General features: G+C 44.1%; 7 protein-coding genes across 21 annotated transcripts; 5 read left to right on the top strand and 2 right to left on the bottom strand.

Annotated features, from left to right (window-relative positions):
• The first annotated feature begins 9,177 nt into the window (after positions 1–9,177).
• On the top strand, positions 9,178–67,936 carry col7a1l (collagen type VII alpha 1-like). 5 transcript variants are annotated; one of them, XM_064342643.1, is made up of 71 exons: positions 9,180–9,725; positions 16,216–16,413; positions 24,613–24,793; positions 25,352–25,511; positions 26,755–26,848; positions 27,743–27,916; positions 28,617–28,780; positions 30,195–30,324; positions 30,590–30,706; positions 30,978–31,133; positions 32,478–32,594; positions 33,093–33,239; positions 35,100–35,219; positions 36,996–37,154; positions 37,441–37,560; positions 38,479–38,625; positions 39,806–39,943; positions 40,200–40,346; positions 41,123–41,242; positions 42,415–42,561; positions 43,170–43,325; positions 43,988–44,127; positions 44,337–44,460; positions 45,181–45,324; positions 45,928–46,115; positions 47,011–47,091; positions 47,323–47,340; positions 47,489–47,515; positions 47,626–47,694; positions 48,962–49,042; positions 49,142–49,168; positions 49,298–49,342; positions 49,615–49,683; positions 49,923–50,018; positions 50,174–50,200; positions 51,107–51,160; positions 51,713–51,784; positions 52,210–52,269; positions 52,872–52,907; positions 53,180–53,224; positions 53,535–53,570; positions 54,550–54,594; positions 55,314–55,349; positions 55,752–55,787; positions 55,893–55,925; positions 57,470–57,541; positions 57,915–57,974; positions 58,090–58,125; positions 58,216–58,296; positions 58,779–58,814; positions 59,395–59,439; positions 59,978–60,049; positions 60,267–60,302; positions 60,654–60,683; positions 60,999–61,040; positions 62,120–62,182; positions 62,277–62,315; positions 62,888–62,941; positions 63,528–63,560; positions 64,059–64,124; positions 64,395–64,439; positions 64,689–64,724; positions 65,268–65,294; positions 65,650–65,733; positions 66,056–66,118; positions 66,400–66,417; positions 66,509–66,535; positions 66,668–66,706; positions 66,823–66,858; positions 66,950–67,084; positions 67,573–67,936. In XM_064342643.1, the coding sequence occupies exons 2-71, from the start codon at positions 16,338–16,340 to the stop codon at positions 67,663–67,665; spliced, it is 5,727 nt and encodes a 1,908-aa protein (XP_064198713.1). In that variant the 5' UTR covers positions 9,180–9,725; positions 16,216–16,337; the 3' UTR covers positions 67,666–67,936. The 5 variants fall into 5 exon arrangements, 4 of the variants coding, with proteins under 4 accessions (XP_064198713.1, XP_064198717.1, XP_064198716.1 ...); XM_064342645.1 differs by lacking the exon at positions 9,180–9,725 and adding an exon at positions 14,141–14,342; XM_064342647.1 differs by lacking the exon at positions 60,999–61,040.
• A 1,045-nt stretch (positions 67,937–68,981) lies between these two features.
• Positions 68,982–90,730, top strand: LOC135258932 (collagen alpha-1(XXIII) chain-like). 5 transcript variants are annotated; one of them, XM_064342652.1, is made up of 32 exons: positions 68,982–69,109; positions 69,683–69,727; positions 70,544–70,609; positions 72,461–72,505; positions 72,604–72,654; positions 72,832–72,882; positions 73,124–73,171; positions 73,353–73,406; positions 76,655–76,729; positions 77,160–77,213; positions 77,436–77,471; positions 77,590–78,285; positions 78,544–78,579; positions 79,164–79,190; positions 79,331–79,390; positions 80,202–80,327; positions 80,654–80,725; positions 80,874–80,909; positions 81,772–81,831; positions 82,226–82,270; positions 82,504–82,539; positions 84,551–84,586; positions 84,918–84,974; positions 85,502–85,573; positions 85,751–85,822; positions 85,954–85,989; positions 86,294–86,374; positions 86,545–86,598; positions 86,800–86,853; positions 87,427–87,489; positions 89,630–89,692; positions 90,298–90,730. In XM_064342652.1, the coding sequence occupies exons 1-32, from the start codon at positions 69,029–69,031 to the stop codon at positions 90,445–90,447; spliced, it is 2,538 nt and encodes an 845-aa protein (XP_064198722.1). In that variant the 5' UTR covers positions 68,982–69,028; the 3' UTR covers positions 90,448–90,730. The 5 variants fall into 5 exon arrangements, with proteins under 5 accessions (XP_064198722.1, XP_064198721.1, XP_064198720.1 ...); XM_064342651.1 differs by having other exon boundaries at positions 72,829–72,882; positions 90,298–90,579; XM_064342650.1 differs by having other exon boundaries at positions 73,121–73,171; positions 90,298–90,573.
• A 328-nt stretch (positions 90,731–91,058) lies between these two features.
• si:dkey-117n7.5 (uncharacterized protein LOC559444 homolog) lies at positions 91,059–99,175 on the top strand. The gene is made up of 8 exons (XM_064342036.1): positions 91,059–91,082; positions 91,398–91,466; positions 92,342–92,395; positions 92,748–92,796; positions 94,456–94,653; positions 97,252–97,314; positions 97,691–97,876; positions 98,408–99,175. The coding sequence occupies exons 1-8, from the start codon at positions 91,059–91,061 to the stop codon at positions 98,419–98,421; spliced, it is 657 nt and encodes a 218-aa protein (XP_064198106.1). The 3' UTR covers positions 98,422–99,175.
• Positions 99,176–103,263: 4,088 nt separating this feature from the next.
• Positions 103,264–106,888, top strand: ucn3l (urocortin 3, like). Its single transcript, XM_064342654.1, has 2 exons — positions 103,264–103,704; positions 105,063–106,888. Exon 2 carries the CDS (start codon positions 105,078–105,080, stop codon positions 105,519–105,521), a length of 444 nt encoding a protein of 147 aa, XP_064198724.1. The 5' UTR covers positions 103,264–103,704; positions 105,063–105,077; the 3' UTR covers positions 105,522–106,888.
• A 1,251-nt stretch (positions 106,889–108,139) lies between these two features.
• Positions 108,140–119,122, top strand: copg2 (COPI coat complex subunit gamma 2). The gene is made up of 23 exons (XM_064342661.1): positions 108,140–108,292; positions 108,988–109,040; positions 109,899–109,979; positions 110,310–110,381; positions 110,546–110,625; positions 110,842–110,917; positions 111,044–111,136; positions 111,329–111,415; positions 111,622–111,779; positions 112,089–112,222; positions 112,360–112,427; positions 112,810–112,998; positions 113,325–113,420; positions 113,555–113,798; positions 114,215–114,290; positions 114,668–114,771; positions 115,020–115,145; positions 116,282–116,350; positions 116,537–116,848; positions 117,118–117,215; positions 117,503–117,641; positions 117,913–118,011; positions 118,942–119,122. The coding sequence occupies exons 1-23, from the start codon at positions 108,256–108,258 to the stop codon at positions 119,070–119,072; spliced, it is 2,622 nt and encodes an 873-aa protein (XP_064198731.1). The 5' UTR covers positions 108,140–108,255; the 3' UTR covers positions 119,073–119,122.
• Positions 119,123–119,684: 562 nt separating this feature from the next.
• mest (mesoderm specific transcript) lies at positions 119,685–128,342 on the bottom strand. 2 transcript variants are annotated; one of them, XM_064342662.1, is made up of 12 exons: positions 128,011–128,342; positions 126,727–126,910; positions 126,216–126,295; positions 125,845–125,922; positions 125,338–125,474; positions 124,817–124,875; positions 124,397–124,437; positions 124,155–124,225; positions 123,527–123,628; positions 122,581–122,657; positions 121,409–121,472; positions 119,685–121,046 (listed from the first exon to the last, which is right to left on the bottom strand). In XM_064342662.1, exons 1-12 carry the CDS (start codon positions 128,029–128,031, stop codon positions 120,929–120,931), a joined length of 1,032 nt encoding a protein of 343 aa, XP_064198732.1. In that variant the 5' UTR covers positions 128,032–128,342; the 3' UTR covers positions 119,685–120,928. The 2 variants fall into 2 exon arrangements, with proteins under 2 accessions (XP_064198732.1, XP_064198733.1); XM_064342663.1 differs by lacking the exon at positions 128,011–128,342 and adding an exon at positions 127,991–128,009.
• A 1,724-nt stretch (positions 128,343–130,066) lies between these two features.
• atp2b1a (ATPase plasma membrane Ca2+ transporting 1a) lies at positions 130,067–183,184 on the bottom strand. 6 transcript variants are annotated; one of them, XM_064342655.1, is made up of 21 exons: positions 183,034–183,184; positions 170,048–170,505; positions 153,585–153,782; positions 152,774–153,031; positions 152,369–152,494; positions 150,008–150,175; positions 148,269–148,307; positions 146,201–146,353; positions 145,853–146,067; positions 145,271–145,513; positions 144,618–144,859; positions 143,961–144,198; positions 142,816–142,995; positions 142,633–142,720; positions 142,254–142,360; positions 141,569–141,760; positions 139,592–139,805; positions 138,501–138,712; positions 138,220–138,327; positions 137,193–137,381; positions 130,067–132,918 (listed from the first exon to the last, which is right to left on the bottom strand). In XM_064342655.1, exons 2-21 carry the CDS (start codon positions 170,238–170,240, stop codon positions 132,562–132,564), a joined length of 3,720 nt encoding a protein of 1,239 aa, XP_064198725.1. In that variant the 5' UTR covers positions 170,241–170,505; positions 183,034–183,184; the 3' UTR covers positions 130,067–132,561. The 6 variants fall into 6 exon arrangements, with proteins under 6 accessions (XP_064198725.1, XP_064198726.1, XP_064198727.1 ...); XM_064342656.1 differs by lacking the exon at positions 183,034–183,184 and adding an exon at positions 182,720–182,969; XM_064342657.1 differs by lacking the exon at positions 183,034–183,184 and adding an exon at positions 172,732–172,907.
• Between the last annotated feature and the right edge of the window lie 99,430 nt (positions 183,185–282,614).

Genomic DNA, 282,614 nt, shown 5'->3' on the forward strand with positions numbered 1-282,614 from the left:
CTCAATTTTTCTCCCTTTCTAGCACTTTCATTAATTTCCTTGGATGCTACATTAACATGACAGTTCTGAATTAAGTGTGCACACAAGATAAGCAGGAAAATGATGCCTTAACAGACTTAAATAATGGATTACATTTGGAATTTACATTTTACCGTCTGTTTATGCATACGTTTTTTTTTTTCGCAACAAATGACAAAAAATTCAATAAAATGATCATCACAACTGCTATTAGTCTTTGTATCAAATGTTTCACTGGTATAACGCACCAGCACTACAGCATGCATATTTCATAAGCAGAGTACCTGACCACAGCAACTGTCACTAGTTTTAACATATTCCTGGCCTCATATTTCCTTCAGGACTTCAGGCTATATGCAGTTCATTCAGTTCTTAACCTGAGCATAAATCTGGTGAATTGCTGGTAGTGCGTCAGCAAGGGTCTCATCTGTGATTCAGCCCTCATGTGCAAGGTCTGCTTAACCGCACTATCAGTCCCAAATGGGGTTCTTCTGTTAACATTCCCCCTTTTTCCTTTGTGTGTTTTGCCATCATCTGTGAGACGTGTGTCATATACATCATTTTAAACTATAATATGAAACATCGCTTGCTAGGCCTTGTGACCACACCAAAACTCTCAAATAAATGTTTTGCTTGTTATGTTTAATTTATGACAAGTACGGGTTTTGGACCACCATCGTGTGACACAAATGGCAGTGCATGAACCCAAAGCTGTAGATCATATGCCTAAAGGGAAGCTGTAGGACCACAGTGTGAGTGGTGGGGAAGACAATGTGCTTTCTTTACTCCTTTCATTACTCCAGTAAAAATGGCACATTGGAAGCCCAGTTTTGTAAATGCTAGCATGCGGAAGGCCAATTTTGTAAATACTAGCATGTATAATGATAGCAAGATGTGAGAATTTTTGTAAAATGCAATTTGAAGGAGAAGCAAGCTCTAAAGCTTCTTTAAAAACAAGGCAGGAGTGTATGTTCACCATGTGATATGTGAACTCTGAGCCAGTACAGTTCATCTAAACCCTGAAAGGTGCACATGTGTGTGTGCGCATACGCGTGCGTGTGCTCATACGCCTGTTTCTGTACTTGCGTGTATGTGTGTGTTCGTGCGCATGCGTGCATGTTGGTGTGTGTGTGTGTTTGTGCACGTGTGTGTGTGTGTGCGCGCCTGTGGGAAGTGGATATGGGATAATGAGAAACGTGTTGATGCTTGTGGATCCTCATCTTCGGTTTGAGCAAAAATGGTATATATATGTTATGTCGGCATGCCAGTTTCAGTTAAACACTTTTCAGTTTGATATTTGCTCAGTCATAAATTATCTGAAGCATGATCCATGTTTCAGTTTCTCTCTTTAAATCATATCTTAGTTAAATAATGTCTTCATCATGGCATATGCTCCCTCTTTCCTGCACAGGAAATACTGGTGATCTCTCTCTCTCCCCCCCCCCCCCCCTCGCCCAATGCTGGAACTGTTGTTCAATTCTGAAATTCAAGAGATAGTTCATCCAAAAAATAGTTTTTTCTTAATTTTTCTATGCTGATAATTATATCTATCTTAAGTATATTTTCCCTTAGTTCATTAAAACTCTCCACAAGGCCTGTTAGAATGGACAAGAATTAATAGAAATATATAGATGAGGAAGATTCAGGAAAGGTTCTGCTTATTATCTCTGAAATATCAAAAGTTCCAGTGTTTGCAAAAAAGAATCATTTGGAGTCTGTGTGTGTGCTGTTTCAACCACGTCCATAAAGAAATAACTTTAAATTTAACGTTAAATTATCTCTGCTTCATGAGAAGCTTGCTAGCAAGCCGGAGTGGCTGAGGAGTCGCTCACGTTTCGATTACCATGGCAGGTCAGGAGCAACGGGCTAATATCCCTCCACTTTTGTTTGACTTGCTTCCCACATCTGCCGCTGCAACCTTCCAGCCAGTGCACACAACATCTTTACACCTTTCCAGGGAGTCCGACACCGTGTGCGGTACCTTCGACAGTGATTCACACATCACCGCTGCGCGAGGCGCTAATTAATTCTGAAACCACCGTTGAACTTCCAGTCGCTCGAAAGCTAACTGAGGCGACGCGCGCATGAGTTTACTTTTCATTCAGAAGGTCAGTGAGCCGCAGCAACGTTTTCAGCCACGCCTTTATGATAAAGCTGGCAGCCCTAGCAGATAGCCCTCATTCTTAAAGACCGCGGAGTTCATTTTACATTGCAGTGCAATGGGCTGTGCCGTCCTATGGCTAATAGATTTACTGTAGGCTGCGTTTAGACACGCCGCTGCATTGTGGTTTGTGCCCTAGACATTTCCATTCCTCAATAAGTGACCTTAGATTCTTGTTCCACTGTACAGTACTATGCCATGTTTTTTTTTTTTTTGTTTTTTTTTTAAACATTAGCTTTATCCTCTAATATTATGTTAATAAAACATCCCTGTAATTTATGGATACGTTTTCTTGACACAAATTAGTTCATGCCATTAGCTTCCACACACATCACTTCAAATAATACTCCGCTAATTCTAAAAATGAAATTGACATTGGAAGGATACTATTCTTACCAATGAGCTGCACAGTGTCTGCATTGAACCATGATATGCCAGAGAGATATTCTAGAGAATCTGGAGAATGATCATGATTCTGTTAGCGTACTGAGTCAATGTGTGTGGGCATGGGCATGTGATTTTTTTCTCCTCTCCCTCCTCCCTCCACAGCTTCGTTCTTTAATTGAGGAGCATATAACTCACATTTCTTTTAAGAAGTAATACTGGAGCGCCAAGACTTCAATTAATTTCTTACCTCAGGTGTTTTTGTGATTAAGCTAACCGTATCGTGCTCCAGGCAGAGCGTACGCTCTGTTTCGGTGCTCGGCAGGCCACCGTCCACGCCCCACGCCTTCGACATTTGCTAGGGACTCTACACTGGTGAGATACTGTGGAGCAGAACTTACCTGTAATCTCTCAGGTGGATTGTAGACTTGGCTCCACTGATGGATGACTGCTTCCTGCTCTCTTCTCTCTCCTCCCTCCTCCTCCTCTCCTTCCTCTCTCCCCTCTCCTCCTCCTCTCCTCCTCTCTCCTTTCCCACCTCTCCTTCTCTTCTCTCCTCTCCTCTCCTCTCCTCTCTTCTCTCCTCTCCTTTCCCGCCTCTCCTCTCCTCTCCCCTCCTCTCTCCTCTCCTTTCCCGCCTCTCCTCTCCTCTCCCCTCCTCTCTCCTCTCCTCTCCTCTCCTCTCCTTTCCCTCCCTCTCCTCTCCTCTCCTTCCCTCTCCCCTCCTCTCTCCCCTCCTCCTCCTTCCTCTCCTCTCCTTCTCTTCTCTCCTCTCCTCTCCTTTCTCCTCCTCTCTCTCCTCTCCTCCCTCTCCTCTCTCCCTCCCTCTCCTCTCCTCTCCTCTCCTCTCCTCTCCCTCCTCTCCTCTCCTTCTCCCTCTCCTTCCTCTCCCTCTCCTCTCCTCTCCTTCCTCCCCTCTCTCTCTCCTCTCCTCCCCTCTCCTCTCTCACTCTCCTCCTCCTCTCTCTCCTCTTTCCCACCTTCTCCTCTCCTCTCCTCCTCCTCCCCCTCTCCTCTCCTCTCCTCTCCTCTCAGCCTGTGCTGACCCTTTGCCCGCCCGCCCCAGGGGAGTGACGCGACACCATCTTCACTTCCTCTGCTAACTTTGGCAGGGCCCCTCTCGCTGTCATTGGTGTAATTGGCTGGGCAGATTTACAGCCCTCGTCTGCAACGCTCTGCAGGTTAATGCCGATCACTGATCACTGATACCACATTCCTTAAGGCAGGGCTGCCTCTCTCCTGGTGTGAAAGCATATCGCTATGCCACCGCGTAACACGGGGCTTCAGAATTCTGAAAACTGCAGAAATACTGCCATTTGGTCTTTAAAATCCTGTTACAGGATGCTCATTTGCTTGTGTGTTCTAGATTTAAATAAAACGACTAATGGAATAAATGCAACTTCATGATTCTTATGATCTTCGTGATATAGTATTCATAGCATACATATCTCAAAGTCTTGGTATATGCTGGGTTTGATTCTTATTCTAAGAGTCTCAGTTCTCCTTTTTATGGGTTCTCATCAAACACCCATTTTCCAATGGATGTATCTGTGACCAGTATTTTATTTGCAGCCTGTGGTATCCACTGAATGCTCACGTCTATTTAGATTGAGGTGCTTGTGTGCATGCCCTTAGTCCAGGACTGGAGTTTTCCCCAAAGAGCATGGCTCCATATATTGCTTTCTCTACCTCTGGTCAATTTCTGTTGTCAGTAATTGCAGCCCGCGCCTTCCGTCCAAATTTATTTCTTTGGTTTTTTCACCTGATGCTGAAGAAAGGAACATAGCTTAGAAGTTTTTAAACCCCAACCAGAGCTCGTTTGTAGAAGTAGCCTATGGCTTATATGTGCAGTTTCCTGAGCCGAATCAGACTAGCACAATAAAAAGAAGGAAAAAAACAAAATTTCAATTAAGTGAGACAGCTTTGTCCCCGCTCTACTGAGGAGAAGGTATATAAGAGCCTCAGACTTCTGCTCTGTCTCAGGCTAGTGCACATTTGCCCTTACTCAACTTACAAGTAAATGGAAGCAACGCATTTTTTCTTCACAAACTCAGTTTGGTGAGATCATTTTGGTAGTTTCTGAACATGCACCATTTTGTTAGTGGAAAAACACATTTCTTGCCTTTAATTTCTAGTCAGTGTTAATGACAAATGTTGATAGGGTCCCAGCTTCAGTTCTCCTTGGGCAAGATTCTAGTCTCAGAGGCTCCTGCCATTGTGTTGTCCTGTTATTTTGCTGGTGGTAAAGACAGTCATGAAGTTGCTTGAGAACTGCCCTTTTACCTCTGATGGGACCTGTCTGTACCAGTGATATAGTATTTGGCATATACCATGTGACCGGATGACCCTGGATGTCTTAATGTCTATGGCTCAGGACATGTTGGACTAAGATCTATGCTTGTGTTCCATTGAATGCAATGAATGATGGTGGCTCTGTGAAAAAAGGGGAAATAGCTGTCAGTCCATTTTCCGTGTGTGTGTCTTTAAGTTCCTGAAAGGAAAAGACTGTATTATTGATCTGCATTCATAGCAACACTTGCTCTGGGTTCAGGCTGCAATTGCAATTGTTAAAATGAGGATCTCTGAAGAAAGAGGCTGTCCATCCTCATGTTATTCTCTGTCTTTATCCATGTCTGTCTGTCTGTCTGTCTCTCTCTGTATCTCTCTTTCTGAGCTGTAACCTGAGACAAAGCCTTATTAATGCAAGAAAATGATGAAAGCAAGATGAGACACATTGAAGCAATATGTTGAAACGTTTCCAAAATTAAAATTTTGGCGGTAAAGATTTTGCTAGCTAAATGATCGCGGATAAAATAGGTCCATATTAAAACAATATGTTGATGTTTTTACAAGCACAAATTTTAGTTGTAAACATTTTTCTTGCTATCCAATTATTACTTTTTTTCTGATCTCGGTCCAAGATCGATGTCGCCCAAGCATATCCAAAGACAATCTAGTGTTTTTCATCCGTTGCTGTGAAACAGCTTTGAAAAAAATCCTTTCAGTTTGCAAAGTTGTAATTCATGTGAATGGTAATATCTGGCAGGAGAGCAAAGGACAACAGTGCTACATTCATTGCTGATTGATTCCGTTCAGAAGCGGTTGGAAGGGACTGGCAGAGTTCAGTGCATTGCTGGGAGCCTTCAGTTGTTTTATGGAAGTTGGCACTGCATGAGTGGTTCTGTTTGAACTTGTGTTAATGGATGCAATTCAAGAAAAGCAGTGCCTGGGTGCTAGGCAACATTAAACCGGCTCACCCCCATGGATGACCCAGGTCTTTTTAAATAAATGATGCTCCAGTCCTGTTCCTCTCTGGCAGTGCCCTTCAGATGATCAGTATTCAGTACACTGTTTTCTCTGGTCATGCAGTGAAGCAGTTTGTCTTGTTGCAGAGTGAACAGGTCAAGTGGAACCATGACAGTGAATGGAGCAGTAACTGTGAATGTAACAGTGACTGATCGAATGTAACAGTAACTGTGAATGTAGCAGTGACTGATAGAATGTAATGGTGATTACGAATGGAAAAGTGACAAAAAGAATGCAACAGTGGCTGTGAATGGAGCAGTGACAAATAGAATGTAACAGTGACTGTGAATGGAGCAGTGACAGATCGAATGTAACAGTGGCTGTGAATGGAGCAGTGACAGATCGAATGTAACAGTAACTGTGAATGGAGCAGTGACTGATAGAATGTAACAGTAACTGTGAATGGAGGAGTGACTGATAGAATGTAACAGTAACTGTGAATGGAGCAGTGACATATAGAATGTAACAGTGACTGTGAATGGAGCAGTGACAAACAGAATGTAACAGTGACTGTGAATGGAGCAGTGACAGATGGAATGTAACAGTAACTGTGAATGGAGCAGTGAGTGGTAGAATGTAACAGTAACTGTGAATGGAGGAGTGACTGATAGAATGTAACAGTAACTGTGAATGGAGCAGTGACAAATAGAATGTAACAGTGACTGTGAATGGAGCAGTGAGAAATAGAATGTAACAGTGATTGTGAATGGAGCAGTGATGGAATGTAACAGTGACCATGAATGGAGCAGTAACATAATTAAAGAATGGAACAGTAATAAAGGAATGTGACTGGCAAGTGAATAGAATAGTGATAGATTGACACAGAACAAAGGAAAAGGAAATGTGTTTGATAAGTGGAACAGTTAGAGGAAGAATGCAATGCACAGTTACAGAATTATTGCAGTGGTTAAAAAGGGTGTTAATGAAAATCACAGAACAAAAGATTGATTGGCAAATGAGTATTTTGGTGACAAAGTCCTGATCAGTGCCAGTGAATCACTGTCAACAACCAAGGTGACATAAATATTGTGAAAATCACAGCACACGCAGAGAATGTGATTGATTACCCTCAAACATGAAGGCATTCTGTTAAAGGCATTCGGTATATCGTATAGTATAATGAAAGTTCAAATGCATTAGAAATGGAACTCGTTAGTTGCTTGGCAACTGTGTGCCAACAAAATTGAAATGATTTCCATTTACAGAAATAGGGTCTCCCACTCCCAAGTTGTAAAGATCAGGGTTTATAATTAAAGTGAAGATGCTGCATGTGAGGGATGCGTGTTTTTATCTGGTTATTAAACATCGGTGTGTTATTAAACTGAAGCTGTTGCACATGAGAGCAGTGTTAGGCCCAGCTCATTTGAGAAGCTCAGATGAACTGGTTGAAACCTCAGAACATAAGTTCTATATTTAAATGAAATATTTTTGCTCTGTAAAATCCTCGGAGGCATAAATTCTGTATGTGCATGGTGTTCCATTTGAATGTTAATAGGTGCACATACCTTCATTTAATTTATTCAGGAGCTCAGGCTGAGTGTTATAAATTAAGTAGAGGGTATGCTGGTAACTGAAGTGTGATCTTTGTTGCTGCGGAAAGTTTCATATATCAATAGCGTTTATTAAATGCTACTGTTCTCCACATTGTACACATATATCCAGAGCATTTGGTAACATGGCAGTGCTTGGCATCCAATGCATATATCCAGTAACATTGCTCATTATTCGGCTCAGTGGTCTTTAGCTGTGAGGACAGAGCCAGGCTGCTTGTAATAACAGGCCATTGGACCAAATGGGCAATTACCCATAATGCAGCTTTCTAGCTCCATGTTAAAAATGCAGCCAAATCCAGGAAATCTCAGCTAGATAAAAAATAGCCATGCTTTAGTGCTTTTTATGTTTTTTTTCTTCCTAACTTCAAAATCATTGCTGCAAACTCTGTTTTCAATTCGGGAGCGCCCAGACAAGCATGTGTTTGCCTCTGATGCATGCAGAATGAGTCACTGCTTCTTATGACGCCACATTTTGCAAGTTAGAGTTACACAGATGGCCATCTTCCCTCACAGTTTGAATAAGGCATTTTAGGAGCAGATTAACAGTTGGACTTGGCCCCCCCCGATCGACCAGCATGGGTGAAATGCCATCACCCTGACTAAAACTTTCCCATCCCTGGGCAACGCTAGAGCCAATCGTACGTATGTCCCCCTGCACGGTGGCCAGGGATAGCCAATTCACCTCCGTTTCTTATAAACGCACTGACAATGACTACAGAAAGAAATGGTCCTTTTGCGTTTTACATTACCCATATCAGTGGTTTGAGGCTTGTGAGCACAGTCACAGGTAAGTGAGCTGACCTGAATTACAACAGATCTCCACCCCCCCCGCCATTCCCTGGGGAATGCTCAGCATTCCTGGACCCGGGCCTAGTCTGCCCCAGAAGATATATGGCCCCTGCTGTGGCCCATAAGTGCTGGTGGCCAGCAGGGAGAGCACCCCGAGACAAAAGGGGGTCGGCATCACCCCACCAGGGCTCCAAACACCTGTGAGCCATGTTTGTGTGTTTGTGTGTGTGTGCGTTTGTGTGTGTGGGTGTGTGTGTGTGCATGCGTGCGTGTGTGTGCGCGTGCGTGTGTGTGTCGGGGGTGGTTTCTTGTAGGAGTTATGTCTTACCCCTGACCCTCACCCCAATTCTGATCATCGCTCTAAAACCCTAACCCTCACCTATTCCAGTTAGCCCAGGGCAGCGTGCTGTAGGTCAGTTCACCTCTGCCATCAAAAGAGGTCTATTGTTCTCATTCAACTTATTGTTACATTCTGGTGCAGAGTGACCAATAAATTATTATAAAGACTTGAGGGGCTAGGAGCTTACTGAGCGATAGCTGAGAGTCGGCTGGGAGTTGAGCTCACAGGAGATAAGGGGAAAATCATGCATGCTGCTGTGCATCTGGTACAACAGGGTTTCATTTTGTTTCATCCTTTAGACCTAATGTATTATGCATTGGGTGTGCACTACATAATGCTTGAGAGCACTCTGGTTATTTAAAACGGCGCTTTCATCCAGGCCTCCTCCATCGGGGGACAGTGCCTGTGTTCGTTTTGGTTTTTTGGTCCACGCTGACACAAACAGCAAACGTTTTTTTTTTTTTTTTCCCCCACCCCGATTCGTTTGCCGTTTGTGGCAGCTGTGATTTCTGGCCCTCTCCTCTCGCGATTCATTTTCGCCAGTTCTCCGGAGCTTCAAATACAGATTTCCCCTTGAAGCTACCCCGCCCCGCCCCCCCTCTGGGTGCCAAAGGAGGATATATGGCTTCCAGAGAACATGACCACGCTTCTGCAAGTTCTGCAGGCATTTTCCTGTGCGCCAGACCAGCATTCCAGCCCCCGAAAAAGACGAGCGGGAGAGAAAGGGAAAGGGACCGAGCGCTGACTGAGAAAAGGCTGCAGACGTACCCCAACAGGGCCAGGCAGCAAACAAAATAAATAACGGCCCTCTTGCCTGGAGTGCAGGACACCGGCAACTCCACCCTCCAAACTTTTTATGGCCCCTGGAAAGGAGAGAGGCTCTCTCGCTCACGCTCGCACACACACCCACACACACAACGCACACGCACACACGCACACACACACACACTTGCCCACCGTACTCCTAAATCTCACACAGATTCCCACACCACTTTGTCTCGGACCCCGGCGCCTGCTGACGGGTGGGATTGGCCGGTGCGTACTGGAGGGACCCTGCTTCTGAAGGAATACCGCGCTTGTTTCGTTCACCTGTGAACTGCGTGCGCCTGGAGCACCTGAATGGATACCTGCACCTGGACTGGGAGGACAGGCTGAGCACCGTGCTGGCGTTGAGGTGAGTGTGGGACGGCTGGTGTGCAGCTGCGTCACCTCAGAACAGGGCTCTGCTCTCCCAGCTTCGCTGGGCTGCCTGTGAGCACCGACCAGTGCACAGGCACTGTGCTACAGCGCAGTCTCATGGACTGACACAGAGAACTGGGTTGTGTGGTCTCACAGACTGAGCACAGAGAACTGGGTAGTCTCAGGCTGAGCACAGAGAACTGGGTTGAGTGGTCTCAGACTGAGCACAGGGAACTGGGTTGAGTGGTCTCACAGACTGAGCACAGAGAACTGGGTTGAGTGGTCTCACAGACTAAGCACAGAGAACTGGGTTGAGTGGTCTCACAGACTGAGCACAGAGAACTGGGTTGACTGACTCTTCATGTATTGCGTTAAGATAACTGGGGAACAGTTCCTGGAACTGCTCCATTTCTGCGTGCTGTTGCTCAGAGCTGTGAAGATATGCGCTGAAAAAGCAGTAAAAATCTCCGCTGGTAGCGTGGCTGTTCTTTCACGCTCGTGTCACTGAAAGCCTCGCACTGCTGTGTATGGAAGCTCCAAAGATTTGTGAATGACTTCAGGCTTAATTTAGAGGGGTAAATGCCACAATTACAATAATACGCCTCTTTAAAATAAATTAATACAAGTATAGCGGCACAGAACTTATTACAGGTATTATTTACAGAAGGAAGTGCTCATATGGTCTACAGAGAAAGTCAAGTGTAGTGCATCTTGTAAAAAAAAAATTTAAAAACTTGCTGACGCTATACTACACAGTGGTTCCAAAAGGGCATATTTCATACATAGCACTGTTCTACGCACCCGTGCCAGTTCACTGACATAATGTAAAATAATATTGCTGCATGTTCTTGAATAATGAAAAGATATTTTTGCGCTTTGGTAAATGCTTATCAACAGATTAATTATAGTCAATGAGGTATGAGCATTCTTTTGGTAAAAAAAGCACATAAAGCAAATAGATAATAAAAAAAATAATTTTAAGTTTATAATGAGTTTTTAATGAAAAGTGTCATTACCCAATATCACAAATTCTCCTGGAGGCTGTAATAAATTTGGGTGGACCAAATTTACAGTGGGACTGACTCCATGTGAGAGGGTCAGTGTGACCGAAGCTTCTGCCTTCCCATCATCAGAAATTATCCTTTCCAAAGTGCCTCCAAGGAAACGCTGTAAAGTAGAAGTATGTACTGTAGGATGTACAGTAGGGCCTGTAGGTCATGTGGTGTAGTGGGGCCTCTGGGAATCGTTGTTCCTGTCACTTTGCCCTCTCACTCTATAAATCTAGTCCAAACAGCTGCTTTTCCTCCTCGCAGGTTAATGCCGGTAAAACCCTTGAAGAAACCATTTGTGAGAAGGACAGTTAATCAAAGCATTAATGGCCACTGTGCTGAAGCTGACGTTACACACTTCCGCATAACTGTTTACAGTACGGCGAGCTGACTCCTCAGACTGTCATCACATTTGTTTCTTTGCTTGTGAAGCATAAAAGACAACGCAGTTTGCTAACAGGTTGTATTTTCTTTTTTGTGGATACTGTGTATAAAAGAGAGCTTGTGTTTTAGAGGAAATACTTAGCTGCGCACTTGCGACTGAGAGGGAGTAATGCTGACAATAGGCTTTTCTGGAGCAGAAGCATCAGCATTGCCCTAATTTAAACAAATCGGTGTAAATCGCTCCAGTAATTCTAACAAAAGGAGTGGCACATATTTACACTCAGCTGGCCCGGTTCCAAAACTGCCCACTAGCTTAGAGGCGCTCAGCTAGTTTAAAAATCAGTGCGGTGAGCACATTTCAGTCTCAGCGGCTGACAGGGCAACTCCAACGCATGTTAACTTTAAATGGGTTTATGGCCATCAGTCATGCATGCGGGTACTGTTGGTTTGATTGGCCTGCTCCTCAGTGCTGGCCGTTTCTCTGTTGCGATGTCGGTTGGCTTGTTCAGTTAGCTTAGGGGAAACCCTGGCCTGGTCGGACTCTGCACCATCTTTGCAAATTCAGTGAAGGATTGATATGCAACTCAGGGGGAAGAGAAAGTGGAAGAAAGAATATCTTTTTTTTTTTAACCTAAGATGAAATGATTTATCAGCGCAAGCTGCGTTTCCGTTGAGCCTGAACCAAGGAACTCTATTCGGAAAAGTGGTGGCAGGGGTCAGATTTATAGTTTTTCACTGACTGAGAGCTAAGGCGTGACTGAACAGACAGCACTTAGCCCTAATTCCTGCCGTTGTGCACCTGGAAGAAGGGGAGAGAGGTGGTAAAAGTGGGAGGGAAAGTGAAAGTCACTTACTCACTTAGGTTTGTGGGGAACCAGGCCTGCTGTTTGACTCCGCCCCTGTTCAATGTCTGCCTAAATTAATTCAGTGGCTACAGGGTTGGAAAAATAGGCGCGACTACATCTTACTCGAGCTGACACTGAAATTAAATCCCGCTTTTATGCTGTTGTCTCCTGTCAATCATGGATAAAGAGAGACACGGGAACCTGTGTTTGAGATATAATTGTCAATTAATTGGCCTTGGCTTTTAATGAAAATGAAAAATGCTTTTTTTTTCCTGAAAATGGTGGGATACTCATCATTTTACGAAATATTGTAACAAAAACAAAATGAAACCTCCTTGTTGACCTGGCACTGAGGGAAAGTCAAAGACTTAAACCCAATTTTATTCTACTAAAGGTGTAATGAGTTTAAAAGGTATAACAAAATGAAGGCACGGTTTTATGGTTAAAATTGTTGGCCATGTCCGAAGGTAGCCTGTGCTATATGAAACCTTTCTGATTTTTCCCCCTGCAAAATTTAAACATTACTTACATGATATAGTACAATTCTCCAATTAGAAACCTTACAGGTTTAAATTTGTAGTTATTTGACAAGCTTCAAGTCTGAAAAAAAAATTTGATAATCACCACCTGTAGGGCCAAAAGTATTGCTCATCAACACTCAGAAAGGAATGCTCTCTGAATACACCCTCGGAAAATGAACCAGATTTTGCTTTCCTTACAAACCCTTCCTTATTCAAGGACTCCCATCACTTCAATCTGTCAGTTGGTCCAGAACCCAGCTACGCACTAATAATTTTAACTGTAATTGGCTTCAGGACAGCATTGCTCCTGCATTATTGCGACTAAATAATAAAGCACTGTAAATGTTCTTTTTTTTGAAGCAGCCAGACAGTAAAATGAAATTGAAAATAAAAGTTCAATGACAGCTTAAACATACATTACAGCACAGCGTAGCATCTCTTCCCCAGCAGAGATAAAAAAAAATCAGAGCTGGGTCTTAACCAAATGCCAGCCCCATCTGGCCGTTTTTAATATCCTTATTATTTGGCAGGCTTTCTTGTCAAATTAAATATCATTGTCACTTTTCATAAAATATGCAGGCAGTGAAAATGTAAGTTTTGCTGCACTATTGTTGACTGTAACCACTAGTGTTGTTACTATTAAAGTGTGTGTTGTTTATTCTCTGTAACTGTGTCAGACTAATAACTCCTGTAAAAGGAAATCGGAGAGGATAAGGAGAGACGGGGGGGGGGGGGGGGGGTACATTGTGAGCTGTAAATTGGGAAAGAAGAGACAGGGAGGCGGGGGTGGGGGGGGTCGGGGGGAGTAGGTGCTGAGCTGTAAGTTGGGGCGACAGAGTAAACGTTGGAGCCTCAGGTCAAATCTTTTATCACTGCCCCAGAATTCCACAGCTTTTCCCCCCAAATGGGAGGAGTTTAGGAAGCAGCGGAATGCCCTTGACATTCACGGACAATTTGACCTTGTCTTTACGCTGCTCCACTGTACTGTCAGGAATGTTAGCATTACCTCACCTCTGGCCCCTACCTTCCAAAAAAAACTGTTTTTCTTTGGTTTTGAGTGCAATTGTGTGTCATGGTGATGTCTGCTTGTGTACATCAAACAAACAGCTATGACTTAGTGATAACAGGCCTACCAAAAAGCAATTCTCTGTCCCCCACCAGACCTGAAGCTTTAATGGTCTCGATGGGGAAGAAGGCTCTGGTACATTGGGCAGAACGAAGAGGTCACAGCGAGGCTGCTGTTATGAACTGTTACCATCGTGAACTCAGTGCCCGAGTCCCATTTAAAATAATTTAAAGGTCATTTAAAGGACTCTATGGAATACCGAAAATGAATATTTATTGTCAGATCCCCCCAAAGAGTCTATGGAGGCATCAACCAGTGCAAAGTGATAAAAAAAATGTTCAGCCTCAATAATCGCATAGGAAATTAGCAGCACGGAGGAGGACTATGCGTGTAACTCAAAAGGCAGAGGAATGAAGGAAGGAAAGAAAGACGAGGGAAAGAAAAAGTGAGAGTGCAGAGGTGAGTTTGAGGACTGTAGCACATGCCACAGTTTATACAGCGGAACATGAGGCAGCTTGTCTGCTTTTGAGAAAGAAAGAGAGGGAGCGTGGCTGCAGGAGCCAGCAGCAGTTGGCGAGCGTGGAGCTGAGACGGCACAGGCTGCTCTGTGGGATCCAGGTACAGCGACCGTTCTCTCCATTCAGGGGAAATTAACTGCAGGAACGATGGCGGCGGCCTGGAAAAGTGGTCAATTTGCGGGACTCCAGGACGCAGCGGGGCTGTAGACGCCCTGCTGGTGTTCCACAGGTAGGACATTGCTGTTGTTCTTAAGTTGGGGAAAAACTCAAGTGGCATTTAACCACTGACCGTTTGTGGTAGACGAGCTGGCTTTGCATATAAATACTGCAAATCAAATGAATGGAATTCACATGCCTAACGACTTACATTTTTCCATTTTTGCGTATTTAAGAGAGCTACTTCGCACATTACGTTGTCGTTGTCGTTGTGTAGTCAGTCACCTTGGCGCTGATTGGGTCCGTTGGCACGGATTGGGACCGCACACTGATGCGGGTGTTGAATGTCTATAGATGGTTCTCATTTACACCGGAAGAGAACAGCTGTCTGTGGTGTTGCACGGTATATGCAGTCTGACCCCAGTTAAAAAGCCACGGCCTGCTTAGCTGTCTGCATTCTTAACCCTTCTTGGATTTCATGACTGTAATCTTTCCTCGTCTGACCGCACTCTGTCCTCAAAGGCTTTCTTCTGACTGCTGCTCCATCTCAAGGTATCAGTTACCAGGAGATCCTCTCTGAGCAGCCTGCTCAGGGTTACTGTGTCTCTCTCTAGCAACGGTTGGCACGAACGCACTGCTTTCAGGACACGGTTAGCGCCCAGGCCTGGGCTTGTATTTGAACACTACCGCGTGTAATAATCCCCGAATTAAATGCGGCATCATTCTGCTGCTCCTGCCAATACGAACTCTGCCATATTGAAATATAGCATTTGGGATGATAAGATCAAATAGGATCTCATTTCCCAGAATTCAGGCACGCTCACGATTCAGTTTCGATGCATGTTTACCTGGGCAGGAGTCCAGGAATACTATGTCAATTTACGACTTTTCGGAGAATTCCCGTTGTGCTTCCTTATTTGTTACTCTGTGCTGTATTCCCCTTATGGTATTGTTTAAGTCTTGTGTTAGTGATATGTAAGATGTAAGTGGATATTAAAGGAGCCCCATGCAGCTCATCCGTATTTTCAGTGGGGTGAAAGCATGTGGACCCCGATATCAGGCCTCAGTCTTACACAAATCCATCGCACTGCTCCAGCTGTGTCCAAGCTGAGCACCACGCAGCGGGACAGCAGGGTGGTTTTCCTGGTCTGTGGGCAAGATGGGGATCCGTTCCACTTCTTCCCATTGTCAGGCCCAAAAGCAGATAGGGAGTAACTGTGAATAATGATAATCATCATGATTATAAATATTAAAACCAGGCAAAAAACAAAACAAATACAACACATATTTCAGCAGTGGATTTAATTTATAATAAAATATATAGTGCCGAAAAAAAAGATGGCCAAGACTACATGGCCAAAAGTATCTGGAAACCTGACATCCAAGATCAAACTAAAAAATGATTGGCATTAATATGGAGCTAGTCCACCCTTTGTTGCTATAACAACCTCCACTCTTCTGGGAAGGCTTTATACTAGATGTTGGAGCATTGCTGCAGGGATTTGCTTCCATTCAGCCAGAAGAGCATTAGTGAGGTTGGGCACTGATTGGGTGATTAGGCCTGGCTCGCATTGGCTTTCCAACTGATCCCAAAGGTGTTGGATGGGTTTGAAGTCAGGGCTCTTTGCAGGCCAGTCAAGATCTTCCCCATCATTCTTGACAAAACCATTTCTATATGGACTATATGTGTGTTGGGGACATTGCCATGCTGAAACAGGCAAGGGCCTTCCCCAAACTGTTGGAGAAGCACAGAATCGTCTAGAATGTGATTGTATGTTGTCGCATTAAGATTTGCCTTCACTGGGACTAAGGGGCCTAGCCCAAACCATTAAAAACATCCCCAGACCAAGGGAATGTCCTGGTACTTTTCATCATACGGTGTATGCTGATGAAATGCTTAATATGCATATACGGTAGCATTGTGATATCTTTCATTTCTCTTTCAGATAACCGGGGGGGGGGAAAAATAGATTCTGGGCACACAAATCAGAGAGGAACTCCGAGAGAAGATAAGAGTGCTGGAGAGGAAAGGACCTGGAAGAGAAGATAAGAGCGGGAGCGGGAGAGTATGGATTTCTCCCGCGTGTGGGTCTTCGTCCTGTCTCTGTCTCTGTCTGGCAGCGCGGTCACAGCACAGGCCGAAGGTACGCGCTCTTCCCCCCGTCCCGCTCACTCGCTAATTCGTCATCTGGCGAAGAACAGCCAAGGTTATTGGATAAAAGGGTGTGTGAAACGATGCTGGCTACTGTTTGTGTACTGAGGATGTTTAATGTTTATCCAAATATTCGCCTTTCGTCGCTTGAAGTTTAGAACTCAAATAATGAGTAATTCATTTTCGTAAAATTCTTATTTGGTGACAGAAAAAAAAACAAAAAAATAATTATGGACAGGAAGGTCAGTGTAGTGTAATGATTAGGAAACTGGGCTACTTGAGATGCTGTTGATTTATGAATATAGGCCTTTTATTCAATTTCACTAATTGTAAGTTGCTATGGATAAGAGCATCAGCCAAAGGCCTGAAATGTAAAAATTTAAATGGACTTGTAACTCAATGGTTGTGGGTTTGAGTCCTAGCTGGAATGCTGTTGTTGTGCCATTGTACAAGGTATGCTTTGCCTCCTGAATACAAGGAGGGGATATCAGACAAATGGACTTCTCTGAGATTGACCAATCCTGGTGGGCTAAGCTATGCTCCTGCTGGTAGCAGTTACGTTTGCTGGTCTGCTAAACTCCATCATCGCAGCACAGTGTAGAACTGTTTCACATAAACAGGGAGAAAGTGAAGTGGAAAGTGTAAGACACAGTACAAACATTTATGGGCAAAACAATTCAAATACTATCTGAATAAAGATACCCTATGATCCTTCTATCAGATCATTAGTGTGTATTTAATCACCACTTTTAATTTTACTTGTGACAATTTTAGGCTGTGTGGAAATAAATCCACTTAAAATGGCGTAAACACGAGCACTGCTGGACCCAGAGCTGTCCCTCTGCCACATCAGCTGGACGCCTGCCAATTAAGAGATCCATGCATCTCAGAACACCCTCATTAATCCGTGTTGTTTTTGCACCAAAGTGAACTGCAGCCTTTGTGCCGTTGTTTGTTTCCCCACACGGCGTCTTAGATTTAGCCTCCTGCTGTCTGGCGAAACGGCGCGCAGGAATCTGTGAGAAATCGCATTTCCATCGCACGTGGGCTTCACAGGGCTGCAGGAACAGTATGCTGGTATTTCCCTGCTAAGTGCTTTCAGAGGTTCGCTGTGTGTGTGTAAAGCCTCCAGAAAACATCCAAAGTTTTTAGCCCTCTTAATAATTCTTCAGATGTCAAGGAATAACAAGAAACATGTTGAGAGTTCAAGGCATCGGGATTGTAGAAGTATGACATGTGCGGGTTCCCCTTTTATCTTTTTCCTGACCTGGAAATGGTTGTCTTCCAGTATTCCACGGTCAGAGCTTCCAGACTCTTATTGGATAGCTGAAGGGATCGTCCACAAATAATGGAGACTGTCTGTGGAGTCAAGTCATGTATCAGCTTGAAAGTAACCTGAAAATGAGATTCACTTACATAGCAGTCGTTGATCAAGCTCAACTGAGGGAGTCCACAATTAAATCAACGTCTGCTTTCCATGCAAAATTTACATGAGCTGCAGTGCTTTTACTTTCCTGTGTACACATAGGGATTTGCAGTTGAGAATTTTAGCGGTGCGTGGAAACTTTTGGAGTCACTGAAGAGAAGTGAACTGAGGGATTTGTCCTGACTAAACCTGATTGCGTTTGAAATCTGTGGCACACCTGGATGCTTCAGGTAGTGCACATCTGCATACCTTCCGCGCTAGGTAAGCAGCGCAGGTATGGCGTGTCTGTCAGTAGTGGCTCCCATGCTTGAAATACAGGGGGCTGAATTCTTACCTTCAGAAACCGCTCATTGTTTTCAACCCAATTCGTTTTCCTCGATTAACAAGCCAACCGAATAATCTTATGCCCTCTGGCATGTAATTGCACCTCTTTCTTTTTACATTTTTATGCAAATGTAGTGACAGTTTAATTTAGTAAAATTTGGCATCATTTTTACAAAGTTTATGAATTAAAAAGGTAGATTCTGTTATATGCTATTCCATTCAGAAACATTCATCAGAAAAATGCCTTTTCATGCTATTTACTGCAGATGACTTCGGTCTTTGCTTCATCAGCATGTCCTAGTTGTGGGCGCAGAATACCAAGAGTACATTTTACATACCTGGAAAAAAAAACATTCATTATTTATCCAATTACTTGCTTCGCTGGTAATCAAGCAAAGAAAAAAAAGAGCAAATGTGTTGAGAATAGGGACCAGATTTTAGGCTAGTGATTATATTCCAGCCTTATCCATTCTGCCACTTAATTCATAAGCCTTACGCTGCATTGTAGATCTCTGTAGGTTATCAGTGCTGTGTGCACTTCATGCAAGTTGGTCTGCAGGTTGTACATATTTTGTGGATTCTACAGAAAGAGCTCCTGTGTGGGTTATGCGTACTGTCGACGCCACAGATGTGTATCTCAGCAGGTCATGAGTCCTCTGTGGACACTGCAGATAGGTCTCTGCTGGTTATCAGTAAGGTGTGAACACTACACTCTCTGGAGGTTATGCGCATTCTGTGGACACTACGAGTTGAGTCTGACAGTTATCAGTAACTGCAGCTTAAAGGGTCTCTCTCTGCAGGGGGCTGCTGGGGGGCTCGTTTTGGTGGAGGCACCATGCAGGGGCGTCTGGATGAGCCCCTCGGTCTCGGAACGAAACCCGACTATGGCCGGTAGCTCAAGCAGGTGATGCTCAATTGGCGATTGTGTCACCCATGGCACAGGAGGATTCAGTCGGTTAGGGGTCTCTGTTTCATTGCTCTCTAGCGACCCCCCCTAGTCGATCGGGCACCCGTGGACTGCATGCCAAAGCCACATACGATTGGTCTTCCTCCGACTCCATTCTGTGAAAGCTTACCTGTGGTCTGCGGTGTGAAAACAGGCAGGCTGGTGACACTGCGTGTGTCAGAGGAGATCCGCAGAGGTCTTCACTCTCTCGATTAGGCCGCAAGCACCTCTAAATGTGGCAAATATAAAAAAGGGGTCTCTGCAGGTTATCAGAACTATGTAGTCAATATAGAACTAGAGAGTCTCTGTAGGAAGTCAGCAATGAGTGAACACAGGTAGTGCTTCTAAGGGTCCTGAGTAACTCCTAAGATGGAGTGTTTCTGTTGGTTTTGTATCATTTGTACTCCACAGATAGAGCATCAAGGGAAAGAGTTTTGAAGGAGTCCTGCTTCACAGGAGAGAAGGACTGCAGAGTCCTCATATTTCTCTCCTCTGGGTTTTACACTGCATGCCGCCTGAACATTTCTCCCCCTGGGGGGGACGGGCCAGTTGTAAACATTCACAGGACAAAATATTATGGGCCAACCGCTCGTGACCTGTGTTAAGGAGCTTCTGGGCTGAACAGTGGGTGGGGGTGGGGGTGGCGGCGGGAGAGATCCTGCACTGATTACACTGAGCTACTGTAAAAAAGAAGACTTGTAATTTTCCACACGTATTATGAGCTGGTCGTTCGTGTGACTGACAGCCGGGTGTTAAAAGCTGTAGGAATGTGATCTTTAAGGTCTTGTCTTTTCGTGTTCCATGTTATTTATTGCCTTTGTTTTTTTTTCTCTTCTTTATCTCACTCCTGTCCCCCACAATCTGAGAAAGTAAAACAAAGCAATTTCATAAAGGCCTGGAGCCCTGTAACCTTGGGAGCGATGGTTATCGTGAGGTTGAGGAGGTAACCTCACAGCAGTCAGTGGCCAAGGGGAAGGATGTTTGAGAAGTTATGAAGAGTTCAGAAGATGTGGATTAGACGTCTGTGTTACAACTGCACGGCTAGAACCGATTTAACTGAGATGGTGTCTAGAACATGTGTGTGTTTGCACCAGTCACTAGTATGCAGCATTGCAGTTTTGTGATGATGATGATGATGAGGATGATGATGATGATGAAAATTGTGATTACATCATCAGAATACGCTTTCTTGTTGATGATGTGAGTTGCTCTTTTGTGGTGATGAGAACAAATGGCTGTTTCTGAGCTGGGCTGAGTCGGAATATTTGAGTAGTCATGCAGAGGTACATTAACTTTGGCACCATAAATAACTTTAATGTTATGCAGTTAAACCTGAAAGTATACTGTGTATAATGTAAAGTACACGCTGCCATCTGTTGGCCATTTACATTTGCGCATACGTTGTATGTGTGCTGGTGTCGTATATATATATGTATATATATATATATTTTCCTGCTGTGCTAAGAAGTGACACATTCATGGGTTTACAAATAGCTACCTTGTCACATTTTGCTATCTTTCCTACATTTTGCTTCTTAGAGACATCTGAAACCTCTGACCAGCTGGTAGATTTTTTAAAACAATGCTATTTAGCCTCTCAGACTCTTGAAATGTCACTTTTCAGAGAAATCTGACCCGTGAGAGTATTGTGCTCATTCTAAAATAAAGGTTTAATTGTTATGTTAAAATACATGTTCTATACAGTTCTTATCTTCAGGCAGAATAGTATTTATTTTTGTTTGCTTCAGATGGTTGTTACAAAGGATAATGTTGTTTGTCAATTTATCTATTGTGAATAAGGATTAACAAACCCTGCTTTGTCACTATCCATCCACAATTTTTGTAAAATAATGAAGTGGAACTTTGTGTGGAGTGCCCTTCTTGCACTACCTTTTGGAAATGCATAATAGACCCTATCCATTTTATGGCAATACAATGATTATACAAAATTTGTGTGAAATATCTCATCTTTGCTATTTCCTTTTAAATACAGTATCTGCAATAATCAAATGTAATCATTTGGTCCAGCTGAAATCCCTACAGCTGAGATAATTTGGGTGATGTCAGCCAGCTTGTTAAATATGCATCAGACACGCGTAACTGGAGAATGAAGGCTATGAAGTTGGCAATATTTGAACTGTGCACTGACGTATACAATATTTTTTAAGCAAGCTAGTCAGAAAAACATGCTAGCGAGACTTAATGAGTATAGCTCATAGACTAATGGTAGCAGCATGTACGGTCGATTGTAGATGTTTCAATGTCATGAATATGTTGTTCATACTTTAATTGATTACATGATCACAATTGATAGATGGCCAAATGAAGTGGCAAACAGTATAAATGCATGTTGAAGTGAGGCTTCATACTACAGCTTGACCTTTCTGTGACACATCTTGCCAATGTCTGAGGCCACGCTCTACAGTTATGGTCTGATTGCATGGAACTTTCAACATCGGCTTGCTTGATTGGCCAGACTGATTAGTCCACCTATAGCATTGATTATGCTAATGAAAAGAGGAGAGCAATTCATAATTGTTGTCATTTGTTTTGCATACAAGCAATTGCACTTAGCCGGGGACAAAACTGAGGCACGGCTATGTACAGACTCCAGAGCAAAGTCTATATACCAGGCAGCTGTTTTCTGTGTGGACCAGTGCGCTTGCAACTCAAGTCTAAAATCGGGTTGAAGAGCCTGGATATTCAATTTTCCAGCGCTGGTTTAGAGAACGTTGCTCAGTTAGCCGACTTTTCCCACTCGCCATTTTAAGCCTGTTTAATTAGCCCGTGGAGCCTCATTAACACAGTATAACGCGGTTTTGTGCTGGTCAGATTCAGAGGAGCGAGAGCAGAGAGAATAAGAATCTTGAGAGCGGGAAGGGAAACGTTATCTCTTCTCAGATATTATTATGAGAACATTGTTCTGTGTGAGACATCGTGGCTGTGTTTGTGTCCTGCAGTGTCGCTGTCTGACGCGTGATTATATACATGCGATACCGCCTGATTAGTCCCGTCAGTGGATGAAGTGTGAAGACAATGCCAAATAGTGTTCATTATGAGAACCAAATTGTACCCTTCAACCTCATCATCACAGCTTGTTCACTTTCTCCTGTGTGTCCCTTGGCTGATTTCATGCATGAATACTATTTTGAAAATTATTTAGGACAATAAGAACACTAATCTACTATTATACGGTAGACACATTAGAATCTCTCTTTCACTCTCTCTCTCTCTCTCTCTCTCTTTCATTCTCACTCACTCACTCACTCACTCACACACACACACACACACACACACGCACACGCGCACACACACTCACTCACACTCAGGCACATACGGTATTAAACAGCGGTCTCAACTGTTCTTATACAGTTGCTTTATTTCAGTAACCTGGTTTACATCGCTCAGTTTTAATGCCTGACGCAGTGACGCAAACAGATCCGTAGCGGGACAGTTTGGGCAGGCTGACGGCGCACTGATTGAGCCCCGCCCAGTCCAGCTGAACCCCGTGACCTTGGAAACGCGTCGGGTCACGTGCGGAGCGGGATGACATTCAGGTGCGCGCTGAAAAGCCGCCGCCTCTGTTCCGGAAGAGAGGTGCGAGAGAGGAGCGAGAGAGGAGCGAGAGAGGCTGGCTCACACAGCCAGGCGGGGCAAGCCATTTAAACCCTTCCCACGTCCCTGCCCCACTCACACACACACACACACACACACACTCACACACACACACACACACACACACACACACACACACACACACACACACACACACAGGGCCTGCGTCCAGGAGGCAGAGAGGTGAGGAGGAGAGGAGAAGGAGAGAAAAGCAGTGCGAAATGAACGAAGAGAGAAGAGGAGGGGATGGAACTGAGAGGAGTACGTAGAGCTGGGGGAACGCAGACAACAGAAAGGAGAGAGAGGAGGAGGAAAGAGAGAGAAAGAGAGAGAAGAAGGAAGAGAGAATGAGAGAGAGAAAGAGGGAGAAGGAGGAAGGCGAGAGAGAGAGAGGGGGGAGGAGAGAGAGAGAGAGAGAGAGAGAGAGAAAAGAAAGAGGGAAGAGAGGAGAGGGTAGGAGAGGAGAGAGAAGTGTGCTGTATATCAGTCCCGCTACGTCCTGGGCCCGCAGCCAGGGGGAGAGAGGAGAGGATGGAGTCTCTCCCTCTCTCCCGGCCATTCATCACCACAGAGCCCATTAACTGCCCTTTAACTTCAGCACACTGGTGTAATCAATGGTGTTCCTCCCACCCCCGTCCCCCATTCAGTCAGCATTTACTGCACCAGCGCTCTGTGCCAGCGTAGGGGAGACTCATATACAGGGGAGGGCGTGTGTGTGTGTGTGTGTGTTTGCGTGTGGGTATGTGTCTGTGTGTGTGCGTGTGTGTGTGTGCGCTCGTGCATCTGTGTGTGTGCACACTTGAGTGTGCGTGTGTGTGTGCACGACATGAGTGTGTGTGCATAAGAGTATACAGTGCATGTGTGTATAAGAGTATGCAGTGCGTGTGTGTATATGAGAGCTTGTGTGTGTGCATATGAGTGCATACATGTATGTGTGAGTGTAATGGTGAGAGAAAGAGAGGGACTGTGTGCGTGTATGCCTGACGGTCAGAGAGGAAGTGAACGGGTGAATGTGCATATCTGTTTGCGAGTGTCTGAAAGAGCACTCTCGTGTGCGTGTGCGTGCGTGCGTACGTGGGGGAGTGGACGCTGGCATTTGGATGTTTATCTCGTTATTCAAAGTGATTCTCATCACTGCGTCGCGCCCCGAGGCTGTGCGGATTCTGTGCTGTGAATATTGATGGTCTGCTCCCCCCCCCCGCCCCTTGTCCTCATCGCATCGCTTCTGTTCCATTAAAGATTCGTACGAAACGGCGAGGCGGGCGGACCGTGGCACTGTCCGGTGAGACCGCGGCCTCCGTTCGTCTCTAACGGTCTTACACTGCCACCTGCTGTGGCGTTTTGACCTGCTTCTCACCGCCATTGTGCCAGGAATGACACGCCACGCGGTCTGTAGGTAGCTGTCTGAGCATTGAGGGGGAATAAAAAGTTATTCAAATGGCGTTTGTTCGATCAATCTGACGACCTCGGCTCTCTCAGTATGACAATGTTTTTCCCGATAAAGCCAGCTTGATCCAGTCGATAATATTCTGTCCCAGACGGCAAAAGAAGACACACGCATGCTTGTGTGTCCGGTTTGTACCTTGAAGAGGTTGTTCCAGCTTTTCATATATTTTTCATTGTTACGGCAAAGTGAATTTGGACGTGTTTGCTATGCTGGCCATGTTTTGTATATGCAAAGTGCGCAGCACAATGGAGGGTGACAGCAAAGCCCTTTGAAGTTTCATAGTGTTCCGGGACTTTGATGTCTGTTTCTTTTGCTTTTAAACATATTGGGACATTAAATTGCCATTCAGCTCCTGCGTCCGTCAAACTTCTATTAACCAAATTGATTTTCTGAGTGGCATGACAGTGATCTGGGATTTTTTTCTCTCTCCCAGAATGCCGGAGCTCCACAGCTGCGGACATCGTCTTCCTGGTGGACGAATCCTGGAGCATGGGCCCGGACAACTTCCAGCTGGTGAAGGAGTTCATCAGCAACCTCATCAAGGCCTTCCAAAACAACGCCATGGGCGAAGAGGGCATCCGCTTTGGGGTCACCGTCTACAGCGACGTGCCCAGGTGCGACCGCATCGCGAGAAAGGGGCTCCGTCTCTAGGGGTCAAGGGTCACAAGACCAGCTTTAAGCTTTGAGTGAGGTGATGGTGTCCTCTGGCCGAAACAGGCCTTGAGGGAGTTTCGCCGCTGATTTGAGCGGTTAAGCAGGGTTCCTACAGGCCCTTCTAAACTATGATAGTGTTTGGTGTCAAGTGTGGTAAATTGATTGTGGTAAATTCAGAGTGATGATATTTGTTGATTTACTTGAAGGTGCTTGAAGGTGCTTGATTTTCTGTTTGTGTTTTAAGAAAAATCTAAATTACCTTTAGGTAATTCAGATAATTAGACCATTAATTTGCAATTAAGTTGTTTGTAAATTTTTGTGAAATTAAACTCGGTCCTTGAATTCTGCAAAAAGAAATTCTGTAGGTCCTACGCATACTTGAGGTAGTGATGGAGGTTGCAATGATGACACACTGATCCAAGCTGCCCCAGGGAGGTATCCGAAAAGATTTCACAATTCTTTAGCGCTTTTCTCGCTGTGTTGGACACCGCTCTCTATCCCCCTGTGCCGTCTCTCAGGATGAGAATAGCGCTGACAGACTACACCACCCTGGAGGAGGTCCTGAGGGCCGTGTCGGACCTCCCCTTTGAGGGGGGGAACAGCAAGACCGGAGAGGCGCTGGAGTTCCTGGTGGAGTTTGTCTTCAGCTCCGCCATCGTTCGAGACGAAGCCCCCAAGGTACGCCACGTTGGACCCCACGTCCCGTAGCAGGACAGGACCGTTCCCTACAGGAGGCCAGAGCCGTCTCCCTACAGGAAGGAAAAACTACTTCTTTCAGACGGGCAGTCCCATTCCCTACAGAAGGGAGGCACTGTGTCCTACAGAAAGATAGGACTGTTCCCTACAGGAAGGAGAAACTGTGTAATTCATACGAGCAGTACCATTCCCTACAGAAGGGAGGCACTGTGTCCTATTTAAGGGCAGTGCTATGCCTCACTGTTGAACTGTACCTTATTGGACATGTAAAGTTATGGCAAAGTCCTGACTCCAACCTGCCTGACTTGTAATAGCCGTAGTAATTCTAATGCTACTGAGCTGTCTTGAAATACCATACTGCCCCCTACTGGTCAGACCAGAGTGGACTGATTTCTGTAACTAATTTAGATTCTTGCCGTCTCTTCACCTGTACATTGAAAGGCACCTGATGAGTTACTGAGATGTGGAAAGGAGGAATTGGTTTTTATATTGAATTTCACTGATGTCAGACTGATTGAAAATGAAGTATAATAGATATCCAGCGCACATTAATGCATTCATTGTTTTGCTACGGCAAGCTTCAGATTCACTGATTGCTTCTGCGGAATGGAAATGCTCTCGATATATCATGGCTGTATAAGCTCTTCTACATTATGCTATCCTTCCTGGAGAAAAATATATACCTATTATTTGGGCTCGAACTTAATTTAAGATATGAGAGAAAGTATATTTTTAAATGCAATGGATCAGACCCTCTGGCAGGCTTTATCATTGTAATGTGCAAGCAGATCACACAGTTCTTCACAATGGACGATTTCCAGAGGCAATGGGATACCCAACTAAGCCCCTTTTAGAAAATGAGAAAATTCATATTTTTACATGGGAATATATAGTGCGTCTGGCTGCATATTCTTCCATGCACCCTCCCGGTCTATTAGGAGACAGCTGTGTAGTATAGCAGTTAGAGAACTGGGCTTGTGACTCAAAGGTTGTGGGTTCAAACTGCAACACAGCTGTTGTACCCTGTACCAGTGCGCTTAACCTGAATTGCCTCGTTAAATGTCCAACTGTACAAGGGGATTGTGTGTAAAAGTGAAATCTGGATAAGAGCATCTGCTAAATGCCATAAAACTATTATTAAGTACTGAAGTTACTTTTAAATTGTGATCAGTAGCGGCACTTGTCGCTAGCTTTGTGTCACTGTTGTGTTGGTGCATGTTATCAGATCACTATATTGATAACCGATGGGAGATCGACCGATGCGATTGATGGACCGGCCCAAGCAGTGGCAGACAGTGGAATCTCTCTGTATGCTGTGGGTATGTTCCTTTTCTCCTGCACCCATCCCTCTCGCAGCCTCTTTGACTGGCACTGAGTGAAATCTAATCAAAAACAAAATACATACTGTACATGTGAGCATATTTACATACTGTACATCCCAGTTAGCATGTGAGCATATGTACATACTGTACATACCGGTTAGCATGTGCATGTATGTACACACTGTACATCCAAGTTAGCATGTGTGCGAATGTACATACTGTACATCTCAGCTAGCATGTGAGCGCATGTACACACTGTACATCCCAGTTAGCATGTGCATGTATGTACACACTGTATATATATCCATTAGCATGTGAGCACATGTATCTGTGTTATGGGCATGTGAGTATGAGTGCGTACATGTACGTGTGTACGTGCATAAAAATATTTGCGTGTGTGCACGTGTGAGTTATATGCATGTGATTCTATCAGTGCGTACGCACATGTGTAGGTGTGTCTGTGCGTGTGAGAGATATTAAATCTCTCATTCTTCGGTCCCAGAGCACCAAAATAATCACAGCTCATTAGCCATCGGCTGCTTAATTGCGGTAATTTTTCATCGCGATTTTTTTCCCCGCTGCACTTTTGACACCGGAGTCCGGTTCGTTATTAATCAGCCCCCGAGAAGCCGCCGTAAATCTTGTCTGCTTAAACTGCGTGTGACGCGTCTGGGGAGCGGCACAAACAGGAGCGTTTAACGCGCACAGCTCCCCGCGTCATCGCTCACTAACTTCTGACACTGTGCTGTGCGGCTGAGCCGGGCGCCGGGCTGCTGGAGGAATTCTGTTTGTCGAGTTGCGCTGTCCGTCATTTGAGAGCTCGAACTCGTGGGAAAATGGAGCTCTGTACGTCCGTGCAAGGTGAAACTAAGGCGCTGAATTTTGACACAGGGGTCAGAGACGTGGACCAATCGGAGCTGAGGAAGATTGTGACGGAGCCCTATGAGGAGCACTTGCTGCTGAGCCATGATTTCTCTTACCTGTGGGGCCTGCTGCCCAAGCTCTCCCGCCGAGTGTGCTTCACTGCCTCCGAGCCCCCCCGCCCCGTCAAGCAGAAGGAGGCTGGTGAGCATCGCCGGCCACACCCTCTCTGGCAACGGCCACCAATCGCTCACTGACACAAGGTCTCCAACGGCAACCAGTCAATCGCTCACTGACACAAGGTCTCCAACGGCAACCAGTCAATCGCTCACTGACACAAGGTCTCCAATGGCAACCAGCCAATCACTCACTGACACAAGGTCTCCAACGGCAACCAACCAATCACTCACTGACACAAGGGTTCCAACGGTGACCAGCCAATCACACACTGACTGAACATCTCTAACGCCGTCCACTAATCACACACTGATACAAGGTCTCCAAAGCCGTCCACCAATCACACACTGATACAAGGTCTCCAACGGCATCCACCAATCACATACTGACACAAGGTCAACAACAGTGACCAGTCAATCACACACTGACACAACGTCTACAACACTGTCCACCAATCTCACACTTACAAATCCTCAGTAGTAATTATCCAGTATACATGTACCAAAAAGTCCTCCTCAACATTCGCCTCTAGAACATGAACGTGATGTGTGTTGAGGTAGAATTGTCTTCATGTTCTGCACGTGGTATTTAACATTGAAGACCACAGTGGAAATAAGCACTTTTAATACTTTAATATTTTATCCTTAGGAAAGACACTTTATTTTAACGTTCTGTTTTAACTTCTTTCCTCAATAAACTGAACCAAATTAAAGTGGTCTGTTTACAGAGCCCCAGCGGGTCATTGGGCCCAAGGACGTTGTGGTCAGTGAGCTGGGCCACAGCTCCCTGCGGCTCACCTGGACCCCTGCCACCGGGGACGTGACAGGCTACCGGCTGCTGGTCACCCCCATCTCCCCCAAGGGCTACTTGGACTCCGCCCAGCAGAGACAGGTGAGGGGGGGGTACCCACCACTGGGTCTCTGGGGGAATGTTGGTTGGCGCATTGAGGGGGAAGGGGGTGTACTAAGGGGGGTGTGGATGGACGGTCTACCATGACGGGGGTGGCGTTAGCTTCAAACGCCATGCGTGGCTCAGCAGGGTTGGGCAGGTCCAGGGAGGGAGTGTGTGTACTGCCCGAACAGAGGAGCGCAGCAGGAAGTGGGAACGCTGGGAGAGTGACCTTGTCTCTGCGCGTCTCGCTGCTTTAGCCCGGTGAATAGCGACGAGCCGCTGCTATACCTGCGCCCCCGCTGCGGGCCCGATGCCTTCTGCAGCTCGCCCCCCCGAGGGGAACGCGAGGCTCCGCGCCGTCGGCACGCGTGGGCGCCCGCCGCACACCATGCTCGCCGTCGCTGCGCTTTTCGCCCGAGGGGTTCCTGGTTCAAATCCCGGCGTGGGCGCTGGGAGAGGCTGCCCGCCGACGCGGCCATACGCTAGCTCGTTAGCTCGCGCGCGAACGCTGCTGTGTCCGCGGGTGACAGATGGCGGGAAGGCGCCGCGCGTGACTGCGCCGCGGCGTTATGCGGAATGTCGGCGCGGGCGCTGGTGTGAAAAAAAATAAAAAAACGAAATCCGGGGGGACGGGGCGTGCCGTTGTGCTCGTCGGGCGATGTTACGCCACCTCGCCGTTGGGCTCAGACCGTTCTTGGCAAGCCTTTTTTTTTTTTTTTTTTTTTGGGTTTGGTCGTGCGGCACGGTGGGGAGGGGCGTGAGCGGGGCAGTTTGGCGTGACCCAGAGGCGCGAGGGGCCCGGGGTGAGTTCCCTCCCACTCAGCGCCCCCGCCACTTTTGGAAGCCATACGGTGGGTCTGGGTTAACACGAAACTCGCGGCCACGCCGGTCTCTTCTGAACCATATGGCGGGTTTTCATTAACTTCAGAGTCAGAAAGAGAAATTCAAACTGGCAGCGTAATTATAGAAAGTGCTGAGGTCACAGGAGCTGCCCCCAAACCTGGCACGAAGCCACTGCTGTGGGTGCACGCGTGTGTGTGTGTGTGTGTGTGTGTGTGTGTGTGTGTGTGCGAATAAGTAAATGGTAGTGTGTCTGTGTGGGTGTGTGTGAGAGAGGGAGAGAGAACCCTCCTTAGAAATTTCCGCACTATGTGATTTAGGACTTGAAGTATATTTAATTGTTACTTAATTGATGCCGTGGGTTCTACTGTAATGGGTAAATGTAATTCTATCTCTTTGTAATTATAATGCAGTTCTGTAGGGTTGTTCTATCAGGATTTCAGACTGCCAGTGATGGCAATTGTGAATGTCCTTAAGGTGCATGCCTTTCCATTGTCAGTGTGAGTATGGGTTTCTGAGCAGGCTGGCCCGTGACCCCTGACCTCTCTTCCTCTCCTGATGGCTCTTATGACAGATTGACCTGAAGGGTGACGTGAGCTCTTTGGTGGTGACAGACCTAACGCCCAGCACTGACTATTCCTTCACCACCTACGCCATCTATCCTGACCTCATCGGAGACTCAGCCACCATTACCACAAAGACAAGTGTGTACCGCTCTCACCATATATACACACACACATACACACACACCCACACACACTCACACACGCTCACACATTCACACATGCACTCATACACACAAACACACTCACACATTCTACTACACAGAAATGTTCAGCCTGATCATGTCATCTTTGACTGTTGATGTGTGTGTGCGTGTGTGTGTGTGTGTGTGTGTGTGCGTGCGTGTGTGTGTGTGTGTGTGTGTGTGTGTGCGTGCGTGTGTGTGTGTGTGTGTGATCACCGCAGCTCCCGTGCCCCAGGTTGCCAATTTCCGCGTGGTTGAGGAGGGACTCTTCAGCCTGCGTTTGGCATGGACCTCGCCTCTGAAGAGAATTAACGGATACAAAATCTTTATTCCTCGGTGTAAGTAGGGAATTATGGGCGTTACAGAACCACAGTTCAGTGGACTTCACTGCATCCCTTCATTCATACAGAATGAGCAAATGTTTTATAATAGATGGCTGTGTTTTTACTTTACTGTACATTTGGAAATGTTGAATACAATATCCTGATTGATCAGGTCTGTCTGGGCGTGGTAACAATGGCATCACTAGCGCTGTTTGGGGTTTGTGATGGTTTCAGTTGTGGGTTTGGTGATGAGTACGTCAGCTCATGGCTGTGACATTGTCTCCAGCGAACAGACCGGGGCTGACGTACGAGCAGGTGCTGGAGGGCGACGTCTCCTCCCACCTGATCGAAAACCTGGAAGAGGACAAGCAGTACACCATCAGCATCTATGCTGTTTACCCCCAGGGCCCCAGCGAACCCGTGTCTATTGTCGGCAAAACACGTGAGAGTCCCCTTTTCAGTCAGGAGTACCTAGACAGTTCTCTGCGGCACATTTTCAGTATGCAGCCATTTTTATTTACTGTCATTGGGCAGAGGTGGAAAATCCAGGTCAGGAAAGTAAAAGTCACAAATATTCACACCCCTATTGCAACCTCAGTAGAGGCTTTTTTCCCGGCAACCCTGATCTATTTATTTATTCAATTTATTGGTGCCACACGTTATTCATCCTTACTGAAATAAGGATGATACTTTGAATACAGGAACTTTGGCATCGTGTTCATTGCATGTGTATCTAGATTTGTCCACAAGGTGGCAGGATAGCATTAGTGTAGCTGCTATCTCCCTGAGTGTGCCGAGATATTATTCCTTCTGAAGCTATTAACATGCTCATAGATTTTCAGCTTTTCTGTAATATATATAACATATTACAATTTCTCATCTTATCACATCACTGGTACGTTCTGATCTGACTGAAATGTATTCATAAACCCTAATTTTGTGCTTTTGTCACAGTTAGATAGGGTGACCATATTTCACCATATGAGCAGGTGTGCCTTATGACCATAATACTAGGCTATTTGTTTACATTTGGCCTATAAGCAAAACTTAGCCTAACATTTTTGGAATTTAGAAATCCCATCTGGATGGATATTTTCAGTTCCCAAATCAGAAATTTCTGCAAAAAGAGGATGTCTACTCTACGTCTAAGTTAAACAGTACACTAACCTACCTGTCTGTGTGTAACAGCTGCTGACACAAGCTCTAATTTGGCTGTTGTCGCTCTCACAAAACGTGCCAATTTCGCTGTTTTACTGTGTCACAAGATTTGTGCTAATTGGCTTCTTCTGTGTGTCATAGAAAAATGAGCTAATTTGGCTGTTCTGTGTATCAGTTAAAAACTGTGCTAATTTGGCTGTTCTGTGTATCACAGTTAAAACAAGCGCTAATTTGGCTGTTGTCATTGTTTCCAGTTAAAACATGCTCTAATTTGGCTGTGCATAGTGTGTCACTGTTGAAACGTGCTAATTTGGCTGTTCTGTGTGTCACAGTTAAAACATGCCCCAATTTGGCTGTTCATAGTGTGTCACTGTTGAAACATGCACTAATTTGGCTCTTCTGTGCGTCACTGTTAAAGCATGCAGTAATTTGGCTGTTGTCAGTGTGTCACAGTGAAGACATTCACTAATTTGGCTGTTGTCAGTGTGTCACAGAAGAAACAATTTGTTAATTTGGCTCTTGTGACAGTGAAACCCGTCCCTTAATTCTGCCGCCATCTGCCTGCCTCACCGTGAGGCCTCTCGTCCCCTCTCCGCTAACGTCGCTGTCGTCCGCGCGTGTGTCGCAGTGAAACTGGTCCCCGTGAAGGAGCTCCTGGTCCAGAACGCCACCACGGACACGGTCCAGGCCCGGTGGCGGCCGGTCAAGGGTGCCACAGGGTACCGGCTCACCTGGTCCTCCTCAGGTACGCTGTGACCCCAGTGCCCTCCTGCGGGGGGGGGGGGGGGGGCAAAGTCACCGTCACACCTGAGTGTGTGACATGAAACAGAGAGACTGGGTCTGGCACGAGTCTGACAGAAAGACCGTCACATGATGTCTCTGTCAGGGGAGAGACCATGAAAAACACCTGTCTAGGGAAGATTGCCTGAGAAAACTATGAAACTGAAAGTGGTTTATGCAATAGTGTGGTATTGCTCTCTCTTTTTCACTGATGTGAAAACACAAGCATTTGAATGAGAGGTCCACCATTAATTAAAAGAAACTGAACTGAGAGTGCTATCAAAATTGGAATAGTGTTGCTAAAGAATATCACGTATTTGACATATATTTACATGCTCACCATCAAAGTTAGAAGTGCTTGAGGGTTACGAACAAACTCCATACCCAATGCATTCATATCTAAGAGGCTATATGCCAAAATCCCCTGCTTCTCTTGATAAACTGTGTCTTTTTTTATTTGCAGAGGGACACATTGAGAACCTGAACTTGGGCGAGGCGTACAGCTTCTACATGATCCAGGGGCTCCACCCAGGTACAGAGTACACCGTGACAATCAATCCCATCTTCGTGGACTTCGAGGGCCCCGTCACCACGGTGAAGGCCAAAACATGTGAGTGACCGCTGACAATACCCGCGCAGCGCTCTGACAGAGTTCACAGATTCATTTCATCTGTTGCCCGTTCATTGGAAATGCCCTACACATGTGCGACAAGCATATTATCATCTGTGTGCCTGGCAGTCTTCTCAGGTTTCTCCCTCAATATGTTATTTAAGATACATTTTTTTGTAGTTGTAGTATGTATGTGAGTCTCATAGCCCTTACTACTGAATTATAATAAAAGTTTCAGGGAATAAGCTTACTATACAAGCTGCACAATCTGTATATCTGTGATGTGTCCTGTCCATCAGAATTCTGTAGGATTCTGCTCTTTTTTAATTGCTGTGCTTGGACAAGCAGGTGCATGTTCATTAATCATGTATTCATCCATTATCTATACCCGAATATTCCTGGTCAGGGTCGTGGAGCCTATCCCAGCATGCATTGGGGGAGAGGCAGGAATACACTCTGGACAGGCTGTCAATCCATCGCAGGGCACACACACCATTCACTCACACGCTCATGCCTGAGGCAATTTACACTCTCCAATTAGCCTAACAGGTCTTTGGACTATGGGAGGAACAGGAGTACCCGAAGGAAACCCTTGCAGATGGGGAAAATATGCAACACAGAAAGACAGGGATTCAAACCCGGGACCCTCTTGCTATTCCCTGCACCACCGAGTCACCCATCACCTCTGCATAAATAATTGAATTCAGCCAATAAATGCCAATAAATGAGTCAGCCAATGAATGAGTCAGAAAATCTGTCAAAATTTGCTATCTATTGCAGAGCTGCCACAGCTGTGTAAGCTGTGCCCAGGGGCTCTTGCTGCATGCCGCAAGCAGCAATGACGACGGGGGTTGTGCTGCTGAAACATTATCCTGTCTGGAATAGGCCTGCAGTAATGAGGTCGCCCAATTGTATTAATATAGCGTTATAGCATTGTGCTGCTCGATCACCATCGATGACTTACTCATAGAGGTCTGTGGCAATGAGACTGTCTTCCCCAGACCATCCCACTAGGATCTCCCCTCTGTCTGTTGTACCTATCATTCAATCTCCTGCATGTCTGCAGCAGAAATGGCAGCATTAGTCAGGTCTATATAAAACTTTTATTGCTGAAAGGGACTCTGCTCCATTGCTGGTGAGTCATTTGACAGGCATCGGAGAGCACTGGCCTGGTCCTTCGTGACCGTGGTAATGGCCTCTGCGCAGCTGGACCCTGGATGTGGGCTGTTACGAGCTGGAAAATTAGTTAGCAGTGGAATTGACCGCGCTAAAATGATCATGTTGATGAACACAATGATTCCTCAATGCAGAAAAAGGCACTGTGATTTATAACATGGATCAGACCGCGGCCTAACATTGCCGGACTATGTTTAGCTGTTGACAGCTCATGACGTCTTTCCAGGTGAGAAATTGCTTGCTGTGAGCTTCCTGGACAGTAGGCAGGTGTGCGGTGGTGTATTCTTAGTCTCCGATGCTGACGGTACGATGGACAGTCTTTTTTTAAAGAAAAAAAGTGGCATATTTGTCTGTTTATATCTCTTGCTTCTTTCTGGATTCAATCAGGTGTGATGATGTGACAGATGACTTCACCATCTGTGCCCAATCAAATTCAAAGTCACCTTAAAAAGTATCATAATCAGTCGCTGATAATAAGTTAATCAAACTGACGGCGAAAGCAGGTCATTAACCTCCTCTCAGACTCTCAGTGGAGCGGAAGTTGGAAGTGTTGTGTGTCGGCAGATAGATGTTCTCATTAATGTTCTCTCTCTCTCTCTCTCTCTCTCTGTCCCTCTCTCTCTCTTTCCTTCTCTGTCTCTCTCTCTCTCTCTCTCTCTCTCTCACTCTCTCTCTATCTCTCAGTGGAGAGCAGTGCAGTGCAGACTCTGAAGGCCACTGGTGTGAGCACCAACAGCGCGCAAATTTCCTGGAACTCGGTAACTGGTGCCACAGGATACAGGCTGGCTTGGGGCCCCACTCCAGGTAAACTTCCCTGTATACCTCCGTGTAACGCTACACACACACCGTCCACTTACACACCTGTACCACCCAGAGACCCCGTCACCATGCCTGTGCACTTGTGCATCTCTCTCCTCTCTCTTCTCCCTTTCCCTCAAATGTCAAATTTCAAAGCACTTTATTGGCATGACAAATACAGGCATTTGTGTTGCCAAAGCAGGTTACATAATACACCTGTGCAATATAGATGATAGATACATAAAAAAAGAAATAATAACAATCCAACAATCTCTCTCTCTATCTCTCTCTCTCTCTCTCTCTCTCTCTCTCTCTTCTCTGAGAAAATTGATGTTTTTTTTGCGATAACAGGGGAATCATGTTTTATTGCACTGTGCCCTGACCCAGTGCAATTAGAAACAGATCTGAATAAACATAAATCAGAGTGTCGTGTCAGGGACAATGTCATACTCCTAAATTAAGGCGCGAAGAATGAAGAATGTGTGTCACTCCAACGCAGTTACTCACTGCTGAAAGATCCTACCAGGTTCCATGAGAGATGGGCAGCTCAGAAAAGAGCACAATTACAGTATAATTACAGCAGGATGGAATGACCACACACAATGTCCACCAATTTCAGCCATTCCAGGTCATTCTAGAAGCAGTAACTGGTTTGCGTGCTGAATGAAAGTCAACAGCAGGTAACTAAACTAAACTGCTTCTACCTTATAGTACGGCCTGGAATGACTTGGGAGTGTCATATCCATCACAGACTGGAACACATTCACATAGCACAGCCAGTAGAGGGATGATTAGAGGGGTTCTGAAGCAGGAGGGTGGGGCTGAGGTTTTACCTTTCAGGTCTTGTCTCCTGATCAAGGCCAGCTGCTGCAGATTAGGCCTCGCTGGCTGTCAATCACAGGCTAGGATGCAGTGGCAGTTTGTAGTCCGCCCCTGATTCCAGTGACTCTTCAGAGAGAGGGGGAAGGGGAGGGGCGGGGAGTGCAGGCGTATGCCACAGGGTTGTGGGGGGGGGGGGGGGTGGTTGGTGATGTTTGATATCACTTCAGAGTTTTCACAGGGTGGGTTGGGCCTTTGACTGTGTGAGTGACAATGGAAATGTTTTCAAAAGAAAACGTCAATAAATATGTGTTGTCTTTTTTTACTGAAGAGGATTCTCTCTGTTTCACAGAGTTGTTAGGTACCGCAGATGCAATATGCATGACCAGGAGCAACAATTGATTGGGACCAGATGAAAGAATAGAGGAAATCAATTATTCAGTCAGTATCTTTTGATTGTATGCTAATTAGATTTCCTAGATTTTAAGTTTAGATTACCTATTGCAAACTTTTTGCTCATTTTAACAACTGGGTGTGAATATACTGTATATAAAAATATGAGAAAGGAGACTTAAGAGAGACAGCAAGGGCTCCAGTATATTGCAGAAACACAACTTGTGATTGGTTGACAAAATGAATTGGCTACTGCAGTCATTACATTGGTGTGGTGGATTGTCAAAGAGTAAAATGAATGTGCAAGCTAGGAATGATGCAGTATGGTGTACGATGGATTGATGCGGGTTCATTAGTTAAAGGTTACATGTGGCACGGTTTCTGAAGAACCGATCAGTGGTTGGTTTGTAAAGGAAAAAAATTAGGTGCATTTTTCTCTCAGTGATTTGAGAATGAGAGGAACTGAGACAGGTGTACTGATCAGTGATTGGTCGGCGAGCTTGGTTCAGGCCAGCGGTTGGTCGTTGGGTGCAGGACGTGACCGCAGGTTCTCCCGTTGGTTCCTGACAGAGTTCGCGGGGCGGGACCGTCCCAGACAGCTGGCTCTAAACGGCAGCACCACAGTGTATCAGCTCAAGGGCCTGGTCCATGACACGGAGTACGTGCTGTCCCTCTACGTGCTGTTCGGCACCTTGGTGGGACCCGGAATCACTGCCACCTTCCGCACGTGTGAGTACGACTCGCCCCGCCCACCCAAAACCTGCCCCGCCCCTCTAACCTTCACTCATCTGAGTACCACCCACCCTATCAACTTTCTCACTCATTCCACCCCTCCCTCCTGTCCAAATACCTCATCTTTGATGACCCCAGGCTTGCCCGCTCTTCAGCTACCCTGTCTGTATGCTCACACAGCTGTGAGTGCTGTCAACCTCAAACAACCCTCACCTTCCAAGTTTGTATCCTATTTTATATGTATTTTATGTGTATTTTTCTATTTCGTTCCCCTGCATGGCAGCACCCCTGGGCTACGTCTCCAACTTCAAGGTAACAGCCTACAGCAGCACCTCCATCACCGTGGAGTGGAGTCCCATTGTGGGCGCCACAGAGTACAAACTCACCTGGAAATCTTCGAAAGGTACTCTCACCTACGCTAGACTAAATACTCACCTGTGCCAATTTACATCTGTACTCACCTGTACACAACTGAGTACAGATTGCCAAGTATACAAGCTCACCTGAAGTCTGAAACACTCACGCGCATGCTCACCTGTACTTAAACTGATGGCAAATTTACCTGTACTGACACTGCATATAAACCGACAAGCACAGACATAGCACAGTTCACTTTTTCATCCAGTTCTCCGCTGATTCAAAGTGGAAATTCTGATTAGAGACCGCCTTCTCCTGCCAGTATTCTGTTTTAAATGTCAACATGTTCACAAATATTAGACATTTTTCAAATATTTGGAAATGTCTCATCAATTATTAAAACCTACACATTTTTAAAAATTAATGATTGTGTTGTTAGGCATGAGCATTTGTCTTCACTCCAGAAACAGGAATTAAATTCTGATTAATTATATGTTGTTGTACCTCTAATGCACTTCATTCCATTGTTTGTGTATTAGTAGCATTTTAACCAAAAGCCTGATATGTTATTTTCTGTTTCAAATCATAATCCTGATTATTTTTGTGACAGAAAGCTTGTTTATGTTGGTTTATTTTATGACTGTGTCTGTGGGAATGTTCTTATGCTTCCAGCTCCAACTTCCTTGGCTTCCTGTTAATAATAATAATAATAATAATAATAATAATAGTAATAATAATGCATAATGCATTTATGTACTGTAGCACTTTTTTCACACTCAAAGTGCCTTACAGCAGTGAGGGGGAAACTGAACCACCACCAATGTGTAGCCCTCACCTGGGTGATGCACGGCAGCCATTTTGTGCCAGAACAAACACCACTCATCAGCTGAGGTAGAGAGGGAGAACTCACACTTAACCAAACTCAGTCCTGCTCTGAGAAACTCTGTGTCTTTGTGACCCCCAGAAGCCAGCCCTCAGAGCCACTACCTGGACCGCAGCATCCTGCTGTACCGCATCGAAGGGCTGTACCCAGAAACGGTGTACACCGTCAGCATTCACGCCGTCTACGGCAACAGCGAAGGGCCAGAAATCTCTCTTTCACAGTACACAGGTACGGTGCATTTCCCGCCTCACGTACGTATGCGCGAGTGCCGTGTGTTTGTGGTTCCACACTTCCTGTACCACACACAGGCACATTTAACAATCAGATTCTGTTGTAGCACAGTCACATTAAACACTTGGTAGTTCATCACAGTTTAATACATCACCAAGAGAAGAGACTCGAGTCATGTGCTGTATCTCTGACTGCATTCATTTCCTATATTGTGTGCAGTGCATAGCATAGTATAGTATGGTACAGCTGTGCCGTTCTTCTCAGTCTGCGCTCGAAAGACGAATCAGTGACAAAGTGTTGCTGTAGCCTGTAGATCATTATGAGCATAATGTTGATAAAACAGAAGCAGACAGGAACAATAAACCTGTCCTGGTTTCCACTTTTCTTTCTGGGAACGACCGAGCCGCCAGCGTTTGATTGACAGGTCCTGTAGTTTGCACTTCCATCTTTAACCTTCCATGACAGCTGCCTGCAAGCGTTTGCATGTTTTAACCACAGCTTTCAGTGCCTGAAAGATGGCCTCTGTTATTACTGTTATCATCTCATCGCCACGGTGACGGCCCGCTCGGGGCTACAAGTATCCACTGGCACAGGCGTCCACCCTGTCAAGTGGGGTACGGCACCAGGGAGACAAGCACGGAACACAGGCCACGTTTAGCCAGCCCTACCCCCAGCTCCATGGCATTCCTCATCTCATCAGGAGAAATGCTAATAAGCTAATGTAAAGGGAGTGATGTTTATAATTAACATTATTACATTCTCATTAAAGCTGTGTCACACAATATTTATAGACCCATGCATTACATTGCAGGTGTTTTGAAGACACTCTTATCCTGAGCGACTTGATCAACATATTTGTATTTTTACATTGAATCTATTTATACAGCTATATATGCTGTGAAGCAATTCAGATGATGCACAGCACCTTGCTCTAGTGCACATCAGGAGCATGCAGCCTGGGACTCAAACCAACAACCTTTAAGTTACAAGTTTAGGAATTATGATAAATGACTTTCAGACCTTTGGTCTGATGTAGTTGTATTCGCACCCTGGGTACTGTTTCTGTAGAGTTTCCATTGCTTTTTGTTGGTGGAATTACTGTAAAGTCTGTGATAAATTATGTGTGTATTGTTGCTGTAAAGCCAGTGTTGTGTTCTACTATGTTGTGTTGTGTTAGCTTCACTGAAGAACTCGGAGCTGATGCAGGCAGTTAGAGAGGTGAAGGTGGAGGATGTTGGGGTGAACACCTTTAAGCTTGTGTGGAAGAAAACGCCCGGGGTCTCTGGCTACAAGATCTCCTGGAGACCTTTCATCGGTGGGTGTCACTCATCTGGCATTTCTCCCTTGTGTCCTGTGTCTCTCCCCTGCCTCATTTAATGCTGAGCTATTTCCTGTATCTCTCTTTCCATTATCATCTTTTTCCCTGTCTCACGCTTGTCTCTTGTCTTTCTCACCAGTCTCCTGTATCTCTTCTGTGTTTCGTTTATTGCTCGCCTTTCTCTTCATGAACCTTTTGATGTGGTCTACTGGACAGTGATAACTATTCTGCTCTGTCTTTTGTGCACTGTCAGGTGGTTCTGAAAAGAGCAGGCATGTTCCCTCTACGTCAAACTCTTTCACCATCACTGGACTTCAGGAGAACTCGGCCTACAAGATCCAGGTGTCATCGATCGTGGGAGATCGGGAAGGGAGCCCGGTTCTGCTCACGGCCCGTACTTGTGAGTAAACGTGGTCAAACAGACACACCCATCCGCCACCCAATGCACTGTGACTTCACCTGACAACTGTTGCCAGTCTGTCCCTTCACTCTTAAGTACACCTTCTCTTAAGTCTTACCTACGGAGGTACACCTGTCACCTATTCACCACTTAAACTGATATGCACTTCTGACCTTCTCTTTGAAAGATGCTGAACTGGTGGATGTGCATGTAAATTACATTGTTCTCCCAGGGGCTGTTTAATTAGCTAATTTTAGGTTCCTTGAACTTAGTTTCCTGTCTGAAAAAATGCTACTAAACTAAATGAATGCTTTAAAGGCAGACATCCTACTTAAAATGAAGGACATGTATTAGCAAGCTATGCATAGAGTGGGCTGTACCTCCCTTTTGGGATTATCTGAGGAGAGTCTAAGATAAACTCAGCTCCAAAATTTGAATTTCCTTGTTTGGTATGTGTGTTGTGTCCCTTCCACTTCCTCTCAGTGAATTTAATTAGGGAGAGCATATTTGAGTCTTAGACTGCAAGACCAGTTTGGTTATCTCTGTTTATTATTAAATTTGAACTGATTTATTAATTAAATTTCATAACCAACATGCAATATGAGTTATATTGAATGCTCTGCTTGTCACTTTGTCAAGTTGCTACAACTTAAATTCTGAACCTTACTCATCAAACATTGACACACGTAACAGCAGCAATGCACCATATGTGCAGTGTTAGTTTTGAATGAGAAACAGATGCTGCGGTCGTTGAAGTGTGCTGTATGTGATTTCAGTGGACATGCCCAAAGTGACTGGCTTCGAAGTCCTGGAGGTGACGGACAGCAGTGTGCTGTTGAACTGGACCAGGGTTGCAGGGGCTTCTGGGTATTCTTTGTCCTGGAGGCACATTTCCGGTAGGTCCAGTGAAGATCCGTAGCCGGGGTTGCAGTAGTCCATGTGGGTCGTTGCAGTAGGGGAGATGCGCCACAACAGTCCAGGTTTATATCATTGGTCTTTTCACTGCGACCATACCTTGCGATCTGTCCGAGAGGAATTTAATTTCTCTATTAATAAATGAAAGGCAAGTGATAGGGCTGCAGGGTTGTGTCTCAGGTCTAGGCGCTCATTGTTAGTGCAGTGACATGCCTCATGGTCTGTTATTGAACCCTGGCTGTTCCTGTACTGACCACGACCCACAGCTCTGCACAGCAGAGACAAATGAACATAAATTTCACTGAGTTTTAAAAAGCGAATGAGCACCCACGGGGGAAGCAGAGCTGATCTGAGGGCAGTGGCAGCGGCGGCGGTTTGATCCCACACAACCTGCCTTTTTCTGGTCAGAGCAGGTCTGTGGCGGCACAGAGCACGTCGCGGCGTTACCGTGGGCCGGCTAGCGACGAAGCCAGCCAGGCGGGAGCGCCTCATTGGAACGGCCCCCCGTCCTTCGAGGAAACACAAATTTGGGGGACTATTTTCAGAGGGGCCTGCCTCCTCTAATTCATGTTATTACCCTTTTTTTTTTTTTAGAGTGCTCGCCGTTTGTTGTCGCCCTCGGGGGACACGTCAGGGGCTGCGCCCCGGCCAACGCGTCGCATTTCCGCGCGTTTCCGCCGCCCGTTCGCTCCGCTTGTTGCGTAGCGACACCTCTGTTCCCCCCGCCGTGTCCCCCCGCACGTTACCGTCCGTGTGCCGAAGCGATCGGCAAATATAGACGACGAGTTTTTTTTTTCCGAACCCAACACAGGGCTCCTTATCAGACAAGAGGCAGAAAAACCCAATTTTATGGGTCCACCCCGTGTGTAATGGACTACTGAAGTGACAGTAAACTTGATTATATACCCAATTACGTGAATTCTGTCTACAGCTGTTGTAAAGCAATCGTTTGTATAATTACAGCATTTAACTCTTGTTCACGGTTCTTGGTTTAAATGTATATTCATGCTGTATACAATGCATTGCCAATTTTTTTATAATTATATCATTCATGCCAATGAAGAATACCGAATTGAATTCAGAGTGAATGAGAGGGAAACAGGTAGTCACACAGAACGTGAAGAAAAGTAAAGCCTTTCTTTCTTCTCCGCAGATCTGGAGACCAGCAACGAGCTGCTGGGTCCGACGTTCACTTCCTTTAAGATCAGCGACCTGCAGTACGGCAGAACCTACATATTTACCATCCAGCCCCTCTACGGGGAAGTGAAGGGTCCCATAAACTCCGTCAACCAGAGGATACGTAAGACATCGTTACGCTCTCACACAAAACTCTCAGTTCTCCCTTTGACTTTGTATGATAAGTGGTTCTACTTGCAGTATTGCACACAAGGGCTTTTCTTTTTTTCAACTGAGGAGATATTTCAAAGTATTGTTACAGAGAAAAGCAGAACTGCCTGGATGTAATCATTTGTGTTACTGAGAGATTAATGGCGGGGTGGAGAAGCCTGTAGTACATGGGTGAGCAAGGATGGCCATGTTTGTTTCTAGAATTCATGCTAACTTCTCCTAATTATGTAATTAGTCAAATTACTTGCGGGATTTATTGTCATTTAGCAAAGTTTTTCAGTAATTTTATGAATGGCAGCATTATTTCCCTTTCTAAAAACTTATTGAATGAACTACTAGTGAATTGCTGTTGGTCTGTGCAGCTAATTAGCTAATTGAGCCGGGCTAATCTCTGTGTGCACACACTGGCTCTTTGCCCACCCCTGCCTTAGTTCAGTGGGGTGTTCCTAATCTCGGTCTCTTTTCCGGGGTATTCCGGGGGGGGGTGGGGGGTGGGGTATGTGCAGTGCTGTGCTGGGTGGACGTGATGTCACAATAAGTTGCGCGTTCGCTGTTCTGCAGTGGGGAAGGCCCCCTCGGTCTTCCCTGCCACGGCTGCTCCTGTCCTTCCCGCCACCACTCGCTTCTCCTCCCGGAACATGCGCACATCCGCCGCCAAAACGGTCATCACCACGGCGCGGAGACTGGACACAGAGAGCACCCCACGACCTGCACCTAGTATGTCCCAGCATGCATCAGTTATATTTATTTTTTTTCCTCCATGGATGATATTGTGTTTCAGTGTGTGAGAGTCACGTGACACACCTGTGCTCTGTTTGTGAGTTGGAGGTATGTGCAGTGCTGTGCTGCTGTTGTGGTCATGTTGGCGTCAGCTGGTGAAGGCCCCGTCTCTGCAGCTGCTCCTGTCCTTCCCGCCACATGTTCTCCTCCCGGAACATGGCACATCCTGGCCGCAAAACGGTCTCCAGGTGCGTGAGACACGAATGCCACGCCTGTAGCCAGCTGATTACAGCTGACGTGAGAAGCACCACACGACCTGCACCTAGTATGTCCCAGCATGCATCCGTTATATATATATTTTTTCCTCCATGAATGATATTGTGTTTCAGTATGTGAGAGTCACGTGACACGCCTGTGCTCTGTTCGTGTTTCAGTGTGTGAGAGTCAGGTGACACACCTGCGCGCTGTTTGTGTTTCAGTGTGTGAGAGTCACGTGACACACCTGTGCTCTGTTCGTGTTTCAGTGTGTGAGAGTCACGTGACACGCCTGTGCTCTGTTTGTGTTTCAGTGTGTGAGAATCACGTGACACACCTGTGTGCTGTTTGTGTTTCAGTGTATGAGAGTCACGTGACACGTCTGTGCTCTGTTTGTGTTTAAGTATGTGGAAAGATCAAGGCAGACATCGTGTTCCTAGTGGATGAATCCTCAAGCATTGGCAACAACAACTTCCAGAAGTTGAAGGACTTCCTGTTCCGGGTGGTGACGTACTTCCCTGTCATTGGTCCCAAGGGGACACAGGTGAGTACCCTGTCTGAATATCACACGTGTATTCGTGCAGGTTCCACCCTAAGCAGGGGGGCAGAATTACTTTTAAGTCAGAGCATGTGGTACCAGTTTTTCCATTTTAAAAAAATCTTTCATGGGAATGGTCCCGTATTGGATTTCAGGTGTTTTTATTGGAACAGCAACAAACCGCAACAACTTGCGACGTTATTATCTTTCCTCAGTTTGCAGTTGTCCACTACAGTGATGAGCCCCGGATAAAATTCCGACTGAATGACTTCAAGGACAGGAACTCTGTCTTGAGGGCACTGAAAGGAGTGGACTACAGAGGAGGAAACACCAGAACAGGTACGACCTCACTAAGGTGTGGCAGATACTGAGAGAAACGTGCACAGGTGTGGGAGAGTCTAGGTCTCAGGTGTGAAACTCCCCTCCTGGAGGGCCCCAGTGTCTGCTGGTTTTTGGGATGTTCTTGGCTGAAGTGGCTCGTTAGAGTCACTGATTGGCTAAGGAATCCACACACCTTGTTCTCAAGGCCTTAATTGGCGGCTGATTGAATGGTAGCCAGAAAAACCCGCAGACAGCGCCGCCCCCCCTGGGATTCAGTGTGACACCCCTGTGACATCTAAGCGATGCGTCGATGAAGTAAGTCATACAAGTGTTCACAGACAGGTGAACATAGAAGGGTTGAAGTTTGTGAGTGCTGTGTTGAAAAGATAAGTTGGTGAAATGCGTACGCAAAGGTTGTAGTTTAAGATGTTATAGAGTCTATGTCATATGGTCGCAGACTAAGTATATATGATAATATCAAGTACAATAAGTCTGAGACAGGTGAAACGAATGTGCACAGCCAGACAGGTGACAGGACTGAGGGAAACGGGTGAAGCTAAAGGCACAGCCAGACAGGTGACAGGACTGAAGTGAGCACAGCCAGACAGGTGACAGGACTGAAGTGAGCACAGCCAGACAGGTGACAGGACTGAAGTGAGCACAGCCAGACAGGTGACAGGACTGAAGTGAGCACAGCCAGACAGGTGACGGGAGTCTGCGTTCTCGGGTCTTCCGCAGGTCAGGGGATCGGCTACGTGCTGGAGGAGCTCTTCCAGGAGTCCCTGGGCATGAGGCAGCAGGTGCCCCACGTGCTGGTGCTGATCACGGACGGGAAAGCCCAGGATGATGTGGTGCCCCCCTCCAGAATGGCATATGCCCATGGTCAGTCTTACTGCCCTCTCACCTCAACTCATCTGAGTCGTATTGGGTCTAGCAGTAATCATCTTTATTACTACATGTCAGTTTATTTGGTCAGTTTGAATGAACCTTTTCAAAAGTGATGAGAATGGTAAATCTATAAATTGTTATGATTTTCAAAAAAACCATTCAGATTTGTAATGTCATGTGTTCAGTATACAGTCAACTGGGAAATAGATGGATAGATGTGCACTTGCGTTAATGGCAAAACAAACTAAATATGATGTAGTCACCAGTTGCAACAACACAGCTTTATTTTAGTATTCTTGTGTAAACAAGTGAGTCAAAAGCGGAGTGTTTCAAGCTGAACAGCACCCTACAGGGGAACTCTGATACAGTATCTGGGTTGAGTAGATAGTGGAGAGTTGAATCGTTTTACTCCCTCCTCTTTGCATGTTTGATGTACTGTGCTATGAAACCTGTCCTTACAACTTAAAAGGTGCAGTTCTGCAGTCAGGCACATCCAGAAAGTAGAGTTATAAAAGCATGCTCCCAATCAACTCTGCAGACCGCTGTCCTAGAACCTTCACGTTCCCGCTCGTCGTTCTGTCCGATCTTCGTTCTCAGGCGTCAGCGTCCTGGCGGTAGGTGTGGCAGGTGCAGACCTCGAGGAGCTGGGGAAGATCGCCCCCCCGACCGACTACAAGAACATCTTCTACACCACCACGTTCGACGACTTCTCCTCCATCGAGCGGGAGTTCATTGGGAGCATCTGCAGTGAGGCTTTGCAGCTGGAGTTCAAATCACAGGATGAGGTATGCAGCATAGGGGCTTAACTTAACAGTATTTTTTAAAAATGCACTCGGCCTTGATGTGTCAAAGCTTAGCCCATGTACTGAGACTCGTACTGTCAGCTGGTTCATAACCCAGTGGCTCAATGGTAATGTTCAGATGGTAAATGGAGAAGGTAAAAAAGTTTTTTGTTATCCATGAGAGCTCTATTTCCTGGTCAAAATGGAGGTTTTTGTGCAACACTGAAGGTGCCACAGGAAGTGGAATACACAGAGGCAGAGGACATAGCTTGTCCAATGTGCAGAGGATGTGACGCTTGTTGACGCTGTGTGGATGTGACGCTTGTTGACGCTGTGTGGATGTGACGCTTGTTGATGCTGTGTGGATGTGACACTTGTTGACGCTCTGTGGATGTGACGCTTGTTGACACTGTATGGATGTGACTCTTGTTGACGCTGTGTTGATGTGACTCTTGTTGATGCGGTGTGGATGTGACGCTTGTTGACGCTGTGTGGACGTGACGCTTGTTGACGCTGTGTGGATGTGACGCTTGTTGACGCTGTGTTGATGTGACTCTTGTTGACACTGTGTTGATGTGACTCTTGTTGACGCTGTGTGGATGTGACGCTTGTTGACGCTGTGTGGATGTGGCGCTTGTTGACGCTGTGTGGATGTGACTCTTGTTGACGCTGTGTTGATGTGACTCTTGTTGACGCTGTGTGGATGTGACGCTTGTTGACGCTGTGTGGATGTGTCGCTTGTTGACGCTGTGTGGATGTGACTCTTGTTGACGCTGTGTGGATGTGGCGCTTGTTGACGCTGTGTAGATGTGACTCTTGTTGACGCTGTGTGGATGTGACGCTTGTTGACGCTGTGTGGATGTGACGTTTATTAACTCGCTGACCACTCTCCTCGCAGTCAACACAGCTGGACAAGCCCACCGGTGACCCAGAACCTCTCACCAAACCAGAGGGTCCCTGCCAGTCGCAGTGTACGAAGGTGCATCCCTCTCCCTCGATCACATCCTGTGTTTTCGCCTTTGACCTTTTCATCAGTCTCTCACTCTCCACAGTCTCTTCTATCAAAGAGTGGGGAAACTTTGAATGTTCACATATGCACTATGCATGTTTATTTTTTTTTTCTCCATCCACTTCCTGTCATCGACTTCCTGTATTTCTCTGTCCTGCTCTGCCCTGTTTTTACTGAAACACCCTCCTTTTCTTTTCGCAGGGCCAAAAAGGGGAAAAGGTAAATAGTTTTTTTTGTTGTTTTTGTCGTTTGGTACAGAAACATTTGTGTTTGTGCTTGAACTCACTCTCTCTCTCTCCCTCTCGGTCTCTCTCTCCCTCTCTCTCTCTCTCTCTCTCTCCCTCTCTCTCTCTCTCTCACCCCCCAGGGAGACGGGTTCGGGCTCGGCGGACTGGTATGCTCCTTTCTGAACGGGATTCACCCATTCTCTGCTTACTCGTGTGTTTGCTTGATGTAACCGTCACTGTAAGTCAGGCTCCATCATTTGTCTTTTTTTTTATTCAGAGACTGCACAAGCCGGCGGGGGAGTTCAGTTCTTTCGGATTCCAGGCCAAAGGGGAGAAGGGGGAGCGGGTAAGGACCCGGTCCCACCAGCGGCCTCACATTTTAGCCTCGCCCCTGTCCCACAACTGCCTTCATACGCATACCTTCACTTTATGCCAGACAAGGAGGAAAACAGAGAGGGTTATGGACAGAAATTGGATTACAGTACAGAGAGCACCGTGGGGAGGTTCTTATATGGGTTGAGATTTAGACACATTACATGTGTCACATGGTCTCCTCGAAAAAAGATTTGAAACCGCTGCTCTTTTCCTCTTAATTAAGAACGGCCGTTTTTAAAGCTGTCCGCTGTGGATTGGGGAAGGGCACGGACTAGCGCCTGGGTGCTCAGAAACACGGCCTGCGCCGCCGGGCTCCTCCTCTTTCTCCCATCGTCAGTTGAACGGTCATAGCGTTTGAATTGTGCCGTGAGCCAGTGAATCCCCTGGAGGCTAAAGCCCTCTTTTCCTGGCAGACATGATGGACAGTCATGCCCGGCCCCGAGGGGTTTCAGTCTACAGTCGGCACTGTGATTTCACTGGCCCGTGGTCCACATTAATGCGCTGAACGCCAGAGATTCGGCTGGGAGTGCCACCCATATTAGTGCAGATTTTTGTGCTTTTTTTAAAACCTTTTTCCAGGGTTATTTCTGATTTTCCCAAAAGATTGCTTTTAATTCAAGAAGAGAGGAGCTCCTGTCTAAAAGTACCACTTTTTTTCCCCACTCTTCTGCACCATATAAATTACTGCTGAAATATTGACTCCGCTAATGTATGCTGTAGATTGGGTTGACAGCTTTCGTCAGATCAGACACCATGCGAATGGCTCAGAGGCTTTTCTGTACAGCAATTAGCGGCTGCTCTCTGTTGCCGGTACGTGTGGATATTCTCCGAACGGAGATGGTGCTCTTGCTTTGCTGATTTACGGTGTGTGTTTGAAGCTATGAGGCAGGGGAGAGGGGACTGATGTATCAAAGCAACCGCGTGTCTCAGTGGATTTCAGATAGCAGATGACGGGCCCTCATAACGCCGTTGAGCGCTGACGCCTTATGTAACGTGTAAACAGGGCGCCCACAGCAGGTGCCCCCATACCTCCCTCTGCCAGTCCATGGGGCCATAATTACAGTCGGCCCCTCACAGGGATGGCATATGACACATTACTGGCACGCTGGCATTACAAGCTCAATGCTTGCCCCTTCTGCTTTCCCTAAGCTCTCTAAACTAATGGTTTTAGACCTTATAGCACAAGGCATAGTTTCTAACCTGGGTTAATCTCCATGTTTTTTTTTTTTTTAATGCAGGGGCTCCCTGGGACAGATGGTATTCCGGGGTTGCCTGGACGACCAGGAAGAACCGGGCCTCCAGGCTCAGCAGGACAGAGGGTAAAAATGATGGAATTCTTTGACAGATTGACAGATATGTGATTGGGTTCGGGCTCCTGTCCAATTAAAATGCTTGAATACCGTTCCTCTTCCTTCCAGGGCTCCCCTGGTGTTCCTGGTGACCCTGTAAGTGATAACGAAGGCACAAATGCACAGAAACACCCACGCACTGACGCACTGCGATAGATAGCTGTGCAAGAGACACATGATTCATCTCTAACATCCGTGGGTATTTATTTCTGTGCTTCTGTGCAGGGTCCACCTGGGATAACCGGGCCAAAAGGCCAGAGAGGTGAAAGGGTAAGTTACTGACATGGCACAACATTAATGAAAATTTATCCCTGTAAGGGATCATTTTTCATAAACAGTGAGAAATTAGCTAAATCCTCATCATCTTTGATTTAGACCTGTTTTCAGTTTTTGTTTTTTTGATTGTTAAAACACCAACGTGGGCGGGAGCCATTTTTGGTTAAGTCCCAGCACTCTCAGCAGCTTCCTGCTCTGAAGCAGACAGTGTTAATGCTGTACTGTATGCGCATAGCACCTGCTGAATGAAAGACCTGCGTTTTCAGGGGGAGCCCGGATTTGTGCTGGGGGGCGTGGACGTCAGCCCCGGGCGAAAGGGAGAGCCCGGCTCCTCGGTGGGTCGCTCGTACCTTTGCCGTGGCTACACCGTCTTTTCATTGTTATTTAAGTCACAACGCTATTACATGTAGTTGTTCCTCAGTGTACTCAGCGTATATTTAACCTGATGGGATATACAGTATTTTAACCTGCGGCATTGTATTGTGTTTAAACATGCTTGTGTGTAAAAGAACTAGCGTCACAGAAGCCAGTGAATATTCGGCATTTTGATTCCTCCCCTGCTTCTGTCAAACAGGGCCCCCAAGGACCCCCCGGGGTGCCAGGAGTGTCCGGGCCCCTGGGACTGCCAGGTCAGCCGGGACCGCCCGGTCCACCAGGGCTCTCCATCAAGGCAAGGCCCCCGAAAACCAGGATTATTCCAGTGTTCCCTGCAGAAAGGGGGCTCACTGTCACATCACTGTCACTGAGTAGAAAACAAAATCTGTGTGTTTTTGAAATGGCGGGGGAAAAAAACTCCATGAATATAATATGCTCTTTGTCTTGCAGGGAGATACAGGAGATCTGGGTCTCAGAGTAAGTGGCAACTTCTGCAGCAGACGTCACCACCAAGTGTCAGAGGAAGTTACACGCATGAGCTCTCCGGTTGACTTCCTGATAGAATCAGTCCCAACTTGGAGTGCAATGTTTTCCATAATATAATATGTCCTGAAGTCATATAAGTGCAGCCATGATGCAATAGCACATCTCTATCATATTATACGATTGGTTGAATTTTAAAAATGATAAAAATGGGTAATTGCAATGATTTAATGGAATACTTTGATTTTATTTAATTAAGATTTGGCAATAATTGCCCTACCTAAATTATCCAAAGCTGTAATTAAACAAAATATACTTCAGTGTATTGAAGCCAATGTGTGCTGAAGCTGACTTGATTTTCTTTTCCTGAATAATCATGATTTGTCATCCACTATTAATTGGTTAATTTGATTAAGTCAGTGATTGCCTAAGGAGTCCACACACCTTGTTTCTAAGGCATAAATTGGCTTGAAATACCATGAAAAGCTGCAGATAATCCTGGTAACTGGAGTTTGAGACCCCGTGCTGTACAGGGATGCAATTATAACTGCGCTAATAATCTGTGGGGCTTTGATAATTCATCACAATCAGTCTGACTTTGATTCTGCCAAAGTTGAATATTGACAGGAGAGGTGTGCAGTCTCCTTCGTTAGTGAAAGATCAGAATGTTGGAGGGAAAAAAAAGACGCACACAGACATGTCCTCATGCTCGTGTGATGGACCTGACCGGAGACGTGTGTGTGTGTGTGTGTGTGTCTGTCGGTCTGTCTGTGTGTGTGTGTGTGTGTGTGTGTGTGTGTGTGTGTGTGTGTGTGCGTGTGTGTGTGTCTGTCTGTCTGTCTGTCTGTGTGTGTGTGTGTGTGTGTGTGTGTGTGTCTGTCTGTCTGTGTGAATTCTCAGGGTCTGCGTGGGAAACCTGGAATTAAAGGGGACAAAGGGGAAAAGGGCATAGACGTAAGTATATTTATGCCACCGTTTGCCGCTGCCGTAACGTCTCCGCAGTGTGTGTTTGCTGCAGTAATGCTGTGCCGTGGCTCTGGTGAGCTGTCATTGCAGCAGCGTACTGGACGTGCTGTTTGTCACGGCTTCTTTATGAGGGAGTGATGTGGCGCGCTGACGTTCCAGAACCTGCTTAATAAAACATGTGACTTCTCTTGAGTTCTCAGTTGGCCTGCCTGCTTAAATAAATAATAAAATCTAATAAAAAATTGGTGGTACTGTGTGCCTTTGAGGAGAATCCCAGAAGACTACTGCCACCAAAGACTCCCCTCAAACTGTAACCCCCCAAAAGGAAATGCGTAGCATGTTTATGCACTTGAATTTATGTTTCTTGCTTTCTGCTTCATGCGTAAAAGTGCAAAGTGGCCCTCGGCTTATTGACCGTGTCTTTTCTCTCCCCACCAGACATACAGTAGTAGTAGCACCTGTCCCTGTGTTCCTTTGTCGATTTTAAACTTTGGCTTGTTTTGTGCGAATGAAACTAGTGATTCCTCTGTACGTCCGCAGGGTCTGGTGGGAATGCCTGGGCCGGAGGGAATGGACGGCATTCCCGGTTTTCCCGGACAAAAAGGAGAAAAGGTGCCTTTGTGCCCTCGCAGTCATTAACATGTGACGTGCCATTTCTGCCCCCTACATTAATATACCCCGAGACCTTTATGTCACTTTCTCTCCCAAATTGATTTACCTGCGACCTATGTGTCATTTCCACTTCTACATTAATTCTACCTGTGGCATACGTGTTGCAGTACCTGCGGTGATTTACCTGTGACCTTTGTGCCATTCCTGCTGTTACATTAGTGTATTTTTATCCTGTGCGTCATCTCCGCTACCTTTCCCCTCTCTCCTTTCTCACGTACCTGGAAATCTTGGCGTCATTTCTGAATTTCTGACGTTAATGCACCCCTGGGGGGGTACGTTGTTTAGTAGTGAAATTTATTCATATGCGCTGTCTTCTTTGTTGTGCCTGTGCCGCGCGTCAACGTAACGTGGTTTTTTTTTCCCAGGGAGAGACTGGGATCGGTCTTCCGGGTGTCCAGGGACTGAACGGCATTCCGGGAGAGAAGGTACGTTGCAGGATCCGGCTGTGCTGACCCGAATAAGTTAAGTCTCGCCTACGCCCTCCGCTCACTTGGACGCGATTTATGTACGGTCGGCACGGCAACGCAGTCGAGCTGCACAACAAATACGAATATAAAATCTTGGGATGGATTAATATGGATACATCCGGTCTTAGTCATGTCTTTGATCCACGTGCCGTGCCTTCACATATAATTGCACGTGTACGCACGTGTGCACCTGTACGCACGCGAGCGGATATATGTTTTCCCTGCTTCTGAAAATAACCACCGACCACCACTCACAAGTCCCCCCCCCCACAAACACAGAGACGCAATACGTTTGAGAAAAAAATAACAGGCAACGCTGGGCTTTGTTTTCTGTTGCCTTGACATTCATAAGCACGCTGTTAAACACATATACATGTAGTACACATACACTGGACCATGCTACCTCCCCCAGCTGGTCAGCGTAATATTATTCCCATTTAAAGCAATGTGCGGAGTTCCATAACTACGATTGTCAGTACTGCCGAGTCACTCACATGCTACGTATTCAATCATGTATTGATGTACATAATATGTAATAAGACTGTTGGATCTTTTCACAGGGAATAATTGGTATGCCTGGTCCTGTCGGTCCAAGGGTAAGAGGACGTCTGTTTTGCACAAACTTCATCACAAGTGGTGATAACCTTGATGTATGTCCTCTAATATGTGGACAGCCATTTTGCTAACATGCTATATGGCATGGTACATTGTGAGCGATCTGAGAGCTACAGGTACATTACATGCAGGGGAAGTCAGCTGATGCAATTACACACTGTGGATCCAGGGGACATTACTGTGCACAGTGTACTGTGTAACTGTATCATACATGTGTATGAGATTTAATCTGCAATATTTTTTTTTTTCCCAGGGGGAGACGGGACTACAAGGAATCCAAGGGGAGGTCGGGCTGCGGGTAAGGGTCTGATGTCATCGTTTGCGTCACTGTGATGCGAAACCATTCCGCCCTCATTCACTTCCAAGCACTTCATCCAATAATAATCCAATAATGTCTGTAAATCTGAAAAGAAATATCAAGAATCCTATTTAAGTTGACTTGAAAGGCCTGCCAGGTCTAATTTTCAATTTGTTTTACTCCATGTTTAAAAAAAAAAAAGGAAAAAAAAAGCAGTCAAAAAATATTCATTAAGGCAATAGGAAGCATGTGGTGACGGAGATGATGACTACTTGAGTACAATGCAAGATAATGATTATTTTATGTGCAGGGGAAAAAGGGATTGACAGGAGACAAAGGGGATAAGGTAAGATAAGCCCTCGGAGGTGAACCGCACACTCATTAAGCAGCTTAATTGGTTTGCTGTGGAGATGCTGTAATGCATTCCGCTCTTCTTGCTCAGCACAGGAGTCGTAACAAATTCATTTTTTTTTTTTTACACATTTTCAAATCGAGGCTGCACGAAAATGCAGGATGTGCCTGTAGGCTTTTATGATGGATGCAGTTAGCGATTGATAGCAGTGATAATTCCCGTGTAATGGGTAATGATAATTAGCGTTGGCTTTACAGTATAGTGTTCGCCAAGAAACACTGAAAGGAGTCCAGGGTTTCCCTCATCTTTGATAGGTCTTTAAAATATTTTTGGCCCAGTGGGTTATGGAAAATGGATAACTATTGCTCTGGTCTTGTAAACTGGCCAAATATTGGCTTGCTAACTCACTCGCATAATGCCATTTCGTGCCAAGTCTAATAATGGCAATGTGTTCCTACAGTAAACGTTACCGGATTGTAGGCTAATCCCTCTACGAATAATAGTTGTTTACAGAAGATTTGGTCACATGTGGTTTGCCAAAGAAAACCATACTGAAGGACAATTCGATTTTTGTAGGGACAGGATTGCAAATGAACCAACCTATCATTGGCCTTTGGATAGATAAGGCTTAAGCACTCAGAGCCAATGGGGTCATTTTTACTTGGAAGTTTGTACAAGGACCTGGTGTTGTGGAGCTTTATGGGGCTTGAGAAGTCATGCATGGAGGCAAACTCTCTACCAGATACATCCTTCATAAACATCTATACGTGCAAGTCTATACTGTTTGGTATATGTTAAAAGTCTTCAAAATTCACACTACAAAAGAATACTACATGCATAGTAACTGTCCATTAAAATTACTGGTGTGCATTAGAATTGTATGGGTGCTAATGGGTGAATGTGTGAAAGTCACATTAACTGACAAACGCTTCCTTGGTCACATGTTCACATTGGTGTGGTACCTGTTCGACAGGGCGACAGAGGAGATACTGGCCCTGTGGGACCGACAGGAATAGCGGTGAGTAGCAGCCTGCGATGAAAGTTTGGATAAAAGGAGACTTCCGAATTCAAACATCCTCCCCGCCCTCTCGGTGTTAAGTTCAACATTCTTCCCGAACGCCGACGACAAAACACCAGAACTTTATTTCAGGGGCCGAAACCTGAACTTTTCACGAGCCTCTCCTCTGTAAACACGCTCTGCTGTGATGTTGGTGAAAGATATTGGGGTTACCCCTGCGGAAATGAGTTTGAGTTCAAGTCGGGGAATTCAGGCAGCTCCCGATCCGCGATGAATTTTAGTGCGGGGGTCTGTCATGAATAACTGCCTGCTTATTGAAAAGCGACCCATCAGATCTTTTTTAATTAAAAACTATGGGAGATGAATCATCAATGGGAATTGGTTAACGAGATGACGCTTCTGAAAGTTAAGAAAAGGATTAAGATTTGTGTAACTCGACGAGGAATCACCATTTCGGTCTGAGAACATCTCACAGCAATGCAGCCGCTGAGGCCCTTGTGCTGGAACTTTAATCAAATTGGCATTAGAGATGTAATTCTGGCAATGGCGATGAGAGATTGTTGACTCAATATAAGTGGCTGTTAGTAGTATCAATATCAATATCTCTGTAAATTAATCTGCATAATTTGCCAAGCATGTAGTCATTGTAGTCGTGTGTCCAGGATAGATATGTTTTTATTGATTAAGGTAAATGACTGTTGTTCCTCTCTCACTCGTAGGGTCTCCCTGGCCCACAGGGATACAAGGGGGATGAAGTGAGTGGCTCTGTTGAGATAATCTAATGACATATCTGTGCTCTGAACTGTTCTTCTGGACTACCATGACTACCGTTTATATCTTAATGCATTCATCATCGTTTATTCATTTATGGACACATTTTCATTTTTACAAAACATGCATGCGCGTGTGTGTGCGTGTGTGTGTCTGCGTGTACGTGAGAGTGTGTGTGTGTGTGTGTGTGCGTGCATGTGTGTGAGTGTGTATGTGTGTGTGTGTGTGAGAAAGAGTGTGTTTTGGTGTGCGTGTGTATGTGTGCGTGCATGCGTGCGTGTGTGTGTGTGAGTGTATGCGTGCATGCCTGTGTGTGTGTGTGTTTGCATCTGTGTGTGTGTGTGTGTGTGTGTGTTTACATTGGCTCTCCTGTTTGTATCCTACAGGGACTTCAAGGACCTCCTGGAGACCCAGCCAAAGGGGTACATTTCCTAATTGGTTGTTGTCATAAATAGCAGATATAGTTGTGCATGCATAGCACAACATTTTCAGTATGTGTTCTGAATACATATTTCCTCTCTCAATAGATACTTGGTCCCACTGGGAAGAAAGGTGCAAGGGTGAGTTTGTTAACTTTTTTCTAGTGTGCTGTACTGATATTGGTGTTCTTAGACCTTTATGTATTTTCAGTATGAATGTGTATGTGCACATACAACAAAAACTTGCCGCATTTTATAAACTGTTAATTCATACGAACAGTGATTTCATTATACCGTATGTTTCTATTCTATTTCCTTTTCCCACACACTGAAGTGATTTTATCAGTGATATTGCAATGGTGGCTCTTATAAACATATTGCTTTTGTTTAACATTCTCATTTTTAGGGTCCCCTTTTTCACACAGCAGTGCAGTAGTGTTTCAACACAATTTCTAACACGTCTGTCTGGATAGAAAAAGGAAATCAGTCTTGGAACCTGAATTTTAAAGTGCCAATATAAAATACTAATTGCATGTGGGTATTCTTATCACACAGAGAGAGGGATAGAGCATGTGGTCTGTCCGCTTTCACTCAAACTCACATAAAGAATGAGGTGGCTAATTAACATGCCCCTTAATGACCCCCCTCAAACAGGAACATTTCCGAAAATCACCGTCTGCAAACACCATGGGGATCCCCCCATGCCAAATATATTTCACATCATTAGTTGGCAAGGGAACTGCACAAGATCAATTCATTCAAACAGTGCTTTCAAGTTAATAACATATGTCTCAGTGTGTATGCAGCTTTAGACTGTTTATCAGCTAAGCCAATATCGATGTTGCATCAAAGGTGTTAATGATGCACTACAGTAAGTCACTGTAGGATCTCTCGGATGATTTGAAGACCATGTGTGGTCATTTTTTAACTTTAAAAGTGCTCCTTAAACTATAACAACAAATATGTATATTTACCTTGGAAAATCATTTTTTAAAAATTCCTTTTAACGTAAGGAATTCCTGAAGAGGAAAGCTGGAGGGCTGAGGGGGTGTGTTTCCGTAATGGATGCTTTTTGAAAGGCAGCCCACTAAATGGACTCACGCTATAGCGTTTAGTTGGCTAGCTCGAAGAATATGGCTATTTATATGGAAAACAATTCCGACTCTGACAATTATGGTACTGAAACACACAGTGTCAGTGCTGGGGTGAGTGATTCAGATGTAGCTACATGTAGGAGCCGATGCTAGTTAACCCCAATGACAGCAACATGGTGCCTTTCATCTTTATAGTGGAATCTGAAGCTGTTTTTTTTTGCCATCTGGGTAGTTAGCTGTCAATGAGTTAGCTATTGCTATCTGGAAACTCAGTCAGTTTGTCATCAAGCCTTCTACCACATTTTCAAAATAACAAATGCTTAACATCAGAATATTTATTTTATTTGGTTCTATAACATAACATAGCAGCAAAAATGATGATAATGATGATTTTGATCACACTAGGTTATTAATTGCTCCTGTTACATTTTTCATATTTTCCCAGGACAGTTTATTGTTACTGCCTTTGAATTCCCTGTTCATAGCTGTTTAAATGCTTTCATCTGACTGTACTGTATGTGCTGTGGATCTGTTAAGCTGCTAAGGTCATGAGTGTACTCTGACTGGTGTTGTCTATCTGTTTCCATTCAGGGTGACATTGGGCCAATGGGTCCACAAGGACCACAGGGAATAAAGGGGGATGGAGGAGACAAGGGGCAGAAGGTAGGGACTGACTTCGCTCATTTCAGACATAAATACCATTCACTGAATTGCCTCATTCACTGAAATTAACTGAAAATTAACTGCCAATGTGTAGATTATGAAATGTGCTTTATGAATATGGAACAACAAGTCTGCAAATGGCATTTTACTATTGTGCTTACTGTGTGAACTGGACTTGATGTCCGTGGCTGTGGATAACAGTTACATAATGTGTATTGTACATTATCAGACCTGTGTTTTTGTCCAGTGACCTTTGGTATGCACTGATTGGACATCACTTTGTATAGAAGCGTCTGCCAAATAAATGTAATGCAATGCAATAAATCGTGCATATGTCACAGTTTGTGAGAGAATGTCTGTTTCGGTCCTGAAGGGCAGTCCAGGGTTTGGAATTCCGGGTCAGCCGGGTCCTAAGGGAGAAAATGGAGAAAGGGTGAGGAATTTTTGCTTTCGACTGTTCAACTGACTCTTTTCAAATACAAAATATTTCCTTCATAGGTGCAGGGAACTAATTCCTCATAAAACCTTTTTTTTTTTTGGCTCCACAGGGTAATGTGGGGTTATCTGGAAAACCTGGCCCAAAGGTAAGTGGTGCAGAGTCATCCACATTCCCATCTCTGAGGTTCATGAAGGTGACATCACTCAGTGACATCACTTATCTAACTTGTTGGTAGGGGCAGGATGGTTTTAAAGGGCAAAAAGGCGAAGTGGGGTTCCGAGGGGACCCTGGAGCACCTGGACTAAGAGGTAAAGATGTAAGTAAATCTTGAGTAGAAATTACTGACACGAAACGAGGAGATTCGATGGGTTAAGCCTTCTGAAAAATGCAATATATATTTTTTTCATTTGATTGGCAGTTTGTTTTTCATATTGCCAAGCGGCACATAGATCCCCAAAAGATGGACCTTTTCATTTGTTTGAATGTGTGCTTATTAATTCAGTATTTGCAATTTTCCAAACCGCATGGTAGCTAATGGGTTTCTAAGGTTTTTCATTTAAATCATTTTAGCGTTCCCTAAATCTGTCTTACATTACTAAAAGTGATCAAAAATCTTTTCCTCATTATATTTGCAACTAAAATTTAAAAATTATGAAATGATCTCAACTCACAGATACAGAAAGCTGAATTGTCCTCATTTTCGTTGTATACTTTTTACCTGGAGTTGCTTTAGGCCAAGTGTAATGGAGCAGTGTTGCCTTGCATTGTGGGAATGAGGAGGTACTGTGCTTCTTTTAGGGTGAACTAGGAGGAAAAGGGGAACCAGGAACCAGGGTAAGTCCTTCAGGAAGCCTTAACTAAACGAGAATATAATTTGCCCCATTAATCAGTGAAAGGCATATTACATTTTTAATGTGCTTTTAAGTACACGCTTTAAATGTCCTTTTAGAGCAAATCCTGTGCAATATCTCTTACCATGATAGGAGGAATATGGAGTATGCTATGTCCTGGAGGCTGTAGTGTACAGTGGGGTTTTACTGTACGTTATACTTTAATGTTAACCTCACCTATCATCCATGTAACACGTATGCTAGGCTGGCTAACAGGACATACTCAGCAGCTGGACATCATCAATAGATTTTAAAAATACAGTTTGGCTTAAATTCATTCAAATAAATATGGTGCCTTAATTATTTTGATCTGCATGATTGTTCTATTGGAAAAAAAATTCCAAAATGAGCCTTTGCTTTCGATCCCACCAGCCAGTGCAAAATGATAAACTTTTACTGTAAGTGTAATATGAGTTGGCGGCTCTTGAGAGAATGCTTAACTATGCCAGTCTGGCTGAATGCAATGGTGGGGTGTATGAGTGGTGCTCAGTTTTCTCTGTGTGTGATGAGCGTTTTCTCTTCAGGGGGACATCGGCCCACCAGGCGAGCCAGGAGAGAGAGGAGTGAGGGTATCGTCTCTTTTAGCTCTTCATTTCACTGTAACTGCTCTCTTTCTAAACTGAATACAAATTTTCAACAGGAAGGCAATTGTGTGATGGCACCATTAGCATACAAATCACCATTTTATATGGAGAATAATCATTTCGATTGCCTTATTTCAGGCCAATCAAAATATGCTGGAGTGAATCATTTTCCAATGTGTGGTAACTAAATGTCAGCCTAAAAGTTTCAAAGTGCTGAAGTTTCTGATGACTGGTGGGGTGGCTACTGTTAATGGCTCGTGAAAAACTATTAAAATGGAGTGAAAATGAAATGAATATTAATATATTAAGTAGAGTTTGGCAAATTAATGGAATTACTAGTAACAGAATTAAATGTTTCATCACATTTGTTCAATTGTGAATTGCTCAAATTTCCATATTTCACCCCGTTATATAAACACAATTTCAAGTGCGAACTATGGCCGCTGCTTCACTGCAGGTCTAATCAGCTACTACTTGGCAGTTGAAGTTATGCTTGAATTAAAAGCGAATTTTATGATTTTAGGGCCCGTTGGGTCTTCCTGGGCGACCTGGTGACCCAGGAGAAAAAGGGGACTCTGGGAAAATTGGTTTTACGGTGGGTGTCACACTAGATTTTATGACATAAAAATCATTAGAATTATGAAAGAGAAAACATTCTTTTGCTGACAGAGTCTTGTGATCTCTAGCCTGTTCACCTATTAGATGTGCAGCATCTTCAGTTGTGTTCATGTGAATCTGTTGACCTGATTCCTTTGTCTCACAGCTGCCATTTTGAATAAGGCATAAATTAACATCTTTCATTTGTGTTTCAGGGTATACAGGGACAGAAGGGAGATCGGGGAGATCCTGTAAGTTTATTCAATTAAAGCATTATGTGCTTTAATAATGTTTTACTGACCTCAGTGGTATCATTTGAACTGTTGGTAATTATTTATATGTGATGTTTTCACATTAGAAGGGATGCCTGTCCATTTGAATGACAAATTAATTCCGAAACTCCAGCTCTCTTTGTATGTGTGATTAGATGTTCCTGCTTGGGAGCGGTATCATTAAAACAGTATGATGCACCATTTGCTTATGAACCTACAGTATGAGACACATTATTATTGTTATCCTCCCTGAATCTCACCTGCAGTACTGCACTACCTGTCCTCTTGCATCTTGCAAGTCCTCTTATCTGCATTGTCTCCATTCTATAGGGCGAGCCAGGACCACCGGGGCCCAGCCAGGTAGCTCCTGTTATTTTACTGTTGGTTATGTATTCCTAATAACTTAATTTCATATTTGCAATTAGTTTAAAAGGTATTTGTTAACAAATGGTCTTAAAAGTGAATATAAATGGAAGCCATTTATCAATTACTTGACACAACTGAAGGTAATCTAAACTTGCGCATCAGCAAAGTTGTACATTTCAATGAGAAATAAATCAATCAGCTTTCAACCCTGTACATTACATGGCCATTAAAAAGAGGTTGTGAAATATCACATTTATACACTCCTCATGTTTTTGTGAATATTTAATCTCAAAAAAATTTGTGTTCCAGTTGACAGTATCAGACAACAGTATCGTAACCAGAGTTGTCAAGGTAACACTTGAGTGTGTTGTGAAGCACATTGGGGCCTTCACATAGTGGTCCACTTAAACTGCCAGTACACCATTTACAAATTCCTCTGTAATTGTTATTAGGACATGATCGAGAAAACAGCTCACTGCCATCATTGTTACTCTTCTCAGTAATTTTACCTTATGGAATTCAGCAGTTAATCAAAATTTCAATTAAAAAAGTTTAAGTATTAGAAGATGAAATCCAGTAAAAGTTTTCTTTTTTGCTTATTTTATATTTATATTCCATGTACACATATTCTAGATGGCTGTTACAAGCTTAACTGAATACTTTACTTAATTATTCCAGCAATTATCTCTGAGCTACGTACTATATGTGCCAGGCATCAGCTGGGACTCTGTGAAGGCTCTATATATTACTCACTGTCATTCGACTTCTTGTAGCATGTGTGTGTTTATTAATACAGTCATTTCTGAATGGTTTAAACAACTATTCTAACCTTCTACCAAGATAATCAGCTTCTTTGCTGCAACAATGGCAATAACCACATCAAAAACATGGGTCAAATACTCAATTTATAACCCTTTAGACCCCAGTAAAATTACTGCAGATGTCAATTTCAAAAGAAATGTATATTTTAACCCATATTCAAAACTAGGTTTTTCTTCACTGCGATCTATTTGGATGCCAGTAATATTGTAAAACAAAATTAACTAACTGCCCAGAACTAAATTAAACTAAGCATGAAGTCATGTCTTGATATACTTAAATTACTGAATAAGAGGCATTAGTAACCGTTCTCTGCATTTATCTGACCTCAAAATCTTGAACAACTAACAACCTACCTTTCTTTCCTGGTCATGAAAACGCAACTTTCTTTGAACTTGTGCCTGCGTATGTATCTGTAGATCTCTCTGTTCCTGAATATGCACTTACTGAATATGTGTGCATGCGCAAATGTGTCTACGTGTTTTTGTGTGTGTGTGCTCGATTGACGTTTGTGCTCATTTGCGTGTACGTGCGGTTTTTGCGTTTGCGCTTGTGTGCGTTCGGGACGCTGTGCGATCACACTCACGCGGCGTGCTCTGCGTTTTTTTAAGGGGGAGCGTGGAGAACCAGGCCGACCGGGATCCAAAGGGGAGGGCGGGCCTCCTGGCCCAAGAGTGAGTGCTACGGCAGCATGTGCATGCGAATGGAGACCAAGGTCATGGGTCATGATGTGACCACAAAATTGTTGAATGTGTGTGTCTCTTACAGGGGCCTGAAGGAAAGCCGGGGCCCCCAGGAGGTGGGACGGTATGTCAATATTTAAATTTGACTCCACTGAGAGACATGGTGAATGTACCATTATCTATGGAACTTCAAGGCTTCCCACCAAAACCGCCTGTAACACCCAAATTCATTTTGGGGTGAATAATCCCCCAATAAGTTAAAACAAAGAGCAACGAATGCCCGCTCACAAAAATGTATTTGTTTTTGAGAAGCTGAAAACAAACATATACTATGCTGTATGTAGATAACATGCAAAAACATGTTAATCCAGCACAGGTGGCCTGGACTAAATATAGTATTTTAAAACCATATTGCATGGTTTTAATGTCTGGATACTGCTTTATATGCTGAAATGGTTTTTTATATTTGATAATATTTCAATACTTTCAAGTAATATTTGTTTTTGGACAAATATTTGAATATTTAAAAAATATATTATTTGAATACTTTTGGAAGAGTTGATTTTCACATATTTGAAATGCTAATATTTTTGGCCCTGGACTGCCCACAGCAACATACTCTATGAAAATATGTCCCTTTGCTGACCCATGTGCTTAATCATTATTCATATAATACAATGTGTTCGTATGACACAGGGAGGATCTTCAAAATCAGGGAGGGATGGTGTCGATGGTCAGCCAGGACCCAAGGTGAGGTCACTTCCTGTCAAAAGGGACACATAGCCACTAAGCCATCTTCTAAAAAAATTAATAACATTTGGCAGTCTAGTCATTTTATGGCTTGAGATACCTCAAAAAAAGAATTCTGTGTACATCTGTGCCACAGCAGATCCTACATTTTGCTCTGATTGCACTAGATTGGTCCGTTAGAGTGTCTCTGTTACTCTGTGAGTCTAAATTAAAGTCCTCTCTCTCTTTTTGAGAGACCAGGGGAGGACAATTCTATTTCTGGAAGACCGGCATGGTTTAATGTGGTGCAGGTTTTCATTTCTACCAATTACCCGAGATAAATGAACTAATTATCTCTTAAACATCAATGCTGGCTCAGTCATAGATTAGACCCACAGTAAAACATTTCATATAGAAACAGTTATGAGCGGTGAAAATTGTCAGATCACACGTACGATTGGGATAATGAAATTATGACGAGCAGAAGTTGACACGAAATCCAGAAATAGATATGACCCTCCTTGCCCATCTCTGCACTAGATTATGCTTATGTAATTTCAATTTTATTTATGTGTGTAATTTATTTTTGTTTTGTTTTTGTTACCAGGGTGACAAGGGAATCAAAGGAGAAGCGGGCCTTGTGAGTACTCTCTCCTGTGGAAGCCTAAATCTTTCCCATGATTGTAACTTCAAGTTCAAGAAGCTCATTTTTCAATTGAAAAAGCCGGCTTGTAAGAACTAACAAAATGTGAAAGGGATAAATCAAGCTGCAGGAGGATGTCCTACACCAGGGATGTCCATTCTTATCCAAAAAACGGATGCAGGTTTTTGATTTGGACCAGCACTATGACACCTGATCCAACTAATTAACTAACCATGGTTTTCAATCAAGTCAAGACCCAGGTACGGTAAGTAGAATCAAGTGTTTTAATGCTGGGCTAAATCAAAAACCTGCAGCCACACCAGCCCGTTTTGGATAAGATTGGACACCTCTGTCCTATCCCATGGCCCATAGCTTCTCACTGCGGGCAGTTGCAGTGGAGTGGACTGTCCACGCCGTGCTCGATCTCAGCCTGTAGTGCTTTTACAGTGGGCTGTAGCATTGCTAATGCTGCGTTTGGTGTCTTTTCTTTTACAGAAAGGGGAGAAGGGAGACCCAGGGCGTGTGGGGATAGCTGGGATGCCCGGACTGCCTGGCACTCCGGTGAGTTCGACTGCCATCTCCGCCATTTTAAGCTCCTTTCTGACCACACATGAAATAACAAGTTCTACTCACGCTTATAATATGAGATTTGCTGAACATGACTGGCAAACTGTTTTTTTGATTAGGTGTACAATGCGCCTGCAGGTAGCTGGAGGCAGAGTCTGCATTGTTATCTGTTGAGTTTTTTTTTTTAAATAATATAATTCCAGGATGTGATACTGTCCTGCTTAATTCTTAACTGTTATTCTCGCTCTGCTTTGTGATACATAGGGCAGACCTGGCATTGATGGAAAACGAGGAGTCGCTGGAAAAGACGTAAAAGAATCCCTCCATAATTATATGCACCATTTTGTTTTTTAACTTAGTGTACATCTAAATGCAAATGTTCATTTTTTTCACAATCATGCACGTACTCTGAAAATGCACTTGCATTTAAGTTGTGAGTCGAAACTAAGGACACATGAAAAGCAGGCCACGGTCTCGGACAGCACAGCATGCTGTGCCGTGAGAAGAATGGATGAAGCAGCATCTGAGGCTGTCTCTCTTGTGTCTCACTTCTCTCAGGGTGAAGCTGGACTGCGTGGTGTTGAGGGGAAGAAGGTATAATCCTGTACACTGTTTGTGCATTGGGGCGAATGCCCTCCTCTTCCTCGGTTTGTTATCGCTCATACACATCGGTGGAAACACAGTAGCTCGGATCTAGTAAATTTTCATTGCATCTCAAATGCTAAATTAACGCTTTTACTGTTGATTCAGTATTGGGGCATTATATACATGATGGAAACTCTCCAGTTGAAAAAATAACATTGGGACCTGCAAATACTGTTTGATTAATGAACTACAGCCTTGCTCAATTAAATAGTTTTTTAAAAAGTTTTCTGATATGGCAGTTGAGATGAGAAATACTTCTGTAGGAATTTACCAAAATAAATGTGTTGACTGCGTTGCAATGTTTTTGGCTGGACCGCAACAGCGGGGCCTGCCCTATGAACGTGAATGTCTGTGACCGACTGAGTGACTGAGTGATGAAGTTACACCATTGGTCGGCCGAGTTATGAAGTTACACCGTTGGTCGGCCAGATGAAATGTGTTAGGTCCAGCCATATACTAGGTTTTGACCTGGTCTTGTTTGTTTTTGTACAGGGTGATAAAGGACAACCAGGAAATGACGTAAGTGGTGATTGTAAATCCTGCTCCCTAATGAACTTCTCAGTGCTCAGGTTTACAGAAAGCACACTGACCAAACACTCTATGGTCTATGGAAAGCACACTGATGTGGTGCTCAGATATACTGTATATATAAAGAGCACAATAACTTCAGAGAAAAATATTGTTTTCCTGTTTCCAGTTTACTCCTATTCTGTGAATCATCAGCAGATACTTTCATTTGTAAAGTTAACACACTCAGTGACTAAAATAAAACATAAACTGCCAAAATAAGTCCTTATCTGTGTTTCTGAGAGAACTACACCATGCTTCTGCAGGAGTAACAGAGTTTGTGCGTGTTTCTCTCCTGGGAATACAGGGGATTAAAGGGGAACAGGGTGCTCCTGGTCTTCCCGGTCATCCCGTTCTGGTGAACCTTTCCACAGTCCTCTCCCCCGAGGAGGTAAGAGCTCTTCCTGTCTTGCTGAAGGACTTCCTGTTTTCAGTTAACGCGCTCCTGGTAGTCTTCTGCTAGACCCACAGCATCTATATCAACAAAATACACTTCCTGAAAATATGGAAGCACATTCTTTGTTAAGACTAAAGAAAACTGAAAATTTAAACTCAGAATTCCCTTTTAATAATAAAGCTGGTATGATCAACTAAAAAGTAGTGGTATGTGTTTTCAGTATGTGCCATTTTATTGTTCCGTCCCCTTTCTCAGTTTAATTAAAAAACATGCACAAAAAAAAAGAACCCGTTTGTATGGATTTGGTTTATTTCAGGGCACCAAACTGGAGGACATGAGGGAGCTCTTCCCCCTGCCAATGGGGCCCCCTGGAGTAATGGTGAGTGGACGGGACATTCTGCTAATAACTGCATGCCAGAGAGTCTGCCTGCTAGCTGACCACTGTGTCACCCAACAACATGAGCATGGTATGCTGCCTGGGTATGTTTTCCGTCAGGGATGCATGCTGTTCAGAAATCTCAGCCTCACGCGCATACACAATCATCACTTAACAGATAGGTCGCAGTCAGTAAGTGGGGGGGTCACAGGTTTGTTGGTTCCCCCACATGCATTCACGATGCATGTTCCTTTGTCTGCTCCTGTCCTGTTTGTATGTTACAGGGTCCTCCGGGTTCGAAGGTAAGTCGTGTTCCTGTCGCTTTAAGAGAACCAGAGGTCATCTGTGTTCTGGCCGATCTTCTGATGTAGCTCCTTTTTTCTCTCTTTACAGGGCCAGAAAGGTGAAAAAGGCGAAAAGGTAGAGTGCATTTTGTCATTTAAAAAAATACAGATTTGAAATATGTCCATTCAAGCATTTTTAGAGTCAACTAATACTTTGCTTGGTCATGCTAAAACTGTATGTGAAACTAGAGTGTTTATTTCATTACAGGGCGATACTGGTCTGCCTGGAAAATCAGCTGAGATGAAGGTAAAAATTTAATTAAAAAGATAAAATGTACGCACATATATATTTTATGAAAGACTATGATTTTATCATAAATTCATAACCTGACCAGTGCTTCATATTCCTCCTCGATTACCCAGGACATTGAAGTATTATTTGAATCTTATGGCATCAGGGTAAGAACCCTCTTATTCTGTCTGTTATGACTACGTGAGTCTATTCAGAAAGTACGTTTACAGATGTTCAATATAAAACTCTGTTTCCCAGCTGCCCCTGCTGAAGGCACTGATTGACAGGTTACTGCAGGATGGCATGGAGGATCTGCTAAATGTGATCACCAGCTCAAAGAGACAAAAGAGTGACAGGAAGGAGCATGACTACAACGTCATCAGTGAATACACGGTGAGCGTGCTCATCACTCCATACCTATATATACAACTGCTCTCAGTGATTCCCTTACAATTCTATGCTACAGTAAGGACACATGTTTGTCTTTCATAATTGCAACTTCAAGAGTGAATCATGAATTGTAATGCTTACTTGCATTACCCTGGCTTTATTTTCATAAACAAAATTTTTATTTTTATTTTGTTGCTATAAATCTTTTCAAAAGTTTTTAATCAACACTCAAAAAAGCGATAAGTTATTTTATTAGAGAACTAAAAGAACTCTTTTGACATCAGTTTTGAAAGACATAGCAGAATAATAACTTGTTTGTAGTTCATAACTGTTAACAAAAATGTCACCTGCCTTGCTTTCTTAAAAATAGAATCATTATGAGCTTTAAGTTCAAATATCATAAAGAACAAAAATAGGATCTCTTTAGGACATTTTTACATTTACATCCGTGCACCATAAAGCCAGGGCTGACATACTGCTTTTGTACACAGAGTTCTGTGAAGTACGACATCGCAGGTGAACCGCTGGGTGTAATCGATGAAGAGACTGAGGAACAGGTATGTGTGTCCCGCTCCACCGTATGAACCCGAGTGTTTGCATAGTCTAAAGTCAAACTCACGCTTCCCTACGCACATATCAGCGACTGAAAGAAATAACATGACCAGTTAACATGCGTACCCCAGAATGTGTCAGCGTAAGCTCAAAGTTTACATCCAGAAGAGGAAAGTGTGACACTTTCGTGTGTAACATTTGGTCCCAGCACGAGTCTGATTTACTGGACCATCGGGGCTGGTTAATATTTAATCGTAACCGTGATCCGTGCCCAGATGCTGCTTTAACTAGATGGCTGCTTGTAAAGATGTTATGTGTGTGTTTCACTGTTAGGCTCGTGAGAGAGAGGCACTTGGGGTGTTTCCGCGACATCAGGGACGGCGGGACGCCAAGGTGATTGGCAGAGGGAGGAATCTCGCTTCCTCAAGCCAACGATTCAATCTTCAGAGTGATCGTGCGGTATAGATAGTTTATTTTTAGTGGTGGTTTTGTTCGGGTTGCAACCTTCTAGGCTACTGGACTCTAATAACGTCTCTGAGGTCCATGTGATTACACTCTGGCCTTGGCTGCAGCAGCGTCTTTTCTTGGATCGTTTCTTGGCTGAGAGTTCCTACTGCTATCTTATGGTTAAGAAGGAAGATGCATGATTGTAGGCTGAAAAAATGACATTATGGTGTTGTCACGCTGCCATCCCGTGTTGGCGCAGGTTGACACTAACCGATATTATGTGAGGGGGGAATCTTTACATTTCAGCATTACTCCAAATCTTAGACAGTTCAACCAGTGCAGGGTTATTGATTGTTTTTGTTTTGTGTTTGCTACTATTCTGAGTGGTTGCTAACTTCATAAATCTTCAACTCTTATATGGCATAACCTTAAAATTCAAGATCCCTTTTAACAGCACCTCATGCTCTTGGTGCATGGCCTAGCTGTTCTCTTTTTTCCTTGGTATCATTTCTCTTTGGCCTCTGAAGAGGTTCACTCAAGCTGTGTGGTGGTTAAAGCATGGTAAGATCAGATGTGTGTATTGCTCAAAAAACAAATCTCATTATGTTTATCAGCCAGCCTGTGTGTCTCAAGTTGGACATGTTAACAAATGTATGTTGTAAATGTGATCTTTACTTGCAGTTACTCCATAATCTACAGTTCACCACGCAGTCTATTATTGTTCTCTGCTCTTTGTTTTACCACTACTTTTGATGGTTGTAGTTTACATAAATCTTCAGCTCTACTTCTGGGTATTAAAATTCAAGATCATTTTTACTGCTCTCTATCTTTGTGTGGCATGTTCTCAAAGCCTGTGTAGCGTGTTCTCAAAGCCTGTGTGGCGTGTTCTCAAAGCGTGTGGCGTTCTCCGGTCTCGTTTAGAAGGGCTCTGGCATACTCGAGGCTGGAATGGAGACTCTCGCACCCATCAAGGAGGATCCCCTGAGGAAGAAGTCTGGCGAGAAGAAGAAGGGCAAGGACCGGGGGAAGGTAAACCTTCTCCTGATTATTCTTTATGCTGTCGACAGTCATGTGACCGGACCTCACTCTCTGATATCGCCAAAGACTGCTAACTGTGAAATTGTGGGATGAACAGAACACCAGCTATCTGGCCACTCATATCCCAGCATGCTGTGCATTTGTGCATAACTGGATTTTTCTACTGCATTCACTGATATAATGCAAATACTTTTCATACGTGAAAAGATTTGAGGCAGATATTTCTGTATTGTCATTAATGATCTTTGATGGAGGTGTTGATACTGCATTTTGCTATGTTTCCCATTGAACATTGTCAGCAGACATAGAGACAATACAAATGTATAGCAGTAAATGGTGGAACGAATATGAAGTGCACACAGTCAAATGTAATTTAAATATATGGAAGCTTGCTTAAATGCATATGTATATGATTCTCCTGAAATTGTACTGGTGTGCTCCTCATTGCACTGTTGTAACCTTATAGCCTCAGCCTTGAAAGTGACTTTGACTGATTGCTTAAAAGCTTGAGGTTGGTCCTAACTGTTTATTATGCACACTGTTTACTGTGACATTCCTGACCAGGGCAAGGGAAACAGAGGAAGAAATAGGAGACAGAGACAGCGCTCGGTAAAGCCCACCGTTTTAACCATACGCTGTCTAACACTGCTACTGCAACAGTCCAGCCTAAATGTCCTAACAGAGTGCTGCTGCCATAACCTGTGTGTGCGTGTGGAAGGCTATTGCTTGCTGTGCATATTAACATGTAAGTTAAAAGTCTGTGAGACGTATTGGCCTTATTTGTATAGTTGATATGTATCTAATTTCAGTGCAAAATTTTTTGGAGACCTAAACCCAGACCTAAAAAGCTAAAGAGATACTGTAGCTGTTCCCTGGGGACATGGAAGCAGGAAAATTCCCTTCACAACATACATGCAATGTTTTTACAATGTTAGAGCCATGTTTTTTTGTATTTTTTTGTATTTTTTTGATGCTTTGGCAATATTTTACATTTGAATTCTGGGAAAAATTCATTCTGAATTCTGTGGAAAAAAAAGAGAAAAAACAAATAGCAACGGATGAAAAGTTACTATTCAAATGAGTTAAGGATTGCTAAAATTGGTAAAAGTGACTGGCTTATACTTAACCCCTTTAAATATAATGAATATTGAATAACTAATAGGTAGTCTAAAATATGCTGTATTATGCTGTATGTGGTGAACTAATTGCATAGTTTGAAAGTAATTAATCTTAAATATAACTATATGTGCATAACTAATTACTCAGTCTAAACTACTGCTAAAAGCATCATTATTGTGACATACTGTGTTTCACATGTGGGATGAGTGCGTGGATGTTTGAGCTGATGTTTAATGCTGATAAATGCATTCTTGTACTGTATGTATTTAAATATAACAGCGATTTTCTGTTTCTTCTGTTTCAAAGGGAGAGGAGGAGACACAAGAGGAGGAGCCATTTTATGATGGTGAAGAAGATGTTTATGAATATGAGGTAAGCAATGGATGAACTTAGTTCTTCATCTGCGTGTCAGCTGCCCTTGCCCAAATTTCAACACTCCTTGTCTCTGTCATGGTACAATCCCAGGGTTGATGTGACTGCTTAAGACATTTGTTTGGCCATTTCTATCTCAGCATCTGTATAGCTTTTTACATCACATTATGGACAGTGTGCTAAGCTACAATATAGCATCCAGGTTTATGAGTTAAGTTAGTCATGAGAAAATTATGTTTGTGTGGATGTTGTGGTTGATTTCGAAGACTATGTTGACAGCATTGCTGTGTTAACAACTTAGATCTCCTTTCTTGGCCTTTTCTGCATTGTGCTCAACTTATTCCAATTAATAAGAAATACCGGCATATGGAAGCAAAGCTTATTACTTGGTCCAACTTTGACAAATGTTTCCAGGCTGATCTGTTTAGCGAGTTTAGCTGCAAATTTGTTGACGTTTATGAGAGTAATTAATAATGTGATAAACATGTGCAAGGCCATTCATGGCAAGATGCTTAATTATGAGTTAATTATACGTCAGCTTTATGCGGCACAAATTGTACGGTGCAAACTTGTTGTAATGCTGCCGTTGGGAGGTATAATTAGGCTGTGTTACTTTGTTAGACTTCTCTGTTTTATAAGGGCTTATGATAACAAAGTGGGAAACCCAAGCATTCAGTGCTGTCTTGTGGCATTGCTTGTAAGGAGACCCTGTTGAAGAATAAGAGAGTGATTAGCTGTCTTGTAATACCTCAACATCAGAGTGATTTTTTTTCTAACTGGAAGCAATGCCCGTTTCGTTCCTGAAGTGTAGCTAGAGAGAATGCAATCACATCAGAGCGCACTGTTTCAGTAAAAGACCTCTTTTTGTTGAAAAAACTAAACTTCAAAATATTTCATTTTTACATACTGCAACTTGATAAAAAGATTTTAAAGTGCAGGGTGAGACCCAGCTCTTTTTTTTTTCGCTTGCAACTCTGGTGCTGCACTTTAGGTTCGTGTGTGAGGATATCTTAATTGCTTCCCGATTCATAGCAAGCAAAAATAAATGACCTAACAAGGGTTGCTCGCCGAACCCTTTGGGATCACTCCCACAGCAGGAGATGGGACATGCATGACCCAGTGGCTCTACACATCACTGATTACCATTACGCCCACTTCCTGGCAAAAATTAATTAACTTCGTGAAAAATAATGAAAATTATTTTCAGCAACAATTGCTCAGATGCCAATGCCCCCATCTTAGTCGATAAAGCGATTAATTACAAAAATGTAAGGACAGCTTTATACAGTGTGTGTTTATTTCTTCACAGAATCTTCACTGAATGCCTTTTTGAATCATTTACCCTGTCACTGAATTGAAAAGTATTACAGTATTGGTGTAGACCGGCAGTGCGCAACAGGAGCAAATTTGTTTTGGGGTTTATTCCAGCTTCTGCTCTAAGTCATTCAATTAGCACATACACATGCTGGGTGAATTCCAAACTGAAAACCATCTCCACTCCCAGGAAAATTAAGTTAGTCCTTTGGTGTTTATTGTATGGGAGTCCATCCTGAAATAGTGCTGATAAAGAAAACTGAAATTCATATGAATTAAAGGAAAGATATTTCTTATTTTTCTATGTTTTACTCTTCATTTCAAAATCAATGAAAATTCAACAGTTGCTTCCATTCATAATCAAGATAGAAAGCTAGAAGTACCATTTTTTTTCTCTGCACGGTTGTGTCAGAGTTACCGGTGCAAAGAATTTATGACTGAAAATATTTAAAAGCCATTGCTTGCAATGTCAGCTGCAAGAAGTACTGATTTCATTGTCAAAGGAAACCTGTTCATATTTTGAATCTTTTTAACCAGGATGAATTTCCATCGGAGGTTCCATTCATGACACAAGTAGACAAGGTTAGAGTCCAAAGAGTTTAATAGCTTGTCACCTGCATTCATTCCTGTACAAAAACTGTACTGATATTAAATTATATATTTTTTCTTTTTCTATGCAGGTCAAATTGTCGACAATTAATCCTCTACATTTAGAGGGAGAAATTGAAAAGGTAAGGATCCATTATATTTATTCTTACCTTTTTATACTCACCTGGGCTTAATGAACGTTTTTTACTACATTGGTATGCCTGAACTGTTTTAGTGATATCAAAAATCAATTGAGAGGCTTGTGTATCATTATTATTAAAAGTAATCCACGTTTGAATTAATTTATGCATTTTAAGCAGATGGATTTGGCAACATCCAGTCCTGTCCATTTTAAAGAAGAAGCAGGAGAGGTAGGAACTGAACTGTATTGAAGAATACATTCCTGCATTAGTGAATGATCTACCTGAGGTGTGCCTGTACAGAATATAATCTGCTTCAGGAACATGCAGGTGTCTGCTTACCTACAGAGGTCTGTTGATCGTAACATTAGTCTGACAAATTGTCATTTGTTTTGTTTTGGGAGGTTCAACAGTCCAATAGTAAGAGCACAAAAAGACTTACCAATGCTTTATGAATATTTGTACAAAGCAGGGAGAATTCCCAACAGCTGATCACCACTTACAGGGAGAAACAGAAGAGGTAAATTTTGTATATAATTGTGCTGTGTGTGTGTCTCTGTGCTATACTGCTGAATCAGTGGACCCCGTAATCCAAGCTTGCATTCATCATGGCCATAAGCACACCCAAAACAGGGCTCTGCAGGTCTGGGAAATGAAGTTTCACTTTTTTTCCTTCTTTTCTTTTTTTTTTTTTTTAAAAGGAGGGTGAATTCCAAACAGCGAGTACCCTCTATTCACAGGAGGGTGTAGAGGAGGTAGGAGTGACACTTTATTTGGCCTGTTCTGCTACCCTCTCCTCTAGCTTGTGGGTCATCTCTGGTTGGGGTGGATGGGTGCGTACTATCAACTGGCCGTACTAATCACTCTGCTAGTTCCCGCATGATGTTTGGGGGGGGGGGGGGGTCTGTTTGAATGTCTGATGGGCAGGGGGATGTGTGAGCTGTCTGCGAAAGTGAAGTGCTTTGATGATCAGCAGTGCTTTGGTAGAACCCCTTTAAATCTGATCCTGATGATGATTGTAAAAAATTATTTTGGTGTTCTTTGAATTTCATCTGCAAAAATTTTAAATTTATTTCTGCCAAAAAGTCTTGATAATCAAAGCACCTAGTCAACTTTGAATTGTCCCTGTCCTCTATGATTTTTTTTCCTTTTCTAATCTCTTGAAAATTTCACCAGTGTAAATGGGGACCAAATTTTTCCAGTTACTAATTTGACTTTTCAGTGCTGAACTTCTAAACCACCAAAAAGGTAATCTTAAAAAAAAAGTAGTTTAATAAATTAAACATTAACCAAAAATGGATGACCGCGACATGAAATCCTTTTTTGACAATATTTCACTCATGATAGCGTGATATTAGCGAACGTCCCAGCATGTACAGTTACAGCGCATGGCCACACTGGCTTTAACAGTCAATTGTGCATACCGGAATGAACTAAGCTTTAAAGGAATCTCAAAGCAAGTGATGTGATGCAAAAGTAAAACTGTGATGACGATAAGACAGAGAGAAATGTGACTAAATGAAATCTCTTTTTTAATTTTTAACACAGGGACTGTCCTTAACCCAGCCAGATTGAAACTGTAGGAAAGTGAGCGTAAAAGCTTCCTGAGAACTGTCTCTAAATACTGTGAAGTTTGCTAATACTGGTGGGGGAGCAGACTGTCCGTTCCATCCGGACCAGTATTACACGGGGAGGGACTCCTTTTCGTCGCACCCTGATGATGTCACACACTCAAGACTCTTCCTCTGTGCCTCGGAAAGAGAAATGTTTGAAACAAAAACGAGAGATTGAATCCAGAACCAGTCAAAGCATTTTCAGATAATGTTCTGTGCACATATGAACAATGAGAGTAGCAATCCGCTGATTATGAAACGAATAACAGTAAATACCAATCCCAAACATTGGGATAACTATTTGAAAATTAATTTATCAAAATAAATTTAACTTATTTTGAAGTCCAATGTGTCATTAGCTACCATTATCATTAAATAGATGAACTTCAAAATAATCATCTTTCTTTGCTGTCATCTCCAAACAATCTAGTGTTGGACTGATGGATGAACAGTAATTTTTTAGTCTACCATTCTTATGTGATTAGTAATATTTTTATCAGTAATTGAGCCTTAATGAACTGGACATTTACCTTATTTATTAAAATTTGGTGGAAAATATATTGTTTATTGTTTACTGTCTGTATTGAAATGTTTTTTTCCATCTTAAATAAATTGTCTCTAAAATGTTTATAAACACATATCATTCAAACATGTATTACTGTATTAATATTTTATACCTGTTTTCACTGGTGAAATTGCATAAATTTCTTTGTATTTAACCTCTCTGCGCATGAAAATGAGTAAATATGATCTTGTTTCTTACACATGTCTAAGTGTCTTTTTTCATTTTGTCAATGAATGCTGGAGATTGGAAGGATTATATGAGCCGCTGACATTGGTAATATTTTACACCACCTGTAATATCAATTTTATTTCCCCTAATGAAAAATGAAAATAAAAAACAAATAATGGTTGCTATGATGAATGAAATACCATCTAAAAAATAGTACTTTAGCAAGTCACTTGAACTGTAAACTCTTACAGGTTTACTGGAAATGCTTAATTATGAGTCTTTATTGTGCCTTCTGGCTATATGAATGAAAGAAAAAAATGGCATAAAATAGCAAATCCATCTCTGAAATAGCCAAGAGAAACAGTACACTATGCGATTGTCAGAGTGGGAGTAGTTGAGAGTGGGAGTAGTTGAGCCTCAGACTCCAGCTTTCACACTGGGACCACCTGCACAGCTCGAGGTCCAAGAACTTTTGGTTTTCCACCCATCCTTTACCTGAGAGACAGGTGTGAATAAAGACTGGCCAGTCAGTAGCACTAGTTGTTCAGTTAATTACCTTGGGAAGAAGAAAAACCAGGGCCAGATTTGGATTCAAGGTCCAGATTTAAGTATTTTTGGCTTGACTAATGCTACCAGAGGTGGAAAATCCAGATTCAGAAAAAAAAAAGTCCTCCTCAGTATTTTGTTCCATACTCACCTGGATTCGGTAATCAGCACGATTCTTCAGCCAGGAGGTAGAACTAATTATTGAGATCAGCTGGCCGAGTTCATGAGTAGATGACAGAAACACATGACAGGGCTTTTACTTTCTGATCTCTGGGCTTTCCACCTCTGCAGGTATTTCCTCCAACCATGCACTACACCACCAGATTTCACTAATTGCTTTACCTCCTTGGTTCAGAAAGTAAGCTTATCATTGAAGCTCGTCAGTGGGTACTGCATGGTTGGAGCAGATACCTGAAGACACTGCAGCCCATAGGACCTGGTGTTGACTAGCCCTGACTTGGACAGTGAACATCCTCATTAACATTAACATTAACAATCTCAATGGGACCAACGGGCACCACTGTACACATTTAATCATTATTTTTTTATTTCACTGCCTAATCTATTTGATTCTGAGTCGAAAGGAGCAAGATAAAAAAAAATACAAAAAGTTTTTTGTTTCTCATTATTTGGAACTGGATCACCCATTTCAGGGGCAGAGTGAGATTTAAGGGCCCAGAACCAGGACTTCAGTTTTAATTATTTAAATGCTGAAGTTTTGCAACATACAATATTAATATCATAGAGACAATTAGGAAGGATAGCCATTTTATTTTGGTCACCAGGTGTAGACCTAACACCTGGTGACCAGGTGTTAGGTCTACACCTGTAGGCTTTTTGACAAAATTTGACCAGGACTAAGGGGTTCATCTCCTTACAAGGGTCACAGGGTCATTATTGACCACAGTCTGAGCCCTGGTTTAATACCACATACAGCATCTCCTGTAGCACATTGTCTCATCACTCTGAAGGGGCGTTGGGTTTTTATTGTAATGAAGAGTGGTCCACCAATACTTCCTGCAGCAACTTAGTTTTCCTAGGAGGACTTTAATTTAAATACTAACCATGGCGATGGATTGGATTGACCCTTGACCTCTCTGGAATTGAGCAGGGAAGTAAGGCCAACACTGGACCAAAAGTGAAACATGTTCGAAGAAGGAGGAGCGCCCCCTGGCCTGAGGACATGGTAAGTGCAGATCCTGTGTATTATTCATTCTGTGGGAGTATACAGTAATGATGACTGCTTGGTTATTCCACCTGTTTAAGAATCAAACATTCATACTACGAATCAACCAGCCTGACAAATCTATCCTCTGTTAAAAAGCTATTTCCTTGGGGAACATTCAGAAAGTTGTGAAAGGATTTGTCTGAGAACCAATCCATTTTATTATGGTGTACGTGTATAAATGTTGGTTGCTTCTTCTTGGCCAACATACAGTATCTAAATAGAGAGATCAAGAAAACAATTTGATCAAAAAGCAGGAGATATTTATAAATGGCATACACAGAGAGCTTCCAGGGCTGCTTTTGAGAATCTGCTTTAGATTACACCACGCCAAAAGAGTTTTATCTGTTGAATTGGGACACCCTCCATGACACCTCCCGGTCTATTGCAGGCCTACATGCCGGGGGCACGTGGAGGAAGAAATCGCTACCAGAGGAGACAACAAGTAAACACACATCTTTACCGTCGTATGCCTTCCACTGTGTTAAGTGACTCCCTCTCGCAAGTCACTTAAAATGAATTTGTAGGAAAGAAATTGTGGTGTAGAGGTGGAGGGATTTTGAAAATATTTTGATAAAGCATGACAACATCTTTTTTTAAAATTATGAAACTACATACATAGGTTGGGTGACCCACTCTTGTGATCAAATTCTGTTTTACTTTTAAGTCCCGGTCTGGAGCAGGAGGACGGAGAGAGCTGAATGTAAGTCAGTTCACTCTGATTATCTTGACATTTTGACAAGTGATTAAACACATTTACCCATCTGAAAGCATACCCTACTGGTGCGATAATATTAATCTTGTTTGCCTGGTCCTGGAAGAAGAAGAAGCAGCCGGATCCGGAACCTGAGCATCAACTGCCTGAACATCAGACACCGACTGAGATGGAATCTGAGACCAAGGGAGAAACTGAGACTGAGATAGAAGGAGTGACAGAGGAAGAAACTGAGACTGAGATAAAGGGAGAGATAGAGGGAGAAACTGAGACTGAGAGAGACAAAGAGACAGAGGGAGAGACAGAGGGAGAAACTGAGACTGAGATAGAGGAAGAGATAGAGGATGAGACTGAGATAGAGGAAGAGATAGAGGATGAGACTGAGATAGAAGAAGAGACAGAGGGAGAAACTGAGACCGAGGTAGAGTGGGAGACTGAGGGAGAGGGCGAGACTGAAAGAGAGACACCAATAGAGACTGGGCCAGGCCTGGAAACAGATACAGAGGACAGTGAGGATATAGGAGAGGAGGAGACAGAAATAGAGACAGAGGATGAGATCTATACAGATGGAACTGAGATGGAGGGAGAGGGGTCGGAACTGGAAAATGAGAGAGAGGCAGAGCTAGAGATGGAGCGAGAGAGAGACAGGTTAGAGATGGAGAGAGAAGAGGAGCTGGAAATGGAGAGACGGAGAACCGAATGGGAAAGAGAGAGAGAAGAGGAGCTGGAGGAAATGGAGAGGGAAAGAGAGAGAGAGACACACACAGGGGCAGATACAGCAACGCCTTATGACTATTTAAAGGTACGGATGTTATGTCCCTTGCACCATATTTCCATAAACATATGAGCAATGGGCTCACCTATTTATCATTTATTTATATTTATATTTGTGTTTATATTTATATTTATTTATATATTTATATTTATCACGCAGTATATTAGCTTCTATATTCACAGTTCAAATCATGGGTTTGCATCCACCATCTGCAAACAAATGATGTCTAAAAATGTGCTTAGGTGTATGTATTTGGATGCATTCATATGTACCTTTCTCCTAAAGGGTGCTCCCGGTGAAAATGGAATCCCTGGAGAAAAGGTGTGTCTCATGTCATTTTAACTTTAGTCTTCTAATGTTGCATAGTTTGGTATCATTGAAAAAAATATTATTGTCTTCAGCCTTAAGAGCAAATCCGTGTACACATATCAACTTTAATAGTGCTTTTATTTACTGAAGAATCAAACAAACTGTGAGTCGTGGGGGTTTGGGAGCCACGCAGAACCTTTCGGTATCACCCGCTGTCATCCTCGCCCCACTCTTCCCCTCTCGGGCTGTGCTGCCCCCCCCCCCCCCCCCTTAACATCACACATTCCCACTCGGAATGTTGGGAAATTGCTTCTGCCACTCAACAAAATGGACGTCATGAGATTCTCCATGGCTTGGCCCCGTCTGCCTTTGAAGTCCGCCGCGTTCTATTTTTAGCCCTCTGTGACGGATGAGCTTAATGTGGATATTAATTATCCTTTCATTTTTTTCGTTGGTGCCAAAGATATCTTCGCAAACTGATTTGACTTTTTTCCCCCCATCACTCCTCTTACTTTGTGCCTGTCGAAAATTTGCACGAGCAACATAGTATTCAATGGCAGTAATTGAAAAAATGTTTTTTTTTGTTTTTAATAAAGGGAGAAATTGGAGAAAAAGGACAAAAGGTATTTTCATTTGCTATTTTCACATTCTTTTCTGAATTCTTATCAATTTCACAAGTGTCTTTAGTATGAAAAACAACATAACCAATGGTGGTTGGAACAAGAATTGCATTTGCGTGTTACCAAGGAGATTGCATTTCTAGGGAGAGCCTGGGATTGGCCATCGAGGTCCAGTTGGACAGGCAGGCCCCCCAGGACAAAAGGTAAACGTCTTTGTCACAAAATGGGACTTAAAACCATAACCAACAACTTCATCTCCAAAATATAGACTAAGAAGTATACAGCCACATGCTACTCAGTATAGCCAATTACAGGGCTAACTAACATTATACTCAATTATCAAGACCGAAACAAGATTTTGACTCCATACTTATACGCTGTATGCTTAGCAATCACAAACTAAGATCATTTTTAAAAAACTGGATAACCAAACATTTTATTCGCAAAAGCGTTCTACATGCTATAGCATGCCAACTGCAAGCAATGAACCACCACAGCAGAATTCTCCTCCCTGATCACTTTTCAACACCAAGGTAAATTAGCCTGACTGACATGACCTGTCCATAACCCAGTGTGGTCTGCGGGTCTGGGGAGAAGAAAATAAACACCCTTGAAGGCAGAGAGACTGATTTCATATCCTCATCTTCAGAATTCTGAGTAAATAAAAATGTTTGCTCAGCCCAAGTCCACACTTCGCACCGTGCAAAGAACAGATTTAATGGCTAGAGGGGAGCTGAAGCTGGCCTCTGCCGTCTTGCCCTTCAAATACCGATTTTTGTTCGCTGCCCATAACCTTTTCGGACTGTTAGCTAACATTAGCAAAAGTTCATGTTGAAGTTTGATTATGTTTGCTAATGTGAACCAATGTTAGCCAACGTCCGTCTTGCTGAAAGCACGTCTGGCATATGGCATGAGAGGAGAATGTTAATGCTGACATCTCTGAGGCTTGTGCCTGTTTGTCTCCGTCTGTCCGTCTGTCTTTTGGTCTGGTTGTCTGGCTGTGTGAATGGACAGGGGGAGCCTGGAGAGCCAGGACCGCCAGGTGCCCAGGGCGTCCAGGGTATCCGTGGCAACCCGGGGATCTCAGGCTTCCAGGGTCAGAGGGGCTTGCCTGGTGACCCAGGGGAACCTGGAACAGTAGTGAGTGAGACCAACTGTGCATATTCAGAAAGGGTCCAGTTACCATAGCGATTCATCCAACACAATCACGTTCAGCTTTTATTTATGCGACTACTGAAAAAAAATGTCACACTCCCGATTTGTACTTCTTAAAGTCTGACCCATGAGGGTTCCCATCTTAGTTTGGTTGCATAGGACAGCAGCTCCAGGGCATGCCAGAGTAGAACTGCAGTGAAATTAGTGCATACATTGTAGGCATGATTAGTAAAAGAAGAATCAAAGTGATGCCGTACAGTATGACTCACTCTACCTCTCTCTCACTCCCTTGCGTGCTCCCTTGTCTCCAGGGCGATCGGGGGAGGAGGGGAAAGAACGGATCACCGGGACCTCCAGGTGCACGTGGTGCTCTAGGAAAACAGGTATAGCTAATACACCTGAGAATTCAGCTGAAACTTCACCATTATCCTCATTGTTTGTGTGTGTGTGTGTGTGTGTCTTTGTCTTTGTGCATGCATGTGAGTGGCTTTTTTTCATCTGCTTTACTTCTGTGGTTGTTCTTTTCTGTAGGGCCTGCCTGGACCACGTGGCGCAAAAGGTGATAAGGTAAGATTTGAATGTGATAATCCCTGGACAGTGCACGGTAAGTCCTTAAGTCGGGACGGAGTGTGGCACAGTGGGTAAGGAACTGCGCTTGTAACCGAAAGGTCGCAGGTTCGAATCCTGGGTAAGGACACTGCCGTTGTACCCTTGAGCAAGGTACTTAACCTGCATTGCTTCAGTATATATCCAGCTGTATAAATGGATACAATGTAAAGTGCTAAGTAAAAAGTTGTGTAAGTCGCTCTGGATAAGAGCGTCTGCTAAATGCCTGTAATGTAATGTAATGTAATGTCTTTCATTGCGTTTCATTGTGGTAGTTAGCGGATGCTCTTTATAAATCCAGAATGACTCCCCTTTTCTTTTCACATATAATCCATTTATACAGCTGGGTATTTTTGCACTTTCCTCCCATTTTCTCCCCAGTTTGGAATGCCCGGTCTTATGTAACGGATCGGAAGCTGCAATCTCCGCAGCCGATGTGGGAGAGTTTAGACAAGCACGCGCTCTCCCCTGAAGCATGTTTTATTGCCAACAAGCTAAGCTCGCACAAAACTCTGTCAGGGGAAAAAAACAGCTTTAACAAGCAAAACCGCAGGTGTCTGATCGTTCAAGAGTGATGAGATACTGATCCATTACTGAACCTCCCAAACCCTCCCTATGCGTTACCAGCCACACTCACTTCCTGTTAGGGCTAGACAGCTGACTCATTCCTGCTCTAGAACAGTACCCTAACTAACAACCTTTGAACAACAAGCCCAGTTTTATAACCATTGTGCTACACTGCCACCCAAAAAGTTCACATACCATTTTATGCAGCAGCTATGAGCATTACTTGCCCTAATTTCTGCCTTCGTCTCATCACCAGGGAGACAGTATCCCAGGGGAACCAGGAGACAGAGGTGTGGCTGGGCTCCCAGGTCGAAGGGTAAGATGTCAGCGGGGATGTTGCTGGAATTGTGGTCATGGGATTGTGTAAGAATATAGTGTGGAATATGTGCCAAACAATGCCCATAAGACTACTCTTTAGTTTTAACAAAGACGTGCAAACACCACTTTTAAGTCACTTAAAAGGATGTTGAGCTGCGACTGTTTTTTTGATTGAACTGGCTGCTTTCACGCAAGGTCGATTCGTCTTCAGTTGGGACAGGGATGGGATTTTAGTTGGGATTTTATTTTCATTTTTAAGTTTCTGTTGCCGGACATGAAAAGAATCGGTGTCTCAAGGAAGTTTTGTACAGTACTTGTTGTCCCTCATTGAAATTCTGATGGATTTGAGTTGTTTAAACTTTTTATTTATTTATTTTTTTCCCCAAAAACAGGGTGAAAAGGGAGTTTTTGGCGCAAAGGGACCTAACGGGCAGACAGTGAGTCAGAGTTACATCACATTTAATATTCTGTTCATATCATAACAGGAAGTAGCATCCCTCTCATGTCCAAAAGGAAATGAGTATGCTGATGCATAGATGCGTCTAAATTGTTGATGCTAGGTGCTTGGTCCAGAGCGCAGTAGAATGCAGTATGCAGGGATGCCGTGCACTGTAGCTAGCACATGCGTCGTGTTGTTATTCTGTTGTTTTCTCTCCTCATTTTCATCCAGGGTCCCAAAGGGTTCCCCGGATTTAAAGGAGTGAAGGTGAGACCGACCTCCTCTGCGCTTTCTGGGTCCTTTCATTAGAGGAGGGAAGATAGTTTTTAAAAAAATAAATAAATAAAAAATACCGACCGACTCGCACATCTCAGCACAGCTGCCGCACTGCGCGCGGTTTTAAATATTAATGTCCGCTCCGGGCCGCTCGGCGCGTCCGTGGAGTTTCAAGCCTTCTCTCCTCTTTGATGGGGGGATCTGGAGCCTCTGACGTGTGGTTCCTGAAGCTTCTCTCCTTTCCTTAGAACTGCCTTTGTGTCTCCTGCCCTCTTCATTCGAACTTCTTTCATGAGCCACTCTCTTTCAACCTCTTCCAGCATTGTCAGGCTCATACCGCTGTGGGTCACTGCATTAAGGAGGAGGGATGGGGTGCTTTGAGTAGGATAGTATCCTGTAATGTCACTTCTGATCATGGAGTGAGTAACTTGGGGACACTTGAGTAGATCGCTTGAGTTTTATCAATATGCTGGAATGTGACCAACGACTAAAAGGTCCAACAGACAGCGGCGATTCCTTCCATAGGAAGGACACGTTTACCCATATAAAATTTTATACAGCAGGACCTCAGAGATTCAAACCTCGGGGTTACTGACTCACCGGCTAAGCAAACAGCTTGGCAATTACACCTTTGTCAAGGTGGTTCTCATTACATAATGCTAAATTCTCCTTTAATTATCACTGATGTGAAAAAGTGAGCTTAAATCGAGGCCAATCACAATGCATTCCACTGGCTAAAAAACGGATATGCAGCCGTTCCTCTCTAACTGCGTTTTGGGGCCATATAAAAAAGTTTCAGATGGACCCAGCATAATGAATCAAATGGAATTATATATTTTTTGTGTTTCAGTGCATTTCTGAACACACTGACAGATGCATTTACCCCTTTTCAGTGCAAGAAGTAGTTTAAGCTGAGCTGGTTGTGTCAGAAGCCCAAGAAGTTTTCTGCAGACCACTACTCCCACAGGGCGAGAATCATTCTTTACTGGTGTTTTACTTGCAGTTTCCTCTTCTAGTTCTCTCTTTAATCAATAACTTTCAGTTTCTCTGAAATCGAAACACATAGACTGTACTCTCCCTGGCATTAATTTACAGTGTGTAGTCTAATGATTTCATTTTTGAGGATGCAAGACAGGCAGCAATTTTTGCCTGCTGTTGTCAGTTATAGACCGGTTATTATTATGCTATATCTTTTGGTAATCCAATAAGGCTTGTATATTATTATATTATTTATTTTATATTGGTTGAAGTCCTACTGTATGTTGTACTTAATTCTTAATGTAGTATGAATTCAGTGGTATGTATTTTTTAAAACAGACACAAAGGCTGTTGGTTACATGTGAAAGAAGCAATATTTCTTTATTTTTATTTATAATATTATCATGAATTTTTCGGCATAGTGGTAACCAATCTTTAACTGCAGATAACAGTGGTAAAATTGAATACATATTTATGTCTGAAACACGATTCTTATTGATGGACAACATTGCAGGACATTTTGTGTGAACCATAGTATATACCGGCACTTTCTGGATCTTCTATTCGCCCATGAACATATATGCCTCCAGCATGCTTTGTTGACCAAATTTCTGAGGAAAATGAAACAGTGGAGAAATATGTATACATATTTATGGCAAACACAGCATTCATCAATAATGAATGGACAACCTTGCAATGGACAGATTTTTTGCTGTGAGCGTATCATATGTATAACCGAGCACTTTCCCTTGGAAATGCTTTCCGTTTTTTCCCCCAAGAAAACCATTGATTTTGCGTTCCAGGATGGCCTTTGCTTTGACCTATGATATCTCTGACTGATGTCACATGAGCAGAAAACATCACTCCTCAGCTTAACGTCAGCTCAGATTTTACACCGACGGAGTGACGTTACTAGCCACTGAAGCTGTTTGCGTCCACGCGCACGGCAGTTAAGAGCCAGTCGCATGACAGACGCGATGCGTTGTTGAATCCCTGCCTTTAAAAAATCTCTCTCTCTTTACAGGGTGACAAGGGCGTGCCTGGAAACAGAGGAGAAAGGGTAAAAGGCCCCTCAAATCAAAGCAGAAAGTGTGTGCATCTGTTCAGATGAGTTTGGTGTAGTGCAGTGGAGTAACCAACCCTGTCCTTGGAGATCTACCATCCTGTAGGTTTTCATTCCGAGCCTAACAATGCACACCTAATTCAACAGCTCGAGATCAGCCTGAGCTGCTAATTCCTCATTCAACAGCTAGAGATCTGCTTGAGCTGCTGATCAGCAGAGTCAGGTGTGCCACATTAGGGTTGGAATGAAAACCTGCTGGACGGCAGATCTCCAGCTTCTCCGGTGGTTGGTTGCCGCTGGTTCAGTGCTGTCCTTGTTCTCTCACCAGGGAAGTCCTCTCTCTGTCCCAGGGCCCCATGGATACAAAGGCAACAAAGGCGAAACGGTGAGCAACCACAGCTCATTTCCGCCGCCACGGGTCAGACGGAACGTGACCATTCTCTTTGCCTATTAAGAAGCTTTTATATCTCCTAATAAAGCAGCCGCGAGAGGAAGAAGTGTTCTCTTAATCACCTCACAAGTCATTCTTTTTTCATGAAGAACGTGTTCATAGTAAGAAGCCTTGTGTGTTTTTAGTAAGAAGCAATGATTTTGTCGTTGTTGCTTCTGTCAGTGGGCCTGTTTTTTTTTTTTGTTTTTTTTGCAGTGTATGTTCTTGATGTTGAGAGGGTATTTATTTCAGTGTATTTTGACATTACCTTTTTTAAATGCTGTTGTGTTGGCATTGGATGAGAAAGCGTTACAGATGGTGCGTGTCTTATCACAATGAAATTGAGTGCTGCTGTTGCAGCTGTGAGTAGGTGTTGCTGTGTGTGTTTGTTGATAGTCTGCGTCTCCCTGAGCTGGGAATGTGGAGTTGTTTGTGTTGTGCGTCTCTTAGGGTGTGTGTTTTGGGTCTTGTGTCTTCCTCAGGGTGACAAAGGCCCTCCTGGCTTTGATGGAGATAAAGGAGAGAAGGGTGAGGACGGTCCCACAGGTGTGAAGGTAATCCTCCCTTTTCTATTAGATTCTGTCTCTGTTTGGTCCTGGTACATAAAATAACCACAAAGCTGTTATTTGTTACTGTTACTCAAATGAGAAGCAGACATTTCTGAAGAGAGAGTTCCTTATTTATGCCTGAAGTAACGTCAGACATGATTCTGCATTTTTGTCCTCTCAAAGGGACTCAAAGGGGAACCTGGTACCAAAGGTGCCGTGGGACCGTTTGGAGCCCGTGGGCCAGTAGGACAGAAGGTGAGAAGGAAAAAAGGACGGACTTGAAAACGGAAAGAAAAAATAGAAGACTAGAGCGTTGGCTAAAGCCAGGTGTGATCCTGGTGGACACTCTCCCTGTGTGACACTGGGTTTATTGTATGTGATTATAGGGGGACCCTGGAGAGCCCGGTGCCAATGGAGAAGTGGTAGGTTATAGAGCCACTGCAGTTAATATAGTCTTGAAAATTTCTTATGCCATAAGGTGCACCAGAGTTATTCTGTAGGTACATGCCTGAAACGTGTTATTTGTAACTTGAAAGACTCCATTTAAAAAACATCAGCACCCAAATACATCTGAAAAATTGCTTGTTGACAGGTGAAATAGTATTGTAACAAATCTTTGGTTTCTAATCAAGGTAAACACACATTTATCTTGTAAATTCAAGTCAACGAGGCAAAATGTTCAGTTCTGATTCCAGTCCTGAGCGTCCTGATTGGCCTGTCTCACAGGGTCGTCATGGTAATGACGGATGGCATGGGGCCAAGGGTTCTAAAGGAGACCGGGGCCTGCAGGGTCAGAAGGGAGATCAGGTGAGTAATGGCTGGCTCTTACATTATCAGAGGCAGAGAAAATAGGGCAAATGGTCAACTGTTTTCTAATTTTATCCTTGTTTCTATTGCATGTCATAGTCCTATAGAACAAACTTCTGATCAGCCTGATTTTTTTTTAACATCCTGGCCTTCCCCATGTTCCTCTCCAGGGTGACCCAGGAGAGCCAGGTTTGCCAGGAGACACTGGTGAAGTGGGAGAAAAGGTGAGAATAGAACAAATGTTGGTGTGGTCTGGAAAATAAAGTGTATATATAGTCCCAGACAATAGCAGTCAGTTGTTGGTATCTATAGAAAGTTTTCTGATGTTAGGGTAGATTTTGTTAAAATTTATTTTGTATAAGTCTAATTTCATTTAACGTTTTGACCTGTGAGATGATGCCTCGTTCCTGGCTGTATCTCTGCAGGGACTCCGTGGCTTCCCAGGACGTATGGGCACCACAGGCATGGATGGTGAAAAGGTAAATTTTCGGGTCCAATACTCGTCACCAGTAGCCATTGTTATTTCACTCTAATGCAGTGGCATAGCATCCTCTAGTACAGGGGTGGCCAACCCTGGTCCTGGAGAGCCGCAGGGTCTGCTGGCTTTTGTTTTTACTCAGCGCTTAATTGATCAATTAAAGCAGTTGATTACACAGTTAACTCGCCTCACCTGGTTTCTTTTGTCTAAGTGGTTGTTGTATTTAAGGTGAAAACAAAAACCAGCAGACCCTGCGGCTCCCCAGGACCAGGGTTGGCCACCCCTGCTCTAGTACATCTCCCTATTGTTGAATTAATTGGTCCTTAAACTTCTGTCAGTGTAGTCGTCATTGACATCAATCCACTGCAGAATCTTATTGTAATCTCCTTCAATTTGCTGTGGTTGATCACAATCCACTTTCCACTCAAGATTCTAATTCCTCTCTATCCAGCCAGAATAAATCCAACCTAATTTAATCCACATTTCTAATAAATCCCGAAAATAAGATGTCTTAAATGGCGTTGTCATAGAAATGGATGACAGTGTTTCCTCACTGGCTCTCTCACGGACACAGGGGGACACAGGGGCCCCTGGGAATCCTGGGATCCCGGGTCTCAACGGGCTGTCTGGACGGAAGGTGAGTTGCCTCCCCAAAGCACTGCATCACCGTCATCGTACTCAGGAGTAACGTTCGTTCGAAAACATGCCGTTGTTATGAGCATTAGAATCTTTGGCTTTCCCCAATTTTGCCCCTGTCTGATTCTGATTAGGCAAATGTGATTTCAGTGCTAGTTTGTACTTTTGCAGGATTGTTTGTTTGTTTGCTGAACAGGTTACTCTACAGGGTTGGAGTCCTGATCTATGTGGTCACTTCTGGCACTACGATCTTTACTTCACTCTGGTGTGTTTCTTTTGCACCTCTGCACCTTGAACTGATGCACTTGCTGTACGTCGCTCTGGATAAGAGGGTCTGTTAAATGCCTGTAATGTAATGTAATGTAATGCCCCATTCTGGGCAAGGCAGCAAGCAGGCAAACTCCCCAGATGTGGTCGAACTCACCAGATGTGGTCAAACTCACCAGATGTGGTCAAACTCACCAGATGTGATGTCTCCATGCTGTGTTCTTCTGGCCAAGTTGGCATTTACAGGCATACTGAATGTCAATACAAAATGCTTGAGCTGGGTTATTTCTTTCTGATAAATATAGTCCTGTAGCCTTCAATACTTAGATAGATTATCAGCTGAAAAAGTTTTTTCTCTGCATTTTGCTACTTATGGGCCAGCAACAATAAACTGAACCAAAAGGGCATGTTCTTTTCTGGAGTTCTTAAGAAAAAAGGATTATGATTAGTTCACACACCCAGTTCTCTGTGGACAGACAAGCTTCACGTCAAAGCATTGAAAGGCTAACACAAGCACCAGGGATTCATTATTGATTGCAGAATAGGCTTTTTGGCATTTTTCAAACTCCTCGGCAGGAGCTGGATATCAGTTCTTGAGGAGCCCTTCTGGACTAACTCAGCTTCCACACACATCAGAGGTGTCAATCAAACTTCAAAGGCTTTGTCAGATTGTGTGCTGTTAAAAGAAAACCTGTTCTCGGAAGTCAGTCAATTTAGATTTTTCTTCAAAAGATGAGTTTACGCCACAGTTTCAATCGAATGCAGCTTTAATAATGTAATACAATCATCATACAATAAGAATTTGCAGGCTTATTCATTTAGATTTTGTTACTCTTTTTCTCTCAGACTGTTTACATCAGGGCTACTCAAGCTTGTTCCTGGAGATCTACCATCCTGATTCTACTACTTACAGTACTGTTACAGCTCAACAAGATCTCTAGCTGTTGAATGAGGTGTGCTTTGTTAGGGCTGGAGTGAAAAGCTTTCGGACAGTAAATCTCCAGGAACAGGGTTGGGCAGCCCTGGTTTACATCAGAATCAGACCCAGAGATCCATACCTCCTGCTGAATGCCTGCACCCTCCGTCCTAATGCTAGTAGTTCCGTTCCATTATGTATTCATTAATCATATGGTGGCTCTGCTGCTGAGAACGAATCCATATATTGACGCATGCCATTTTTGTGATAACATTTTTCTTCATTCTTGTCATAAATCAGGAGCCTTCATTTTAGCTGCACAAATAATAACAGATTTGTCATCAGCTGTGGACAAATCATTGACAAACCGGGTTATAAATGAACCTGCCATACTCTTTTTATATCCATGTAAATTTTGCTCTTTTCTTTTAGAATAATTACCATACATTTCAAAATATAACTGAATAGAAATAGCACGTAACCTTTGACGGAATTTGTGCAGAATCTCATTGAGAATATCCCATTACCATTTAATTTTATTGAGCCCAGCTGGTACAAGAAACTAATATATTTACCTCAATCACATTTTGGGTAGTAACAGGTTTTTCCCCAAAGGAAATAAACCCCATAATACATTTTTCTTCCAACATATGGCAGCCATCTCAGAAACAATTAAGTATTGTTGTTTACACAAGTCTATATTACCTGTTTTTCTTTCACCAGCTGTATGGATTTTACTGTTACCTGATCAGCAGCGATGACAAAATAATTGCTTTACGGTTCCTCTGCATTCATTGTTGCAGCTTTGCTGTTCAAATGCATTGCCAGTGATGGGTCTGCTGGGCGGGTCGTCTGGTAAAGACACTGCTTCCAATGCCTAGTTGGTGTTTTGGCTTTTTTTTTTTTTGAAAATGTATTGCTAAGTTGAGGTTGTTGTCTCTCACTCTCTGATTATTAGGGGGACAAAGGAGATGGAGGCTTGAATGGTATAGATGGAGCTCCAGGTCAGAAAGGAGAGAAGGTGGGCAGGGTTGCACCTGGATCATAAGGGACACTCATGATCACTTACACCGCACCACAACATACAATTATAATGTGTGTAGGGTCTTACCTTAATTATACCAGAAAGGGTGAAGGTACGGTGTAGGTATGGGAAATGTAGGAACTCCTGCATATTACCCAGGTGATAGTACCAAGTTACTAAAACAACAACAACAACAAAAACAATACCACTTTCACTAAACCAGCTTACCCAATCACAATTCTTCTAACATTTGCATTTAACATACAATTTTCTGTATTTTCATGTCTTTAGTTCTGGTTGTAGGGAAGACAGGAATACAGACATATGGAGTTCATTTTAGGACAGAATAAATATATACAGTTCCACCATAAACTCATCATAATGTTTAGGGAATTGAGCTTTCAATTCTGAGGTTGCAGGTTCAATTCCCAGTCGGGCCAATGCTGTTACACCTTGGAGAAACCTGAATGAATAACCAGCTGTATAGTGAGATTTCATGCAAAAGCTGTTTAAGTCACTCTGGATAAGAGCGTCTGCAAAATTCCTAAAATGTAAATGTAATGTAATTCCCATCATGCTCCAGTGTTCCCTCTCCCCTACAGGGAAATGTTGGATTTGCTGGGTTTCGTGGATTTAAAGGTACTGCTGGGACACCGGGTAAAGACGGAGCGGCAGGACCTCCTGGTCTGGATGGTGCTAAAGGAGACGGAGGACCCAAGGTACGGCTGTGGTCTGCTTCCTGTTCTGTATAAGCACCAGCTACAACCGCAGACTGCAAGTGTATCCAAACATGTTACTGTGCTGAAATACAGGAGTGAAGCAGCACAGTTTATAGAGCTGTCAGAAAACAAAAACTAAGGTAATTGGTTGGAACAAAAACCAGCACACGGACCAACCCTCCAGGACCGGAGTTGCGCAGTCGTATCCCGTACTATGTGCTGTCCTATTTCACAAGGTCTAAGAATCTCGGGGCTTTAAGAAGAACAGTAGCAGCTGCAGGACTGCAGGCCTCCAGATCCCTGACTGGACACCTTTGATTGACAGATTCTTATAAATAAATAAAAACATATCATACTGTATCCATGTCAACACGACTGACACAGTGGACAGAGAGGTTATTGTTCACTGAAATGCACATAAATTGCAGGAGATACAGTGAGCTTAATTGCAGCCGGGGTACACTGCATGCTGGGTAATTGGTAGGATTTCCATCGTAACCGTCCCTAAGTATAGCAGTTGAGCTGGGGGAGGAAGGCTTAATTAACACTGAGAGAAGGAGCTATTTCTAAACTGATCGCAATCTGAACTTTCTGAATGCATCTCATGCAAATTTCTCCTTTTAACCAGAAGTAATATTCCCTTGATGTTGATTGGATTGGAGCCCTTCGTATTTTAATGAGAATCATCTTTCTATAAAACCCTCACTGTGTCATTTATTTATAGTATAGGGGCTGGACATCAAGGGACAGTTAGTGGAATGTGGAATTTGCAATCTTCTGTTTGTTTATTTGTTTGTTTGTTTGCAGAGGAGTTGTTCATAACCACATATTTTCTCTATTCTTGGTTTGTTAGGATATCAATAAATACTTATGGGGATGATGCATTATGATGAAATATATTCCCATTATTATTTTCCCTATTGCGTGCAAATTTGTGTATTCATCGAGGATGTTTTTTTGTTCATCGGAAGTATTGAGCCGAGGGGAGGAGAGGAAGAAGTAAACCATGCCACAGAGGGCCCCCAGGCACCCCAGGACAAAGTGGAGGAAATGTGAGAGACTAGTCTAATCACTTACAAGCTGAAGACTTTTAAGCATAGAAGTCAAGTGAAGACTCTGGACGCCATTTTGTTTGCTTGGAGCGTTCAGACCCCACTGGCTAAAAGATTCAGATGTTCAACTGAAAAAGAAATATGACAGAGGAAGTCTTCAGGAGATGCCAGTGTCACTGTGGGAAAAATTTTGTCGACGTGGAGATTGTGTCATTAGACTGAAAGGAGTGTCATATTTTGAGCTCATTATGACATTGTATAGAATGGGTTTTGTGTGTAATGAATTGTGTCAAAATTAACACCTGCTGTACGATCCAACTTGGTCTGCATTTTTAATAGCTGTGCCGTAAAAGTTCATTTTATTTTATACAGCCTCTGTGTCTCTGTGTTTCTCCCAGTGGTTGATCACAAATGCCCTGATAAATCTGAATTAGAACTAAGCATGCTCTTCAATGTACATCAATACCTTCTCTTCATTATTAAAATAAAGTGTTCCAAAGCTGCCAACAATTTAGCAAATTTAGAACTCCAGGTCCATAGAAATGCATGCTGGGATATGTGCATGTTTTAGAGTCATGCAAGTTTCTTTTGGCAGCTGCAACTTTGACTCCATACACAAAAATTGACATTTCAATTAGCATTTGAGTTCAAAAATAATTTCCTGAATAAATTTATGACAGCTGAGGCCAATTATTACCCTTAAAAAATGTGGTGTTTCAGCAGAGGCCTTTAGGTTAAATAATAAAGGGTTTGTCAAAGCCAGTTTTTCACAGAGCACAGCAACTTTTTGTCCAGATAGCCAGTGGCAGAGCTTTCAGTATAGAGTATTTTAAATTGGACGCTGTAACTCAGTGATAAATCTTTATCGTCTACAGGGAGAGCTGGGACCAGAGGGAGCCAAGGGGGAGAAAGGTGACCCAGGACTGTCTGTGAGTGCCCTCTCCACATGGTTAAAAAGTGTTTGGACCCACTGAAAAATGGCTGGTGGTAAAACAAGGTCACAATGAAATGAGAGTATGAACGATTAAGAAATTAATACAAATTTCTGATTTCTGATTATGTAAACCTAAACAGCCTGCCATGTAACTTCAGCTTTCAGACGAGCGTTCTGTTGATCACTGAGTGTGTTAAAGGCGTCGCAGTGTATTTATCGGAGTTCAGAGACAAGAGCAGGGGTGCAGTGTCGTTTGGGGGAAGCTGGGGGTCAGTTTGCGGCAGAGAGAGATTTTATGAGACAGAAACCAAAGGAAGGGGGTTCTTTCTGCATGATCCGTCCGGCAGGTGGAAGAGGTGAGAGAGCTGGTGACCAAGGAGCTTTCGGAGAAATGTGGTGAGTATTGAAAAGAATAACGCCGTCATCATCATCATCATCATCATCATCGTGAGGTATCATTATCATCATCATCATCATTATTCTGCTTTGTACGTCTTGTTTTTGTGTGAATCTATGTGTGCTGCACATATCACTGAAAACCGGACACAAATATTTGCCTTCCCCAGATAATACAGAAAGAGTACGGTACTCACACTAAAAATAAAATGCAATAAATGGGGGGTATTTTCAGTTGCATAGTCAATTTTGTGCAATTTCCTTTTGGCCCTAAACAGAAATTCTCCCTTTCATACTGACCCAAACTGAAATTTTTAGCCATCACTCCCAGAGCTAGAACTGAGTGCTTCCTCATCTATGCCCACGTTGTCCCACTTTGTTATAGAACCTCAATAATATTGTCTTCTGATTCATGTCATCATGTACATATTTTAAGAGGAAGCATTATCTCAAATGTAACTTAATGGAAACGGAATTGACCATGAAGTGGAGGAGAATGACAAGCTTTACCGTACGGAATGGGTAAAAGCAACTGCTGATGTCATTGTCTGTCTCGCTCCATGACATAGCAGTGAAGATACAGTTCACTGCCGTTGTGATTATGTGTTTCCATGTAAAACACAAGTGGGGGTACAGGTCCCCTTTAGACACATGAGCACGACACCATTGTGTGCAGTGTAATACATATAACCAGTGTGTGTGCGTGTGTGTGGTTCTGTGTGTGTGTGTGTGTGTGTGTGTGTGTATTTTTGAGAGAGAAATGTGTGTCTCCATTGCAGTTTTTTTCTCTCTCTAAAACTCCCACTGGTGTGGGACGGAACCCTGTGAGTGTCGCCATCTGTCTCGTTCTCCACTGAGACACTGCGGGCTTATGCAATGAGACGGGGGCACTGAACTTATTCACAAGAACAGAAGCGAAAGAAATGGTCAATGGTTTTGTTCTCTACCGGAATTCAGACCCTCACTTTAGATTAGTCATTAGAGCATCTGCACATGGAGGCATATAGTCATCAGGTTTATGCCACTGTTTCTTTTTACATACTGTATGCTACTCCTGGATTGTTCCAAAAAAATAATATGAAATATGAAGTGGTGGCCTTACATATTTTAATAAATAACATATGCTACATGACTAAAAATATTGGGACGCCCCTTAGTCTGGGGCTGTTTTACATGGTTTGGGCTAGGCGCCTTGGAAACAATTTGGAGAAGGCTTATTCCTGTTTGAGCATGGGACGGGCACACAGCGATGTCCATATAAAAATGGTTTTGTTGACATTGGTGAGTAAGAACTTGACTGGCCTGCACAGAGCCCTGACCTCAACCTCATCCAACACATTTGTGATCAGTTGGGAAGCCAACTGCGAGCCAGGCCTCATTGCCCAATCTTGCACCCGATCTCACCAATGCCCTTCTGGCTGAATGGAAGCAAATCCCTGCAGCAATTATCCAACATCTAGTATAAAGGCTTCCCAGAAGAGTGGAGGTTGTTATAGCTGCAAAGGATGGACCAACTCCACGTTACATGTAATGCCCGTAATTTTGAATGAGATGTTGGATGTCAGGTGTCCACATACTTTTGGCCATGATGCAGTGTGTGGTTGCCTATTGAAGGGACTAAGAATATATTTCAGTAAGAACTGTGTTTGGCCATCCCAGGCAAGGACTTCCTGCTGACGGTGAACTCCGTGGACCCGGATGCAGAGAGCATTTTAAGAGGTGACAAGGAGGATGAAGAGGAGGAAGAGTCTGCACTCTCTCATAGCGATTCTGAGGACACAGGCAGCGAGGATAAGGAAATAGTCACAGCTACCCAATTAATGACAACATCGAACAATTCCTTCAACAATATCACAAGTAAGTCGTCTTCCCTCGTTCATGCACATGGCTGATATTGAATGGTTCAACCATGAGAAAGATAGCCAGTGGGATTATCAGTGAGGGTGATATCCTGTTGGATATCAGTTAGAATGATGTCCTGTCGAATATCAGTGAGGGTGATATCTTGTAAGATATCAGTTAGAATTATAATCCTGTTGGATATTGGTGAGGCTGATATGCTGTGGGATATCAGTGAGATGGATGTTTGATATCGGTCAGGGATACGTCTTGTGGGGTACCAGTGAGGTTGATATCCTATGGAATATGGATGATATTTTGTGGGATATCAGGAAAGCTAATATCCTGTCAGTTATCAGTGAGGGTGATATCCTGATATCCTGTTAGATGTCAGTGAGGGTGATATCCTGTTAGATGTCAGTGAGGGCGATTCCTGATATCCTGTTAGATGTCAGTGAGGGTGATGTCCTGTCGGATATTGTTGGGCGTGATATTTAGGCCTGCGTCACACTGACAGATCCATTTCCCCGCTCCGTGAGATTTCTCCTGGCTTGATTGGAAATTAAATTAGACTGCGTGTAATCATCTCAGAGAACTCTTCCCCCGTCACAGCCGGCTCCCCCGAGAGTTAGAATCGGATGTGGCTGGAGACATCAGAACCCAGCGTATTAGCGCGGTTCATTAGCCGATATAGCCTCTCGGCGTTTAACAGGCACTGAACCCAGATATTAAATGCTGTTAACAATAAAGTAACCAAGGACAGGAATAACTATGTAAGCAGCAGTTATTTGCTATCGGACATCGTCATGTGTGTCTCTGTTTAATAGGAGTAACATGCTAATTTCATGTTGCACTCTTGTTCCAATCTCCTATATGAATAGGTACCACGGATACTATAAATATTTTCGAATGAGCAGTGGTCTAGGAGCACGGCCATGTTCTTTGTCAGAGCTTCCAAGCTCCAACATGTTCCCCGTCTTTTTCAAGCGAAAAGACATGCATTGCAAACACGATTTAATGGATTTATTCTTTGTAAAATGTGTGATACATTCATCTTTTATTCAAGCTTGATAGAATCTTAGTAGCATTGTTGTATATCATTAAATGCATTGTTCATATTCAGTCCAACATTCATCTATTTTAGTAAATATGCTATTAAGGAGGTTTGTGTGACTGAGAAATTCCATGCACTATATGTACAGTTGTTGTAATGACAGTTTAAGGAGTATAAATAACTTTTTGCTGCATTTTACACCTTGGTGTCTTCTAGCGCATTTGCTAACATTTATTAATGCTGAATTTAAGATGTACAGAAAGGTATTTTTATGATACATAATGGGGCTTTTCATGTTTATAAACTAGTAATGCATGCTTTGTCATCTATCGATGAATCAGACGATTCACCTTTGTCATATGCCACACTCAAATTGTCTGATCGTGACCTTATTTTAATTATGGTGAATCTATCAGGGAATGCTGTAGAAAAAGGAGAGAAATGTCAAGGCAGTGCATATGAACAGTAAGGCAGTCTCGGATCGTATGGAAACAGCATTGCTGTGGAAAGTGGAGGGTGGAATGTGTATTTGATCAACCTGATCAAAGCAGTGATAGGAGACGGCTTCCTGCATCCACCTTTAACGGGGGGAAAAAATTCAAAGCCGCACTTCATCAACCTCCATACTAGAGGAATTTTGATTCGGAATTCGATGCAGGAGGTTTCATTTTAAGGTGAGTCGCGTTGAAAATTCACTGCAGGGAGTTTTATGTGATCCACTATGTATTCTCGACCTTGCTTACGAAAGCATGCCATCACTTATTAATTTCACTCACAGGAAGACTGGCGTGATAACGAGCATTGTGCTGAAAGCAGGGATAAAATGCAGCTTAATAACATATAATGAGCTGCTTTATGTGTTGAGCTGCTTCATGTGTTATTCTCAGCCAGAATGTGTATGTATAATAGAATACGTAAATGTGTACGGAGAATAATGTTTTAATCGCGCCAAGGTGGATATATTGAAATTGTCACAATCAATTATCCCTTTGGAAAGTTGCATATCCTTACGCAGTATCATGGTCGGGGGCCATGTACACAGGTCCTGACATGGTTTCACAAAGAGCCCTAAAACCGAGAAGCGTGAGGTAGTAAAACCCAGAGGTTCTTAATTGCCCATCCCCCCCACCTTTGAGTCTCATCCCTCTGTTTTGGATCTGACCCGGTCAGTGTGAGTGCACACTGTGATGATGTCCAGTGTTCATTCGCTCTAACGGTGTTAATTCAGCTCTTATCAGATAACGTTCGGTCTCACATTCCAGACAGGGACCAAATGTTATCTGTTAAGAGTTGCATTAACACCGTCAAGTGTCAAATTAACACTGGTCATTTTACTGTACACTTCTGCCTCAGAGTCTGGCTTTGTGAGAGGGGAAAGCAGGGGCATCGCAGGCGCTAGTGGTATTACTGGTGCCAAAGTGATGGTCCAGCAGACACTTTCATTGACATTTAAGGAGAAACGGTGGGGGGGGGGCGTGAGAGAGAACTGCAGCGGGCCCCGCCCCTCCTGCCTGTGGGAGCTCAGCTCTATTATGATGCAGTCATTCATTTCTCCCAATCAGGCGGTGAGGGGAGAGGCGAGTGGGGACGGAAGTACAGGCGGCACCCCCCGGCCCTTTTCTCAGGTAAAATGCCAAATGACTAAGACGCTGCACCAGGAGGGAGCGTCTGGTATGAGGGCACGTACCTCTCTTTGTGATGTCATAGTTTGACCAGGAGGAGGGGCACCGTTCTGTACAGAGTAAAACTTTCTGTGGTAAATCAACTCTGGCTGCACTCGTATGTAGTCTGTTAGAGTCGAAATAACGCTGGACAGTGCACTGCGTAAGTGCACTGTCAGATAACTTTTTGTATTTTTATATTTAAAACATTTCAGCTTTTAAACACTCTGGAGAAGTAAAATTGAAGACAGGTCAAAGTTTTGGCAGACTCTTGCATTGCATAATTATTGAGTGCTCAAGACAGTGCCACTGTAAATGCACTCCTCTTTCCCGCATGCAGGCTTGACCTCTGACCCCTGTCTGGCGCCCATGTTGGAGGGCTCATGCACGGAGTACATCCTGCAGTGGTACCACCACGGCCGGTCTGGGGAGTGCAGGCCCTTCCTGTACGGGGGCTGTGGGGGGAACCACAACCGATTCGCCACCAAACAGGCGTGTCAGAGAAGGTGTGAGGGAGGGAAGAGAGGTGAGGAAGAGACCCACACACACACACATGTATGCATGCACACACACACGCACATGCACAGACACACTCACACACACATATTGTCCTATACGCACTGTTAGTGATGGAACATGCAAAGGCAGAAATGCACCCACACAAACATATTCACTCTCTCATAGTTGCGCGAGTGTGCACTCGTATTCACATTTCCACATGCACATTCATGCAAAGGTTCATGCAAACAGGGTACCCACTCTCACATAGAGATCTCCACAAACACACATATACACACATGCATACACATGCACAAGTGTGCTTTTGCTTTACACAGATTAATCTGTGTCTAAGCTGGTCACAGACAATTTGAAGAAATGTAGACTTTGAGCAGACAACATCAGACTCAACAGTGTTGGTGCCCTTGCAACTTAAAAAAAAGTATTCTTTCAGTTATTGGGACACTTTTGGTTTGGTTTTCTCCAGTTGCTTTATCTTATGGAAAGCAGATAGGGACAAAAAGCACTAACTGTCCCACACTTTTGTGTTTCCTCACAGATTCTGAAAGGTGAAAGACATCCTGCCAACAAAACATTTCAGATAACTTTTATTTTTGTAAATGAGTGTCTTATAATTGCTTTTTCGTTGTATATTGTTTTTTTATATACAGTAAACTTGTTAACACTGAAATTTGATAACATTGCCATTTTAGGTTGGTATTACCTGAAATGGAGAAAGTACACAGAACTGATTATAAATGAATGTCATTAATCACTATATTCACAGTACCTTTGTGATGTGTTAACAGAAACACAAACACACATATAAATGAGTACAGTGGTCTGTAATATACACACTGTGTTGGGGGATACAGATAAGAAATGATGAAGCATACCACTGTGCCGAGAACATACCATTTATGGATAATGGTATATCGGTGCCATGAGTTTTTCTAAACCTTGTTTTAACCCTGCATCCTGTCACGTGGCATGTTATGTTGGCATTCCAATAATTTAAATAGCCAAAGAATTGATTGGCAATAAAAGAGTTGAGACTTAAAATGCAGGGGAAAAAACAGCTTGTGACAAATTCATGGCCTCATATACGGGTGACAGGGCTGGTCTTGTGTTACAGATCTCATTCCCAATTAAAATGCGTACTTTGAACTTTGAGCCAAACCAACTTCTCCATTCCATTCATTAAGAGCAGTTGAGATCTGCTCTTAATGAGCAACAGTTGTCTCTTTATAACCTGTAAGATTTTTCACCCACTTTCCACTAATTAAACAAAAGAAATGAAATGCACTGAAATAAAATATTAACTTTCTTTTGAGGCTTTGGGATGTGATTTTGTGGTGTGTCTGTACGTGTTTGTGTGCGAGGGTATGAGTCTGTGTGTGTGTGTGTGTGTTTGTGTGCGCGTGTGTGTGTAGTTGTGGTCTTATCCTCAGGCATGCTCAGGGCAGGATATGTTCTTCCTTCATACATCCTGCCTGTTCCGCCTGCTGTCAAATAATATTTGGGAAACAAAAGACCACATTTTCCAGCTCCCTTCCACATTGTTTTTGCTTCTTAAATCGTTTCTATACTTCCCTCATCCTCCTCTTCTTCTCTCTCACACTCTCGCTTTCTCTCGTGATTTCCTCCTCTCTCCTGTCTCCCTTTATAAATCAGACCTGCTCAGTGAATAAACAGCTATCCTGTGAAAACTGGGCGTCTCCAGTTCCCCCCTCCCGCTGGGGCTTCGTGCCTGACGCGCGCCTTTACATATGCCTCAGCAGCAGGGGGCGCTGTGGAACAGGCTGCGGTCCAGATGAAGGAACAGCAAGGCTCTGTAGGGGCACGTCCAAAATCCCCCTGCCAGACAGGCACTGTGTGGCAGGGGATTCCTCAGTAAGTCTACTGTTCATTCAGAGGGGAAAGAGAAGGACATTCTCTCTCTCTCTCTCCCGCTTTCTTTCTCGCTCTTTCTCTCTCTCTCTTTCTGTCTTGCTCTCTCTCTTTCTCTCTGTCATGCACACATACACGTGCACACACACACGCACACACACACACACACACAGAGAAAAATGCAGAAGTATACACAAAGACTTCCAGTTGCCATTCTACTATGATCGTGAATAAACTTTCAGGTGTAAGAATAAGTAATGAGTCATTAATGTCAGGAGCTGTTATCTATCCCTCCCACTCCGCTCTTAGGCAGTGCTTTATTTTTAACTGAACTTCAGTCATGAGAAGCTGTCCGCCCACTAATTTCTTCATAATTAGTCTTTAAAATGGCTCATTTCAATGCATGGAACTTAAATGATCTAGTCATTTGCATTGGTGTCTCAAATTGTATCTTAATAACTGTATCTGTGTAACAAATACAAGCGATTCTTTTATGGTCACCTACCAGGCAACCCCTGCGTTCTGTTCCCGTATGACCTATATCCTCATACACTCCCCTGTCTGAGGCCAGTCTCGTTTCCAGATAGAGATAACTCCCTTCTGTTTGACAGAGACCAATCTTTTGCTCCTGATAGAGGAGATCGTCCTTTCTATTCGATGGAAGCCAATCTCTTTTCCAAATAGAGAGTTGTCCCTTCTGTTTGGCCGAGCCCAATCTCTGGTTTCTATAACAAACAAAAAAATCCTGTCCTACCTCTGTTGGAATACAGTCTTTTTAACCCCACAGATAGTCCCTTCTGCCTTGTACCTGGCTATGTGTCTGCATCAGCTCACCATCCTCCGCTCTGCTGTAGTATCCCAATAATACTCATTGTTCCAATCTTTATAAATATTACAGAAGAATTAATCATTTGACCTGTCTTTTGATGTTTTGAACTGGAGCCATTATAACCGTCCGATGTTAGAGCCGTTATACCCACCGTAGTGTCACTTGAATCTGTCTCCCGCTTTGTTCTGGCTCTTCTGTAAGCGAGCTAACGCTTCCCTCCGGAACCACGCTACTAAACTAAAGCAGTGCACGGCTCCTTCAAGACTGCTGACCCCCAGTGGTCAGAGGATACCCTGACAACGACCACGCTGTACCGCCTGCCCAAGGAGTCGACTGCGGCCACTTCAGAACTTCAGAGGCAAGCGGCTCCCCAATAAGTAAAGCAATGTGCCCCCGGTAGGAATAAATAGCGTGTTAATGACTAAGTGCTAATTGGTGACAGGGGCCCCTGCTAAGCAATTATCGTAGATATTGAAGCGGGGGCATTAAAAGAGAGGAGTACAGCGCTTTCAGGGAGAGGACGCGGGGAGGTCACTGATTACACCTCCGCTGTATGCCCTCATTACGCTCACACAGCCGCCAGCTAGACACCTCCTTTAGACATGAGGAGGCGCGTTCCTGCGACCACCTTTAGACGTGAGGAGGCGCGTCCCTCTGACCTCCTTTAAAAATAAGGAGGCGCGTTACTCCAGCCTCTCAAAGAGTTAAAGAGCAATCACGTGTCACAACTGTCACTTTTTTTTTTGTACAGCCAATTTCAGTTTGAGAAAATGACAATACTTGGTTTATATTCAGCCTTTCCTCAAGATTAACCTGATTCTGGTTAAATTCCGGAATCGCTGACTGTTTACTCAGTAGCGTGGAAGGTGATGTGTGATGGGAGAACTATCCCGTCCCTTAAGGGATAGTTTACTTTCTGCAGTTTAAAAAAATATTATTGCAGTATGGAACAGCTGTATTTAGCAGCTTGAAAACTCAGCCGTACTTGGTTTTACACTCGTTTGAGAAATATTACTGCTTTTATTATGACGGATATCCTAAACTACATACTAAAATTCCCATCTGTTTCAAGAAAAATATTTAATCTAAAATGAAGTTCGGTTTGAAGGCACAGCCTGTGTTGTGTGACTGTTTACTATGAGCCTGTAACAATTGACGGAGACATTTCCTGAGAATTGTGGGTATTTAAACCTTTGATTGTTCTATTGATTGGTTTATCGGTTGATTTATCAACTCTGGAGCTGATATATCTGTACCTGAGAACCAACAGCAGATGTGATGGGGCTTGTGTGACCTGTAATTAAAATCTCCATGCTACCATGTCTACAGGAATCGCCATTTGACTGTATGTTTGTAGCCTTCTTTTTTTGCTACGATAACAGTGCACATTTGACAAACTTTTTCTACAATAAGAAACTAGACATTGCAGTGTTTATTGCCCCTCTGTGGAATAAAATCATAACAGGATACAAGGATATGAATCATAGTTATTAGAATTCACAGCATTCAGTCACCCTGGCTGGTTGACTGACACTATGTTCAATTATTTAATTTCCAACATGTGCTGCTCATTCGTGTGCCAGAGTTGCATTGTGTCAATATTTCCCCTCTCAATTAAATACATGCAAATTCATTTATATTAGTTCCATGTGTGGAAGGCAGTACCGTGGTTTAATGGGCGCGGGGCACTGCTTGTAACAAACATCTGGGGTGTATATGTCCACACAATCACGTGTAGCCCTTCAAGTGAGTAATCAAAAAAGCATTTTCTGAACTTTCTGGCAAGAATTGATAAGTATAGATAATTGTGTTCCCTCAGTTGTCTGTGCTCAGTCTGACAGTAGTTGTCACTTGGATGAGAGACCTCCTGGAAACAAAATTATGTTGGTGAAGAGGTGTTGGTGGGCCAGTCGGGGTCGCTGTTCCTTCTGGACCAAATATTATCCCAGTGACCCAGCACAGCTATAAGACCACCGTGCTGTCTAAAGTGTCGTCCTTTGACAGAGGCGACGGAGCGAAATCCTAGCTCACTGATCAAGCTCCCTGGAAACTTTCCGAAAGGAAAATGGCGCTTTACGTTTGTCACCTTATCGGTCCCTAAATCTGATTGTGTACAAAATCCCGAGCATTCCCCACCAGCTTTGAATCTCCAGGTTAAAGTCGCAATTTGAAAAAGTAATTTGATTTGTCTGTTTTGGTGCAATTTACTGTAATTTTAATCATCAGTCGGTTTAAAATGTCAGTGAACAACTTTTAGTAGACTGCCTATTGCTCTTGTCTCTATATCTAGTGCCCAACTCATTTTGACACATGTTTAAGATGGCACAAACCTACTCAACTTTCAAGTTTAGACATGGTAAATGATGGTAGCAAATTTATTGGGTGGTGTAGTCAGCAGAAGTGAAAGTCTTATTTGGGTGATAAAAGGATTGTAGCCTAACCGTTGGTCATTGATTGTAAGTATATAATGTATGCAGAAGAGTCGCAAACTACAAACAACTTTAATCTAGTTCATTTATTTATTTAGAGTCTGCAGTTGAGAAATTAAAATTAATTATCGAAAATGTGTGTTTATGTATTTTTTTTTCCAGACACAGTGATTTTTGGGAAGTTGCAAATAGTTTAAATTAATTACTTAAGCACTGTGTGTGTGTGTGAGAGAAAGAGTTTTGCTTTGTCTGTTCGCTTTTCCTGGACTGGCAGCACAGGAGCTGTCTGAGGTGCTTAATGTCAGGGAATTCTGCTGGTTGATATTTTCGTTTCTCTCATAAACAAAGGTCTGAAAGAGCGAATGAAAAAATTTGACGGGTAGGCAGTGCCGCATAGTTCACTCGCGAATGCACGTAGAGCCAACCCACATCTGACTCTGAGTGCGGAAGAACAAAAATGTCAAACCTGTGACGTAAGACCGCGTTTACGATTGCAGTTCGACGGGACCCTTGTAAATGAATTCCATTCGTAAGGAATTACGGTGTAAACTCGTGATCAGACTGGTTATATAGTATAGACGAGAAGAACTGGTCCAAAGAGGAAGTTTTCACAAAGACGGAATTACTAAACTAATGTAAACATTTTCTTTTTACATCTCCTAAACTTTGTGTTCATTGTGTTTCGCCCACTTCAACTTCAGGATCTGGGTAAGTCTTAATTCTTTTCTATCTCATAAGTGACTTCAACATTCAGCAACCCGTTATTTTCATTGAGGTTTGAAATAAATTTTTTATATCTGGACAGATAGCCTACATTGCACTAAAACTTCACAAATATTTCTTCAGACAAATTCAGCGCGTACAGCAACCGGTAAAGGTCCCTAAATCTAGGAATATTTTAAGATAGGTGAAATATTGTTTTCTGTTATACAACACTACAAACTGAAGTGTACAAATAGCTTTCATTTTACCTATATATTTTTGTGCGTTCGAATATATTTTGAACATGTTCCATTTTAACCACGTGTGCTTTTTTAGCCGAGTTCCTCAGTTTTAATAGACTACCATATATCATTTCCGAAAAATTAAAAGGAAAAACACAGACTTTTCCTCGGAGTTCATTATGATAGGTCTTTGATATCTTGTTTTATCTTGTAGATAGCTACTATTCGCATTTTTCCATATGCCTTGACTACAATGTTTCGTCCGCTGAACGTGCGCGTGTTTTATTCATCCCGGTAGAGATCCGGCGCACACAGATAAATTCACATTAGGCTAATTAGTCCTGAAACTTTATATTAGTCAATTAGTTCAACTTGGCCCATTATATAAAATTTCCAAGCCACTCGTTCGGAGGAATTAAAAAAATAGCTCCGTTTGTGCAGATCCTCTCTCTTGTTCTTTTGACTTTGCGCTTGTGTCTCGAAGCGTGTCGGGGATAGATCGCCCAGGTAGAGCCGGTCAGCATGCAGCGGAGGCACCAGAGCGGCAGTAATGTCGGAACAGATGGCTGAAATCTTAGCGGGAATGCAAAAAAATAAAAAATAAATAAATAAAAAATCACCAACCGAGTCCACAACTTGTCTTTAGAGCTTTGCACGTGTTCTTACGTGTGATTCAGGTGGGAGCCGCACACCTTCTGGTGAAGGGGACACAGCAGGTGACCACTCGTTTTATCAAGAACTTCCATAATTTACTATGAATCAAGGGACGTTTGTGTTCAATAATTTAATCTATGTCCACGCAGTGAGAAAAAACAATCTAGGTCCCACTGAAAAACGAATGAGTGTTGGAAACGTGTTTGCCCCAGAGCGAGATCAAAACATTTAGCTAATGAATGAAACCGACAAGGTGATCAGAAGGCAATCGTCGTGTCATTTAGATTCTGGACGGGAAAACAGTGCCGAAATGTACCAGTAAAGGACGGCGCGGCAGATTTAACTTCAAAGAAAGTTACAAAGATAATAATGCTTAGACGGCTCAACGAATCAAAACCGCTTTTCTCCATGGCGTTCGCTACCTTTATTTCCCTTATCGTTAATTAACCGCTCTTTTCTTATTCCCAGCCAGCGCAGGACACTATGATGTCGTACATGAGAACCCTGCTCGTGTTCGCCGTCCTCTGCGCTCCGACGTCCAGCATCTGCTTCAGACTATACGAGAGCGAACTGAACTTTCTGTGTAACAACGACGTTCTCTCTGGAGCCAAGAAGAACGAGCTGCCGAACGACTCGCAATCAGATGAGCGGGGCTTCCTCTACTTGCCCGAAGACAATCTCTCTTCCGTGGAAACCCGAGAGAAAAGGACGTTTCCCGCCTCCAGATACAAGTACATCACCCAGACGCAGCTGAGAGGGAAGATGTTCCAGAACAGCGCTAAAAGCGATCGACGGAGCAAGTTCACCCTCTCCCTCGACGTCCCCACCAACATCATGAACATCCTCTTCAACATTGCCAAAGCTAAGAATCTGCGCGCCAAGGCGGCAGACAACGCGCGTTTGATGGCACAGATTGGGAAAAAATAATTTCATCACTATGAAATCGTGCACAGTATCTTTATATTATTCTGTTATTAGTTCATATACAACTCACACGTGCAGCTGCCAGTCTTCAACTTCACTTGTTTAAATTAAGCTTTGCACACTAACTTTCAATGCTTCATAAGTAAGCAATAGTAAAGTCCCCGCACCTGGCGCAAGCCCTGTGATTGCTGTAATATGTTGTTGTTTCCATTTGTCACTTCCTTTATGAAGCGCAATAGCGCTTAAAAGCAAACAAACACCCTTTTCCGCTATGATTTTGAAGTAATATAGCCTACATTTGGCGGTATCAGGCGTATGCTCTTGAATTTGAAGACGTCATTTTTTGTTATCTGCTTGAAGCTATCATCTTTGCCGGACAGTTACTTTTGCAACGAATTGTGACAATACATATCCGAGTTTGTATTCAGTTTTTGTATTCGGTATTTTTGTTTGTGTATATGCACTTTTTGTTGATTTATCCAAATGGGCTAAGCATATGAGGTTTGGCAGACTAGAATTCTTCTAATACATGCAATTTAGATTGAATAACCTCATAAATATTGTATGGAACCCACATATTAGAAATACCTACTTCTATTTTGTATATTTTGTTCTGAATGAGCTTTATGTATGACCCCCTGTATTGGGAAGAAATATATATTCAGATGAATAAAACAGGGTACATTTTTAAGTTCCCCAGATTCTGAAGGATTAAGAATACTGTGCTTGTAAGCAGACTAGACTGAATCTTTTATGAATTCCCATAACCGTTATCTCCATTAACGATGTATGTTGGTCTACTGCATGATATGCTGCAGAATGTAAACTTTACAGTTGAGAATCTTGTGACATGTGAACAACTTTTAGAAACAGTTTTCTGTGTTTTACCCAGTCAGGTTGAAAATTGGTGACAAAACAAACCCATAATAAAAGAAAATTATTACTTTCGTAAATAAAGACATTTTTCTTTTAACAGTTCTTTTAGTATCAAAGAATATAGTTCTGCCTTTTTTGAGTCTTCACTATAGCTCATTCCCTGTTCTGTTAATTTATACATTTATACATTTTTTGTTCATTTTCATCAAGGTTGCTAATATTCTGGACCTGACTGTACAGCTGTTTTCTAGGGGTTTGTATCCAAATATAATTGTGCACTTGGGAAATATGTATTGAAAGCCCTGTACTGACATTGTAACATATGAGTTAATTGCATACTTTGTAAATATCAACTTTGCTCTGTGTCTCTGTGTAAGAAATCAGTATTGCATATATCAAATACATGCTACTGTGGTTATCTCAACAAATGTACTGCAAAAATATTTTTATATTCAAAGTCATTATTTTTTCTGTAATAAATTAACGCAGATGAACTGTCTGATTTTTTTCCCCAGTAACTTTGCCTGAAAGAGGATCACATTAAACATTACACTGGACTTTTGTAAATGATCACTGTGTTCAAGTATTACACTTTGCAGGATCCATTCTCTATTTATGAAATAAATGCACCACAGGCACAACAACAACAACAACATCAACAAAAATAGTTATTTCATTGACTCTGAATAAGAACGTAGGTTCAAATACAGACAGAAACACTTAAGTGACTTCACCTAAGGTTCTACATGAAAACGGCTCTCAGATAAATTAATATTTTTAACAGCTCCATCTATCCTGGCAGGTAAGTGTCAGGACAGAAAACACAATCCACAGTTCGATAATTAAATATGGTTTTTAAAGTTTTTTTCATAATAGTTAAATCACATAAACATTCCCCACAATGCCTGAGTTAAATTAAATTAACTCCAGAAGATTTGGAACTAGTTTGCCCATTATAAAAGTATAATTATCCCACTGAACCATGTGGTATCATGGTACATGTCACAAGTTATGATTGCCTGCATCATCATTGCTGAATTCGAAGGGGTATGCTCGTGCCAAAACGATTTCTACGGATGACCACAAGGACCAATTATTTCTCCGAATGAAGGTTGCCTTATCAATATTTCAATAGATAGAAAGCAACATACCATTATTCGACTACTTTAATTTGACCACGAGAGGGAACCAAACGTAAAACTATATTTTATTGAGTAATAAAAAGAAATGAAACAAAAAAAAAACAAAAAAAAAAACGGGATAATCCAAAATCAACGAATACGATTTGCCACAACTATTACAAGTTTCTAAACACAACTCCAAACTTGCCTCAACCCTAACACTGACTAACTGCTAATGTGTTCACTAATGACCATCGTGTGTTATTCAGCCTGATGAAGTCTGTGGACGAAACGTGCGGCAAACAGCACCGTATTTTCTGTGCCTTGTTGTCAATACCCTAGTACCTGTTAAGAGTTCGCTTACACAAGTACACCTTGCGAATATACAATATTGACTTTATTTTTTCTATGTGAGTTTTGCTTTGCCGATTCTGGTAGCTTTTCATCACTTCCTCCTAAAATATGTATTTCTGATACAGTGACATTTAGACATTTAAACTAATTCATGGTTTATTTGCAGTTAAAATAGATCGTATGGGGGTGTGGATTTCAGCACCGTGAACAGCAACGTAGGCCTACAGACATACCCTCACTGCTGCCTCTACAGTCACGGGAGATCACTGCAACTCATTTTCGCAAAATCTGTAACGTGGCCCTTGACGTCATTTCCGTCGACGTGGAGTTCCTATGTTTTTTGGTGAAGCGGTGCAAACGATTGCTGAGAAAAACTAGTCGCAACAATGATAAAGAAATTTGACAAGAAGGACGAAGAATCTGGTAAGATATTATTTTTGAGCCAGAAACCACTGCTATAGATTAAATAAGGCAAGTTTGTAGTGAACCGCATAGTGAAAGACTGTATGAATTCAGTCCAGGAAGAGATATTGCAGGCCTCATATAATGTTAGCAGGCTAGCTAGCTAGCAAATTAATCCTGGACAGTAGGGACACGTAGGTCTTGGTTAATTCGTATAGCTGGTTAATTGATTTGCAAATGTGACAACATGTTTTATTATGCAATATCATTCATATACAAATAGTTAGCTGGAGACCATGACTTAGGAACAGTCATGTCAACTATCAGTCAGTTCTTTGCATTAGCTAATACCTCCCTAGCTAAGTTAGATTACTTACGATGTTAACTGGCAGAAATCTTTGTGAATTAAACCAAACCGACGTTCTTTTAGAATGAATTACGCAGCCCAGCTAACTGTAAGCCAACTGCTTATTAGCTATATCACAGTAAAGTTATTTCGGAAAGAGTTTAGTTAGGTTGTCTAGCTGGCTAGATAGCCAGTTAGCTAGCTGGTTTTGATGCATTCAGCGTTCAAATGTATTCCTATAACGTTAGACTAATTGACATCATTGATATGTGTTTCTAGTTGAATACGTAAAGTATTTTCTTTACCATGGTTGTTTCGCTGTGTTTTGGTCGATAACTGCTGGTTTATTAAGATTATTTGTCCGTTGTAGGAAGTGGTTCGAACCCATTCCAACACTTGGAGAAGAGCGCTGTCCTCCAAGAGGTAATAACTGCATGATAAAGTGATTGTGTGTGACCCACAATGTTGCCAGGCTAACTTCTAAGTGTAAAGTTGAACGTGACGTGTTCTGCCTTCCAAAGACCCCCCCCCCACATATATATAATGTACTACACAGGAAGGAAACACATGGTTGTTGCTTTTGAATAAGTCGCATACCACTTTAAGGTAATAGGCTATATAGGTGGAAAGAAAGAATCCTATTTGCTGCTGACTCCCAAAAGCAAGTGTAGTATCAGTCACAGGTCAGCCAGCTAAGCTGAAAGCTAAAGCCGGCAACACAATGTGGCCACAGTAGGTGTTGTTGGCGAGTTCACAAAGTGTTTCCTGTTGTTTTTGTGCTGATAAAGTCCTTAGCAGTAGGTTGCTAGCAGATTCACTGATAATTATTGTACATTTCTTCCTGGTTGGCCACCGTTTCTGCTACTTTTCTGTGTGTTTCAGAAATTAAATGCTTAATTTAAGTAATTTATTGGCCGGAGAGCCCACAGAAAAAACTCATAAAAACCTTCAGAAGCTGCAGCCGTCAGAACAGCTGTCCTGCAATGTTTGCTGAACCTGCATACAGTGTATGGACCAAGCAAAGTGCTTTAAAGAACAGGAAACATGCACAGTATCAGTATCATTGACCTGGAAAACCATTGTCAAATCCAGACTAAGCATTGCACAATGTTGTATGCTTATAGGAATGGTCAGGGAGTAATTCAGATTTTATTACAAAAAAGGCAAAATCGTAATTGATTCCACATGGGGGGAAAAAAATAAAAGATCTGTGGCTGTCTGTTTTTCTGGAGGTCAGAATTATTCGTTTAAATTCTTTGATGTGATCTGTCCTACGCAAAGGCTCGGATCTTCAATGAGACACCCATCAATCCTCGAAGATGCCTCCACATCCTCACCAAGATCATTTACCTGCTCAACCAGGTACAGTGCACTTCACAGTGTGTGTGTGTATTAAATTTTTTCCCTCATTTTTTTTTTATTTGTAGGGCCAGATTAAATTTGATCCCAGTACACGTTGCCCTGCATTTAACATTACTAAATTATTTATGTTTCATGTTCAGTTTAAAAACTGGAAGATGTTCTTATATTGAGAAAATGTAGAATCCTTTGCTTAACTGGACCATATGCATTAGTTTGAATCTAGGACTTCTCTCCTGTTCTGCCAAGCATGGAGTGCCTACAGAATGCCAGTGTGCCATCTGTCATTGGTTCTGAATCGTGTATTTAAATTTTTTCTGTCATTCCTTGCAGGGGGAACATTTTGGGACGACAGAGGCGACGGAGGCTTTCTTCGCCATGACTAGGCTCTTCCAGTCCAATGATGTAAGTGCAGATTTTATAACTACCTACCAGACATATGTAACCTCGCTTAATATTGTGAAGGAGCTCTGTGCTTGTGAATTTAAAAGCTCAGACTGTCTTTGTGAACATTACTGGATGTGGCATGACCTGACTGGTCTGAATGTGTACGTACAATCTCTTAACAGCAAACCCTGCGGAGAATGTGCTACCTGACCATAAAGGAAATGGCCAACATCTCCGAGGATGTCATCATTGTGACCAGCAGGTAAGTTTGCAAAAGCGTCCAGGGATGTCCGCGTTTCATTTTACAGCATCCCAGCATCATGTACCACTAGCATTTAAAAACATTTGAAGCGCCAGGATGTATAGTTGTGAATATGATTTAAGATAGTATTTGCATCATGTTATCATTTCAGTACTAAAGTTTATGTAGCTTGGATCCCATCTGTTCTTTATTGAATGTGTCTGTCTTTGTCTGTAGCCTGACCAAGGACATGACCGGCAAAGAGGATGTGTACAGGGGCCCAGCGATCCGAGCCCTGTGCAGGATCACAGATGTGAGTGATGTCACACACTCTCTCTCTCTCTCTTCGTGTCCAGTTTGTCCATGGCATTCGCTAGCATACCCATATAATACTGCAGTGAGGCTAATGTGCGTTAATGTTCATGTTGTCCTGTTGCAGACCACCATGCTGCAGGCCATCGAGCGCTACATGAAGCAGGCCATCGTGGACAAGGTTCCCAGCGTGTCCAGCTCCGCTCTGGTCTCCTCACTGGTCAGTCTCAGTGTTCCAGCCCTGCTCTGTGTCTCACCAGCAGTAACAGCTGTGTTCGCTAGATGTTCATGTTTTTTAAATATTTAAAAGATAACTGTTAAATCCTTTAATTAAAAAAAAAAAAAAGAAAAAATATATATATATACAATATGTGATTATGAAAAGCTGACTGTGTGGTGTGTGTATGTGCAGCACATGGTGAAGATGAGCTATGACGTCGTGAAGCGCTGGGTGAACGAGGCACAGGAAGCGGCTTCCAGTGACAACATCATGGTGCAGGTGGGCGGGACTAACTGCTAAACAATTAACAATGACAATGTATCTTATATACAGTATTTACCTGAGCAGCAGATGTCCACATTGAATTCCGAATTGAATAATTTTACATATAAAATCTTCTCCAGCAATATTTCACTTCAGAAGTGTGTGTGTTCTCGTAAATGTAAAAGATCGCATTTTAAGGGAGTGTCCGATCTGTCCTGCAGTACCACGCCCTGGGTCTGCTCTACCACCTGCGGAAGAACGACCGCCTGGCTGTGTCCAAGATGCTGAACAAGTTCACCAAGTCGGGCCTCAAGTCTCCCTTTGCCTACTGCATGCTGATCCGCATCGCCAGCAGGCTTCTGGAGGAGACCGAGGGCGGGTGCGTGCGTCTGCGTGTCCGTCTGTGTAGTGGGGATGTGTACGTGTGCGCGTGTGCGCGTGGGCAAAGCAGCTGGCAAGTTGCTGTTCCATGCTAGCAATAATAGGTAGCCGCCATATTTGGAGGCAGTGCTGCTATCTATATCCCTAATGAACTTACAAGTTCCCGTGTCATTATTATGTACTGTGTGTCTCTGCTGTTTATGTCTTTTAATGTTACTTTTGTATATGTACATGAATAAAAGTATTAAAATGTGTGTGTGTTGGTGTGTGTGGAGATGGTGATCTCTCTCTCTCTCTCTCTCTGCAGACATGACAGCCCCCTGTTTGACTTCATCGAGAGCTGCCTGAGGAACAAGCACGAGATGGTGGTTTACGAAGCGGCGTCCGCCATCGTCCACATGCCCAACTGCACCGCCCGCGAGCTCGCCCCCGCCGTCTCAGGTGAGCGCTCTCCCCCAGCAGTCTGTTCTGTGGCTCTGAGGAAGGGCTTGGGTTACAGCAGCAACATCAAATAGCACGTTATATCCAGACCGTGTGCCTACATATGAATGTGTGTTTTTGCGTTTGTTTCTGTCCAGTTCTTCAGCTCTTCTGCAGCTCCCCCAAAGCAGCCCTGCGATATGCTGCAGTCAGGACTCTCAACAAGGTGCGACCTCAACCCCCCAAATAACTGCACCTGAGCTTGAAATAAGATGCTAAGCTCCGTTTGGGCTTTCTGCATGATATAGGTTTACTCTGACACGTATGCAACTAAAGATATTTAGCAATAACTTTGTCAGATTTCAACACTTTCAGAATTTGTATGGGTTAGTTAAGTTTTGGGTTTTTGAATGATTTGAAAGTTTTTTTCTTCATAAAAGTCTCTCAGCTGGCAAATGGCAGTCAGTAATGTATGGCAGGCCTTACCAGCCCTTTTACAAGTTTCACCAGAGCCTTTAGATGTGAACACGACCACTGTATTCACTTACGTACTCGACGCAACCCTCCCCAGTTTTCTGAATGTGTGTTGTGCTCTTTGTCTCCACCAGGTGGCGATGAAGCACCCTTCGGCGGTGACGGCCTGTAACCTGGACCTGGAGAACCTGATCACGGACTCGAACCGCAGCATCGCCACGCTGGCCATCACCACCCTGCTGAAGACGGGCAGCGAGAGCAGCGTGGACCGCCTCATGAAGCAGATCTCCTCCTTCGTGTCCGAGATCTCCGACGAGTTCAAGGTGACGCCATCTCCCTTTGAAGCCCTGAGTGAGGGCTTCAAAGAATAGAGCAGAGATGAAATTAAAATCGAGAGTACTGCAAGATGGAATGAAGATTTTCAAGTAGATTTTGTTACGTTTGATGTCAGTAAATTGTTTAACCCTTTAAGGTGTAACATCACAAAAGTTCTTAGAAGGGGATTCTAATGCTGCTGTAACAATCACTATTGGTAATTGGCAAAGTTCTATAACATCTGACTGTTTGACTTACTTTGAAATAGAGAACTTGTGGAAACATTATCTGAATGATCTGTTGTGTAAATGGCGTGCTTTTGACTGTTTTGCAGGTGGTGGTGGTGCAGGCCATCAGTGCCCTCTGCCAGAAGTATCCCAGAAAGCACAGCGTCATGATGAACTTCCTTTCCAACATGCTGAGGGACGATGTGAGTGTCTGTGCAGGCGTCTGTGTGTTCCCTGCGGGTTTGGACACAAGCGGCCCTGCGTGTCCTGCATCACTGAAGAGAGTAACCTAACGTGTGTGCGTTTGCGCTTGCGTGTCTGTGTGTTCCTGTGACAGGGCGGGTTCGAGTACAAGCGGGCCATCGTGGACTGCATCATCAGCATCATCGAGGAGAACCCCGACAGCAAGGAGACGGGGCTGGCCCACCTGTGCGAGTTCATCGAGGACTGCGAGCACACCGTGCTGGCCACCAAGATCCTGCACCTGCTGGGCAAGGAGGGCCCCCGCACCCCCTGCCCCTCCAAGTACATCCGCTTCATCTTCAACCGCGTGGTGCTGGAGAGCGAGGCCGTCAGGGCCGGTGAGTGCCTCAGCCAATGGCTGCTCTCCGTGAGCTCAGCCATAATCCATCGATTAGAACACGTATCTGTTTACTGTTTGGGTGACGTCATCCCTGAAAAGAGCTTGTGCTGGATTGATGTCAGCGGGTGTAGTGTTACAAATTGCTGCAGTTTTATGTGTGAGGTCATGCAAGTGGGCAGTCACATGATCTCGCACATAATCTGTATTATATTGCAGCCATTTTGCAGACTGACCCATCCAAAATGACTTTTTTTTGTTGCATTTTTTTTTTGTAAGACCATAATGTCCATTTATACAGCTGGATATATACTGAAGCAGCTCAGGCTAGGTAGCGTGCTCATGGGTCCAGTGGCAGTGTCCTGCCTATTATTAGTGCCCTGCTTGTTATTGACCTGTTTCTTTTCCCCGCTCCAGCTGCGGTCAGCGCCCTGGCCAAGTTTGGGGCGCAGAATGATGACCTGCTCCCCAGTGTGCTGGTCCTGATGCAGAGGTGCGTGGTCTCACATGATCACACGGGGGCGGGGTAATACTGACACTTTAGAACAGCGCGACTCAACTCCAGGTCCCACGGACCGCAGTGCCTGCAGGCATTTGTGCCAACTATGCACTACACCACCTGATTTCACTGATCTGACCTGGAGTTGAGTGGCACTGCTTTAGAGGTTGCTGGCATCCTGTTAAGGTGTTGTTATGGTTATTGTATGTCGAATAGTTTTGAAGTAATGTTTTTCTACTGTAGAGTAAAATGGAGGGGGGTGAGAGTTTGGGTTATTTGTCTGACTGTAGATCCTGATTGGTTGTTTGTAGTTGTGTGAGTGCTAGCTGTACTGGTGTGACTGACGTCCTGGCTCGTGTGCCTTCGTGCAGGTGCATGATGGACAGTGACGACGAGGTCCGAGACAGAGCCACGTTCTACATGAACGTCCTGCAGCAGAAACAGAAGGCGCTGAACGCTGCCTACATCTTTAATGGTACAGCCGCTAAGACCGTAGTGACTAATTCATTACGCTTATGGGGTATGCTGAGTACCATATTGTGTCTGGATTTCTCAGTGAATTGCAGTTCCAGGGATGAACGTGTTGGTTGTAGTTGATGGGTTTTGTTTTTGTTTTGTATTTTTTGCTTGTGGAGAAATGACTTTTGTAGTATTTCTCTGAGAATTAACGGTCACAGTCATGTTTCTCCGGGTAAATTGATGGCTGTTGTGATGTTCTTCCAGGTTTGACTGTGTCCGTTCCTGGTCTAGAGAAGTCTCTCCACCAGTACACTCTGGAGCCTTCTGAAAAGCCCTTCGATATGAAGACCGTTCCCCTGGCAACCACACCCATCACAGAGCAGAAGACAGGTGATACCTTTAGAGATGTACAGCAAGGCTGGCAGAGCAAATCACTGTTTGTTGGTAATAGTGGTACTTCAGACATCTGCTGTGGAGTGCTTTCCAGAGTGAAATTTATGGTGTTTTACAAGTTCTGAAACGAATCGTCTTGCAGCAGGCTTGTGTCTGTGACATCCACTGTGACCCAGACTCAACTCGTATAGGTCGGCTCTGTCAGTGGATGTCTTTCGCTTTACTGTTTCACCTCTGCATTAGAGATTTTTGGAGAAAAAAAAAATTTGGAAGCTGGAAAGATTGCTCTTCCTTAGTCTGGTGACCTTATTTTAGTCTGGTTTGAGCAGCCTTATTTTAGTCTGGTTTGAGCAGCCTTATTTTAGTCTGGTTTAAGAAACCACCTTTAAAATGAGGCACACTGAGCAGCTAGCTTTGTGCCTTGATATCAGTGTCATGACTTTTGGGAGGAATGTAGCAGTGCACTTTATTATTTAACTATCCAAATGTGCAGTTTTCAGCTAGGTTTGTTTTTTATATTAAGTACATTTATGGCTGGATATATTTTTCACCATTCATACTTTTTCAGTATGATGAATCTGTCTGGGTTTTTCTTAGCTTTCTTTTAAGAGTCAACAAGTATTTTAGAATTAACCCCAAGAAAAGGGGTTTGAGTTGTCATGCATCCAGCAGGTGGTGCTTATGTGGCTCATGGAATAAATATTTCACTTGTGTTATCAGAGGCCAGTCCTGGGTACTCTTTATCCACAGCTGTTAAGGTTGAACTGGTTATCGTTTCCCCTCAGTGGAATCTGCTGTTCTACTTTCGCATTTCCACCGGAGAATGTGGCCTTGTGTGTGAGAGCATTCAAGGACAACTCAGGCTTAGAGCTGGCCAAAGAACACCAAGTACAATTTGATTTCTCAAATCTCTCATCTAACCTTGAGATGATTTAAAAAATAAATAAATAAAAAGAAATGTTTATAAAGATTCATTGTGAGCTACTTAATGTTAATGCCTGCAGACTGCAGCAAGGCAAAAAATCCTGCCTTTATGTGTGCCTTTAAGATGAAAATTTGAAGGTATTAAAAGTAATAAAAATAATAATTTATAGTCTCATGAGATTTCTGCTGTTTGTTCTACTTTATTTCAGAAATCGCACCCGTTGCCACCAGTAAGCTCCCAGAGAAGCTGACACCATCGCGGCAAGACATTTACCAAGGTTTGCCCCCCCCCCCCCCCATCATTCCATTCTACCTTCTCAGTGCAAAACCGCAATGTTCAGTAATCGCGTGTTCAGCAGCGAAAGAGCGTCCGTTTCATTTTTACTCCCGATTGGGCTTCGGGTTTTTTTTTACGACCCGTGTTTCTGACCCGCCGTCTCCCTCCCTGCCCGCCCGCATCGCAGAGCAACTGGCGGCCATCCCGGAGTTCCAGGGCCTGGGGCCCCTCTTCAAGTCCTCGGAGCCCGTGCAGCTGACGGAGGCGGAGACGGAGTACGTGGTGCGCTGCATCAAGCACACCTTCGCCGGCCACATGGTGTTCCAGTTCGACTGCACCAACACGCTCAACGACCAGCTGCTGCAGAAGGTGCTGGTGCAGATGGAGCCGTCGGAGGCCTACGAGGTGGTGCAGTACATCCCCGCCGCCAACCTGCCCTACAGCCAGCCGGGGTCCTGCTACAGCCTGGTGCGGCTGCCCGAGGACGACCCCACCGCGGGTAGGCCCCCCCGCGTCCTCTCGCTCCGCTCACACCGCGCGCAGCGGCGTTTCGAAACACATTCAGAAACACCGCAGTGCTGTATCGAGCCCTGCAGGAGTAGCACTTGCAGAGAAATGCGTTGAAATGCTTATTGCCGTTTTGTACGTGTATGGCTTGGTGATCGATTTTGTTAATCCCTTTAAATGAGGGAAGAACTTGGGTGTATTTTTTATTCAAGGATGTGCAGATATCTCTGAGGAATCGTCTCTTTCCTTGTGTCCTTTCAGTCTCCTGTACGTTCAGCTGTACTATGAAGTACTTAGTCCGCGACTGTGACCCCAACACGGGAGAGCCCGACGATGACGGTTACGACGACGAATATGTGGTACGCGGTCCTGACATCCTTTTCTCACTTTTAATGCAACCACATTAATTGGTTGATTGATTTTGGTCAACATAATTGCATTCTGTTTCTGCTGTACCAGAAATGTTATTCACTGGCAAGAAGTGTCTAAACTAAGTGAAGCCAGTAAACCACAATGGCAGTATCATGGCATGTACTGTATGCCACTGCATGAATGTTTCCCTTCAGGTGCTTACTGAATTTCCTCTCAATCTTTCCCCTTCCCTCCAAATTGCCTTGTATGCGTGCTCTCTGGCGCCCCCTGCCAGCTGGAGGACTTAGAGGTGACCGTGGCAGACCACATCCAGAAGGTTCTCAAGCCCAACTTCGGTGCCGCCTGGGACGAAGTGGGAGACGACTTTGAGAAAGAGGAGACCTTCGCCCTCTCCTCTGTCCGGACTCTGGATGGTAACTCACCACACAGTTTTATTTGATTTGATAAGAGATCAGAGGAGGGAAGATAAAATGTGAAAGCTATCTATGAATGTCCATGAATGCCATGGTTACAGTTTTGTTTGTGCTGCAAAATGTTTCACCATCAGCAGAATCATGCCTTTAATGGGATACTTCTTTATACATGATTTCACCTGTGTTCAGGAGGGTAAAATGTATACACTGTTTTGCTTGCTTGGTTCTGTGGAGGTTGTGGTTGTGACTGTTATGGCTCCTCACCCCACAGAGGCCGTCGGTAACATAATCAGCTTCCTGGGCATGCAGCCATGCGAGCGATCGGACAAGGTCCCCGAAAACAAGAACTCCCACGTCCTGTTCCTAGCAGGTGAGAGCCTTATCCCCCCCCGAAACCTCCCCCCTCTCCCCACCCTTCGGTTTGGGAACTTTCTGCTTTCCTACCTGAATAAATTCACATTGTCTGTATTGAAGTCGGCTTATCAAACAACCATAAAAATTATGGCATCGCGTCGGTCCATCACTGCTGCCATGCCGAGATCCTTGGTGATATAATATTTGTATCATGCAAATAAAATTAAAGATAGCCGTGCGTAAGATTATTTGAAATGGACTTAAAATTTTGCTGGAATTCCTGTTTGATATGTTGGTTACATAACTGTGACTATATACTTTATGATCAGACTGAAATCTGCACGCCAAGAAACACCCCCCAAAGAATGGATCATTTGGCATATCCACAAATTAGATTAAGCTTTCATTCACAAACACTTCGGAAAACATGCCGCGTATTAAGACTTGGTAGTAGTTGTCTAGTGATTTTGATGTTTTTTTCCCCCCTGCTTTAAACCTTTGTTTAATAGCCAGTGTTTTTCTCCCACTAAGCACAACAAAATGTGAAGCAGTTTACTTCCTGCGCCGTTTACTTAATGTGAAGCGGTTAATGACACAAGGATGGCCGTTTCCCATCAGCCGATGAAATGAGCCATTTAAACCGCCGTTGGCGAAGCTACATCCTGGAGGTGATGCAACTGCTGCAGAAGCCACACGGCCATTATGAGGAGCTGTTCCTAACACAGCAGAACAGGGTCTGAGAAACGGGCTCCCCTGAAGCCAAATGGAATCATTCATTCATTATTGAACCAATCGTTGAGCCTAGCTGAAGAGGTGCACTCTGGGGTTTTGGGTCCTGCTTGTTAGTCAGTAATGCCATAATTTTCCAGAACGGTTCTGCCGGGCTTTCTGGTTTGTGGCGCTTCAGTTTGATGGATGACTGACACCTGTCAATCTTGCGGCGCAGGCGTGTTCCGGGGGGGCCACGACGTGCTGGTGCGGTCCCGCCTCGCGCTGGCCGACGGGGTGACCATGCAGGTGACGGTGCGGAGCCAAGAGGAGACCGCCGTGGACGTGATCCTCGCCTCTGTCGGTTAAATCCGGTTAAATCCGGCACATTCCGCCAAACGCCAGTAAAAAAAAAACAACCCCTCTGAGGTGGTTATGATATTCATAAACATCTGTCATGCATTCAGTTATTCAAATGATCCAAAAAGCAAAATTATTTAAAAATATCTGTATTTTTAAATGCCCTTCTGCTGTGCTATCACCAAGGTGTAAGTGTGCCTTTGGTTTAACGGCGCCTGTTGTCTTGAGTTTTGCCATGTTAATGTGGAGTCACCTTTATCTGAATGCCATCCACTGCAGTAATAAATCACTTATACAATTACTTGTATTGGCAAAATACCATTTCGATGAGCTACACCCGTGTAACCTTTTTTCATTCTAGTTTCTTTCCGATATAGGTGGCTATTGTTTCAGAATGTTACATGCATAATGTCTTTTTTTTTTTCCATCATGGCGCTTTTCCTGAAATTGTCTGCACAAGTTTCTGTATCCAGTTCTGTCCCGTTTGTCTTCAATAAATATTTTTTTCCTGTACAGTGTGTCAACACTAAAAATTATTCCTCCACTGCTGTGGGTATAACGTGAAATACGTTATGTATTTTGTGGAGTGTGGATTTAAATGTAAAATACTTTCAACAAGCATTTTTGAAAAACTATTTTTATTTCTGTAAAATACTTTTTTTTTTTGCTTGTATTTCAGTGCATTATTCACCAGTTATGCACAGCTGACAGAAAAGGTACATACAGTTTATTGTTCCAGACTATAATCCACAGAAAATGGTTCTGTTGGCGGAAGACCAGCTTAATCCCATAGTGAGGTTATTGCAGCCACAGTTCTCTTAAACGGCATGACTATCCACACAAATACAAGGAAGCATTTCTTTACAGAGTGAGAAACCGCTTGCCAGGTCATGGTAGTGTAGCCAGAGACCCTCTTCACCAGGCTTGAAGTGCTGGGTGTTCTCTAGTTTGAAGGTAACTGGCAAGGATAGCTGGGCTGAGTATATACTCTTAAAATAGAGAAACATGTTCAGATTCATGGTCCTCGTGTGGATGTGCAGAGGTGGAAAATCCAGGTTCTGAGAGTAAAGAGTCCTCCCCAGTATCTTCCACTGGAATCTGCTAACAATTCTTCAGCCAGGAGGTAGAACTAAATGGTGAAATCAGACTGACAGTAGAAGAAACACGTCAGTTCTATAACTTTCTGACCCCTGGACTTTCCACCTCTGCTGATGTACTTATGGGGGGGCATGAGGGTACTGTGAAATGAGGGAGATCTTTTCCTTTTGACAATGCTCAGCTGGTATTATTTGGCTTCATATTTCATACACAATACTGCAAAATTAGGCCATCATCAATGGAATTGTACTTCTACTTCATATTGCTATCAAGACTTCAATTTCTAAATTGAAAACCCATCAAAGTGGCAACATTGAGATTTCTTTTTTTTTTTTTGTTAAACATCACTGGAAATTTTCTTCTAGCTCAGCAGTTGCCATCTGCAATGCCTCCACCGAATCAATGTAATTTACTGTAATATTTTTTTTTTAAAACTGTACCTTTCAGAAACGGTACATTTTATCCTGTACGCAAACTACACATAGTGCATTTTATCCCTGGGATGGATTTTGGTTTTCAAAGGGCATCGTGAGCTTTCGGATTACCTCAGGCCTGACGTGCAGGAACCAAGCCGATTGGCAAAGTGCACTTTAAAACCCTGCTGCCAGGCTGAGAAGGTGTTTCGCATTGCTTATGATGACTGATAAACCCCTCTATGAATGATGACAGTCCTAACGAGGGGTGATGGCTGCGAGTATGACACTGAAATTGATTGGAAGAGAGATTCGATGCTGGAAGCAGAGAGCCGTCCCGACGAGGAAAGGTGCTCAGAAGGAGTTGATGAAGTTGAGATAGGCGTTGAGGAAGCCCGTGGGGTCTTCCAGCTGGGGGTAGTGGCTTATGTGCTCATCCAGAACCGACACTGTGGACCTCTTGACCAGGTGACTGGGAATAAGGAAGACGGGTACATTTTTATTGTTTGTTGCAAACAATATTGATCCTTTCAAATGCAGAATTCCAAAAAATGTAGTACATAAAAAAATTTAGTTTTCATGTAAATTGTTCAATAACCAGGTATTGTTTGCCCAGGCTGCATACCAGGCTTGCTGAATAAAAGCCACACCAATAATGAGGATTTTCAAATAAACCCATGGTGTCATTCAAAGTAATAATAGGGATTGTGCCATTTCCGGATAAAATAAACTGCAAGATGGAGTAACTCATTGAACAAGAAGGTTGCACTGAAAGCCAGCACGCACGCCCTGAGACAGAACTAAAGAAGATTTGTATTGGGAGCGCACACTCACTGGTAGCGACTGAGGAACTGGGGGTGAGGGTTGACTGGATCCAGCGGCCCATATATCATGTGCACTGAAAGACAGGGAGACGGGTCACGTGCCCTGACTGATACAGACAAATCCAGAGCGCACAAGGACAGAAGGCTGTCGGAGAGAAACCAGCTGAGAGGAATTTTGATCAGATACTGTTTCAGCCACTATCTGACTTAAAAATTTATGACTTTGACATAAATTCATGTTAAAATTGATGTGTTTTAAGTTGCATACATACATTCTCTTATACTCAATAATTCTCACTTTCAATATTTTAAATATAATTACCACTATGATGTACATTTAGTTGTAATGTGTACTTAATACAACTAACCTAACCTTCGGCAGATTTCATCTTGTTTGGTTTTCAATAAAATCATACCTGCAAAAGGTTATTTTTATAAGGACAAATTTACAAAAAATATGTAAGCAGTTGTAATCATATTGAGAAATAGTGATTGTGAGAATTATTTATAGCTTGCAATTCATTCAACATTCAAATTTTCAAGAAAGCTACAGACCAAAGTTATTTTTGGAGAAGTACCTTAGTCACACCAGTGATTCAGTTCTGCAGTCACACACTCTTAGTTCCTATGCTGCAGTGCGACTGTGCCACACCGCTGCCCTATTGTGTTCTCCTTGCCTCAGTGGGGCGTTAATACAAATATGGATAATAAGCCTCTTTAAGCGCTAATCGGGATTTACGCGGCTTAACCCTGATAATTTGGGAGCATTTTATTTTATTTTTGTCCTGCCAGGCCTTCAAAGAAATCATTTGTCCCGAGTCCCCTCGGACAATCAGCTCCTTTTTACTGGATGCATTCCAGGCCGGCGACTCGCACCGCAGGCTGAGTTATGAATATTAATACCACGCCCTTGCGCTAAGCCGCCACTTGCCTGAGGCCAGTCTGGAAGCCCAACCAATCACAGGCGTCATTCACAACTCGTACACAAACCGTACGAGCAGTTTAGGTGTCCAAGCTCAAAATAAACAAAAAAATATTTTTACAATAGAAAATTGCGGTTTGAATTAATTTTAAAGGGACCTCATTTTTAAAGGGAGCTCCTGCTGCATGACATCATCTACCACTGCTGTCAGACTGAAATGGAGCGCGTGATGTCACCGGTGACCTCGCCGCTGTACTCACGTGGAATGACCGTTGTGGTGAGAGCCCCCACCCAGCGCTCCCTGTGCTTCAGCCTCTGGTTTATGTACTGCAAAATACTGAAGCAGAGACGGTCACCGCCAATCAGCTTCATCAAACGCTCAGCCCGATAACAGCACTTGTCTGACAGCGATAACAGGTAAAAATTTCACGGAGTTAAACAGCGTATCAGCCTGTTTCTTGCAATGCACCCTGAAAGTCAACATCAGTTCAATAGCATTCTGCCAGTCTCAACCACATCCAGTAATGTGTTTTCAAATGACTATCGCTGCACAGGCTACATTAACCAGAACTTAGCACTGTCTGTGATGTGGAATAGGCATGTGCATTTCATATTATTTCAGTAACTCTGATACTCAATGTCTCTATAGAATGAGCACTCGACAAGTAGACTTAAAGAGTGAACTTTTTACAATTCTGAAAATCATTTGAATAACTGAAGGCTATGTGTAATTTAGAAGCAAACAGTGTTTAATCCAGAGGAAGAAAAAGCAAACTGGCTGAAGTTTGACTTTGGTTAGAGTGCTAATATTTGTCAGGTAGAGTACATTGGCTGATATCCAGAATGCAGCAGAGTGGGTTGTATTAACAGCGCTGTTAAACATACAGCATACCAGTACTGGGTGTATGTAGTGTTCACATTTTAACACAGTGAATGTGAAGCTGACTGACTCAGCGAGTCAATGGCATTGTGTGAGTGAACAGGCCTTATAACAGGAGACAGAGACTCTCTGAATCCCAAAATGGGCAAGGCTGTCATGCATCATCAATGGTTCATTGACTTGAGCCACCTGTGTTCTAATCAATACACGCAAGTCCGATCAAAAGTAAACGGGAGGTCCAGCCATCATGAGGCTCGTGAAACCTCTCTCCCATCGGCAACAGAGCCCTGTTGCCTAGCGACAGGGAGAAGGCCTCTGCCTCTTACCTGTCCATGACCAGGTTTCCGTCGTTGAAGCGGATCCCCGTCCACATGTCCCAGAACTCGGCCTCCGTGGGCTGGGTGTAGGGCCCGAAAACGTCCCCGATCCTGCCACAAGGCCAAGCGCGAGACGCGTTAGCTACAGCCTTCCACGTGCGGTCACAGTCCCGTCAAAGGACCGAAGGGTCCTGTATTTACACAGAGAGAAACCGCACACAGAGGAACGCGTGCATACCGCAGCCACAGCGCCATGGCAACCCGAGCTGAAGGGCGATGGCTCCAACAACAATCAGAACGCTGTTTAAATAAACATGCCATGTGCAAGGCATGTCCATCCAATAACAGACTTTCCCTTCACTTAAAAAAAAAAAAATGTTTTCTTTAGTCAAAGGCATGTGGACTTAATACCACCCTATTATGAAATAACTAACTTGAAGCCAAACTCATACATAATCTCTGTCGAGATAAAACTCTGGGCTTTTGCGCCATGGTCGGATAACGGGCATTCATGAGGACATTCAGGGCCCGTGAATCACAAGAGCACCGACACCACTCAGCTCGTTCACTTCACCGCGAGGTGCAGCTAAAGCTGATTTCACTGTGACCGGGACGCGCTGGAATAGCATGAACTGACCCTCTGGAGAAGAGCATGAAGTTGATGAGCCTGGTGAGGATGGGGGACAGGAACCACGAGTCCTTCAGCAGCTGTATGCGAGAGAGCACACAGGAGCAACGTTCAGTTCTGCGGCTACAAGCGAGGTTCGATCACCATAACGCCGAAGAACGTGAAAGTCCAGGCTTTCCTGTTGCCTTTTAAATATGCATTAGCGATACGTCCTGAATTTTTAATGAGAATAAACTGCCCATTTTACCAACCTTCTGCAGAAATCTCGGATAGCTTGTTTCTGGAAATAAGCCTGTTTGTGGAGATCAAACATCTTGAATTAATTAGTGACAGAGGTGCACATAAGCAAATAAAAAACGTTTAAGCAATGCTAACCAATGTCAGATGCTAACAAAATACACATGAATGTATGCTGTATTAATCAGTAATAGCAGAAGTTCAGAAGCACTGATTAAATTCAGATCAAAAGTTGTATTTTTACAATCTTCCAATGATAATATAAACGCAGAATGGTAGATGCAATACCCTGCTTGACAAGAGAACACTCCTAAGATTTTTTTACAAGCCATACATGCCACAGGCAGTTATATCTATAAGTATGTGTACATTGGCTACATGACATTATCTGTACAATTTCAAATACAATCATCTGCACTGTTGCCATGCTATACCTCCATTAGACAAGCAGAGACTGTTGATGGTGAGGTGTCCAGTTCTGTTGTGGTCACGCCTGAAAGAACGAAAGGTTCAAGGTACTGAAGAAAGAAAATCCCTCCTGATCACAGAATAGTAGAATTGCTTAAAGCATTACAATCAAAAAATATATGAAGACAAAATCATGATGATTGCATTGGACAGGATTGACACTCTGTTCCAATCCCAATGCAATTCCTTGTCAGATGCAAGCTGTTGTGATTCAAGAACAGATCTGCCCAATGCCCAATGTCTACAGCCATGATAGATGGGTTATTTTTTATGCAAATAAAACCAAACTAGCATCCAAGCCAAGCAATTATTATTCAACACGAGTTCACAGGGAATACAGCCATAATGAGGCAGAGGTGGCTCCTTGAGTCAAAATGGGGAAAGCGGAATTTTCTTAAATGTGAGTGTTTGTTCATAAGCAATGTTTGTAGCATTCCAGTGATGTCTGACAATTCTGCAGGGCCCTAGGCACCAGAATCAGACTCACCTGTACAGGAGTTCCAAAGCCACAGTGTCTCCATAGTCGTGGGCCAGGAGGTTAACTCTTTGATGTCCGAGGCCCAGGTGAGAGACCAACGCCTCCACGATGCTGGCCTGCTCAAATATGGAATATCGATGGGGCCTCTGAGAGACAAAACAGGATTAATGCTGTAATGGGATGTGGTGAGAACTCCAGTGTTAAGTCAAATAAAAATCACAAAGCATTGTTGACCCATTGTGAAATTTATTCAAAAGCTCTACGTTAGTGTTCAGAAATTAGCCATTCTTCTTGCAACAAAGGTCAGTTACAAAAAGAATTACTGGGGAGTGGTTGTGCGTGTGAAATAAATAAATGCATGTGACTCCAAAGGCATGTCATCTGGGGCAGGGCAGATGCACAAACATACACAGACACACACACACATACACAGACATGCACTCACACACACACACATGCACTCACATGCACTCACACACATGCACACTCATGCACTCACACAGCGAGTCATCTTACCGGTTTATCACTGAAGCCAAAGCCCAGGAAGTCCGGTGCAATGACTCTATTAAAACGCTGATTGAGAGGCTCCCAGATCTGTGTGCACAACATTCATAAACGTGCTCATCATCACCACAGCCTTAACATTATCACCATACACCAGACTGTTAAACGATATTTAAAAAAACAACACATCTGCAATTACACCTTTGATTATTACTCTCCTGCTTCCAAGCATCAGACTACAGGAAATACACAAAAACACTGAAATGATGTGTAATTGTGTGGGTATCTGAGAGATTCTCTGCCCTGTGGAGTGTGCAGTGTTCTCCAGTCGATTACTAGGTGCCACCAAACGATTCAGGGCCATCTGTGACTGTCGCACTTACCTTGTACCAGTCATAACTGGAGGTAGGGAACCCATGCAGGAGTATGACCACATCGGTGCTCCCAACAGCTCCTGCTGAATCTGTTTAAAAAATTGTCTGATAACTGACTTTAGAACAGTACTGTGAAATCTGAATTCAATATTATGTACTTCTTTCTCACACATCCTGTTAGACAATGAGTATCTACGCAGGTCTATGAAAAATATGCCAGAAATATAAGAGCACTGTAGCCACTTTAACATAATGACTGTATTAGAACACATTTCAAAACTTTACAAGGAATAAATTAATGAGGTCATACATGTGATGGTGATCATGACTGGTGCAATTATGGCTGGATATTTAGCATTGTAGTCTGAGGAACAAGCTGAGAGCTGCAGCAACAGTTTCTGGTCAGGAGGCAGGTGCCATAACACCAGTTTCCATACGGGGGCTAGTAATGTTGCAAATATGACCCTGAGTAGGATGAAGAAAGAAAACTGCCCACAACCTTCAGGACTGTGATATCTACCTCTGTAGAAGATGTTGTGGCCTTTGTAACGGAAAAGGCCGCCAGAATTCCTCCAGGTTTTCAGTGCCGGGGACAGGTGCGGCGGAGGGATGTGCAAATAAACGGCGATGAGCGGGACGCACAGCAACCCCACATGAAGCCACCATTCCCTCATCCCACAGGAGGAAGAGCTGCACTCCTCACTCTAGACACAGGAAATGTGATGTCACCCTCAGGAGCAGGAAGAAAGAGAACACAGACCCGCAGACCGGACAAATCACAAAATGAATCTAAATGGAAATATATTAGCAGGTGTATTAAGCCCGTTATCTCCAAGGGAATTTCCAATTCCTAGTACTAGTAACATCTATCAAAATAACTGCTAACATCTTCAAAAGTGGGTCCAGTATCACTGAACACTATTATCATTATTATTATTATTATTATAAGCAAAATGCCTTTCCTTTACATATATGTACTTATTCAATCCATCCATGACTTTTTTCTCAGACATTACGTTTTTAGCGAGGTCAGAAGTGTCTAAAATTGCATACAGACCCAAACACTCAAAGTTGGCACAATAATAGAGAACAAAAAGAGGGTACACAACTAAACGAGTACAAAAATACAAAGGGAAAAAAGGTAAAGTGCCAACTTTGAGTGTAAGATCATGTATGCAAATGCATCGCCTAACATGAATGCTGGGTTCAAGCGACCGGGATGTTTAATCATAAGCTAACAGAAAGTCAGCTTTACACCACACAGTATTCCAACACCTCACTGTCAATGAAGGGCAAATAGAGCTTTTGTCGCAAGGTAAATGCAGTATTTATCAAAGTCATTTCCGTAGCAAGCAACTAGCTATCAAGCTAGCTTATTATTATTATATTTTTTTCTTCTTATAGATATTCGAAGACCCATATAACCTAGCTAACATCAGGTGCAAAACAGCACGTCGTATTCACTCTTAAGGTGTCATGTCTGTTTTAAAATGTTATCATGGCACCCTTATGCAAATTACGTTAGCTTGCTAGCTAGCTAGCACAAACCACTTGCAGAACCGTCAGCAATGTCCCTGTCAGATTAAGTTCAGCTTTGTCCCATGGAAGCTAACTAGCTAATAACAGAAACAAAACATGCTTTGCGAAATTTGAGCCAGCTCCCGTGGGTCACGTTCAAGTACATGTCACATTCATGCTACAACAAATATAATAATTCTATTGCATGTATTCATTGTAAGGAACTATGTAAATATTATCGGGTAGTTAATTCAATATCAACGTACCTAGCTAACAAGATACTTACACTGAATGGGCGGCGAGTCATTCCGGGGAGTTCCTGCAGACGCCACCACAGAGCAACAGCACTTCTAGGTAAAAGGATCTCCACGAGAGGCGGCGCAATGAGGTGAAGGATTGCCAGAGATTATCATTTTAAAAAGACTATTACACACTTATGAGCCCCTTTTCTTTTATGATTCCGGTTGCTTGTTAAACTGTCGAAGATAGAGTAATGGAACTTATCTAAAAAACTGGAATACGCATAATTATGTTTACTAGTTAGCCTATACCTCGTAGGTATACAACAGGATTTTTGCGATTCTTGGGCCCTGTCGACTGGAAGTTTGGTTCTAGGGAGTGGTCGGGACATAAGTGTTGAAGACCAGTTGCAATGCGAAAGAGCCCTCTGTGGGCTAGGAGATCTTATAACACAGTTTCAATTTCTTAATCTGCTTTAAAACAAAACAAAAAACAAAATAAAATAATGCAAGTAAAATGTATTGAGTAAAATACTAGACTAAGACTATAGTTTTAATAAAAATTATTTCTACTTTTCTTACAGGTAGTAGTTTGTAAAGTTTGCAGAGAGGGCTATGGGTGTAGAGGTGTAAATGTAGAAGTGATTTTAAAAAAAGAAAAAAAAAGAAAAGTGTTATGATTTAAAATGTGCCCCAAGTTTTTAATTCATAGGCCAAATCTCAACAGCAAGCCAATCTCATCACTGAAATTCCTCAGAGGCACATTCTGACAGCGGACACACCTTTTCACTCTGCAGTCCACCTGCAGATCTTGTCCAGTAATCCGGTCATTGTGTCAGAGCAGTTCTCCCCACAACCGTCCTTTCACACGTGATGATACAGCTATTGTAGCTAGGTACTGCCCACAGGGTACATGCATCACTACACTGGAACCCAACAGGAAATTAAACAGGACAACCTACCTGACAGCCTACAGGTAGTCACCGACTGAAAGCGTTAGGCATCTAAACAATGAATCACTTGACATAACAGCATTTCAGAGTAAAATCACAAATGTCTTCCACAATTCAGGATCTCTGTTCAAAGAGCAATAATATGTTTTCGTTATTCCGGATACACTTGAACTGTGCCAACACGACAGCACAAATCAGTATTTTTTTATGCCATGTATATTTATACCAACATGTACGGGTGTTTTAGACCAGTAGACTGGTTCCTGTTAGTTGTTTGGTTTAACAACAGTCAGGCTGGTGGTTGGCCATTTTCCTCCAAGAGCTAGCAGTTCCAATACTGAGAAAAGTCTCATTAGTGGACACCTAGCCAGGCAATGCTGCTAGGAACTTCAGCAGTCCATTTGAGAGCCACAAACATGAAAGTCTAAAACCAAATCAAAAATAGGAAGAGACATATTTAATCTGAAGACACATAGATTTAGGGTTACCTCTTGTCTGTCTTTCTTTTTTAAATATTGGCAGAAATCAGTCCACAATGTCTTGCGGCCATTAAATGTTTTTGGCCTATTTAGAATTGGGTAAGCGTACAAAGAATCACGAGCAATATAGAGACCACAACTACAAAAGCTTGCCTTGGATGGTATCCAGAATCGGGCATTAATGAGATTTCAATGACAGGGGGGGTTGTTCACGGTATGCTATTTTAAGTTTTGTGCAACCCCTTTTTCCCTAGGTGAAATCCACTTGGGAAGTTCCATTTGCCAAACTTAGCTCCATTTCCTCTTAGAGTCCAAGAAAAAAGTAGAACAAAATAAAGGAGATTTGTATACCAGGATCCATTTCAGCCATTTTTTTTTTCTTTTGAAAAGAAAGGAGTCTTTCTCCTGGCTGGTCTCTACTCTGAAATAACAGTACCTTTTGTACTGTCCTGAAAAAGAGGGTGCATGCCCATTACACACCACTGTCCCACAATGCACCTAGTATTAGCTTACTCCCACCAAGCCGTATGACCTACTTTATAGTGGCGTGAGAGACCTTTACAAAATAAGTGCAACTTATTTCACACCAGTAGAGAATACCACATGTAGAGTGTGTTTAAAAAAAAAAAACTCAGAAAATGCCACAAATGCAAAACCCATGGCCCTGTGGATAGGCTAAATATTAATTTTTTTTATTTTTAAAAACCATACACATTACTCGACAAGTTTCAAATGTAAATCGAATCACGATAACCATTTACATTGCTCAAGATAAACAGACATGAAGTACTTTATTTCCAAATCTTAGATAAAAAAATAATAATCCATAAAACAGATGGATAAACATTCTTTCCCTTTGCAGGAAGATGCTAAATAATAGAGCTTTTATGGATTCTTTTTTTCCCTCAGTTTCATTCCTTTTCGTGAACTCAAGCTGCTTCTTATTTGTAATACAAGGAAAACACAGTTGAATCCAAGTATAAATTTGTGGTTGAGCCTACTGAAAACCAGGCCCCAACGCTCTTCATTCCCCTATGCAGTGAACCCTGTTTAACACCAGGTTTAAAGGGGGAGCAAGAGTTAGGAACCCACCAACAGTAACTGAACTCTGTTGTTATGAACAAATGCAACCGACAAGGTGAACAAGCCATTTCACACCAAAAAAAAAAAAAAGAAAAAAGAAAAAAAACCTCATATTTTGAGTTCAGGCTCGTATAAAAGCCAAACTGTTTCATACTATTTGCCACCCTGAGAAATATATATTTTTTAAGCAGATCTACCAGAACCCTTCTCTCATCCCTAGCCTCACCAAAAGATGCATTTGTGTTGATGCCCCAAGGCTCTGGTTCTGTAGGCTGCAGGTTAATATCTGCGTTTCCATAAAAAATACAAAGGTACATTTTACATGGTCGTGTGTATCAAAGTTTTTCCAACAGGAGGCATTATGAAATAAAGTACCCTGTGCAGTGATACCAGTGTATACCTATTTTTCTGCAAAAAATTAACATCAATTCTTTAGTGTTTCCAGTATATCAGGTGTCACAATTCTACAAATTCAATGCAGCAATATTTTATAACAATGTCTTATGGACCAAGAGGAAGAAAAAAATACAAACATCTTTTTTCTTTTTGATTTCTGAAAATTTCAACCACCCACAACTCTGAAGGAAGTATTCAGTTTTACTAAAAAAAAAAAAAATAATCCACTCGCTTTTTGACCAAGACAACATGACTACCTAGAGACAAATCTGAGGTTAAAATGCTTTTTTCTTCTTTTGGGTTTTAATGAAACCATGTTCAGCTGAATCCTTAACCTAAGCCTGAGTAAACAGAAGTCAGATATCACTGTCCGTTGGCAGGTACGGCCCCCGCTGAGGGGAGAGCTGGTCCGTGTCGCTGTGAAGCCCGTGGGCTTTTCTCCATCTTCGTAGTAGAAAAATAAGGGATTGTCTCGTGATTTCGCAGGGAGAAGGCCAGCTGAGCCCTCAGCTCCTCCGGTGATGGACCCCTTCAGGGTGGAGGTTCCAGCGGCGGACTTTCTGTGTTTACATCGCTGCGTCTAAACGTCATAACGGTTTTTAAAGAATTACTGCCCAGGGCTCCTCAATCAACCGACTGAAAAATATGAGAAATGGGTTTTTCCCACGAATGCCACGCAAAACTGAACTTCGAAAATGTGTTAAAGCAATGCAATAGGACATATTTATAGAAGTGTGAAATGGACAGAGGCCAGAGTCCTCTTTCGCCCCCTGCCCACCCATCCCAAACAGACTACAACACCTGTGCTCATTGCTAAACAAGCCTTAGTGTCATCTATTTGGCTATAAGGATCTATTTATCTACAAATATTTAACAAATAAAACTTGCAGGCAAAATAGTTCAGTTTCAATAGAAACACCCTTTTTTTCCTGAAAATACAGCAGTATCTGAAACAATTCATCGTTCCTTTTTTACGCCCCCCTCCCTACACGCCCCCCCCCCACCCGTCCGCCCACCCACCCCACCCCACCGCCCTTACCCCCTCCCCCATTTCCTCTTCCTCAGACCTCAGCCTTTTCACCTACAAACGCATGAAAAAAAAGTATCTACAAACCATGTAAACAGACCTGCTTTTCTGAGACCATAAATAATTCAAAATATTAACAGGCAATATAGAAGAAATTAAAGTGTTCCAATGAGCGAGGGGCAGGACAGACAGATGTACACCCCGACTCATCCAGACAGAGAGACTGGCACCATCCTCACGAGAAGAAACGCCCATCCCCCTTTTCTTCATTGAAACACAATACAAAAAACAGGTCACTTTTAATCCAAGTTTATACATATCCCTCCTCTCTTTGCCAGAAAATATTTATCGGGGAGGGAGGGAGGGGTGGAAACAAAGTGTCCTCTTCACTTAAGGAGGGAAATTACAAAACAAAATAAAATAAAATAAAATAAAAAAAAATTAAAATGTTACAGCAAAATCAAACCCTACATTCTGACGAATGCCTGCATCTTTGTTTCAGTCCAGTACATGTGGGCTTATGGAGGGGCGGTCCGGTCAGTCCCGCCCCCTCCAGAGATGCTCCGCCCCCTTCAGAGACGCCCTGTGGCGCTGCGCCCCCCCCCCCCAGAAAGCCCCGCTGCGCTACGCGGGTGACGGGTGGCTGGCGAGGGGGCGGGATCAAAGCGAGGTCTCCAGGCTGTGCAGGGGGCTGGCCGGCGACGGGGGGCTGCCGGACTTGCCCGTCTCCGGGTAGAGGCGGACGCCGAGGACGCCGTCGCCATCCACGGCGTTATTGTTCTTGTTGGGCGAGGGCGGCGGGGGGGGCGTGGCGACGCGCGGGGACGAGGAGGAGTTGCGCTTGGTGGGCGCGTCGTCCTCGGCGTCCGTGTCGTCGATGAGCGGGATGTGGGGCTCGGAGTCCTCTATCCGGAACTCCGGGTGCGTCATGAAGTTGTGGATGGAGCTGCGGGACTCGGGCTTCTCCAGGCCCTCATACGGGGACAGGGTACTGCGGAATGCATTCACCACTCGGATCTGCTCGGGAGGGGGGGCCAGGTGAGGCGGGGGGGGGGGGCGACAGAGAGACAGTTAACACCGTGTTTGCGGCAGCTTCTCCTCCATTCAAACTGCATTTTTAAAAAAATAATACAAACATTTTCCAAAAGCGATTTATGGACAAATGGGCTTGTTTTAGTGGGTAAATTGCGGTGAGTTTGGGGGTACCAGGAGCTATGTAGAGGCTGGTGTGGAAGCTGAGAGACGTGCAGTATGCGACGAGCACACACACAGACCAGCGAGAACGTGTGAGCAAAACCGACACACTTTAGTTCACACGTCTCCCCTCCGACCGGGGAAAGCGCTCGGGGTCAGGGGTCACATCGACCTCGCAAACCACAGGCTTTTACACACACACACACACACACACAGCACAATCAACGTCTCCGCAACCTTCCCGATAACCTCCATGTGCACAAAGCAAAAGCACAAAAAAAAACACACAACCTCTTACCCTCTGACCTGTTAATCAAACTGCACAAATCAAGATGCAAAACAAGAGCAGGTTCACAACAGACGAGTGGAACGCGTGAGGTCATCCGTTTACCATGCTCGGGGTAAAGGGGGGTCAGTCACTGATTACGTTGTGTAAAAAAAAACAAAAAAAAAGGGGGAAAAGCCAAGCAGAATTAAGCTTTGCAGCACAGTAAAAAAAGAACCCACAATGGAGCAGAGAACCGACCCATGCAGAGCAACTACCTTCGCTTCAATAGCTGTAAACCTTTGAGTATAGCCCATGACACATTTCACAGAATCTAAGGAGGAACATGTTTCAGTCAGTACGGGAAGTCTCTTCTGTACATTTTGGGCAGTGTCAGTGCCAAGCGCGCTCGCAGGACAAGCGAGAAGCTTTCAGTCGGGAGTGCATCCGCGCGCCGCCTGTGAAGAGAAGGGGGTTATGGGAAGGAGAGCATCAGTCATCCCTAAGAGACAGAGCTGGATGGTCAATGCTGCTCCCCAGAGCAGATCCTAAAGGAGAAGGACAGAGTAGTTTAGAAGGCACTTTCCACATTCATTTCATTTAGCAGTTTCAACAGTATTACTTGTCTGATGGATGCTCTGAAATCCCCAGCAGTCCAAAGACAGGCAGCTAGGATTTAACGCAACCTTCAAATGATATTGCAGGTACTGACGTCTGTATGCAGGGCGTGTATGAATGTGTTCAGATATCTAGGCATCTAGATATTTAGAACCATTTTCTATAACGTTACTCGCATAATTATTATTATTACTACCATAATTTCATGGGAATAATACACCCGTTTGGCAAGCTGAATACCTATACCCTCCTTTGGGGAACACGTCTTCTAAAAGCCTGAATTGCAACTTCATGAAAGAGCATTTAAGAGCCATGGCTCAGACTGCTCCAGGCTACAGGAGTGTTGAAGCACCCTGCCTGAGAAGCTCAGAGGCAGAGACAGAGTCTGTCAGCAGGCTTCACTAGAGCTGGAAGAGAATGGATGTCACAGAGTGAAATGAGTGAAAATGGAGAATGGATGTCACACACACCAACAGCACACCACAGGTATCACACTGATGACAGCGGACACTGGACGTCAGACTGGAAAATACAGATACCTGATATCACACACAAGGTGGCAGATATTAATATCACATTGATATAGAGGTAACGCTGAAAGCAACAGATGATGCATGCCATGTTGAATACATAAGAGAATGTATAATACGCTGACAGACAGAGAGAATTCTTACAATGAGAACAAGCAGAGAATGGACATCTTACTGAGCACAGCTAGAATGGATGTCTTGATGACAGAAGCAGACAATGAATATCATCACTGACAGCAACAGACAATAGATGACATTACAGACAGCAGCAGATAATGGAAATCATCACTGATAGCAGCAGACCGTAGATGTCATTACTGACAACAGAAAAAGTATAATACACGGACAAGAACAGAGAATATTAGACAGATGAGACAGAGAAGGAGGGAACTTCTTTTTGGAAAAGCGCAGGTTTGCATGTTCCCACTAAATCTACCCTCAGAACACCCCACAACCATTCAGTGAGGCAGTGAGGTCAGAAATGATTGAAGTGCAACTGATGAAGTACGTCTCTCAGCAGTCTCTGAGAGACGTGAGCCCAGCTGCTAGAAAAGACACCCAACCCAGACCACTCAGCTCCTCACCTGCGCAGTACCTGCGCTGTGAAGAGTGTGCACAGGTTAATACGACACGCGCGGAGCGATGGGTAAACATGTTTCACCTTCGCCTGACCCCGCGCTGCTTTCAAACGCAGTGAACATGGGCGTATACTCAAATAATTTACACCGGCTAAGGCTGGCCAGCCACAAACCCGTGAGAAAGCTGGGGGGCCGGGGCACAGAGTAGCGGCTGCCAACAGAAACAGGCGCAGGGGAGGAGGGGTGGGGGGGGGCTCCCAAACACGGCCTTTCAGAAACCAGCGAAAGCCAAAAAAAAAAAAAAAAAACCACAGAAGAAAAAAAGCTGACAAAAACCTGCAGGACGTGTGACCTCGTTAAAACCCACATGTATAAGATACATTTACACACCAGAAATGTGTAGCAGCGGCATGGAAGATGTGCGTTAAGTTTTTTTTTTTTGTTCTCTTTTTTTAGGACCAGAGGAACATTAGGAGAGAATGAGAGAAGGTTAGGCGAGTGGAAGGGGAAACGTTAAGGTCATGCACGAAGGAGCACGCACTCACACCCCACAGTGGTAGCAGCAGTGTTGGCGGCAGCGGCAGGAGAATAGGCTACATGTGTAGGGCTAGAAACATTGGTTACATCGAGCTGTTGGCTGGCGGTGGAGGGCTGCCGCCTGAGGGCCCCCTGAAAGGAAGTCCCGCTCTGGAAAGCACTGACTACATCCATCTGCAAGGAACCAGAGAGCAGGACAGCCGTCTGAGAGAGGACAGAGGGAAGGGCCACACACGGAGGAGCAGAGGACAGAGAAGGAGGGCGCGCTCCGGGGCTGACCGCCTGGATTGACCCCACCCCTCCCCACCCCTCCCCACCACACCCCCACCCACCCCTGGACCGCCCGCGTCCTCGCGGCTTTGGCGCTACGGCGTCCCGGCCTGCCTACTCCACCACCACCACCGGTTACCGCCGCGGGAGGCGGAGTCAGGCTGGCGGCGACGACGAGACGCAAGCAGTAAAAACGGGTTGCTTTCAACGTTTCTTTGCATGAACTCGTGCTGAACGTTAAGTGAAAACCTGGATTCAATTAATGGAAACCACAGGGAATGAGCCGGCAGTAATTTAATACCTCATAGGTGGGGAGGACGGTCTGATTTAGTTTTCCTCCAGATAAATCAAAATTATTATATTACTAATAATAATAATACCTTGCACATATATAACTCTTATGGCTTTAAGAGCCATAACATTTTCAGAAACATGGTACAGAAAATCCTGAGGTGATTCAATTCTACTGAAACTCACTATAACATGAGACTAACTTAAAGCTCAAAAATCTAATGTTTTGTTGGTTATTAGAGGCAATATAGAAAAGTACATTCCCAGGCTCTGACATTTCTGACCAGTTACTTGGTAAATAATGTATAACAAAAACTACTACTTAACAGCAATATCAAATGAGTTAGCTATCAGATTTTATCTTGTTTTAATTCCTGACACTAGTATACTGTGTAATTCAATCACCCTCACCACAGTGGAAATACTGGATAACACACCTAACTACTGTGTTACACATGCGATTGGACAAGCCGTATATTGGCAGTTTAGGGCCAAATTATTATTCGTTAAAGTTATTTTTGGTCCCAGTTAAACCACTGGCTCTGTGAATGTTATTTTACTTTAATTGTAGACACGCGCACATTAGCTTAGTATAATGTTAAATTGAAAATGCTATCAGCAGAATGTTTTCCCTACTACTCCTCGTGGATCAAAGAAACATGAATGAAAGGCAAGGCGCGCAGACAGCTACATTTGCATTGCTGATTTGAATTGAACACACAGAGTACAGAGCTAGCCGCCGTGATTGAACCCTTTCCCCCAGTCAGCCCCAGGAGCCGGACGCCGCAGCCCGAGGGAGGTCTACCGCACCGGGCCCTGCCGGGAGTTACGAGCGACAGAGCGGATAGGGCTCGGGTTCGGGGCTAACCGCACGAGCGGCTCCCCGAGTCAAGCTGCAAGAGGAGAGGGGGCGGCAGAGTTAAAGGAAAGGCGAGGAGTATAAGGCCGCTTTCGGGGGAGTGGGGAGGGAGTTTGCAGTGTCCGGTGTTTCGGCGGGGCCGGCCGTACCTGGGTCTGGATCCGGTTGAGCCCGCGGAACCAGAGGATCTGGCCGCGGCGCAGCTCGCGCTCGGCGTGGTCGATCTCCTCCATGTCGTCCATGTCCTCCAGCTCCTCGTCGGGGATCTCCTCCTTCTGCGTGCCGTGGCCCGCCGTCTTCAGGAACTTGAGCCGGCTGGTGGGGATGGAGGAGATGACCTGGCAGGGAGAGGGCGGGGGGGGGAGAGAGTGGAACGTTAATGCTGGGAAGAGCAGGGACCCGGCTAACGTCCTCACAAAACACTGCCACAACGTCACCGGAACGTTTCTGTCAATGTTATATGACATTGCCGCTACGTTGCAGCAACAGTGCGAGAACGTTTCGCATTGGCTGGGATCAAACTCCAGGCCAGGAACGGAAGCATGGCCTACACAGGGGCTTTTTACACTGCTCCCATTTTAGCAGCATTTGCTCCTGAAAATTTACGGTTGCTAACCGGAAAAACAATTTAGGAGCGCGAGTAATTGTGACACACATCCGTCTGCTCCTAAATCCTTCGACGTAGCGGCGCATTCTTCTAGGAAAACGGGTCAGCGCCGAGCCCTGCTGCTGGGGGAACACAGGAACCTTCACCACTAATAGAGAATGAATGAAGAGCAAGGGCACGGCACCGCACTGACAGCGGCAGGTGTCCGGCCGGCTCGGTAATGGATTAAATAACGGGTGTAAAGTAATATTAGCAGCGCTGGAAGTCTTTCAAAGCCCGGCTGAGACTGACCACACTGTTTACCTCGTATTTCCTGTCAGGAGCTTATGTGCTCGCCCAGATGACTGACGCAAGCTCCCTTTAATAACACTTCATAACCCGATATCCCCCACCGTGGCACAGAAGGTTAAGGCTGAGATGTATTCATAGACTTCACGGCCACAAGAGGGAGCACTTCTACCATCTGAAATGAGCCGCTGTTCTCATCTCAACGGCAGGAAATGTGCCTGAGGCTCTCAGCGTGAGTTCTGATTGGCTGGCGGCGAGTGCGGTGACTGGCAGGTGCTTACCTGTCCCCACAGGAGACAGCCGAAACCCAGGAAGACGCACCACAGCCACTGATCCACGGTCAGCGCCACGCAGCTGAACGGCTTCCCTCCGAACTGAACGATCACGATCTGAAAGGCAAGGGTACAGTCTGCATAAGGGCGACCGTTGCCAGGTAACCATAAGCGCGATGCAATCGTGCAGCTAGCCCCCCCTGCCACGGTCCTCACGCACCGGGCCCGTCCCGTACGAGTTCTGAGGCGGGACGCCCCGTGCAGTCAGAATTCGGGCGAGAAGGTCCTACCTGGATGACGAAGGTGCCGAAGACGATGGAGCAGAAGATGAGGTTGTTGAAGATGCCCTCGAAGACGTTGCGCTCGCCGTGGATCTTGCGGGCGTTGATCTCGTTGAAGAGCTGCATCATGACGAAGGTGTTGAAGACGATGGTGTAGTGCTCCGACGGGGGCGCGTGCAGCGGGGCGTTCCGGCCGCTGTCGATGTCGAAGATCTGCTCCCCTGCGGAGGGGGGGGGGGGGCGGGACACCATCGTTATTCAGTTTCAATGGACAGGGGCGGGACTCTTAGCCCCCGCTCATTGAAACACCACATCGGTAAACCCGCCTGGAGGCAGCCAATGAATGCTTCCTGTGGAAATGGACTTGATGCCGCTAGCGGTGGTCAGACAGCTCGACTGCGTGAGGGGAACGCTGTGTGTGAGGGGAGCGCTGTGTGCGAGGGGAGCGCTGTGTGTGAGGGGAGCGCTGTGTGTGAGGGGAGCGCTGTGTGTGAGGGGAGCGCTGTGTGTGAGGGGAGCGCTGTGTGTGAGTGTAACGCTGTGTGTGAGGGGAACGCTGTGTGTGAGGGGAGCGCTGTGTGCGAGGGGAGCGCTGTGTGTGAGGGGAGCGCTGTGTGTGAGGGGAACGCTGTGTGTGAGGGGAGCGCTGTGTGTGAGGGGAGCGCTGTGTGTGAGGGGAGAGCTGTGTGTGAGGGGAGCGCTGTGTGTGAGTGTAACGCTGGGGAGCGTGTGCAGTCGGTCCGCTCCGCACGGCGACCTCACAGCTGTGAATTCCAGCGGCCCGACAGCACAGCGGACAAAGCTTCCCTTTATCCCTCCCATTCCCCACGCGCACCGCGAACAAAGAGCCCACAAAAACGTGCCAGAATCGGGGCTCGCTTTTTTTTTTTTTTTTAACCCCCGTTCCTGGGGAAACATCCCATGTGAAGCGCTCATTTGCATATGTCCCGACAGAAAAATAAAGACGAGCCCATTGGTTGTCGTCATACATCGTAAAAACGCACGGAGCGGTGCTCTTCCTCAGTTCGTCCCGTGTTAGTTAGTTACAGGTGAAGTCCTCAGATGCCACAGGAGAGCCCCTGAGTGCTCCAGGGCCTTACCGGCGAACAGCAGGGTGAAGATGATGGTGAGCTGGTAGACGCCGTGGCCCAGGATGTTCTTCATCATGGTGCGAGAGATGAGCGGCTTGTTGCGGCCGTAGGGCTTCCTCAGCAGCAGAGACTCGGTGGGCGGCTCGGTGGCCAGGGCCAGCGAGGCGAAGGTGTCCATGATCAGGTTCACCCACAGCATCTGCACCGCCTTCAGAGGGGAGTCCTGGGGAGAACAAAGCCATTACGTTACATTTATTTAGCAAACGTTTTTATCCAAAGCCACATACAAGACATACATGCATAGCCTCACTCTGCTGTACATACACACATCCTGCCAATGTGCATAATGTGAACACACTGTCCACCCTCACTATCCTTGGAGGGCTGGCTGTGTACAGAGGTTTTTTTATTCAATTATATTTTCTATTTCCATCAGTTAGCCTGGCTCCATGAGCTAAATGGCTGTTTACACCATTAAGTCACCATGAAACTCTTCATACAGAAACACAAGAGCATTCTTCGGCTGTCAATCATGCGCTGAAAAAGAAATGTAGCTAAAATGTCATGTAGCTAAAAATCAAGAAGTGAAACTAAAATGATGACGTAAATGTTAGCGCTAATTAAGCAAACAGGGCCAGAAGTTGTCATGACAACCAGACACAGACACGGCCCTTGTTTCCCACCTCTGCTGTACACTATGGGAGCCCAGTCTGGCCTCACACAGTACTGTATGTACACACACTGCCGCTGTGGGGGGTGCTGCGCACACGCAGATCCAAGCCTCACTGCACCTGCACACAGCAGCAGCTGTACAGGGGAGAGAGAGCTGGGCCAGTCCAGTCTGCTGATGTCACTTCACAAACAGGACATGCTGTACCAGCGTGTGAACTGCATTTTGGCAGGGCGGTGTGAGATGCTTTAGATTATCTGCGCTATGACGTGCTGCGGTCCCTAGAGGGCGCTGTGTTTCCACAGGCTGGAACCGCTCCACTTGCACATTCACCCGGGGGTTGAATTCCCCCTGGATCCAGCCACTCATTTTCCAGATCAATGGAGGTACATTTATGCGTGTGGGGTTTATTACTGCTTTTTGGACTGGAAAAGCAGACATGATAAGAACACGAGGACCCGCTGAGGAGATGCTCTACACAAGGCTCTTCAGCATGTTCCTGCTGAACTGAGAAAAGGGAGCTGGTGTTTGTTTCTCTCTCGCTGCCACAGAAGCGCAGACCTGTGGTGATGCAAGCTCCTGTGATGCAGGCTCCGTTGCGACCTGCGTGCAGTTGGGGTTAGCTCAGGGACTGACCTGTGTGCGGTTAGTGTTAGGGTTAGCTCAGAGTCTGACCTGTGTGCGGTTAGTGTTAGGGTTGGCTCAGGGACTGACCTGTGTGCGGTTAGTGTTAGGGTTGGCTCAGAGTCTGACCTGTGTGCGGTTAGTGTTAGGGTTAGCTCAGAGTCTGACCTGTGTGCGGTTAGTGTTAGGGTTGGCTCAGAGTCTGACCTGTGTGTGGTTAGTGTTAGGGTTGGCTCAGAATCTGACCTGTGTGCGGTTAGTGTTAGGGTTAGCTCAGAGTCTGACCTGTGTGCGGTTAGGTTAGGTTAGCTCAGAGTCTGACCTGTGTGTGGTTAGTGTTAGCTCTAGAGTCTGACCTGTGTGCGGTTAGGTTAGGGTTGGCTCAGAGTCTGACCTGTGTGCGGTTAGTGTTAGGGTTAGCTCAGAGTCTGACCTGTGTGCGGTTAGTGTTAGGGTTAGCTCAGAGTCTGACCTGTGTGCGGTTAGTGTTAGCTCTAGAGTCTGACCTGTGTGCGGTTAGGTTAGGGTTGGCTCAGAGTCTGACCTGTGTGCGGTTAGGTTAGGGTTAGCTCTAGAGTCTGACCTGTGTGTGGTTAGTGTTAGGGTTAGCTCAGAGTCCTGTGTGTGGTTAGTGTTAGGGTTAGCTCAGAGTCCTGTGTGCGGTTAGTGTTAGGGTTGGCTCAGAGTCTGACCTGCGTGATGCAGGCTCCAGTGAAGGCCACGATCACAGCCACCACGTTGACGGTCAGCTGGAACTGCAGGAACTTGGAGATGCTGTCGTACACGTTCCGCCCCCACATCACCGCCTTCACGATGCTGCTGAAGTTGTCGTCCGTCAGGATGATGTCAGAGGCCTCTTTCGCTACGTCCGTGCCGGCGATGCCCTGTGAGCGCGGGTTAGCGTTAGCCGCGCAGGATGCCAGCTCCCCGTAAAACACACACATTACGAGGCAGAAATGCCCTCTGTGCACACGCAGCATCACCCTGTACCCTGTACAGACTCATTCTCTGCGGCACGGAACAGAAGTTCCAAATGAGGCCACACTCTCAGCTGTGCAGAGGCGCAATGCCCTGAAATTCATTTTCATCATACGCAGGGTGCTAAACTGATACAAACAGCAGTTGTCGGTAAACTTGCATTCTTAGCTGTATGGAACGCAAATACAGAAATGTTTTAGTCCGCCGTTTACAGCAAGACAGAAAACATCTCTCGATAGCATTCAAAGACGCACTCCCCTCCACTGAAGACCAGAAGACCAAAGCGGCTTTCTTCTCAGCATACACACAGTAAAAATTGTAAGAAGGTCAGAACATAAGGTCAAGTGAAGGAAAAACAGTCCAGGCGCCCTTGCGAGCTATAAAGCGGCGGAAGCGTACCATCGCAAATCCCACGTCGGCCTTCTTCAAAGCGGGGCCGTCGTTGGTGCCGTCTCCTGTGACCGCCACCACTTGCCTCTGTTCCACCACGGTGCTGTCGATTATACCTGCCGGAGACACGGACACCGGTCACACCCAACCACCGCGGTCACACAGCCACTCACTCCTACAGACAGATGCTCTGCGCCCTTACATTACAGCTTACTATACACAAAGTATATTTCTGCAGAATTTCCACATTAGTGCATCCCACACATTTCACAAGAGCATTCACCATGTTTAATGACTGAGGTCAGTGCTGTTGCAATGAGACAGATAAACTCCAGGAATAACACGCTTGACAGTAAAGTGAGTAATTCAAGACAAATGGCGGATGTACCTTTCACGAGCGTGTGCTTGTCGGTGGGAGAGGACCTGGCCAGTACGCGGAGCTTGGGCCAAATCTTATCGATGCGCTCCTGCTCGATCTGAAAGGAGAAGAGCAGCGGTTCGGTCATTCTGGCTCTGGCGCGGGTACCCGTGCCCGTCTGCGCTCTGCCCCCCCCCCGGCGGCGGTGCCCACCTCGCCCTTCTCGTTGCGGATCCTGCGGTTGAACTCCTTGCCCTCCATGCACAGGAAGTCGTCGCCGGGCAGCAGGATGCCGCACTTGGTGGCGATGGCGCGGGCCGTGTTGATGTTGTCCCCGGTGACCATGCGCACGGTGATGCCGGCGCGCTGGCACTTCCGGATGGCGTCCGGCACCTGCGCGGGGAGAGAGAGGCCGAGAGACGCTCACTGGCGGGAAACGCGACGTTCCGTAGCGGCGTTCCCCGGAGCGCGAGCACCGAGACCTCGCCTCCTGCCCCGCGGCGCTCCCAGGAGCGCACGGTCCCCTCCTCGCTCTCTCCCCCTCGGCCGACCGGCCAGGAGCAGCACCGGTTTTTTTGGATCTCGTGAGGTCGTTACGGCGCCCTTAATTCCAAATAATGGCTAAGTGCGTAAGCGGTGACGAACAGAATTAAGCGAGACTGCAGAGGCCAGAAGTCGGCTCCTTTAATCAGCTGTCCTCCCGCTGCAGCGTTCTCGGGGAGGAGAGCGAGCGCAGAAAAGCGCTGCAGATGTACGCATAATCAAAATTAATTAAAGCGCCCAGAGAGAAAAACAACAGGCCTTCATCAGGAGACTTGAAGACTCAATCTCCACATAAAAGAGGCTCCCCTGCCAAAAAGTAGCAGAATTAACAGCTCTGGATAATGACCTCCGTATCCCGTTTACTGGAAGATAAGAGGCCAATTCTCACCCAACTGTGGAGAACACTGGCTGTCCACCCCACGGGTTTCCAGAAGAAACGAGCAACCACGCTGCTTTTGGCTCAATCTTCTATCCTTTTACAACGAAAATAAAGGCTGCTTGTGGGAAAATAAAATTACCCGCTCCTACCAAAATCATAATATTTTAATAGTTGTATATAAAAGATCCTGTAAAAAATAAAAAAAACACTCCTGTAAAAATGTAATCAGTGCTAAAACTTTGCGGCTCACAGCCTGTAGCTAGCACAAACCCCGTACTAAGACGTTTTGTGTCGAACCTTAAGCAACCGACAGCAGTTTCTGTGAAACCTGGTGTATAAGCCATTCTTATAGAAATCCTAGAGTCCACAAATGGTCTCCTTTGTCACAAAAAGAGGGGGAGGGGGGGGGAGGAGGCGAGTGTAACCTGTGCCTCACCTCCGGCCGGACGGGGTCCTCGATGCCCACCACGCACACGCAGGTGAGGCTGGTGACGATGTCGTTCTCGTTGTCCCAGTCGGGCTCGCCCTCGGAGGCGGGGAAGTCGCGGTAGGCCAGGCAGATGGTCCGCAGGCCCTCGGAGGCCATGGGCTCGATCACCTTCTTCACCATGTCGTCGCGGTCGCGGGGCCGAAACAACCTGGCCTCGCCGCTCGCCGTCAGGATCTTACAGCACCTGGGGGGGGGGGAGGGGGGGTCAGGCCGTCAGGATCTTACGCACCTGGGGTGGGGGGGGGGGTCAGGCCGTCAGCAGTGCAGGACGCCTCGCACCCGAATCCAAGGAGGTTGGGCTTTACGTGAGGGACCAGCGCTACGGTGCACCTGCCCGTGTGCACGTCCGAGTCAGACGCCTTATCCAGCTTTCATTTCCAAACACCCGCTGTCCCATTAACTCGAATCCAATAATAGATATAAAGGTTAAATATTAACAGTAATGTGCGATGCTGTTTACTCATAACAGAATGGCCCTGAAGGCGCTTTTGGAAGAGGAGCGGTTTCACACTTCCACCTGCAACACCGCAGATCTGTCAGATTCGCACACCGCGCGCGGTTAGGACGGGGGTGGGGGGGGATACGAGGCCGCGTTCTGCGTACTTTTTCAGCAGGATCTCGGAGGCCCCTTTGCTGAACATCCGGTAGCCTCCGTCGGCGTTCTTCAGCACCGTGCTCATGGACTTCCTGACGGAGTTGAAGGTGTAGACCTTGTAGAGCCGCTCCTCCGGGATTTCGTTGCGGATGGCCTGGTAGTCTCTTTTCAGGTCCAAGGCAAACCCCAGCAAGGCACATTCGGTCTTGTTCCCCACCTGACGCGGGAGCCCGCCCTCCTTCTCCGGCGACTGGGAGACAGAACCGCCACAGACGGACACGATTACATTACTCACAGCACCCCTACAGCACCGCTAACACTGAAACAAGCTGGATAAGCCACTTATTAACCCCCCAAAACTGCCCCAAAATCATCTACACATCATACACACAGACAGCACAGCCAATGACGATAACCGCTGGACAGTGCAAGTCCATGAGCTGACTGTTACCTCTGTCACTGCAGGTTTACATTAGAAGTTTTTTAAATACTGCTCTTATTTTAGACAGTATTTTATTACAGTAAAAAACAGACATGGCACAATCTGTCCCTGGACAGCAGTGACTGTAAGCCCATGATGTAATTTTTGGAATGTTGACGTCTCATTGATGGCATGTTCACGTGTTCACACGCACCAGCCCCGCGCCACGCTCCTGCTCACCATGATCTTGGTGGTGTACGCGCAGTTGACCCCGATCCCCACGATCAGCAGGTCCATGACGCCGCCCGAGAGGAGCTCGGGCTCCGGAACCTTCCGGTAGTGCTTCTCGGCGATGAACGCCTGCACCACGGTCATCCTGTTCATGGTCAGGGTTCCAGTTTTGTCGGAGCAGATGGCGGTGGCATTGCCCATGGTCTCGCAGGCGTCAAGATGTCGCACCAAATTGTTATCCTTCATCATTTTCTGGAGAGGGCGACATTAAGCCAAAACAGAAGGGTTTCCATGTGGACGCGCTTTAACAGTTTAACAGGAGTTCAGCAGCCCAGCCGAAAATAAGATAATTGTTTTACAGTGTTGTAATAACTCCCAAAGCGTTAACGGGGGAACAGCTGTAGAGTTGGCGCAATTAGAAGATTTATCTGTGCCCGCTGTTTTCGAAGCCCTCGTCTAGCTCATTACACAAAAAATGAGTTTCAGAGCTGCTTGGTCCAGGGTCCCTATTGGATCACAGACTTTTGGAGGGATCCAAATGAAATGCGTCAGAACAATTGACTGCCGCTGAGGGGGGTGGGGGGCACCTACTTTGACGGAGTACGCCAACGAGATGGTGACGGCGAGCGGAAGACCCTCGGGCACGGCGACGACTAGCACCGTGACGCCGATGATGAAGAACTTGACGAAGAACTGGATGTAGATGGGGGTGCAGTCCTTCAGCCACGGGAGGCCCTGGATCCAGAAGGTGTCCACCACGAAGAGGACCACCAGGATGATGACGGTGATGGCCGACATGACCAGGCCTGAAACGGCGAAGACACACGCAGGAAGTGACATCGCTGCTTCCACCCCAGGAAGGGATGGCCCTGAACACGAATCCTGACCACAGATTCGCCGGTCAGCCCCCCCCCCATCCCCCCTCTCCCTCCCCCTCACCTGCTTTGCCTATCTGCACCGCCAGCTTGGTCAGTTTCCCCTGCAGAACGGACTTCTCTTTCTTGGGCAGGTTGGACTTCCTCTTCTCCCGCTCGCCCCCGTCCTCGCTGTTCAGCGGCTGCATCTCCACGGCGGCGCCGTCCTGGGCTTTAGCTGGGGGGGGGAGAACAGAGCCGTGCCAGGGCTGAGAGGAGGGACGGAGCAGGCGCTGACCGCGAGGGGGGGGGGGGGGCGTGGGGGGGGCACGGACGCCGAAAGGGCAGCCTGCTCACGCTTAACCGCCGCCCCCCTCTCTGCCGCCAACACCATCACAACGTGTGCAGAAACCACACTGCGTTTGGAGGCAAGCAGGAGCTACCAAGCGCAAAACACTTCTAAGCAAAACACGTATCATATAACCCAAACTGAAATAAAAACATACCGCTAATAAAAAAAATCCAACTAAATCGGTTTTTGTGCAATTCTCACATTGTACCATGGCCTGTAATACTGTGCTATAGCCTGAGACCTGTTTACACCGCCCAGGGTCACACTAGGCAGCGGGCCCAAAGCCCCTCCCACCTGACCCCAAAGTCCAGGCGCACCGGCTCGTCCCACTGAGTAACCATGGAAACAGAAACCCTCTGCAGGTCAGACGGCTGATCTTTCGCCCGACGCTGGAGAAGGCACTCAGTCTCCCCGGCACTGAAATGTAGCATTTCTTCCCCTCCCATCAGTAGCGGGCTGGCACAGCGGTTAACTGCTCTTATTGTACTGCGTATGAAGGGGGGGGGGGAGGGGGGGGGTTGCTTTGTGCACTCACACAGCCTGTAATCCCAGACTGAGGATTAATGCTCTGGCAGAGAGTGTGTATGGGATTGCTGCAGTGCTGTGGACCACGGTGCTCTGGTAAGCGTGCGCACACCCGGTCACTGCCCAAACTCAACCGTCCAGAGAACGTACGGTTACCACGTTAACTCGGTTTGGAAGCCTCAACTTCATCTCTCACACAGGAACCCTATCTGAGCCCCTCCTCAAAGAGCGGGATTCATACCCAAATTCTATCCTCCATTCAAGAATCAAACCGAAGCTCCATCTCAAAGAAAAAGGTTACTCCATCTTAGACAGGAAACACACCTTAACTCCCTAAAACATGAGCGTTACGCCTGAACTCTCAGCCAGACATTTATACCGCAGCTACCCCTCAGTCTACATTTATATCTGAAGTATATAAAGTCTGGCTTTACACTGACGGTCCAGCCATGATTCATACCCGAGCGGCGTCTCTCGGTCAGGCTTTATACCTGAGCTCAGGAGGCCATTAGAGAATAAGAGGGGGGAGTGAAGCAGCTGCTGCCGCCCCCCCCCACCCCACCACTAATAATCTCACTAATCACCATAACTGGATTCACCAGCACCTGCTGCTCCTTGCCTGCACAACAAGCCATACAGGCTGCAGGAAACATACAGGTGCACCGCAGCGATGCACTGGAATACACAAGCAGCCATATGCACTGCAGGCCCGCAGGTCACACTTCATGCGCAGGAACAGGGCGGAGCCAATCAGGAGCGCGTATTCTCCCCGTGCTTCCTGACTCCTGAACGGTACACACGCAGCGGGAGTGCGCAGGGGCTACAGGCGCTACAGGAATGCACGAGGCCGTCGCCGCCGGCGCCACTGCAGGAGCGCGTGGGGCTATCGGGGGCCGGCGGGAACACGCGCGGGAGGCCGTGCGCGGTGTGCAGTAATGCACGGCATCGGAAACGCTGGCGGAATGCGTTAGGAGCCCAACGCGCTACGGGTTCGAGGACTCGCGCACGCTGCAGGAACACATACGGCGCTGCGCGGAGCCACTGCCCGCTGCACGAACACACAGGGCCACTAGCAGCACAGGAATGCATGGGGGGAAACCCCCCAGGAAGCTGCTAGGAATCTGGGACTACAAGGTTGGGGACTGAAATCCTTTTTACTGCACCCGATTCACAGATTGCCTCTGCACTGCCGGCTAAGGAAACACGTCACGCATGCAAACACTTTTCCTCTAAGGAAACATCATAAAGTGACGCTTCTGCGGCTGCAGGGGCTCACCTTTCTTGCGGGTTTCAGCAGAGCCATCCTGTTTTTTATCTGTGGGGAAAGAAACCGAACGACTGAACTGAGCACCTCGTTGGTCAGTCATTGAAATGCACGGGGGACGTCTCCGCAGTGGCAGTCAGTTAAACACATTCTCTCCTTATTTAAACGCTCAGTTTTGAGTTAACACAGGAAAAGTCAGGCCCTGGAGTCTTTTTAACGGGGACACAAAGGGATGTGTGCTCAGCTGCCGCCAGAGTGGGCTCCCATCGCTGGGCCATTGCTGTACCCGTTTCCAGCACAGGAGCCAGAGCTGCTGCCACCTCGTGCCCCCACAAGTATAGCACAGTCACAGTGAGGACTGTGCGCGCGCACACATACACACACTCACTCACACACACACAAAAACACACGTAGGCACGCACACGCACACACACACACAAACACACGCACACACACACACACACAAACACGCACGCACGCACGCACGCATGCACACACACAAACACACGAATGCATGCACACAAACACACAAAACACACGCACACATACACACAAACACGTACACGCACCATCTTCACATGCAGACTTGGCCCCACGCTTAAGGAATGCCTTGCCAAATATCTCTCCCCCCTATCTCTTTAATTGAATAAATTCCCATTCATCACACTTGGAAGCTTTCATCTGCTTTTTCAGTACTTTGTACAGAAATTTGAGAATTGCAGCTTGCATTCATCAGGAGATAATCTCCCTTTCTAAAAAAGAGTAAGGCGGGATACTGAAACAAGTCCAAGTGTTAGCTCATTGACTGCTGCAGAAAAGACAGCGGTGAAGTGAACATCAGTGCTAGCTAGAGGAAGTCGACTGGCTTTCACGCAAACTTTTTAAGTTCAGCATGTTCAGCTTTCAAAGTTGTGACTTCAAGAGTTATGCTGCTGTTGTGAAAGTATTTATCCTAAACTGGCACAAAAGAGGGGAAAGTCCTGTACTTAATGTTAAAGAACCTTTAGAGGTAGCTATATTTCACTGAAATATTTTCTCATTTTGAATATAGTATGCACTGGAGGGGTATGCAAGATACCTTCTTGCCCTCAAGCAAAATAACCGGATTCAATGTCACCTTGACCCTCATAGACAACCAGTCATTGAAATCATGCACTTGGCTCCCAATCAGAAGAGGAGAAATTTAAAATTTTCTGACTGCAGGGACATGGAGCTCCATGAAAGGAGGTCTGTTTAGTCCCCTTCAATACTGAAAATGGAAAGATGGACTAGGGCAGGCAAGAGCCATTTCATAAGCAAACAGATTTCTGCCTACACAATCCCTGAATAACTCTTCATAATAATTACTGAGCCATTACCATTCCACTCACTTCTCATTAGCAGACAGACCTCATTTCCATCAACGCCCCCCCCCCCCCCAACTGCCAAGAGCTGGACACAGCCAATTTCACAATATTTGGAATGCAAAAATAGCATGATTACATGGCGAACTGCCTCAATACAAATGGACCTTTTTAGATGATTTGGAGATGTTTACAAAGCCTGTCATTTCAAGATCAAAAGCATGAAAATCCTGCTCCGTTTTACGAAGGCAAAGGCCTTGTTCGTATTCAAATACTGGCAGTCTAATTAAGGACATATTACCCCCACTCTGCTAGATTGACTGAAGATACCGATAAAATGGATATGATGGCAAGGGTGGGGTTGAATGGGAGCGGGGAAACAGAACAGCGCAGGGTATTCACGCTTACTTTTCTTCTCCTTCTTTTTCTCCTTTTCCTTCTTCTTCTCCTCCTTTTCCTCATCGTCATCTTCGTCACCTTCTCCAGCCCCCAGTAAAGTGAAGATTATTCCAGTTTGAGAGTTCACCCCCACGGCGGTGACCACCATCTTTCCAGAACCTTCCATGACGTGCGTGCCTGGAGACAGAGGACAGGAGATGAAGCACAGGCAGCTACGAGATGCTGAGCACAAAACCACCAAACTTCATACAAGTTCAGAACGCACTTGTTAATGTCCAACCAGGATAATCATGTTAATCACCCCTTTAATTATGAATGGATAATGAAGAGGCAGTGGTGAGCCCAGATAGTAATGGCCGAAAAAAAGCCTGTCCACAGACCATTAATAATCAGCAACTTCCCCTTAAACTGCACTTTGTAGTCTTCGAAGCATCACAGCTAGCCTATGGCTGTTTATTAGAAGCCTCAGTTAATTTCCCTCCTCTAGGGTGACGGATCTGTGCATACTGTAAGCAGGAGTGTTTGACAGGCATGCGCAGACGTCCTGTTAGGCTAGGAGGCAAGCGCTGGCCCTTAAGTCTTCACTCCTCCGGAGAGAAAGCTGCATATGCTGGGATCCGACTTAGAAAGTGCCTTTCATCACAGGATCAACTCGGTTCTACAAAGTAGGATTAGCAAGAGCTCCGCGGCATCGCCCGTCTGAAACATGGCTTCAAGGTCCGAGAGAGAGGAGCAAAGCTACCGCTTCTGGGGCCACAATCTAAAAATCAGCATACAAAATATGCATTAAAAAACGCTGATCGTACTATGACTGTTGCCATGACAACATTTTGGTCCAAGATCAGAGATGCACAAAGTCTAGGTATTCTGGACAGGGGTGAACAATTTTGTTGTCCAGACAATGTGGAATAACGTTTTTTTTTTTTCCCTCCCAGACTGCCAAGCTGCTATGCCTCAATGCCCCAGGGAAAAGCAGCACATGCTCTTGGCCCCTGGATGAGCGTGGTCTTCAAAAAAACCCGAAATCTGATAGGCTGAAATAGCTGGTCATTTCCGTAGGATGCTGTTCAATTGGTTCTCCCTTGATTAGATTTGTGGGGAGTTCCTCACTGTGCAAAGCACTGATTATTACTGTAATGGGAGAGCAGAGCAGAGGTTTAATTTCTGCAGTTTCATTCTTTATCATGCCAGCAGCCTGGGCCTTCAGCACGACCATCGCTTGATGGACAAAATTATTGTCATTAGCATGAAGGCGAGACAGACCCGAGCGTAGCATAACCTCTCAATCTGGAACACCCGACTGTCAGCCCTCATAACCAGAGCCCTGGCTACTGATTCAAGAGTGATGACGAATCTCCTCTAAAGCACGAGATGTCAAGCGCCACTCGTCACAATGCAGCTCACATGTTGGGCTTGCACAGAGAGATAAGCGAGACACTATGTGCAGCTTCGCAGGTGGACTTGCAGGCACCTAATCAATCAGCAGGGGTCGCTGGAGAGCGACAAGACACGGATCCCTGCTTAGTAAACCCTCCCTTTCCCTGGGCAACACTACCGCCAATCATGCATAGCCCAGGTGGGCACACCGTTGACCGGTCGGCACTGGCACGGTCGGTATTGGATCCCGGATTATGGGGCTCATTCATGCACTAAAGCGAGAACGGTGCCTTAACCAGGTGAGCTGCCCAGCAGTACTCACGCTCGGTTTTTAAATGTGACATTCCCATAAACAGTTGAAAAGTTGCTTTTTTTCTAGTTCATGTCTACATAATGTACATAATACATAATGTAAAAAATATAAACATTTTTTCCATAATTTAAAATCTGAATAAAATCCAAGCTTCCTAGTTCCTTAGCCACTTATCAAAACCATTACAGAGATCGACTTAACTCGCCAAACTTACAAGTTAGGCTACCATGGCAAGAGTGAGAACAGCCAAGCTAGTCACCAATCAACATGCTGTTCCTGAACTAACACAAGGCGGGTGAAGTGGTTGCTGTGACAGCAAACCGCTTAGCAGGTTGCCTGGCCACATATGTTTAAGTGGATGACAATTATTGCTAAGAAAGGTACTCAATTTCCCAGCAGACTTCTCTGAGAGATACCCCAATCAAGTATCATGAACACTGCATAGCAGCCAGAGAGCGAGTGTCATCCATCCTAGAACCGTCATCGAGCCCCATTGAGATTTCCAGGTCATTACACAAAACGGCTTATGATTCGCCAAGAAACAGGAAAGTGCAATGAATTAAAAACAAGCACTGTTAAAGCTCCCACATCTCATTGCAACAACAAACTACAGGGAGACAAAACAAAGTCTCTTTGTGTGTCTTGGTAAACACAGGTATTAGGCCATGAGAATCCCATACCTGATAACAGCATGGGGTCTTTATCCAGCATCTTCTTGACATGGTCGGACTCCCCCGTGAGGGAGCTCTCATCGATTTTGAGATCATTGCCTTGAATGAGCACACCGTCAGTCGGCAGGAGGTCACCTGGAAAAACAGACACACTCTTATATCCAAATCAATGCGCAAACCGCACTTTTACACACCGTGTGGACCTCCTCCCAGCCCCAGACCTCAATTTCAGTAAAAATTATTTGCATTCAAAAATGCAACTATACAGTGCATTTCACCATGTATTAAACAGTATGTACTACCATAAACAACCATCTACAGTCTCCAAGCAGTACAGGTTGTGGGAGCCGAAAGAAGGGGAGCGACAGGGAAATGGGAATCGAGCCGAGCGGAGAGCCGTTAGAGAGCAGTTACCGTATTTGATTTGTGCGATGTCCCCGACGACTATCTCGGCCACGGGGATCTGGATGACCTGACCCCCCCTGACCACAGTAAACTTCTGCTCTTGTTCGATCCGGCTCTGTAACCCCCGGAACTGCTTCTCCTTGCTCCAGTCGTTGAAGGCCGTCACTAGCACCACGCAGATGACGGACAGGAGGATGGCCACGCCCTCGATCCAGCCCGCCTCCACTTCGCCCTCGTCCTCCACGCCCCCGGCTGCGTTCCCGCAGTCTGTGTCGGAGCAGAGCAGCGCGTCAGAGCCCCTGGCTTACTGTACCCAAACACAGCGTTCCCTGACTGCGCTGTAGTCTGGCACAGATCTGAAGCACATAGCAACCATTTACCAGTGGTGTATACACCCGACACAGCACCCACTGCAACTAGTGTCTCACATAGCGTTCTGTGTGGGTTTCACTTAGGTGACATGAATACAAATGTTTCCAATTAATTACAAAGTAATTACAATTAAAATCATAATGGTAATAGAGCACTCATGCTTTGTCATTTAAACTATCAAAATATCTGTCAAGATGTAGCAATTTAGTGGTGATTAAGAGGTGACTAAGTAGTGACATTTTAGAGAACAAAAATGCAGGAAAACTAAATAAATACACATACGTAATGTGGAATACTTCCATTGATCTACATTAACAATGCATGACTGCTAAAATTCAATAGCTCAATCGGACCCGACTACACTCATTCAATGAAACGCAATTCAAAAGTATAACGGTAAGGAATAGCATCTCAGTCAAGGCAAGACACAGACAAAAAAGGTGCTTACGTGCTCTCTCCGCATCTGGAGGTCTATAAAAAGAAAGGCCTAACGAAACTATGGCTGCCACTTCTAGAATAATTAGTGTTACATCCTGCAACGCTTCCCACACTAATTGGAGAAATGTTTTTGGCTTTTTCGGAGGTATTAAATTCTGTCCAAACGTTTCTTTTCTTTTACTGATGTCCACGGGCTGTCCGCTTAAACCTAGAAGAAAAGAGAAGAAAGAGGTCATGTTAGAATTACTGTTCATTTTGAAAACCGTATCTGCAGTTCATTTCTGCATACACGCTGAAGATTCAGGTCTGCACTAGGAGACCCAGCTGCACAGAGATTAATCAACTTCTGTGAATAAAACCTTAATCCACACTGCAAAAAAAAAAAAAAAAAAAAGAGCAGGTAAGCAACCAAGCAGAAAAATGCACTCTGCTTTATTCTATAACAGACATTTAGAGAGGAGAAAAAGCATTTAAAATACAACAACCCAAATACTTTAATAAAAGAGGATAAGAGGTGCATTAGTATAGCGCAGGCTTCCCAAAAAAAAAAAGCTGAACGTCTCGTTTTAATTCTGAAGTACAGCGGCATTCGGCATTCCTGGCGGTCATTGTCGCACTAACGCAACGGCGCGGCTCCAGTGAATGCAAATCCGGGCTGCGCTACGCTAAGAGGCCCAGCGGTTTGTGTTAGCGCCGGCGGCGGGGCTAACGCTCAGGGAAAAACAGGATTAGCGGGGCCTTCTCACAAAGCCCGAAGCGGCGCACGTGGCCGTCGCGCCCCCCCCCCCCAGGCCACTCGGACGCTGCATTGTGGGTCGTCCTGGCGTTATCCGAGACCCAGAAATAGGCTTGCCCAACACCGTGACCAGCACCTGCTGTTCCCCTCAGTTTCAAAAGCGAGCGCTGGACACCACACCACGAGAGCGGTAAACACTTCAGCGTAATAAACACTTCAAAATCAAACTCTTGCCACACACACACACACACACACACACACACACTGCTCTCTCTCTCTCTACCCCACAGTCCTGCCGGCCCGAGCGGCTGTGTCCTCTCAAAAAAACAACAATTATTGAATGATTATTATCTCAGCGTAAGAGCAGCGAGACTGGCCCCTCACTCCAAACGCTACGGTTATCCTGACTCGAGTGGCGGCTTCAGCCAGGTGTGAGTGGAAACCTATTTCCACCGCCTTGTTATACTCAAGGGGGCTGCATGAAAGGGACCGGTCAGCACACCACACCAGACACCGGGGGAAATCACTAGCGGAACGCTATTAACCGCACTCTTTTTTTATATTACATACGGTACGCTTTAGCCACAGCGCTGTCACATCAACAGGGTCTTTTTTTTTTCTTTTCTTTTTTTTTTTAAAGAGCTGAGCCAGAGGGAATGTGCGCTGCAGATAAATACCATTATGCTGTTCTTCAAATTTAGGCCTAATACTGGCTTCCTACTTTTTCGTTCTTTCTGAATTATGGAATGCCTGATCATATTAAAGCGCATGATTCATTACTGCGATGTCCTCTTGTCTGTTTGTGAGGACGGAGCCTAGCATGCCTGTGTGAAGCGTATGCTGCAGTGCAATCCACTGCTTTTACTGGAGTGACCCTCAGCTCTAGCTGGCACAAGAGAACTGCACACATCTGGACTGGGGAGGTGCTCATTCGTGAGGCTGGGGGGGCCCCGCCAGCCAAGACCCCCCAATCCCAGTGCCCCTCAGCCCCCCCCCCCTCACAGTGGTTAAGGGATGAGACACAGAGTCTGTGGGATGTGAGCAGAGTGGACACTAAGGATGAGAGACACTACGGATGAGAGCCAGTGGGATGTGACACTAAAGATGAGACTCTGTGGGATCTGACACTAAGGATGAGAGCCAGCGGGATGTGACACTAAGGCTGAGAGCCAGTGGGATGTTACACTAAGGATGAGAGCCAGTGGGATGTGAGCAGCGCAGAAAGAGCAGCCCTTTATGAACGCTATTGAGTGAGGCAGGTGTCGACGCAGGAGCTTCTGCAGCCAGTAAATGAGGATAAGAGGCCAGGTCCTGGTCAGCAGTGGGACGAGGCCGGCACAGCAGAGCCCTGCCTTCACCGCGCACAAACAGAATTATCCTTTCGCTTGGAACCAGTCGGCGCCCCAGCGCCAGGGGAGGGTCACGACTCCGGCATTCGAGTCCTCAAGTGCTTTCTCAGACCCGCCGAGAAATTGGCAAGGGCAGCTGCACCAGAAGAACCAGAGCAGCACACTCACTCCAACTCACTCTAAAAAAAATAAGCCCATCTGGACTTCCAAAAATTGCATTCTGCGGGTCAAATTCAACCCCTCCTCAACAGAACCTTTCAAAGTTCTCTCGTGCTGTGGAGACCTTTTCAACATTTTACACTGTATTATTCATTTAGCAACCGAATGGCTGCTTCAAAGACACATGCATACAGTAATTAAAATGAGATGTACACAAATTGACAAAACTTTGATAAAAACCCAGAGAAGCAGCTAAACCTAGGCTAAATCATACACAAATGTATATAGGTTTTCTGCTTCCTGCTTCCTGCTTAGTCACAAATATCTCAAAAATGAAGACAAACAGGCTATAAGGTATGCTGGGGTGCAGAGTAAATGCATGTTGGGGCAGAGGCTGGGGGGGTGCAGAGTAAATGTATGTTGGGGACAGAGGCTGGGGGGTGCAGAGTAAATGTATGTTGGGGGCAGAGGCTGGGGGGGTGCAGAGTAAATGTATGTTGGGGGCAGAGGCTGGGGGGGTGCAGAGTAAATAAATGTTGGGGGCAGAGACTGGGGTGCTGAGTAAATGTATGTTGGGGGCAGAGGCTGGGGGGTGCAGAGTAAATAAATGTTGGGGGCAGAGGCTGGGGTGCTGAGTAAATGTATGTTGGGGGCAGAGGCTGGGGGGTGCAGAGTAAATGTATGTTGGGGGCAGAGGCTGGGGGGTGCAGAGTAAATGTATGTTGGGGGCAGAGGCTGGGGGGTGCAGAGTAAATGTATGTTGGGGATAGAGGCTGGGGGGGTGCAGAGTAAATGTATGTTGGGGATAGAGACTGGGGGGTTGTAGAGTAAATGTATGTTGGGGATAGAGGCTGGGGGGTGCAGAGTAAATGTATGTTGGGGCAGAGGCTGGGGGTGTGTAGAGTAAATGTATGTTGGGGGCAGAGGCTGGGGGGTGCAGAGTAAATGTATGTTGGGGGCAGAGGCTGGGGGGGTGCAGAGTAAATGTATGTTGGGGGCAGAGGCTGGGGGGTGTAGAGTAAATGTATGTTGGGGGCAGAGGCTGGGGGGTGTAGAGTAAATGTATGTTGGGGATAGAGACTGGGGGGGTGCAGAGTAAATGTATGTTGGGGCAGAGACTGGGGGGTGTAGAGTAAATGTATGTTGGGGGCAGAGGCTGGGGGGGTGCAGAGTAAATGTATGTTGGGGGCAGAGGCTGGGGGGGTGTAGAGTAAATGTATGTTGGGGGCAGAGGCTGGGGGGTGTAGAGTAAATGTATGTTGGGGATAGAGGCTGGGGGGGTGCAGAGTAAATGTATGTTGGGGGCAGAGGCTGGGGGGGTGCAGAGTAAATAAATGTTGGGGGCAGAGGCTGGGGGGGTGCAGAGTAAATGTATGTTGGGGGCAGAGGCTGGGGGGTGCAGAGTAAATGTATGTTGGGGGCAGAGGCTGGGGGTGTAGAGTAAATGTATGTTGGGGGCAGAGGCTGGGGGGGTGTAGAGTAAATGTATGTTGGGGATAGAGACTGGGGGGTGCAGAGTAAATGTATGTTGGGGCAGAGACTGGGGGGTGTAGAGTAAATGTATGTTGGGGGCAGAGGCTGGGGGGGTGCAGAGTAAATGTATGTTGGGGCAGAGGCTGGGGGGTGTAGAGTAAATGTATGTTGGGGGCAGAGGCTGGGGGGTGTAGAGTAAATGTATGTTGGGGATAGAGGCTGGGGGGTGCAGAGTAAATGTATGTTGGGGGCAGAGGCTGGGGGTGTAGAGTAAATGTATGATGGGGATAGAGACTGGGGGGTGTAGAGTAAATGTATGTTGGGGGCAGAGGCTGGGGGTGTAGAGTAAATGTATGATGGGGATAGAGACTGGGGGGTGTAGAGTAAATGTATGTTGGGGGCAGAGGCTGGGGGTGCAGAGTAAATGTATGATGGGGATAGAGACTGGGGGGGTGCAGAGTAAATGTATGTTGGGGAAAGAGGCTGGGGGGTGTAGAGTAAATGTATGTTGGGGAAAGAGGCTGGGGGGTGTAGAGTAAATGTATGTTGGGGGCAGAGGCTGGGGGTGCAGAGTAAATGTATGTTGGGGAAAGAGGCTGGGGGTGTAGAGTAAATGTATGTAGGGGAAGAGGCTGGGGGTGTAGAGTAAATGTATGTTGGGGGCAGAGGCTGGGGGTGTAGAGTAAATGTATGTTGGGGGCAGAGGCTGGGGGGTGCAGAGTAAGGGAGATTAAAGCTGCTGCTCCCTCCCCATGGAGATGACACTGATGATTCAGCTCTTATCTGCGAGGCGAAGGCCGCAGGTTTATCCAGCACGCTGTCGTGTCTCGCTGTTTGCTTTGATTCCCGGAAGATCTAATGAACGCGCTGACGGGAAAGGAAAAAAAAAAACATTTAATTTGTCGAACGGCTTTTCTAACGGAGGGAAAATAAACAGATTATATAAGAGAAAACACGACGCCGTGGGGATGCATGTCGCACGCAACTTGAGCGCAAGTTAAATTTGCTAACGGGACTGATTTAATTTAAAAAGACGGGGCTACGACTTGTCAAGCTAATAGTTTTGCTCTACTTCTCCCCAGCTGCCCCAAACAAGAAATGCTTGTTCTTCTAAAACCACGAAGACACAGTAAGCCTCCCCTTTGGGTTCATGAAAGGTCAAGGAAAAGCACGTCTGAATGGGTGACGGTGTTCACGCTGCGATAATAAAAACAAAAATGGGGAAAAGAAAAAACATCCTGTGGCTGCCAGGTCAAAGGTCAAAGCACTCACTGTGAAGAAATGATATTACAGACAGCCCTGCAGTGACGTTCCACTGCATCGTTCTGTTTATGACATGGGCTGTCTGGGCTGGGGCTAATGTACAGAGTTAGCCTACCTGTGCTCACGTTATGCAGGGTTCTGCATTTTATACACTCCTGAGAAATGAAACGTACAGTGGAGGCACACCTTTGTTCTTTAGAGAATAAATTTGCCAGAAGTACTCTGAAAGTACAAGAATGTTCTGCTTGGGTACTAACAAGTACCTCTTACAAGCAAAAAAGGTACAAATTAATTATGTATTGCTGGCTAGAGGTACAATTTTATGAACAGATTGGGTACCATCCCTCCGACAAGCGTTTTTACCTTCATAGACACCTTTCCATACCGAGTGTATACAGAGTGTGTGGAAAAGAAAAGCCAAAATGCAGGGGGAAAATAACCTGTGTTCTATAAACGTAAATATTCAGAGGTCTTTTTATTTATTTTTGAAAGATAAAAACAGGCGATGACCCAGACTTTGAACCACCACAAAATAATTTGTCCCGTTTCTTTCAGTGAATGGTCTTTTGGTGTTTGACATTAGTGGTTGAATATTGCTCGTAATATTTACACAGCCAGCATGCTGACAGAGTTTAAAAGAATCTGAATCTGAATAATTTGAATGAAAAGTTGAAAACGAGATGTCACGCTCGAGCCAGCTTGCTCAACACGAGGAACAAAAGACAAATCGCTCCTAGGGTTTTAATAATATGAGCCTATGCAGCAAAAATTGTTTTGATCAGGTAATAAAATAAGTTACGAATAATGCCAAAACATTACTTGTACCCACTATTTCATCCCGTTTGTGTTACAAGTGTCATAATAAAATTAAGAATGACATTTAATATTTACTAACTTGCTATGTTACTATAGCAAGTTGGCATATTACGGCAAAAAGTGTTTTTTTTTTGTTTATTTATTTATTTTTTAATCAGAACGCAAGTGAATCAGCGTAAAACGCAGATTTTGGAACGTCCTACGCCCCAGAGACGCAGGGTTCCGTGGGCTGGCGCGACCGCTGGTCACATCTGCTCTCTCGGGGCAGGTGAAGCTGCAGCGCAAGGCCGCGCGCGGGCGGAGAGGATGGAAGGAGGAGACTGCAGAAAATAAGGAGCGGGCCGCTGAGTCTCCGAGAGAGCCGATTGGCTGCGGCTCGGCGGCTGCGGGTCAGAGGGACTACGCAGGTAAGGAGGGCCCCTCGGCGCACCTGCGCGGCGGGTTCCATCCGCGTTCCCCGCCCAGAGGCGAGGCCTCCCGCGATGCTAACCGCTCGGGACAGGCAGCTGATCGCGACTCGGCTATCGCTGAAAAAAACGGGGAAATCAAGAGGCTGATTCCACAGGGCGCAATCATCTCCACTTGACCTTGCTGATTCTTCACGCATCAAAATGAAATGTTAAAGACCCTGGTTCAATCACAGTAATTGTTCCATAGGTCTACATGCTGAACTAAAGAGAACAAATGGTATGATATTTAGCGTATTTTAATCAAGTGAGATAATTTTTTAAATCCTAAAAGTGACAAAGGTCATATGCTGCGCAGCACGGGGGAGTTTGGTATTGGTCATTTTAATTTTAATAAAATGGTGCTACAATAGTTCTGTAAGCAGCCTATCAAAGTATTCACGTCCGAGCTAGCACTCCAACCCACAAACCTTGACGTACAGTGTACTGCTTTAACAGCAGGCTACATGCAGTTCAATTCCTGCATACGACTTCCCATGCTTAAACAAGCAAGCTGAGGGTTTATGTTTAAAAGGTGTTCAATGCTGTGCACCAATTGTCACAATGCAACAAATGTTACCTACAGAGTTGCCTTGTCATAGGGCAGCTTGAATAGACACACACTCATACAAATGACTCAACTTAGAACTGAACAGAGCCAGTTGATTTTGAATGATACAATATTACAAATGTTCATTATAAGTGGAACACTCCTAAAGTCTGAAATGCTTGAAAATGCAATCGAGCTACGACTGCACTCTTGAGCTTCACCTCATAAAACATTTTCACAGCAGAAACTAAGTTGCCCCATTGTCGCTATAATGCAATTTAAAAAAACAATTAATAGACAAAAGGCCTCAACTTAAAAGCTAAACACGAGTGAATACTTGAAAAGATCAAGGTTGCCTCTACTCGGGTGGTGGAAGGCAATCGTTTTCCAGTGCAGCTGCAAGCTGAAATTCCATCAGCCCAAGCATGCTATGGGAACACAGACACTATAAAATAATCTCGTAGTACTGCAAGTAATTCCGAATGTGTGTGCAAACTAACAAACAAAACAGATTTTTACCCAAATCCCACAGGGGATGACGCAGCGATGAGCCCTGATAAATGCGACTGGGAATTCCGAGCCTGGCGGAAAAAGCATAAAGAAATGCAAAGAAGCCGGGCCCGGCGTGACAGGGGACACCATCGGCAAACAGAGCAGGAACGGCCTAAACCGTGAGTACATACAGGCCCAACGCACCGCGTTCAATTTTCTGCCCAATACGATTATACTATTATAAGGATATGCGCATCCTGATGGGCTCCATTCCAGCATCTTAAATACTAACAGCATTAGCGTTCAAATAAGTGAGTCACCTTTCCCTTCAAAGCAGAAAAAAGGTCTGCCGTTACCATCGCATAAGTGAGTCACCTTTTCCTTCGTAGCAGAATAAAATGATCTGCTGTAACAGTGATGCATTGCTCATACTATTCCTGTACATGCAAGATTGATGCAACACACAAAAAGGCTGCTCTCTTAACTGCTTATTTTAAAGGCATGATTCCATCACGGCACAACAAAAATTAATTTAATAAATAATCTACATTTCATTTTAAACAAAAAATATGACTGATCAATGTCATACGGTGCGATTTTGAGTCCAACTGCCTACCACTGCTCCTGTGGTCAGCTGTATGGGTTTAGTGAGAGTAGCCTGACTCTTAAGAATCACAGCCTGTGTGCCTGGGTCAACTTGGCTGGGACTGTCTATGTAAGGGTCCTCATAAAGACACAGCCTTATGTGTGTGTGTGTGTAGCACTCAGGTCCAGCTAAACAGGTGAATCCTAGACTGACACACACACACATCCCGAATGGAAAACCCACACACAAAGTCACTGCATGCGCAGGAAGGTGACCACAAATACACCAGAACCCTGCCAACGCAGTATTTTATTTAAAGTTACAATTCAGTCATGTGGAATGATGATGTGAGCACAGTTAAAGCCAACTGTTTGGGCTGGCACTCATATTCTTAAATCCACAGGACTGTACATCAGCCCTGCATAAAGCCACTGCACCTCCCGTATCTGCGCCATTTTATATGACATCACCAGACCGGTTTCACCAGACATCATAGGACTGTTGCTGAGAACTTACCTGTACAATCCTTTTAATTACTGTAATTCCAGCTCAGACTATGAGATGTACTGATGGAGGTTCTGAGACTGTCTTTGAGGACAGATTTTTTGGAAAATTGCTCAGTTAGCTTATCTGGAAGTAATGCACAAAAAAGGGGTTGTACAATTCAGCAAATCAAAATGTGTCCTACAAAATTAGATCCTGACCTTCCTCCTCCAGTTAATGATGCAAGACAGTCTAGTTTCCCATAAGGAGTAGAAAAATGCAAAGCTTTATTAATGAGCACCTTTGACCTACAACTCTCACTCAGTTAACCTAACAATTACAACTAATAAAAAACTGAATTATATTAATGTGTTATAAGATTTGTAACGAGTCTAAAAATGTCTAAAACTATTCAAGAAATTTGCACTGCAGTCAGGGAAAAACAAGATGAAAAATGAATTAGATTACTGTCCATTTTGGGTAACATTCTACCCAATATTAATGTTGTCAATGTGATGTAATACACCCAGGACAACTGTGTGCACATTTCTGGGACAAACATGATGACGATGTCTTTGGTCTTTAAATTGGGAACTTGCCAACACAATGTTTAGAAAAGATTTATTGTGTATTTGTTAAATCCCACCCCCCCCCCCCAACCCACCAGATAAATATATTGTCAGTGAACAGGGGTTCAAATTAAAATGAGATTTTTGGGTAAACATACAGTTTTAGAGCATACAGAACATACAACTATGAGCAACTTGGAAAGAGAACACTACCATGTTTTCAGACAATTGCTGTTAATACCAATGAAATTACGTGTGCTACTTACATATTATACGGAGACAAAATACATCCCAAATATCTACAAGTCCTTTCATCAGACGAAGAAGGGGGGACAAAGAAAACCAGTGCGAAAAAGGTCAAATGTCAACCTTTAAGTTACAAATCTGATCTTAATGGCTGAAATATCAGGCACTGTAAAACACTCCAGATTAGCACAAGATTGGCTTATGAGCTGAGAAATAGCCTACTTACCACCTAATTAGAAATCCCTTTCAGTTTTTAAAGCCCATGTAATCTTGAATGACTGCTTCACTTCACTTCACTCCAAAATTGAATTAGCTCATTTATAATACGTCAGAACCGTACAGCGCGCTGCCAATACAGGACTGTGGGGGGGGAACAATGGCGCCCTGTACGGGCTTATCTTATCCCAAGCTGAAAGAGCATTTACAATGCAGGGTTTTGATGAAAGCTTAAAATCCACCGCCCCTGGGGCCCCGTGGGGCTCACAGAAGGCCCTGACATTCAGTGCAAATGCACTGATGGGACCTTTTTTTTTGTGCAAGAGATGCCATTAAGAGCGGTGTTCCTGGAGCCCTGGCCTTCTGCTTGTCACTCAAGGCTCAGGGTGGACAAAATGTATATATTTTATTAAAAAAAAGAAAAAAGAATGAAGAGCAGAAATCCCCCCCCCCCCCCCACACCCACACCACCCAGGTATCCAAACCCACAGTGGGGTGGCATTTTACAAGACCCGTTCTCTGAAAGGGGTCAGGAAAAGGCCAAGTGAATGTACTTACTGCCTCAAGAAATGGCCAAGATTCCACACGCAGGTACATACGAGTAGGTACGACCGAACACCAAGTTGGCACAGGTCCCATGCGACAGCACGCACACAGCACGCACACAGCACAGGACGAAAACACTGGTTCCACACGCAAAGCTCTGAACACTAAGGCTGTACGTTATTATTACGCAATGCAGACTCATCCTGTTTTTCATTGCTGCAATCATACGTCCCCAGTGCCGATAACTGGAACCAATAAAAAAAGGTATTAAAGTCCAGCGATAATGAGGACCTCTGCAGGGGCTTCGTCAGCAGGAGACGGTGCTCCTGTCAGCAGGACAGGGGGTGAGTGGAGTTGGAAATGTCACCGTTAAAAGCTACTTTTTCAATACAGCTGTAAATATCCAATTAAATATTTATGCTATTTGCGTCATTTGGATTGTGCAACAAAGGCTACGTATAGAGGACAGGCCACTACCATCGTCTGGCCTCACAAGACACAGCGCATCATTTCTTTAAAAAAGGATTCAAGATCAGAAATCTCAGACATTTCATTTTCAAATTCTGACATAAGAAACAGAACACTGTACCCGAAAGACAAACAAGCCCGGAGAACAATTCAATCCAGTCCGCCAGATATCGCCAGACAAGAGGCGGACAAAACCTGTGCCATTAAGCGATGGCAAAGATACGGCATTAGCAGCCAACTGAGCATTTTGGAAATATTTCAGCGGGCTAGCAGTGAACACGTTCACGACCTGTCTCATTTCACAGGCACACTCTCAAAATACAACGGAATGTGTTGTTGCGCATTGCTACAAAGTAATGTACAGTCTAAATCTGTATTGAGTGGTACATGACAAGTCTGGCCACTGCACAGACTCCAGAGGAAGTGAAACTCACACTAATAGTGCATTTCTTAAGTGCTCGTCACCGTCCAAGACTTGCAGGTATGCATGGTGGCATGTGATTGGCTGGCCACCAATACTGACATTTGTGTACTTCTTGGACCTAAAAGGTGTTAAAGGCTTACTGGCAAATAGGGCCATCAGCAAAGTTAAGTTTCAAAATATACATATACATTATATGATCCATTATATTGATCCTTTTCACCCTCTGCCCAGGCCTCTGAGCTCTTCTCATTGTAAAAAATAAAAACTCTAGAGAGAGGATACACTGGCATGTCCATTCTCATAGATGTTCACAACTCACAAAATTGATAATTTTTAATTGAAAGAAAGCAGAGTTATTGCCAAGTACGTCAAGGTTAATCTTATGAACACCCACTTAAAAGCAGGGAGTAATGTTATGTTAGTAAGTTAGTAATGTTTTTATTATTGTCTGGACATAGTAAAAATATAATTTTTTTATTGTAGAGTAAATTTCTCCTTTGTAAACGAATTGCATGATATTGATTGCATTGTTAGTCAGCCAATTGTTATCTTGAAGCAAGACTCCCAGTCAGGTTATAAAAGTCTGGACAAACAAAAACCCTATTCCCAGACATATGATACCCATGGGCCTAAGGAATGAACTGCGGACTGTAGAACATGATTCTTCACCATTTGTTTCAACGAGATGCTCGTCTTGCAGATTGAACGTTACCGTCTTGTCTCACACACTGTAAAACACCTCAGCCGGATGAAATTACAGGCTAACACGCGTGCGGTTCCAACGCAGACAGCGCCAAACGCACAAGCCACCAAACAGAAAGGAGATCTAACAGCCACATGCACTACTGTTCACAGAGCTAATCAAACTGCACGCTACATCAATTAGCCTACTTGGTCCAAACTGACAACTAGCAGGAATTCGCTTAAAATAAGAATAGACTTATCCAGCCATTCAAAGCCATAAATACAGAAGGGCAGCTGAAACACACCACGCACGGTAAAAGGGCTGTAATATCAAACAGAGCAGCCTTAAACAATGCACATGTATTGTGCGCAGTGCATGCGCAGTAACAGTACGGAAGCTGGGGCGGTAATGGTGGCGTTTTAATCTGGGCTCAAAATGGAAATGTCCATCCCCAAAGAGTTCAGCGAGGGTCACGCCGGCGATTAAGAGCGGAGTCCACGGAGAGGAAATAAAGTGCGCCGGCTTCGGACCGCGCAGGTCGCCGTGGCAGCGGTGGCGGTTCTGACTGGGCACTTTTCACACGACCCCCCCCCACCCCCCCGTTCATCGCCACACACGCAGAGGAGGAGGGAACGCGGAGAGGAAGCCGGACAAGCTTTGTCCCGGCCTGGAAAAAAAAAATGTAGGAAAAAGTGACAGGTCTCAGCCTACAGGAAATGAGTTGAAATGACTGCTGCGTGAAGCGGTTTACAGTGAGGTGCCCGACGGCCAGAGCTGCAACAAGCAATGGGAATTATCTTCTGTCCCAGGCAGGAAAAATGATTCCATGTTTTTCATGTTTCTATACCAGTGTAAAATATGAAATGCACAAATATAAAATTTCTAATGCTGCACAGATATAAGGCACAGAATGGAGTTTAAATGAAATTAAATGAACACGGAAGGAGCTCGCATATGGATGGAGGTAGCAACAAGAATTTCTAAATATATCAACCTAAAAAAAAATAATAAACGACCCAAGGAATTGTTCCAAGCCAATAATAACACCAGAAAAAAAGGCTGTTGCTTGGTAGTTGCAAGCAGATCGCAGCTATGATCCATTAGCAATGGTGAAGCTTTTCTCAATGGAAATACATGATCAGTAGCCAAGCTATTCCATACCACTGTAGGCCTGATCTTTCTAACCTATTCCATAAGAAAGACATAGACACTTGTTATCAATCCAGCTTGCACAGCTTTTAGTCAGTCACAAGCCACACTGGGCCAGCTACTGTTGGAAGCAGACAACCATTCAGAGTTAGGTCATCAAAAGCTCGTGCTGTGCTTATTTTTTGTCAATCTTGCCATCGACACTGGGCGCTTTAGTGGTTGACATAACTGTCTGCTTCATCAGCAATACATCAGAAATTTCTTCATTCTATTTTTCCATTCCAGTTTAGCTGATTTCTGCTAGCTTTATCGCACTCAAATTTCCCTTCTCTGGCTCCCAAGCCTCACTTTGTAAAACTGCTATTTTTATCCCTTTTCAGAATTTCCAGCACAGCTGGCCTAAATGACCAACCAGGAACCCCATCCAGGGCTGGCATGTACAGTATTTCAGTTGCTGGATTCCATGTTTTCCCCCTTCCTGTCCATTGGTAAGGAACTGGAAGCTCAGTGACCTGGACATCCATTGTCTTCCACAACACCTGTTCCTTATTCATCAATATATAAAATAACTGACTTCAACCAGTAGCATGTCATAATATGTTCTATGATGCATTGTCTTGGGCAGTATTATTAGACAGTTGGTCATAAATTGCTTGCTTTGGCACAGTCTGAGATACCAGTTTACCTTCTGGGCGCATTTCATATATAAACACAGGTATTACCTCAGAGTACAAAAAGAAAACACCGACAACTTTAAATGGATATGGGAACAAGGTCTAATTAAAACTATCAAACAGAAGGGGGGGGGGGGGGGTCAGTTACCTACACTAACGGGCATTTCAGATTCTAGAGACATTTCAACAGGTTTGTCTATAGATCATAGGACCTCACTAAGGAGTCTGACTAAATTTCAGGTTGACCTGTCATCATTCTGAGGCCCAGTTTCACTTTCTCCATACTCATTTGCAACAGCATTATTTTATTGGTTCGCACTGATGAGCACTTTATAATTAGTCACATGTCTGTACTGAATGCAAAATGATTTCGGAACTTTGGATTGCCTACAAGACCACTGGAGGATAACTACTGAAATGCATGGGGGACAGCCGTGCTGGTCATATGCTTGAAATATTCTCTGGGCCATAGGCATACAATAAAATCACTTATTAGACAGCCAATATCTTCGTGTTACTCATTCAGAATGCCAACTAATATCTGCTATAAAGAGATAAAATGAGCCAAACAAATCATGTTCAGCTGGCATAATCAAAGATCGCTCTGGCTAAATAGCAGCAGTCATGCTGGCTAAAATTACTAAAGCTATTCCTTATCACCATATAGTTAGCTTGCCAAGGTACTTTTGTTAACAAATGTTACCCTCAGATGCTCACACTACTTCATACACATTAGTAATGCAACACACTAACATAACATCAATTACTTAGCTAAAAATCTGAAACCTGAGGGAATCTGACAAAAAAAGCCTTTGGTTAGCTACAGTGAGAAACACTTGTTGCCTTTAACTTTACAGTCATGAGTCATGACTCCATTATTGTCTCCACCTTATTTTGATTCTTCCCAAGTTAGCAAACATTAGCAAATTAAATACGGTGCGATCTAGACGCCGCAGGTTTCCTAATCTGAGAGATTTTGGGAGTCTGTGTCGTCTCACACAGCAGCACTGAGACCTTTAGCTGTCCAAAACAAAAAGAGAGGTGGAGCTCAACTGCCAGTCACAGCATGTCGTATCATTTTTCGAGTGACGATTGTTTACACAGTCGCCTCAAAAGCAGCGTCAGAGAGGCAGGTGACCCCAAGAGATTACCCCACCAATCTACCATGCCGCTTGGGGGGGGGGGGGGGCATTCATTTTGTACCCTGTTACCCACAAAGCACCACCGTTTAAGCCCTGCTGCTGATCCTAAACCATCAAGACACAGGGGTGCCACAGACCTGCCAGTACATGCAGAATTACAGGATCTGTACCAGAATTCCCTTGGCATGGCACAGGAACTCTGCGACAGGATGCCAGTCACCGAGGTTTGGGGCGGACACCACCTCCGCAGCCTGACAAATTTTGAGGGAAGCTCAGCTTCGCAAGAAACACAATAAAGCACGAGGCCAGGGAGCAAGACTGTGCCAGGAACAAGCCTGCTATCTTTTTCCACAGTCTGGGCCCAATACCCCAGACCCAGACGCACAGTCACTCTGTCCTCAACTTCCCGGCGTCGCCCACGCCAGGCAGAGCATGCTGGGTCACAGCCCACATGAGATGGAGACGGGGAGGTCTGCTCAGGCCCCCCTGCCTGGAGCAGTGCTACATATACGGGACAGGGCCCTTTGGCCAGCTGCTGCTTTCTGACCGTGGACTTGAGAGTTTTCCTTCAAACTGCGTGAGTGTCAGAGTCATGCTGCTTTTAACTCTTAAAGTCCATAAATATTCCACAAAATTGTTCCAACAGCGTAGGAACTGCAGCTGTAAATCGATAGCCACCTGACTCTTAAAGCACAAACGTTCACAATGCTTGAATATGTTTTACCACTAGAGGCCTGACAGAAGAGAACATCGGCCTTGGCAATGATTTGAAGAAATCTGAATTTTCATCTTTTACTGAAAGGCTGAGAAGCTCCCAGCCTGAATGAATGGAGGAAGGAAGGAAACCACTCTTCTGGTAACAACATATGACCACTACACAGAGAAAAGGCTAACAGCCATCACAGTCATTCAACAGTTCCCTAAAAGTTCTTGATTATTTGAGGAATGTGACTGTTAAAGAGGACAGTGCTGCAAAAGTCAGCATACCAAGGCATCTAAATCCTGAGAAAACAGCAATGAAACTCCTTGATGCAGCTGGTCCACACACTGTAAAATGAACACTTTCCCTGAACCTTTGTCAAAACCAAAACCAGTATCAAAAGCATAAAGAATACAAGATGGCAGCTCAAGTCTGGCCCTGGTGGTGGAGGTGCCACACCTGCTGCTTTTCCAAGGACATCTCCCATGCACTTCCCCCTCCTCCCCATACCCCAGAAATCATCTACGCTACATTAGCTGGCATCCCTGAATTGTCCAACATGCGAGTGCATGGGTTCTGTGCGTTCTGCACCGTTCCAGTTCAGTCTCAACACATCACAACTCTAAGCGACAACGTGACTAATGAATACAGATGGGTGAAATGAACAGATGATGGATGAATGTACGGTTGAGGGGACAGAATTAGAGCGAAATGATTACCGCTCGTTTCGAGCAACGTTTGAGCCGTAATGGCCGACTCCGCAGTCCGCTCCCTCGAACGTACCGGGGCTGATGAAGGTTAAGGCTGCGCTGAGAAGCGGCTAAACTGGCGGTAATTAAAAGGGCATGAGGAGAACATGGGTCCACCGCAGGGCTCAGTGAGTCACTGACCGGTGATCAAATGCTTCTTAGTCTAACAGAACCACTGCACAGGCCCCAGGGAGGCCGTCCAGAGAACACACGCTCTGACAGACACAGAGCCAGCTGGCCTTCTCCAGGGAGGAGGAGAAGAGCTTCACTGCTCTTCTTTCCACTATGTGCCCCGAACACGTACTTACCCACCAAGGCCTCCGATTCACATGTCTTAAGTAAAAGAAAGCCACATTTATCTATACAAATAAAAATGAATATATATTACGCCCAAGTATCTGTCAACTGCCTCTATTGTACGTATGCCCTTGAGTCGAATGCAGCCAGTGAAGATTAATTTTTAAAACTATCTGCGCAAAATAAGTGAACCAAGGACATGAAAGCAAAAAATACAAGCAAATACTCTAAACAGAGAACAAAGGGCAGATTTACCTTCTATGGGTGAGGTTTTCAATCGGGTACAGAGTCCTTGAACACCTCCGTAAGTTTCCTGTATTTTATGTAATCCTTCGGCAGACCGCAGTTCCATGAGAGACCGGAGCTCTTTGAGGGAGCACCCGAAGTCCCCATCGTGGTTGGGCTCTGCCATGGAGTTTTTCACCCCGCTGTACGAGTTCTTGGCCATGTCTCCACTGCTGCACACCGCAGGGGGGGGCTACAGGGGGGTAAAAAAAGGGTGTCCCAACCGGAGAGAAGAAAGCAGCAAATCCTCAGTGGCGAAACCAGGTATCTCCCATACACCGTTCAAATCCTGAAGAGGGGAGCCAAGTCTGATTCCAGGAAGTGGAAAGTGGGCAAATCAAAAGCCATTTCCTTCACACAGCGTCGTGCCTATTCTCTCATGGCGACCGATGTCCACCACAGCCCCAGAAAACTCAGCATGGAAAGGTCTGGAAAAAGAGAAGAGATAAATTAAATTAGACCACCAGCAATAACTTCATGTAACAACAGAATCATAAGCAGCATTGCCCAGGGTCCACGGAAAACACTGAAAAAGAATGTTTGTGAAGCTGTGCACCTTCCCATCTCAATAAAAATATGAAGTACCAAGAAGACGGACCACAACTTTAAATACTGCAGCGCTAACCACTCTACCCACAGCATGTGTGTCAAGGCTCAGGTGGAAATACTGGAGAGCTGGTAGCACAACGAGATCTCAAAATAGAATGCAGGAACTCCAGGTCACTGGCAGGAGTTCAATATGAAATGTTACCCTTTTGAGCGGAAAAATACCTACGCTTATTTGAGGACCGGCGTGGGAACCGGTCAGTCATCGAGACGAGACGGGCGATTTAAATAAATAAAAATAAAAATTCACCTCTCGAGTGACATGTTCATACGCAACCGCAGTCTCGCGCGAGCAGACCCCTGTCTGCTTTAACCTAAGAAAGAATGGTGGGTGACATGAAATTAGCAAAAAGAAAACGCACAACCACTTTGCTCCGTGACATCTAGGTAGCTGCGTGCCACTAGGTGTGGTACGGCCCATTTCTTTTTACCAAAGCGTTTTCGTTTCCCATCTTTACTACCCAAGAGCAATCAGTGCCCTTTTCTCAGGCTGTTTGATTTGCATTAAAGGAATGGATTTGCCCTGTGCCCTGATGTATTTCAGACCTCGAAGGTGGCAAAAGGTCGTCTCAGACATGTGGTTTAATCAAGCACACCACTACACCGCATACGCCCAGTCCCTGAAGAGAGCCATTATTCCTCCTCCACACGACAGCAGTCAATACATCACAGCGTCATCCGATGTGCCACCAAGGCTGCAGGAGGCACTGTCTGTCACGCACACTCACACGAGCGCGCGCACACACACATATACACACAAATATACACACACACACACGCGCGCGCACACGCACACACGCACACGCACACACAAGCACGCACACATACATACACACACACACACACACAAGAGCAAAGACACACAAGCGCACATTCCTCTTGTTATGCAAGATTATCGTTTTGGCCACAGAAGCTCAAGGGAATTGTATGCTTGATTGACGCTTCTATTCAGGAAAGTGAAGTATTTTTACAAAGAAATGAAATGCAAGTACAGGCACTTGGCACAATAAAACGAAATTACACTGTCAGGTCTGTAAGTAACCTGGATAAATAAGGCAATGTTAAACTGACCTTTCAATAACCATAAAAATACATATTTCATATCCGTATTCAATGTTATGTGGCTAAGACTATCAGTGTAGGGCAAAACGTACTATTCTTCACCCAGTATAATACTTATTTACAGGAAGTAGGGCTGCACAAGCCAGAATTTATGGCATTTCATTAATCAGTCCACAGCTTTTCAACAATCAAACTGATTAGGCTATGTGTTTAAATCCAGCATCCTCTATATTCACATAGATTGAGGATACCATTGCCATCTTTCACTCCACCAACAAGCCATTGGGCTGGTGCCCTCAGCACCACGCACAAGTGCCAAGCCAGAAGACCCGCCCTGCAGCCTCACAGTCGTTAAGTGAATTATTATTATTATATCAATTACGTCATCCCCAGCCTCCGGCAATCAACATTCCGCCATATGTAATCTAAACTGTAAAAACATTACTTTACGTTTGGCAGGCTTCGCTATAATCCGGCCTTCGAGTGACTCTCTGCAGGAAGCAGCAGTATCTGTGCTGCTGAAACACGGGACCCCTGAGAGTTAGGTGCGTGTTTGCTCTTAAAAGGCGAAGGAGATCACAAACTGTGACGGCGGAGCTGAACGAATGCAGATAAGGAGAGGGCAGGTCAGCAGCGCTCGTCTGAACACCACTGTTTAAACGACCATCGTTTCAAACGGTCAAAGCGCAGTTAGGTCTTCACTTTTGTGAAAAGCCTAATAATTCACTATTTTTTTTTTGCAGGGTGGAGGTAGGGTGCCTGGGAACGCCGGCTTTCGCTTGACCTCATGTTTGGGAACAGGCCCGTAACATGCACAACATTACCATGTGTGCAGGTGTCCAAGCACACACAAAGATTCTAGACCAAATCTCACTTTGGTTTGAGAACGAACACAAGATACAAAGACAAGAAAGAGACACAAATAAGAAAGACAAGTGAGCTCAGAGACTCCTGCGCCTGCCGTAAGAGCAGAGGAGCGTACTTACAGACAGGATCCAAACTTCTCTCCCCATGGCAACAGGAGGGAGCTGAGAAAGGGGGGGGGGGGGGGGGTCACGGAACCACTGGCTAGTGCCTTTCATAGAGACCCTGCAGCACATCCATCGCCATGCACAGTGGAGCCGTTTCCATAGGGGAAAGACGCCATTTCTCCTTTAACACAGCGTGTGACCTTCAGCGCGCGTTCGCACCAGCGCCTGCCCCGTTAAAGGAAAAGGCTCGCTAAATGATTATCTGAGGAAAGCTCCTCCCTTAATCTAATTAGGCAATCTGTGGCAGCAGAGAGGATCCACAGCACTGCGGAGTGCAAGGCCCTCGTCCACAGCTCACCGTCTATCACTACGCAAAATAACCCCGTCCTCACCCCAGAACCACCCTTCTCCTTTCAGCTTCCTCATTTTGTTGACAACTCAACAAAATCCTCCTGATTTCAACTGAGTTCAACGCAGCCATTCTGTGCAAGGTGAACTCCATTTGGTGGAATTTCGTAGAATAAACACAACGGAATGTACCATGTTGACAATACCGTGGGGGTGCCCAGAATAGAGATGCCATTTGAAACATGAAGATATCAGGAAAAAGTGCAGTGAAGCTGCAACAAGTAACCTGCATGCTAACAGTGCGTGTGTTCACATGCACTCTCTGCTAAAAGTACAAAGCCACTGACAGACAGTTATTTGGATCCTTTTAAGGACCAAACTACTGCAAGCAGTGCACACTTCCAACTCTGTCAGAGAGCTTAGAATATGCCACCACCGTTTCCATTTTCTAAATGAAAGTAGACAGACTTGCAAATTAAATGTAGCCTAAACCTTTCGGATTTAAAAAATATAGCCTATAGGCCAATATGCTTAGGCTTGACAGGATTTCTTTGTCCCCTGCCAAAAAACATTTATTCATATGACTTCATTCAAATCATCTTAAGGGCTGTCAAAAAGTTAAGTTAGTTTACATTCTGTCTTTTCCAATTATTATTTAGTGTGTGAGCACTATTCTTTTTAAGGCATAGCAAAATAAATATGCTAAATAATTAAAGAAAATCCTGCAAGCCATAGCATTTCTATTATATAGGCTACAACCTTAACCCTACTTCAAATGACAAATATTTCTGCATTATCATTTAAATCCTAGCCACTGTGTTCACGTTCACAGAAAATAGCTCAAATTCCACAATCAGTTAGCAATGTAACATTAAAATGTGTGCATATGCAGCTAGCAACTTTGGTGGAGTTATAAGGTTGAAATTAGGATGCATAAAAATATTGGGGTCATTGGCATCGGCTGATTAAAACAAACTTACTGTTATCAGCCCGATGCCAAGATTATGCTCATAAAGAGAATTGAAACTGTAACAAATAATCAGCATGATAACAGTGATTCACGTGGAGACTCTGTTGTCAGTAAAAAGCCACTGACTGACAGATCCTGTCTAGGTCTAAACTACTGCAAGGAGTTTCTACACTGACGGAGGGGTTAGAATATGCCACCACCTTTTTTGTGATCTAAATAAAAGCAGACAGACTTGCAAATGAAATGCAAACCTTTCTGCTTTTAAAAATATAGCCCATATATTCTTAGGCTTGACAGAATTTCCTTTCCATTTAAAAAAAAAAAACAAAATCAGCATTTATTCATGAGTTACAATTATTTCCACCTGACTGGCAATAATTGAGGGGGGATAAAAAGCTCAAACGCTAGGACAGAGCAAGGTGCAGGCCTACTAAGTGTAATTAATACATAGCTGGTATTGTGTGTTGACCAGCCACAAAAAAAAAAACGACAGGTTTTCCCATTGAGCAGAGCTGGATGTAATCCATGTAAATCACTCAGTCCCCAGTACACTCTTTTAACGTCCCTGATGCGTCGACTTGTGATGTTTACACAATAATTCAAATGGCTAGCTAGATGATTAAAACCTGCTTCCCCAGTGGTTCATTCAGAAACCCCAGTAAATCTAATGAGCTGTGGCTTTCTGAGCTCCGATTAATGCCACTCAAGTTCTTAAAAATCCCTTTCATCATTTCAACTTGGAAACTGAGCTAAATATAATTACGCACAGTAGTACAGTCCATTTGCACGCGTGTAATTGACCAGAAGAGATCCATAATCCGTGCAGATTCACAGCCATAACCATATTTTCTGATAAATACGGTTATGGCTAGGAATACTCCAGGGTTTAGCCTAAACGCAAGCAGTTTTCAAACCACTGATGCACTGTGGTTGAACAATATGAACAGATTTACGCAGCAAATGAAAATTTAATTAATGATGCAAGCAAACTATTATGCACATACATTTCCTTCAATCTAAAGGACACATTTCATCCCCAAATTTGAAACCAATTCAGCAATGAGGACTTCTGTGAATTAACTAGGGTGCAACAAGCTTGCAATCCAACTCACTATTAATGAGATCAGTATTTTGGCAGCAGTTATATTGGCCTAGGTTGTGCTGGAATGGACAGCTACAGGTAGGATGAACCATTTTCCATCAAAAGGTCGCATAGTTTCATAAAGTTAAAAACATTTGGTTATTTGAGTACAGCTTATTTAAAATTCACCAGCATCTGGTAAGGTTACAGAAGCTTCCTTCTTGTGGTGCCTTTTCAAAAGGCAACAGAAAACTGCAAGCAAAATTGGCACTGTGTCCTTAAAGCCAATTCAGCTAACAGTCTAGCTAAATGTAAAGTCAGCCCTTTAAAATATCAACGTCACATCTACATGGTGCCACTGCGAATACTAATATATATACTAACTTATTTAGGCTTTAGTTATACAGGTGAGTTTCATCTACAGAAATTTCTATTTCACAGGAATCCTGACCAATACATTGTAATACATATTTTCAGATCTGAAGCAATGATCAATCAAAGCATGTCTCACCCTTTAGACTCCGCCCCATTAAACTCAGGACAAGGCTCAGGCTAAACTCCCATAATTCCCCCAAATCTCCCCATCGCCACGTCGACATGGCTCCAAATCTGAGCGTCGCCCTGCGGCTCGCCACTCCTCCTGACGTGGCTCAAAAACTCCCAGCTTCCCCCAGAGTCAGTCGCTGCATCGCAAAGAGTAAGGAAGTGGCAACATTCTCCGAGTGACAGTTTCGGGTTTGCGGAACGGGTCACGCGTCACAAGAGTGGAAAATCATTGTGATAACGTCCCCTGGGAAAGCAGCTGGCATGGCACGGTAGCGCACAGAGAGAGAGAGAGGCCATTTATATCCGTGTACATGGCCCAGCGCAAACAAAAATCAAGCAGTTTAGGACAGACAGACAGCTCTTAATATTGCTGAAGAGAAGTTGGTGATAAACAACAGACTACAGCCATCCAAATAGAACTGAAATAATGCGAGGGCTGATAAGAGGCTCCCTGCGTCGTGTTAAAATCAAAGGAAATCCTCCTAGTGGTGGCTGGCAGCTGTGACCCCGGGACGTGCCAGCTTACTCAGCGCGAGAGAAGGACAGCAATCCCAGGGATCCCTCTGCTAGAGAGCTGATGAGGGGGGGGGGGGAGGGAGGAAGTATTTTTAGGCGTCCCTGTGTGGTTGTCCATCCCCTGACTACCCCTCCCCCATTTTGGCTGACCCAAGTCGTGCCTTGTAAATGCGGTCGGTACAAAGCAGAAGCACTGTGCCCTACTCAGACCTCTTTGCTCCCCGCTATCAGCACAGATAAGAGTCTGTCCTGCTGGCCCTTCACTTAGTTGTACATCAGCATGCACACCGGTATAGTGAGCCTTCACCTTCGCCTCACCCAGCCATTTCCACTGCAAACACCGTCGGCACTGGCAAATCTGCATGGAATCATTTCATTTAAAAAATGGCTAAATGGACACACAAGCCTGGCTCATTCACTGATATTTCTAATAATAAAACTCTTCTGCTTTTTAAAAGGCTGAATTTCTGAAGCTGAAGACTAGCTATCATATCTATGTTATACTAAGGCTGCATGCATGACCACTGGGCTGTCTGTGAAATGAAATTATGAAACTGTTGCCTGTTTGAGGATTTGTGACAAATTATCAAGTTACTTTGCCAGCTGGCAAAGAGATAAGAGGCTTGTCAACAAATTTTAATACAAAAAGAAATCTTTCAGTGGAATGATCAATGCAATATAGGCTAACAAGCGCAAATCCACAATAGCTGCGAACGCAAACGCGCATGCATCCGTGTGCATGCATCCACGCACACACCCTCACACAAACACGTGACCTCTTCTTTGGCTCATGACCAACCTTTCCACAAAATCTTGTGCAAATCTGTGGATCCATTCGGGAGTTATGCGCCTTTTTGTGATAGGCCACGCCCATCGCCACGCCCCCTCTTGGTCAATCGGCCTGAAAGTTACTCAGCTCTGCCTTCGGTCATGACCAACCTCCATGCCAAATTTCAGCCTCCTGGGGCGAAAACTGTGGCCTCTACGGGGTGGGACACTTTAGTGGACCAACCGACCAACTGACCAACAGACAGAGCTATAGCGCTGCGGTCGCAGCTAAAAAAATATGGTATGTTGTGTACTGAAGTGAGTAGCATATTCCAAATGACTAATACGGACCTTCCATAGTTGCATTGTGTTTTTCAAGAGAATGCACTGCCTTTATACAGGCGCTTTGAAGATCAGGCTTTGTTTCCTCGGACACATACAGATCAGTGCATTGTGACCTTTGGTTCGCGCACCCCTGCCAACCGCAGCAGTGAAAACTGTAGCAGCTGCCAACTGGGCAACTCCCACCTCCCACCTGTCATCACATAGGGCACACAGAAATTTCAGATTCAAAGGATGACTGCTCAGCTCTTTCAACCACTAGCTTTTTTTCTTTTTTTTTCCTTTGATTACATTCATTTTGTGTCTGGGAACGACAACAAAGCGAATCTCCCAAGGTAGGCATTCCGCAAATGACACCGTATCTGGAATTTGAAATTGGCCCTTTGCAGGCCTAGCTAGCTAACCACCAACCAATCAGAGTGCTCCTGTGCGTGGAAACTGTTGCTAATTTCTTCCTTACACAGGGTATGCTTCGGGCCTAAGAGTAGCTACTTCCAGGAATTGACCTTTACTGATGTAAGTTTGCTAGCTAACTACAACTGGCTGTGGAGTTATCAGAAGTGTATTTTCTTCCTTTAGAACACAGATTCCTGAACGCCACTGCAAGCCACTGTAAACCCAGCAGGTTGTCAGAACTTTTATAAATACACTATATGGTCAAAGGTGTGTGGGCACCTGACATCCAAAATTATGGGCATCAATATAGAGTTGGTCCACCGTTTTCTGCTATAACAACCTCCACTCTTCTGGGAAGGCTTTATAGTAGACGTTGGTAGCACTGATGCAGGGATTTGCTTCCACTCAGCCAAAAGAGCTTTAGTGAGGTCAGGCACTGATTGGGCCATTAGGTCTGGCTCGCAGTTGGCTTTCCAATTGATCCCAAAGGTGTTAAGATCCTCAACAAAACCACTCCAATATTGACCTCGCTGTGTACCCGGGGCCATTGTCATGCTGAAACAGGAAAGGGCTTTCCCAAGCTGTTGGGGAAGGACAGAATAATCAAGTCAACAATAATAATAATATTTTTTTTACAAACCCAGAACATTAACTATCTTTTGAACTTGTGTTGTACAGTTCTTCATTGGGTATATTCATCCATAATTGCACTGAATCAGAAGAGACCTGCCAATCAAGCAATGCCAGTACTCCCTCACCCTCCAAACAGCTTTCCACCGGCCTACATTTAAATGGCAATAGCAAAAAATTAGAACAGAGTTACAATATATTTTTTACTGTCCACAACTTAACCATTGGTGGCTATTTGTTGCTAAATTAAGAGACTCCGCCAGCTGATCCCCCCCACACCCCCCATTTTCCCATTCATTTCCCCATGGGTAGCAATTTTACACAATGATTTGTGTAAGGTTTGGGATGCATTCAAACCCTAAGCAGTCCAGTATGTCAGTTACAGGTGGGACTGTTTACTCGAGTACAGGACAAGAACTCACCAGCAGATTCCTAAATGTTTAGAAAAAGATGTAACTGGAAAATCATAAATCTTTTTTCATATTTCAAAAATAATTGGCACACTAATGGATCAAAACATGTAGAGCCTACGCCTTGTGCTCACAACCGGTCATTACATACATTTCAATGACAAAAAGGTAATTCCACATTCCTTACAGAATTCAGGATTGCCGAGTGAACAGCTATTATTAAAATGTACTTCAATTTGGCAGTCGGTACTAGCCTATGGATGCACCACGTGGGAGGTGTCACTGGTCTATAATCATCTTTTGAACCAATAGGGAAATAATGAAGCTACTCAAATCAAGTCTGTATCATGTTCAGCTTTTAACTTCAGCTTTTAACAGTCATCACTTTTTCCACCCAGCTTCATTTGACATCACGATGGTCAAAAATATTTTGATGAGGAGGGGGAAAAAGTAAAACTGACAATATAAAAACAATTTAGGAAATTCTACATGCTTGGAAATTCAGTAGCCATTACATGGTGACTGCCATGCTCTGTGGCTTACCACTTTAATCTGAGCAAAGGTACTCTGTACTCTGTAAAACCACAAACCCTCATTTAGGTCAGGTTAAAAAAAGAAACACACACTTAAGATTTTTTTTTTTTTTTTTTTTTTTAAATAAGAATAACTAAGCCGCCCAGGTCTCTTGTGACCATAGAGCCCTTTAAGATCTGTGATACAAATTACCATTCAACTCCAGAACTTACAGTACTTGACATTACCAAATGCAATTCTGTTCAATTTTTAAAAATAATAAGCAACCTATATACCTTAAAAATATACTGATATCCACAGAGGAAGCAGACCTTACAGAAACTGGAGATATGGTTCTTTCTTATCAAGAAGAATTGCATCAATGCATCATGCCAGCGATGTGAACCCGGCCTGGGTTCCTGCTTCTGAGCGATCAGGGCAGGAGCATAATTATTTCCAGTCCAAAGGCCTCAGAACCTCATCTGACATGCAGTCAAGGGTTACTCTGCCGAATGAATGAGGTAAATCATTAACAGTTAGTCTTCAAAAAGGACCACTGATATTGAATGTGCAGCCTCCCAGAGAGCAGAGGAAATCCAGCCACCACAATAGGAAATATCCTCTTTCGACAAGCTAAAAGGACAATTCCTTAAGCAAGAAAAATGAACCATGTACTAAGGCAAATTTCTGTGTAATGTTTCTACGTACGCCTCAATTGAGGTGTTGTCAAATGCTTTTTAGAGTAAGCCTAACCGTGTAAATGTCAAAGAAAGTCTGATAGTAACTGACATTTCTCACACAGAGACTAGGCTTCTCTCAAGGTCTAAAGCCAATTTTTATAACTCGTCTATTGCACAAAATGATCCATATACTAAAGCAAATCCCTGCATCGTCTTTTGGTATAACCCTCTATAGAGGTGTTGTCAAATGCTTTTTAGAGTAAGCCTAACCATGTAATTTTCAAATAATGTCTGACAGAAACTGACATCTCTGAAACCGAGACTAGGCTTCTCTCAAGGTCTAAAGCCAATTTTAGCATTCGCCTATTGCAAATTTCACAAAAGGATTTGTTGATTGCAAGAGTATGTAAATCGACATTACATACACAGTTGGACCGCACTGCACAAAGTCAAAATACACTCACCCCGGGCTTGTAGTCAACTAGCAAGCTGAATCAAGCCGGCTCCAGTCCAAACACAACAAATATATTATTTTTTAAAAATGCGAGGAGCATTATAACCTAGGACAGGATTACATTTTAAAAATGTTTTTTGATGCACTATAATCACCGTGAAATATAATTCACAACTCCGTCAATATATAAACCAGAGGTAAGCCGATGAGTACAAAAACGTTACAGATTTGTCCCCTCACAATCATTACACCGAATTAGGATGGACCACTGGCAGCTGAAGGCATCACTTCGACAAAATAGCAGCGAGCTACTTGGATCACACAGATACAGCCATCTTAACATCAACAGTTTTGTAGGACACCGTACGATTGTTTTTCCTCTGTAGCTATATTTAATAATTACAGGGAAACAGCCATCGGACTATTTGTACTCAAGGTCATGCTGCGCGTTGCTTCTCATATTGCAAACAACGAATAGGACAAAGGCTCACAGCAGAGTAGGAAATCCAGAGACACTCCAGTAAAATATCTGATTTCACGTTTAGCTTTTCAGTTAGTTAGCACGAGGTATGGCAGAGTTAGTATATGAATTAGTAACGTTAGCTAACTGTTACATTGTGTGATGGCGTTAGCTAAGTGGTGCTGGTTAACTATCTTTTTGTCTCTAGCGTACATTTCAGGATGGTAGCAGCTCGACATTACAGCTAGCAACCCAACGAATAGCCCCTGTGGTCTGATTTACCATCTGAATTAAATTTCGGGATTGAGTTCGAGATGCATAGCTACCCATTCCAAACTTAACAAGGTAGCTTAGCTAGTATGTTAGGTAACCAGTTAGCTAGCCAAATGGGTGGGTAAGTTACCGTTAATGTCAACAAGCACTAAGTAACTCAGCCTGTAAATCGCCATCAGAACAACTAACCAGCTATCTGTTCGATGTAGTTTAACTGTACAATCGTTTAGCTGAATACAAAGTGAGTAGTTAGCCACAAGGTAAGTTTCCAGCCAACATTAGAGACCAGTGAATAAGTCCAATTAAGACTAGCTAGACGTCTAGCACTAACGTCATGCACCTTAACCAGATAACCAAAATACGCACAGCTAACCTGTCCAGACTAAAACAGAATGCGTATTCTTGCGAGCTAGCAGCGAGAAAAACAAGTGTGACAGCTAGCTAGTCAATTTAACGTCAGTGGTAGCCAAGTCGCCTAGCCAACTTACTGTTGTTAACGCCAACGACATTTGCCAACTGTGTTCAATGTCTGGTTAGCATGTAAGCGTTAACTAGCTAACGACAGTCATTTAGTAACCCCGTTACTCGCCTGTTCTGGGCGTCATAAAAACTAAACTCCCCAAAGAATTTGGCAAACAGACCAGGTTAGCTTGACACTAGTTTGGCACGATAAGTTAGCCCAGATAGCGTTAGATATATAGCTAGCTATACAGCAACAGAGACTAACTAAGGTTAGACAGGTGAGAGCTAATGTTAACGTTAAGGTACCGTTATTAACGTTAGTTGGTTAGGCAAGTTAGCTAGCTAGGTACCAAATAGTTCACCTTACAAAACACAAGTCTCGAAATCAATACACAACCTAGCTAACGTTAGTCTTAAAAATCAAACCACTAAACTAGCCAGTGCTAGCTATCGAACTTATTCTAGATAGTTAGATAGCTAGTTGCTGACTGTGCCCATTCATATGCAGCTACGCTGTAGCTAACGTTAGCCAACTACCGTAACTAGCTAGCTAATACATTCCCATACTAGCCAGTCAGCAAACCAAATGGCGTTTGATATAGATTTATATCTCCTTTTTCAAATTAGCCAGAAAGCCAACTGTCTAAGTATTTCGCTTGTTTTAATAGCTAGCTGTCAAGTTAGCAAACATTATCAACCTGGGTGGAAATTACGCTGTTCTTGTTTTCTGATTTCTTCGTTATTTATAGAAATAGCATCACCTTCTCGTTTCTTTGGTTCCTATGTGCATGTGACAGATCGAGTCGGAGCCAAAAATAAAAACGCGTCTTTTTTTCTTTCTTATTAGTTAACGTTAATATTTTAAAGTCGAAATATGATCTCTAACTGAACTGAGAAAACAGAAGCGGCGTCAAACACGTTTTCAAACCCAGCGAGGTTTGCTAACGTTAGCCACGTTAGTTTGGCTCCATATATTGAGACTTGGGAGCTGCTCCCCTCCGGTCCCCTAAAAACATATATCTCTCGGTTAGCTATGCAGGCGGCTGCTGAACTCGAGTCCCTCGAGCTGTTTTGGAACTGCTGCGCGTGCAGTCGAACCGATTTCAAAATGCAATGTGGCTAGTCCCTAACTTTCCAACGTGTCGTCCACTTACTTGCAGAGCTCTGCACACTCTTCAGCTGGCTAGCTAAAACAGTGGTATTGCTTGCAGTGAATGGCCCGGTCACTCCCGCTACATTGAACCCCCATCAAACATAAAAAGAAACACTTCCCAGTTGTTCCCTTTTCATTCCCAGGAAACGCATTCGGTTATGGCTCAAAGGTCTGCGAGTTGACTTGCGTTCGAAAGCCGCTTCGAACCCAACCAAAGTAAATGGGTGTGCAATGGGTGGGACCAGAGCCCTCTCTAGCCCGAAAATATCAGTGAAAATAAAAAAGAGAGAAAGAAAGAGGGAAAGTAACACTCACTCCGCTGTCCGACCGTAGCCTTGGTTCCCCTTCCCTCTCTCACTCTGTCTCACCAAAGACTTCAACAGCCTACCTCCCTCTTCCAATCTGCGGTGAAACCCCACCCACCACAGCACGTCGTTTACAACATGTGATTCCAGATCGGAGGAAGGGCTTGAGCGGCCATGTGGATCCCAATTGGCTCGGCCAGTACCCCAGTTGCCGGAGGAAACGCGTACGTCAGCAATCGCATAGCCGGATGGGGATTCTCTCCCTTTCTACACTCTCTGTGGCTCCCACTGATTTCTATATTAACATAATTTATATTGAAACGAGTCTGTGTGCTCGACTGTGTATGGCGCTATAGCGAAGCTTTCAAAATGCACACACTACGCTCGGTTTAGCCTGTTTTGCTATGCAAACCCCGCCCACAGTCTAACACAAGTCTTCCCCGACGGCCAATTAATCCTGACGTCATTCTTTCCATGACGTCCGGTTTTTTTCTTGATTTTTCACTTTTTTACTTCGCTCCCAGAATCACTGAATCGCACATTTTGTTACATTTAAATGATTGGTTGTTGTGACCGACGAATAGCGTTCTTTGTTTATTGATTTATTTATTTACTTACTTACTTACTTACTTACTTACTTACTTACTTACTTACTTACTTACTGAACTTTCATCGAACCTTGTGTTTGTAATGTGTATGTAAAATTGCATCCTGTAGCAATTATGGAATTGCGGGGAATTGTATGACTCCCCACACAAGCCAATGCGCAGGAGTTTTCCTTGATTATTTTTTATACTACGAGATTATTTTATAGCACTCTTGCATCTTGCCTTTGACAATATCTATGATGTATATTGTGCAGACAGTTGCTGACTTCTCACCTCTCCACATCCCCTGTGTGTGAAGTTATACAACACGTCATATGTCTATGTCTCGCGCAGAAACATAGTTTTAATCAATGTACTCATATTCTTTGTCAAGTGAAATTATTTAAAATGTATTTTCTGTATCCACTCCACACTTCAGACAAAATTATATTGCCTTATGTGGGCTAAATGCTTCTTTTTATAATACAATTTGATAGCAATGCACATGAAAAGTGCTGGCACTGTCATTGATATATACAGTAGAACTATAGAACATCGATTTAAAAAATAAACATCATTTGAATGTTCACATTTAATGTACTGAAATGACATGACCTGTAATTACTAACAATTAAAATACTATCACAATATCATATTGCCCAATCAGCATTCAGGGTCAGTATCGTTGTTGTAGTTATAGGATATGGCCAAACAGAACATGCTTTGAAGTAAAAGTCTCCATTGTACTGTTGACATTATACCCATTGACATTGACCATCCCTAAATCTACTCATACTCTCAACTGGGATCATACATATAATTTCTTACATTTTACATTGTATCTACAGTGCACTAACTGGCCAGCTAAATGTATGTGTGATCAAGGAGAGCTTCTTTAATCTCAGTATAAACAGGATTATTGAAGATGGCTGTCATGATGATAATATAATGCAAATGACAAAGGTAAAACCCATGAGAATTCTTCAGATATTCAGAGTAAGTGTTTAGATGGACGTGTGCAGAATGGAAACTGAAACCATTCAGAGAGTAGGCCGTCAGTCTCTCAGCAAGCACAGCTTAGCATGCACCTGTGCCTATCTCAGTTTTCACCTTCAAATGAAGGCAAGCCATTACCAACACACACCCTATTATCTGCAAAATTGTCAGTGTAGATTATCTGAACTATGATATTTAATGGTAAAAAAATAATACAAAACACTTCATTTAGGAATAATAACTATTTCTTGTATTTATATAGTGCTTCCCTCGCCAGGCGGAAACTCAAAACGTTTTACAGTGATGAGGAGGCAACTCGCCTCAACCACCACCAATGTGTAGCACCCACATGATGCACGGCAGCCAATTAAATCGGGGGATGATTAGGTGGCAGGTTGAGACAGCCAGGTTGAGAATTTTGCCAGTACACCAGGGAACCCCCTACACTTTGTGATGAGTGTTAGGGTATCTTTAATGACCACAGTGAGTCAGGACCATGGTTTAACATCTCATCCAAAAGATAGAATCTCCTACAGCACAGTGTCCCCATTGCTGCAGATTTTGCATATGTTTTGAAACCATTGCTCTGTATGTTGCTAGCATTTAAGTTGCCACTTTATCTATTTCATAAAGCACAAAATAATTTTTTCAAAATATTTCATAAATTTTACTTGCGCACAGGTGCTTACGTGTACATGTTAGCTATGTTCAAAGATCACAGTGTAAGGTACAGCCACATTTTATTTTTACAGCGGAGCTGCAAGCCAAGACAACAGGACTCTCAGTTGATGATAAACAGAGAGCAGCTCTTCAGTAGGAGTCACAAGGTGCTTCGGACGTGTTCCCTTCACATAATGGGCTTCATAATTAACATTACAGCGGCACCAAACAGGGTGAAGATTTTAGTTCACCACACCAGAATGATGAAACAGTCAAAGGTTAACCCTATTTAAGTCCATGTAATTCCAACTTAAATCTGCACAGTTTAAGTGATCATCTCTGGAGATACTTTACATAAGTGACAAATAGGTCACTGTAAAGCAACAGTTTTTAATGTGTAAAAAAATAGTTACTGTATGTGTGCACTGTCTTAACATCCCTTTGTCTCACAGGCACAAATTAATGGAAAGGCACACACGCACAAGCACACACACGCACACAAACACAAAGGGAAGAACTTATTATACGCTTTATGTTGTTTTACAAGGCCATATCCCTGGCTGAAATTGAAAACCCCTGGAGTCTAAGATGTCCATCAAGACAGATCTTTTCACTTTGTATTTATTTATAAGAAATATGTTGACATTGGACCTCAAGGAGCAGACAAATGTTTCCTCAGGCTTCCGAGCCCGCTGCCAAAGATGAGGACAGTAACCCAGTTTTATCTGAGCCAGTTTCCACTTCTGAGTCGCTTCTGCTCATGGCCGCCAGCTCTGTCCACAGTCCTTCAAATACTGAGAGCGGTACTGGCGCACTCCCTTTTAAAATACCATTTACTCAACCTGCCCCATTCATGCAGTGGATTCCAACAAATGTCCTGTATTGTTTGTCTTTAAGCTTCTACTATGTCATAATCTCATTGCAAAAACACAATACATTTAGCTAGACGGAGGCTCTCTACTAATGATGAGCAAGTAATGTCAGAGTGTAATATTGATGTACCTGAAAGCACTTTAGAGTGTTTAGCCCTGGACATATACCATTAATAATATCCTTTTGTCCTATTTCCTTTTAAATTCTGAGTGAGTTCTGATGAGCATTGAATGAAGGATATGTATTGCGATGTTTGCATTTGTTCATCAAAGGTCAAGAGTTGCAATGCCTAGGACAGACATGGGCCTGATCGCGGTTGCTGTCACCCTCCATCACTAACAATGACCGTGCTGATTGCAGTAACTGTCACCCTGAATCACTTGACCAACTATCACTACCGTCTCTCACAGTAAGCATGCTGGTTGTGTGCTGGCTTTGCTAAGGAAAGGGAAAACACACCGCAGGGTGTATTAGTCACGACTTGGACAACAGGATGATCGAGTCACTGCTGAGAGGGAACAAACTGGGTTTTTGGAGTCACATGAGCTGCTTTTACTCATACAGGTGGACTGCTCCCCTCCCATTCTCTCAGAGAGTGGAAAGTGGGCTTTTAGGGCACTGTAATGAAGTGTACTAGTCAATTTCATCCCTTGAGATCAGTCTGCTAGACAGAAGAAGACGGGGATAAAAAATGTTGAAAATCTGAATTGAGGGAGACGGAGGAACACAGTTGCACCGCAGTTCCACAAATCTCACAAACTGTATCACAATAAGAAGATTTCTGCTTTTACTCTAGCTGCCCATCCTTTACCTCTTCCACAGCCTCGCGTCTTTGAAATTACGGCTGTCACAGCATTACAGGTTACTTTATCTTTGCGAACAGAAAAAAAAGCTCCTTCCCTAGAGATTTCAGTGCTGTGCAACATCAAGCAATGGTTCAGGAAAGGTTAAGTAAGTAAATCAAATGTAGCTCACAATGCATAATTCATTGTTATTGATGCCAACAGCTGTCCTTGTCCATTCAGGCTGAGAGGTTCTTCTTTTCCCATTAATTACCAGGAAAGTATTGTTTACTTCCTCTGGTTTAGTCCGGTACGGTATGCAGTAAATATTGAGCCTGCTCCCATATACAGAGTATGTATATCTGGTTAGTAGCTGTTAACATAATTAGACATACAATTCATCTAAGTCCTCAAAAAAAGATTTCTGTAAGTTTTAATTTTTCCATACCCTGGGCTGATCCATAGCTTGGTTGGACCTACCTAGCATGTAACCATTGGACAACACTAACAAAAGAGATATGTGAAACAGCATTTAAGGCCAAAAATTTCTTAAACTGGGTCATGTAACAGTTCAAGTATGGTCCTATGAATAGTCATTGCCCTGCGGCATAACTGAGTTGTTTATTTGGTTTGCATGAAATAATGTAAATGTCAAGTGACACTAGATGTTACACATGTTTATATACTCACAAACAGTGCGTAAAAATACCCATACAGATAAGTTCACCTTGAATCTTTCACAATAAAAGTACTGACGAAAATGGGTGAGTTTCTGAGGCTTGAAAACAGTAGGGATAAATCTTACAAACTTATATAAGTGAATGGATATGAGATTAATGATACCCTGTATTAGGGCTGAGAAATGGCTCAGAATGGTTGTATCCTGGGTCCTGGGAAAATCGCATACATTGGCATTGAGTTGCGAGGTGGCTGTAGCTGAATAACAGAGGGTTTAGGTGAGTTGTATTTTCGTTCATTATCACACAGGCGTTGGACACGTCTATCCTGGCAAGATGATTGATGACAGAGAGGAGGCCCTCACAACCTTGCAATCTAGTTCTTCTATCTGTGATCTATTTTGGGCTCTCTGCTTGTCTTGCATGCACACACGCGCGTGTGTGTGTGTGTGTGTGTGTGTGTGTGTGAGAATGTGTAAGGGAGTGCTTTTGTATGCAATGCTATGCATGTGTGTGGGTGCCCACATGTGTGTGTGTATGTGGTTAAGCACAATACTACTTACATACAGTCCAGGTGTATATGTTCAGCCAAGAACTGTACTGCGGTCATGGTGCATAATGGTAACTCATGGCGGAAGAAAATTAAGGAATATAGCTACAACTCAAGTTTCAGTCATTTCAAAACTAGACTGTGTGCACCTACAGCACCATTGTAAAAGAGGAAGAAGATGTGGTGCATGTTAATTGTTTAATTGCATTTAGTAAATTAGCTGGATAGGAGCCTGAAGTATTGATTTATTATTTGTCATTTTAATTATTTTTTTAAAGAATTTGCTGTACTAAAACTTGTTTATAGACTGCACTACTTTTATTACCTAACTATTTAATTGAAATAATACATATTCTCTCTTTCGATTACATTTCAATGATGCACTTGTGAACACTGTTGTCCACAGATCCATCGCAGTCAACTGAATCCATAAAAACTCAAAATGGCACATGCAATTACGCCATATCAACATTGAACTGTGATGGGGAAAAAAAGGAAAACATTAAGCCAAAACAAAACAACCAAACCAGGTAGAAGCTACAAAACCCAGTTTGAGCAGGGACCCAGGTATGTCTGCACTGCCATTACTACCAAAATGAGGCCTTTCATGTTTTATGTCACAATGTCCTTTGTGGTGTTGTGGTAAAGCACATTGTGACAGTTACTCCATTAAAAATAATGCATAAAGAAAAATTCAGCTTAGTAATGAAATCATTGACTCTATCCTCTCCTGGCAGAGAATCAGATGGGGGAGCACACGCCTGTGTTAAAACAAGCATATTTTTACCATCTTCCTGTAAGTGACCGCATAACCCATCATAAAATAACAACACATCAGAGCACACCCGATAAACAGGAAATAACAGTCTCCCTGGAGACATGCTCCTTTCTTATCTAAAAAATGAGCATTACCACCATTCAATTTCACTGACCTTTACAAGCCACTACTTTCACAAGTCAATAGTAGGATACAAGAATACATCTTCAGTACATACCAGTAAAATACAAATCAGTTTGTGGGCTCTGTTACTGTGCAGAGCTGATAATTCAGAAAATTTGAAAAGTTTGATAACGATCTCCACAAATGTCAAATTTGTGCTGTTTATTGTGAATCTGGGGGCGCATCTGTCTTCAAAAATGTTTGATTAGAATATATTTACAGCCAGTCCTGGTTGACATGCCAGTGGAGACACTTTATGAAGGTATGTTTGCTCATAGTGAGCTTACACAGGGCACAATAGAGATATCTGCCGAACCTGTGTGTGTGAGTATTTTAAGTCACTCGCGAACCAAAAAAAAAAAAACTTCTAATTTAGTGGAAAGTATTCCAACAATAAACATAACAAATACAAGCGTTATGCTAGCACCTGACAGAGTTCACTTCCTTGGTCATGTGACTCCCGGCTGACTGTTGAGTTGGTGGAAAGTGCACATGTGGAAATGACTCCTTTATCAGTCATTAGTTGAATGAGTCAGGACGGTCGGGCCTATCAGCCAGTGCATTCTGGGTTATTGCTTCCTTTTGTCATGAGCATTTCAGCGTGACTGTGTTTCTGACATTTTTTCCACTGCCTCAGCACATCAGCAAACAGCTTCCCCCTAAGAAGCAGCCTGGGCAGCCACACAGTGGAACCCGTAGTGTTTTTAGGAACTGAAACACATGCAATAATCACCCGACGCGCACAAAGGCACACACAGACACACACGTGCTCACACCACATTTCCTTCACACCCAGCCCCCCCCTTCACCCAGAGACAAACATAAAGTCATCGTAGGGTGTATTTGTGGAGCAATTCATTTACGAGACCAGCACAACGTTTCTCCATCATGTGACATTCAAATGGACACAGAAATACAGGTGGAAACAGTGAGCGGCGGCAGCTCAACAGGAACACTGTAGGGGTAGTGAAAGTTAGGTTGGGCACTGTGCTGCGTAGAAACGAAAAAGGATTGATGTCAGTATAGTACGACCACGATTTCGCTGTGAAGGGTTATTTAGGCTATGAGCTTGATGAAATATACTCATTACACCAAACCTATCATCAGACTGACATAATTATAGCAATCACTTTTTCCAGAAATCCTAGATGGAGCAATCATGGGTTTGTCTGGTGTAAGACTCCCCAATTAAGCTGACAATAAACTTTAATACTGTGCTGACATAGGGCAAAAAGCCCCCGCACCCTCTTTTGGGGGTAGAAATCATTGGTGAAAATAAAGAGTGAGGGTTGGCACTGTCTTAGAGCATACAAAGGCCCCACTGAGAGGAAAGAAGTGAGGAGAACTTTGTGGGCGGGGGGGGGGGGGATTCTGTCTCGCTACATCAGCCGTTCTCCACCCAAGTGTGTTTGTGTTTCCAGTTATTCCTGGAATTTACCACAGGAGCTGAGTTCGAATGAGAAGTATGTGGCCCCATCGGATGAAAGGTGCAGTTGTCCTGAGAAAGAGAGAGAGAGAGAGAGAGAGAGAAAAAGAGTGTGTGTGTGTGGGTGTGTGTGTGGTGGGGGGGGCAGACAAAAACTGTTCTTACGGCTTGGTTATTGGGCCAAGTTTCCACTTGCAAACAATAATTCACCTCAAGTAACCACTGTGAAAGGGACCGGTCTGTGTCCTGACCCCACCCAGAGAAGGCGGACATGAAGGACATGAATTACTGTGTTTTTCCATTGTTTATGTTCTAGCGTAACTTTTTTAAAAGTTACACTCTATTATCTGATTTATTTTTCTAGCAGGCACTCTACTGAAGCGATGAACACGCACATTTCGTGTGTTTGAAGGAGTATTTATAGAGGTGCGGACTTTACTGGGCCTTATATTTTCTTTAACCACTTCTCCAGGATGTAAGTGTTTAACATGTAAACACTCTGTGGCCATGCTCAAGCTCTAGCTGTGATATTGTGAGACAATGTTAAGTGTACAATGGCCAGCTTTGACGTGTGGCTTTAATATTGACATGTCACAAAAGGATTCTGGCTGGTATCATTTTCTCAGTGTTAACAACAGTACCCCATAGTTTTCTGTCTGCTCTGGCTAACCTCAACACAGTACAAGTGCAAGAGTGCAGTCAGTTCTGAACCCAGCCTAAGACACTAACTATTACTCTACATTTGCCCTCATTGCCCCTAGTCCTGGGTAAATGTGCTGTGTTCTAACTACCCTCACTGACAGCAGCTCAGCCACTGTCAACTTGCTTAATTTAGCCCTTATAGTGTATGTATGAGTCCAATGGAGACCATATGTACTCTGTAAGAGTTGATTTAACACTAAAGATTTTTCTGTGAAGGGCGTGGTGTTTGCTTTTGGCAGGGCTGATATTTGCAAATTGGCTTTAAGTCACATAATTACAGGCAATTTTCAACACGTTAAGCCATTCATTTAGATGTAGAGCTCAGTGGTATAAATTCCCCCCACAACCCAGTATAGTTCCCTTTAAAAAACTTCCAAAGGAGGGAATAAAGAATATGTATGAATAATTAATTGGGGGCAAGCAGTGACATTCTATTTCACCATAGCAGTGATGAATTCTACCCACATCCAGCAAAATTTAAACGGGTTCCAAATGCAGAGCTCCAGAACCTGAAGAAGCTTCAGTGATATTCCCAAACCCACGTCCACTATTGAGTGAGGTGTTACCATACTGACACTGCTCCCAGTGTTCCTGTAAATAAACTATATTAACTGTCAATCTACTGACACGGCTCTCACTTCTCCTCTACGGGCACTGTCTTCAGTGTTATTCAACTGACACTGCTTCTCTGTGTTAATGTCCTGACAAAGAGGAATTGCTGGTCTATGCCATAACAAAAGTCTAACCAATGTCATACCTGTCTATAGGTCAGGCTGTACAGATCTTTAACTGCAAGGTTTGTTTTAAAATGACAAATGACAAAGTTTCTGCTTCTAGAAACACCATGTGTCACCACGTTCTACTGATGGCAATGAGTGACGATTGTGAAACTGGAAGTGAAACGACGCTTCTCTGCACTAAGTTTTCGGTTTTGGCCTCTGACATTATTAGCCGTGACACAGAGCGAAGAGACACGTGCTCCGACGGCGCCTCGGGGGAGAAGCGCAGCTCATCCGAACTCCGAGCTCTAATGGCCGCCATGGGGGTCAGTCAGCGGCGCTCCAGAGGTCCCATTATCCCTGCTCAGTCATCGTAGCAACGCGCGGGGGGCTTCGGGGCAGGATGAGGCCCAGGGCGCACTCCAGTCTTGTGAGGGGGAAAGTCCTATGCAGTCTTGAAAAAGCTTAAACACACCTGCTGTATTTTTCAGGGTGCTTCCGGTGCATGGAAAAGAATACACAGAATGTGAAAAAAGAATACATGCACCTCGTTATAAAACTCGCAACATTACATTTTTTATTTCTTGTCAGCAAGCATCAGTTCTATCGTTCTGCCCCATAAATGTTGACTGTGTGAATGCGATGACTCACCACAGTTCTGTACATTGACATTTATGAATGCTTTTGTACGTATGTTTTTTTGCTTCCAGATCGCACACTTGTCATAGCGTCTCACTGACCCGTTAAAAGGATGCACAATTAAGTTAGTCGTAACCCACTGAAGTGCCCATGGAAACGGTTCTATATTAATAATAACCAGGGCGGTGCAGTTTTAACAGACTAAGTGGCTGGAGATGCGCTGCAGATTAGGGGCAATAGACCGGCTAACCATAGGTCATAATGTAGCCTGGGCCGTCGTGGAAATGTTTCCGACTGAGATCCTCCTATAGTCACAGTGCTGCCGCGGCATAATTGCAACACAATTACAACGCAGTCACAGCAGTAATGCAGGCCTGAGCACGGCTGGGATGCATGAAATTGCCCATTTTCACTCCCTGTCCATAAATACGTTCATATAACATGTTGTCCGTAAAGAGAGCCCTGCAGAGTACATAGGTCTAGACAGAAACGATTTACATTTGCAGATTAAATGATGATTAAATCATTTCAAATTCGAAACCACCACACCAGTGTGGTTGGATCTACAGCCATAAGAAGGTCGATGGGGATGCATGTGGCTTGCTACAGTGTTGCAAACATAGGGAAACACCGTAAGAGTGAAAGAGGAAAGGGGGACAAGTCAAAGGCTCAGTTCACACAAAATCCATGGAACTGATGCCTTTGACAGACCAAAAATAATAAATAACATGTACAATAAGGATATGAAAAATCTCTGCAGGGACAGATAGAGAAGTTGCGTTCACTGAGTAACCTTTCATTTCAAGTTAACCTTTCATCTTTAATTAACATCTGTAAGGAAGCAGGAATCTCATGTTTGGAATAATGAAAAATGAACACCAAGTGATCATAAGGTTTAGCATAGCATAGCATAACATAGCATGACACAATGACTGGAATAGGCCATTGTTATTGTTATTAAGGTAAACATAAGTGTATTGTCCTGGCCATCATACAATACTTCTTTAACTTCCCATTGTTTTTTCAATCCACAATATTGTTAGACACTTGATAGTACAAAAAAATCCAGTTAATTTCTGATTTTATATAAATACTATTACCCCAAATGTTACAGAATTTTCTTTCCTTCAGTGGAATACTGCTATATTTGCTTGTCCCAATACAGTCAATACAATGTTGAAATGAGCAAAGAAGGGTGCCTCAGTGCAAAAAGTATGAAACTGGGCTTAATTCAATGCAGTTCAAGGCACTCTCGTTGGAGGAAGGAAAGAGTTTTGAAAAAAACACGCCCTGATGAAGGCTGATGTGGCCGAAACGCGTTGGCGTTAGGCTGGTTTATAATATTCCTCATGCCAATTAAATAAAGGCTTTTTTTAAAAACTCATTCTTTCCTCCAACAAGAGTGCACTTTCTGCACTGAGGCACCCTTCTTTCCTCCCTTCGAGACATCTCTGCCCTTTTGTCCAATGAGCACCTTGTTGGTTCGTCCTGATCTCCGGAGTTTGTAGATTTCTATACTCGAGCACCCAGTGATCGCTCTGTTTTTCTTACAGTCAATACAATGTTTAATACAGCCTCTCAAGGTTAGCGTAATGGACGCAATGAGGACACTTGCGCTAAATGACCCCCCCGGTTATGATTGATGGCAGGACAGCAGAAGGTGAGCTCTGTCCTACACGAGGACATCAGCCGAGGTCACTACGTTCAGCAAGTGCACCGAAGGAGGAACCGTAAGGCGGCGTTTCAGAGTGCAATGTCTTCCGGTTAACGCCGCACAGAACGGACACTGACTCAACAGTGTGGACACAGACCGTCCGCGCGCGTCACGGCATTGCAGCAGCAGCAGCGTCGTGGAACAGTTGAGAAAAGCAAGAGGTCACCCAGGGTAGACGTTTCCTTTCTCTCTCGGTTGCTGGTTTTGAAGCTCGCTGGGGTCAGCCTTTTCACCCCCATACCTGCTGTTTTTCTGCTTTCATTTAAAGAGCTCTCCCTCTCTCTCTCTCTCGCTTTTATTGTTATATGAACCTGTGGCAGAGTGAGTTTTTTTTTAAACTGAGTTTCCTGTGGTATTTTGCCCTTTTTAATACTGACCTGCAGTTGATGGGACTCTTTTATTGGGCTATGTGCGCACATGCCAGGGGTATAACTTACACCCTGTCGGATTAAATTTCCCTGTAGCCTCTCCTTGGCACTCCTCCCCCTGTTCTCAATACAGAGAGTGCTCCTGGAACTGCTACTGGTCGGGGAATTATGGGAAGTGTGTTTGCCAACTTCCCATAGTGCACTTCCTATGTTTGATATGATGAAACATGATCTAAGTACAGGCCTGAAGGCTTTATTGATCAAACTATGTCTGTGTGCAAAGTGACTGACGCCCAGCTAGGTGGATTCTGGGTGAAGTAGAAATGGCACTCTTTTCAGATAACAATGAAACCTCATTTATGTAGTTTTTATAAACAGCGGCATACAAAATATCAGCTTTTTAAAATATCGGCAAAGATTCTAATTAATCATGAGCTGATTCCTGTTTTATGTTCCACAAGGACATCTACTGGAGCTCATATACAGCACACTGCCACATGTTCCAGTAACAACTGTATTTTTAATAATGCCTTCCTAAAGGCCGACTGTCCACTCATTTTTACTTCAAACATGAGCGTGTGTGAAACCATGGAAACAGACAACCCTTTTTATTCTGTGTTTTCAAGCAGCAGGGAGCCAAAGAAAGACGTCAGATAGGTGAAAACTCGCACAGCCATTGAGATGAAACATTCAGACTTTCTCCAGTGTGCAGCTCGTCTCTGATAAATAAAATGTAGACGCACACACACACGCACACACACACACACACATACACACACAGAGAACTGTCATTTAATAGCAATGATTCATTCTTTCATGGTGCTGTTCCAATTGTTTTATATGGTGACTGTGTCTTGGTCCCGGTATTTAATTAATTGCAGCTACAGTCTGCTAAGGACGATTTGTTTATGTTCCCTTCCATTTGTTGAACATTTAGGAAAGCTCCACCTTGCGGAGCTGCTTTCAGTACATATCTCTCTGACACAGCTGCAGCTCACATGGCCAAAGGACAAATGTTATTCCCCCTATTCCAGTACCAACGTTAGGCCAGTACCTGAGCCCAGCACCCAAACTCCACGGTCTCCCCGAGGGCCCTGTGAAGATCCACCCACCCCTCTCTATCCCAGCCAGTACATCACGCTCTTCAGTAATGAGAGCAGGGTTCATGAGAGACCATGGGACCTGGTCCAGTGGTTATCTTCAGACTGGGTTCTCCAATTTTACTAGCGAGTGTCATCGTGCTTCTGTTCAAATAGCATAGACCAAGAATTCCAACTGCAAAAAGATGCAGTCACACCAACACGATCCCTGTCTTGTGTCTGCTTACACCCCCAGTTCCCCTGTTCCACAGTCAAATTTGACGTTGTCCAGGACATTGTCCGCATTGTGTGTATCGTGTGCACCGTTCTGGAATTCTGAAACGCAAACTAGCTGCTCAGACAGAGTTGATGTCACAGGGCTGAACAATACTGCAGTGGAAAAGTCCCTTACTGGATGAGGAGAGACCACCTGAATATGTCTCCTCACCTGCCGGGGTCACAGCGATGCAGTCCAAGGCTGTAGTTGCCAGACACTAGGAAAATGGCTTCCCCAAACAGTGGACATTATACCAGTTCATTCATAATGCATGAAGACAGAAATAATTGATGGTGACAGTAACCTGAGGTAGCCATTGGACACAGAACACTTTTCTCACCCCCGTTGTCCCCCCACTGCAGTCGCTCTGCAGGAGCTGCGCATGGGAAGACATTAGTGAACACAGACCAGAAAAAAAAAAACCTGCATCCAAGAAAAAAAAAAAAAAAAAAACACTTGCAATACAAAGAAAGAAAAGAAAACTGAAACAAATGCCCTGTTCACATCGTTACTGGACCATACCATGCAATACATTATCACCATACTGTGTTCATTTGCTCACTCCAGGGCAACCTTATTCCTTCACGTACTATGTGTGTGCACATTATACCCCAGAGGGATAAAGCAGGCACTTCAGTCCCTTGTGTTCAAGCACAATGTGAGATGCTAGTGGCCTCTCAGTAAGATTGATGCGCTCGCCTTTGAGTTGGCTTGAGCCTGAATGAACGTGAAATCGGCTTTTTAGCTTACACATCTGTCTTTACTGAAGCAGGGACACCCTATTCACCCAACAAGGAGTCAACATTTAAATACCATACAATTCTATTGCACTGCATAACACCTTAAACAACATGCGACCATGGTGTTGTGCCAAATGATATCGCGTTGAATCTAGGCCAGAGATGTGATTGGACACTTCCTGAGAAAAGGGAAGTGGAAGGCCTCTGACTGAGGTGTTGATAAAAGCTCACCCCGGCAAACCCTTCGGTCTCAGTTGGTGAACACCAGAAGAGGAGATGAAAAGAGAGGTGGCAAGCAACAGAGCGAAGGATTAGCAGAAAGGTCAGAGTCAGAGGTGTCCTGTTGCTGGGTTGCTGGCTTGCTGGCTTGGCGATGTGTCCACTCCATGGGGTTCAATGCCTCTCACAGTCTTCTCTCTGCAGGCTGGTTCATAACACCTTTCTTTTTCTCCCTCTGTCCTTTTATCTCTCCCTCTGTCTCTCTCTCTTTCACTCTCTCTCTCTCTCTCTCTGTCTCTCTTGTTCATTGTCTCTAGTGTATTGGTCCACTTCGCACAGCATTAGTTAGAGGGAAATTAGAGGGAGCTGGTTGGTGGCTTTCACCTGCTAAGATACAGATTCTTACCGATTCTGTCTATCTCATCACCCAAGCATGAATCCTCTGCTTGATCGGGTGCTTCCGCCAAGGCCTCATCAAGTGAAAAAACCATGTAGCTCAGCTGATGGACTACAGATTAAAATAAAGCACTGACTGGTATGTGCTTCAGAATAAAGATTCTTGCCTGCACTCTCTCTAAAACAGACAGGATGCAGCGATTAGGTTTTTAGCGTGTAGGATTGGGCATTCCACATTTGGGGATCAGGAAAAAAAAAAATTCCAACAAAGCAGCTAACAAAAAACGACATTAAAATTCCATGCAAATAAGGCAAACTGTTTCCCCACAATTTACTGTGTACACACATTTGAGTTTGACAAACATCAGAAAAGCGGCCACCCACACTGGGTGGGGGGGAGGGGGCAGGGGGGGGTAGACAGGATGGATTATTCTGGCAGCAAAAGGCAGAGCTCCTGGTTACAGCCTGAGGGACGATGACCTCTCGTACATCGGCCAGACAAATTCCTGAAAAAAACACACTGCCTGACGAACACAGGAAAAGGAATGACAACAATCCTTTCAGCCCTTAGAACTGTTGCTGTCACTGCTGCTGTTATTCTTGGTACTCGCTAATTCTAGCAGTAGCGCACATGCAATGACTGCCTGTTTCTATAGTGTGATCTGCTGTAAATGACTATGCCTTGGCAGAGTTTAATGTGTTGCATTCCATGCAAAGAAAAATGAGAGGATTTAGTGCTGCAGGCCGCCCTGTTTCTCTATGGTAATGTAAGGATGCTCACGCACAGCTTTCCATCCGTCCCATGAACGTTTTATGTAAGTACGATCCCACAGAAGGGAGTCTACAGAGTTCTGACATATTCCTCCCCACAAGCTGCAAATTCTTGCATTTGTCTTGAGTGTGCTGTGGACTCCTTGTCTGTCACATGTCAAAATGAGTCTTTTCAGCATCCCTACAGGGACAACTGTCAGAGGCAGTGTTGGCCCTGGATTGCTTTATTCATGTTCCACGGTTTCAAACAGAGTCTCGTTATTAGCCAGCGGTGACAGCAAGCTTTGTGCAAGGTGATGGACAGTTTCTTTGCCAAACGTGGACACCACCTCTGCTGTCATCCCTTGCCAAAGAGATGTTGATGGGTAGGATGAGAGAAAGCAAGGGAGCTGTACAATGTGTGTGTGTGTGTGTGTGTGTGTGAGTGAGAGAGAGAAAGAGAGAGAGAGAGAGAGAGAGAGAGGCAAAGGGAGAGAGATTGAGAGACAGGGAGAGGGAGATTTCTTATATAATACGTAATTATTGTTCCGTACATTTTCTCTAATTATAAAGACCACATTTTCACTCGAGAATGAAAAACTTATTCAGGAGAAAGGCAAACATTTCTTCCTTTCATAATCTGATTGACCACCCACATTCTGCATATTTCCAGAGTCATTGTTCTTGAATGTTCGGTTTCATTATGATTATGGCTGCGATTATGATTATTATTACAGGATTTCTAAAAGGACGGAATCATTCAAAAGCAGAAATAACAGCATAATTGGAACTATTACCTGTATAAAATTACTTTAAATACATAATGAGAACCCAATGCAACATCTTTAAACTGAAATCTGTAATTCACTATTTTTTTGTTTTGTTTTTATAACAAAATATCTAAAAGCTTTATTAGTATGGGGTTCCCAGTAAAATGAAATGAAAAGATTGGTGATATATGCAACAGTATAAGTAAAAGGAAATACAAACAAAATACTTTTGGAACCCATAGGGTTAATAGCCTTATCATCATCATCAGCTATTAAAGTTAAGATTCTTTCCCATACAGCATATCTCATCTGATGAAAGCCTGATATATAACATCTAACCATAGCTCAGTACAAAAATTCAGTGTCAGAGCAGGAAAACATCAACACAGCCTCACTCAGTTTGGTTTTACGAAGAAAATAAATGCTGAGGTGCTTCTGTTTTTTATTTTTCATGACAAATTTGAGTTCTTCAAAATTCAGTGATTTTTTGGATCTGAAATCTTAATGAGGGGATAGTGTCGTTCTCTGCGATCCCTTGTCTGCCATAGAGAAGTCCGGATCCCAGCTCACACAAAATATTCTCACAATGTTACTGGAATATTCTGTCAATGTCACAACATTGCCACTATATGGCAACAACATTGTGAGAATGCTTTGTGTTAGCTGGGATGGGTCTTGCATTTGGATGATGATCATAATAAGCCTTAATTGCAATTGATGACACCACAGAGGACCTGGGTGAGGCCCCTCTGCTATAAAACGACGATGCCGCACCCACTGATCTAATTGGCCAGGGACACTGCAAAGGTTTCCCTGACTGGACATTTGAACTGCTGTCTAAGGATCAGTCTGTCCACAGTAGTACAACCCTTTGGGCTTTGATTGCCTTGACTGAAACACAGTGAGCGTAGACATGGGCGAATGCAGAGGAGGGACTGTACTGCATAGAAGAAAGTGGTAGAATGCAGAATGAGCAGTTGATTGTGATGTCATGACCACACTGCCATATGTGCCCTCTGTATTTACTGTACAGTAGCCCTGGCTGTGCACTGTACTGTAGCTCTACAGATTAAGGTGGGACAGATGTGTCATTGGAAGGCTGGGTTCGATTGCCATGGCTACATGCACAGAATCAGTTCGCTGGTGGGGAGAAGCCCCTGATGATGTCATGTTCACGCGGTGGCTGTAATCTCCAAATCTTCTTATTGACAGAGGCCAGACTTCCCCAGGACTGGTTCCCTGTCAGTGGAAAGAAATATTAATTTGTGGGCAGCCACTTCATCCTGCTTAAGTACCACTTTAATGTATCAGGACTTGAACACACTCCACAGTATGGTGCATCTCAATTTAATAATGGCTTGGGTCAGCAAGACCAGGCTCATCCTCATCCTATATGTTACAGATGTTGGCACAATCTCACCTGCCAATAAGGAAGTGGTATTCTCACATGGAATAGAATGCAGGAAATGAACAGTTCTCTGGTCTCTGCTAAAATAGTACCAGATCCAATCCTCTGGGTGATGTGACCATTGTTATAGCCCCAAGTCACTTTTCAATATTTCACGGCAACATGGGATATGTAGCTATAATCCCTCCCGATGTGATTGGAGGTTCTCTAAATTCTGACCTATTTTTCCTGGTTGGCTCTCTAGTAATGCAATAGCTTCACAATGGCGGTGTGGATTTGCTGAGCCTATAAGCTGATGACAGAATATCCTTTTACATTATAATGAATTGATTTGAGTGAAACTGTAGCCATCCTCCGATATTAGAGCGGCGGTCATGTAAAAACTTGATATTGGCAAACACACGCACGTGCATGGGCACACGGACACGCCTGCTTAAATATGCAGGAGCTTGCGTGTGAGAGAGTGTGAGCACAGTATGCATGCATACATTTGTGCATTTATTCCTGTGTACCTGGACGTGAGGCGCAAGTGAGTGCCTATGTCAGAGAACCTATGTGACAAAGGAGGGGGGAGTGCAGGAAGGGGACATCGGGTTTGAATTCCTGGCTGTGCTATTGGCCTGTTTGAGAACAGTTAAAAGAACAAAAAGACAGTCTTTAGACTTTAAGCTATTTAAAATTAGCTGAGCTCTTATTACAGTGAATCAGAGGCATTAACTCTTTCTTCCAGCTCAGAGCTCAACAGAGCAGGTGTGAAATGGGATATGATGAGATCTTACAGAGATGTTGGCGATACTCTTATAAGCACAAAACACTTAACGGAGAAAATAAATTATATAAAATATATAAATATATATAAATAACAGAGAAACCTAGGCCCCGGACTCAATAAAATTACATAACCCCCTGCTGAAAATATAAACATCCAAGATATTAATAAACATTATGCTACAGTATGAGAAGTTTGGGTTTGGGGGGGGGGGGGGGGGGCGGTTGTTTTGGGGGCAGGAGTTTCTTCTGGATAAGGCAGACCACAAAAAATATGTGTGTGCAGTTGTGTGTGTATCAGTTGTGCATAGTTGTGTGCAAACATGAGAGATGAGAGAGAGAAAGAGAGAGAGAGACACAGAGAGAGACAGACAAAGAAGGGGACAAAGAGAGACAATATGTGCATGTGTGTGTTTGTGCATGTGGTTGCGGTATGAATGAATGAGTGTGCATATATGTGTGTGTGAGAATGTCACTCAAAAACACCCCTGTGTTGTAAGGCTCCTGAAGTAAAGGCTACAACACTTCCTGATTTTGCACTACATGCTTGTCACCAGCCACAGCCAAAAGCTAAGGAGCAGCTATATGTCAAAATCACTGCAAACACTCACAGCACATACTCTGATCATTCATGTTTACTCAAGCCTGTTCATCACCCATGCATCTCTGCAAACACCCAACATGCACTGTGTCCATCCAGGCCCATCGTTCTGTGTGCTGCCCACATCCAATGAAGACAGTACCTACAACATTTACATTAGCGTAAAGGCATTTTCAGCCCATCTATTGTATGTTTGACATATATTATTCTGGAATGCACATGTCAACTTTCATAGAGACATGTGAGTTTTAAAGATGAATCAAACCAGGCAAAAAGATATTCATAACATAGATATTACTTCATTCAAAGAGCATTTATACTTTTCAAAGGTATAAAAAAGGAGAAACAAAGCAGAAAAACAAAGATGAAGGGCACCTTTATTCAGACCGTGGCATAACAGAATAATATAGCCTTGAACAGGTTTCATAGGGCTTTTATTTCAACTGCAGAATAGAAGTGAGTTCCACAGTCTGATTAAGTAAGTTTGCACTACAGCGAAACAGACTCATGCACAAGCACACATAAGCATATATTTACTCACACACATACACACACACGTACGCATGCTCGCTCACACCTGAAGACACACATAAACAAATGCATGCATGCATGCTTACACCCAAAAGCACACACACACACACAGTTTACAGTCTAACAACAGACTAAAATGTGCCTTTGATTAAATCTGTAAACTGCAACAGAAAGGAAACTAGCAATGTTGTAAAACGAAGGCAGCAGGACGGTGCTTTACTTGTTAAAACTGAGGATTGGAAACAGACACGCTGTCTCCACCTGGCACTGCTTTTAAGGCTACATGTCCCTCAGAGAGAGAGAGAGAGAGAGAGAGAGAGAGAGAGAGAAAGAGAGAGAGAGAGAGAGAGAGAGAGAGAGAGAGAGAGTGATGTGCTGCTGTTCCCACATCAAGGCCTCGTCTCTCAGCGCCGAGCTGCAGACCCGGCTGCCTGTCTTCTGCTAACTGCTCACACAGGCAGGTGAGTCACACCCTGGGCAGACATAATCAATGTGTAAATTATGTCCACAGTGAGGTTTACTTTTCCACTACAGGCTGCTGAAAGGGAGAAGGCAGAATTGGAAGGTGTGTGTGTGTGTGTGTGCGCGTGTGTGTATGTGTGTGTCTGTGTGTGTGTGTGTGTTTGTGCGTGTGGGGGTGTATGTATGTGGGTGTGTGCCTGTGCGTGTGTGTATGCATGTGTGTGTGTGTGCATGTGCATGCATGTGTGTGTATGTGTATTTGTGTATGTGTGTGCATGTGTGTTTAAAAAAAAAAATCTTTTTAGTTTGACATTCATGTTATATGTGCTTACGCACTCTCCCTGCTTTAGTAAAGGACCTGGCAAATGCACTGATAAAAAAACACCTGTAAAAACCACACTCTCCTCAGCAGTGGGCAGGCAGCAGAATAAAATTGAAAGCACACCCAGCGTGGACAGTGTGGGCCACAGTGGCCTTTGTATTTTCTGACTGTGAAGACTATAAAAACGAAGTTAAGTTTGTTTACAGCAAAAAGGGCTGTCTAACAGCACACTGCGAACGCAAGAGGACATAATGAAAGAGAATGGAAAACGCTGGGTTAAGTGCGGTCAGGATGACTCAGCCGTGGTCGCCGTGGTCATCTGTCCGAATCAAAAGAGAGAGAGAGAGAGAGATTGAAAAACTAGAACAATCAGAGGGGAGCTATCAAAGTTAGGAGGAAAGAAACTTTCACTTGACCTGTTTGGAATTTAACTGAAATAATAACCGATGACATCACCATTCTTCCTCGGAATTTCTGCTCAGAGAACTGTCCTGCCATTGTTGCGTGGCATTCCGCTGGAGTCCCAGGCTGTGTCTTGCAATGGAAGCCGGTGAATCAGAGGGTAGGCCAACAGAGGAAGTACAACCCACAATCTAGGACAAGAACTGACCTCTGTCATGACATCAGCAGCATAGACTAGGCAATGGTCTGAGCACAGTTTTGGACAGTCCCAAGGCTGGCAGTCTGTAATATTTAAAAGGCAAATAGGTTTCTTTGCCTTACTGTCATTTCATAAACAAACTGTTAAGCTGCTATTTCAGACGGGGGTCTCTGAAGCTTGAGAAGTGATAACATTTGAAAAAATGAATTGTGACATGAAGACAATGGTCCCTTAACCTTACCATCCATAAATAAGGGAAAACCCCACACTCAGAATGCTCTGCAGTTGTACTTGTGAAACTTTTTTTTTTTTTTTTAAAGTTGCTGTAAAATAGAAATGAAATTCACGAGAGAAGAAGAAAAAGCAGAAGGGGCCTGACGGGTCTCCCCCAGTTCCCCGCAGCAGCGTCCCTCCCGCTGATGCGGGGGTTCGAGGGCTTTACGAGCCCATGCGCTCACACCCCGCATTTTCTGTCCCAGAAAGGCTTTTAAACCACGTCTGAAATTAGCAATGCTCTGGCCAGCCGCCGCCGCCGCCTTCCTTCTGGGCTCCTCATAATCTCCAACATATTCTAACCGGCACTGACATGTGGAGGAAGGACCAGAAATTAACATGTTTTAATCTAATTACGCTGTGCTTTAATTCAGTTAATTCAATTCGGCTTTAATTTAAAAATGGAAATTGGATTCTTTGGTCCGCGTACCCAATTACAATATACATTAAAAAACATACGGCGAGCGAAACGGTGAATAAACAACACACACACGCAATGACACGCAGTTTAAGACAGTACAACATACCTCCTAATGCGGACATTGGCTGCATTTAAATCTGAAGCTGCTGTGTCAACAATAGACCTCTTAAAGTAAATTTTCCTTTCCCGTGGAGCCAATACATATGAATATTTAAACACACCATCTCGCCGTTTCAATGCCCATAAGGAAGGAGACAAAATCCCATGTCAGCCTTTCCAGGGTCTTATTTCTGTCCGGGAACAGAGACACGGAGGTTTTTCTAAGGGGTCTGTCATTTGTGTAAAGCCCCGTTGTCCAGTATCACGTATCTTGAAAAGAAGGTACGACTGCAGGATTCAACAGTTACGTGACAGTCTGGATGCATAGGAGCACGGCACAGAAGATGAAGGATTGTGTTCGAATTTAAACAAAGATACTGAATTTGTGCAGTCAAAGTATCCTATTCTATCCTACGTATAGGGTTTTTCCTCAAAAATCCATAGGTGCTCAATAACAACATAATGTCTGCCATGTCAGAAAGGTCTTCATGTGCATTTGAATGCAATCTGTCTCAATCCGTTTTTCACTGTAGCTGATTTTGTACCATGTGTCAAAAATAAAGCTCTCAGTAGCAAATAAAAATGTTTGAGCATTGCCATGTTTTTCAAAAATTTACCTGTGCCTTGGGGAACATGTGCACCATTTAATACCCCCCCCCCCACCCCCCCCCCCCCCCCACGCACACTGTAAAAAGCTCTGTGGTCATTTATCACTAATGGATTATGAGTCCAAGAGGGATGAAATATTCTCTTATCAGACTAAAATACACTCTATTAGAGTTGACACCCCACTGTCCATCATACTGCGTATATTACCAGAAACATGTGATTCTGAGGTCAACACGTTGGTATCCTCTCAATCAAAAGGTGTGATTGTGTCTGCTGGAGGTTAGCGTTAGCCTTGCCTGTATCACTTTTGTGTCCCCCCACTGCTCACCCACCATTTTGACATCATTACTGTAACTTTCTGACACTGTGAATTTGGCAAAACTCTGCCTGTGACACAGCATCACATAATGGGAAAACCTAGGCGTCCGATGGGTCGTTTCTCCGAAACAGTGTACACTACGATTCAAAGCGATTCGGACACTTTTTGGCACGACAATACATTTAGTTTTTGGTTTGTTCATTTTTCCAAAGGTGATGGGGGAAAAAACTGCTTTCTCCGCGCCAGTTGTTTGGTGGGCAGCAGCTGCTTTAGCTCAGCGTCATGGCGATCATTACCGAGTGTCACGGTGAGAGACAGCCCCAGCTGTGAGCCACCGCACGTCAGGAGAAGGACTCTGTGCAGCTCCAGAGAGGGAGAAAAACTGTCAGAACGGACTATGGCCTCAGATAGCACAGACAGGGCTACAACGCTAAGCACAGACCGTGGTCTAATGCAGCACAGAGAGGGAGAAAACCATCAGCACAGACAGGGCTACGACGCTAAGCACAGACCGTGGTCTAATGCAGCACAGAGAGGGAGAAAACCATCAGCACAGACAGGGCTACAACGCTAAGCACAGACCATGGTCTAATGCAGCACAGAGAGGGAGAAAACCATCAGCACAGACAGGGATATGACACTAAGCACAGACCATGATCTAACATAGCACAGACAGGGAGAAAACCATCAGCACATACAGGGATATGACACTAAGCACAGACCATGATCTAACATAGCACAGACAGGGAGAAAACCATCAGCACATACAGGGATATGACACTAAGCACAGACCATGGTCTAATGCAGCACAGAGAAGGAGAAAACCATCAGCACAGACAGGGCTACAACGCTAAGCACAGACCGTGGTCTAATGCAGCACAGAGAGGGAGAAAACCATCAGCACAGACAGGGATACGACACTAAGCACAGACCGTGCTCTAATGCAGCACAGAGAGGGAGAAAACCATCAGCACAGACAGGGATACAACACTAAGCACAGACCGTGGTCTAATGCAGCACAGAGAGGGAGAAAACCATCAGTACAGACAGGGATACAACACTAAGTACAGACCGTGGTCTAATGCAGCACAGAGAGGGAGAAAACCATCAGCACAGACAGGGCTACGACGCTAAGCACAGACCGTGGTCTAATGCAGCACAGAGAGGGAGAAAACCATCAGCACAGACAGGGATACAACACTAAATACAGACCGTGGTCTTACATAGCACAGACAGGGAGAAAACCATCAGCACAGACAGGGATACGACGCTAAGCACAGACCGTAGTCTAACATAGCTCAAAGAGGCTGAAAACCATCAGCACATACAGCAAATTCTTCCAGCACAAACACGGACACAGCATCAAGCACAGACTGCGAATTGAGATTGCACAGAGCCAACACACTAATGTGATAGAGTAAGTTTATGTAAGTGATCTTTATCAAAGGCAAGGAAAGGCATTTTCTGTGTGAAAGGACAAGGCGGTACAGACGACACAATCCAGACAATTAAATATTAAAGAACAAGGAAGGATTTATGTAATTCCGGGGGATGCACCTCGTTCTCTCAGTGAATCATGTGATTTAGGTGTGCCTCCAGGACCGCCATCGCATTTCATCATCCCGCTGCCCTCTGATTCATCCCTCTGGAGGAGATTAAACATATTTATCGGTGGACCTAAAGGCACGGAATCCTAGGCTTTAAAAAAGTTCTGTACAGATCTGCGTTGATATGTGAAAAACAAATCACCCGTGCTGTTCAATTTCATAGATAGTTCTTTCCAAAGCCCTCAGTACAAATTTCCAGCGAATGGGAACATTGCACTGCCTTACTGTATGTAGGGCAGGCCCATTTTACAGCCGGGTATGGAATATTCATGTGATTCTTCTGTTGTTGTCCTGAAGGAGAACTCTGCAAGGGTACTAGAGGCCCGTTGCACAGATCCCAGACAGACCGAAAGCAGGGTGGCAGCTGTGTTTGCATTTCGGTCACATGCGCGCTATATCTTTCTTGGCGTATCTGTGGAATAAGGGAAAATCAACAACACGTTCTCTACAGCGAGCACGGCAGTGATTCTAACAAGAGGCGGCAGACAGAGAGATGGAGACATGACGTAGCGGTCGCAGGAATAATGAAAACTTCACGAAAATGAAAGAAAAGGGGGGGGGGGGCGGAGACAGACTCGGGTTGGACAAAATGGAGAGGAATGCACACAAACACAACTGGTTTGGCGCTAGCTGCGTCGGCCTTGGGCTGTTCTCCAATCAGGCCGGACTGCGCACGGTCGACACGGCGACAGTAGGCAGCAGGTTTGTGTGAGGTCACACCCCCGGGGGGGTGGGGGGGGGGGGGGGGAAGAGAGCAGGGACATGGAAATGCCTGGCGAAATGGAGTCACTTGGGGGGCACTAATGTCAAAAGCAAACAGAGGTCACGCCAGCCAGGATGTGGGGACTAATAATATCCTCTGTGTTGGAGGTGCTTAAAATACACAAGTGGAGAGGGGCTGAATTCCTCGCCCCACAAATATGAATGGTTCTGTTTTGCAAGTGTGAGGTGCATGCAAGTATGCCTGCTATGAAAATTATGGTTAAAAGTAAAAAAAACTAATCTGGCTTTTTTCCATTAAAGTTATTTTTACTGTTTGACCATGAGCAGTCATTCAAATCAAGCTCTTTTTGATTTACAACTTGGGCCTCTCCCCTTCCAGCACCAGAAATGCCACTGTTTCTATGCTGAGGACAACAAATTGCAGAGAATATTCTGGATCCCCTGTGACTATGCTGATATTAAACCTCCAGACTAGAGATATTACACATCCAGAAATGAACTAATCATTCCAGCGTCACCCCAGCTTCACTTCACTCTCATTATTGGGGTTTGATGGCATTCAAAGCTGAAATTGATCTGAACCCCCCCCCCTTGCTATGCCCAGAGCTGCAACTGATCTCCACAACATGCCACTATTTGCCAAGGGGTTCCGTGGAAATTCCATAGAAACTAGACAAAAGAACAGCAGTTTACAACTTAGAGCTAATGAGAAACGTACTAAAACATGGCGAACAACTATCTCATCTCATAATATCCATGCACCACAGAAGAAGAGTTTCCTGAGAGAGGTTTAAGACATTATATCAGGGTGAATGGTATGACAGTCTAAGTCTAGCACACCTTGTACATTTTTAGATGTATTTGTATATTATGGTTATGTGGTATGCCCAGGCATGAAGCAAGTGCGACTGGATGTTTGGCACCAGGTTCACTGGCGAGAGCTCTACCACAGGGCGCATTCACCTCCATCTCAGCACACATGCAAAACAGGACACATCATAGCAGCTGAGTTACAGAGCACTGTGCTGCTAAAATGATACCATCTGTAAATCATTGATCACAGCAACACATTGTGGAATGACCTAACAGGGTGCAAAAAAGCAGAACATACATTTCTTTAAAAACACTGAACTTTTCATATCAAGTTGGCGTCGCACAGGCGATTTAAATTTTTTATGACCACACATGTCTCCGCTTTGCGACTTCTGGTGAAGCTTGAAGTCACGTATCTCTTTTCTGAAGGAGTCTGAAACTGTCTGAGCCTTTATCCTCCTGCCCTTTCCCAATCCTAGGCATGATGACAAATGTCATCGCTCTGTCCAGACTTCAAAGACCGAGACAGGGAAGCAAAGCTTTTGCACAAGATTTAGGTTAAGGCCCAGGGTGATTACATAAATCTGAGTATTGGTGAATTACTGCAACCAGCATCCAGCAGCGTGCTCCAGAATGCTCATGTCATTTCTCTTCTGGCTGTACTTGTCATTCCTGCTTCTGAAATACCTTATATGCAGCATTAAATTAATTGTAATATCTAATTAGGAAAATCCATAGCTGAATTCTACACACAGATACAATTCATGTTTATTGGTGAAACAATTCAAATATTGATTTTCTTGATTAATTATTGCAATTAATTTAATACGTGTGGTACTGAATCTCAATTTGCACTAGCAAATGTCTACGAATGTTAACATTCCCAAGGAACAGTAGGTGGGTACAAGGAACCAATGCTGCTATGTTGTTACTCCAAAAATAGTTTATGTTCAAATTAATACATCTAAAAAATTATTAATAAAACCCACTCCATCGCTCCTTGCTGTAGGTGGAGACTGTGTGTACCATTTACATCCAGAGGATCATCAGACCCTACACACCAGCCAGACCTCTCCATTCTGCCACCTCTGGACGCTTGGCACCTCCCCCTCTTCGCGTCTGTACTTCCCGCTCCCGTCTGCTGTCTGTCCTGACCCTCGCTGGTGGAATGACCTCCCCGTGACGGTCAGAACAGCAGAGAATCTCACCACCTTCAAACGCAGACTGAAGACTCATCTCTTCAGGCTTCACCTCTCCCCACCCCTCCCTAGCCTATAGTTTAGCTCACTGTACCTAGTTAGGATAATATGATTATGTTAGTGTATCTGGCAGGATTGTTTTTTGTCTGATTAGGTGTGATTAGATGTGATTCCAGTGCTAGTTTGTACTTGGTAGGATTCTTGCTGAACAGCTTACTCTACAGGGTTGGAGTCCTGATCGATGTGGTCACTTCTGGCACTACGATCCTTACTTCACTCTAGTGTTTCTTTTGCACCTCTACATCATGAACCAATGCACTTGTTGTACGTCGCTCTGGATAAGAGCGTCTGCTAAATGCCTGTAATGTAATGTAATGTAATTTACAGTATAAAGCTCTCAACTGCATTCATGTGAATAAGGAATCATAGCACTTTTCATAACATATGCATGTACGGTTACATAAATGTAGTCACATAGAATTTATAATGCAAACTATGTTTGTGTCAATGCTAGATATTGTTATTGGGTGAAAAATAATCTGTTGACAGTGTTTGGGAGGGAGAAGGCAGTAGAACACCTTGCACTCGATTGGTAGAGGTCACCATGGAGACAAGAAATGTGATCAATAGAATCCAGCCTGGTTCATTTTCCAGATCGATATGTGACACTCATGGGATTTATGTGCAATACATGAAACACACTCAGACTATTGCTTAATACATCAGTCACACCCATTTGATGCATTTTCTATTTTCTTTCTCTCACTATCTTCCTTGGTCAACAACCCACTGAGAACATACACTATTGTCACACGAATTGTGTATACTGACAACCATGCTCATTGTAATGGCTTTGAGGCAGCACAAACAACATCCGCATTATCCAACAGCTAAACGCTTTGAGAAAGTTAAAACCATATTTGTGACATGCTGTCATCATTACATCACTGAAGGAGCTGGGAGCATCACTTCCTCTAAGGCAGCAATATAGCTATCAAAAATCAGAAAGATGCACTCAGGGACATCTATTCCTGACACAGAGCTTTGACATGAGTCAATAATGCTCACATCATTTAGATTAATGAGGCCAGAGGTGACAGGACGCTGTGATGTTTCATGGGGAAACAACAGCGAAGGAGACAGAACACTGGAGAGAGAACATTTCCAAGAAATCTGCAAGAAGTCTAACAGAGTTTGACAGATGTCAGTGGTACATTAGCCATTCCATTCTGAAGAGTGACATATTGGTAACCAGAGGTGACAAGATATAAGAATGTATCAGGAAACAGGGACAGGAAAACTAAATGTTTTAAAGTAATTTTATTTTATTATTTTTGCATTGCTATACTTTATTATTGAAATATCACTTGCAGAAATATCAGGGCTGAACAACAGTGCAGCACGCAAATACACAGTGACTACCAGAGGCTCTAATATTTAATCGGTACATTAATATGCTAGGGAAACATCCACCAATAAAGAGAGCATAAACAAATGGAAACGTTTACAAATGCTATTGCAATACAGCACAATGAAGGAATGTGTTCACCAATCACACTAGCAGACAACACTCTCTTGGGTAACAGTCACTGATCAGAACAAATCGAATTGGCCCAACATGGCAGATTTTTCCATTAATATTCAGAAGTTTTTTTCTCATCCCTGGTAAACAGTTTTGAAAGGCCCATTATTGACTCTGCCAAGTAACTGAGGTTAAAATGATATGGCCTTTTATTATTTGTATAACTCCACTGCAAAAGTGCTCAGAAGTGCATTTTCACAATCTCTGACAGCAAATTGGGTCTAAGGGTTTGTTTTTAAGGAGATCATCTACCATTCTGAGTTAATGAGAAGGTCTTTCAGAGAAAAGCTAAAAATCTTCAAAGGGGTGCATGAGGGCCTAGGAAACTGGGAGGATATTCATTATCAGGAGCCTTTTGACCTGTATATCTGCATTTTTGACAAGGCAGAGACAACAGGAAGTACTGCCATGGGTCAATTTAGGGTGCAGTAGCTCTAATTGCTCTTATTTGAATTTACTCACCTTTTTGGCATCATCAATTTTTATTGTCACATAGGACACATCTACCTGAAATGTATACTGATTGGACAATATTTGCAGACTTACAGTTTCAGATAGTCAAGGCTATTTTCCTGGCGACATCTGTGTTTTAATACACTGAATGAATGACCAAGTTTGATGACTCGGTTTGATGCCATTAATTCTCAGCCACTGCTGGCTTTTTATAGATTGCCAAGAAGGCCCTAAATTAGTTTGCTGTAAACAAGTATAGCCTATCAGCCTCATGAAGAAGGAAAGCCTGACTCCTCAAATTGCCCCAGACAGTCATCCATATGATCGATTTCTGTCGAGAGATCAGGAAAACCATCTTGTGTCTGCTCGTTCATGAAATGTGGCCATAGATGATGGTGAGTTTGCCTTTGGATACAGCATCCATGGAATTTAAAATGAGCAGTGAATTTGTAAAATTATAAGCATATGTACTGTTTTCTGCTTTGGAGGTTGGGGGATTCTGCTTCAGGATATATGACAAACCCTTGAGAAATGCAACGACTGATGGAGACAAATCCCAGAGTGCCCTACTCAAATCCCCACTCCTCATCACGCGTTTTCCCTCCATGCTGCTTAAAAGGATGTGACGCCCAGTGACAAACAATGCTCAGGCCCACGACGGCATTGACACAAAGCAGGAACGCAGCTCAGCGCCTATCCATTTATGAGATACATCAGTGCACTATAAATAAATATAAAAAGCACACAACATGACTTGCTTAAGTGAACTGGCCAATGGCTCTCCTTACAGCGCTCAGAAGAGAGGAATGCTGGGGGAAGCAGCGGTCTGTGACCTCGGGGGCTCAGAGTACAAAAGGAGTCCAGAACCCGCGGGGCATTTTCCATCATATGAACATGAGCCATAAAAAAAAAAAACGAGAGCAGGGAGTTTTTCCTTCACCGAATTCCAGAATTCCTTCTTAAGAATGTAACTTGATTGGAGTACGTTTTGCGCACACTTGTTCGGACAGAAGTGATTACTGTGACACTTCATGCAGGTTTACACATGCCAACTGAATTTTGTGTGAATTGAACCGAAGTGGGGGAGATCAGGTAATTACAGCAATTTTTCTTTCACGAGGGTGACAAACCCAAAAGTGGCTGAATGCCGTTGGTGTCCATCAACTGCACACCATATATCTATGAACAAAACATTTAAAAAAATAAACAGGGCCACAATTAACATTCAAATGACAAAAAAGTGCAGGTGACAGTGAGGTACTTCGGTATAGACAACAACCCTTCCCATCTCCCCTTAATGTCCATACTTACCACACTGAGCAATGACAGCTGGTCTGGAGGCAAGGAAGGCAAGACTTGCTCACGGTTTATTAATTTTTATACTCATCATTACCACGCCAATTTATATTTTAATGGGGTTTCCGCCAGTGCCAAACTCTTAACTTGTTTTCTATATGGCACTAGCCTCCGTTGTGATAAGGTCCACAAGCCACTACTGATACTGGGCCAGAGCTGCGAAGCTCTACTCGTCCAAGACGAAGGCAGGGACCATAGGGATGGATCTATGGAAAAGAGGTGTCACCTGTATAGGAGACAGTTCTGAGGGAGGGGCCCTTGGTAACTGTTTGACATGGGAACAATGTGAGGGAATTAGTGGGGGGTGGGCAGCGACAGGCCCTACGTCCAACCTGGGAGACCGAGTGTCGGGGAGGATGAAAGTGGTGAAGTGGGAAGTTAAACAACGTGGACAAACAGACGTGAACCACACCTGACCTGAAGGTGTTAGCTTAAAGCACCTGGAGCCCTTTCCATGCATACTGCAAACCCCTTCAACAAATACATGGTTCAGGCATGGCGATGTGCACACCGCAGAGTAGCTGATTTCCATAACGAGCCTGAAATACTGAACAGAATGAAAGCGTTTGCAGTCAAACTGCATACGTGTGTCAGCGAATGTCTAGTTCATTCATCTCCCCCCTGAGGCATTTTGCTGCTAAGAGAAATGCAAGTCGCAGTACAGATCAGACGCAAGGAAAAATAATTTTGCTTTAACGCTGACATTTAAGCGCTCGTTCGAACAAATTCTGAGTGTTTGTCTTTCCTATGCGTTTATTTTTGAATATATACGGAATGCATGCAGTCTCCAGAGCATTGCTTTCTCGTACAGAAGAGGCCCCAATGTACTCTAAGGAACAATAACACGCCCATTCAAGAGAAACGAGGGAAGATGACTGTACGGTTTCTGTACTGCGCGCAGAGGACCACATTCTAAAAAAAACATCTTGCAGAAAATGAGCTTCCTGGACGTGAGAATTTAAAAACAGGCAATCGGCAAGCCTGCAAATGCAGTGAAATGATAATGATGTTTTACAGTTAATGCTAATGAATGACTCCTATGCGCATTTAAACAAGACATAAATTAGCATGACATATCGCACTATAGATTAATAAATGCCCTCTGAAAATAGAAATGCTAGAGTACAGAAATTATTCAACTACAGCTGTGGGTGACCTCAATTCAGCAAACCTCAATAGAAAATATATTACAGCTGTCATAAATGTAATAAACATAATTCTTGTTTCATTGGCCATGTTGACAAATATGCTGTTAAATTTACTCTGTGATAATGGATGGTTATTTGACAGAATAGAATTCATAAAATAATTCCATACCGATGAAATAATGCATTAACACCACAAATTGAGGTCTCATGCTTTGAGGTTCTTGTTCAGAAGAATTTATATCAATGTATATATCAGTATAACAGAACCAGTTATGTAACAGCACATTGTTTGATAACATCTTTAATGTGTTATAGTGTTGTAGAATTCATGATTGTACCATATATATACATATTCATAAATCACACATTAGGAACTTAAATATTAAATATTGACATATATGTTTTATATTATTTTACAAACGTGGTTCTAATATGATTACAGTCTGCTGTTGCACTGGTATTAGGTCAATATATAACGAGAGACAGGCAACACGAACTGGTGAAATCAATACCTACCCGTACGGCACATGATGTAGGCACACTGAAAAAGAAATCTTGCATGTCAAATCCATCACTGAATATATTTAAGGCAAAGTGAAATGTGAGGGCACAGGGAATGATGATATTTAGTGACAGGAGTTGTCCTGAGAATATTTCTTTTTTAGAACCATTTTAATTCACTGTAGGCTGCAAGTTTCTGTGGAGGTAAAAAAACAACTAAAAAAAAGTGATTTGAAAGTCAGTAAATAATTGGTTCATTGTTATTTCTTTCATGTCTCCTTTGGGTAAATTCTTTTTCATTATGAAAAATTTAATTTAGGTTTTTTTCCCAATTACAGGGTATGCAGTGAAGAAAAAAAGATACATTGTGTTCTTTTGGGAGAAGAAGTGGAGAAGAATGTGGGAAATGAAATTTGAAATTGAAAGACATGAAAAGGTTATTTTCCTCTGAGCAGAGTGGCTTTTTTCCAATTTTGGTTCCTCAATCCGTAAAATAAATATTTTCCGCTGGCAAACCTGTGCCACAAGCCTTGTGGGCCGGGTTCAAGGCCAGCATATTAAAAACATCCCAGAGAGACTGTGATTTTAGTGATTCACAGACCACTTTCCAGCAAGAAATAAACACACATCCAGGCAAGTCTAATCTTAGACTCAAAGTAACTGCTTTCCAATAAGAGTGCTACATGTCATTTCCCACTGATCCCCTCTCACCATACAGCGTTCCCATTGGTCACCAGCTGCTGTGAAGGGAGTGAGCATTGACTGGGTGACGTTATTGGACGAGGCCATGTTTGAAGCAGGAAGTTGTAACCTTGTGACCAGTAATGTAGCCCTTGTTATAAAAGAGGAGGTTATGATTGAATCTTTCTTTATCTTATTACGTGCGTTAATATAATAAGCAGGAAAAAGTAACAACATTGTAAAGCAAGTGAAAACAATAGCCCTTGACCTTCTGGAGATATTAAATGCATGCACTCTGAAAATGGTTGCGCATTAAAATAAATAATTAGTGCTTTATACACAAGTGATGCCCATTGCAGACTGTACCTTAAAGAGCTTTTTTTCAATGCACAGCATTGTGTACACAGTTCATTGTGCCTACAGAGAATGGGTCCCAATAATGTGAATGCATGACAAGAAACTGTATGGAACAGTACATTTTTCTCCTACAGATATGACAGATCCCCGGTAACTCACGAACAGCCCTTTAAGCACATTATTTCTGAGTCTTACCACGGTGACCAGGGTCTTGTCAGTGCGAAGAGAGGAATGCCTATTATCGGGAGAGAGAGGGTAGAACACGGGCTACGGGCTCTGTCAAACGAAATGATTAAAGGGAGAGCCGCGTAATCAGATCTTGTAAAGAAATGTCGAATTTAACTCCGTGTGTCAGCATCTCGGCCATCTGCCCTCCACTCACGAACATAATCATAATCCTAATGAATTATTAGACCGTTATTAGATTATTCGATGACAAATATAGCATCGCCCGCCAGAGGCCACAGATCGGGCTGGACTCACACACACACACACACACACACACACACACACACACACACAATCAGCTGATCAGAGGGGACTGCAGTCTCCAGTAATGCTGGAGACCTGTGAGGTATTTGGTACTCGAGACATGCAGCAGAATAAAACTGGCTTTTTTTCAGAGAGACCAGGCCCCAGCAGCTGCGTCACGGAGGGACAGTGCTCGGTGACATAACTAAATAAACCCTCTCTCTTAGGAGAGTGCACAGCTGGAGCTCTCAGTACCGCTGATTACAATAGCTCAACACTCCATTTACAAATACGCACGCACCCACGCACACACACGCAAACACATGTGCGAACACACACACACACACACACACACACAAGTGCACGCGCACACGCATACACATACACACAAACGCAAGCGCGCGTGCACACAAACATGCACACACAAACACATACAGAGAGCAAGACAGAGAGAGACAGAGAGAGAGAGAGAGAGAGAGAGACAGACAGAGAGAGACAGAGAGAGAGAGTTGGGTGAGGCCAGAATACCACGGCACAGATGTCAACATTCAGAATGGTGTTGATACAAAAAAAACTTCCTGGAAAAACAAAGTAGACTTCAGAAAGTGATGTGGACACATTTCCAAATAAGAGCATCATGATGCAAAACGCTGCAGGATATTCATAACAATATATACTCTTATAAATTATGAAATGACCTCTCAGCTAAGATAAAAGATTTTATGTGAGTGTGTGAGAAAAAGAGAGAGAGAGAGCCCATATGAATGATCTTATATATTAGCATAAAATAAATGCTAAAAGGAATTGCATGACTCTACACAAAAATCTTGAAGTCATGCCACCAAAAAGGGGGGAAAACAAACAAACAGAAATATGCCATTTCCTAACTTCTGCCATAACTGGTTATTAGCTACAGTATAGTAGACACACCCTCCTCTTTTAGGATGGAGAGAATCTTTATTGCTACTGTAGCTGTCATTAGCTGACACCCTTGGAGCTGCTGCTTCTGTCCTGTGATTGGCCAATACTTCCTTAGAGGACATGTTATCCAATGCGGAACCTACCAGTCCCTCCATAATGCCCGTCTCAAGCCCTCCTGCACTGCTGCCATTCAGTCCAAGTGGATCCATGTCATCCTGCCACCATTGTGCCACTACCTCCCCAAAAAATGATGACACCATACAATGCATATTAATATTTCTTTTTACTTGAGAAGCGCTTAAATGCTGCTCATGGTTTCTTCAGTTGGTCCGCGGGATGAGCTCCTGCTCATTATTACCTGCCATGACTGACAGAAGTGGCCATGCTGAGTCACCCGCCCTGGGGAGCATTGATTTGACTCACAGAGAATGTGAGGTGACTGAGCCAACGGTGGCTTTTCAACAAGAAATGACAGAAAAAGAAAATCCCCTGTTTATGAGAGAGAGAGTGAGAGAGAGTGAGAGAGAGGGGGAGGGAGAGTGAGAGAGAAAGAGAGAGAGAGAGAAGCAATCGATTGTACTTATCTAGATATTTACGAGAATGGTTAAGAGCTGCTCTCACAGTATCGCTTTAACTGCTTTTGTGATTAAAACTGCAGTCGGTAATGATTCTGGAATGAATAATTCCTTTGTGCAATTCATGGCATTCTTTTGTTTTGCATGCCACGGTGTTTGCATACTTGTATTTATGAATATTCCACACAGCTCTATGATAATTTCTTTTCCGTGTTTCTCGTGTTACACTTCCTGTATGTCGACTACCACAGTGTGCAGGGAGTGAATCTGATAGCACTTAGCCTTAAGTCACAATTTATAGACATCTGTGGAGGAGCAAGATCCATTCCTGCTTTAAATTATTATCTTTTTTGTAATACAGTACCACAAAAAATTTAAACAAAAACAATACAGCTGATGGCTACATATTCAGTTACAACCGTATCTATAGAGATATGACCCCTTTAATTATGTTGTTTTCATTGGAGACTTGCCAGTAAGCTAAAATGGCTAAGCAGTCACACGTGCTACATCATCAGAAGCTGGAGAAAAGAGGACCATACCATAGATTGTACAACCGTGGACAGGATACCGCCACACTCATTAGTGCCTGGCACAGTTAATGGTACTACACAGAGAGATTGATTATCTAGCTAATTGTATGTACGTGCACATTTTAGGGTTGCAGCTATAGATTTGGAAGGAAAAGCAAAGGAATGCAAGAGTATTGTTCTTGGCCTGCCCTGATGGTGATATTGAATATGCAGCTTCTTGGCAAATTCAGCTTGTTTACAAGTTCCTAATGAAATAAGACAATTTAAGAGGTTGCAAGATTATGGATATTGTTGTTTAAGTGCACATACAGACTCCAAATGATTCTTGTTGCAAACAGTGACATTCATCTTCATTTTTGCATTTTCCCAAGAACTTTAAAGCAAAAGCTTTGTTGGATCATTTGTGTCCATTGTGTGACATTCTATTCATTTTGAATAAGCCTTTATGATAGTCTAATCCGATCTGTAAAAATACAATGGGGACAGCTGTAGTTGTCAGGCCGAAATATATTTCTTGAGGTGTAAAAATGGACCGATCACATTCATTTTCACTTTCACTTTAAAAAGTAATTAAAATGTCAGACCTCTCAGTAAGTGAAGTCTGACGTAATTATTTTAGTTGGCTTGAAATGTAAGGCTACCAGCACTGTTCCTCATACAAGCTGCAAATGGATAGCAAGTAGCCTTGACGTTTTCACCAGGCCAAGAATAAATGCTGTACAGCAGTGGAAGATGAGGAATTTACTGAACTGTGGCAAGAGCATGAAGGTTTATTTTATCCATCTGCCAACAGCTACAACTGCAAACAACAGAAGCATCATATGTGGAAAGGGGTAGTGAGGTTGTTGGAAACAGTTGGCACTTGGGTATCTTGGAGATCTGGTAATAGCTTTATAGCCTTATTGGGCAGTGTCAGTGACACACTATGACACTGGAATAATTAATTATAAGCAGTGACATATAATTTGTTTCCCAAGAACTATCGCAAGAGTTCTAAACTTGTGGGATGTGTCAGTTCTGAGACAAAACAGACATCAACTTGCACTATGTGTCAGTTCCACCGAATACACTTGCTTACATTTTCAAGAATTGAAATATACATGCAAGGCTCAAATTAAACTATGTATCAAACAAACTCTGACCCTTCTAAGTCACCCTGAGGAGATTATAAAGTGTTCATATTCAGGGCAGAATATTCACTATTTAAGTTGATGTTGGTCGGTAATATCATCAATTTGTCACATTGAAAAAAGATTTTTTATATTGAAAATAGACAAAAAGTAAATAAACACATTTTTTCTCTATTCGGTGTGGTCGTGTAAATTCGTAAATAAATACAACGAGTAAATATGTATATTAACCTTGGTCATATTAAACACTCATGGATGAAGAACAATGACTGTATATGCAGCTGAAAGCAATGGAAACAGTGAATAGCTTCGTTCCGCTCATCATTACTCAGCAGCGCTCTGACGGAGGACAGACCGAACGTTCCCCGGGAGATGAAAACAGAAGCAGGGCAGCCGTGAGCCCTCGCTGTAACGACCTCTCACTGCCGCACGTGAAGCACAAGGAGCCTCCGCTGAGCTGTGACAAATAGCTTTAAAATGGCAGGATGTTTTTCCCGTGAAAAAGGAGTCTTGCCTCTCTAAATGAGCCGTACGAACGAGACACACAAGGGCTCAGCTGTCTGCCTTTTTTTTTCCCAGTCAATGAAATTGATCCGCCTGTGCTCATCAACGCAACCCAAAACCTTTACGGGCAGCTGCTGGACCCCGAACGGGGAGGTGGGAGGGGGGGGGGTGAGTGGGGCCATTCGGGAGGTCGTAAAAACCTAGAGTTCAAACCGCCGAAACATACGAGAACCGCAGCGGCTGCGCTTACTCCCGCGCCTTAGGGGGCGGTCGCTCCAGTTTTAATAGACTTCAGTGGTCTAGCGGGAGGGCTACAGTCTGCGTTTAACCCCCAGATACGGTTACGGCTGTCGGCCTACGGAGACCAAAACAGTAAACCGTGATTATTTCACCTTTTTTTATTACTCTTTGAATAAATATGAAATCACGTTTGCGGTCGTCGCCTTTCTGCTTTTATTTCCATTCCATTTCAGCACGGTGGCCACGTAGGCTTTTCGGCGTCTGTGTTCTTCTGTCACACCCCACTGCTCCTTCAGATGGAGTAATCTTCCCATTGCCAGAGGACATTCAGCAAAGCGTTTTTCAAAACAGGCTATAGAAGAAAACCCCAAGAGGAATATATATATATATATATATATCGCAAAACCCCAGATAGACAGATAAAATGTGCCCTGGAAACTTTGAGGATAATTTCCCGAATGGAGAGCATCACTGAGCATGAGATACAAGCTTCGAAAAACATCTCTCACTGACAGGGGAATTGGCTGTAGCTGTAGGCTTGCTCAAAAATGGATTTTATGTACACTGAATTAAATCCTTATGTTCTCAATAGGTCACATAAATTTTTTTTTTTTCAAGTGCACACCCCTATTTCTATTTGCGAATAACACCCACATGGGATGCTAACATGGCCTTATTCTTCAACTGAAAAAAGTGGCAAATGTCAAACAGATTCACAGCTTGTACGAAAGAACGAGGCAACAACAGAGTAGACAAATTTTCCTGTCGAGCAGGGACGTGATTGTTCTACTGTGAGGCTAGGTCTCAGAAAGGAAACGCCCGGTGACACCGTCCTGGAACTCAGTGTGTCTTTGAACTCAGATTTGAACCTGTTTAAAAGCGGAAGGGGGAAAAAAAAAGTGCACAGTGATACAAAAGCCTGGGGCACGTTACAGGACGATCTGCCAAATTAGCCGCGCTAATTGACTCCGAACAAAGAGCATATGTTGGCCTCAGTCCCGAAGTGTGCGAGAACTTTTCGGCTTTGCATAACAGGTGACTCCAGACTCCACGTTGCCGGGGGGGGGGGTGGTATGTTGCGTCACCAAACGCCCAAAGGCAAAAGCAGAAGTTATGCAAGTCTCTTATCTTCTTCATCTGTTACTTTTTTTGTCCTCCTCCTGTCGACCACAAAAAAAAAAAAAAAAGAAAAAAAGAAAAAAAATTGCTGTCGGGCCAATATTTTTGAAAGAAGACGTCAACTCACTGTATGAATCCAATTGTTTGGGTAAAGGTAAGTTTGAGGCCGGGTGATGAACCCCCAAAATGGCACAGTGTGAAGCAGAAAGAGAATGACGCAAGCAGCATAGGATCTCCTCTTTGAGGTGTGACTTTGATAAAGAGCCAACCCAGGGGAAGATCCAGAGGGTTCAGATTTATGATCCAACCCATTTGAAATGGATGCAGTGGGAATAGCATTCCACAGCTGAGAGCCACAGAGGTACAGAACAGGACCTCCGCAGGTGCGAGCTTTGGAGTGCGGGTATTTTGACAATGGGCAGTATACAGTGATGGGCTTTGGGGCTGTGGGGGGATTTGGGTCATCTGGTTGATGTGAGCTCTGCAGGTGTAGAACAGGAGTATCTGTGCAGATGTGAGTTGTGGAAGTGTAGAACAGGAGTATCTGAGCAGGTGTGAGTTGTGGAGGTATGGAACAGGAGTATCTGTGCAGGTGTGAGTTGTGGAGGTATGGAACAGGAGTATCTGTGCAGGTGTGAGTTGTGGAGGTGTAGAACAGGAGTATCTGTGCAGGTGTGAGTTGTGGAGGTGTAGAACAGGAGTATCTGTGCAGGTGTGAGTTGTGGAGGTGTAGAACAGGAGTATCTGTGCAGGTGTGAGTTGTGGAGGTGTAGAACAGGAGTATCTGTGCAGGTGTGAGTTGTGGAGGTGTAGAACAGGAGTATCTGTGCAGGTGTGAGTTGTGGAGGTGTAGAACAGGAGTATCTGTGCAGGTGTGAGTTGTGGAGGTATATAACAGGAGTATCTGTGCAGGTGTGAGTTGTGGAGGTGTAGAACAGGAGTATCTGTGCAGGTGTGAACTGTGGAGGTGTAGAACAGGAGTATCTGTGCAGGAGCACTTGAGCCGACTCCTCACACGTGAGCATGCAGGGGTTTAACTCTCACAGCTCTGTCTCGGGGACGGCAGAAAGCACGACCTCGTTAAAACGGGATTACCTATAAATAGCGGTCAATATCCGCCTGGTGGTGCCACGGCTGAAACTCTGCAGGGGGCAGGAGCTGGTCCTAGCGCTGCGGCGTAAACCGCTAAACCGATTCTACCGCTACGAGCTACGACCGGCGGGAACCACCCTCCGGCCGGGAGACGCGGGAGCAGGGAACGTGCTGATCTCAAACCCGGGACCCCGTCTCCACCTCCGTTCACACCCCAGAAAAAAAAAATAAAAGAGGGATCAGGCTCCGTCTCCGCCAATCACATCCACCTCGTCTCGAACCCAAAACCGGGACAGTGTTGTTCCAAGCAGACCCATTGTTTTTACACATACTGTACATACACACATTCACACACACACACACACACAAGTAAACTGCAGCCGTCAGATAGCTGAAATGTTCCGTCAATTGCTAATGCCACTCTCGCACAGACACAAACACATGCACACACATGTGCATATGTACAGAATCCAACGCATGCAAACAAACATACACATTCGCAGAATTACAGACGGCTACATCCACACATACCTACAGATTTGGATTATAGACTGCCAGACACACACACACACACACACACACACACAGAGTAGGATTACAGACACACACTCACTGAGAGTGGGATTACAGTGTGCTGCTCTGCTGTAGTCATTGACGTGCCCTGTAGAATGCATGTGGGTTTCCTAGGTAAAGCTGAGGACAGATGACACACAGGGTTGTCAGCGATGATGTCATCTGTTGGTACAATCTTCGCCGCCCATTTGATACCCAGTCAGTGATTTTTCACTCAGACAGGCAAAATGAAAAGGATTCCTGCTCTATTAGTTTTTGTTGTTGGAGAGCTTAATAATCACTTAATTTGTCCAAGCATTTGAAGTTGCATCTGAGGTGAAAGTTCTGTATTTTTATAGTGTAATTTGCCGTTACCTTTTCTCAACCAGTGATTAAATAAACATGCAAAGAATGTTATTTAATCTATATGCATTTCATTGTAAGGTACATTCTTTAAAAGACATACCATAAGAATGTACAATACTCAGTTTTGTTTAATTACAAATCTAAAATTGTGGAGTGCAAAGCCAAATCAAGAAAAAAATATGTACACTATTAAATCATAGATAGATAGATAGATAGTGGCTGAGGTAAGGTGCCCATGGTGTGTTTATGGCACTGTACAGAATATTCTCCATTGGAATCCCTGAACATGGCATCAAATAAAGATTTACATATCGATCAGCTACAGGCCCACGACACCCCCATCCCCCGAACATGCCATTAGTGTCACTGGCACAGTGTGAGTGCAGCAGGATCTAATGCAACCCAGGATTTTCAGACCTGCCATTTCAACTCCCGGCTATTCTCTGAAGTATAATCGCGTTTGCTGGCAGACGGGCGATATGTGTGTGTGTGTGTGTGTGTATGTGTGGGTAGGTGGGTGTGTGTAGCCCTGGAAGATGAAAAAGATTTATCAGACATCACTATCAGAGGTGCAGGAATAAATATACAACCTTACGAAATGTCACACACCACTAACCATTCTGTCACAATAATTAGAGGGAGGGGTTTGCACTAACACCCAAGACACAAACATACATGCATGTACAAACACATTAATCAGCATGCTCTTACATGCCTTCACATAGTAACACATGTACACACACACACACATACATACACACACACACACACATACACACATACACATGCACACACACACATATGTACACACACACGCACACACATACACACACGTACATGCACACACACACACACACACGCACAAACACACACACACATACACACATGCACACACACACACACAGGCACAAAATAACCTCACTAATCTTCTTCTCAGTGGCTTAAAGCCTCTGAGGAAGCTTAATAATTTAAGAGGAAAACAGCAGCAGAGCTTTTAAGGACATATGTGCACAGATTAGCCCAATGGGGCGCTCCAAACCAGCAGCGAGCGGGCGGGGCGACACAGAGGAACAGCCGTCTCATCATCGTTCCACCCAAATCCACAAAAATCCACAGAGTCACACGTCAGTCTGCCCGCTGCCTCGGGTAATCCCAAACACAATGGGCCTGAGTGCTCCACTGGGGCCCGAGCTCGAGCTCTCCCAGGAACGGCTCCGTGCTGCAGCTGCACCGCAGGGATGCAGGCTCAAGAACCTGAACACTAGGCTAACTGAGAAATGTAAGTTCGGATGCATCTTTCACTGGTTCTTATCAGCTTGTGGGGTGCATTTTTGGTCACACGTTTTGGCTACACGTAGTACTTAATCAGGTTGCAAAGCAATTCCACACTATTTTAAAATAGTTTTAAAATCTAAATGAGTTTTTAAAAATGTGGCTTGCAAAAATGTAGCAATCTGATATTTACATAATTTCACCAAAATAATTTGTGTAATATTTATAAGCAAGGAAAATGTAGTACTGAAGTACAATGCAATGACCTGCTTCAACTCTTCAGACTTTCTGAAAGCTTGTCCTCACCTTTCTGTATATGCTGCATTGCTACTTTTGGTGTGCTGGAAATGCATCAAATATCAGGGTTAAAGGTCACAAACGTCCACAGGAGTTTTTAACGAGAGACGCTTTTATTTCTGAGAGAGCTTTTCTGCTCCAATTACTTTCCAGTAAGCTGTAAAAAAAAAAAAAAAAAAAAAAAAAAAGTGTCTCTGACCTTTGAAAGGTGCTTAAAAAGACAGCTCAACTAATTTTCCACTAAGGCAGCATTTGTCTCTGGGAATTATGGCTCTCATTGTTTTTGGACATAGAAACCGACCGGAAAAGTGCAATCACGCAGTTCGTTCTGAGTTAAAATTTACCTTCTGTCCTTGATGAGCAGCTCCTGTGGTCTTTCACTCAAGTATGTTGGACACATTTGACTGCATCTATCCATTCTGCGAAGCAAAGCAATGCTTTAATGTTTTAATTATGATGAAGAAACATATAATTATTTATATATTATTTCTTAATTACTTGCGTCGTAAACTTTATCTATTCTCATTATTGTTTGTGAGTCTTTATTCCGCTGTCTTCAGTTTTAACCAATTGGCAGCGCTATTCTTTAGGAGTTGCACAGATTGTTTACTCTAAAGTAGCACAGGAACATGACCTTGAATCTTATTTTAGTGTAACAGCCTAGCACAATATAACACTACAATCACTTTATACTATATATTAAGGCTATATAACAGCCAGTCATTCTGCAGATAGTCAAGTAATTAGATAGTCAAGGCATTGTCGGCATTACATTGGTATTGACATTCAATGACAATGTTCTGTTATGTCTGCCAAATACAAAAGATATGAAACCATGGCCAACACAATTGGAAACACAGACAAAGCATACATGATAAGGTTTATTTTCAGCAAGCTTGGACAATTCCACAGTACGGCATATTCCGTAAAAGATCGGTTTATGTCATGACCTTCTCGATTTCATACATGTTTGAACTTTGAGGGGGTATATTTACAAACAGAGTACACTAGTATAAGTTGCTTGAGCACTGAATCACAAAGAAACCTCCTTACTCTACCTCCGGTCTGGTCGCTTGCTATCTGGGTTCAAATGAAATCCATATCATCCAAAAGGCCAACACATCTCTAAGTCATGGATGTCGTGTCAGTATATGGTTTTGATGTCTAGAGCTGTGGCCTCCAACCCTGGTCCTAGAGAGCTACAGGGTCTGCTGGTTTTCATAGGGACTCTGCACTTCATGAATCAGTTACAACAGCAGTTGATTACACAGTTAACTCAACTCACCTGGTGTCTTGGGTCTCAATTGGGTGCTGATTTTAAGGTGAAAACAAAAACCAGCAGACCCTGTAGCTCTCCAGGACCAGGGTTGGAGACCACTAGTCTAGAGGATAACATGCTCTTTTCAACATTCATGGCAACTTTGATATGCTTGTTAACTGTAGCCCCCTCTCGCAACCCCCTGTTTTATATCTAATTTATTTATTCATTCATTCCTGAATTCCTGAAGCCATTCTGTCACCAAGGCTATATATTGATTAAGGACACGCATGTTTCAGTGAGTATGGCAACAAATCCTTGGGTTCACAAAGACACAATCTTTCTGAAAACACTGAAGGATAAATATTTGCCACATAATTAAAAATTTGTCTTTTATTGCAGATCTGTCAGACAGACAGGGCCGATAAACAGCGTGCTATACTGGAGCAAAAACATGTTCATTTGGAGAAGCTGAGGTCTTGAACCCTTCAGAACAATGTATGTATCAGAGGCATTATATATTGAACAACTGCTTTGTGAATGGGGAAGGAGATTAACATAGCAGTCTGCAGAGGCAAGAGAATACATCATGGTTCCTGTTACAGGAATCAGGGGTGGAACGTTACGTCTGTTAATGCATGCGATCAGAGATATAGAGCGTTAACCCTGTCGCTGGTCTGGTGTAGAGGGAAAGAGAGAGGAGAACTGGATTCCTGGACAACTGATCATCCATCCTGACCGTGTGACCCAGTCTCTCGTCCTTCACAGGGCAGACTGTGGACCTCAAAAGGTAAAACAAACGGCATCACCCGGATATGCAACTCGGAGCTGAGCCTGGAAGTCTCCGGGCATCTCAGAGCAGAATCCAGTAGACGATGGCGTCATCGGCAGACAGTTGCCCGTGGAGACTGCATGTGCATGAGAGAGCGTGTGCGTGTGTGTGCGTGCGCGTGTGTGTGTGTGTTTGTGTGTGTCGAGTGTTTCTAGGTCAGCTCCGTATGAAGAGCACTCCGCAGTAATGAACTGCTCCCATTTCACGGCAGATGGAAAATATGCTGGAATTGGCTCCGCCCACTGCCCAGCCCACCTGCAGACTTCCCGACCCGGTACAGCGCCATCCTGCCGCGGCCACGGCGCCTTGCATCGGGCGATGGAGAGAGAGAGGGGGCGAGGAGCGAGGGAGGCGTCGATCGAGACGGTGGAAACATTGAAACATTATCATCAATATTTCAGCAAGCTTTACCTGGTGAAAGCCGACACCGTCCCACATATTCCATGGTGTCACTGGGAGAGCGGATCAAGTGCCCGACTCCACATGCCGACATTGTTATAGCACAAACAGTGATGCAAGGCTTCATCTATTATTCATACCTTTGATGGGGGAGGGGGGAGGGGGGGGCTTGCTGGTAGGGCACAAAGACTGAAGAGTCCAGGAGGCCCCAACACAGAGCTGGTCTGAAGGCTACAGGGGTTACTCTACTGTGCCTAGCAACCGTCCATTCAGGCAGGTGACACATTGGGGAGCAACAGTCTAAAGGAATGAAATCCCCCCCCCCCTCCCCCCGCTGCAGGTTTGGTCATTTCCCCCCACCGGACGTCCTGCAGTCGGAATGGCCGACGGATGCCATGTTGGATTGCAGGCTGGCCATTCCTGAAGTGAATGACCGAGGTAACGTGACTCCCTTCGGGGGGTGCTCTGAAACAGAATCCGAAAAGATGGAAGAGGGATACCGGCTGTTTCGTTTGCCAGTCACCGGGGGGGATGGGTGACGGCAGCGGTCAGTAGATCGCGTCGCTGCTCGGTACGCGGTGGTCTGTTTACATCACCATCCGTCCTTCCCGAGCTGCTCAGAACACAACCTGGGCACTTGTCACCCCTTCATCAATAGTTAAAAAAGCGCCCTGTGACCGACTGAGATGAAATGGTCGCGTTGTTTTGCCGGCACGGAAATGTGAAGTTGCCCGGCAACACTGCGGTTTTGTCAACCCTGTAGAGAACCACATCTGACAGATGCTCCCTGCCAGTATCTTTGCGATCTCTCGTGTCTAAGTCAGATCTCTCCTCTGCAAGATACGTATATTTTTTACCACGGTGCCACTTCCTCTTTGTTTTGTTCACTTTCTTTTCTGATCCTTTTCTTGAGAGAAAAATATTGTTAATGTACTTTTAATTATAAACGCTCTCAGGAAAAGTTTTCAGGACAAACACAACGAAACGGTGTCATTTAGCACACTGTTGTAGAAACTGAATGTATGACATTTTAATTCACTCCATCAATTATAGTTTAAGACATTTAGTGCTCAACCAAGCCCACACACTTCTCAGAAAAAAGAAATGATAAATGATGTACATACATTTCTGCACTGTCCCCATATCACCATTATTCACAAGGACTGTTGTTTTCCTTATAGATTTCTGTATAAATTAAGCTATGTATGGTACAGTGCCATTTTGAGAAGCATCGTTTGTTGAGAAAATAATTCCAATGTTCAATTTTTTAAATCTCCACTTCAAAATTGTAAATATAACATAAAAAAAGACAGACGCAGTTTAAGGGTTTTAGTGTCTTTGTGCCTTTACTTTTGGGTTTATTTCACGTGATTGTCATAATCGCTTTGCTAAATTGTTTCAGGGGGACAGTGCTCACGAGACACGCGCTCCATATATAAGAGCTCTGAGCCTGTGGGGTGATTCAAAACCCAACCGACAAACCGCTGGTGAGTATAACGAACAAACGAGCGGGCAGAGTTAATACGCCATCGTGTGACTTCCGCCCTCCCTTCGCCGAGTGTAAAAATAGAGAAACGAATGCGAATGCGTCGGGGTCAGTACATCATAAGGGAAAGCGCTAACATGATAACTGGTGCTTCAAACTCGGTTCAGAGTGGCGAGCCTGGTGCCATTAGCGGTTAGCCTCCTGCGCCTGAGAGACAGAGAGTCTAGTGTCCGTGGAGTCTCCGTGGTGCAGCTTGTTTACCTAAGGTGATATGCACGAACGCAACCCACGCGATCCTCAGGTCACTGCTGGGGATGTCACCTCCATGGGGTTACCCTGGTGAGGGGAACCTCCTGCCATGGCAGAAGGATGTATCTACAGGTCACAGAAAAAAAGAAAGATACATACTTTTATGATTATGTAATTGCAAGAAAACCCTTGTTTAATATTATTTCCCAAAATAATATGCCATTGTTAATCACAATCCCTAATAACTACTTAAAATATAACCCAACAGAAATAAATCAGCCCTACTTTGTTAATTTAAGTTAATCTCAAACTTGTTGTGGTCTTCCATGGCATCCTGTTTCACCGGGGTACAAAAAAGCAAAGTGATATCCATCACCATGGGGAAGCACAAAAAAAGAAAAATGTCTTTTGAGTCTCAGAAGTCAAGAGATAAGAGTTTAAAAGCAGTGCAACTGTGATATACCCGCCCTGTAGAGGCCACAATGCATCTTGCATCTTGCCCCCACTCACATTGAGGCAGATGGTTTGGAAGGCAAATCAAAACTCAAGGGCATTTCGAAAGGGTTGCCAGAAAAAAGAACGCCTCCATTGAGGGCCATCAACCAAATTAAGTGTCTGGATTTTGCTGAACAGAATTGGAACTTCGATGGAAACCAGATGTTTTGGTCAGATGAGAAGGGATTGAGCTTTTTGGCCACACGCACCAGCGTTGGTTTTAAAGTGAGATGAAGGATGCTTATGTTGAAAAGGATATCATGCCTACTGTGAAATACGCACGTCGGTGGATCTTTCATGCTATAAATTTGTTTTCATCTACTGGTCCCCGGAAGGTCAGAGGAATCACAAGCTCCAGCAAGTACAATTTTGGAAAAACCTGTTTTCGTCTGCCAGGGAGCTCAAACAACTCGGCTACAAACAGAGATTTCGGCAAAACAATTATCCCAAGCATACATCAAAATCAATTGATCAGGAGATGGTTAAATGACCACAAATGTATTGCTTTTCGAGGGCAATCTATGTCTCCAGACTGAGACCCCCCAACTGAAAATTTGTGGTTTGAATTGGAGATGGTGGCCTACAGACACAGACCAAATGGATCTGGACGCTCTTGAGATGTTCACCAAGTGTAGTGACATCCCTGCAAAGTAAAATAATTAATAAAATGCTAAATTCATGTAACGGCATAAATACACTGGCGACGTGGATAATGTCTAAGTACGGTGAATTATTGTTTGTCATCATCATTAACATCATCATTATCATCAACCGCATCATCCTCATTTTCAGGCCTGCCTCTTCACCTTTGACCCCCAACAAAGCCGCTTTAAGCCGCGGGCTTTGTCTCTGACATCATCATCCGCAGGCACGGCCGGGGCCAGCCGGTGGGATTTTCAGCCTCCCTGTGTGTTCCAACGCCCTGGAACACGGCCAGGAGCGGCTCGGGAAATGACAGAAAAACACCAGCGTTTATCCCCGCTTTCTCTTTTAAACCGACCCCCCCGTCCCCCCCGCCCCTTTCTGAGCGATGGTACGGTCCATGTATCACTCAATCAGCGGAATAACCCTTAGTCACAGTTGTTCAGATAATGACCCAACCGACCCCCCCCCCCCCCACCCCCCTCCACCGTATTCCTCTTTTAAACAGCCCTCATTTACAGGCTTATCTCAGCTCCCAGGTCAATGGGGATAGGGTATCATAGCCAAAAGAGATAGATCACAGTCTCCCCTCCTCCCCCCGCAACCCCTCTGATTAAAGAATAATGACCTCCCCCTCTCTGCCCCCTCTCCTGACCCTCCTATTTTTTTTATCAGAAATTCTCTGCACGGCAACAGGGAATACAGCTTCGTAGCACAATGTAATTGACAGCAGCTGATATTTTATTTTCTGTGTGACCTTTGCCCTCTGAGGTGTGACACTGGGGGGGGGGGGGGGGGGGTGGGGGGTAAGGGGGATGGGGGGGAGGCAGCTTTCTGCTGACAGCTCAAAGAAGAAGATGATTAACGTATAGCCAACTGACTTTGTATTTGAAAATCAATATTGTAAAAATGCTAGTGTTGTTCTTCTGTTCTTCCTGAACCCAATAAAATGTGTTGTGCTAAGTGTCTTGTTTTTGAAAATGATATATAAACAGTGGTGTAAGTTTTATAAATTAGCTGTCAGGTCAGAGGTTGGGTTGGAGACTAGAGGGTTGCAGGGTTCAGTCTCGACTCTTCCACTCCTCAGAATAGTGCCACACCTTAATTGTTCAAGCAAAGTTCTAGCTCGTTTTGGAAGATTACAGTATGCATTTCCTAAATAACATCACGTAAAAAACCTTCATTGAAAATTAAAAGAATGACGCAGATATATTCACACCATAATCCAGAGCTATGAATTCAACCTGACAAGTACAGGTGAAATGTCAACGGCACCTGGCCCTGACATAGACCACGGGCTTTCACAGTAACATACTCCAATTTATTGGCAATCAACCTTGAGCTCACAGTCTGAATTGCATACAATTTCAATTTATTCCATGACAGTCATTTAAATAAATCTGGTAATGCTTTCCACTCTCTCTCCTTAATATATTCTTTTTTTAAAAGCGCAGAAAATGGTGTGAATTCCAGACTCCGAGAGGTCAGTCGGATTACAGGCAGCTGTGACCCCGTGGCGCGGCACCGAGGAAAGAGGCATTTCGACTTTTGACCCAGAACCCTGGCCGGAATTCTGAGAGGTCCAGTTTCATAACGAAGTGGGCTGTCATCGCACCGACAGTTATAGCGACTGAAACGCACAGTGCCGATGGGGATATTCTGGATTAAGAAAACAATCAACGCAGCATCAAAACAATGATGACTTCACACTAAAGAACAACATATCGTCCAATACATTGTAGCAAATATGCGACAAATGTACGCACAGACCGCATTGCACCATTCGAAGGTACCCCTTGTGGTATATAACTGTCATTCAAGTTAGAATTCATAACTGGAGATAACAGTATCTTATTGAGCCCTCGGGGTAGGGCAGGGACCAGTGTCCACGGCATATTACTGAGTTATGAAAAATACCGCACTGGTCGCTCATAACGGCCCAGAACATTAAACATAGACACTCAGGCAACCTTATGGACTGAGTGACCCGTGTGAGAAGGTGAGTACTCTGTGACCTGGTAATATCACTATGCCATAGTTCAGCCTTTCCCGAGTAAATATTTAATCAGTGCTTTATGGTCTGTGGGCAGGAGCGGACAGAGAAGAGACATCTGGATTGACTTCAGCAGCCGGTGAGTCGCAAGCACAAATACATACAAACAGAAATAAACACGCGCACAAACACGCAAACTTTGCTTCTATTTGGGATCCCTCGCTGATTATAGTTTCTTTCTAGGACTTGCAGTTGACGTCTTGTGTGGGAGGATGGTCTGGCCAACACTGGTGCAAAGACAGCTGGATGGGCCTATCGTCAGCCAGCAGGTCTCATTGCAATGGGGGGCAGGGAAACTTGGCGGTACTTGTCGTTGGTCCTTTTGTCCAGGCCCAACAACTTATTTTTGCTCTACTGGATGTTTGTGGTCCAGTCCTGATCGAGGTCCAGTTTTTTCCAATTTTTTTGTCTGAAGTCGCACGTTTTGAGGTGAGATTTGATATTATCCTGCAGTTTTCTTCCTCTGTTTCCCTCGGCCTTGAGTCCCTGCAAGTAGCAATGTGGCAGCAAGCTCCCGGTGGAATCCCAGTCCTTGCAGACATTTTGCGTGGTGTTTCTTACAGTACATACTAGTTGCAAACATGGTGTTTAGCCAGGGGCACAACCTAAATCCAGTGGCAAGAGAACCAAGACAATTAACCAGCCCTATAGGAACAAGAAAATATAATGGCCCTTCCACTACTGACCTAGACCACAGCTCATCTACCTGACTAAAGGGGGTTGTTTGCTGAATTAGCCACTTGCTCACCACCCAGGACTTTCCCTCAGGGTTTCGTCATTTTGTCCAGCCCTCTCCCAACGACCCACAAGGCAGTGGGGGCAGTGGACGGTAGGTGCCAGGGTGCCTTCACAGTGGGCCGGAACATCATGTCTCTGGGGCTCACTGCTACTGGATTGCATGTGAGCTGGCAAGGAGAGGCACAGTAGAGGTCTTGATGATAGAGAGGCACTCTTCTGGACAGGGAGACTTGTGCATTCAGCTCCCCGCTTCACCACATGGTTCCACTTCAGCAAACATGCATCTCATGTTGTCCATTTGCTACTGCACTAAGTGCAGCACCTATGCCATCCTTTGAGATGCTGTATCCCCAACCAGCTCACACACACAGACACACATACACACACACACGCACACAAACACATTCACACACACACGCAGGCCGGTCACAGCAAGCTCTCCGCCCGTCTGTCCTGTGAGCACAAAGAGGAGCTCCACACCCTTTCAGAGAGAGCAGACCGGAGAATGGACTCGGATACTCAGGTAGCGCGAAGCGACGGGATTTTCGAAACGAAAGCGCTGTTACACCAGCGTCACACTTAGCCTGGGCCTTTTGACTCAGAGGTAATCCTGCCCAGGCACAGACCCAACATGTCTGGCTGGCAGTAAACTGGAGGCAAGGGGCACAGCAGCGGAGGACAGAACTGCAAGCACAGCAAAGCGAAAGGCCTTTTTTTTTTATATAGCGGTTGTTGCCCATCTGATAGTTGCGAGGAGAGATAAGCTGTAGACATTGATGATATTTAATAGCGCCAAGCAGCCAGATTCCCTCTCTGAGCTAACTGCTATTCCTTGAGGGGTTGTGAAAAGAATCAGCGCAGAACCGATTCTACTGTTGGTTTGGCAGCAGTGTAGTATAATGGGTACGGAACTGGTCTTGTAACCGAAAGGTCACATGTTCAATTCCCAGGTAGGATACTGCCGTTGAACCCTTGAGCGAGGTACTAAACCTGCACTGCTGCAGTATATATCCAGCCGTATAAATGGATGCAATGTAAATGCCATGGAAAATGTTGTGTGAGTCGTTCTGTAAAAGAACGTCTGCTAAATGCCTGTAATGTTATACAATGTAATGTTTGGTTTAGAGACGTGCCTGCCTGCCTGCCAGTCGGCTGCACTGGTATGCAGAAGGCAGATAAAAATCACCATTCCTTTCAGGGGAACGAATCCGGCAATGGTTTGGCGTTCAGTTACGTTTTCAAATGTGTCACATACGTTCGCATAATGACCTTCAGCCAGGTTACCCCCCAGACATCTTGAGACAATGCGTGTTCTTACAAAGTGACCCTACATCACAGTGACAGAAATAGCACGTTTCAGTAGTTTCAGTAAAAGCACATCACCACATTTTTTCTTATTTCCCAGCATCTGACATTCTGTTCTGACGAGATAACATTGCGGAGAACTCTTCTGTCATTATTTTCACTTTTAGGTTGACAATTATGGGAACAAAAAAAAACCAAAACAATTCCTTCACTGAGGACATAGATGATGTGTGGCATAAAGGAGACAGGTTTGATAATACAGTCATGTTTTTATATTTCAAATACAAGACTGTGAAGAGATTGTCTCTTCACACTGACTGAAGTTAATTGCATTTCTGAGAAAACACACAAGACATATGGCACAAGAGGACCCTTAAAACTGCCTGTTTTTTAAGTGTCTTTTTTCTTTTTGAAAGTTTGAGGGAATTAAGCTAATCTAATCGCATAATGTGTTGATCACGATAAAATAAACATGAGTTCTTGACATTTATTAGGGAAAGGAACAGGCCTCAAAGATACTTGTGTGTTTAATGTCAAACCTGAAGAGAAATGCAGTACACTCAGAGATATGCCCTGCCACAGGGAGAAGACTAAACCAGCATAACCTCAGAGGATTCACTGCAAGATGCAACCCACAGGTAAGCCTAAAGAACTGAACAACCAGATTTGCGAAAAAGTACACAAAAAAAAACTGTAGTGTCCTGGAACAAAGTTTTATGGACAAATGAGATGAGTATTAACCGGTACCAACAATAATTGTGTCACTGTTCAAATACTTACGGACTGCACTGTATTATATAACACACACACACACACACACACACACACATGGGTTAGCATATTCATCCCCAAGTCTGTTTTTAGAATGTTTTCATCATCATGCCTGTATACATTCCGATTTTGAAAACATTATAGAAAATTGCATGATGAATTCATACAGCCTGGAGTAGGGTGGATTGCTTTTCAGGGCGATAAAAAAATTACATTCTAAATAAGAAAACCACCCATAGTCTTGGGGAAAAAAATATTGTGGCAGGTATATTAGCATACATTGCTCATGCAGCTACATCAGAGCACTAATGTCACTGTGCTCCACATAAAGTGAAGGTTGTAGTTACTGCATTAGCATGTGAGTGACTAAGCTAATGGCCACCTCTGCTTCACCCCTCAATGGTTTCTCCACGTGTTGCCATAGCATATATTTGATTTTACATTATATTTCCATTATGTGCCCTGCGGTGGACTGACGACCTCCGGGGTGTATTCCTGCCTCTTGCCCAGTGCATGCTGGGATAGGCTCCAGCTCAACCGTGACTCTGACCAGGAATAAGCAGTTTGATAACGGATGGATGGGTGGACAGATTTCCACCGTGTAACATACAGTTTTATATTTAGATCCCTGTTCTTTTTTTAATGGATTTAAATTACCATTCATTCACACTTTGACTTTGGTCAGCCCAGTGACAAGGTGCCCCACCGTATGAAGTTGAATCTTGGGAACTGCCCTTAGCCAGTGCTGGCGGTAGCTGTAGAGGCCCAAGGAGCCCTGTCATGTCACTCAGCGGCTGCTCCTCTGGCTGATGAGGCACCGGCTCTCTGATTGCATCAGCTGTAAAAGCAGTGCAGTCGTTCAGCACAATGAAGCAGCTGGTGGCTCCACAGCAAATGAGGATAATGTACTATAAAATCATTGCAAAATTAGCACAATGACTGCATCAGATCCACATTATTCGTAATGCAGTCAATTAAGGGATGCTTATAGATCAACCAGCGTGGATCCGACAGTGAAAAACGACAGTAACCCGTAACGATCTATCCCAGAACGGTGGAGCATATGTTCCTGGCACTCTGACAGGTGATCTTCTGGGGAAGTTCCCCCAGGAAACCCCCCACAACACCCACCCCATACCTCCCCCCCCCACCCCCCACCTCAAAACAGAAGTGAGAATGCCAATGATTTCCGTATGGAACTCTTCTGTTCCCAACTGGAAAACTACTGAGCAGGGCTAATTAATTCATAAATGTGAATTACCTTTATCCGGCCAACTTATAATAACTCCTTGATATATGATCTGTGGGTTTGTTTTCGAATAATAATAGATTAGTCTCTTAAGCTGTAGTTGATGCGTGATCTGTAATAGCTGGAGCACATATAGTTCTTTTCATGTTTCCACAGGACATTCACTGATATTTTAAATGTCCTTCTGTCAATCAACTGTTATTAATGTAGTCTTCAGCTATTTGTCCGCTTGAACGATTCAAATAATGAGGCACAATGACCACTATTTCTTCCGCAAAAAATAAAAGAATATTAAAAGTTGTGCGTCGCTGATCTTTCAAATGTGTGAATTAGTGTCATTGGCATAGAAAAGGAAGATATCAAAATGGCACTGATACATAAAAGCTGTACATAAGTTTGAGCACTGGCATTAATGCATGACTCTGTCCTCTGGAGACTCTGGGTTCAGGCTGTTGGTATGCTAGGCCGCTGCTGTGTGAAGGGAGGACAGGACATCTTGAGACGTCACGTGCTCCTCACAGCTGAGACCCATTTTTGGCCTCTGTTGGTCGGGAAATGGAGGGGAAATACCTGAGGTGAAAACCCCCCCACAGCCCAATTTAATATGTAATCGTTTTATACTAGAATACAAATGATCTATTAATAGGCCTCTATAAGGAAGACAGATTGACGTGAATAAATATATATTTTTTGTTATTTTAAAACAGATAGGTTGTAGACTGGGCTATTGAAGCCACTGAAACTGAAGACTGGATTCAACAATTATTTTTTGAGCATTTTATGGAACCTCGAAAAAAAAAAAAAAACCTTTTTTGCTGCTCCAGAATTCATTAGAATTTTGAGTGCGATATTGCGCTGGAGCACTAGGGCTGCATCTGCTGTCAAACTCATTTTACTGTTGAATCTGTGCGCAGAACTCCTTGATCACACTTGACATGGCCTGATTTCCCCTCCGAAGAGCCGCATATCTGAGTCTGTCTGCTCTGCCGAGGAGGTTTCGAGGTTTCGTAAATAATTGCAAAGCACTGCAACGCAGGCGGCTTAAGCAAACAGCTACCGGTTTCACGCGTCCATCTAACGCGATAACGGAATTAAACAGGACTACGCCGTGATTAGAAAGCAACCTTATCATAAAAGGCATGATTCCGCCTAACCACCTCATGAATGAACGGACAAGGAAGTGAAGAAGAGGAAGAAGAAGAAGAAGCATACAGTATGAACCCTGACCAGAAGTGTGACCATGTAAGGCCTCGGGGAACCTGAGCTGAGGAGAACATGTGTCGGGGGGGTTTGAGTTTTAAGCGGACAGAAGGACAGCTCATCCTTACGGGAGCCATGTGACCTCGACAGCCCGCGGGGAGACCCGCGGAGGCCCCCCGGTCGGGGGGGGGGGGGCGTAAATGTGGGAGGGGGAATACCGCGGTCTGGAAATGTCAAACTGTTCCCGCCTGGTGTATTTAAAGACATGAAGAGTGACCTGCCCCTGTCATTTGTCACGACAGTCACATGTCTGCGTTGTGTCATGGTTTCAACCCTTAAGAGAAGCCCTCTTCCGCGTCTGCAACACAGCACACATACAGTACGCGGGGACTGGACAATGATTATAGCAACGGTCCCGGCACTCGAAGGTCACGGGTTTGAATTGCACTATATGCTGGGTCGTGGCGGTTGAACCCTTAAGCAAAGGTCTAATAAAACGCCCGACCATGTGAATTGAGTTAAAGAACGTACAGGGGAAATGAACAATGCAACTGAAGGTGAATAATTATGATTACCACAGAGACAGCTGAGATTTCTAAGGGTAGAAAGCATCATTCCTAAACATCCCTCCTCCTGTCCTACCAAACGAGGACTGGGTAAAGGTATGAAAGCTACAGTAAGGGCCCAGCTCGTAGTGTGGCTTAAGGACAACTAAATGGAGTATGGGAGGGAACAGTCATAAATTATTGGTGAGGGGAAGGCAATCCAGAAAATGACTAAGCAGTACCCAACTTAAAAAGACATACAAAGACATAATAATTGCAACAAAGATACAGTACCACTGCAGCAAAAAACACGCAGGTGTTTTGGCAAGGGGGAAAAAGGAAAAATGAAATGAAATAAATAAAAAAGGTTTAAAGACAGTCGCATGAGGATGTGAGGCTCCAGGGTACATGGTATGACACAGACAGTCCAATCACCATGGAAACACCTCCAGGTGGAACCTCCAAGCACAAGTGCAATGGCAAGACCCATCTGTGTCTGCAGCCCATATTGTGCGGATTTTCAGAAACTAACCGCACACAGCTTAACACGGAAGTGTGCGGTTTATTCAAATTAAACAAATAAGCACTTGACACACAGTATAAAAGCACACATTTCAGCGTGCGATACGATATTGTGGCTTGTGCTCGATATGGATTTTCAAGCAGGAGTTATTCAAGCGGACTGTTTTTAAAATGTGTGCTTCATTTTTTGGTGTGTTCCGTTGCTGAATGCTTCCCTTTGATCTACGGAGAAAAGCTGAGAACAATGGCGCTGTATTTTGAGCATGATCTCATTTCCAGATGCAAAAAAAAAAAAAAAAAAAAAAATAGAACAATTTACACTACAGCCAAGGGAACTGCTTAAATATGCAGTCTAATGCCTGTGCATTTTCAAGTCACACAAGCCAAGGGTTTCACCACCACGTACACAGCAAACCCCCACTGCAGAACCACAGGGACACTGGCTCCTTGGCTCCTCCCCCATGCTGACCTCACCAGTTTGAAGGTGACCATTTGCCCAGTCCTCATCTTTCTTAAGGCGCATGTGAAGAACAGAGGATCACCTTCGGGCTGTGGCCTCTGTCCTAAACTGGCACGCTCCGATACAGCGTGTTTGTCGCGGGGCACGGCCGTGTTGATACAAGCTAAGTTATCGGTTTCCTCAAGGACCTCCGAGCCTTTCTCTGCCTCGCAAGAAGGTCATCGCGAGCTAAATAAAGCCTTGCGCCAATTCCCCCCCCCCCCCCCACTCCCTAGGAGCACTCAGGTCTTTCACAAAAGCCGTCTGTTTAAAGCACAAAAAGCCCCTGTCTACCTGTGGAATGCAAAGAACTCAAGTGGGAGATGGACTGACCTCGACCTTTGACTGTGCCCCCCCCCCCCCTCCCGCACTCACACCATTGACACTGTGTAATGGATCATTTCCTGCTAGCACCGTGCTTGTAAGCCATTGTTGAACATTCGCCCTTTAGTCCCTTCAGTCCACTGCTCTGGGAGTCATGCTTTGTTACTTCAATTATCTTGCATTTGTAATTGAGACTGAACTGACAATCAAACCGTTACTTTCCTACTGTTACACTGACATAAATATGGCTAATGGGCTTTGCGTCAGGTGGATGAGGAGCTATGTTCCGGGTTCTGGGGACAAAAAAAGTATCAGGACAATGAGAGTAGTTGCCCTGGCAACAGGACCAAACTAATTCTGCAGCAGGGTCTGATTGGTTGCCTTGACTGAGCCTTTTTTGAGTTTTACAGCCTGCAACCGAGACCACAAATAATCTCTGGAGAAGATGATAGTACCTAGTGCATAGATTTTAAGGCTAGATGACCACCATTCCAAATGGTAATATAATAAACAATAACATACAAAAAAACCTATTATTTCACTTTCTCTACATCTTCAGTTCAAACTACTGACTGATGGAAAACTGATGGATTTTTTTAGCATCTTGGCCTATGGTGGACCTTAGCATGATCACAATTTCACCTCCCTTGATAAGCATGACTATGCCCACTGCTGACAAGCACAGAAATACATTCTTGAAAAAATGCAAAAACCGGGATATGCGATCAGAAAACCTTGACCTACTTTGTGCCTTGTTCCAGGAGATTTCTCTTGCGTGTGTGACAGTGGACACACAGAAAACCGAATGTTTCAAGAACAAACTACAGAATATACGTACTGGAGGACTTGAAATGATGTCACCGATAAGACTGAGGAATGACCGCGCAATGTCAGATCATCTGTCAGAGACAAGTCTTATTAATATTTACCCCAATCACTCTCAGGTTTTTATCAAAGAATAGATGTTTTTTTTTTTTTTTATCTGCTAAAGCCTTTAGCTAAAAGCTTGTTTTATACATTTTGGCATGCATACTCTGCAATTATGTGGCCACATTTCCCAAAAGGCACACACATGGTCATTAATTAGATAATATCACTGGTAATGCGTCTGACAATATCAGAGATACTGAGAGACAATGAGATGCAGAACACAGAGGTCAGCAGGACTCACAGGACTCTTTGCTGTGTGCCTGGTGCTGATTGGCTGATGTATTTTGCTGCAGTGAGTCACCAGTGGCTGGGAGTGGACCAGGCCTATTGCAAGGTTGGCGACGGGGAGATTAAGATGGACTAAGACCATGACACGGCAATCAGTCACACCGCCTCCCCCCACCCGGATTCTAGGCCCCTCTCCTGCTGGTCCCAGCTCCCCACAGCGCTTGGTGGGGCAATTTTCTTTTGGACAGTCCGTCTGTTAAGAGTGCATTTCAATATTTTCTGGTTTTACTGTTTCTCCTGATTTGTAATGCCTGATGTTTCCAGACTTGTAAGGTAACAGCTGTACAAATGGCCCCTCACTCACTTGACACAGAAAGGCTTTCAACAAGTGATATTAAGTGAATTGATTATTCGTATTTGCAGCTGGATTCATTTGATTGTCGATGAGACAATCCCCTTTTAGTTTTACATACTTTATGTAACATCAGGCAGCAATCGCTGAGGTTCAAATTTTATAGAGTGGATTCGTTTAGATTAAATTTGTGATTTTTTTATTGCACATGCATTTTACTCCTCTGGTCTTTCAGTCGCAGCTGGTTTTGGATCTCTCCAATGTAACATCATCCAATACAGAGTAAAGTTTTTTTTTTTTTTTTGATTCAGCATAATAAAACAAACAAAATAAAAGAAATGGGAGCTTGCTTGCTTTCTCCGTGTAACAGTTCCAAAAACGCACCATTCGCCCATTCAGATACAAATTAGATGAACCCGTAACTGAAAATCTGAAACCCATTTCGTATGCCTCACTGACTTTTTCTAATTCATCCGCCAATGAAAATGACCCAGAAGACAGCCCTGCGGCAGACCCAAACCTCGGCGTTTTTCCTTCTCCCATCACCGAGGCCATCGGGAGCAGTCATTACGAGGAAAAACAGCGTATTTATAGAAATCTGCGGAGAGAGAAAAAAGCCTGGAACAACTTGTCGCGCGATTGTACGGAAGGTTATATTTAATGAAAGGAAACATCAACACACCGGTTGTATGGTTGTTGCCATGGTTTCCTCCTCGGCAGAGTTGGAAATTCTTGCTGCGGCCCCCGAAGACAGGCGTGGACGGCGCAGCGTACGCGGACAGCGACGCTGTCAGCAAGGAAAACACGGCGGCAGACATGGGCTCGGTGCGACGAGGTCGGTGAGCGGTCCTCATGTTAAAAAAGGTTTAACCTTCCGAGACTCGGATAATCACGTAAGAGGACCTCACGCCGGAATAATAAAACAAACAGCGAAATCCCACAGGCTTCCCGTAACTGCCACATGGTGTTACATTAATGAAGAAAACCTCGGCGATACCAAGCCACGTGCCTGACCTACCCGGTGGCTTTCCTTAAAAAGGCCTTCCAGCCTTCGTTGCAACCAGCAGGGGAAAGAATAGCTACGACAATAAAATCTGCCCATTAGAAATTACAAATAGCTGTTTAAAAATAATGTTTAAATTGGGAATGATGGAACTTTGGTGCATTTAATATTGAGGTCTGGGTACACAATAATGCAAAAAACAAATTTCATGACAAAATAAAATTTCGTAGAACATCCTAGTTCCAATGTACAATACTACCTCACACTACCTCAAAACATACTTGTGTTATTTATTCGATCAAGAACATAATTTCAGAGAAATAATCATTATTCAAATGGACATTTGTATCTGTGTCTTTCAGTATCTGTCTTTTATGAATCCCGTTGAATGACAAAAAAGTTTCTGTAGTTTAGAGTGACCATTTCCTCAGTCAGCATGTCATGTTCTGTGAAATTTTGACATGAAGTGAGCTTGTCTGTCACAATACAAAAATTCAAACAAGATTTGATTGACAGTTTGCTGATGGGACGCAGTGTTAGCAGTGAGAATGATCAATGATGTTGTTGTTATTATTAGTGACAGAAGGCACTGACATTCATTGCTAGTAAATCCCCAGCAGCACCAATGATGACAATCAGAAACTTTAACAAAACTCCAGAGCCTTAAGCATGGAGCATCTCCTATTTCCACAGTGATTAAATCACAGAGGGAAATGACGTCACTTTATTATAAATATCTTTAACTGTAAGAATACACTCTAGGTGTCCTGTACTGTTCCTATGTCTGGAAGAGGATGTTGTAGTTGGCAGCTGGGTAGGCCGTGATTTTACTTAAAGCTGACATCTCTCTCTATCTCTCTCTCTCCCCCCTCCTCTCTGTCTCTCTGTCTCTCTCTCTCCCTCTCTCTATCTCTCTTTCTCTCTCTCTCTCTCCCCTCCTCTCTCTTCTCTCTGTCTCTCTCTCTCTCTCTCTCTCTCTCTCTCTCTCTCTCTCCCCCCCTTCCTCTCTCTCTCTATTTCCACTGCCTCCTAAAAGTTGGAGGTTCACTCCTGACGGATCTGGCTAGCGACCTGCGTGGCATTTCCCAGCCATCGAGTGCTAATCCCCGTCACCCTGAGAGTGGAAACTCTTACGGTTCGGCCACTCCCCTTCCCTTCTCCTTCTCCTTCCGTCTGCGTGTCGTCTGTGAGACAGAACTCTCCCCTACAAAAAAAGGCACGGGTGGCTGCCGGCTCTCCAAAGCAGAACATCTCCAATGAGAGAGATCCCGTCAAAAGGGCCCAGGCCACCTGCTCAATTCTCAACCTCAATTCCTCTCTCCCACTCCAGGAGGTCACCATTATAAATGAATTATCTCCCTCCCACTCTCTCTCTCTCTCGCTCCCTCGCTCTCTCTCTCTCTCTCTCTCTCTCTCTCGCTCCCTCGCTCTCTCTCTCTCTCTCTCTCTCCATCTATACACTTCCCATTATATAACTATAGAAAGTTGCAGTATGTACGGCAGGCAGTTATCCAGCCTAAGCCTTCATCATGTCTATGCCTGTGGAACACTTATCTCCCTGCCACAGCTGCGCGCCAACTCATCCATGTATTCATGACCAAGAAACGGAGAGAGAGAGAGACGGAGGGAGAGGGCTCTTCATGCAACGGCAACAATGGGGGAGAGTCTCGCAGTATACACCCAGTTAAAAGCTCCTTAACCCAGCATCACATTAGCGTTTCCTCTCCTCTCTTTCAGGGCAAAATGGGAGCCCTCAAAGGGATAGCAGCGGAACAGAGGTACGGCGCTGTACTCCACAGTTCTTGTGGTGCCCTTTATTTTCCAGCGAGGACCGGTTTGTCCTGAGGAAACAGTTTACATTTCTAGAAGGCTGGAACAACCAGCACTCGCACATGGGCTCCAAGACACAAAGGAACCCAGACCCCTGTCCAGTCAAATGACGCAGAGGCCTCCAGACAGGTCTACTTCAGCCCATAGACACTCGAGAGTCCACCCCACCCCAGCGGTCTTCACAAACCCAACACAGCCCACTTTCTGAGGGAGAAAAGAAACTGGAGCCGCACGCATTAGGAATTCAGAGCGCATTCAGTGATTCACTGCTATTTATAAATAACGAATTCAACAACGCCAGGCAAAAAAAGCTTAAAAATAGCATCTTATTATACTGGATATGCTTCAGTGCTCATTTTTACTTCTGTATGGAAAAAAAATCGGATTCAGGGCATTTTAGCATACAGCCTCACTGCAGCAGACGCCGTGCCGAGGCTCGTCTTATGTAAAAGCAGAGAGTTAGAGGTAGGGCCCATTATTTCTTTTTTAAAACGACTCTGACAGCAGGAGCTGCCCTCTGATGCTAGGCAACCGGGGGGAAATGCACCGTCTGAGTTTTTTCCGGCGCCATTTTATATCTCCGCTCCAGTCGAGTTTTCTTGTCTCGTGTTGGTGCTCTCACGGGGCCCGTGGGGAGAGACAGAACTCGCAGCGAAACGTCCTTCTTCAGCCGAAATCGCCGCCCGGGTAGCTTTAAGAGCCGAGGGGTGAGCGAGAGAAGTCTCCTCGGAGGGCGAATAAAGAAATATCGCCTCGCATAATTGAGCGCGGAGCCTGGGAGCCATTAAAAGTTTGAATCCGGAGTCGGGCGCCGCTTTGCCGCTTGTTATGTACAAAACTGGCAAATTCCCTCGGGAAACCCCAGCCGTGTAAGTTGCACTTGTTCCTCTCTGAGGGGGAAAGTGTCTGACTGAATACAACCCGCGGAAGACATGGATCTGTAACATCTAGCGACATGTATATCCTTGGCTGTGGACTGTTGACAGCGCTAGTTTTACAATTTACAAAATACAATTTTGTCAAGTTAATTTAGGGGATCACAGAACATGCCAAACATCTGTAGATGAGGATTAACAGCTCATCTCACTAATATTGCATGGTTTTAAATGTTAGTTCTGGTTTACATGAGTATCCAGGGGAGTTGTAAAAAAACTTGGATGAAAGAGGCCAAATATTAAAGAAAGTCTAATTCCCTCACTCTAGAGTGAGACAGGTTCATATTTAATATTACAACAGTATTGCTAGTATGTTATTAATAGAATAGTACTATCCAGAGACACATGAAAGACCCATCATGTCACACCTGCCCTGTTTGTGCAGCCTGATGAATCCCATCATGTCCCCAAACTAACGTAGAGGATGAACTCTTCCTATGTGTTCGCTCCATTCAGCCACTCACATACAATCAAGAGCTGACACTTGAGGGGGTGTAGCAGTAAATAAGTGTAATTTGGACCCAGCCGACAGCCAACAAGTTTCAAACTATGATTACTTCAGCCATCTCAAAACATGAACTTCTTAGATGATGCATATTACAGCTGAAATGGCCGTCTAAGATGTGGGTTTGTATGAACCCCTCCATCTTTTTCTCCCCTCAAAAATCATACAAAGCCCACATCTTAGACGGCCATTTCAGCTGTAATATGCATCATCTAAGAAGTTCATGTTTTGAGATGGCTGAAGTAATCATAGTTTGAAACTTGTTGGCTGTCGGCTGGACCCAAATTACACTTATTTACTGCTACACCCCCTCAAGTGTCAGCTCAGCTCTTGATTGTATGTGAGTGGCTGAATGGAGCGAACACATAGGAAGATTTCGTCCTCTACGTTAGTTTGGGGACATGATGGGATTCCGCTGTGAAACTGATGGAATCTCTGGCAAAAAGTTACATTATCTTCAGAGCTAATCTGTAGCCAAAAAAACACTTTCGGAGAGTCCCGCTGAGATGTGTCACATCGTGTCCTGCGTGCCTGTGCGCATCCTCCGCTCATTAAAATGCATGGAGTCGGTCTGATTAAACGCGGTGGTTCTCTTACACATAAATAGTATGACCTTAACAAGGTAACTCTAACCCTTTTTTTCCGAGACGGCTGGAAAGGCCGAAAGGAAATCCGCTGAGGCTTTGTGATCCTGTTCACACCCTGGATACATCTGGCCACTGTTCCTTGCGTGCTCTCTTAGTCTATCTCTCCCTCCCTCACTCTCTCTGTCAGCCATCCCCTTTTCCCAATCATGCTGCAAGAGCTTAGATGGTCCTTGCACGAACTCATTGATGTGCATTATTATTATTATTAGTAGTAGTAGTAGTTCCAGCAGCAGCAGCTGTGTAATGTTATTAAATTGACAAGTAAAAAAAAATATCACTTTGTTCTCTATTCTATATTCTCTTCACTCATTGTCAAGCAGACCAATTTGTCAGCTGTGCTTACCATGGCATGGTTGTACTGTGTGAATGTGAGAAGGAAAGATATGGTTCCTTATGGAAAAAATATGATATCATGTGTAATAACATACAATAACAGCAACACACATTGAGACACAGCAACACACACACACACACATGGCCATTTCTACTCCCCTTTAAAAATTTCTCACACACTAGGCATCATCTCTCTTGTCCTTACAAAGCATTGTGTCTTAAAATGAGAGAGAGAGAGAGAGAGAGAGAGAGAGAGAGAGCAAAGCAGTTCATTTTTCACCAAGGCTGAGAGTAACTGAGAGGTGAATGCATCTCGTATACACGACTACATGAAAACCTTCTCTGCGTCGTTCTTCGCGGTTTCTGTCTGTCAGAAGCGGGACAATGGGCCTGTGCATTGACACGGCAGTTAATCTTTCATTGTCCAGCTGCCGCGTGTGGGTGAGTTGATGCGTCATTAAAAAAGACGGCCTTTAAAATGAGATTAAATGGTACTGGAGGGGACCAGCCTTCACCAACTCCGCAATGACTGTGACAGGTGTTTCTTCTGCCCGGCTGAGGTAAATTTGCTCTTCAACAATGGAGCCCTTTGGGCGTTTTGTTAGACGACGCTTACACACCTGCCGAGCATTTTAGAAAACACATGTGGCTGACAGCACAGCCAATCAGCACACGGGACGGACGGGCACGGATGGATAGGCTGGTGACGGACAGAAACCCACTCACCGCCACTACATCCCATGGCCTTGGGCCCAGTCCGGGCGAGCGCTGAACTCTATGGTTAGTCACTGTATATTTCCATCATTCGTGCTGCAAAACAATGGCAGGCTAATACTATGGACGTAAGCTATGGAGAAATGCAGTGAGAGTCATAAATGCAGTGAGTTTCATAAATAATTTACCAATAAAATTTATGAATTTAAAAATATGACACAAATATACTGTGCCATTATATAAAAAGTATACTTTTTTAAACATGGAGGAGAATATATGCCTATGCTATAATGCTATGGCTTTGGAACTCTGTGTAAAATGACTGATGATAACTCAAATGATCTTTGCTAATGTTTGCGCAGCTACATTATACTGTAACAGTGTGTCAAAACTGCATTCAGTGATTTATTTGATAATTATAGCCAAACAAATGAATGGCCATCATTTGAAATTGCATTTCTGAATCAAAATTACGCAAGCTAAATTTAGGTTTTTAATATTTAAACTTTAAATATTAAATATTCATTAATATAATCAGCAGATAGATACTGTTTCAGTTCCCTGTTGGTTGTTAATAATTAATCTGATGCTATTAGTCTTTCCTTGTTGTTTATTATGTAATCATTTTCCCCTCTGACACAAAAGTGCTGGACTGCATTTCAATGAGGTCCTGAATTATTACAAAGTCATCAGAAAGACTGAGCAATTTTGATAATAAAGCTATCACATATGAAAACAACAGGAAATGTTCCCTAAGATTTCAACAAATGAATCCTGCATAATTTATGCGTAGTTGAAATAAAAGTCATATTTTTTTATTCCTTGAAAAAAGAATAGAAAATGAAACGATTCAATGCTGATGAATATAAATGTCACAATAACATTCATTACCTTTGTTTTGATACCACGTTAATTTGTTTTCTGCACTAGCACTGGACTGGGTCTCTCTGATATAAAGAACTCTGCCATTGGGGTCAGCATCAACCATATTGTCTCACCTCAAAACAGACGGACCAGGGACCTCCGATACAAGCAAGTGACCTCTTAGCATTGCCATTTTTTTAATCTAAATTTTTCATTCAACTGTGTCAAAATCAGGGTACACGATTCTATGTTAAAAACAAAACTCCCGTTGGACTCTTGATCACAGTCCTACGTCACCCCCACAGGATTGGGCCCCAAAGACCGGGACAGATGGCCAGACCACACACAGGGCCCGGGACGTGTTTCACCAGCGTCGACTAGACATGTACTTACGGATTACGGTTCCATTTAGTGTCTGCTCAACTGCCATAACTGCCGATCTGAGTGCAGGGGGAAAAGACACCCCAGCCAGTGTGAGTGAGGGACAGAGGAGGTGCTCACGTGAGCACACCGCACCCACCCACCGGCCGGGTGCACGCGGAGGCCATGATGGATCGCGCTGCTTTCTTCTCTGTCCTGTCTCTGCTGGGTCTGACAGAGGCAGCTGCACCAGAAGCATCAGAAGCAGCAGAAGACATCTCTGCTACGCCACTTTATTCACCCCGAACAGAGCCTGATCTCTGGCCTACCTGCTGCAGATAATCGAACAAAATGGCCGTTCCATCAGAGATCAACTTGTAAATTGCATACAAGTCAATACAAATGCAAGGTAGATTCCAGGTGATTCAGAATGTCAAGCTTGGCAAGACTGCTGAAATCCTGTAGGGTCCATAATCTTTATGGCTTTGAAAATATAAATTACAGTACTTGCTGTATTGTCCCGCTGGAAGATGGACCACATTGATTTCCTAAATTCAGCAGTCATGTAATTGCATCATGGTTATTTTAATGTATGAATGTTCACCGATGACTTTGCACATTGACATGAAAGTGGGCTGTGTGCTTCAGTTTATCTGCAATACATTCTATTTTATTGGCAGCTGTGTCTGCAGACTGGGGCTATCCGGATCTGCACATTTTTTACAGTTTACTGAAATTATATTGAAATGCAGTATCAATGGATCGCAAGGCTACGTAACATACCATAATGATTTGAATGGTGCATCCTAGACATTGTAACACAGAATAGACAACTGTACGATTGGAGTGACTGTGCTACTGAAAGCTTTGTATAAAGAGAATATTGTAGCACAGATGCATTGTTTCGGTTGTCTATCCAAAGCATTTACTCATCCTCTGTCACAATGCTCTCCGCTTAGATTCGGAAGGAGCTTGTCACGATATGATGGCGGAGCCGGTCACAACACTGAGATGCTTTCAATTTTGAAAGAGCTGACAGTTAATCATCTCCCTCACACCTGACTGATGTCATATCAGCCCACTCTAACACCCTGTCTCCGATAACTACCCCTACCCCCCTCTCCCTAATGTAAGGAATTGGAAATTTGTCACAGGTAGGAAGACAAGTGTATCTGACTCAAAGCCTGTGACCTGAATGTTTTTGTGTGAATATACATTCACATGTATGCGCATTGACTAGGGTGTGCTGATATGAAATAATGAGTGGCAAGTCCCTGGACATCAGAGAGCGAGACTGTCCAATGTCCTGGCGGCCGCACTGATTGTACTCCAAGCTTTGCTTTAGGGTCTCTGGTTTTTTTGGAGCTTCACCAGTGTTAAAAAATGGCACCTCAGACACATATCTGTACTGTATGTGTCTGAGGTGCCATGAGTCTGTACTTCTCATCCTAACAACCATACATGAAATGTATTATTCCTCCTACTCCTGTGTCTAAAATGGCAATCCTCCTTAACACCTATGTCTGACATTTCTTATCTCCCTAATAGTTTGAACCTGAGAAAAGCAACAGAACGCCCGAATGCAGTCTTACAGTAACAACAGTTCTGTTTTCATGGGGCAAGGAACTAATGACTCTGTCACTCAGAATGAAAAGAACAGACTTGAGAGAGCAAGACAGTGAACAGGGATTTCAGTGATTTTCATTATGGCTCAAACACATTATACCTTGCAGTTTAAATTTTTATCTGTCTATTCAGGTCAGAGTGCCATTCTCCCTGATACCTTTATTTTATTTTTATTAAAATTTCCCACCCATGCTCCATTCTGAGACAGGTTGTCTGATCCCCAGGTTCTTTTGATTATCGTCCAAAAGCAGGCCCACCGCAGCGTCTCCGAGACAGGGAGAAGCCAGGGGTCCAATTGAGAGGTGGGACGTGGAGCAGGCCAGGCAACCGCCCGCAGAGGAGAACGACCCACCTGGGCGCCCAATCTAATACTAAAATCCCGAGCAGATCCCTGAAGCGTCGCCCTCTTTTTGCCGCGTCAAAACACGTTTGATACAAGGCGACCCGCAAAAAAGTGCGGTTTAGCTGGGTTTTTTCCGCTCCAAACGACCTTGAAGAGGCGACGCCCGTGCGGAGCGGCGCCCAAGGCTTGGGAGGAAGGCTCCCGCTATCCGGGCGCAGGCGAGAGGAAACAGCCGTGAGAAACAGGGTCTGACAGCGACACCGGCCACTGTACCCTACTCACCGAAAAAACGTGACTTAGACCGCCTGAAAAAGTAGCCCGTGAAGGATGAATAAAAGACACTGGGAAACACGGTAATTTTGCGCTGCTGAGGTTCAACGGTGCAGATCAAGCTTAATAAACCGTTCATACTGCAACATGACATCCAACACTTAAATGGCTTCAGAAATAAACATACTGTATATTTCAAACATGAGTCACCTCAGTATGCAAACTGCAAGACGGCACTCGGTAGAGAGCGTACCTCATGCAAAACACCGTGCAGCTGTTAAGATATGTCGGTGCTCCATGTTGGATATTCCCCAAAAAATGAATAATTTCTCCTGCTCCCTTCACATATGGAGGTGCACACATTTATTCCTGGCTGTATCTCAAATCAGGCATGAGATATGCCGGTTTTAATTACAGCCACGCTTAAGCATTTTAGTCTGTCGTCGCAACACGACGTGGCCAATCAGCATTGTATTTGTTCAGTGACTGGAAATGAGTTCTGTACCACCCTTTCCAATAATAGGCACACACAGAGTTTCATGGTGTTACGTGAATCTGTTCTAAAGTTAAATTCCTATTGAGAGGAGCCACGCCCACTGCCATATGCCCCCACCTCCCCTCCCCTTGGGCAATTGGCGCGAAAAGTTAATCAGTTCTTCCGTGCCCCCCGATGAACCTTTCTACAGAGTTTCATGCAAATCTACTCATAACTCTTGGAGACGTTCTGCTGAAAGACAGAAAAACAGACGGACAGATGGAATGGGGCAAAAGCACAATGCCTGTCAACTTCACAGCGTGCGAACGCACGGCTGCAGGATGAATTATGATGTGTAAAGAAACACCTGCTCAGATCCACTCGAAATGACTCAAATCTCATTGGATGCCGCTTCACCTTGCAGGAGGACAGTGGCCCCGCACGCACTGCTGAAGCAACTGAAGAGTTTTTCAGGACTGAAGGCAAACTTTCCCCAAAAAACAAAAGCTGGAGCACAGGCCTGGCAGAGCATCACTGGGGAAAGATACCAAGCACCGCAAACATCAGGCAGTCGTCGAATGTAAAGGATTTGCAACAGAGTAGTAAATGTGACGATTTTATGTAACATTCTGTTAATTTGTCCAATAACTTTTGGTCCCCTACAGTGGAGGATTATAAATAAAGGGCTGCATCATATGGGAATCCCACATTTTCATATGTGAAAACAAAACGTGACTTTGAAATAGAATAGATTACCAATATACTCTCATATATATATATATATATATATATATATATATATATATATATATATATATATGTATATATATATATATATATACTTGTAAAGAAATGGAGATCAGTGTCATTTGATGAGCCATATACAGTATAACTGAGCATCTTGTGTCTATACACTACCACTCAGAAAGAAACTGAAAAGATTTGGAATTTTTGTCTATTTATATTTAAATAGACAAACTTTCCACACAGATATAATTAGGAATAAAGGAATAAAGGAATCAAGTAATATAGGAATCAAAAAGGTGTATGTCTTCACAAAATGCAATATGGTTAGGAATGGGCACTTAAATTTTACTAAATTTACTACATTTCTTTGAGTTGAGTGTTAAATTAATTCTGTGGTTTATCATGAGAAAACAGAAGTCATATGGTAGCTGATTCTGTGTTAAAATTATTGAATTTTTGTTTAAGAAAATTATTGAATAAGAAAAGCAATTGCAAATGTTAACACATTCAACTGATTTGAATATGCTACTGAGCAACCAATTAAAAAGTGAAATGAGGGGTAAAGATATGCTGGCGCCTCTCTCTCTCTCAGTGGGTTTGTGTGTGTGTGTGTGTGTGTGTGTGTGTGTGTGTATGTGAGTCTGCCTATTTATTAAAGCAGGACAGCTTCAGGGAGATGCCTTCTGTTTGAAGAAGATATGGAGGAATGTGTGTTTTCTATTCTCATAAAATATATCTGGATGTTATACAATTCTGTGAGACACACGCCAGGTAGATAGACAGTTGGCTGGTAATGAGGTAGAGATCCATCAGCGGGATACTCCAGGGGTAATTACAGAAGTGGCTTGGGGTAACTCATGTGCAAAGGGTAATTACAGGTTGTTCAATGCTTTTTATGGCTCAAGGGTAGTTACAGGTCATTTACTGTCTTGAGTAGACACTACTGACCGAGTTGAAATATATGTTTGGGACGTCAGAGGTGTGGTTCGAGTCCCTGAATCTCTAATTCACCATAGGTGACTGCAGTTAGTTTAGAACAAGATGTGGCTTGGATTTCCATGGTATTCCAGAGATAGCTCCCGGTATGGTTTTGGGCCTCTGACAATGCAGGGGCGAGTACCAGTTGTGTGTAGTCTGATGGCAGGTGGGCCATCTGTCAAGTTTCACATGTCTGGAAATCGGATCGACTCTTAGACACAGGAACTTTTACCTACCCACGGCAGAGGATGAAATTAACCCGGCAGCTTTGTGGTAGCCTACCGTCAGAGATGGTCTCCGCTAAGATAAAGTAGTCATGTCATGTGTGAACATACTCGACAGAGAAATTTTCCCCAATAGGAGACCCACAGTATGTGTGAACAGGGAAAACCACTACCTAACCCAGATAATCCCAGCAATACTGGGGGGTTCCATGTGTGAAACGGGACTTAACTTGCATATCCTGCAGAGAAGTAAATGAGTTTTTAAGACAACATTTTCCTTTATTTGTAACACCAAATCAACGTACAACATTTTAGGATACTCAGTAAACCAAAGTCAATATTCCTCACATCGGGCTCTGGGACCAATGCAGTGCCAATTTGCAAAACTCCAGGATACTGGCAGCTCAATAGGTACTTGCTTGCTGGTTAAAGAAACAAACTTCTATCCCAGCAGACCTTGGGTGTGAAAGGCAGGAATACACCCTGCAACTCTTCAATTAACCTACCCTGCATGTCTTTGGATGCGAACTCCACACAGAATGGCCCTCAGCCAGGATCTGAACTCTGTACCTTCTTACTGCACACTACACCACTGTGCCGCTGCCCAGAATAATCAAACAACCCAAGTAAAAAAATAAAAAATAAAAAAATTTTTTTTAAAAACCTTTCAAAAAGATTTCAGTGTTCCATTTTGGGCAGCCTCAGTCCTGAGTGCCTGTTCTTTGTTCTTCGTCCCAGAGAGAGAGAACAGTGCTTCCATTTGTTCCGACAGAGACAGAGAGACGCACTCTTGTAACATCCACCACGTTTCGCTCTCTCTGTTGATCTGTGCCACTGCGCGACGGAGGAGAAAACTCGATTCGGGAGGCCGAGGATATCCGTCTGCAAACAGAATCCGCGGCTGCCGTTATCGACACGAAGCCGCGTCGCGGTCATTCCCACACCGCGGCGCTACGCAGACCTTTCACCCGCGTCACGGACGCACGCGCGCGGCGGAAGTCCTCCGTCCGCGTCACTCGGACGGAGCGTCGGCGTGCCGGGGGGGAAAAAAAACGGAAGGCGGCGGCCATTTTGTCCCTAATCAGAGGAGGAAAAGTGACCTGTCTGTCTCCCTGTCTCCAGTGCCCGGCAGAGCAGAAGAGGCTGGAGTGAGAACAGGACACTATGGAGTCAATGGCACGTGACGGATGTGCTGAGACACGGAGCCGTCCTTTTCACCACAGAGAGAGGACATGAAACCCAGAAGCAACACCGTTATTATTATACTCCCAAGGAAAAAATAAGGTTAAAAAAAATGTCATTGTTTACCACTTAAAATACAGAAGATCCTCTGGGATACACAATTAGCGAGTGGGGGGGGGCAGGTCATTTGGAATTCGGAAATGCTTATATATTTTTTTCCATTAATCTTCGTCCAAGTGAAATATTTCTATTAAAAAAAAAACTTTCTGTCGTACTTTGACCAGATCTGACTGGCAGGGAGCTCAATTGCAGTGCCAGCCAATAACATGCTAGCCTTGGGTCAGCCCCGCCCACCCCGGCTAGAGTCCAAGTCCAGTGAGCAGTGCGCTCTGGGGCTTTCGGGGTACGCAGCCGAACATGCAGTAAGCAGGACCTCATTACAGCTTTCATCTCATCATTATTTCTGGTTCATCACCAATGGAAAGTGCAACTCTTTTAATCATTTTTCAATTTATACTGGGTTTTTACTCTGTCCGGTTGATGGTCAGCCCATAACAGTCAGTAGGTTCATATCTCTGGGGTTTTATTGCAGTTTATTTTCACATGCTAAAGTGCTTCAATCCATGCGAGATTATTATCACAACAACAAAAACAATATCCACGAACAAGTATTTATATAATATTGTTTATATTATATTTTAGAATAAACTAAAATACATATTTTTTTATTTGGGTCTTGACATTACATTGCCCAAAGAGCCAAAGAATTAGCATGGGGCTACAGTCGATCCCCTGGAGCATTTTCCAAAAAGGGTAAAGCCTTTCATCTGATGGAACTCTATAATGTAGGGCCTGAGGGTATTCTACAGTCACTGCTCCCTGATTGAAAGCTCAAAAATCAAGAGGAAAAAATAAATAAAACATTCAAATCAAATGTTCTGGCAGAGGAAGGAGTACATGTCAAACAAAGTGAACACAAAGACAGAATAGTGTGGGGCTATGCTGTAGCTTATGTTTCATGTCATTTCTCAAAATGTAACCCAATATCTCACCTTTTCACAAATGGTGGTACATTGGAAAAATGTAACTAAAATACACTTGCATCTCCAGGCATATATTGCTCTTATGTTCAGTACACTTATTTTCCATTTGCATATATGGAAAATCAGAACCATTAGCAACTTACGAAATTTCCTAAATGCTGTTCAGCTGGCCACTGATTTATTCCTGTGGCAAATCTGACTCATTAGGAAACAGTATTAGTTTAAATAAAGGTCTGGTTGGAATAAAAAAGGAAAACTAAGCATACGGTAAGCGTGTTACTTCACTGTGACGCAAGGAACTGATTCCAGGCTGAGCCCGTCGTTTTCCGCGCAGAACAGCGTTCGTCGGGGGGGTCAGGGGGGGGTCAGGGGGGTGGTCAGGACCGCAGCAGAGAGACGAGGAAGGAAATGAAAGCGTTGGAGCGAGGGTAGCAAGAGACACCGCGGTATTAAAACGGCACGACTAACTTTGAGGCCGTTTTTTTGGAACGAACTGCCAGTTCCTTAGAAATCACGGCGAGTTCCGTTCTGTCAGTCGGTGTGTGACGGTGTGGTTCTGCGCCTCCTGTGTGTCACTGTACCCCGTCGGCACACTACATCCTGTCCGTTGTTCACTCAGCGCAGCGCTCGAGTGTGCACACAGCACACAGAGCGTCCTGTAAGTCATTGTGTCTCTTCAGAATTCACAGAATATCCTGTCGGTCGTTGTGCATTTACGCGACAAAAGCGTCCTGCTCGCCATTGTGTGTTTGTGTGTGTGTGTGTGTACCCCAGTGCACCGTTCCACCGCACGTACGGTGTCCTTTTCTCAACGCTGGGACATTCAACCACACTACGTGCCTGACTGCTCGGGCTCGTTTAATAGCGGGCTAAGTGCAGTTCTGCAATTTAAAAATATACTTGAGTAATTTTTTATATATCCACTTCAGAGGCGCATTGTGCATTTCCAAATGAAGTATGTTTGATGCAGACGGGTTGGACATGGCAGATTGTACTGCACAACTCATCCCACCTAGCTGTGTACAGCCCAAGTACCTAATATTCTGAATACCTGCAAGTTATCCTGCAGGTGCAGCAGTGTTAGAGAGGACTGGGAAAACAATTGACCTTCAGTGCCCTGACAGGGAGTGCGTCAAACAGATACTGGTGCACTGACATTCCTTATACAGCCCCCCCTCCCTCCCCACCTCCACGCCCTCCCTCCCTCCCTCCCTCCCTCCCTGCCACGTCTCTTTAATACCAGCAGATCTGGTAACCCTACCCTGGAAGTCGCCCTCCTCCTGCAGTCTGCTCACACTAAATGTCATCCGTGAGGCCTTCGACAATGCAGGGGGACTTAGCGGCTCGCAAACTTAGTACTGATTCATTCGGGGGTTCCTGCTCTCTCAACAAGTTGGGGGGGGGGGGGATTCCAATACACCCCCACCCCCGTTTTCGGCTAAAAATATTCTCCGACGACAGACTCAAAAGTCCCCTTTGCCTTTGTAAGTGCTGGAGGTTAGAATGCTCTGCCGACTTGGAGATCTCCCATTGGCTAAACGGAAAAAGCGTTCAGGTGATGGGGAAGATGCCGATTGGTCAACATATCAAAATATCAAAAGATGCTTTGCAGGCAGCTGATTAGTGGGGCGTATTAAATATCTAGCTGGCCTGACGGCTGTTGACTGACCCCATGTTTAAAACCACCGGCTGACTTGGAAGTTTCTGATTGGCTGAGTTCAAAACCATGCTGGTGATTGGGAAACTCTCTGCTGGATCAACAAAGCCACTGTGCAACTTTTTTCCATTCATGATGAAACTTTTATTATAGAGGCATCAACAACCACCTCAGATAAGAAGTCTTCATCAATGTTAGATTTCGAAAAACAAAATGGCAGATTCCCCAGGTTATTTAGACCCTAATTCTGTTTCCTCCTCTGTAACTGAAACAAATGATTGCTCGAGCCTCCACCTTATCTCCAGCAATTTATTTAAATTTTTTTTTGTTTTAAATCAGGATTAATGTCTTGTTTGTACATAACTGGCTGCATAATTTAGTCACTGTGATGCTATCATGTTGTCTCGGTGATGAGCCTGTTCTTAACAGCGAGTGGAGGGAAATGAGCTTGACCCGTTTCCGCCCTTCTCCATCAACCGACTTCTCCTCCATCGATCAAGGAAAATAGGTTTAGAAGACACTAGACACTAAAGAGAGAGAGGAGGGGAGCGGGTAGACGGATGAGCCTGAGACCGTTCAGATGAGTGTCAGGAGAGACTTGATTGAGGTGGACTTCAGAATAGTTCATGTTAACTGAAATGGTCGCAGCAATGCAAAGTGCTTTAAGAGGTTTAAGTATCTGCTCACTTGGTGTTATTAATACAGCTGCAGTATGGTGTGCTGTGGTGTTTGGAATACCAAACATCTTACTGAGGAGGCAAAGAGCAACCTTTTCTATGTCTTTGGGGGTTTGTGGTCCAGACAAGGCAATTGTAGCAATGCCATCTTTTCTATTTGTCTGTAACAAATATTGTTTGTGCAGTATTTGTATTATTTATAATAGCACTTGTGAATATGTTTACAGTGAATGTGTGCAGCGGTTAGAGACGCCGATGCAATTGCCTCCTGCTTCTCGAGCAACCCCAACACCATGCAGAGCACAGACCACACACACACACACACACACACGCAAACATACAAACATACAATTGACCAAGCTGCCAAGCAGCTGTGATACGCCGCACACTGCGGCTTCATACGGTGACTGCCACTGGCATTCCAACCATCAACCACCTCAACCCCTTTAGCCTTCAGCTACAGCATCATCCTGGAGACCGGTGTGACTGCACCAGTGATTTCATTCCACATCAAGTCGATTAACGGGGGGGGATTTTCTTTTCCAATTATAGAATGATAGCACCGCAATTCAAACTGATAACAGTGTAAGTTTACAGCAGCAGAGGCTGTTATCAATATGTGCCAATCGCAGTGAGCCTTGAGAGGTTATTGCAGGTTATTACCATCTTGCCTCCATAGATATGCATTTTCATCTTGAACAAGTGTGCAGTGCGCATGATTAACACTATCAAGGAATAATAACCATCTTATAACATTAACCCAGTCCCGAAAGCAACAAGGAAATGACGTTTGTACAAGTACCAACACTGACCTGTCGAGGGCCCACTACATTCCTCCAATGGCAACTGTCAAGCGCCCCGCTTCAGCTTCGAGAGAGGCCTGAGAGGCCAGACAGTCTAAAAATACTTGTGTTTGTGCGCTACAGGAAGCAGGGATGCCTGTGGAAATGGAGAAGGCTTCCACTGTCCACTGCCAGGCTCTGAGTGCCCCCCACACACCGTTGACACCGCCACCTTCGGCCCTATTACAACACCTCTGATACTGAGCCTCACGCTCAGGCCAACCGGATCAGAACTCGAACGCGTTTGAAAAGTCTGATCAATGACACCAAACTGCTCTTTTCACATATCTGGTAACACACTTGCATGGCCCTTACATTGCTTTGGTTCAGGTGATTCTCTTCCTCCCCCCCCCGCAAGTTTGAACGTGGAAAATCCATATAATTCTCTCCAGGAAGCTCTGTGTTTAAAGGCGGTGGCCAATGTTTTCCACCAGTAACTCGGGCTCAAGAGAATGATGACGATAATGAGAACAACCATATCTCTTAGGGCTCAATGTTTGTGACAGAAATACTGAGCTCTTTTTTGTTTTTTTAAATACAGTGGCACGACAGGAAACTGGACCGAGTGGACTAGAACAAAGAGCTGACAAGATCAGCTCGAGCCTAGTGCTGAACCAGCCAATGCAGCTCAACGCTTTCTCATAAAATATTAACAAAGACTGAGGCTCAGAAATTATATCATTCTAGGCAGATGGTGTGGTATTCAGACGGAACAACTGAGAGGTCTATCAATAGAGAGAGAAAGAGAGCGAGAGAGAGGGAGAGAGAGAGACATTATTACAGACCGATGGTTTGGTGTTGTTGGGTATCAGGTGCCAGAGACAACTACCACTGAATGAGGTTGGCTGAGAGCGCCATCTTGTGTGTGTGTACGTGTGCAAGTGCAGGTGTGTGTGCATGTGTACGAGTGTGCACCTGTGTACATACCCAGCTGAACAGGACATAAACTGAATCCACATTAAATATACTGCCCCAAATGACATATATTCTAAACATATGTAAATATTTAATACTTTTTAATATGCGTTTACTAATATGGTAAATGGTAAATGGACTGCATTTATATAGCGCTTTTATCCAAAGCGCTTTACAATTGATGCCTCTCATTCGCCAGAGCAGTTAGGTTGGTGTCTTGCCAGCATCGACCGCCAGAGTGGGTTTGACGCAACCTCCGACTGCCGGACAATCGGTCTTACCTCCTGAGCTATGTCGCCTAATAGTTTCATACATAATATTTATGAAATACTCTAAAGGTTTCCGCATGAGTACTTCAATGGCCATCAAAACCATGCCCTTGGATACTGAGAAAGGCTAACATCAAAAATGTCCTCTGGCTTGATTTCAGAGAGCCAGCAATCTAGTGTTGTAAAGGATTACTATCCGATTACTTCCAAGGTTACCTCTTTACCCAACAAAATGACCACATAAAAAAAAGATAGTTTTGTCTCAGAATTCGGTTTACCTCTTCTTTACGTTTCATTCGATTGGTTGATTTATGTTCGCGGCCGCGAACCGTTCCGAGGACGTTCAATCACAGTGAGCGCGAGGCTCTCACTTCTCTCCCTCCACATTTTTCACAGTCCGGTTAAGAGCCCCCGGGGGGCAGAGGCGATCATCGATTTTAAGTCTTCGCCTCAAAACGCATTTTCACCGCCGAGTAAATATAAAGCACTCACTGGCGACATGCCGGTACGCAGGGCAGACCCAACCTGCCCGGCTCAACGGATTATCCAGCCCAGGCTGACATCACCATCAGCCCAGACCGACTCCCTCATCCTGCCTCTCCCTCCATTCGCCTGCCCTCATTGATTAGCGTGTACGCTAAAGAAGCGTTGGGCTATAGCGCCGACGCTTCTCGTTGAATTAGGTGAATTATGGCATAGAGGAACGACGGCAGTGCGAGTATGCGTGCCAGCAGCCCCCCTTGTCCCCAGCCGTTATAACCCGCAGCATCCCCCCCCCCCACACGGACGTCAGCCAATTGCACGTCATGGACGTGATGACGAGCTCCTATTGACCTGAGGTAAACTGTCCAAGAGATCACTGCATTTCTGTCTGCATACTACTGTCGGACCTAGCTATAGTACATATGAACAGGATGAACCTGACGGGTCCGAACTGGATTGACCCAGCCTTCACTGACAGATTACGTCACCCTGGAATAGGACCCAATGTTCTCTGTCTCGGCGTCAGTCCAAAAATCCCACTTTTGATATGAAGCGCGCCGTTCCATAATCCACCGAGCCTGCACTGAGGCACACTGCAGCGGTTAGAGAGCCCATGAGCACACCGAATATAAATACATTAAAAGGAAAGTGGTCAAATAAATGACATTTTAATACATCAAGTACTTAATGCCAAACTACGGCCTCTAATGCTTAGCATCCTCTTCCTCCTGGCAGTGGAACAATCATAAACCTCTCTTACAACCAGCAGATTAGAGAAAAATACTAAATTCAGGCAAAACATTTAATTTGACTTCAAAATAAAATGCGATAATCATAGTTGAACCCTGTGCGAATGGTGAAATTCTCTTTGTTTACTCTTTGAGCGAGTCCTCGTCCAGAGAAATGATACATTAGCATCATCTTTGGTTGTGTTTTTAATTAAACAGTGAAATGCTCACCATGCCAAACCCTAACATTTATCCTATATTTAATTGTTGAGGGAAACCCACAAAGAAAAAAAAACAAAAACTTTTCATTTAATATGGTTTTGCATTTCTCCATTTCCTCTAATGGAAAGCTTCATCTGATAATAATGCTCAAGTCACTGACTAGAGTAGGCAGGTTGGCTTCTGGCTTCGCACACGGCAACATTCGCTGTTATAAAATCAGTTGTGAAATGATATGTTTTACACTGACAGAGTATCTTTTTTCCCCAGTGTGGACTCCAGTAGAAACCATATTCCTGTAGTGTGGCATCCTCATATGCACATGTAATTACTTCATAGATACCATAATGAAATCACAATTGACCAGATTTCGCTTTCATTGGTGATACTATTAGTGCTACCAGTTCAGCATACTCAAATCAGACTGTTTCATTAGAGATATTGCACCACTCCCATTTCGTATGTGTCATTATAACAGAGGCCATCTCACTCCTGCTGGCTGACATGCTAATTTGGGGGTATTCTTGCAATATCCTTGTCTACAGTATGCTAATTGCTTAATCAGATGCTGACTGCTAATGACCCCCTTTGCAAAAATCTGTGATGACATAATAAAACAGAAGTGCCTTGGGACGTGAATGTTGAACAGATGTGAGAGTCTTAATTCTTAAGATGGTACTTTTAAACATTGTCCTATTATAAAGAGCGGTTATTTCAGTCCACGTTTTGGACTAATTACGAAAACCTCTCGCAGGATATGCTCATCTGATGTAATTATGGATTCGGTAGTCTTAGGAAACTCTCATTAGAACATGCACTGGTGTTCCAGGGACGACGGGTACAGGTACAAGGATGCGTCACTCCTTTCGTCATATCTGTGCCTTTGAGTCCTTGTCGTCAGTGTGTATTCACAAACTCCGTGCTGTCGTGATGCTCATCTTGGCCTTGGGCAAGTACTTAGGCGAAACGTATGGGGCATATTCTGCAGCTACAAGAGCATGTAGCACGTAGCAGCATGTGGATGTTTGTGTAGTGTCGAGGCACTAGTGCAGAACAGGCAGAGGAAGTCCGTCAAGGACGGTGGTTAAGTGCGAGAGTTGTCATGATTATGTGCGACTTGGATTAATGTCTGAGAACACCAAGTGCATGTTCAGGGATGTACAATGAACACGGTTCCAGCAGTAAGCACTGTGATACTGCCCACTTCTGTCAAGAGGAAAGGAGACTTCAACCCAAACAATACTAATATTAAATTTCTGTGGATTCACACAGCAAAAATAAAATACAGATCAAAACTTCAATGCCAATGGATGATCAAAGTAGAATTTTTAAACAACTATATTTTCATTGACAAGTTATGAACAGTTATTATTATATGAGTCATATAGTAAGTAATCTTTTTTTTTACGTTATTTTTATTTCAACTGTGTATGCCAGCCATTAAAATGATGAGAATGCCACAACTATAATGAAATACTCTTTCAGACATAAACCAGTTTCAAAATACAGAATGAATGAATAGATGCAAAAAAAAAAGAGAAACAGTAAGAGAGGGAACAAGAGAGTGAAAGGACGAGATGCAGCCCAAGCCAGGCAATTTGTGTTCTTTTATGTGTGGCTGTTGTTGTGTTATACAGGCTGTCTATTCCTCACAAAGAGAGACGTGCCAGGGGCGCAGCATGACTCAGCCCTTCCCTCAAACCTCTCTCATCTTGGCACACCTCAGGACATGGACTGGGGGTGAGGGTGGGGGTGGTGCAAGGGGGGCTCAACCATTTCTCTGAGCTGAAGAAATAGAGCCTCTCGTTGTGGGGGGGGATCCACTCCAGGAGTGCCGAATATTTCTGGGGTTATGCCCTGCCCTCCTCATCAGCCAGGCGGAGACGCCTCCCCCACAATTCCACCCTAATCACCCCGTCAAACAACAAGTGCCATTCAACCCAGAGCCTTTGTTGCAACTTCAGCCTGTTGTTAGACGGCAAATTGAACTTGAACTGCACGAGCTTTTAGAGGGAAAACAAAAAAAATCTAAAAGCGAGTTGCCAGAGAATGATGTCATTTAGCCGTAGGGAAAAAACCCTAAGTTCCTTCCAAAACGAGAGGAATCAGCTCCATCTGCATCAGGTACGAAGATCAGCCTAAGGCACACTGATAGAGTCCAAACGCAGATAACCAGTGTCATTTACAAATTCAGTTCCTTACAAAATTTTAAAGGGTCATATATGAAAATCGGGGGTGTTAAAATGCCTGAGACCTGACTGGGATTTTACAGCGTGTTGCACAGAGAAGACAGAGGTATGACGGCAGAAGGCAGAGATTCTGACAATGCGTCAGAATGGGAAATGTTTACTCACCGGTACAAATCTACGCTATTGTCTGTTGGGATTTCACACAATAAGAGAGAATAAACATCATACATTTCTATGATATAAAAATAACTTAGTGTTAGTATTTGACACTTTCCCAGCATCCTTCTCCTAAGTTAGTATTTCTCTGTTCTTAGATGTATTGAATTTAGCAGTTCCATAGCAACAGTATGAACTTCACGGATATCGCCGTCCCCCATCTTATCCTTAAGTACTGGATGCCGTACAGCAGGGAATCAGAGACTGTCATCTCTTAATCAGATACTGTGTCACTTTTGAGACAAAAGAAATGCAATGAAACCGCATATTTCCCCTCTTAATCACAATTGTTTCAAGAATAAGACTTCTCCAAGTAGGTTCTTAGTTCGAATCGGTATTATAATGGTGTTTCAGTCAATAGGCAGTGTCTTTGCGCTATACGAACATTTCCAATCCCATCAAAACAAGGTAAAGTATACTCTATTTTTAATGCTGATTTTCCAAGCGCTTAAAATTGTCTCTATCAGAGACCACTTGTAGGGGCTACTTCAAAACAAAGACCAGGTCATTTGCCGTAACTTACTGCCAGACAATCGTTCTTACATATATGTGCATAAAGGCATACAGTGTTTAATAAATTCCCACAGTAATGTCCTACAGATACTCCTTTTAGTCACATAAAACAAGGATAGCATTTTCATAATTTTAGGAATTAATCCCTACCATATATCGATGTCAGGTCTAGTGTTATAAAATCCAAGTTACCTGAAACTAGCTCTGATCACATGGGAAGATTCTATATATCTCTTAGGTTCACATCCAACCTATTAACATGTTTGCAGTTCTATGGTGGACACAGACAGTACCCCTATTCGGTGTTACAGATCGGTGACATTTGAGCACCCACCTTACTAAAGGTGCCCTGACAAAACTGATTACTTACTGTCTTTTTATAACAGCGAACTGGCTCGCCTTGTGGGATGCAATGTTCTTGCCTGGTCCCTCTGCTGGATTCCTGTAGCATAGAGACAGCAATTCAAGATGGCTTTTTGCAACAATCGACCACAAAGAACTGTCTGTAAGGGTTCTGAAATTAGAATGTAGAGCACTTAGTTTTTCACCTTCACTGTGGGAGTTCAAAGAAAGCATATTTTCCTATTGGAGGGGAGGATTAAACATGGAGGAATTTCATAGGATGCTGAGCAATGAGTGGAACACAAGACCAAGGCTGTACCGCACAAAACTGCACATTGGGAGCAGTGCATTGTGCGATAGCATTCGTGGAACGCCTGTCAAAAGTCTACAGGTCACATTCCATTAATAAATCCAGCCCACTGAAAACATGTCTCATTACTCTCTTCAACAGCCTTTTCCTTGTAAAAAAAAAAACAACAAAAAAAAAAAAACATATTATTCACAAGTACACACACGCAATCGTCTATTTAAAGTTGCCTTTGTCAGGCCTGACCTTGAGAATATTGAGATGAGTCATGAAATTAAATTAAACTGGCGCCTCGGTTTCCAGCAGCAATTACCAGACTCTGAATGTGAAAGAGAGGAGCCGGTATAAAGTATTTGCGAAAATCTGATCCACAAAAAAAAATTCATTATTTGTTTGTCAGTGGCTGCAGAATCGTTGCATAAATCCCAGTTCTATTATAATACACAGTGGAGAGGGTTATCAGTGTGACTGTATAGGCATTGAGACTCCATCTCCACATTATAATGTGTCCAAGCAGCACTGTCAGTCCAGAGCAATTTATACCACTTAGTCTTCCATTTATGCTGTATTTTACTGTATGAATGGTTTCAGTGGTTCACATTGACATTATTCCTAAAATGGAAGGTACTGTCAGTCTAACCTTTCTGAGGAAGCATTAGAGAATATTTTTATCGAGCATCTACTGTGAACTGTAATGCTCACTTCTCTCATCCTGCCAATTGCCAATGCATAATGCTCCACAACCACTCTCTAAAACTGTGAGAACATCGGAAAACTGCTGTGGTTGCAGTTAGCAAGTGGAAGATGGAGTACAAAGGTCTGAACACCACAGAGCAAGAGCGCCTCATATTTTATTCAAATTTCTGCTTGCACTTGCGGACAGGCAGCTTAATTATGCAAATGAAGCCTGCTTCTGTGGACAACTTGTGAAACTACCTTTGCTTTATAACATATATCCCATTAGAGTCTTGAATTCGGCTGAAACAAGAAAAACGACTCGGGGGAACACTTCACTGGAAGGCCCTCCTGTAGCACTAGCTGACCGTCCCTCGTTGGTATGACATAATCATATAATCGGTCAAGTAAAGGTCAAATTGTTCAGACAGAGAGCAGAGCAACAGACCCACAGAATAAGTATAAAGCAAAGCTTTATTGCGTTTCCCCAGGACCTCAACAAGCCAAGACTGTGATGGGATGTTTTTTTCCATATAATGTTGCCTTGACATGATCAGGTTATTAGTGTTTTTACCGCCAACGCAGGCATGGCAGATTTACTCAGCCTTTGTGCATAATGCATTGAAATTCTTGGATTCCTCAAGAACTGGTAATGGCATCTTTTATACGTCTTACCTTTCCAAAAATTTGCTTGGTAAGGATAGAAACCAATATGGAGGAAAAATAGATTCGCTAGTGGGAAGCAGTACTTAAGGGATGCGATTTCCAATTTTGAGTTTGGCAGTTTTTCCTCTTCCTTACCAGCAGTTTTTTTAAATTGTATTCTTATTTTTACTCCATTCAGGTAAGGATTCTTTGTTACTCATTGGCTTCATTAACTGCAAATCTTCCAAGTCAACAAAGAGAACCTAATCCAAAGTAATTACACCCAGGAACTAACCCAAGGTCATGGCCTTTGTGTCCTTAGGGGTAACCACGCTCAGTATTTGGTGAGCAATTTGCCACCCACAGTTCCCATGCTGTATATTTTGTAATGGCAGCAGCAAAGTGTCACAATTTCTTTTCCCATGATGAAGGAAAGGAAGCACGCAATCAGAATACTTCACTCTACATTTGCAGTGAAATTAAAGCTTTGCCGAGTAGTTTTGTTTTGATCTTGCATGGCAACTGGGGAAGAGAGGGAGGGGGGGAGAGGGAGAGTGTGAGGGAGAGACAGAGATGGAAAATAATGATAGTTATCTACATCTTTCAGCTGTCAGTAAAAGAGAGGAAAAAATGATATGTTTTGCTATATCCCCACCCCACATAGGCTTAAAAAAAAAAAAAAAAATCATAATTTTTGTCACACTTTTTATGTAAAACCTTTTTCAGCTGTTACTTTCTCTCAGAACAAGGGGATGATTTATCTGGTCGATCTAATTAATCAACCAATTAAAATCCGACACCTAGGAAACAAACCAATGGGAGTGACTGACGTCTGGCCATGACAGACACAGAACTGAACACAAAGACAGGGAAAAGAAAAAGAAAAAAAAAAACACGAACAAAAAAACCACCCCAGGGGGGCTGCAGCAATCGGGGGAAAACAGTATTCTTTGCTACAGCATGTCAAGTAATGACGTAAAAAGATCAAGAGCAAAGCAATCTGAAGTGCATTCGGAGTCTAAATTTAGCATTTATTTGACACGCGGGTTCAGAAGTCCTCAGACGGCAGGGGAGGGCGGCGGTAATATTTTGCCCGATACTGACGTCTCATTTTCACACGTCTCCTGCGTTTTCGGAGCACGGGGGGTGGGTATGGGGGGGGGAAGAAAAGACTCCAGGGTCTCGCCCCTTGCAGACGCTTCCCAGTGAACATTATTGTGGTAAAAAGTCAGTGAAATGGCATTCAGGTGAAAAACCGACTCCATTTTGTTGAAAAGTGAAAGTTGTCTAGCCGACTAGGACGTAGGCTACATAGCAGACAAAACCTGAGCTATATTCGGGTTGACTTAGTCCGTTTATGTCAAAACATCACTCAGCCTAGATCTCTAGCCCTGTGCGTCTCTAGTGTCCGAGCTCTGGCACAGACTGGGGCAATAGAGGCAGGTCAGAACAAAATCATTTTTACTCTAAATGCAAAAAAACAGAACTGCTGTCCCCTAGTCTAGATCAGTTACCTGTGAAAAGAGAAAAAGCAAATCTTCATTATCTTCATAAATGTCATTACTTCACCACATTGTATTTCTTGTTTCTACGCTCGACATCTTTTTTTTAACAGCATGTATGAATCAGATGTTGAATAAAACTTTCTGAAGGTTAAATAAGGGAAAAGTTGCTGCTTAGATAATGCTTCAGTGAGCCAATTATGACTTTCCAGATTCTATTCAAAGGAATCTGAGACCCTTCTGTGGCTTCTAAATAAACAAAGTGTTAATAATGCCGCCTTATAATTCTGAGATATACAATCTTAGCAGTGAAGTCATTACAGTTAATGAATATTATGAATATTTTCGCCAGTGTGTAGGTAAGGAACGGGTCCATTTAACATATTAAAAATGAGCTCCTGAATTAAATGTCACATCAATGCTAATATAAAATGATTAATACAAAACAGAAAAATTGCCATTGAGTGCCTGAGTTCTCACAAATTACATTTGCACATGTTGAATAATAATATTGGAATAGAGCAGAATCACGTTAAAATATGAATAAAACATACAACCTGAACTTAAATTAATTGATTTGCTCAATTAACATGTGCGCAATTTAAACACGTATAACCCATTAGCATAAGGTTCCTTTTCATTCAGTTGCATCTAATGTGGTACAAAGGCCCTGCCATTTGTGCTCTACACTTGAAATGAGGATTACAATGGATAATGAATATTACAATCTTGAAAGTCAAGATACTATCTCTAACCTCTCTGTCACAGTCAAAACGAATCTATGTGGAAGTGTGCCAGTGTAGTACTACCACATTAGACAATTAGCTCAGTAAAAAAAAAAGACAAAAAGCAGAATCAGGCACTCATCAGTCAGGCTCACTGAAACAGAAGCCTGTTCTTACTATTGAAAGTTATCTGCCTACCCTGACAATGGCTCACCAATGACATCTGCGCAATTTGATTTCCACCCCCAAGGCTAAATCTTTTTTTGTTTTTTTTGGCTTGGATCCATGGCAAATGACTTTGGAGAGCCTTCTTTACCCATGAAGCCTTGGCACCTCGATATAAAAGAGAGGCTAACACTCGGCTAGCGCGGCGGCGCGGCTAACAGATGTTGGGACGGGTGCGGCTCGTCCCGTGAACAGCGGTGTGAAATCAGTCAGCGACGGGTGCCAAGGCTGACACAGACATCCCGAAACGGGGAGGGCACAGATGGTCTGTGGTAAGGGCGCAGGCCCGTACCATGTGACCTCAACTTTCTAAAAGCGGCTCAGCGTTGATGTGGCCACAGATGGTCCAGGGGATTTTTGTTTCAGAAGCCCGCAACAACATTTCCGCTGGAACCATTAAAATAAATCCGGAATATTTGGGCAGTTAGAGGAAAAACATGATCGTACAAATTCATCCCCCCCCCAAAAAAAAATGTAGAAATGTGCTTTAATTTTGGGAAGGCAAAATCTAACTTTCATTAATAAAGATGTTTTTAATTTTACATTGCATGTTAAGATTTCGGGTCTATACCTTGTTTTTAGTCATCTTTTCACATTTTAGCCAAAATAAGCAATAATGTTTCGTACTTTATGGATATAAAAAGTGAAAAAGTGGAATAGGCCAATTAAGAAATACTACTGCAGGTAAAACTTTAACAGGAAACCCAGCATTTATAGAACGCACAATATTTGACTTCTTCCACTTTTCTCAGCTATAAAAAGAAATTGATCCATTGCACAGACTCCTCTGGGTTCCCTGTGTCAAATTGCACAGTTCATAAATGACATACAATGAGAAAAAAATCTATGACCACGGGGGGTTCACTTCCTCTACCACAGCAAAGGAGGGTGGTATGACTGTCCTTGGAAGTCATTGATTGCTTTCTGTCTTATTTATCCTATTTCTTTTGCTAATCCTCACAGGCCGGCATGGACTCAGCCCAGTGATACACAATTCCAAAAACATCAAGCAAAACAGCCCAAATGAGACATCTGTACAATTTCTGCTGGGCTGATTACTCAGCTAACCAACAGTACTGATTGGCTGATTGATTGCTTGTTTGAGTGACTGGTAAATTGTTCGCTAACTTCGTCTTAAACTTCAACTTCATGTTATGTTGTCTGCATGGCTCCTGTTAGTCACTTAAATGGATAGTTCCCTTTCAGGGGATTTTTAGCAGGAGCATATCATTTCAGAGGTCTAGTGACCATGCCCCCCCCCCCCCACAATTGTGTAATGCTAAAGGGCATTTCTGACCCTGCACCCCACCTACTGTTTCCTTACTTACAGCTGTCCCATCCAGTAAACAACAACATTGATGCCATCTCCCATTGCCCTGCAATGCTGCTTCTATCCACCGGGTTCATCCCAATGACACCCGCAAACGAGCAGACTGTAGATCAGCAGACATTGCGACTCTCTGTACACCGAGTGGGACAAAGGTCAGCTGGTCTAATCCCTCCACGACCTGCACGAGAACCTGCCCTGAGGCGCGGGACAGCGAGTCCAATGGGCCAGTCTAATATTACCCTCAGCTCACCTTCCTGTGCTGTTGTAGTCACATGTCCGGTACAGTACATTAAACTTTCTCCTTCTGATATAAGCTCCCATCCAGCCCTCAGCCAAAAGAGCACATATACTTCACGTTTTAGACATTTTCATTTCGAACGGCTGAATGTTTGATGGTGCGGTTAAAGTTGGGTACCCAAGTCAATGGTAGACCAGCAACATATAAGCCCCAATTCAAACCCACAGCCTTCTTGCTGTATGTCAGGTCCTATTATCCTTGCCGAAGTGCAATGCAGAGAGAAAGGGGGAAATTAGGCAATGACTCCTGAAAGCATAATCACCACCAGCAGACGGTATTACATAACCCACGTCGCCAGCTCAGCCAGCTAGTGCAGCGGCATTATGCAGGTCGTCTGAAAGCCCTGCTAAGCACGCAGCCTCTGCTCATTCTTATAGGCTGCGTCCTTGGCCCATCTCCCTTGTTTCATCGTCATGGAAACAGCTCCCAGGGCTCTGGGATGTCACAAGATGGAAACAAGCGTCACTTAAAGAAAAACCATATGCACACAGACACACACACACACACACACACAAAGGAAAACATAAGGGGAATTGAGTTCCGAAGACGAGCCGTCAGAAGTCCCTGTAAAAACGGGTGCTGCTGGCGCAGAGCGTGGCTCACCGTTGAACTGGGAAACCGCCGGAAAAGGAGCGGCGGAATTTTCCAAGCGCAGACCGAGAGAAGGCGCCGGCTCGAGCCTGCAGAGAGAAGCCCGGCTCGAGCCTCAAGAGAGGGCGACCGGGCTCGAGCCTGCGAGAGAGAGAGAGCGACCCGGGCTCGAGCCTGCGAGAGAGAGAGAGCGACCCGGGCTCGAGCCTGCGAGAGAGAGAGAGCGACCCGGGCTCGAGCCTGCGAGACGCGTTCGGGCTCCCTCTGCGGCCTGCGTGTGCGCGTCCGTCTCTCTACTCGTTTGGGCGAGGACCGGGTTTCTCCGAGCGCCCAGCTGCCCGACCGCTCCCAACCCCCTGCAAAGAGCAGATCAGCGCCGCGTCGAGGTCTGATTCCTGCGGTACGGCTGGTCGAGGACGTTAATGAACAGTCACGCTCAGCAATGGCTTCCAAATGGATGCACTGGTTATATATATATATATATATATTTATTTATTTTTAAAAGGGAAAAATAAAATAAACACTGTAATAAAAATTGCACATTATGCGCCAACAAAACCTTCCGGAGAATGACAGCTGCTCCTTGAGAAATGGCTCTGCGTATGTTTGATTGACAGCAGCAATGTAGCGATGTAGTCTTTCAAGCACAGTACCACACAAAACAGCACGCCAAATGCAACATCAGTCCTGATTGTAAGATGACAGCTAAGCCTTCAGACAGCAATTCAGCATTAGCACCTTAGCCCCCCCAGGCCTCTGCTCAGTCTAGTAATGTAACAGGTTTCTGAGCATCTTTCAAAAATAGCAAAAATAGACGAGTGAGGCTAACCAGCAGAATAATCAATGCAACCATTTTTTGTCCACGCAAGAAGAGCAGTTACGAAAGTAATGATTGGCTGGATGTTTTGACATTTTCCTTTGCTCACGTTTGCCTTCATAAATTTTCATACTTTCATGTCTTTACCTGTAATCTCATATCAACAATCCATGAATTTGTGCTAGTCTTTTTACCCACCTGCTTGACCAAAAAGCTGAACTGTGTGTGCGTGTGAGAGAGAGACAGCCAATTTCACAGATTTTCATTAATTTCTGAAAAATGTATTTCAAGGGCAAGCTTTTTACAGTATGTTTAAAAGATTTTACAATTTAAATTGCATGCACGTAACCTTTAATACTTCTTATTTTATTTTGCTAAACTCAACTCACTATATCCTCTGGATATGGAGTGCTCCAACTCTCTAGCTAGTTAAGCAAAAGATCAGATTCACTTTTGCCATCAAGAAAGACGTATTAAAAAACCGCTGGACCTTTAGCATAGGTGCCTGTACCAACCAAAATCACACGGGAAAATAAATCAGTTTGAGGGACATGATGAGACCGACTTTCCATTTCCTTATCGTTGCATTGTCCGAGCCGATGCCAAAAGATCAGCAGCAAGATCAGCAGATGGAAACAAACTCCCATAATACAACGCCGTGAAAAAAAGTTTTGGCTCACTTACTGATTTCCTCTATTATTGCACATTTCGCCGGCTGCAATCAAGCCTGGCTATGTTCAATCAGCTGAATCTTATAATCAGTTAAATTTGGTTAATTAGTTGATTGAGTAACTAAAGGGGCACACGGGTTATATGCGTGTTTGATAACTTATTCTCATTAAATAAATGAAATAATTTTTTAAAATGTGTTTTATGTTTACTCAACTTCCCTTTGTCTAAAAATTTGTATAGTGGTTTGAAACCATACAGTGTGACAAATATGCAATAACAGAGGAAATCAGAAAGGCAAATACTTTTTTCATAGCACATGTCACAATGGTATTTGTCCTTCATGGAAATTTAGAGTTTAGAGTGTTCTGTAGCTAGGATACACAGTGCCAAACAGAGTAATGTCTTTCATTTTTAATGACATCAAAGAAAAGATTCTTGATTATCAGAGGGCTGAGGTGCGGCAGGCTGGTATTCCCGTGCTGTGTATCATCACACAGCACACCGTACGGTGGGCTGGGCTCTCTTTCTGTGTTGATATACTGTATATACTGGCCTATTTCTGTTCTATTAATTTAGTAGTACCCTGGATACATGCATCATGATGATTCACAGCACAGTCCAGAAATGGATGTCACACTCCAAATGGTTTCTGTATATATTGTCCAGTTTATCCTCATAAGAATTGGGTCACAAAACACATCTGACAATAAGCTGTACCTTCGTTGCTGCCATCCATACCCAGTAACCACAGCAACTGAAGTCAACCTGAGAACCTTCAATTTCCTAAAGGTTTAAAAAAATAAAAAATAAATAAAGCTGCCTGTTTTCCAAACCATCCTTACATTTAACTATGTAAGAGATCTCATCACTGCTACTGGAGGACAGCAAGTAAAATGGATAAAGGCTAAATGCTTGTTATAAAATAAAAACCTCTTTTTTGTACACTATACATAACCATATTTAATTAGCCCTTCTTATAATGAAAGAAGCTCGTGCTTAAGCATTTGTATTTCGCACAGTGTCATACATACCCTGGAAGGATGCTGATGTGTACCCTGTCCAGTGAGAATGCCACAGCGGGCAGCAGGGAGAGCAGGGTCTGGTCCTCAGCCCCCATTTCTCCACTCCGGGGCCCAAGCGTTTTAGAGATGTCCGATTGCATTTTAAAACAGTTCGTGGTGATTGACTTTTCCTTTGTAGTCAGGTCATCCACGTCTTTCTGGGTAAAATGGAAGCTCTCTCTTAGCTCGCTAAGTTCTTTGGAGAGTTCGTCCACTCTTTTATTTGACGCATCTACCAAGATTTGCATGCAGTTCTTGTAATTACGTCCTTGTTGTTCCAATAGCTCCTTGTAAAAAAGTTCTCTGCTGTTCAAGCAGATCACGCACTTGCGCGAGAGACACAGCGTCGTCGTCCTCCTTCCCTCTAGGTGCCATCTTGATTCCTCGTTCCCTTTCCTTGCGCAGCTTCTCCCTGGTTTTGCGAGAATCCGTATCCGTATTTCAATCCGCGTTCTTAATCCGTGCCCTTTCTTCACTCGGAGACGGCCATGCCGGTGTTCATCACCGGCCTGTCAAGGACCCTGTCTCACACAGTGTGAAGGCCAGAGCCAGCCATGCCTGACTCGTGACTCACCGGTTGACAAACGAGAGGATTCACGCTTTCGTTTAATCTTCGCACAGGTATGCGGTTTTTCACCACCATAACCACCGCCCCTCCCTTGAGATTGACCCCCGTCGTGGATACATTAGAACAGAGAGTACAATGGCAGCTGAGATTTTTTAAAAATGAAGAAACGAAAACAACTTATTTCTGCACTGCAAGTATAACCTATATTATCATAATTTACACACAGAATGTTTCACCTCATGTCAGTTTTTTTTTTTTCTCTCTCCTTATGTAGCTGGGGTGACAGAGCTCCACAATGATGGACTGTAGCTTTGCTAACTGTCTCTCTGTACCAGGAAACCTCAGAACAAAAAACATTCAGTGGTGCTGTCCATGCCAATAAGGCAATACAATGCCATACTAAAGTGACATGACATGACATTCCGCGTGGGTTGTGTGAGGCTGTTTGGCTGCAGTCTACACTCTATCAAACACGGTTTCATATGATATAACCTAAAATAAAGTTAATTATTTCAGCATTACTAATACCGTAATCACTGATCATCCTGTATTCTCACTACTGAAAGAAATCTGATCACTGAAGCTGAAAAATGATCTGGGAACGGTCTACCAGCTCAGCTGTAGCCTAAATCATCCCATTACTCCTGCTATTGGGTGGACAACTATACTGGAGCTTGTTACCTGACTGAGGGAAGTACCTCAGTGTGTAATAGCACTTAACAGACAAGATTCTGGGTACAGTGGCTGCATTTGCAAAAGCAACATGGATAGTAATTGGCGGGCCAGTAGGGGGCGATCTTCCCTCCGGTCAAATTATCCCCAAAACCCCAGTGCAGTGAGGGGGACACTGATGTAGGAGACGACGTCTTTCAGATCAGATGTTAAACTGAGGTCCTGACAGTGGTTATTAAAGACTCCATGACACTCCTCATAGAGTAGTGGGTTCCCTGGTGTCCTGGCTAAATTCCCAACCTGGCACCAAAATATTCCCTGATTTAATTGGCTACAAAAAAAATCGTATTACCCAGGTGGGTGCTACACATTAGTGGCGGTTTAGGCGAGTTTCCCCCTCATCACAGTGAAGCACATTGAGAAAAGCCATATAAATGCAATAAATTATTGTTACTACTGCTCATTTTGCCTCTTAGCTGGCACAGTTGTGAGGTTTGTTGAAATACTGAACTTGTAAACAGCGGGTGGTGGCAATGAACCTTAAATAGGACAATCAAGCTGAACCCTTTAGCAAGATACTTTAATATCTAGATGCTAAAAGTACCCATTTGCAGCATGCAATTGCCTTATGTAACACTGGACTCTGGGTAATAGCCTCAGCCAAGCAAATAAATGATTGCGAATCAAAGCCTGCTTGCCTGCTTTATTTAACCAAGCCTTCTCTGACCGACTCACTCCCATAAATGTTTCGATAAAATCTTGTTGCCATTGTAACCCTAAGCATGTGGACCTTTGTGTGAGCAGTCTGTCAGCAAGAACCAATGTCGTATGTGAAGAAAAGGAGGAAGAAGGTCAGCTAACTGCACCAGTAACAGTAGTGATGATGGCTTACTCACAGCATCCTTGCCATTGGATGCTCCCCTCCCCCACTGCCGTTTCTCAGAACCGATTAAAGCAGTGATTAAATATTCATATGCATATTCATATACATACTCACACACCTATACATATGCCATAATACTGTTGTTAGAGGGCATATTGCAGTTTAAGACTTCCAGTAGTGGAGAGTGTGTATGCGTGCGCACACAGGAATATGCATGAAACTAATAAAGATTTTACGTGTTATTGCACTCTGATTTTTACCTTTTAGAGGTGTTCTCACTCCTCCAAAAACTGCACATATGTCTTTAGAAGGTCAACAGAAAGGCCTCATTAAATACCCACTATATAGCCTATATTGATACAACACACATCCTCCATACTAAATGTCCACAGAAACAAACACGTCATCAACGCTTACTGGTACAATGATCATACAACTGTCACTGAGCCAAAACTGGAATATTCACACCGGTGTCATTTACATTATATTTAAAGCACCTACATTAGCCAATGTAATTAGTTACTTTACCAAAACAATCACCTAAATGATATAACATTTATATTCACCCTATTATAACGATTCTGTACCCCCCCTCTCTCACACACATAACCATCACATTCTCCTGCACATTACCACTGTGCCTTTTTTTTTTAGGTCAGGGCAGGATCATCTTGAACAACAGCATCATAGGAAACAATGTTGATATTCATCTCTCACAGATTACCGCCACCATGGTAACTATTCTCACAATGAATTTAGTCACAACGCTGATAATCGCCAATAGGGAATAACACAACGCGTGAATCGAGCCGGAGCCGATGTGAAAAGGTTAATAACGCCGCGTTTGCCGTGCGTTTGCAGCGATCATGCACCTCAAAGGAACGGTGTTCTGGAGCAGCAATACAAACAAATAATTCAAATGTTTTCATTCCTTATTTATTTATATACAGCATCCGTTAATAAAATAAAAATGAAGGAAAAAAATGAAACGACATTATGAACCTAAAGATGTTTTCAGTAGCCTATGTGACTCGCAACCAAATGGGATGTTCTTGTAGCCTCAAGGCCATCATACCTGCAACATCTGAATGGGGAATCATCCATATTTTACACTTCAGGCTCACAGATCAAACATCGGCCACCATGAATAACTCACTAGAAATGTTTACCGGAGACCAGATTTTGTTTGAATCAGAAAATAAATATTCCTCCCGTGCCAGGTCACGTCTCGACATCAGCGTGTTTACCGGACATCGCCAGCCAGTCTCACGGGACATTACGTACACACTTTTAACACCGACGGGCAGGCAGGGATGCAGAAAATCTCACAAAGGTCATCTTCGCTCGTGTCCGTGGTTAAACTGACGGACAAACGCCTGAAGAACCCAATCGTGGAAATGACAGTTTATTTACACTCCGACTGCAACTTTTTGCTCACGGAACTGACACGTCTGCTTTACTGCGACGGCAACGGAGCCCTTGTCTAACCCCTTCAATGTATTAGCGTGCATTTTCCTCCGGCCAGGCATTTAACAAACGACCACGCAAATCAGAATTAGACGTTCCGACGGAATTCCAAAGAAGCCTTCGAACGATTCTCTTAACGTCACTCAAATAAGCGCTCATGCATTAAACTCCGGGACATCTGGATAGCGGCAGTCTGTGCCCATGTTCGCATGACTGGCTGCCCAATTATGAGCTAGCATATGGCCGCGTGCGAACTCATTCTAGTCATAAATAATAATCATTCAGGGCTCCTAACAGCTAACCTAATGTCAGACATTTTTTAAGCAAATGTTTCAAATTAAAGCATTAATCCTTTGTGGCAATCACCAATATGCCCAATAATTATAATCACCAATAATCAGCATAATAATAATCACCAATAATCCGGAGTTTGGACGTTCAGAAGCTAAATCTCAAAACACTGGATGTATTCGGGGTAAGACAGACGGCGGTTAGCTGGAGGCATGTGGAGCAAGGCAAATGTGACCTAACAGAGGCTGCTCCATGCACTTCCAAAAACACTTCCAAAAACACTGAACATCCAGAAACAACACCCTGAAACAAACACACCATAGGAAAAATGGTTCACCTGAGCCTTAAGGGTGGCCTGATGGACGGGGCGTAGTGTGGTAAACTGTACGCAGTGACACTACGGTGCGAATCAGTTTGCGATTTATGTCTCGGAGAACAATGAATCGGACCAACGCTCAAGTACAGAAGCATGATGCAGAACGAACACAGCAGTAACGCACCTCTCATATTTGCACTCTCCCCTGCGGTATTAGGATCATGTACGAATGGCCCATATTCAGCAGTAGCAAAGGGCCCTTATATTGGCTGCGTGGCGTGGCGTGGTGTGGCGTGGCGTGTGCAGGTGAGGAGAAAAGTCCTTGAATTAGCGGCGGGATAGTCTATGTGGGTCAAGTTATCCATCACCGGGCTCGAGGTCCCTGGCAGGCTGGCAGTTCCAGGCTGCGCCGGAGCGCTCTTGACACAGTTAAATTGACTGGCGGTGCCGGGCAGCGCGTCCGATCGCTCCCCACCTGCCCGCCCGCAAGCCCGCCCGCTCGCCTGCCCGCCCTCCCTGGTGGCAGGGCGGGTAGCGTGGCTCTGCAGCCCATTAAAGTCTGCCTCTCTCCTCTCAGGAGCAGCGGGGGGGGGGGGGTTTGGGGGTGGGGGGGCAGTGCAGAAATAGACACGGCAGCACAGGGCGGCCCAGCCGCAGCCTGGCTGAGGCTAACGAGGACGGTGTGTGTGTGGGGGGGGGGGGGTAGCGCTTGTGTTTCGCCCGTCTGCACTGTCCTACTTCCTGCGTAGACATAACTTCCACAGCTGGGCCAACGCCTCAATTAGTTCTTAGAAAAGGGTGAACCTGGTTGCACCTTGGACACACACAAAAAAACACCAACTGAATATTAAGCTTTGGTAGCCCATTACTTATTTTTGATGCATGAAAACAAAAGCAGTTGCCACTGTCAAAGCCCAACAGCCCTTTCAAAAATGACTTTGCATACAAAATTTGCATATGAATAAACAAAAAAGATGTTTTTTTTTTTTTCCATTGTAGAGTGCTCTGGCAGGAACACAACAAACGAAACAGTGGGGCCAGATCAAATATTCACAAAATGTTGCTCAAAATAATAAGCTTAGCAAATGATCCGATGCCACCAGTCATTCCATGGATACCACTTCACAGGTCCTGCTGACGAAGTAATCAAAATGAATTTTCTTATGAAAGGAACCATAAAAACCTACGCTTGAGTGTTGTGAATTTTGCACTGTATTTCTATGGCACACTAGTCCTAGGACACTGAAACGTCTATTTGTTTCATGGCCAGTGGTGTCTAATTCCTCTCAACGACTCATAAGATTTCATGATAATGATGGCAAACGTGCCAAAGCACATACTGAACAGGGTACTGCACAAGAGACTAGAGATCCTTCAGAGCGTGCCTAGACTGCGAGTTTGCCAGCTCCACCTCAGGAAAGATTAGCATTGCGTTTGAGCAAATGTCACGTCCTTGTTGTGTGGGTCTCCACTCTTCACAGCATGCATACTCCCTCCCTCCCCCCCCCCCGTAATGGGACTCACAACAGGGCTGGAAACTATGGCCCACTAAAATGCACTGCGGTCCCCGTCACTTGGAAAACGGTTTTAACTAAAACAGGAAATGGCTCCCATTCCTTGCCCTCACCAGAATTCCTTGTAATAAGTGGTAAGTGCCATTTTAATTCAAATATTTTGTTTGAGGCCAAAAACACTCCTTTTCAGAACTTCTCTTTGAAATTTGTCCAGGGGAGAGAACTTCAGTGTTCCTTTGTTGAAACACAAGGGTATATCTAATCATCCCAGGACGTGTCTTCAAACGTCGAAATCTCACTGGCCTGAACGCAAAACACACCGCGCCCCCTCCTTCACACACCCCACAGATTACGGTTGTCATTATACCACGCAGCTTAACCGGCCTACAACTTCTTAGAAATATAGAGAAATTTAGGAAAAGTCGAAGACGTCACCCTCATTTCTCGACCAAACTCCAGTACAATTCACTTAAATTTACTCAGAAATGGTCACTTCATGCTGCATTCGAAGTTGCATCAAGCCAGGGTAATTACCTGTTCTAAAGTGCCTTCAACCAAAATAAATATAGGCCATTGTTCCTGTAAATGTTAATTACAGCATTTCCCAAATGAAAAGGGTACACTAGTTCAAGCTGAAAACCCAGACACCCCTTATCCTTGTAAGGAGGGGCCAACGGATGAACTCTTACCCCACAAAACAGAGGCTTCTCAAGACCAGTTTAGGGTATTTAATGAGTGATGATTTTATCAATGCCCAACGCAGTGTAAATCTAAGAGTGCCAGATGTGGCTTTTACCCCGAACAATACCAGCTGAACTGTGTCTACTTACAGACTGACCTAAGAACTGCAAAGCAAAGTCAATTTAAAAAAAAATCAAATTGTGCATATGTTTATTCTGCAAATAAGCATTCCAAAGTGTTAGCAGTTTTTTTAAAGGTGAGATTGTAGAGTGGAGTTTCTTTCCCCTAATGTGGTGCTGGGATCCTGAAAACACAGCTATTGAGAAATAGGGGTTTTATAGTTCCATACGAGCTTCACTGCTGTGGATTAACCTGGTTACCATGGTACACAACAGCTGCTAGCAGGCAATATCAAAAACCAAACCCCCCATGCTTTAAACCTCTGAGATTCAAATAACAAACACGAGATTATCAGCAATTGGCACCAAGCATGACATATTTCAACATATACTACCGTGACCCAAGGTCATACCTGTTACTACTAAATGGGATGGAGTAGCAGCACTGTGTAATCCGGTTTGCAAATCCAATTCCAATCTCACATAATAAAAAAAATGATTCCATGGGAAAAGCACTTATTCATTCCATAATTGTGAGGACAACTGAAAATGAAAGCACGGACAGCTGACACAATATTTCAGGATTTCAGTACAATTAAGAGTGAGATCCCCACCTCACTTCACTCAAAGACAGAACATGCTGCCATCTGTATGCATAATCCCATTGCGTATGAAGGCCTTTCACCCCCCACCCCCCCCCAGTTTAAACCGTCAGAAACATACCCTTCCCCAGGACGGGATGATGCACATACCTCCGAGCTAAATGTGGAACTACGACAATCAACACCTCGCTGTCGTCATCTTGCACACACTGACCTGAGGCAGCTCCTGCTAAACAAGTGATGCGCCATCGTCTGAGCGCTGGCACTGCAGCACCACCCGGTGGTCGACAAGGGTTATGCAAATGTATAAAGAAAAACAGAGCCTGATAAATCACAGAGGTAGACGGGGAGAGGGACAGCAGCACCTGCTCCGAAACGTCGCTGGGACCAGAAGGGAGGCAGAGCGATGTGCGCTACACATGTCTGTCCCCAGGACAGAGGTAGCCAACCCAGGACTTGGGAGAGTGACGTTTCTGGTCTCACTTTTACCCAAGACTGATTTCAGGTAAATGTAAGACCACCAATTTGTGAAAAGAATGTTCTTATCTGAACATCACTACTGGCAACTGAAAGCAGTGGAGTTCTAGAAAACTGACTTAGAATTTTGAACCAAAAACAAATAAAAATTCCAAAAAAAACCTACTCGAAGGGCTAAAGTATTAAATGTGAAAAGCTGAGAAGCTTTGTGGTTCACTGCATTCATTACTCCTCGTAATCAATCCAATTATGCAGTTAAAGGACAAATTAAGCACAAACAGGAAACGCCTCTGGCACTTCAAGACCAGGGTTTTGCCCGCCATTATTACAGCATCAATCATTCCAGCCCCCATTGCACTATAGCCCCCAATAGCTTGTATTTGAGCCTGTCATCTAAACTACAGGGAAACTCATTGGGACTTTATAAAGTGTACAAAAAAGTATTAAAAAGTTGTTACATTTATAAGAACACATATCAAATGTAGGGCATCGAGTATTCACCATTGTCCGGGAAGATAAAACGCCTTCCGGAAAAATGAAAAATATTTCTGTTGAGGTGTGACTGAGTGAATTAGGAAGTGAAAGGAAGAGCTCACATGACAGTCCCATTCCAGCCTGCAAAGAGGCCGGGTTGGATACTGTGTCCTAGCAGTGCCACCATTGCCTCTGGGAACTGCCCGAAAGGGAAAATACATGATGGAAATAAGTCACGGGCGGCCCCTTTAAACGCATCCTTATCCTCTCCGATATCCTCCGCCTCAGGCCTGCCCCATCCCATGATCCTCTGTTTCCACTGGGCTCACCCAGGGACGCCAGGCGGTCTGTCTAAGGTCTACACACGGTTCAGTCGTTCAGAATTTTCACTCGCGCAGTGCTGACCTGGTTTGCATTCTGCACTTGTCTGCCATTTTAACTACAAACAGAAATGTGTCATTAATGGGGTGTGGTTTCCATTTTTCTGCCAAATTATTGTGCAAGTTAAATGTATTCACATTTGAAGGCTCCTTACTGTTATCCTGCTCTTTGGCAGTAAAGGTAAGCAATGAATAAACCCAGGTCCGCAAGAAATACAGACGAGGAAAAAAACCACCATTATTATTTCAAAATATTGAAAAGTGAGTACCATTTAGGACAGGAATAACAATGAATCTCCTGCTGCCAAAAGCTGCCCACTAAGTAGGTTTCCTCTGTGTCATAGCATGTGCAATGAGCTCCCTCTGGTGGATTAAAAAAGACACAAGCGTCAAAAGACTTCTAAAGCACACACATACACACAAAAGGTGAATTCCAATTGAATGTCAACCAGTTTCTAGACTGATCAAACAGGGACACACACCTATATTACGAGAGCATTCATATTAAACGGTAATCTTCTTTAAGACTAAATAAAACGCACTACATTTTCCACAAGCTAACAAATATTTCCACACCCTCTTAAGTAGTGAAAAGCTCTGCTCTGTACGGTTTGTACACCAGCAGCCTATCCCAAACCCTACTGCCGAGAGGCCATTCTTTAAAGCCGGCTCGGCAAGTCAGAGAATCCCGTTAAGGGCTTACCCCCACAAACAGCAGATGCTCCCCTCACCCCATATTTGCATAGCTTCTCCCCCAGCAAGGTTTAATCTCAGCTTTATAATCCTCTCCCACTCCCATCACACCCAACGACAAAACCAATCTACGCGGTCGTTAGGATGGACATTTCACACATGCATTTGAATGGCAGACCCGCCATGACCACACATTACAACAGACCAGGGGTGAAGTGCTATTGTAACAGAAACTGTGATCAATGGCCAGGTGTTAACCAACTGAAACTGCCAAGTGGGGGGGGGGGGGCGGCACTATTGTTATAAAGTATAAAGAAGCCCTGGATGGTCCAGTCTGTCACCAACTCCAAAATATTTTAAAGGGTTTCTACAAATTCTATTCTCTACTTTACACAGCCAATATATATATTTTTTTTTTTAACATCTAAAACAAAGGGTCTCACTACACTATGAACTGTGCACACAGAACACCAATTTCCCAAGAACCAACAAAAACTGAACACAGCACAAAAAATATTGACCCAAGAAATGCAGAAATCACTGAAAATGCATGTCACGCAAGAATCGGGCCTTTCAAATCATGTCATTTTGAGAACATGGATTTTGCTCAAGAATCGTTTTCTAAAAGAA

This window comes from Anguilla rostrata, chromosome 7 (genome assembly GCF_018555375.3).
Source record: "Anguilla rostrata isolate EN2019 chromosome 7, ASM1855537v3, whole genome shotgun sequence".
NCBI classification, from domain to species: Eukaryota; Metazoa; Chordata; class Actinopteri; order Anguilliformes; family Anguillidae; genus Anguilla; species Anguilla rostrata.

What these genes read in the sequence shown, in the direction of transcription:
- col7a1l (XM_064342643.1), top strand. Translation starts at nt 16,338, where the DNA reads ATGGATTTCTCCCGCGTGTGGGTCTTCGTCCTGTCTCTGTCTCTGTCT. An exon ending in GCTCACCTGGTCCTCCTCAG is followed by an intron (nt 32,595 to 33,092) that starts GTACGCTGTGAC and finishes TTTTATTTGCAG; the next exon opens with AGGGACACATTGAGAACCTG. An exon ending in CAGGAGACAAAGGGGATAAG is followed by an intron (nt 53,571 to 54,549) that starts GTAAGATAAGCC and finishes CCTGTTCGACAG; the next exon opens with GGCGACAGAGGAGATACTGG.
- LOC135258932 (XM_064342648.1), top strand. Translation starts at nt 69,029, where the DNA reads ATGGAGACTCTCGCACCCATCAAGGAGGATCCCCTGAGGAAGAAGTCT. An exon ending in CAGGGGAACCTGGAACAGTA is followed by an intron (nt 80,328 to 80,653) that starts GTGAGTGAGACC and finishes CCTTGTCTCCAG; the next exon opens with GGCGATCGGGGGAGGAGGGG. An exon ending in CCGGATTTAAAGGAGTGAAG is followed by an intron (nt 82,540 to 84,550) that starts GTGAGACCGACC and finishes CTCTCTTTACAG; the next exon opens with GGTGACAAGGGCGTGCCTGG.
- si:dkey-117n7.5 (XM_064342036.1), top strand. Translation starts at nt 91,059, where the DNA reads ATGTTGATTGGATTGGAGCCCTTC. An exon ending in AAGGTGACCCAGGACTGTCT is followed by an intron (nt 92,396 to 92,747) that starts GTGAGTGCCCTC and finishes TCCGTCCGGCAG; the next exon opens with GTGGAAGAGGTGAGAGAGCT. An exon ending in TTCCTTCAACAATATCACAA is followed by an intron (nt 94,654 to 97,251) that starts GTAAGTCGTCTT and finishes TCTCCCAATCAG; the next exon opens with GCGGTGAGGGGAGAGGCGAG.
- ucn3l (XM_064342654.1), top strand. Translation starts at nt 105,078, where the DNA reads ATGATGTCGTACATGAGAACCCTGCTCGTGTTCGCCGTCCTCTGCGCT.
- copg2 (XM_064342661.1), top strand. Translation starts at nt 108,256, where the DNA reads ATGATAAAGAAATTTGACAAGAAGGACGAAGAATCTG. An exon ending in TCATTTACCTGCTCAACCAG is followed by an intron (nt 109,980 to 110,309) that starts GTACAGTGCACT and finishes CATTCCTTGCAG; the next exon opens with GGGGAACATTTTGGGACGAC. An exon ending in GTGCTGGTCCTGATGCAGAG is followed by an intron (nt 114,291 to 114,667) that starts GTGCGTGGTCTC and finishes GCCTTCGTGCAG; the next exon opens with GTGCATGATGGACAGTGACG.
- mest (XM_064342662.1), bottom strand. Translation starts at nt 128,031, where the DNA reads ATGACTCGCCGCCCATTCAGT. An exon ending in CCACAACATCTTCTACAGAG is followed by an intron (nt 126,296 to 126,726) that starts GTAGATATCACA and finishes TTTTTTAAACAG; the next exon opens with ATTCAGCAGGAGCTGTTGGG. An exon ending in TTCATGCTCTTCTCCAGAGG is followed by an intron (nt 123,629 to 124,154) that starts GTCAGTTCATGC and finishes GCCTTGTGGCAG; the next exon opens with GATCGGGGACGTTTTCGGGC.
- atp2b1a (XM_064342660.1), bottom strand. Translation starts at nt 170,240, where the DNA reads ATGGCCAAGAACTCGTACAGCGGGGTGAAAAACTCCATGGCAGAGCCC. An exon ending in TCCAGATGCGGAGAGAGCAC is followed by an intron (nt 153,032 to 153,584) that starts GTAAGCACCTTT and finishes GCTCCGACACAG; the next exon opens with ACTGCGGGAACGCAGCCGGG. An exon ending in CGTTGGCGTACTCCGTCAAA is followed by an intron (nt 145,514 to 145,852) that starts GTAGGTGCCCCC and finishes CGCCCTCTCCAG; the next exon opens with AAAATGATGAAGGATAACAA.